Source organism: Perognathus longimembris, chromosome 23 (assembly GCF_023159225.1).
Source record: "Perognathus longimembris pacificus isolate PPM17 chromosome 23, ASM2315922v1, whole genome shotgun sequence".
NCBI lineage: Eukaryota > Metazoa > Chordata > Mammalia > Rodentia > Heteromyidae > Perognathus > Perognathus longimembris.
This window is the reverse complement of record NC_063183.1, coordinates 12,499,243-12,783,763: the sequence shown is the minus strand read 5'-3', so window position 1 is coordinate 12,783,763 and position 284,521 is coordinate 12,499,243. Positions and strand designations below refer to the sequence as shown.

The 284,521-nt window shown below is 48.6% G+C and overlaps 7 protein-coding genes across 14 annotated transcripts; 4 read left to right on the top strand and 3 right to left on the bottom strand.

Annotated features, from left to right (window-relative positions):
* Nucleotides 1–123,929: 123,929 nt before the first annotated feature.
* Tmem114 (transmembrane protein 114) lies at nt 123,930–133,645 on the bottom strand. 2 transcript variants are annotated; one of them, XM_048332934.1, is made up of 4 exons: nt 133,444–133,645; nt 133,104–133,187; nt 125,490–125,627; nt 123,930–124,162 (listed from the first exon to the last, which is right to left on the bottom strand). In XM_048332934.1, exons 1-4 carry the CDS (start codon nt 133,643–133,645, stop codon nt 123,930–123,932), a joined length of 657 nt encoding a protein of 218 aa, XP_048188891.1. The 2 variants fall into 2 exon arrangements, with proteins under 2 accessions (XP_048188891.1, XP_048188892.1); XM_048332935.1 differs by lacking the exon at nt 125,490–125,627.
* Nucleotides 133,646–152,193: 18,548 nt separating this feature from the next.
* Mettl22 (methyltransferase 22, Kin17 lysine) lies at nt 152,194–167,503 on the top strand. Its single transcript, XM_048331850.1, has 12 exons — nt 152,194–152,266; nt 155,407–155,544; nt 157,062–157,433; nt 159,266–159,306; nt 159,395–159,539; nt 161,522–161,593; nt 162,807–162,860; nt 163,985–164,065; nt 164,169–164,271; nt 165,287–165,455; nt 166,384–166,522; nt 167,093–167,503. Exons 2-11 carry the CDS (start codon nt 155,439–155,441, stop codon nt 166,417–166,419), a joined length of 1,179 nt encoding a protein of 392 aa, XP_048187807.1. The 5' UTR covers nt 152,194–152,266; nt 155,407–155,438; the 3' UTR covers nt 166,420–166,522; nt 167,093–167,503.
* Nucleotides 167,504–182,168: 14,665 nt separating this feature from the next.
* Abat (4-aminobutyrate aminotransferase) lies at nt 182,169–238,534 on the top strand. Of its 4 annotated transcripts, none has more exons than XM_048331847.1 (16): nt 182,169–182,292; nt 209,102–209,198; nt 209,898–209,995; nt 210,554–210,583; nt 211,462–211,579; nt 215,562–215,611; nt 220,951–221,031; nt 221,788–221,880; nt 222,257–222,319; nt 223,720–223,783; nt 224,449–224,597; nt 225,814–225,951; nt 226,586–226,753; nt 228,023–228,169; nt 228,303–228,414; nt 229,698–231,105. In XM_048331847.1, exons 2-16 carry the CDS (start codon nt 209,129–209,131, stop codon nt 229,817–229,819), a joined length of 1,503 nt encoding a protein of 500 aa, XP_048187804.1. In that variant the 5' UTR covers nt 182,169–182,292; nt 209,102–209,128; the 3' UTR covers nt 229,820–231,105. The 4 variants fall into 4 exon arrangements, 2 of the variants coding, with proteins under 2 accessions (XP_048187804.1, XP_048187805.1); XR_007208750.1 differs by lacking the exon at nt 182,169–182,292 and adding an exon at nt 238,491–238,534 and having other exon boundaries at nt 229,698–229,973; XR_007208751.1 differs by lacking the exon at nt 182,169–182,292 and adding an exon at nt 238,495–238,514 and having other exon boundaries at nt 229,698–229,967.
* A 1,719-nt stretch (nt 238,535–240,253) lies between these two features.
* On the bottom strand, nt 240,254–241,880 carry Tmem186 (transmembrane protein 186). The gene is made up of 2 exons (XM_048331935.1): nt 241,845–241,880; nt 240,254–241,259 (listed from the first exon to the last, which is right to left on the bottom strand). The coding sequence occupies exons 1-2, from the start codon at nt 241,845–241,847 to the stop codon at nt 240,648–240,650; spliced, it is 615 nt and encodes a 204-aa protein (XP_048187892.1). The 5' UTR covers nt 241,848–241,880; the 3' UTR covers nt 240,254–240,647.
* A 118-nt stretch (nt 241,881–241,998) lies between these two features.
* Pmm2 (phosphomannomutase 2) lies at nt 241,999–254,967 on the top strand. Of its 3 annotated transcripts, none has more exons than XM_048331933.1 (8): nt 241,999–242,217; nt 245,224–245,335; nt 247,107–247,183; nt 248,014–248,105; nt 252,334–252,433; nt 252,535–252,610; nt 253,091–253,206; nt 254,483–254,967. In XM_048331933.1, the coding sequence occupies exons 1-8, from the start codon at nt 242,152–242,154 to the stop codon at nt 254,582–254,584; spliced, it is 741 nt and encodes a 246-aa protein (XP_048187890.1). In that variant the 5' UTR covers nt 241,999–242,151; the 3' UTR covers nt 254,585–254,967. The 3 variants fall into 3 exon arrangements, with proteins under 3 accessions (XP_048187890.1, XP_048187891.1, XP_048187889.1); XM_048331934.1 differs by lacking the exon at nt 241,999–242,217 and adding an exon at nt 242,348–242,628; XM_048331932.1 differs by lacking the exon at nt 241,999–242,217 and adding an exon at nt 242,650–242,955.
* A 4,669-nt stretch (nt 254,968–259,636) lies between these two features.
* On the bottom strand, nt 259,637–268,478 carry Carhsp1 (calcium regulated heat stable protein 1). 2 transcript variants are annotated; one of them, XM_048331937.1, is made up of 4 exons: nt 268,408–268,478; nt 261,590–261,757; nt 260,655–260,777; nt 259,637–259,846 (listed from the first exon to the last, which is right to left on the bottom strand). In XM_048331937.1, the coding sequence occupies exons 2-4, from the start codon at nt 261,748–261,750 to the stop codon at nt 259,684–259,686; spliced, it is 447 nt and encodes a 148-aa protein (XP_048187894.1). In that variant the 5' UTR covers nt 261,751–261,757; nt 268,408–268,478; the 3' UTR covers nt 259,637–259,683. The 2 variants fall into 2 exon arrangements, with proteins under 2 accessions (XP_048187894.1, XP_048187893.1); XM_048331936.1 differs by lacking the exon at nt 268,408–268,478 and adding an exon at nt 267,772–267,793.
* A 6,946-nt stretch (nt 268,479–275,424) lies between these two features.
* Nucleotides 275,425–278,172, top strand: Litafd (LITAF domain containing). The gene is made up of 3 exons (XM_048333084.1): nt 275,425–275,557; nt 277,560–277,704; nt 278,064–278,172. The coding sequence occupies exons 1-3, from the start codon at nt 275,425–275,427 to the stop codon at nt 278,170–278,172; spliced, it is 387 nt and encodes a 128-aa protein (XP_048189041.1).
* Nucleotides 278,173–284,521: the final 6,349 nt, after the last annotated feature.

Genomic DNA, 284,521 nt, shown 5'->3' with positions numbered 1-284,521 from the left:
CCATACTGCTTGCTCAAAGAGGATGAATCAAAACATAAACACCAATCTTCTAAGTGTTTGGAACACATTTAAACAGTTATTTTTTATTAATAAACACTATGAATATGCAGAAAGCCAGTCTGGATTCAGGATCTTAAAGCTGTACTTTTATTTGAATGAAGAAAACAGATTATCCTCTTGAGTTTGACTGTATTTTTTTTCATTTGTGTGTGTGTGTGTGTGTGTGTGTGTGTGTGTGTGTGTGTGTGTACTGGAGCTTAAACTTGGAGCTTAAACTTAGCATTTTTGTTAAAGGCTAGTACTACTCCTCCACTTGAACCACAAATCCTCCTCCAGCCCTTTGGGTGGTTAATTGGAAATAAGAATCTCACAGAGTTTCCTACCCAGGCTGGCTTTGATCTGCACATTCTCAAATCTCAACCTCCTGAGTAGCTAGGATTACAGTTGTAAACCACCAGTGCCTAGCTTGCCTGTAATTTCATTTTATTTTTACCCTTTCATCTGACAAGACTTTTCTGTTCCAACACTCCAACACACACACACACACACACACACACACACACACACACACGTACAAATATACATTTGACAGCTGTGGTCATGATATTCCCATCATTTTGTTCAAGGTCATTTTCTGAGTGCATAATAAATCCCAGGCAGGTGTTGCAAGGAGCCAGCAAATGGCAAGGCTGAAGTTCCAATTACAGAGAAAACTGTTGCCTAGAAGACAGGACATGATTATTTTTTTAAATGATGGCCAATGCCCCCTTTCTCTGTGGTACATATCATTTATCGTCTTCCTTTGGCATTCAGCATGTCACATGACCCCTCTGCCATCCTGCACAGCAGACATCATTATTGGATGAAATGACTTGCCCAAGGCCACAGAGATGGTAAGCGGAAACGCCTTGACTCGGGCTCAATTGCATTTACCATACGCCCTGTGCCTCCTTTGTGCTCTTTTGCCTCCTAGAATTGTTTGAGCATCGAATGCCTTACCTTCCTCCCATTGCCAGCTGATTCTAGGGCAGGTAAGTAATAACCCAGCAGGTCCCACCACACCGTGCTGGGTTTAAGGTGTTGAAGCAGAAAGAGTCTGAAGGAGAGAGGCAAAATGTTCTCCCCGCTGCCACTCCAGGAGCCCGACACATCCCTGTGCTCACAGATGCCACCGTTAATGTCCTTTCCCCCAGAAGATTCCAGCAGGGGATATGGGGGGGAAAATCCATCATGGCCCTGAACATAATATTGATGAATGATCTCATTAACCTGGCAGCCTGCACCATGTCAACAGCAGCTCCAGCCCCTTGAGTGAAGACTGGCTCAGCATTCTCATTCTTCTTCCATCCCCAGTGACACACACACACACACACACACACACACACACACACACACACACACACACACACCCCGCCCACTAGCTTCACGGCTCCATAATGACCCCGGATAATTGGTGTCCCACATAGCAACTCTCCATACCCACACAACCTGAAAGCTAGTGAAGAACTTTTCTCACACAAAGGCATGGACTCTCAGAAGAACTGGATAAGATTCTACCAAAGTCCGAAGGACTTCAAACCAGTAATGGCTGGTCCCGATGCCCTGATCTTGACTCAATCCTGTACCAACTTTTCCCAGATTTTTTGTACAGTCTACAACACCATCATTTCCCCATCAGTCTGCCAACTGATCCTATGGGGTAGACTTCCCAACCACAAAATTTTATAAGAAACTTGACTGTGTGATTGAAAATGTGTGTATAAGACTAAATCTCCAAAAGTAGAAATCTTGCCTTAGAAGAAAAAAATAAATAGGAAATAAGAGGGGGAAGAGCAGAGAAAGAGAATATAGCACTCAAACAGGGATTATGGTATCTTGCAAAACTTTTGTCACAAAGGGATCATCAAGGGTGAGAGGGAAGGGAGAAGGAACTTGGAGGTGAATAGGATTGAAATCCATGATGTGTGTGTGTGTGTGTGTGTGTGTGTGTGTACATGTGTGCATTTGAAGATAGCATAATTAAACCCACAAAATACTGTTTAGAAAGGGAAAAGAAAGGAGAGAGGGTAAGGAAATGTAATAGTGGGGATGAACTTTCTCAAAATAGATTATTTATGCATATCTATGGAACTGCCACAATGAAATGCCCTTGTATTACTCATATGTACAAATTTTTAAAAAACAACAATTTTAAAAAACAACACTTGGCCAATGAAGCAGAGCAAATAGTATAAAACGAGAGAGAGAGAGAGATGATCATGACAATCATGTATGATAGAAGTAGAATTACAAGTCTGTCGGGGAAGAACATGGATTCTTTCAGAAATGTCTTAGGATATTTGATGCAGATCACTAACATACTAAATTTATTTAAGAGATAAGATTGAATGTCTACCTTGTACCATGTACAAAACAAAGACCTGGAGATGTAAAAGGTGAGACTGAGACCCAAATGAAAATCATTTCAAGTAGCATTGTGACTTCGGCGTATCAAGTGATCTCTTAGACAGACTTATATAGATTAATGGGAATTGGTTACTTCTTGAAAAAAAATGTCAGAAGTCATTTCAGAGGAGGATGCAATGAACAGGTCTTGATGGGTACTTATTCAAAATCCTTGCTGGTTACACGAAGTCTGACTTCCAGACTTGTGATACTCCACACTCGCCTCCCAGCCTATGATCCCTTGCACCCAACAGTAAGAAAGCAGGATGCTGAGTCCGAGGCTATACGAGAGCAGTGGCAGGTGTTTTGCTGGTCTGGGATGGAAGACAGTGCCATGGGTCTTCTATGTGTCCAACTCCAGGTCTACTAGTGGATGCCTTTGAGAGGTGCTGCCTTCAGTGTCTCCTCCTTGGATCCTGAGAACTTCACCTGACAGAGCTGGTGATGTTGGCAGCTGATCTGCATCTTTCTTAAGCAGACAGAATGACATGATGGCAACAAGATTCCTACTAGATGAGGGGACAAGAAACCCATTTGTGAATGGCTCCAGAATGACAGGAGTCAGGGTAAGGAGAAGTGACCTCGGGAGTCCCGAAATCAAGGGTTACCTTGTGACCTTGTGATACCCTGTGACCTCCATCTGGCCCTTCAACTCAGAGGCCACCAAGACTTATGTTCCCATTAACATGCAATCAAGGAGAGGATCTCTTACTATCCAATTGTAATAGTAACCATTAGCAGAGAGGTTGTGGCAACTCATGGGACATTATTGGCTTAGTACAAACCCTGGAACATAATGAATACTCACAATAATACGGAGGAGGAGGAGGAGGAGGAGGAGGAGGAGCTCTTAACATCACAAATAAAAGAAAAGCAAGTTAGGCTCAGGCTGACTTGTAATGACATGACCAGCATTTTGCCCCTCCCTCAGGGAAGAAGATCAACTCCCCCAAGAATTGGTAGAACCCCTTTCTCACACTGGTCCTCAAATCCTAGACTGTCTAAACTCTCTGACCCTTCTCTATAAGAATGAGAATCCCACACATTCTTCCACATCACTGCGATTCAGGTCAGCCTCTGCCTCACTGCACAAAAGTGACCTGAACAGGGAGGGAATATATGATCTCCACCTGACTGGAGACACACACCTAGGCCTCATACAAGGCCTGGAGCTTTCCTGGAAACCTGGCTTAAAGTGCTGGGCGTTACTTCATGTCAGGTGCTAACTTTTATCTACTTTGTACCGTGCACCAGCAGCTTAGCTGAGGATGTCTACTTATTTGCTCATCCATCCTAAAAGGCCCACGTTCTTGCTAACTCTAGAGTGAGGCAGTCTTTAAGCTGCAACTTTTAAAGGACCATATGGTCCAGGTATCCTAACAAGGCAAGTAGAAGTATGTAAAATGGTTGTCAGGAACCCCTCTAACTCATAGATATAAGGGAGAAGAAAAGGTATTGGGAACTTGGAAGACAATGAGTCTGTTTGTGCCGGTCCTGGAGCTTGAACTCAGAGCCCGGGTACTGTCCATGAGCTTTTTTGCTCAAGGCTAGCACTCTATCACTTTGAGCCACAGCTCCACTTCCAGTTTTTGAGTAGTTCATTGGAGATCAGACTCTCACGGACTTTTCTGCCCAAGTTGGCTTCCAACCGTGATCCTCAGAGCTCAACCTCCTGAGTACTGAGGATGACAGGTGGAGAGCCACCGGTGCCCAGCTTCATGGTGAGTTTTTTATTTGGCTGGATTGCATGCTCTGTTTCTTATGGGGATAAGATGTGTTTGTTGTGAGTGGTTAGGGAATGAGAAGAGAACAAGAAGTGGGGGGTGGATGGGAGTGAGAGATGAGGAGGGGGTGGATGCATGAATCTGCAGACACAGTGGGTGAACTGTTTGATGAGCTTGCTGTTTGATGAAGCTGTGTGAGGAAGCGGGTTGAGGGGGACGGGTATACAGGGATGGGGGACAGTGCGATGCAATGTCCGTCTGTCTGCCTTCCTGCCTGTGGAGATTGGAGCAGAGAAACCAGTAACCCAGGCTCTGTGACCAATTGGGTGTCACCACCAACACCAAAAGCCACCAATGTTCCCAGTGGTAAATTTCACAGCCTGGATAGGCTCCACTGCAGAATTGAGCTTAGTGGCTTTAAGTAGCAACCTAGAGGAGAACGGACCTGCAGAAACCCTGTTATCAGCCCCTGAGTATGGGAAAACATTTGTGGCTTACAAAGAAAGCTTTGTTCAGCCTCCAATCACTCCTGCTTCTGAAAAATGCTTTTGCTTGCATTTGATTAGGACTTAAAAGTGCAGCTTAATACATTCCGCCTTGCCTGGAATGGGGATTCGTCTGTGGAAATTCAGGCGTTGTAATTTTCTTGTATGCACTTCCCTTTGGGGCTGGAGTTGCAAGCGAATGAGCCTGCCCTCTATGGGGCGATTCATATCCCTGAAAACCCTCTTCATTCATTCAATCCTCTGGAAAGGTGGCTCCATGAGGTGTCAATCACGAGTGAAGCAAAGTGCCAGTGGTTTCACTAAAACACAGATCTAAGTCCAATTCTTCCTTAGTTCCTTGTGCCCAATGGATACAAGCATTGGCATAACATCAATGCCAGTCGAAATCCAATCTTACTAAGGCATCCAGGCATAGCTCCTATTTCTAGCTCCCTTCTACACACACTCTGGAGCAGACCCAACATCGCTGTACACTGAAACATATCTTTTGTGCCAAGTCTCTGCCCCTACCTTTGTCTCTAATACCCTCAGGAATCCCTACCTCACAACTCAAAGTCACCTGAACTATAAAATCCACCTGACCATATGTGCAGGATATAAATGCATGTCTATCTGTCTGTGTACACACACACACACACACACACACACACACACACACACACACACACACACCTTATCTGCATATGCTCTGCATGTTGTGGGTGGCTTATCTGTAGCTTCTTAAATAAGTTGATTGATAGAATTCTGTGTTCTCCATTATTCCATAATCTCCTTCAGTGTGTAAACTGTGTTACTCTCATTTGTGAATCTACAACAGCCTACCACAGGACCTGGCACACAGGAGATACTCAAAGGGTGTGGTTTTAGGTGTACAGCTGCATTTCTCCCTCTGTTACTTTGAAATCTACATTCATAATTTTAAGAAACCAAACAAACAAGGAGTCAGGCATCCTCCTAAGATATTTGATTTTATTGAACCCTGGAAAGAGGAGGGGTGATGGAACAGAGAACATGAAGGTAGGGGGGCGGGGGGACTGGAACCAGCAATGCAACAGACCCAGGGCAGCAAAATAACTCTCACTTTGGATTTGGGGGGAGGGTGTTGTTTTTATCTAATTTTAGGATCTTTAAGTAGATGTACCAAGGAGCTTTAATTCAACATGTCAGCCCAGGAGTTAGATTCCTCTTGATGAGTGTCACCTCTTGCATCCTTCTCCTCCATCTCTCCCAACCCCTTCCATACCCTCAAGGTCTCTCATTTCCAAGAGAGAGAATGGCATTTATTTCCTTCTTGAAGATCTACTTGTAAAGCAGACACGGTTTACAGCAAACCTCCGTGCTTGCCCCAGGAGGTTGTAAAGATGTATTAAATAATGGCGGAGGTGAGTTTTAATGACTCGGGCCAGCTGTCACCCTGCCTGTGTCCTTCCTTCTTTTAGGTAGAAAGCATTATGGATAGAAAGTGTTACTTAATATATACTCTTTACAGGATTGTAGGTCAGTCATGGCCCAAATCTTAAGTAATGTGCTTTGAGATCATTTCAATTACGTTCTAGGATAAATGCTTTGATATGTACCGGATTTCCTTAGCTGAGCAATTTTTACTGGTACAATCTGATGTCTCTTGCCCTTGGGGGATGGGGAGAGTTTAAGTCCTGGAGTTCCTGATGGAACAGAAAAATGGGGCAGTGAGCCAGGGCCCTTGTCCTCGCCTCTGTCCCATTGAACAAGCTCTATTCCTTAACCAAAATTCACCATTCTATTCAAACAGCCTTCTTTCCCCAACATTCTCCATACTGCTCCCCACCCTCTGACCTCAACCTCAATCCTGCTTTCAACATGGCAACTTCTCCGTTTCCGACTAGCCCCCGGTTTTGTCTTTAGTATCCTCTTGGAAACAGACTTCATGACTGCAAATGCCAGGTGAAGCTTTGAGTCCTGCATCTAGAAAAGGTCATATAATTTGGGATAAGCTCACTTCTGTCTATGTTGGTTTTCTTAAGTGCAGGATGAAGACTTAAACACCCCCAGGAAAAAAAATAGCTGAAGATCTAAAATACACTGGGGCATAATAAATGATACACACAGTGATGATACACATAATAATGATAACAATGATACACATAATAAATGATACACAGATAGTCACACACAGTGAGACAAAATAAAAGGGCACTTTTAGGAGAGGCACAGAAAAGCACAATTACTATATGCATCTAATCATACAAAATTATTATACAAAATTATCTAAATGAACTCCAGCAAATGGAAACAAGAGATTTTTATCTCTTTTTTGCTGTTTCCATTTTCTTTTTGTCTTTGGGGGGCTTAAGGGGAGGCTCAGAAATGGAGGAAGAAAGGGCAAACCAATGCAGCAATGGTACTCGCTGGACATATTGAAAGTGAAGTATACAACTTGTGGGTGGGATGGGAGGGAAAACTAGGAGAGAGCAAGGGAAGGGGTGACATTGTCCAAACAGAAATGTACTCTTTTCCTGATTTATGTAACTGTAACTCCTCTGTTTGTAGCATTTTAGATAAAGGGGAAAAAAGGCAAAAAGAAAAAAAAAACAGCATCAAACATACCCAGAAAAGTACCCAGACTGACATAGCCACAGAGTAGGAGCCCAGTAAATATACATCGTCTCCTACTCATCTCCTTTTTTTCTCCTGGCTCTAGCACTTCCTCCTGTCTTGGAACAATGGAAACTTCTGGATGATTTAAATGCTCTTGTGCATCGCATGACTCCGAGACAAGTAACAAAACCAAGTGATAAATTTACCTGGGCCACAGACAGCAGCTTTTTTGTGCTTGTCAATAAAATGTTTAAAATAGGACTTGATTTGCTTTTCCCTTTAAAGAAGGTTATTAACTCGCTTAGATCTTCGGGAGGAACAGAGGCTTGTGTTGTTCCCCCATTATCCTCTGGGTTTTTAATCAGCATTCCAGGCCCAGCAAGCTGCTGCTGCGGAGACTGAAGTGGCTCCGGGAGCTGTTTGGGTGACTGGTGGATGACACAAGTATCTGGGTGAAGACTTTGATAAATGGGATCCTTCAGCCCCAGCCCCAGCGCTCCCTCCGCGTGCCTGCTTGTTTTAATTTTTACCAAGCCTGAGTCTCCTGCAAATCTTACTGTTTCACATCTTAGTCTGCAAACAGGCCGGCCTGAAGGCCCCAGAAAGACAGGCTACAGAATAGAGCAAAGGGGCTTGACAGCCCCCCCCCTCTGCCCCTAAAACCAGGCAGCTCAAATTCCACCACTCCACATTCATTCATTCCCCTTATTTTGTGTGTGTGTGTGTGTGCACATAAAGAAGGAAAAATAAACCAAGAGCTTCTTTCCTTGGACATTCAAATAAACAATAATAGGGAAAAGAAGACTCAGACCAGGTCCTGTAGGCCTTACAGAATAAGTAAAAGGTCAAGTTTATCAGGTTTTGGCAAAGATTGGTCCAAAACATTCAGAGTTGGCCCTTAGTCCTCTCAAACATATCCCTCAAGCCAGCCTCGGTCCCTTCCTTCAGCACGGACCTGCTGTGCACCTAGCCCAATAGATACATTCTCTTGGGGGTTGTTCTCTGCACCCAGCAAGCTTGAGATGATACATTAGTTAAATAAGAAGGGAATGACTGCTTTGTGTATCCAGTCCTTCTGTTAAGTGACTCTCCCTCTGTGCTCTGGCTGACCACAGGGTGTGTCTGTGGCATGGGTGATGGGGAGGCTGACAACACGCTGATCACTTCATCATTGTACTGTGTGATGAATTCCTTCAGGCCCCAACACCATGGTCACTGTTTACATTCTTCACCCAACCCATCTGGCCTGCCATCTTTCTTGGGCCTTTCCCTTCTCGTACCTAAGTATGCCACAGACATAAACATCTAATAAAAACACACTGGTCACGTTTTCCATAGCCCTATTTCAAGGCTCTTATTGGGTACAGTGACAGCCTTGATGGGAAAAAATAAAAAAGCTAAAGAGTAGCATCCATGCCTTGAGTTCGAGTCCCAGTCTAGCAATGCAAGCATGCAACAAATTCAAGTCCTTTTGACATATCTAAATCATCACTATCACCACCATCGTCATCATTGTCAATCTTTTTTGTGTGGCTTCTTTACAATTTGTGAAATCCTCAACCTATCAAAATGGGAGAGAGAGAGAACAACAACAACAAAAAAAAAAAAACACGAAAGCTTCAGACACCTCATCAATACACTACAGAGGCTATAATTTAAGAGTGATAATAACATAACTCTCTCCCAATTGTGCCCAATAAAAAGACCAAGAAATGCTATGCAAGAAGGTGGACTGACTTAGTCTTCCATTGGGCAACTGATCAATAACTACCAAGACAGGAGAGAGGAACAAGAGGAAGGAAACAAATGAAGGCAGATCTGAGCATCAGCTCAGGTCCTTGGCTCCTCCTGTAGGGAATACCAGCATCCATCACACACACACACACACACACACACACACACACACACACACACACACACACACACACACACTCCTTTGATGATCCTCTTTCCTTGACTCCTACAACTAGGAGATGCTAATCTGTCCCAGCCCCAGGTACCTTCTCCACTGGGCCATATTCACTGTTGGAGGTGGTTACTGTGCCTTAATGATCTGCATCCTCAGCTCGAGCCCCCTGTGGCTTTCCACCCCCATACTGTCAGCACATCTAGACAGGAAACAGCCACAGGGGACCTCATGAACCCTTCCAGGCTGAATCCTTAACACCCACCTAGTATTTTACTGCTGCTCAGGGGAGTATTGGCTGCTCACCCAGCTATTAAAAAAAAAAAGCAAGCCCAGTGCTTTGCTTCCTGTTTAGCTCTTGTGCTTTTTTTTTTTTTTTTTTCCATATCCTGTGCTTTCTTCTGGTTTAGGAATCTGTTGAAGGGAAAGACTGGGTGTGAGGACAGAATTGGAGCATGTCTTTGTTTTGGTTCTCCCAGAAGCAGACCCCACCGAGACCCGAGATGGTAATCTGAGCACAAAGTTGTTTTTCTGCAAGTTCATGGAACATTGAAAGAAGATGGTGAGACCATACAGGGGAAAGTAGGCAGCCAGTAAATGGTACATTAACAGGCCAACGTCTATGGTGGGTGGCCGAAGAAAACACTGGGGAAGAATTGGACACATACCTTGGTATTAGGGAGGGAACTCACGGAGTGGCCCACCTCCTCTACAGATTCTTTCATTTTTTAATTTAATTTTATTGTCAAGGTGATATAAAGGGTTACAGTTACATATGTAAGGTAGTGAGCACATTTCTCATCAAACTTGTTACCTCCTTCCATTTTCCCACCCCCCCCCCCATGGAAAGAACTCCAGTAAGTTTGAGCCCTCACGAGCCACTAATTGGGCCATTCACTCAAGGAATGCTTACCATAATCCAAGGTGAATGCCACCATTTTAAATACATGGAGATGGTTTCCCAAGCCATAGTCTCTACCTGATCGGATAGGCTGTGCACCCAGCATACTGCACCTTAGGCAAACATTTTTGACTCTAGAAGAGACAACTCAAATTGTGCTTCCCCCATGCCCCATGTAGCTTGCACAATAATCACCCTACCAACGAGAGCAACAGAGTAAAGATGCTTTCCTGAATGATGAATTGGTTTGATAGTAACTTCTAAAATGCTATTCTGGGGCCCATTGAGGAAGCCGATTTTTCTCAAGGAACTGGCCTAGGGAGAATCCACTCTTGTGCTTTCTTATGATAATATTTTAAAAAATAAAAACAGGAAAGGCTCTGAGAGAGAAAAAAAAGAAAGAATGTCATGCCATGGAGACATGGCAAAGCCACCCCCTTGACATACCTTCAAAGACACAAGCCCTTATTTTGAATTCTCATCGCAGCATCTACTAAGATTCAGCCTTCCTGGGACCACAGGCCTTGAATATGAACACACTTGTCTTCCTACCAGCATGGGAGTATGAGTCCCTGGAGTGTGAGCATCCTTTCTTTCCATCCTTCCTTCTTTCCTGTGATATTGTACTGATCTTGTGCAGAGCAGCTCTCTCTCTTTCTCTCCCCTCTGGGTGTGTTGCCTTCTTCAGAATTAAGCTTTGCCTTCTGAGAGTTCCTGCTGACAGAGGAGCTGGCCCTGACATCCACTCTGTTTACCCGGTGTTCTTGTGTATGCACGCCTCTTCACTCCCAAAGCCAAAGCGCCAAAGTGTCACAGATTACAGCTGAGCTTAATGAAGACATGATCTCTATTCACATTCTCTCCAAGCTCCATGCTCGGTGCTCAGATACCTGGGGGTCCTTTCCCTCCTCTGACAATTCTAGAAGAGGATAAATCACGTTCTGTTGGTTTGGAGTTTGCTTTTTTTTTTCTCACTTGCATTTTGGATCAGACAGACTTTGTAGAGAAATAAAAAAGAACCAGGATACAGCGTCAGATAAACTTAGATTTAAACCCCTTAACTTACCAACTCGGATTGTGGTGGAGTTCTTTAACTTCTCTGAGCTCCCAAAGTCCCTTTACCACAAAGTGGGAAGAAAATGAGTCTCTTTTATAGGGCTAAATTATAAATATACCTATTAGCAGATAGATATTGCAATAGAATTAATCCCTATTTATCTCAAGTATATTGATGCTTTTACTCCAGGTATGGGGTGGAGTAGGAAAGGCTGAGATTACAATAGTAGGCACAGCTCCTGGCACTGTAGATACCTTCTTCCAGATGGTTCCCTAAGAGTAACTACTGGAAACTTCTCACACATCATCATGCATTTCTAGAGGGAGGAACCAATTTTAAATATGATCCTCAAAGCTCCCAGTTTGATCTCAGCTCATCGCAGCTGGTTCAGAAGAGTCTTGTACCTTCCTTACTCATGATGTTTCTCAAGGTAAATTGGCAAATTTCTATTTCAGAGAGAAGCTGACGGGAGACAGTCGTTTTCTTACTCCCTGACTCTGATCTACCCTTAGATCAGATCTACCTTGAAATTGGGATAGCAGGACTGATGACATAGCTCAGTGGCAGAGCACTGATCTGGCATGCAGAAGCCTCTGTGTTTGATTCTCAGCACTAAAGAGAGAGAAAGGAGGGAGGGAGGGAGGGAGGGAGGAAGGGAGGGAGGGAGGGAGGAAAGGAGGGAGGAAGGGAGGAAAGGAGGGAGGGAGGGAGGAAAGGAGGGAGGGAGGGAGGAAAAGAGAAGGGGAGGGAAAAGAAGGGAAGAAGAGGATGGGAAGGGGAAGGGAGGGGAAAGAAGAGGAAAGAAAGAAGAAAAGGGAAGGTGAGAGAAGGAGAAGGAAGGAAAAGGGAAGGAGAAAAGAGAAGGGAAGGAAATGGAAGAGACGGGAAGGAGCAAAAGCCAGAAAGGAATTGCAATTCAAAGCCAGCCAGGGCAGAAAAGTATATAAAAGACTCATCTCCAATTAACCATCAAAAAGCCAAAAGGGGAGGTATGGCTCAAGTGGTAAAGAGCCAGCCTTGAGCAAAAAAGGCTAAGGGAGAGCACAAAGTCCTGAGTTCAAATCCTTGTACCAGCTTTTTTAAAAAAAAAATACCTTTAAACATTGTGATCCTATCTTCTGAAAGCAAGGTACCATGGTGCCTTTGTAACAGATAAATAGAATCACCGGCTTGCTTCTGACCAGCGTTTATCACATCTTAGATGCTGTCACCACAAGGAGAAAATTGAGAATAATGAACTCGCCCCGAGTCCTCGAAGCACAAGTGTGCATGGGAAAAAACTGTACCAGGGGTCGCAGGATTGAAAACCGGGAACAAGAGAAGCCCTCCAGAGCTCGGCTTGAAGAGATTTCATGCCCAGTCTCATTTTCAAGGTTACATTCAGCTTGGGGAGAAATGCTGGGCCAGCCACGGCTAAGCAATCATCAAGGTATCTATGTACTGAGGCAAAAACAGGCAATATAATTTAACCAGGGACTCTGGCGCTCTAGGGATGGCCCGAATCCTCACACCGAAGAAACACAGCTTGAGAGAAGCTTGGGAGGGGCTGGAGATGGAAAGCAGACACTTTCCAAGAGACCATGCAGCCCTGCTGGGCAATGGGCCAGCCTGGATAGTCACAGAGTATCAGCAGGCCCACTGTTGGGGCTAAGATGGGTCAAGAAAATCCATCAGCAGGCAAAAAAAAGGAGAGGAGAGAGAGTGTCAGTGTGGTTCAGGGACCGCCCCTCCACTGCCAGGAGTAAGAAACCCAACCTGCCAGACTTTATTTAAAACAGGGTAGTTGGGGGGACTTTGAAAGGCATAAACTTCCCTCCTCTAATCCCATCTTATTGATCATTCAGGGCTGTGTGGTCAATAAACAAGTTGAGTACCTCAACAAACTTTTCTTTTAGGTGTTCACATAGTTTACACATTGCTAATTCTTTGTCCTGTTTTGCCTTACATAGTTGTAACAAAAGGGTTTCTGATTCCACATGGCCATCTGTGTGAGTACAGGGCATGCATTTTGATTCACATCACCCCTTCCATTATTCCCTCCCCCCACCCATCCCAACTCCACTGGTCTTCTGGCTCCATTTTCACAGAAGCATGAGTACTGAGTGTGATGATTGTATTTGCCCACCATTCCTCTCTTCCGTCATCTGCCCAGCCCCACCCCCAAAGTTCCAGCCCCCACCCACTCGGACAAAACCATGTTTGTTTGTTTGTTTGTTTGTTTGTTTGTTTGTTTTTGTAAAGGTGATGTACAGAGAGATTGCAGTTACAGAAGGTAATGAGTACATTTCTTTTTGAACAATGTTACCACCTCCTTCATTTTCATTTCCAACATAATGTCTAGTGAGTATTGCTGCTACATTGGTTCACCCCAATTTGTCTCGCTAGTTCTGTGATTCCTCTTCCCTTCCACAAATCAGATGAACTTTTTTTTTTTGGCCAGTGCTGGGCCTTGGACTCAGGGCCTGAGCACTGTTCCTGGCTTCTTCCCGCTCAAGGCTAGCACTCTGCCACTTGAGCCACAGCGCCGCTTCTGGCCGTTTTCTGTATATGTGGTGCTGGGGAATCGAACCTAGGGCCTCATGTATCCGAGGCAGGCACTCTTGCCACTAGGCTATATCCCCAGCCCCAGATGAACTTTTATACAAGACAAAAGATACAGACATCAAAAAGAGTGATAACAGGGCATAAAGCAAAGAGAAAAGAAAGAAAGAAAAAGGAAATAACTGAAAACAGTACCTTATAAAAACCTTTTGTTTCCATTTCTTGGAGTTAGTTCATTTTGATGAATTCATTTTATATGGTCATATGCACCTGCCTACTGGGCTATTGCAATCCTCTGCTAACAAACCCAAATGCCTCTTGGTGGATGAATGATCAAGAAAATGTGGTAATATACACAATGGAATTCTATGCTTCCATCAGAAAGAATGGCATTGCCCCATTTGTAAGGAATGGAAAGACTTGGGAAAAAATTATATTAATCAAAGCAAGCCAGACCCAAACTAATACAGGCTGCATGGTTTCCCTGATTTTTAATAACTAGATGTCTATGCACACCATGTTTCTTGCTAGTTATTTTGGAGATGGAGTCTCAAGGACTTTTTGCTAGGACTGGCCTTGAGCACATAGGTCCTCAAGATCTCAGCTTCCACCATAGCTAGGATAATAGACAGGAGCCACCGGTCCCCCAGTGGACTCTTTTGTGGTTGTTGTTTTTACATATAAAGAGGCCAAAGGACCTTGCATATGAATTTTTTTCTTCCTGTGGGCATTCTCTTTGTCTAAGGTGCTTCTGTAGTTTAACAAGGAGAGATTTTATTTTCTTCAAAGCTGCTCCCTGAACAAGAAGGAGTCAATGACCTACAACTATCTTGGATGAGGCAGGTGTGAACAATTTACATTGGGGGGGGGGGTGGTTGAACAACCATCTGACACACCGCATATCTAATTAGAACACACGCTGATCTTCACACGCAGCCTTTTAGGTGAGGCCCTGAGAACATGACCAAGCATCCTCACTAATCAAATTGACCGGGTCAGCAACACCAATTCGCTTCCTTCTTTTCACCCTTATTAGGATGATTTTACACTTCCCACGTCTAGCTATTGAATAGTAATTACTTTACTAAATACTACATGAGTTTTGACAAACAAACAAACACCCTACCCCGTGCCCCCAAGGAATCAAAATAAGTAATTTCTATTCAACAGAAATCATTCTCAGATTAGTCAGCGTGCAATATTATACAACCCAATTATCTCCACATGCAGACATGGATAATAAATAAAGAGCATATGCCATCCTACATGAGCTGGGGTTAGGAGAGAGGTGAAGATGGCCCTATTTCTAATCTGGAAGTGGTTGAATTTCAGGCAGATGCCTTCAACAAAGGAGAGTAGAAAGAAGACTCATCCTTTAGAAATCCTTTAGGAAGTGAATTTCCAGATCCATGTATTGAATGGAAATGTGTTTGCTCATTTATTTAAAATTTTAATGCCAGCAGCATTCTCTGAGCTTTCCGTTTTTTGTTGAACACGGCCCTGGGGATCCGAAATGAACACGGTACAAGCCCGGCTTTGTACCATTATGCTGAAATTTGAATGTGCCTTCCTCAATAAGGCATGAAGCACCATATCTGGTCTCTAGCCAATGGAAATGCTTCGGCGAGCACCTCCCTCTCTTCCTGCAGATTTTCCTTTGACGCCATCCATGCATTCACAGCCTCTCTTTATTGAGCTGTTCCGCTGTAGGCACCATGCTTATGGGTGTGAGCTCAGCTCCTGCCCTCATGGAGCTTCTACTTAGGTGAGACAGACACACATCAAATAGTTATATATGCAGATGTAAAAATATGATTTTGAAAAGTGCTGAGAGGAGGAATATGCCAGCCCAAAAGCTTAGCAAGAGAGCTCAAGAGGGAGCAGGGAGAAGCTAACTCGGTGAATTAAGCAGCCTGTCTCACTCTTGGGGCTATTTTAACAACACACCATACCCTCACTGGCCATAAGCCACAAAGACATATTGCTCAGAGGAAGGCTGCAAGTTCAAGGCAGTGGCAGATTCTGTGGTTGGTGAGGATCCACGTTCCCGTCCACAGAATGTCTTCTCACTGTGCTCTCACCCATGGAAGGAGGAAGAGAGCTCTCCAGGGTCCTTCTTGGCAGGGGGGGGGGGGGGAGCGGTGGAAGGACTAATCTATCCTTGAGAGCTCCACACTTGCAGTCTCTTTTTATTTATTTTATTTTATTGTAATGGTGACATACAGAGGGGTTAGGGGTTAGAGTTACTTAAGTAAGGAAATGAGTACTATTCTTTTGGTGTTTTTTTTTTTTTCCAGTCCTGGAGCTTGGACTTAGGGCCTGGGCACTGTTCCTGGCTTCTTTTTGCTCAAGGCTAGCACTCTACCTCTTGAGCCACAGTGCCACTTCCAGCTTTTACTGTTTATGTGGTGCTGAGGAATCAAACGCAGGGCTTCATGCATGCTAGGCAAGCACTCTACTGCTAAGCCACACTCCCAGCCCATGAGTACTATTCTTGTCGAACATTGTTACCCGTCTTCTTTTCTCCCTCTATCCCTCCCCCTACCCCGACTCCCTTCCCCGCCCCTCAACCTGTAAAGTTCCTGTAATTGCCAACATAATCTCTTGTGAGTCTCACTGTTGCATTGGTTCACCCTTTGTCCTTTGTCTCACCATTTCTATGATCTTTTAAATCCCCTACCTCCGAATCCCATCCCACTAGGAAACCTAGTTTCTACTTGGGAACTCGTATCATGAGAAGTCTGTAAGGTATGGTGTAATCTCAGTTCATGGTACAACAGCACGAAAGCAAGCACTGGGAGTGTCCCTACTTTATAGATGAGGAAATGGGAACTTGCAGTGAGCCCATAATTCACTCTTCCAAGGTCACACAGCTCATTGCCTCAGACAGAGGCTTCCCTGTGAAGGATGTCGTTCACTTTTCCTTTGGCATCTGTCATGAGATTGCTCAAAGTAGGAAACACAGGGGCAGGGAGGAGGATGGGGAGAAATTAACGTAACCAAGACTTCACAGATGGTTATTAGATGCATCCCACCCTGTTACACTGTGAGCATGAATTCTGTAGTCCAGATTCAGACAGCATGAGTCGCCTGGCACCCCCTTCATTGGGGAGGGGGAGGGGAGAGAGGAGGGATTTGCCCACTACCATGGGGTCCAAGATAGAAGCCAGCACACAGAGGATTTTATAGGGGGGGGAACAAAACAGCTAATAAATGTGAGGGGAAACAGAGCAGTATGCAACCTTCCCAAACTGCCTGGGAGAGGCTCGACTTTCCAACGGCCTTGGATCTGAGAGCTCTTCCCAGATTCACCAGCTCCATTTTCTAAAGAAAGGCTAAGGCCAAGTTTGAGCCCCTGGGTTATTTATTAGGCGAAGCAAAGCTTTCAAGGTTCCAGTCAGTGAACAAAGAGACTGCAGCGAAGAGCTGCTCCTGATTAGATGTGCTCAAAGGAAGCTTTGTAAAACAAGAGTTTGGCGCCCGTAATTGAACAAGTGGTTCCAAACACAGCCAAGACATTAGCAGTGAAGGAGAAAGGACATTAGCATAGCCAACATTATCTTTACAGGAGAAAGCTCCTGAAATCCCACCTGCATTTACTTATTTTTCCTTTATTCAAGACACACACATACCCCTCCACCTTAACCCCCATAAAAACAGAAATAAAACAAAAGATATGTAACACATGTTTAAAACTAGAGTGAAAGTCACATGCAAAGATTCGGTCAGTGACAATCTTATCCATGTAGAATGCATAACTCAGGTGCTAGGCATTTGTTAAAGGTAAAGGTAACCAGCTTTGAGCTTCCTGGCAGCCAAAGCAAAAACAGACACTACTTTCAGAAAATTAAAAATTCAACAGCTGCTTGAATCAGATATACATGTCTCTAGTACTCAAATTTAACAGCAGTTTAGGAACGTGATGTTATAATTTCAACCATATCCCATTATAAACCTACTAATTGTCTTGAATTCTTGAATTTACTGGTTGAGTGGTATGGCTTACAATAAAACTCATCAAAGAAAAAGTCAGTACAAAACTCAACTAGCAGAAGTCCAAACAAAGCAAGCCAGGTGCAAAGATTCCTGGTCTGCCTTCAGTCAGAAGTTTTATCCACTACAGAGAGTATACTTACACAACTGGATCATGTCAATGAGGTCTTATTCTAAGAGGATCTGTGACCAAAAAAGAACCAGGATAAAATTGATTAAGCAATGGGTTTGGAGTTGTTCATACACATAGAAGAACACTTGATTTTTAAATTTACATTTCACACTACATGCTCTAAGGGTGGAATGCATGAATTCAAAAAGAAGAGGAGGAGGGGGAGGGAGGAGGGGAGGTAGGAGAGGAGGGGGAGGGGGAAGGAGGAGGAAGGAAGGAAGGAAGGAAGGAAGGAAGGAAGGAAGGAAGGAAGGAAGGAGAGGCGGAGGCTCCTAAATTAGGAGACTGAGATCTGTGTTCTAAAGCCAGCATGGACACAGTCTGGGAGGTTCTTATCTCCAATTAACTACTAACAAGCTAGAAGTGGAGCTGTGGTTCAAATGGTAGAGCATTTTGAGCAGAAAAGGCCAAGCAAGATCTTGAGGATCTGAGTTCAAGCTACAGTACCAGCACTAAAAAAGATGGCCATTAGCCGTCCAGTTGAAGCAGTCATTAAGTACCCCTGTGAGAGAAGTAATATGACTCCTTTCCACATTGAAGAAACCAGAAAGCAAAGACCCTAAAGTCATTGCTCTGTCACAAAGTCAAGAAACAACAGTCTTGACTCTCTACTTTTGGTTGGCTGGAAAGGCTGTCAGTCATACTGAGTGTGTGACATTGGCCAGGCCAACCCCTAATTCCACCCCAAGTTGCTGTAATTGGCTGAGAGTTGGACATGTGATCTCAGGGAAAACCAATCATTTTCTCTAGACATTATTGTTGAGAGAAGGACAATTTCTACTCCAAGCTATTGGCAGCCATCTTGCCTATCATGGAGTGGTGCCCTGTGGAAAATGAATAAGTAAAACAAGAATATATAAGAGATGGAGAGCCAGAGAGGTGACATCCTAACAACACATTTGAGTCTCGGGATCAGGGTGAAGTTTCTCAAACTACATTTCTCATGTGCACAAATCTCAAAATTTCCTTTTGACCAGTTTGATTTGAATTTCTATAATTTACAACTGAAACCACCTTGAACAAATACAGCATGTGGGTGCACGTGTGTGTGTGACACATTTTATCCCTGAGCACACAGGTATGAGTAAGAATAAAACCTGTTTGTCTAAATATCAGAACCCGTAATGGAACTGGATTCAGAACTAGAGAGAATAATGAGGGGGGCGGGGGAGGGACATTTAAAGCAGGTTTTGTCGGGAAATGCTGAGATAAGCCAAACCACAAAAGCACAAATGGCCCTGCTGTAATTAGTTTACCTTTCAATTTCATCTGAATTCAACTCCTGAGGACTTTGGCTGAGCATGCGGAGAGGGACAGGGTGTCAGCCACTGGTGTCACTGCCTGCGTCCCTATAGAGATCCTATTGACTTAGCTAAGTTCATTCTGCATCACCTCCGAACAGCCCAGAAGATTCCTAACAGCCCAGTGGAATTCTCTGACGGGCTCCACACTCTAGATTGCATCCTGAGTAGCCCATGTCAGCAGGCTCTGAAACACTAAGTGCTGGGAAGTTTAATGAATGTGGCCGCCACAGCCAGTGGGGCATCAGTTAATGGAGTGAGAGAGAAGGCTCGGGTACAGAGCAAGCCTGTGCCCAGGACATCGCTGCCAGTGAATTACATCTGAGCCCTTTGCTGGTTGAAAAGCACTCAAGTCCTACATGCATGCTCACACCCGCACACCCACACACCCATAACCTACACAAAGAAGGAAAAGAAAGCCAAGAAAAGCCAGGTGAGGCATACTCAGTGCAACTCTTCATTGATTTCCTGTGTCCTCCAAACTCTTTCACAGCTCACAACCTGCTCTGTGCACATTCCATTATTCTTTTATTTAAAAAAAACTTCCCTAGGTAATGAAAATACCTGAAATATCATCATTGGTTGTGTCTTCACTTAGTAGTGAAGACGCTCATAAACATGAAAAGCCAAACATTTGGACTGAAGGTGTGGCTCAAGGGGTAGAGTACCTGTCTAGCAAGCAGAAGGCCCCAAGCTCAAACCATAGTATGTAAAAACATTTTTTGGTCAGTCCTGGAGCTTGGACTTGGGGCCTTGTCACTGTCCCTGGCTTCTTTTTGCTCAAGGCTAGCACTCTACCTCTTGAGCCACAGCGCCACTTCGGGCTTTTTCTGTTTATTTGGTGCTTAGGAATTGAACCCAGGGCTTCATGCATGCTAGGCAAGCACTCTACTGCTAAGCCACATTCCCATCCCCATAAAGACAATTTTTAATTAAAAAGACAAAAATTAATGAGAGAAGAACCAATTTTCTAGGAATCAAAACTAAAATGACTGGTAAAGATCTTCTCTCAATCTGTGGGCTTTCTGATTATCTTGCGAGCTATGTCCTTTGCAGTGCAGAAGCTCTGCAGTTTGATGCAGTTCCATTTGTCCAACCTTTCTTTGATTTGTTGCGTTTCTGGGCCTTTGTTAAGGAAGTGTCATCCAGCGCAACTCATGGGAGGGAGGGAACTGGGGAGGGGAGAGATGGGGAAAAAATGAGGGAGGAGGTAATCAGTAATATACTTGCCTTACATGTGAAACTGTAACCCCTCTGTAGTTCACTTTGACAATAAAGAAGAAAAAATAAATACATACATACATAAAAAATGAGAGGCTGGAAGCCAGTGGCTCATGCCACTTAACTACTCATGAGGCTGAGATCTGAGGACGATGGTTCGAAGCCAGCCCAAGCAGAAAGTCCCCATGAGACTCCAATGAACCACTCCAAAACCACAAGTGGCACTGTGGCTCAAAGTGGTAGAGTACTAGCTTTAAGCCAGAAACCTCAGGGACAGTGCTCAGACCCTGAGTTCAAGCCCCACAACTGACAAATAAATATATATATAATAAAAATGAATGAGTTGAGAGCAGATTTTTGATTGAAGGAAGGAAACTGGGATGCCAGACAGCTTAAATAAGTAGACATAAGGAATGGAAATTCAGCCTCACTCCATTTCCCCTTTGTCAAGAGACAGTATGCAACTGTAAAGGATATATAATGCTGTTGGCACTTGGGCTTAAACTCCACAAACTTGTAGGGCATTTTGGAGCAATTAAACCCTCTCCCTTCCAGTAAGCCAAGTCCAGCAGAGAGGGAAAGGATCATCTGAAGCTGCACAGCAAGTTGTATAGCAAAGCTGACACCTCTGTGTACCCAGTGCTGGGTTCTTTTGCACTAAACCAGGACACTTCCTTTGCTATTAAAAGAAGGAAGGAAGGGAGGGAGGGAGGAAGAGAGGGAGGGAGGGAGGGAGGAAAGAAGGAAGGAGCGGAGCGAGCAAGATCATTTCAAGTCTTGTGTCTCTGACAGAGTTGTAACTCCAAAGCTCTTAACTCAGCTCCTGCACCCACAAAAGTAGCTCCAGTGATAGTCAGTGCTTCCAATGTGGTGGTAGAAGTTTGAGATATAAGTCTGTGTGATTTTGTCCAAGTTATTAAAAAAGAAAAGAAAAATACTTTGGCCAGGCACTAAGGCTCATACCTGTAATCCTAGCTACTCAGGATGCCGAGATCTGAGGATCAAAGTTTAGGGCAGAAAAGTCAATGAGACTCTTACCTCCAATAAACCACTCAGAAAAACCCAGAAGTGGCACTGTGGCTCAAATGGTAGAGCACCAGCCAGCCATGAGCACAAAGAGTCTCAGGGACAGCGCCCAAGCCCTGCATTCAAGCCCCAGGACTGGCAAAAAAAAAATCAGTTCTCTCACCTGACGAACAGAAATACTAATGGTCTCCCCTGTCTCCGAGAGTTGCTAAAAGATGAACGAGATGAGACATTCATAATTATCTAATGTGTTGAGTCAATGTTTCTGTTTTCCAAAATTCCTTTTATGTGTCTCTGATTCCTGACTTTCTAGTTAGAGTAAACCCACTTTGAACCCCAACGCCCCTTTTCTTACCCTTTTTCAATTTCCTCAGACATCCTGTGTGCCACCGTCCTGATGAAATGAGAAGACCCACACCTAAATGTATTTGACAAATGAATCTATTTATTTTCATTTCTATTCCACACGATGCACAGCCGTCTGCAACTATCTTCAAAATCGTATCTTGTGAAGAATACCTGAAGGTACCTTTCTGATTGACTTCCCCAATCTATATGCAGATTTGTGCTAAGCCAGTAAATAATTTGTAACAATTTGCATTGAGTTTATGACTTCTCTAATCCAGCCCTGATCATTTGTAAATTGTTTCTATTCATGTGCAGATCAACTGTAATAAGATTGCTAATAAAAGAGTAGTTAATAAAATTTATAATGGGAAGACAAAGCATAATTTAGAGGTGGGGATTTTTTTTTTGACATTGGGGCTTTTCCAGGGCTGTAGGCAAAAATAGATTAATAAAATTCTATTTGTTTTTACTTGGTATTCTGAAGAAGACCTTGTGGTAATATGTGGTCTTGAATACTATTTCTTCACCTAGTCTTGACTGATGATCCTCGGTGTTTTCCTATACCTTGAGAGAATTTTCCAGTAATAACCTTGCCTTTTAGGGTTAGTGGTTAAGAAAGACATGAGGGCTGGGAATGTGGCTTAGTGGTAGAGTGCTTGCCTAGACAAAGCCCTGGATTCGATTCCTCAGCACCACGTAAATAGAAAAAGCTGGAAGTGGCACTGTGGCTCAAGTGGTAGAGTGCTAACCTTGAGCAAAAGAAACTCAAGGATTGTGCCCAGGCCCTGAGTTCAAGCCCCATGACTGCCAAAAAGAAAGGAAGGAAGGGAGGGGAGGAAGGGAGGAGGTGAGGGAGGGACAGACAGACAGACATGACTAGTTTATATGCACTGACTTATCTGTTCATTCCTTCACTACTGGAGTTCTGAATACCATGGCAGAACCTGGAAATCCCAACATAAACAAAACAATTTTCATTTCATCAATGAAATGACAAATCTGTGCCAACCAAAGCTTTACTGGTATGACTTACCATTATATCCTCATGTATCCCATACTTAGTACGTGGTTAATAAATGTTGATGGGATTCATAAATCTACTGGAAGAGTTACTTAAGTAAACCAAACTAAAGTTGTCCAATCCCATCCCACTGTATCCATTGCTCTAGCCCTTCAGGGACTATAAATGAAGGCAAAAATCCATTTGGTTGAAAAGACTGTGAAAGATTTTCTTGATCATGTGATATGTCTCAGACAACAATAAGTAATGTCCCAGAACAAATTTGACTCTACAAGAGAGTTGGTATGAATTTGGCATGAAATGCCCTTTATTAACAAAGTGTAAGATGCCAGGGTCTACCTCTTTGTGAATTATAACACCTTTGTAAGATTATGGTGTTATTCTCATTTGGCAAATGATAAAACCATGATTTACTGCAGTAAAGCAAAGATCTGAGGTCACTACTAGAAACTAATGTTTCTGCCTGGATCAGAAACCCACCTTTGTCAATTGACATGTGTCTTTGCCCCCTAGGGAGATAGAATGAGGAGGTGAGGATAAAGCCTAAAGGTGTTAACAAAAAGAGGGACTCCTCTATCATCTCCTCCCAGGAAGAAAAATATTAGAGAGGAAGATTTGTGCCCCTTTCCCCTCAAAGTCCCTTTCACTAGACTTTGAACCTATTTCCAATGACCAGATTTCTTGTTGGCTGGCCCAAATCTTAGTACTCACTACTCCATAAAAGTGAGCCCTGGGTGCCTATCATCCTATCCCACTCCTTTTACAAAGCTAATTCAATCCCTCCTTTTAAATTACCCTTCACCAATTCCCCACCTGGAAGGAGAATTCCCATGGTGGAGAATTCACAGGGAGCACGCATGTGTGGAACAGAAAGCCCACTGTCAGTGTAGGTCTGATATGTCAAATATTTCCTGGGACTGCAGCGACGTGGTCTCTAGCGGCAGCTGCCATAGGCCTGTTGTAGGAAGACGACCTCAATTTCCCCTTCTGTCAGTCAGGCCATCTTCCTAGGCCCCACATCTAATTCAGAAGCCTCCTATGCACTTCAAATCCACCACCTCTTTGCCCCCCTGGGGCTCTGGGACAGCATCCAGTGGCATCCACAGCTGCCTTTCTCTCTCAATCCTGTGTGTGTGTGTGTGTGTGTGTGTGTGTGTGTGTGTGTGTGTGTGTAGAATAAGGAGTGATTGAGAGTGGGAATTGCAGATCAAAAGGAGACAGCAAAATGTCATCAGCATTACATAATTTGTACTATCACTTGTCAACAGTGATCCCCTTAATACCAGCCCTCTGACAGATGAGTGAGGCGGGATTGTCGAATGCTAAGAAGAAAAAGAGAGGGATAAAAAGGCAACCATGTTTGATCACCCTCTGAAGTCCGAAGGATTTGAAAGTCATGACACTGGTTATTACTACGGTCTTTGGAGAGATGAACAGAAACTTAATCTATCTAATAAAATTGCCTCGAGAGATAAACTTAATCTAAACTTTCTCTCGGCTATCTCCTGGTATAATCTAATGGATTTTTCTGGGTCTCCATTGCAACCCAAGACAGCTGGGTGGAAGATAGACCCACCGCATTCATTAATCCACTTCAGTCTTGTCAAACGGACGTGGCATCTGGGATAGAAGTCGGTGCTTCTGAATGTATCCAGGGCCCAAAGTTAATGGAACTCCTCCGATGTGAAGAATCGCCATCATCTCTCAGGTGAGAGAAGTCCAAATGCCAGTGGATGTGGCTGGGAGCACTTTTGGAGGGCAAAAGAGAGCCATGGAAAGAGGGGGACAGACACCCACAGGCATCTGTTTAAGATGCCCAGTGCTGGCGCTGTGAGGAAGTGCTTGCTAGTGGACAGAACGAAGCAGTCATTGTGTGCCAGGAATGGGGCTACACCCGGGACAACCCCAGCACATGTGACAACCCGCCCCCCGCCCCACACACACACAAAGCTTACAGTCCAAGACAGATTGATGATCAACTGAGAAAAGGAAAAAAGAAAGTTTCCCGGTGGATGGTATCAGGTAATTAACCTCTTCCTGAAAAGGATAGGCTGGGAAAGGATGCTGTATTGAGTCAGTCACCTGTATCCATTCCCCCTCCCACCCACCCACCCACCAAAAAAAAAAAAAAAAAAAGCAAACAAACTTTTTTTTTTTCTGGAAAAAAAGCCTCCAGGCCTCGCAAGTGCTGTCTTCCCTTTTACAGTAATCAGGCTCGAAATAAAAACCAAGCGGCATGGAGCCCACAGGATTAACCGGTCTCATAATTTATGTGCCCTGAAGTCTGAGTGATTTCCTTTGGCCTTTCTCCCCTCCAAATTCATTTCCTCCCCCAAACGCTGAAGGGAGAGGTCCTTAAGGCAGAACCAAATCTTCTTTTAAAGCCCATGGCCTGCGCCCCCACGGATGCATGGGGGTACCAGAATGCATGAAAACTTCTCATGTGCAGAAAAAGCAATTTACCTTGCCCTCCCTACAGAATGAGAGTCCCCATTGTCTTTTGACCCTTTCTCTAATATGTGTGTTTGTCTTTGTTTTTGTTTTTTTGCAGGGTGTTTGTTTTTGGGGTTTTTTTGCTAGCTTATAGATGATATGGTGAACTTAGTATTTATGCAGTGTTCATGTGCATCAGACCATGTTCAGGGTGATTTGGGGAATTATATAAAGTCTTTTTCTTAGAGAAAGAAGAACTCATCTCAGAGAGAAAATGACTTCCATTGCATTATTTACTATGTCAGAAGCGAATGTCTGTGTCTCAGTGCCAGGTCAAATAGAGCGAGAGGATGCTGTGTTTGATGGCCGGGGTAGGATTTAGCGCAGGAGCCGGAGGGGAGCAGAGCACAGAACTGGCCATGCCAGTTTCCTATGGGAAAGGGAAAAAACGAAAAGATAAGCTCTTCCCCTCGTGACCTCACTGGGGTGGAAATTGAAGATGAAAAAGAACTATCAAACTGAGAATAAATCGTGTAATATGTGCAATACCCACACTCCCACTGACTCCTATATAAACTATATATCCAGCAAAGGTGACATTGCTCTACAAAACACTAGAAAGTGGTGAGTCCACATGGACCCACCCTGAGGATGGCAGGAGTCCTGTCCTTCCTGTCAGGATGCTGGGGCCAAGGCAGACAAAGCAGCCCTTAGAAACTCTTGTGAACATTCTCTGAAATTCTCAAGGGGGTCATTCTAACAGGAGAGAAGGGAATTCCACGGGGACATGACCCTCTGAGGGCTATCTGGGGAAACGGTGGAGCTCAGGCAGAAAGTGACACCTTCATTCATTCTTGATGAGATGTGGACACTCTTGAATCTGAGTTATTCCTCCATACCCTAGGGGTGGAGTAGAGCAAAACCAACCTAACCAGTAAGAACTCAAGAAGAGCTCACATGTGACTCACGTGGTAGAGCACTGACCTGAAGTGAAAAAAGCCAAGGAACAGTATAAGGCCCTGAATTCAAGTCCCAGTAGTAGCCCAATTAGAAAGCAAAGGCATCTTCCTATTTGGATGATTGAGTGATTGTGTGTGTGTGTGTGTGTGTGTGTGTGTGTGTGTGTGTGTGTGTGTGTGTGTTGGTACTGGGACTTGAACTCAGGGCCTGAGTGCTGTCCCTCAGCAATTGTGCTCAAGACTAGTGCTCTACCACTTTGAGCCACAGCTCCACTTCTGGTTTTCTGGAGGTTAATTGGAGATAAGAGTCTCACCAATTTTCATGCCCAGGCTGGCTTCAAACCACAGTCCTCAGATCTCAGCATCCAGAGTAGCTACAATGACAGGCAGGAGCCACCAGCCCCTGGCTGACTGATTTCTTCCCAGTTCTAACCATTGGTTATCAGACTGGGAATGTGGCTTAGTGGCAGATTGCTTGCCTAGCATGCATGAGGCCCTGAGTTTGATTCCTTGATACCCCATAAACAAAAAATTAATGGAACTAATAAATAAATTTTTTAATATTTTTAATTTAGAAAAATGGTGAATGAATGATTTCCTGGTCCATTAGGTAATTTTTTTCTTTCTCATCTTTTCCCCAAAATGTTATGCTTCTCCTTGTGAAATAACAAAAGAAGATTCATTTGCAATGAAAGCATCCCCATGTAGATAAAGAGAGATTCGTGAGATCGATACTCTTTGGCATGTGATCATGGAACTCTAGCATCGACTTAGCACCCTAAACCACCATGAAACCCAATCATGCTTTCTGACCTCTGCATGGGAAATAGCCCATCCTCTTGCATGGAATCCCCTCAGCTCACTCACCACCAAACCCGTTCACTGTCTTTCCAATGTCCACTTCTAGATGTGTTTCTGTATCAACATCCATAGGTGAACACACCTCTGGGTCTCCCAAAGATGGGGTTTAAAAAAAAAAAAAAAAAAAAAAAAAAACCTCATTAAGATAGATCTTACCAGGTATAGTGGCTCAAGCCTGTAATCCTAGAGACTCAGGAGGCAGAGATCAAGGGGTTACAGTTCAAGGCCAGCGGGACATAAAACTTTGAGAGACTCCATCTCAGCCAGTGGCTTGGACACTGATGCACACCTGTGCCTCCAAGCAATTCAGGGAAACATGGGTAGGAAGCTCATCCAGGTCAGACCAGACATAAAAAAAATGAGGCCCTACCTGGAAAAGGGATAAGAGAAATGGCTCACATGATAGAGCCCTTGCTTAGCAAGCATAAGGCACTGAGTTCAATCCCCAATACTCCTTCCCTACCCCCTACCCCCCAAAAAAGCAAATCTCACGGCTCACGTTTTCCTTGGAAAGCAGAGACTGCTAAGAGTACAACCCAACTCACAATCCCCAAACCTGTGATTTTTCTCTGAGGCTTAGAAGTTGGTATGGCAGCAGAGAAATCATTTTCAGCCACAACAACAAGCTATACTGTACCAACCACTGCCAAGGAACCTAGGCAAGGACCAAAGGGCAGGAAAAACTCAGGAAGGAGGGGTGCACCAAGGAAATAAACAATGCTAGGCAACAGATTCACCAGTGCAGGGTTTGCTGATTCATTTGTCTATTTCATTGTTCATTTCCCTCTTCCTCCCTCCACCACCACCCTCACTTAACTTTCTTATTATTGCTTCTAAACAAACCTTTATCACAGACATCCTTGGCCTTGCTGAATTAAGACACTGTGTTAAGCAGTATATTGCTTCTGTCTGGCAGATCAGCTGTTTGCAGGAAGATAATAATACCGGAAGCAACCAAAACAATCAGCTACTGTAAATTAACTTAACGGTGTGAAATAATACCTCCCCTATCAGATTAGCTTTCTGAATGACTTTATCCTTAAATTAAAGCTTGCCGGGGTTGAAGAGTAAATCATTTAAATGGTGCCGGGTTTTTTTTTTTTCAGGTAATGTCTTCATATATTACTGTAATTTCAACCCGCAACGGCATGCAGATGGCTTTGGTCTCTAGCTGCTTGCCTCTAAACCCTTCTCTTGCTCTGCCATTTTGTAATTACAGTGCGGCTGGCTCCTGCTGCCGCAAGATTTCCCAGGGTGCACTAGCAGCCAAGGCAATGTATCTTAAAATTATTATTCTTGTGTGGCCCTCGTAACATAAATGTAAATCTTTTATGCTAATGCTGTCAGAGGGTTCGCTCTGGGGCTCTAAGGTGTACTGATGTAGAAATCACCCACAATCCATCAACCTCGGACCATTTGGGATCTAGCAAATAGCTGGCTTTTTTTTTTTTGGAGGTGCAGTGGGGGGAGGGGCAAGGAAGGGATTGCAAGCTGAATATTACTTTGGAGTCTATCAAACACATCATTGCTGGGGTTTGTTTTTAAGGGGGAGGGTGTCATACAAAGCAATCCATCTTGGGGTGGGGGGAGGTGTGTTACTGCCCAGGAGTCCTCTCTCGAGAAGAAAAGAAAGTCTAAGCACAGATGTAGGTCAGTCATTTGGGCAGGACTGGTGGGTTTTTCTTGTTTTTGTTTTTTTAATGTTGTGTTTTAGCACAAAGATAGTAAGTCATGTCTTTGAAAACCTTCCTGAAAATTAACCTCTTTGTGCACCTGTCTTTGGGAGGCCTGCTCTGAAGAGCATCTCTGTTTTCCCATGGAAGCAGACTGAACAAATCACTGGCTTCCTCCTTGGCTTCCGCCCAAGTCTCCATGCCCTGCCCCCCCTCCACCCCCTCTCAAGGAAAATTTTAAGAGCTTGGCTCAGGGATCAAGAGGGAGTGATGGCTTGGCTGACTTGAGAACAAGAGGTGGGAGAAAAGACAAGAAGGCCACAGGGTCAGCTGTGAATCAGAACAGATGCTGACATGCTAGTGAGAACATGAACATTGAATCCAGGGCATGGAAACACAGCCACAAGGGAGGGCCACGGTGGAGCAGGCCTGTAATCCCAGATACTGGTCCAAGCAAGGCGAACCTCAGGCACAAGCACCATACCTTTATCTGAAAAATAAACTCAAGTAAAAGGGACTGTGGGTGTGACTCCAGGGGTAGAGCACTTTGTCTAGCAACCTTGAGGGCTCTGGGTTCAAACTGTGGTACCTGGGAGATGAAATGTCTTCTAAAAAGCAGGGGAAACAGGTATGGAGTTGTTTGGTTTGTTGTTGTTTTTCTTAAGCAACTCATAAGACTTTTGGAGAAGCTAATATTAATAACAGTAATAAAATAGCAGGAATAAAATAGCAGTAATTGCAACAGTAGCAATGACAATACTTACATAGCAATTATCAAGTGCCAGGTACTGTTCTAATAGAGTTGCATACTGAATATTTCTTTAAATACATTTCTTCCTTACCTAGATATATTTCTACATTTGCTAGTCAGTCTCGGAGGCTGTGTGTGTGTGTGTGTATGTGTGTGTGTTGGAGCTTGAACTCAAGGACTGGGCACTGTCCCTGAGCTTTTTTTTTTTGGCTCAAGACTAATGTCCTACCTCTTGAGCCACAGCTCCATTACCAGCACTTTGATAGTTAACTGGAGATAAGAATCTCATGAATCTCGTGGGCTTTCCTGCTCAGGCTACCTTTGAACCCCAATCTTCAGATCTCAGCCTCTTAAATAGCTAGGATTACAAGCATGAGCCACTGGTGCATGGCAGCATTTCTTTTGCTTTTTATAGACTCAACTGGGAATGTCAGGACAGTAATGCAGGCTGGTTTAGAGACAGAGCCAAGAAGAATATTTGGACTTACTGCCCATTTGTTGAAAAGCATTTAAATTGGACAAAGGAAACTGGCTCTTTCCCTGTCTCTGGCCTGTGCAGACAGTAGTTAAATGAGTGTTGGGTGGAGTTTGAGGTTCTGTAGCCTGCCCCAGACATGTGTAGAAGCAATGCTCCTTGCTGGTCAGGTAGGCTATGATTTCAAGGGCCAAAACACATCAACATATGAACTCTCTAGCAAAAACTTATTTTTCTGATTCCAAAGGTTATTGATCATAGTAGAAATAATGGTTCAAATGTAGAGTGCTGGGCACTGAGAAAGGATCTTATATAAATCATCTCCCTTGCTCCTCTGGAAAGCTATATTGGAGAGAGACTGTTCTCACAGTTGCTTTACAAATCAGCAAACCACAGGCTGGGGCCTGTCCTCCTAGCTGCTTAGAAGGCTGAGATCTGAGGATCACGGTTCAAGGCCAACTCTAGGCAGAAAAACTCCGTGAGACTCCGGTTAAGCACCAACAAAACCAGAAGTGGAGCTGTGGCTCAAGTCATAGGATGCTAGACTTGAACATGAAAGCTCAAAGACAGTGCCCAAGCCCAGAGTTCAAGCCCCAATACCAGCAAACACACACACACACACGCACGCACACACACACACACACACACACACACGATGAGGAGCAAGAGAAGAAATGGAATTGCAACAAAGACTTCAGTTGACCCCAAGAGATCTGGTGCTAGGATGGCCTTCAGAGATGGTAGCGATGAAGACAGACCTCTATTCTGCACCCTGTCCACTTAAAGATTTATTAGCCTATGGTAGATAAATTGGTCTGTTCCCAGGAAGAGAGTATAACCTTCAGCCATGAAGCTTTTTATTTATGTATCTATTTATTTTTGGCTGTCAGTTGTGTGGCTTGAACTCAGGGCCTGGGCTTTGGTTTTCTGGTGGTTCACTGGAGATCATAGTCTCATGGACTTTCCTGCCAGTGCTGGGTTTGAACCACCATCCTCAGATCTCAGCCTCCTGAGTAGCTAGGAGGACAAGCGTGAGCCACCAGTGCCTGACACCATGAAGCTTTCTTAGTTAGGCCAAGCACATCTCTAGGAGAGTAACTTGGCCAGGTTATGTCCACTAGCAATACTGTGGGCAACAGAAGGAATCTTTTCAAAGGTGTCTGGGCAGTACTGCCCACCAGCCACCACTGGTCCTAATTAGTTCAAGGCCAAAGACAGAGCCTTTTGAGTCATGTGGCATCATGCTTGCTCTAGAAGAATCCACAGACCACCACTGGTTAATCCCTCTCGTCCCAATTATAATGTGCTAGGCAGAGTAGAAATGCCTTGTTTAAGATTTTTAGGGCAAAACGCTATTATTTCTAAAGAGAAGAATGCTTCCTGGGTAGGGGAGGAGGGGTAGCCACTGACCTTCCGAGAAATATGCCATTTTTCTCCTTCTTTCTCAAGCTTTTGTGACCTGCAGTATCAGAGCTACGGCATTATATAAGAAGCTCCAAGCCCAGAGATTCTAAACTTGACTTGAAGACTTTCTTTAATATTCAATAATAAAAAAAAAGTTGGAGATTTATTGGCCTATGGCAGAGACCAATTTCCTGTTACATGGACCAGAGAGGAGATTAAAAAAAGATTTTTAGAGCAGGGTCCATATTTCTTAAAGAGAGGCACAAAGAATGGAGCTCACCTAATTTTGTGGATCAGGCCGCTAGCATGGTTCCTTTCTCTAGGCTGCTCTGAAATTAGAAGGTTGGAACTAAAATCTTACAGTTCCCCCCTCCACACTCCCCACAGGGACCATTTCAATTTTCCTCTGAGTAACAGCCCTATAAGGATCCTCTTCACGACTCTTAAGGTCAAGGTTGGAAGTCACCAAGCGTGGAAAAAGATTGAAGACCATGCCACAGGCTTTCGGCAATGTACATGGGGTGCTTTCCACAGCAAGGGGAGGGAGGAGCAATTCCAGCCGACTTCTTCTGTATTGAAAAGCTCTGCGGCAGCGACATGGGGCAAGGCCACCACAGAAAATACAGCAGAAAGCAGGGACCACAGGTTAGTCCAAGCTATTCATTCCCAATACTTCTCTGGCTCAGGGTCAGATAGCAGAGTTTGAATTCTGGTCTGGGTCCTTGTGGGCTCTGAGACCTCAGCCAAATCATTAACCTTTCTGAGCATCACTTGTAAAGAAAGAATCCTTACATTCCTACCTCCAAGAGTAGCTGTATAGGGAAAATGAGATACTAGAGGCCAGCCTTTAAATGCTATTAAATACTCTAAAATGCTAGGCTGGTTTTTCTGTTGTTGTTGTTGTTGTTGTTATCATCATATTTTCCCACTGGAGAGCTTACTAAATCTAGTTTAGATCTGGAATATCTAGGGAGAGTCTCCAGGTGAATATATCTGGTACCCTCTGTGGAATCCAGAAGCAAGAGATTTAGTTCGACAGTCAGCACTGAACCCAGGGCATGCTTGATCCTGGGCTGGCTACACACTTGTGGAGAAGATCTGTCCTCCATGCTCCAGAAATCTATAGTTCTGAATGGGAGACCAGTGTGCAGGATGCAGTTTGTGGACACAACCTGCCACACTTGAAAGTATGTTCGAAGCACAGAAGGAAAGCAGCACAGGGTGACATTCTACTTGTCAAAAAGAGGTCTGAGTGGCTGGACATCTGTGGCTCATGCCTGTCATCCTAGCTACTCAGGAGGCTGAGACCTGAGGATCACAGTTTGAAGCCAGCCTGGGCAGCAAAGTCTGTGAGATTCTTATCTCCATTTAACTACTTCAAAAAACAAAAACAGAAGTAGAGTGTAACTCAAGTGGTAGAGCACTAGCCTTGAGCAAAATTGCTCAGGAACAGAGCCCAGGCTCTGAGTTCAAGCAAAAGAATACTATGTAGATGATTCTGGAATACAGGTTTCAAAAATAAATAGGCAAACCAAATAGGAGACATTCAAGGCAAGATGACACAAGGTAAGACGGCAGAACTATCTGAAAGAATATAACATGAGGAATACAATGTGGGTCTGAAGCCTGAAGGGCCAGTACCTTAGTCTTGAGACAGAAAATTGTAGGTAGACAGGTAATTAGAAACAAGAACAGGCAGGTCCCTGAATGCTCCAATAAGGAGCTTGGATGTTCTGAAAACAACACTCGGCTCCAGCTGGATTTGTCTGGGGAGATTTCAATCCCGAGGGTCTCAGCAGTGAATAGTTACAGGAAAAACTGCTTCTTTGGGAGATAGAAAGTTCTTATTCAATCTCTACTGGCAGTGAGGCGATAGCATTTCAATGGATTTCCCCTCTCCCTGACCAGAATTAAGCGAGAGACTGCCAGCCAACTCACCAAACACTCAATCTTCCATCTTTATGAGTCTGGCCGTGACATGATTGCAATCTTTCCACCAGGGACTGGGGGAGGGGGGGCTAACCTAGAAGAATATATGCATGATCTTCTGAGTTCTTCTCCTTCTAAGGGCTCAGAACCTCTAAAATAGACAGAGTAGAGAGAGAAATAGACAGTTGTCACCACCATTAATCCCAGATATGACTAAAACCAGCCACAGCCTCACAAAACCCATTCCCAAGACCCAGTCTGCTTTCTTCTGTTGCTTATGTTAGTTGAATTTGGATTCCAGCTCATGTTTCAAAATAGTCCTGTCTATTACGCCGTCTCTGACTTCCTCTTTTTTCCCCTTTCCGAGCCTTGGTTATTTTCATTCTCAAAATGGAAACAAATAGCATCCATCTCGTCTCACTCGGTAAGGCTGACATGAAATTGTTTGTGCAAAATGTCAAGTGTTACAAGAATATAAGTCATTCCGGGACACACAGCTCTGAGTCTGCATAGGAGAGATTCAGAGCTCTTGGCCCAATGCAGCCTCCTCACCACCACCACCCCCCACCCCCCGCCACTGCCTCTATGGTTCCTTGTTTCCAAAGGTTGAAGCCCCCAGTTGCTACATCTGTAAATCATGGCTTTGTTTCCAGTACCTCTCGCTCATCCATTCGTGCTCCATACCCAATCCTTCAGCCAATTCTATTTACTCTAACTCCCAGATAGGTTCCCAAAGAGTAAACTCACCTCCTCACAATAGCCCTTGTCACTGGACAATTCCACCACCTGCTCCCTGCCTTTTCCATCCTACAATGTCATCCTGGCACAGAGAAGTTACACGAACAGTCTTCCAGATCATGTTGGGCCAATGCTCCAAACACTATCCTGCAGTTTCAGTAACTGAGCCTCTTCCCTTCACTTGCTCCCCAGCATCCTTCAAGGACTTACCTCCCTGTTTCTCCAACCTACCACATGCAAGGCCACACTAAAGCTACTGGCACAAGCACCATGTTCATTGCAGCACTATTAACCACAGCCAAGATATTGGAATCAGCCCAGATTTCCCTCAGTGGACGAATGAGTCAAGAAAACGCGGTATATGAACACAATAGAATTCTACTCCTCCATCGGGAAGAATGATATTGTACCATTCATGAGGAAATAAAAAGGCTTGGGAAAAATGACATTAAGTGAAGTAAGCCAGACACCCACCTCCCAAATAACATAGGTTGCATGGTTTCCCTCACTTGTGATCACACAGAATGTGCCCATAAATTGACAAGTAAACACACTGGATGGCAAAAGACAAAAAATAAACCAACATGATAAATATGCAAACTTCTAGGCAATCACACAGAGACCAAGGGAGCACAGAGGCTCAATAGCTAAGTGCATATGATCATATGAAATAGTATTTATCAAAATGAACTCTGAGAAATGGAAACAAGTGCCCTTTTTTATTCATTGATATTGTTTTTGTTTACTGTACCTTTTGTTTTGTTTGTAAATCTGTTGGGAGCAGTTAAGGGGGACAAAGAAATGGAGGGACAATGGGCTGGGAATTTGACCTAGTGGTAGAGTGCTTACCTCCCATACATGAAGCCCTGGATTCTGTTCCTCAGCACCACATATATAGAAAAAGCCAGAAGTGGCGCTGTGGCTCAAGTGGTAGTTAGCCTTGAGCAAAAAGAAGCCAGGGATAGTGCTCAGGCCCTGAGTTCAAGTCCCAGGACTGGCAAAAATAATAATAATAATAAAATGGAAGGACAAAGGGTCAACAAGTAAGGCAGTGATACTCACTAGACACTATGTGGAAAATGGACTATACAACTTGTGGGTGAGGGTGGGAGGGAAAAACTGGGAGAGAGTTGAGGAAACAGGTGACACTGTTCAAAAAGAAATGTACTCAGCCAGTGCCAGTGGCTCACGCCTGCAATCCTAGCTTCTCAGGAGGCTGAGATCTGAGGATCGCGGTTCGAAGCCAGTCCAGGCAGGAAGGTCTGTGAGACTCTTATCTCCAATTAACTACTCAAAAACCAGAAGTGACTTGGTGGCTCCAAGTTGTAGAGTGTAAGCCTTAAACAAAAAAGCTGAGAGACAGTGCTCAGGCCCTGAGTTCAAGCTCCACAACTGACAAAAAAAAAAAAAGGAAAGCAATATATTTGTTACCTCACTTATCTTATGTAACTGTAACCCCTCTATACATCACCTTTACAATAACAATAAATATATATGTATGTGTGTATGTACATATACATATACGTGTGTGTGTGTATGTGTGTATAAACTTGCCTCCCAGCTTTGATCTTCAGCTCTGTTCAGCTCACTCCCTAGGACTCTCAGGCAGCTCTCCTGAAATCTTTTCATAAGTTCTTCCTGGGATTGGATCAGCTCCCCCCAGATCTCAGCATGGTTCAGTCCTCTCCCAGTCAGACTACTGAGCAAGTCCTATCTCATCGGAAACAGCTCTTTTGAATCAACCTGTTTAACACAGAGACACTTGAATACCACACAGACACACAATGACTTTCCACACCCTACCTACGCTCCACCCTGCTTTTGCTCTCTCCTCCCATTGGAATTATTATAAGCTAATATATTTATAGTACTTGTTTATCTGTTGATGCCCATCCCTCCTCTAGCAAGGGCCAAAAATGTATCAACATGAACTCCAAGAAACAGAAACAAGAGGTTGTTGTTGTTGGTTTGTTTGTTGTTGGTTTTTGTTCTTTGTGGCTGTTTTGTTTTTCTGTACCTTTTGTCTTCTCTGTAAGTTTATCTGTTTGGGGGAGGATAAAAAGGGGGCACAGAGGGCTGGGAATATGGCCTAGTGGCAAGAGTGCTTGACTCGTATACATGAAGCCCTAGGTTTGATTCCCCAGCACCACATATACAGAAAATGGCCAGAAGTGGCGCTGTGGCTCAAGTAGTAGAGTGCTAGCCTTGAGCAAAAAGAAGGCAGGGACAGTGCTCAGGCCCTGAGTCCAAGGCCCAGGACTGGCAAAAAAAAAAAAAAAAAAAAGAAGGGGGCAGAGAAATGGTGGGGCAAAAGATGAACAAATGCAGCAGTGGTATTCACTTGACAATATGTTGAAAATGAACTATATGACTTGTGGAAGGGGAGACAGGAGGGAAAAACTGGGAGAGCTAGAGGGAAGGGGTGATGATGTTCAAAAGGAACTGTACTCTTCACCTGACTTACGTAACTGTAACTGCTCTGTACATCAGCTTTACAATAACAACCTAAATAAATAAATAAACAAATAAGTAATACCTTGCTTGGATTAACAATCACTTTTTTTCACCTAGATTTTCCAACTTCCAGACCTTCTTCCTAACTCTTTATGATAGAGATTTTTGTAATATAATCACATACTCACCACCCTGTAACTCAGGCATTAACAGCCTTTTCCTGCAAAGGGCCAGATAAAACATATTTGGGGGGCTGCCACAGCCATTCAACTCTGCCGTCGTCATGTGAGATCAATCACCCACAATAAAAAAAGCAAATGAGCGTAGCTGGGTTCCAGGGAACTTCATTTATGGACGCTGAAATTTGAATTGCATCACATTTTCTCATGTCACAAAATATTATCCTCCTTTGAATATTTTTTTTACAACCATTCACACACACAAAAGCCATTCTTGGGTAAAGGGTCTATTTGAAAAGAAGCAGCAGTAAATGGAATATGGGCCCTTGTTTGCTGGCTCAGGCTCAAGTTAGTCTCCAGAACGCTGACTATCACACTGAAAGGTCTTGACAAGGTCACTCCACCAGTGCGGCCTTTCTCCAGGCCTCTCCTCCTAGACACAGCTAAGTGCTAAGTCCTGAACCCACCTTTGATCTCCTGTGCCACTGGCCTTTTGCACACTCGACTCCCTTGACTACGAATACCTTCCCACTTCTTCCACACAAGCCAGCTTTATTGATCCATGAATCAAGCTTCATTGATCTTGCAAGGCCTGCTATAGCTGCTCTTTCTGAGTTCCTACAGAACTTGCATACGTTCTTATAGCAAAGATCGTTGCTTCACATTCCAATACACGGTTCTTCCGCCTGGTGATACTAATATTTGGGGCTAAATAATTCTTTGCTGTGGGGTTGGCGGGGAGGCTGTCCTGGGCACTGTCAAATGTTTAGCTACATCCCTGGCCTTCGCGCACTATGCCAATAGCACAACCTTGACATGTACACAAACAAAACTGCCCATTTTTTACCTTCCTACCACCACCCCCCAAATATTTAGGTATTTAAATTCAGAGCCTTTTGAAGGCAAGAATCAGGTATCTTTTTCTTTTTCAATCTTTTGGCAGCAATTAGAGGTTGAGTCAGGGCCTCATGCTTGCTAGGCAGGGACTCTACCACTTGACCCATGCCTCCAGCCCCCTTTTATTTTGGTTATTTTCAAAGTAGGTTCTTTTTTATGCCCAGGCCAGTCTGAGCTGTGACCTTCCTCTTAGGGCTTTCCCATACCTCTAGGGATGACAGGCACGCACTGTTGCACCCTGTCATTATGTGTTTGTCCTTTAGTTTGGGGTGGCAAATACACACCCCCACACCCTGTCTCTGGTTGAAATGGAGTCTCACCAACTCCTTTTTCTCTAGGCTGATATCAAACCTCCATCTCCCAATTCCTGCCTCCCAAGCAGCTAAGATTACAAGCTTGAGCCACTGTGCCCAGATAGAATCAAATATTCCTCTATGTTAATAAGCACCACACACATAGTCTAGAATATAGCAAACCTCCAGCAAATATTTATCGAATGAAAAAGAATGAGGCATGGGAAAAATCACTGGCTCCATTAGCATCGATCCAAACAATTTTTTTAAAGATCTAATTCTGGTCATTTGTGCTTTATGTATATATATTTTTTTCTGTACCTTTGCCGAGAAACCGGTTTCGTAAAATCTAAGCCTCATAAAAGGGTGTTCCAGTGTGTGCGTTGTTTTATTTATGCTGCTCTTACAAGTGCAATTAACACTGCATCTGCTTTCACTAACAACCTCTTTTTGTTTTATATAGTGCTTTACATTTCCCAAAATGTGCACAGACCCGAGCCTTTCGCAAGCAGCAAGTAGATGAATCGCTCTGTGTGTGTCTGTGTGTGTATGTCTGTATGTCTGTGTGTGTGTTGCGTGTAGTAGGAGAAAAATACCCCAAAATTCTTCTGGAGTCATCTCTGTAGTCTCTGGTCTATCCCAGTGATGTAGGCTAATGAGCCCTTCCTGCCTCCAGTTAAGCAGAGTAGAGCAGAGCTGAGATGAGAGCCTGCCTCCCCAGCAAGCGCTTTGTGTCAGTGGGCCGGTGGGAAACCCTTTCTCATCGGTGTTGGTGTAGATCCCACTGGGGAATTCTTCTTCCTCCCAAAGAGGATTCTGTGGCATCCACCATGAAAGCTGCAGAGAGCACCTGCAGCTCCTGGGACCCCTTGGGCAAGAGGAAGGCCCAGCCTTCATGTGCAGACAATGTCCCCATCTACCCACCTCAGAGCAGCCTAGTTTATGTCAGGATATCTTCCACCCCTTTGGGGGATTGCAAGGGGGATGGGGAAGTGTGTTAGTGAGGCTTCGTGAGAATGGGAGAATTCAAATGATAACATTTTAGAGGGACAAAAAGTGACCTGGTGAGAAGCTCGAACCATAGAACCAGGGCTTCCTGACTCCCCTCTGCCCTTCCCAGTGGACTGCTTTGGGCATGCTCCTTCCCCTCTGCTGGCTGTGATTCCCGCCATGGTGGCCTAAGGGCAGTGTTACTGAGAAAACCAGCCAATGGCATAAAGATGCCAAGGCCTTCTGCACAGAGATGCCAACCAAATGACTTGAATTTTGCACAGGCAGTAGACAAGAGAGAAAACCTTTGCGTGCACACAGCACTCTGTTTTACTTCTTGTTTTCTTTCCTTTTTTTTTAAGTTCAAATCACCAAGCTCTGCTCTTAACTCACACTCTCCCCCCACCCCCAGGGGCATCTGAGAGGACACACATATTAACATCGAAGGCCATTTTTATTAGGATTTCTTTATCTCTTGCAGCAAGTGGGGGATATATTTATTCCAGATCTTCACAAATGCCTTATGCCTGGCCTCTGATGAAACACTCTTCATTCCTCCTGAGTAACTTGTTTCAATAATCCTCCTCAGGAGATCAAACCAGCCTGGAGCACAATGATTACCCTGTGCTAAATTTAACTGACCGCGTAGATGCATTACCTATAAGCAGGAAAGAGCCTTCACTTTCTCGGCTTGGAGAAGCTGGATGTTTATGACGTGTTTATAAAAGTCTGCATAAAATATAGCTTCAGAGTCTTGTCTGCGAGTCAGGGCTACCTGGAGTCAAGTGTGTCTTTTAAAATACGATGCATCACTTTGGGAAAATGGTTTCTTCGTCTCTCTGCCCCCCTCCACGCTCCCCCCACACCTTGACCCCCTCAAATCTATTGCTCTCCCATAAATAACGATCTGAGGCCGTGGTTTAGGTCACGGGTCTCATCATGCCCCTCCTGTACAAGGGTGTCTTCCCCAGTGAATTTTTGTTAAGAAACAAAATACAACTTTTATTGAGATCAATAAAAGATTAAGGTGACAAAAATGATTTATTGAGTGTAGGGAAGGCTCATTTTTTCCCCCTCTCACAATTGCTGGAGGTACCAGAAAGGATGGTTTGGGAGCTTTTTTAGTCTTGTTGTTGTTATCATCGTCATCATTTGTGTTTTGCGTTATCCTCATTCTTCAGGGGGGCTGTGAGAAGGCAAGATTCACTTATCAAATCAAAATGGGAATGATTAAAAACCATAAGAGAGACAACAACAATTTTTAAAAAGCCATACATGAACAAGTGTTGGTCTATCGTGAGCCATTTGGCTAAAATATCCATGCCATCAAGTGAGAAGGGATGGGGGGACACAGTAGGTCTTGAGTGAGATGAAGCTTAGGAGGACCTGGGTAGATGGGCCAAAGGTATGCAGGCTGAGATGGGGAAAGAATCAAGCATGGGAAGCCAGGGGTGAGCCTGAAAGCCCGAGAGTCTACCATTATCTTGGTGAGAGGAAGAACAAGACTGTGAGCCAAAATATGAAATCTGCATAGGAAGATTCCTCCCCTACCCCGTGCTTCTCTGCCTTCCTCTCACCTGGAGCACCCCAACACAGTCAACCCCTTCTCATTTGGAAAAAACCATCACTCCCATTCTTCAAAGTAAATACAAATGTCCCAGCCCACTGCAGCTTTCCCAGACAGAACCAAGTCCCTGCCCCCACTCTGATGATGAGAAATGCCCACTAGATGACAGGTACCAGGCAAAGCTCTCCCTAAGCGATTATCACCATCATGTGGTCAGGAAACTCTGTGAATCTTATTCCCAGACCTCAGAACCACCTGGTGCACAGATGGGATTTCATCAACTCTTTTTAAGTCAGTGAATACAGGAGCCAGTTACCCCAGAATGGCGCCATGAGGGGTAAGGAGTTTTGATCCATAAGATGGAAAGCTGTGTCCCAGTGCTGAAGCACAGTCAACACCGTTTCTCCTTTCTCTCCCCCATCTTTGGCTGCTCAGAGCTGCCCTCCTGACCCACCCCACCCCATGCTGCAGATCCACTGGCATTAGAAGACAGAAATGACCTCTGTTGGGACAGAGTGGCGAAGTCAAGGTCTGCCTTCCAGGCTGCTTTTCAAGAAAATTAGGTCTTGTGCTGCTGTTCATCAGAAAGTCACCCCACAAAGCCCTCCACTATGCACAGCCTCTGAGCCTCCTGCACCTCCTCCACATGAAAAGGAGGGGTGCTGGGCAGGACTTCCGGGTCTGCACTCCTTGCAAGTCCCCATTAGCTGTATAATGAGGCCATTTTTAATTCTGACATAATGATACGCAGTAGTACAGCTACTCTCCGGATCAGCATTGTTTCAAACGCCCCCCTCCCCTCCTGTGAAGGCTGACCTAGCCAAGCATTGGTGATTTTTTTTTTAAGTACGAACACAATTCCACTCCCTGGTATCCATCCCACAGATAGACGTGCATTTGTGAGAAGTGATGCGGATACTGCATGATTAATTACAGTCATGTCGAAGAGAGCAATGTATTGGGAACTGCCACACAAGTCCTTCAATAGGGGATTGCTATGATAATACTGAGAGAGATATATATATATGCATATTTGTGAAATTACATAATAGGCAGAGATTTAAAATTAAAATCTTCTTCATGGCCTGATGTGGAAGGATTTCCAAGATACTAAGTAAGGAGAACATACAGATAGGAAAGGACAGAGAAAACAACCCATGTATGGGAATGTCACATATATGAATAGATGTGGATACAGGTGTGTACGCGCGTGTGTGTGCACGCACATACACACACATACACATTCATCTGTATAGAATATTTCTGGAAAGATACAGGACAAACAGCAAAAGTCGTTTTCTCAGGGCAGCAAAAATATGCATGCCTAAGGCTAGGAATGTGGCTTAGTGATTAGAGTGCTTGTCTAGCATGCATGAAGACCTGGGTTCAATTCCTCAGTACCACATAAACAGGAAAAAACAAAGTGGTGCTGTGGCTCAAGTGGTAGAGCACTAGCCTTGAGTAAAAAGAAGCAGTGCCCAGGCCCTGAATTCAATCCCCAGGACTGGCAAAAAAAAAAAAATATATATATATATATATATATATGTATGTATATATATACATGCATGCATACACTTATGTATACCATTGGGCAGATAAAAACTAAATGTCTACTTTATGCCAAGTACATAGCAACCATCAGCACACAATAACCTTTATGCCCCTGTTAGTGAGGAGGAAGAAAATAAACAAGAGAATCATAAACATAGTATCAGGTGGTCATAAGCATTAAGTAGAGGGGGGAAATGGCAGTGGTTGACTAAGGGAGCCTTAGGAATGCAGGGGTGCATAACTGTGAGGCTCACTGTCGGGCGAGCCAAAGTGGATGGATATGGGGAAGGGATCCCCAAATCTGAGGCAAAGCTAGCTCCTCATCAAAGCCCTAAGACCACCCTGTGTATTGTTGGACTGACATGCATCAAGAAGGCAGACAGGCCGGATGCTATGACTCATGCCTACATAATCCTAGCTAGTATATATTTTTAAGATATTTGTGTGTGTGTGTGTGTGTGTGTGTGTGAAACCCCACATCCAACCAGAAGTGAGATGGTGTGGTGCTTGCCTGTGGTTCCAGCTGTGCAGGGGGCTATGGGTATGAACATCATAGTCCAAGTTGGCTATGGGCAAAATCATGGACACTGTCTTTAAGAGTAACCTAAAAAGTAAAAGAAAAAATAGACACCTAATTCATGTGGCAGAGCCCTTGCCCAGCAAGTGCAATGCCCTGAATTCAAACCCCACTACCACCAAAAGAAATAAAAAATGATTAAAGACAGAAATTCTAATAGCTCTGGAGCTTGGCTAGATGACATTACCATGGAGCCAGGACATGAGTTCTTTATCCAAGGTGTTGTCTTTTCCTCAACCACTGAGTAGCTGCGTGACATCAGACTAATTAATGACTTAATGTCTCTTGATATCCATTTCCCTGTTGGATAAATGGAAGCAATATACTCACATCTCCATCCAGGGATGGTACTGAATAAGAAGTAGGTGAATTGGTGTAAAGGGCTTTGCTTCATGTCTGATGCACTGTGGCCGTTCAGGCAATGCAGTCTTTCACTTGTGTGGTTAGTTCAACTGGAAGAGTTCATGTGTGCAGATCTCCATAGAAATCCAAGTTTGGATTGATGATGATGCTGGTGATAAGAATGACTAATACCATCACCGTCCTCTTATCTCTTGATAACACCATGAGGCAGAAAGACTGAGCCATCCAGGGAATGCTCAGAGGGTGAAACCAGGGCACAGCAAATGACCAAGCCAGTTGAAAAAGACAGGAATTTGCTCCACAGAGCCAACAAGAGCTGTGCATTGCTGGAGATGAGGAAATGCTGGAGTAGATCCAGCTGGAGCTGGAGGCAAAATGGACTGTTGGAATCCCATCCCCTTCTTTGTGCCTTCTTTGATGGGGACCATGAACTTGGCCATGGGGAGGGCGCATGTGTACAGGGTGGGTTAGCAGCTGAAAGCCAGGAGACATTAGATCCCACCCAGGTAATTCTGCCCCATTCAAGGGGCACATGGCTACTCAGAGCTCAGGGCAAGATAGTTCCCTGGGGATGTGAAAACACACCTCCAACTCATGACAAGGATAGAGCCCAGGCCCATAATCCTTCTCCACCATGAAAATGTTTGGCCCACATCCGTGCACAGGAGAAAGGCAGAGGTTTCAAAGGGAAAGCATTCATGAATTATGCGGGCCACAGAGACACACAATCAACCCACACACCAAGACAGACCCACAGGTAGCCTATCAGAGGCACACTATCAACAAGTGTGCAAAGAACCAGAGCCACAGGGGACACTCAGAGAGCTGTCACAAGTAAACACAGAGGGGCACATGGGTGCCAAGAGACTGCTCAGAAACCACACCTGCAGAGAGAGGCAGAAGGACACACACAAAACTGTCAATGGGCGACACAAATGGAAATACACAGGTGAGAAGCACTGGATGCCCATAGACCACACATACCACACCTATGCACGGAGGCAGAAACACAAAGACACACCTACGGCACCAGTGCCATGAGTAAAAGCTAAACTTCCCCCAGAATTCAGCCTAAGAAGGGACTTAACTTTTGTGTTGAAGGAATTCTAAAAAGAGGGTGAGACAGACTGACCCCCTCCCCAATGCCCATCTTATGGGGATCTCTCTCAGGCGCAGTTTGCCGGAACACATAAGCAGCTCTGATTTAGATGATAGATAGAGACCATTTATACAGTTAAACACGGTAGGGGTCTAAACGCTGCTCCCCGCAGGACACCAGATGCGAATAGATGAACATTTGATTGTCCTCACGCCTGTTTCTGACAAGCTAACAGATCAGAAACCATCCCACTGAATTCCCAGAAACCTGGAGACTGGGAGCACAGATAACCCAGTACAGGAACGACCAGGATTTATTAAGGCAGATTTCTAAATATTAAAGAGATGGCAGCTGGCCCTGCTTTTCCTCAGCAGACTTTGTAGGCGGGATATTACTTGATAAGCAAGATAAATGAGCAGAGTTTATACCAGGGAGCCTTCAGACACTAGACCATCTGGGGGTTGCCTCGTGTAGGCATTCAACAGCTTCCCCTACACTTCTGGACTTGGTGGGTACTTGGAATGGGGTGGGGGGCTCTCATTGCCTAAAATCATCTCTTCTAGGGAGCTGCCTGTTATGCCACTGTTAAAGGCATGAGGATGGCTCTCAAGAATACCTAAATTCCTTATAGAAATGTAAAGGCACGCATGAAAATACACTCTGCATAACTGATCATGAGGGACATGCAAATCAAACCCACGGTCAGATAAGACTTCACATGCCATAGGATTGCTATTTCAAAAATAAAAGCATCGGCGAGGATATGGAGAAATTAAACCCACTGTACAATATAGGTAGGCATATAAAACATTGTTGGAAATTATATGGAGGCTCCTCAAAATATTCAACATCAAATTGCCGTATTTTGCACACATTTCTTTGTAGTAGTCGTAGTAGTCTATTTTATTGTACCATATTATGCAAGTTATCATTTAGATGTATACTTATCTTGAACTGAACATTCATATATACTTGTGTTTATATCTGAGCCAACAAAATACATTCATTAATTCATGTCCATATCAGTATTGCTTGTGACAAAGGGGGAAGCAATCCAGTTGTCATCTGTTGACAAATGAATAAATAGAGTGGATTTACAATGGATTTACAATTTACAATGGAAAGTTGCTCAGCCTTAAAAAATGAAGGACATCTTGACACATGCTACAATATAAAGGAATCTGGAAGGCCCCACGCTAGTGTGGAGCCAGTCACAAAAGGACTACAACTACTGTGTGATTCCATTCACATGAGGTTGCTGGGGAAGTTAAAGTCACAGAGTCCATGGAAGTTAAGAAGAATGCTAGCTGCGGTAAGCTTGAGAGCAAGAGGCACAGGCTGCCTAACACTTGCACAATTTCAGTTGAGAAAGAAACAGAGACCTTCCAGGGAAAGGTAGAGATTGTGGTTCCATGACAACATGAATGTGCTTCGTGCCACAGAACCATTCCCTGGAGATAGTACAGATGGCACCATTTTACCATGTTGATTGAAGTGGGTGTGCGCAACATATGGGGTCCTGCATTCAACAGAGTACTCCCTACCTGTGGAAAGGTGTATTCTACCAGTGGAAAGCAGAGAGGAAGGAGAGAACGTGGACCTGTCATCATGGAGAAACATCATCAATGATGGAGGATAGCTGTTTCTTGAGTTCCCTTTCCAGCCACACCTACTGCCCTCATCCACACTGGCCAGCCTGTACCCCAACCTTTCCCAGCCATTTTCCTCTGAACAAAGCTGTTGAGCCCACAGGATGTCTCCTCTGCTTTCATTCTTCCAACTCCTCAAGATCAAAAATCAAGGTGTGCAGAATGACGATGGCCAGCCCCAGAAGCTTGGATGAAACCTTAGCCCTCATTGGCACTGAGACGTCCAGGTTTTGGAGATCCTAGACCAAAAAGCAAATCATTAGTTATAACAATGAAACTGTCCCTGGAAATCGTCCCTGGATCCTCTCTGATCCTCGCAAACCGTGAGATAATAAATAGACGTCTCTAGAGCTGGAGGCCATTTATTATGGGGCAATAGAAAAACCAACATCGACAGGAAGAATGTGGTTACAAAGCTCGTCTTTAGGCCCTTAAATTCTCACTAACACAGAGACTTCCAGAAACAAGGACATATTCCTTAGCTCCGACCTCAGGAGATGAGAAATTGTGAGCCACCCTTGGGTTGGAGCAGCCCGAAATTTATGAATGGTTCTAGTTTCATTAAGTGGTGGAAAGGGGTCAGGGTAGCCCCAGTCATGTTTAGAAGTCCATCTGTTTCTATTCCTTGTCAGCAGTTTGCATAAGTGAGTGGTTTTATTTCTTGCGAGAAATGAGAGGAAAAGAGAAGGAAAGAAAAGTTAAAAAAAAAAAAACGCATGAGCTACCCCAGCAGTAGAAGATTTGTCAAATAAAGCTTTTAATAATGGGGCCGTTTGACAGTTTTATAGTTCTTCAACTTCCCGACCATTTGAAGGTGGTAGGTTTTCAATAAAAATTAAGTCCTTTTCCAACAGAAACTTGGTCCCCTGTTATTTTAAAACAACTAGTCCAGGGTGCACTGGAGCACCTTAATTCCACTACCGAAAGTAAATCTCCCTCCTTTTCCGTATTAATAACTCAGGCAATCCATCAGCCCGAAACGGACTGAGAGCTTTTTGCAGTAGTATATCCAGGTGGCCTGATGAACCACATCCGTAACCAGACTTGCTGGGTGATCATTAGGCTGTTCCTGAAAATAAATGGCCTGGCCTTCTCTGCAGCTTACTTAAGTACACCCGGAAAGAGGTGGCCGGCTGGACTTGATTCTTTTAATTTCTTTAACGTCTCCAAAAGTTTTTCGAGGTCAAGGAATTCAGAGACCAGGGCACCAGGAATGAGGCGCCATCTTGGAAATGCTCAGGATTTGGAATCTGCAGGCCTGGAGTCCAGAGCAAGCTTCATCAGTCCTCTAATTCTATAACTTCAACACGTAAAAGTCTCCAATGGAGACGTGTTTCTCTCTCTCTCTCTCTCTCTCTCTCTCTCTCTCTCTCTCTCTCTCTCTCTCTCTCTCTCTCTCTCTCTGCAGGAGAAAATGGTTTTTAAAAAAGGAAGGAAAGAAGCACAGAAACAATGGGACAAAGGGTAAACCACTTTATCAGTGGTATTCACTAGACACTATGTTGGAAATGAACTCTACAACTAACTTGGAGGGGAAGGGAAGCCAGGAGGGGAAAAACATGGGAGGGAAATGTACTCATTACTTGACTTATGTAACTGTAATCCATCTCTACGTCACCTTTACATAATAAAAAAATTTTAAGTGAAAACATTGGTTTTGAGATTAAAATTCTGGGGCTGAGATGTCTATCACCACAATCTATCAGAATTGATTAAGTCTTTTATTTAGTTCTTCTGTGCCAGAGAGAGAGAGAGAGAGCAGGAGAGAGAGAGAGGGAGAGGGAGGAAGGTATACACAGAGAGAGAGAGAGAGAGGATGAAACTTACTATGGTCCTTAGAGATTCATCTGTTTATTTAGCCAGGTTCTCTTGATTCTTGCTCAATGTCCATCCAATGCCAGCCATTCTGTTGTAACAATCACTCTTCTTATGCTTGCATATGGCCTTACCTCATTAAAGAAATGTTTATCAAACATAAAAATCTAACTTTCATCCTCAGCGTAGAGCCCTTGCTTTGTAAGACATACACACACCCCCATCGGAGGAACCATCCAGCATACAGTGGGTCCCCTACAATGCCCGGTGTTCCCATACAATAAACACTATTGGAACCGGCACCTTGAAGCATCAAATGGGCACCTGGAAGAGACAGACAAGAGTGCAACAGTTCTGACGGTGGTAAATATGTGAAGGGACCACTCATTTTTCTCATATTTTTTGGAAATACTCAACTAATACCATGATTCACAAATGCACTTTTTTATTATAAATGTGAAAATCTAGAACAAAAAGGATATCAATTTTAAAGCACCAAAGGGATATTTAGCTGCTCTGGGGGTTGACTTCTGTCCTCAACATTCAACTGCCTTTGCCACTAAGTCAGCTTATTTCTCACCCTCTGGAGAGCTATATAACCATCAACCACCAACACATCAGTTCCCCAGATTGGACTTCTAGGAAGCAACTGTGCCCAGGTCTTCTCACTTCCAAGTTTTCAAAGTCAGCAATCCCACCCCTATACCCACAGGTCCCTCCATGCTGATATCGCGCTAGAGTGGGTTGAAATAATTTTGCATACTCCATTCTTAGCCATTATCTTTCCAGACTGAAAAGGCAGGGTATTTACAATCTGCATTTCATTTTCAAGGAGATTTCTGAATCTTAGGTATTCTGGGAAATGCATGCTCTTCCTCCAGTTCTTCCCTACTTTGTGCCATGAGACATTCTTCCCCTGCACCCCACTGCCTTCCAAGGAGTTAATTCTGCCCAGCATCCTTGTTCGAAAAGAGGAATCTGCTTGAAACAATATGGCTGCATTATGATCACCCTCTGACATTCCTCCCTGGAATTTAATTGGATTTCCCTCTTTCCTTTGTTAGTCGAAATCACATCATAAAAATCTCCCTGAGAGCAATCACTTTTCTTAGGCCTCATTCCAACAGGGACCATGAGGAGGTTTGATTTAACAACAACAACAAAAAAGGGGGGTGGGGGAAGAGAAGCACTCGACTATCTTGCAGAGGAAATAAATATCTGACTTGCAACTGAGATTTTTTTTTTATTATTTATGAAATGGAGGGACTCACACAGTTCCCTGGAAGGGAGGAAAATGAATGAGGTGATCTCCAATTCCCTCTTTATGAGCGAGGTCAATTCATCAGTTGTTTTCACAAAGGAGTCTTGGGGTGGAAATTGCTTTGCCATTCCAGCAGGGCAATGTTGCAAAGAGTGTAGTTCATAAACCACCAAATCTGCATCTCCTGGCAGGCCTGACCAAAATTAAGATTTCCCCACCCTCAACCTTAGGCCCATCGAGTCAATATCTCTGGTGGGTCGAACCTGAGAGTCTCTCATTTTAACAGTTGAGGTGATGGTTCTCAAGAGGTTAGTGTAATCAACTAAGATGTTGGAGAGAACGAATAAGCGGCCATCTTGAGGTATGAAGGGGAAAAAAAGAAAAAGAAAATGCTTGCTACCTATCAGATACCTGAATTGTAATGTTGCACAGATGTTAGGACATTAATATATTTTAATATATTACATAACATAATATGTATTAATATTTTTTAATTGTCTGATTCATTTCATATATTCTGATTTCTTCCCTGTCTTTATTATGCCCCCAAATCCTGTGGTTTAAGGGTAAATTGTTGTGCGAATCTATTTTGATTCTTTTGTACTTGAAAGTTTGCATTTTCTCATTTGTATGTTCTTACTGCTTCTGGTTTTCTTTTCTGTTTCATTAGAATATATTAATGACACAAAACATTTCACTGTGGTACTTCCATTCATGAGTATAACGTATTTTGACCAAAGTCACTCCTCCTTTTACTCTTCTTTATCCCTCCCCTTTCAAACAATTTTGGGGAACAGGAATGAAATTTGAACTCTAGGGTTCACACTTACTTGGCTTGCTCACTCAGCTGGTATTCTGCTACTTGGGCCATACTTCCAGCCCGACCGTTTTGCTCATTATTATAGCAAGTATGCATACCACATATTAAGGAAAGATTTACTTTGACCTCAAATTTCGGAGTTTTGATCTCCAGGGTCAACTGGATCTGTTGCCTTGGGCCTAGGCACCAGAGGGTGTGGTGTTTACAATACCCAGGTCGCAGGGGTGTGGGAAAAAGGGGTTAGGATGCTTTGTCTGACACTTTATATCAACTCCTGACATGAATACCACTTATACTAATTTCCTGTTACTGAAGTAACAGCTAAGAATGGGACAAAATCATTTTCACTTTTCTACCACTTGGAAGTCCAGTGTAGATCTCGCTGGACTAGAGTTGCGGTACGCGCAGCACTACCTTCGAGCCTTCTGTCGATGCTCAGGGATAATCTGATTCCTTCCTTTGCTCAGCTCCCAGAAGTCACCACAATCCTGGCTAGTGGCTCCTCCTGCCTCGCACTAAGCCTACAGCCTCTCTTTAACCCTGCTTCTGTAATGCCTTCTCTCCCTCCAGTGCTCCTCATGTGCCTCAACTCATGTGACTCCGTTGGGCCCACTTGAAGAATCCAAGACAACTGCTTGATTTTACTCCTACCTTCATTTCATCTCCAATCTTAATTCCCTTTGGCTATATAAAGTCATTGGACCACAGTTGCCAAGGATTTGGACATGAATAAAAGTGAAGGACCGTTGTTCTGCCTACCCCCACTGTCTATATATGTGAGCAAACAAGTAGGATGTGTGTACTACATGCCTGACATCTTTGTTATTGGTGTTTCTTAAAACACTTGGGGAAGAGGCACTAAATAGGGCCAGATATTGGAGTCTAAGATGCAGGTCAGAGGTCAAGACATTTATCAGGTGACCCTCGGAAGTGGAATGTGGGGGAACTAAACTGGAAGCTCTGATACAGGCATAACAACAAGCTCAGGCAACTGCACCCCAGATATGAGATTGCCCTGTTAGTATACCCCCGCACTGGACAAGGATGCCCCCAGAAAGGGGTGGCACTCTGAGCAAGGCAGGTTTTTCCAGCTGGGATGATTCCCAAAGAAGGCCAACAACCAGAGTCACCTTAGATAGCCATTGCATCCACCAGGAATGAGGTTGAGGTCCCTGGACAGCACAAAGAGCCTGCACATAGCACAGGAAGACCAAATGTGTTTGAATCGATACTCAAGTGTGTCCAGACTGACCCTTCCCCCATGAGTACCTGGCCTCTCTCACGGGCCTCTGTCTCTAGCCACGCCACATCATTTCCACTCAGACCACTTGTCCTAATGGCACCAAGAGCCACAAACTCCTTTCTTTACCAGATAAGTGACTCTCTCCCCTCCTTTTCTAGAAACTTCACCCACCATCTTAGGTTTTCTTTTTTTTTTCTGGATGTTTCTCTTCCTTCTCTGTCTGCCCCTTTAGTGTCTTTTGCAATGGATCCTATTATCCCCACTGGCTTCTTTATTTTCCCAAGTGTATTTCACTTTCAAGCTGACAGTGAAAGCCCAACCTGCCTTTTTCCAGAGCAAAACAGACAGTTTTGAACCACAGCCGACATAGGTTAAGCTCTGCTAAACTCTTTGACATGAGGATTATAAATTAAAGGTCAATCCGTTCCTTCACAGGGTTGCTACTGGGGGATAAAAAAAAAGAAGAAGAAAAGAAAACTTGCAATGTACTAAATTCACATGAATTGGAATCTTATGTCAAGAAACGCCAGTGTTGGATCTGTTTCCAGGAATGTCTTTGGACTGGGCCTGACCCTGGCTCATCTGAGTGTCCTTATTCAGACACTTGTTCTTGTTCCTGCCTGTAGCTCAGACAGTCACCAGGGAGCCCTACACCCACTCCTGCCCCCAGCTCACTGATCAGCCCCCTGGCAGAACGCGTCTGTTTGATTCAAGGAGATTTGTGAAGCTCCAACAAGAAGCAAGCTTCCATCTCCCCAAGGCTACGCTACAGTAGTCAGAGTGACAAAGGACTGACACCCCCCAACACACACACACACACACACACACACACACACACACCCCTCCCAGGTCAATGGCTGAGAGGGAGGAGAGCCCTTTTAGCACCAGAAAATACTAACAAGAGACCTGGCTCAGCCAAGAGCAGAAGAATGCTGCCACTTGGGGGGAGTAGGGGGCTGAAAAGGGGTTAAGTTCCCTGATTGAAATATGGCACCAACCCAGACAGGAATGCACCACAGATAGTTAGCTCCCATTTGCATTTTGCAAAATGCCAGCATGCATATTATCTCATTTTGGTTCATCAACAACCCCATCAGGTAAGGGGAGAAGGATAATGATTTGTACAACCGGTGTCCTTGTTTCTTTGTGCAAGACAACATGCAGATACATCTGCCATTCTGCACCCATGCTATGGGTAAGGGTTGTAGATTCGTCCAAGCAGCCCAGGAGAACCGGGTCTGAACCCGAGGCTATCCCAAACACATTCAGAACCGAGAGCTGGCTCACAGGATGCGGACCTTCCGCTCCAAGTCTCCTTCAGTCTCAGGGATTCATTTCCTGGTTCGCCGTTTCCCACCTCTTTCTTCTCCTAGTCCTCTGCCATGTTTTGAGGTTAGGGTCTCATCCTACCTGTGTTAGCCTGGAAACTAAAGCAAGTGAAACTCAAGATCATCTTTCAAAGCCCTTTTCCCCTCTTTCCTTCTCCATCCTGGGAGACGTGTCTGTTCCTTGGTCAGAGGCCAGCAAGTTCCATAGGCCCCGTGTCCAAAATGAAGACATACCAACCTCTGACCGCCCCCCTTCCCTGTATAACTTTGGTCCCCCCTGATAGAATAAGGCAAGCAGGTGATGGTGCTCAAGACCCCTCATCCTAAAGGCAAACATGGCAGGGAACAAAGGGCTCTCCTTGTGCAACCGTTTCCTGAGGCAAATGTAGAAAAGAGCTGGGCATCAGTGGCTCACGCCTGTAAATCCTAGCTACTCAGGAGGCTGAGATCTAAGGATCAAGGTTCAAAGCCAGCCCAGACAGGAAAGTCTGTGAGACTCTTATCTCCAATTAACCATCACTTTAACCATCCAACTAACCATCATTTCCTATCAGAAGTGGTGCTGTGGCTCAAAGTGGTAGAACACTAACCTTGAGCAAAAAGCTCAGGGACAGTGCCCAGGCCCCAAGCTCAAGCCCCATGGCCAACAACAACAACAAGAATTACTCATTATCTGACTATGAAATAGTAACCCCTCTGTACAGCACCTTAATAATAAGAATAAAATTATGTTTTTAAATGATACAAGTATAAAATAAGAGGGATTGCTTGAAGTAGGAAACCAGAGGAATTGGGGAGTATGAAAGGAGAAAAATGGCAGGAGTTGATTATGACCAAAGTAATTCATGAAAATGGAATAATTAAACCTATAAAAAACTACTTGAAATGGGGGGTTTAAAACAGAGTAACAGAGGGCAATTTGGTCAAGATACTTCATATGCATGTATGGAAATGTCACAATAAAGTCCCATTGTACAAGTAATATACTCTCATAAAAAAAGACATTAAGGGCTGGGAATATGGCCTAGTGGCAAGAGCGCTTGCTTGTATACATGGAGCCCTGGGTTCAATTCCCCATCACCACATATACAGAAAACGGCCAGAAGTGGCGCTGTGGCTCAACTGGTAGAGTGCTAGCCTTGAGCAAAAAGAAGCCAGGGACAGTGCTCAGGCCCTAAGTCCAAGCCCCAGGACTGGCCAAAAATAAATAAATAAATACCTCCTTCTATTGAAAAAAAAAAAAAAGAAAGAAAAGTTATTCTTTAAAAAAAAAAAGACAATAAAGAAAGACATTAATGGAACCTGTATGTAAATTGTTTTTTTGTTTTTTTGTTTTTTTTTATGTTTTCTCTTTTTTTTTTTTTCTCAAATTTTTATTATCAAACTGACGTACAGAGAGGTTACAGTATCATACGTTGGGCATTGGATACATTTCTTGTACTGTGTTATTGGTTGTGAGGCTTGAACTCAGGACCTGAACTCTTTTGCTTAAGACTAGCTCTCTACCACTTTGAGCCACAGCACCACTTCTGGCTTTTGAGTGGTTAATTGGAGATAAGAGTCTCACAGGCACTTTCTGTCCAGGCTGTCTTCGAACTGTCATCCTCAGATCTCAGCCTCCTAAGTAGCTAGGATTTCAGGTGTTAGCCACCAGCACCCAGCTGTAAATTGTTTTAAAGGGGGATAGGGAGATAAGAAAGAGTAAGAGGGGCTGGGAATATGGCCTAGTGGCAAGAGTGCTTGCCTTGTATACATGAAGCCCTGGGCTCGATTCCCCAGCACCACATATACAGGAAATGGCCAGAAGTGGCGCTATGGCTCAAGTGAGAGTGCTAGCCTTGAGCAAAAAAGAAGCCAGGGACAGTGCTCAGGCCTTGAGGCAAGCTCCAGGAATGGCAAAAAAAAAAAAAGAGTAATAGAAGGAGTAGCTCAGATCTACATATTTATGATATATGTGTATAGAAACATTATAGTTGTTCAATTCATATGAACTAATGAAAAGTTTGTTTTAAACCAGAGAACAAGTACCCCATGTATACATTGTCACCCCCACTTTTCTTCACTTATTTCAGAAGTGGAGCTGTGGCTCAACCTGGTAGAGTACTAGCCTTGAGCAAAAGAGCTCAGGGACAGCACCCAGGCCCTGAGTTCAAGCCCTACAACTGGCTAAAAAAAAAAAAAAAAATCTTCATTTTTTTCTTAACATAAACATCTTTAGGGGGGGAGGGAGGTATGAGGGACAAGGTAACAAACAGTACAAGAAATGTATCCAATGCCTAACGTGTGAAACTGTAACCTCTCTGTACATCAGTTTTATAATAAAAAAATAATATATATTAAAAAAATTAAGAACATTTGAAACATAAAAAAAACATCTTTAGCCATCAGGAAAATGTGAATCAAAACTACATTGAGATTCCATCTCAGAAGTATTAAATAAACAAACAAAATAAAACTACTTGAGAAAGGAAAAAAAAAACCCACATCCTTGAACAGCATGCAAACTCTCTCAATCTGCATGAACTAAACTTCTTTTCCTCTCTGAAAGTGATTTTCTTCATCCACTCACCACCCTGCTCTGAGAATGTTCCAGAATATCTTTCCCAGGGCTTACCAGTTACAGATTCTAAGAGCCACCTGGATCAATTTTATTTTTTAAAGTATCATGGGAACTTCCTAGCTGCATTAAGCAAGTAAGAAGAGACAGGTGATATAAATTTTAAAATGAGGTTTTGTTTAACCCAATCGATCCAAAACATTATTATTTCTATATGTGGCACTAACCACATTGCACGTGCTGGAACAGATGGCTATCACAGGCCATAGAAGGGGAGCACGGGGCAGTAGAATAAACTGGAAATTTTATTTCAATGCAGGCCACTCTTAAACTTCTGATTCTTGAGCAGCACAAGGACCCAGAAATCCAGAAAGCAAATTTAAAGGGTCCCAGGTTATTCTAGTGAAGGCTCAGCTATGACATGTGGTGGGTCTTTTGTGGTGTTTTTTTCTTAAGAGTTGCCTAAATTCTTTTTTTTTTACGTATAAGCTATAATGATGATGTAATTTTTTTCATATAACTGCTAAGGCTAATTTTTTCACAAGTCTCTTAAGACTTAGGTAAACTAGAGTATAGGTACACAAATATTGCCTAAAGAGACTTCTTACCTTTTAAGAATAGCATTTTTTTGGCCAGTCTTGAGAATTTACTTCAGGGCCTGGGCACTGTCCCTGAGCTCCTTTTTCTCAAGGCTAGCACTCTACCACTTGAGCCACAGTGCCATTTCAGGCTTTTTCTGTTTATGTGGTACTGAGGAATCGAACCCAGGGCTTCATGCATGCTAGGCAAGCACTCTACCACTAAGCCACATTCCCAGCCCCTAAGAATGGGATTTTTTTTTTCCCCTGACACAGGTTACCCTGCAGAAAAGGAAACCAAAATACACAAGCATATATAAAGTAGCTGAAACATTAGGAACAATATCTGTTGGTCTCCAGTGGATGTGCTTAAGGGATCTTCCTGCTTCTGCTCTGTATGCAAAAGTAGCAAATAGCAGGCACTCTCTTGAAGACTTTTTAAGAGTGGAAATGAGAAAGAAATGAGTCCAAAGTTCAGGCTAAGTGTGTGTGTGTGTTGTTGTTGTTGCTTTTAATTCTTCCTGATAGTCTTTAAGTCGTTGTCCAAAGTGCAACCTACGCTGATTCTTGAGCACTGTATCATCACCCCTTCCCTGGTTCTCCCCACATCTCCCCACCCCCACCCACCTGCTCAATTTTCCTGGTTCCAGGTAAATCGATGGACATTGAGTTTTTCTTCATCTTTTTAACTTCATTTCTTACTAAGTAGTTGTACAAAGGGTTTTTCATCCCACCAATCAGTTTACAAGCACAAGGCATCTTGAGCAATATCACCACTTCCATGGTTTTCGCCCATCGTTCCCCATCCCACCCATAGTTCAATTTTTACACTATGTACATTGAGTATAATGACTACATTTGCTCACCCTTCCTCCCTCCATTCCCACTACCCTGATAAAAATATGTTTTAGCTTTCTGACGTAAAGAATTTTTTATTAGCATCAAAAGCAATAAAACCCAAACCAGGCACTGCTGGATCATGCCTATAATCCCAGCTACTCAGAAGGTTGAGATCTGAGGATCATAGTTCAAAGCCAGCTCTGGCAGGAAAGTCTCTGAGACTTTTATCTCCAATTAAACATACACACACACACACACACACACACACACACACACACACACACACACACACACCAGCAAAATCCTAAACTAGCAGGCCAATGTCTATTTTTGGAATTAAGAATGCCTGGTAAATCATACTGTCTTCTTCCTCCATGTGTTGGTGGATGGGAAGATGGAGGAACAAGGACAGAAGATGAGAATGGCGGTTGGGGAGGCACGGGGCTCTTGGTTTAAGACAGGAGAGGTTGCAGCAGCTCAGCTGTCCGATGTAAACCTAGCTGGTGACGGGCCAGCCTAGGATTCAACCTGAATGCGTCATCCATCATGGGGAAGGTCCAATAAATCCTTTCTCTCTGAGCATCAGTGACGCAGCTTTGGTTTATAAATCCATCAACATGGAAGGCAGACCAGAAGACATCTCCCGGGTCTCCTCCATGCACAAGTCCTTCTGACCCCCGCACCCAGCAGGAAGGCAAATTCAAAGGCTTATACCATCCTTCTAGTTGTCTGAAATCCTTCCTCTTGTCTCACCCCCACCATCGGCATCAATGCAGCACATGCACACACGGACCTGCCGAATGGAAACTCCCTCCACTTAAGGATCATTCCAAAAACATCAACAATTAAGCATTTAGCCTGCATTGATTACTTCATCTGCTCCAACTGAGTCATTTCATTTTATATAGCATTAACTGGAGACCCCCAAAGGTTGTCCAGGAGATCTATGGGGAGCTATTCTGTATCACGTGTCCAGTAATGCTGAGGTCAGGAGGTCAGGGTCATTCCCAAAAAACACAGACTAGAGAAGGAAGATTTACCGCTGCTGGCTACGGCTCATTCCTGCCTCTGCCTCTGTGGTTTCGAGTAACACACTCAGATGCTCTGCTTCTGCTTCAAGTTCCGAATAGAAATGTCTCCCTACAGTACTGGCTCAGTGTGGAAATAAGAGGACACATGTGCCCTAACAGTGAGTACTCAAGGAATTCTCATCGTTTCTTTTCTCCGTGCCTTCTGGGGGCGGGGGGGGGGGGGGGACCCACTCCTCAAACACGAATCAAGGGCTCCCTGGTGGAATGATCTCAGCCTGGGTGGTTTTGCCAAAGTAAAGGGAAGGAAAATGTAACCACTAGGTAGTTTAGCACGGAGTGTTAACTCGGCTCATTAGAAGAACCAGGGACGCCGAGTGGAAATCTCCAAGTGTCTTAGAGACCAGCAAAACCCACGGGCACGCGCACCCTGTAATATATTCCACGGGTGCTGGGAGAGATGAAGAGCAGATGTTGAACAAGGAGGCCGCCCCTGGCGATATCCGCTAATTGATGTGATGTGTGTTTTTATGGAAGCTTGATCAAGGTGTTTTCATCTCTGGCTGTTGGGAAATCCTAGAACGGGCAGCATCAGTATGCTCTTCTAAAAAGAACTTTAGGGAAAGAACTGAGGTCATTATCAAAATCTAATTGCTGGCAGAGACGTCACTTCTTTAGTCTTTAAAAAGAGGGAAGAGGGCTGGATGCAAATGAGTTGTTTCAAAGAACTGAGAGAGCAGAAAAAAAAGCTGGCTTGGCAAATCAGAACAAAGCCATCTTCCCACACCTCCTACCAAGGTTCTGCGTCCCTCATCATGACCTTGAGCAGCCATGGCGCGGGTCCCCCGACATCACATCACCATGGCGGTGAGCGGTCACACAGGATGTCATGTCATGACCCATTGCCCTCAGAAGACTTGTGCATCTCTGGACCCCAGAAGTGTCGGAGGTGGGGGGGGGGGGGATGGATGCGAAAGGAGGTATGGTGAGATTGTGGAGCCTTGGATTGGGTCTTGCAACCAAGATGGCCTGCAGGCTGTCCAATGAGCTTGAGAGTCCCATAAATCTCTCCTGGAACACCGTATTAACTTCTGCACAACACACCCCAAGCAATGTCCTCCCTGGGGGCCCTTTCCATTCTAGGGGGAGCTCTAATTTGTCTTTTTTTTCTTCAATGAATCTTTGCCATGTACTTCTCCTTCTACATCCATGGACTCATTCTTCAACACAAAAGAGACAAAGAACCTGACCTGCGTGTTGGAGTTTTTCAGTATCCTAAGGAAGGGGACCATTTTCCCTTTGGGGATAAATATTTATCTTCACAAGAGTGATGGGATTAGCCTGTGTCCCACACACAGAGATACAAGGCACAGACACCTTTAATAATATTCATGAGTGCACCAAATGCAAAGGGGAAGAGGGAAAGAAAACAAATATACACAGAGAGTGAAGGGAAGAGGAAAAGGAAGGGAGGGGAGAGGAGAGGAGAGGAGGGAGGGGAGGGGGAGAGAAGGAGGAAAAGAAGGAGTGAAAGGAGGGGAGGGGAAGAAAAAGGCAGCTAATCAAGAGAGACACAAACAGAAACAAGCATTTTTTTTTTTTTGTCTCATTGACATCAACCTGGCCAGTCGACACTTCTGGGGAAATGATAGCTGATTCAGCTAAACAGGACGAGGATGTACAATTGGCCCTGAAAGATTCTTGGACCAGGAGGTTTAAATATATGACCACTATCCGAAACAAGGAGATATAATGCCTCATGTCAAGTTCCAACTTGTGGATCCCATTAATCCTTGTTTTGGAAATGAACAGACACCATCTATCAATCTGGTCCATCCATCAGTCCTCCATACTTCATACTGACATCAGGACAGAGGGGACAGTGTTCCACTGGGGCTACTCGGGGGGGGGGGTGGTAGAGAAAGAGAGAGAGAGAGAGAAAGAAAGAGAAAGAGAGAGAGAAAGAGCTTCCTTCCACCCTTGCTAATAAGAGATAAGATAATGAATAAAACCACTCCTAGCAGTGAGCTGATGTCTGCAGGCATATGTATCATTCTTTTCCCTCCACAAGACAGCCACATTTTAAAGCCAAGGAAACTTAACCACTAGCAACCCAACTGACATCAGGTGACTCGTTGTGATTCACTGTAAGTTAGCTACCAAAAAGTTGCTTCTATAAAGGAAATCACTAATGGATCACTGGAACGAAGAAAAGTAGAGGAGCATCCAGCTGCAGAGTTAGACTGGGCCTTCTCAAATTTCACAGATCAGAACACATGCGCACTGAATCGAGCCTAACAAGCCCCTTAGTCCAAATGAAGTGACATCCAATGTCTGGATTGGACACTGAGTCTACAGCCATAAGAGTGTTCAACAGCAAAAGTGACCCCCTGTCACTGGATTTGTGCCTGTCATCCTAGCTACTCAGGAGGCTGAGAAATGAGGACCATGATTCAAAGCCAGGTAGGCAGGAAAGTCTGTGAGACTCTTATCTCCAATTAACTACAAAAAGCCAGAAGTGGAGTTGTGGTTCAGATGGTAGAATACTAGCCTTGAGCTCAAAAGCTAAGGGACCCAGGCCCTGAGGTCAAGCCTCAGGACTGGCACATGCACATACATACACACACACACACACACACACACACACACACACACACACACACATCTGTGGCCTGACTCCTCAGCTCCTTCTGTAAAGATTATGAAGTTAGGGCTGGGGATATGGCCTAGTGGCAAGAGTGCTTGCCTCATATACATGAGGCCCTGGGTTCAATTCCCCAGTACCACATATACAGAAAATGGCCGGAAGTGGTGCTGTGGCTCAAGTGGCAGAGTGCTAGCCTTGAGAAAAAAAAAAAAGAAGAAGAAGAAGCCAGGGACAGTGCTCAGGCCCTGAGTCCAAGGCCCAGGACTGGCCAAAAAAAAAAAAAAAAAGATTTTGAAGTTATTTAGCTGCTCTGCAAAGCTATAGCAAAAAGATCAAGTTGTGCGTGTGGCATCTGAGCCCGGCCTGTGTCCCTCTGGGATGAAGACATACCCAGCTTTGTCCCCTGGGTATATTTGGTCCCCTGTGTCTCCTCAGTGAAGGGTCTCCTCGTCTCCTTGGTGCCCAGGAAAGGGATTGAATTCCAAGTTTTAAGCCTCACTCTTAAAGAGACTTCACAAGTATCATTTCAGCTTCTTGGTCCATGGAGACAGGGGTGGTAGTTGTCAAGAAGCTAATTTAGCGCCTCCTGCCAATGTACCCGGTCGTTAAACAGATTAAATCCATTCTCTGAGAGCCTCCATCTTCAACGCTGACTGCACATTGTATTCACCTTGGGAGTCTTAGCCAAAATATACATATATAGATGACTGAGTCCCACCCCAAGAGTCTGATCTAATTGGCCTAGGGTGCTGCCTAGGTTATCCCGCTATTAGGAAGCTTCCCATATGATAAGAATTGCAAGGAAGTTGAAAGCAGTTGTGATTCTCAAAGTCCCATGCCCAGGCCTGCAGCAGACTACATGGCCTGGATGCTGATTTGAACTGTAAGTTCTCAGAACCAACTCCATATTTCTGAAATCAAAACTTCTAGAAGCAGGACCCTAGGATCTGTGTCTTCCATATTCTCTGGGTAAGGCCAGGGCAGAATAAAATTTATAAGCTGCTGTTTTGTTGTTGTTGTTGGTGGTGGTGGTGGTGGCGGTTGTGGGACTTGAACTCAGGGCCTGGGCACTGTCCCTGAGCTCTTTTGCTCAAGGCTAGCACTCTACCACTTAGAGCCACAGCACCAGTTCTGGTTTCTGGTGGTGAATTGGAGATAAGAGTCTCACAGGGGCTTTACTGCCAGGGCTGGCTTGCTTTGAACTGTGATCCTCAGAGCTCAAGGCCTCCTGAGTGGCTAGGAGTATATGTGTGAGCCACCAGCACCAGGCCAAACTGCTATTCTGATGGGCCTTGAATGCTAAACTGTACTCTGCTTGCTAAAGACATTTGACAGGTGTCACTCTGCTTCAAACTAACTCAGCTCACATCTAGAGTCTCTTTGCTCCAGCTCTAGATTTAAAGCCCCCCCCCCCTTTTTGCCAGTCCTGGGGCTTGAACTCAGAGCCTGAGCACTATCCCTGACTTCTTTGTGCTCACGGCTAGCACTCTACCACTTGAGCCACAGGGCCACTTCTGGCTTTTTCTATGTATGTGGTGCTGAGGAATCGAACTTCATGTATACGAGGCAAGCACTCTACCACTAGGCCATATTCCCAGCCCCTTAACCCACTTTTGTCTCCAGGCCTAATTGCCTCATGAGGTAGAAAGGATGTCTGGCAGCCATGCTCCATGCTGAGGTTAAGCATGAAGTTTGTTTTCCTGGTAGACTTGTTTGGACTCCTCAACTTCTGTCTCTTGTGAGTGGGTCTGGCCACACAAAACCACTCCCATCTGGCCCACCTGAACTATTGTATCATTGTTCAAGATCAGAATTTCTTCTCTGAAGCGTATGTCCCAGACACCCAGACCCTCTATCAAGGGAGCCAGCACTTGGCTGTATATTTTCTCTGAAATATTATTCTCCCCAACCTGCTTTCCTGCACAAACGCTTCCACAGAATAATAATGATGATAATGAGCTACATAAGTTTATTATCTGTTTAAAAAAAAACACAAACCAATACCATCCACTCACCTCAGCAAACTTGTACAATCAAAGAGACAAACAAGAAAGTAGGAAGCCATCTTTCACCCGCCATGGTTAACATTTTGATGGATTAACCTTGCTTCTTTTTTCATTGTTGTTGTTTTCTTGGCGCTTTTGTGTACGTGATGATTTACTTTCTTCCAAAAAAAGTGCAACAAGATAGGTTACAAAAGGTCATAAAATACAAGACATAAATTTGAAAGACCTTCTGGGCTGAATTATGGGTCAGAACGAGTCAGTGCTCTCGCTGTGGTGTGTTATACATCCAAATCAATGGCGTAATGGATACGATTTATCCCCCACCTACATCTCTTGACTTCAGGATTGGCCTCGCAACTTGCTCTGTGCTAATAGGACATTAGTAATACATGATGCAAAGAGAGGCCAAACACATGCATTTTGTTTGGTTGTGCTGCTGTGTTATTATCGAGAAATTCACAAAGGAAGAACACACCCCAATGTCTTCTTCTCCTTCTCCCTGGCTCCCCAAACCACATGCGTGCAGCAAACACCCCTCTTGATAAAAGCCTTTAGAGACCTGAAAGAGGAAATGATTTACTATTGCACGTTATGTAGTGTTGCATTCATTTACTGGGGCAAGAGTTAGTGGACACATGCCCTGTCTCGTTTATTCTAAGATGAGCATAATCTCCCCACTGCGTCCTATCATGAATGGCATGTGTAATCTTTGGGCAATGGCTTGGTTCGCTTTCTTTATGGTGAGTTTATGGGTATATAGCCCTTGGAAATTGAGAAGAATCTGGCTACATGCATACACACATAGATAATGTAAATGTGCCTTGTAGATTTATATTTTATGTGCATATATAGGTGTGTTATACACACACTTAGAAAAATCCACAAAATAAAATCGAGTTATTCCAAAGGATGTGAGAATACAGGTTCAGGAAATAATTTCTCGTCTGTTGAAGAAGGACAACTGGGTAACAATTTTTGAATTTGAAGTCAAGATGCTTGACGAATGTGTAGTGTAATAAAACAAAAAGAGAGTTAAACTGCTTGATATACCAATATAAATTATTTACTCTTACTCTAGCTGATCAAGACAGCAGTTACAATGGTGGGAGGCATATTTTTACAGAGAAACGTGACAGTGAGAGATTCTCAAACTAGGACACAACCAGTGAATTTCAAGAGTGCTGGTCAAACCAGGAAGGCACTGGTGACCCACACCTATAATCCTAGCTACTCAGGAGGCTGAGATCTGAGGCTCAGGCACACAAATCCTGGAGAAAGTGCTGGAGGCATGACCCAGTAGGTAGCAGGTCTGCCTCACAGACCCTGAGTTCAAACACCAATGCCGCCACCTAGCAAAAGGATTTCTTTTGTTTTTAATTTTTGAGACTTTTTAAGTAGTTATACAAAGGGGTTTCTGAGAATCTTACTTTCTGAAAATCTTATTTTTCCTTTATTCCTGAGAACTTACCTCTTCTTTAGTTTTTCTTTTCTTTTTTTATTTTCATTTCTAAAACTTAGACAATGAATTGTATCAAATTCTTTTCCAGTAGGTACTAAGAGGCTGCTGTTGTTTCTTCATTCTATGGAGGAAGGGGGGGGGGATTATATTTAGTGTTTCTCTAATATATCATTCTGGTTCATTATTTGGTGTGCACACTGGTTGTCTGTATTTCACCTCTTGTAAATAATAAACAGTGTCTGTTGTAAGTCTAAAAAATGCAACATAAATAAATGAAATGTGATTTAAAAAATATTGGCATTAGCTGTCACTGGAGAATGGAAGTGTGGGTCCTTCTCCTCTTCTTTTGAAAATACTCTTCTATGGTTTCCAAATTTCCCATAATACAGAAGGTACTGACTTCATCAGCATTAGGGTGACCATTTTTTATTACATGCATGACAGCAGAAGGAGAAAACTCTAAACTACACCATGGAACCAGGATAAGTCTCAGCTCATGGTTTGTTTGTATCTCCTGCTCATTTTTCACGGATCAAGGATATTCCCCATTTTCTTGCAAATTCTTCACAGTCTCATTAGTAATGCCTACATAACAGCATATAAATGAACAAGTCATAATTGATTGAATCCTCTGTTGTGATTATAATTAGGAAATAATTGAGTTATTTCCAGTTTTTCATACTATTATTAGTAATCATGCTCGTTTACCCAGTCCTCTGATTAGAGAAATACCTGTTCTCTTTTTGGTTTTATCTTCTGGAAAATTTCACAGACATAAGTTAAATATGCTCAAGAGTCTTTATTTGCTGTCCTCCAGTTTTCTATCACTATCTGCCCCCAAATTACTATGTTGCTGAATCTGGAATTAGAACCTCTTCCAGCTCCAGTAAGCATTTGTGAGGCCCCCACCTGATGGGTGAAGGCTTGAGTTCAAAGTACCTTTCACCTCGCTGAATATTTTTCTTAAAACAGTGCATGGCAAAAATACACATCTAGAAACTGGATGAATTCATCACCAGAACAATAAATGACTGTGTTGCTATCACTTCATCAAATTTTCAGTCATTGTGTCATTGAATGTCCTAATGATTACTCCGAAATCAACCCCAATATCTCTTTCAACCTTCCCCTCTCCTCCTCCTCCTTTTTCTCTCCTTTATTCCACTCTCTTCTTCCCTCTCCTTATTTTCTCTCCCCTTCCTCTCCTCTCCTAATCTCTTCTCTTCCTGACAAAAGCTGCTGCTATACAGCCCAGGCTGGCCTGAAACTGGCTATCCTCCTGCTTCAGTCTCCCAAGTGCCAGAGTTACCGGTGTTTGCCACCACACCCAGCTTCCTATTGCCTTCCATTTGGAATATTAACAATGCCTCCTAAGACACAATTCATGTTTGAGAAAACTGGTCCAAGTTTGTTCATCTGATTGGGCTGTGGCTTGAAGCCTAGGGTCAGTGAAATTTCTTTACTTAGTTTACATGGGTAAGCTCAGAATCCTCTGCTTTGACCCAGAGAAAGCCCAGGAATAGTGTTGGAACCCTAGGAATGGTCTTGGGCTCTCTCTCTCTCTCTCTCTCTCTCTCTCTCTCTCTCTCTCTCTCCCTCCCTCCCTCTCTCCCTCCCTCCCTCCCTCCCTCCCTCCCTCTCTCTCACACACACACACACACACCATAAGCAAATCTTATTCGTATAATGCTTGAAACCCCATTAGAAATGATCTCTTTGTGTCTCCTTACTTCTGCCTCTGCACGAAAGTACGTGTGGCTGGCACCTAGATTCATGCGGATGGCATTCCAGCTTTGAGGATGTGATTCTTTGGGCCCAGAGAGGTTGATTTCGGAAGTCTTGGGCAGGCAAGGAGGGAGAAGATGGGGCACCAAAGCTTAATCAGATCTAGTTCAGCATGGTGGATGTCTACTGTGTTTGCCTCTCTAAGATCCATTTGCTTCCATTGAGACATCCCCAGCTCTAATTTCTTGGGAGGGAAGCTCTCCTTCCCCTATCAGCACATGTGATCTCAGTTGAGGCGGTTTCCTGGATCTGACCGTCTCTTAAGCTTCAGGACAGTCAGGTGATCCAAATCTAGCCAATGGAATTGCTGGATTTCATCTCCAGACAATGATTGGCTAATAAGCAGGCACATGACACCAAACGAGCCAATCAGAAGCCATGCACACAGGATAATCACAACAAGGAGTGGAAACATGCAAGACTGCTAGAGGAATTGAGCATCTAAATTCAGGACAAACAGACTTTACAATGATGTAAGCTAGAATGTCAATTGGATTTAGGGTATGTTTTCTTCAAAAACTCAGCAGTTTTGATGGTAACAACTTGCATTTGTTTATTTGTTTAACAAACATTGCCAGCATCAGCTGCAAACTCAGTAAAAGGCTCACACCATTAATGTGTTATTAGCTAAACACTGGATAGGGACTCCCATGATGCCTCTTTGCAAAAAGAGTTAGAAAGGAATTCTAATGGCAATGCATACAAAGGGTGTAGTGAGAACACTTTCATGCTGATTTGTATGCAAGTGTGTAGAAATATGACCTTTTTACATTTTTCAACATTGGTGAACCTTGCGTCTCTTGTCTGTAAAATGGGGTGGGAAAAGGATATTCAGTTATACAACAACTGAATAAGGACATGACCTTGAAGAGCTTAATCCAGCTCCTTACAGGCAGGGCAGGGTGTGAACTTACTGCATGTCTCTTTCTTGGTGTGACATCAGATAACCTTTCTCAACTTCCATTTTCTCTTCTGTAAGATGAGGACTTTTTTCACTTCATCAGTAGTTTTCAATCCTGGCTGCAAACTAAAATTACCAGGAGAGTTTTAAAATATCCAGATGTCCAGGCTGTATGCCCAGAGATGCTGATTTTTATTGGTCCAAGTGTGGACTTTTGGCACTGACACCTTCTAAGTACTCCCAGAAGATTCTAGTACGAAGACACACTTGAGAGCCACTGATTTAGATGAGGATCGCTTAACAACTTAGCAGTCCAAGGTTCTTATTCAGAAAAATAAGCATTAAAATAATCATTAAAGCTATACATTCTCCTGCAGAAATACCATGAGATGATACATTTGGAAGTGAGCAACGAACTCCTTAGAAGAGATTATTTCCTAATTCAACTTCCACACAGCAGTCCATCACTGTATGAAGGAGAACAATATTCATCAAAAGAGGAAAAAAAATTATCACTCCGAGCTATTTCAGCACACTGTTGTATCCCCTATGCCAGGTCTTTGGTAGGACTTCCATGCCTAAGTAAGAAATCAAGGGGGCAAGTGGAAGAAGAAAAGAGATCAATTTTATGTTGTGAAAAATACTTAATAGAGCTAAGGAGAGGGGTGTGTGGGGTGTGTGTGTGTGTGTGTGTGTGTGTGTGTGTGTGTGTGTGTGTTTAATGGTTCCCTTGGGAAATGCTGTACAGTAAATGTAATTGAAAGTGGGAGATGAGACTGGTTTTCATCAAGCATAGATTTTAAGGATCTAATTATGAAAAGGGATGATGCAACGTGGGGCATGAAACGACTGCTAACAATGTAGTGCGTTTTTCTATAGTGTTTTAGAGAGCTCTCAAGTACCAGAGATGGATAAAGATTGCCACCATGGAATCTCACCCAGCCTCTGGCATTTGCTGTGTCTCGTATTTGTAAAAGAGAAGAAAATGCATCCTTGTCTCAAAACAAACTCCTTGTAGGGAAAAATAAGTCATATTCTTTAAAACTCTGCATGACAAAACACGAAGAGGCTTTGGGTGAGCAGAAATCTCCAATAACAATGGAAACATGAGAGATTAAATCAAGATTTTTTTTTATTACAAACCCCAAGACAAATTAACTGTGTCATCCTGGGGAAAGTACTGAGGCTGCAAGGATGTCTACCTCAAGCCAAGATGGAGTAATGGGGACATGGGTTACAATTCCAGTTAAAATAAGCATGTGTGTTGTGTGTGATATGTAGACATGAATGGGTATTCATCTACAGGCATATACACATATCATATGAAACAACCACTTTCCAAACACTGGACATAGGATAACAAAGGACAATGGGCCCTAAGAGACTTCCCAAGATTCCAATCATGCCCCAGGCCACAGCACAAGAAGGAAGAACCCAAATGGATCCCAGAAGACACCTAGAGATAAGAAGCTGAGCTCCAGAAAGACCAAAGCAGCTTCTTTGTGCAGGACAGAAACTGGGGAAGAGAGAGCCACAGAGAAGATTCTCAAAAGAACCTCTGTGAGAATTTAGCAATAGAAAGATTAGCACATACTCCTGAGGAATGTCCTCAGGCCATGACAGAACCATCTGAAAGATTAGAAAAAATAGTGTCAGGCATTCACAGGCTAGGAAAAATGCCTGTTCCTTGTACAAGCCAGACTGAAACCCCAACACTTAGGAGTATACATAAATGCTTCACCTCACTAATGGAGAATAACTACCCCTAGAGAAACACGACTCTGGCATCATAGAAAAGAAATATTAAAAGGAAGATTTAGAAGATTCAAACTGCTTCCCAAAAACTACACTCCAGAACAAAATCTCAAGAAGGTTTATAGGAAGACAAGGATATCCAAGAAGAAAGGGAAGGGAAGGAAAGATAAAGGAGGGGGAGGGGGGATAGGGAGTTGGAGGAAGGGAGGAATGAAGATGGAAATGAAGGAAAGGAAAAAGGAAGGAAGGAGAGAAGGAGGAAAGGAGGGAGGGAGGGAGGGAGGGAAGGGAGGAAGAAAGGAAAGAAGGAAGAAGGAGATGTAAAAGGGAAAGCCCTTAAAGGAGCAAGAACTATGGTGTTAGAATATAAGCTAAAGAGTTTTGAGGTGGCAGAAGGGCAGGTGCTTTTATTTTGTTCTTTTCTCCTATTGCTATATTTTCCTATCTTTTTAGAAACTCATCATATATTACTCTTATACTTAGGAAAAGGGAGGCATAAAATTATATGGGGAGGGGAGGCTAAAAGGAAAACAAAAATATTAGCGATGGTTGTGTGCTGCTTTTTCAAATCTTTATGTAGTTTCTTATTTCTGCAATGGGGAAAAATGCAAAATTAAAAATTAGTCCCAGCATTATTTGTGAGACTGAAAAGTTGAAAACAACGTAAATAACCGATTGAAGGTTGGTAGAATGAGTCATAGTGTTCCTGCAAAGGGAATTATTGTGCAGCCATTGGAAATAATGCCTGCAACCAGCTTATAATGATGGAGATAAGTGCTTATAGTATATATTTAAGCCAATTTTTACATCAAAGATATCTCTCAATTTAAAAAAAAATAAGAATATCAACGGGGAAGACATTCAGAAGAAAATACACCTAAGTATTGCCAGCTGCCATCCATTGTTTCTCAATGATTTTAATTGCTGTGCATTTCTCTTTCATTGTCTTCTGTATAACAAACCACATGTAGATTTTTCCCCCTCATGTTTTTGAATGTAAGAAGTAAAAGCAAGACTGTATTCAAACCAATTCATTCAAATCAATCACTGTTTCCTTGGTGAGAAGTCACTGTGTTCTGTCTCCCAGGGACAAAGGATTGCCAGTATGGTTTCCATGTTGGGTGTAATATGAGTGGCTCTGGTACCTGATTTTATTTTAAAAAAAAAAAAAAAAAAAGAAAAGAAAGAAAGAAAGAAAACTACACTACAGGCCTCAGCTCATAGACAGGTGACTGAGAGATCCCACCAGCCTCTCCAATGACCTACAGAGGGAATTCTTCCTACCTAGCTCTCATCACAGCTCCGTATCATGCTCACGATGCTCCTGTCCACTCTTCGAACTCAGAGCCTTGTTCACTCCTTCGTTCATTCAGACAACACTAATCTTTTGGGCTCTGTGGTCAGTGGCAATGAAGGCCCCAATTCTTCACCTCTTCCTGTGGGAATGCCCTTTGCCATAGAATGTATATGGTCCTACCACCTCAGTCCTTGACCATGGGCTCTGCCCTGTAATCTGCTTTGACTTCTAATGGGATGTTGATAGACATGGCCCAAAGCAGCGTCTGGAGATGGATTTGTCATTCCATTGTCATCCTGAGGACATGTCTAGACCACCCCTCTTGAAGATAAGGACCATGAGAGGTAGAGCTATGTCACTCCCCAGGAAATCCATCCTAGATCAGCAGATGGTCAGCTGATCAAGCCCTCAGAGAAGTGAGTCTGGCAAAGATCAGCAGAGCCACCTAACCACTCTTGCCTGATCCCAAGTGCACAAGAAGCACCGTGACCATTGAGGTTTTGTGCTTGTTCATTTTGCAACAGATGGTTGACAATAACACAGTTACATGCTAATCAATAGTACGGTTACATGCTAACCACTCCTCCAAGCACGGACCACAAAGTTATGAAGGATGATCGTGTGTGGGAATTCATCTGGGTCCTGTTCTGAGCCACTCCATAGTGTACTAAGCAACGCTCTTGTACAAAAACAGGATTTTGCTTCGTTTTCAGTGCAAATGCTGAGGCTGAATGACTCTCCGTGTTACCTGTGCAAGCAAGCACCATCTGTCCAAGTCCAAGCTATGAGGCATACTGACAGCTCACAGATGCAAATCAAAGATAACCACCTCTGAACTTATCAAATTGAGAACCACCTAGACACATGGACATAAGAACGCTGTATCGGAATGATCAGTCCATTGAACTGATTTGGGTGAACACACTGGACCAAATGGATTGTGCCACTCTTCATACTTTCTCTGAGTCTTACAGAAGGAGGCGACCCAACACTGCAGTACCCATCTGTCCCATGGCGTCAGGTGTCTGCATGGAGGGTTAAGGTAATGGTCCCTGGGCTTCCTGCAAGATCCCTCTGTTTAGCAGCAGTCCACTGAAATCTGTCTGGACCCAGTCTGCTTGGAATCAGTTCTGGGCCTTAAGCCAACATGGAGCCTTGAGCCAGATCCATGCTGGGATACCAGGCCCCTCAACTGCCCTGAGACAGGATTGGTGACGATCATATCCTGTGACTCTCTCTGCATCTGCACTGGCTCTGTGCACTCACCTTCAACAAGGCCTCATGGAAGAGCACTGACAGGTAAGTGCCTTCACCCTTTCTTAGCCATTCTGTAACCTATGTATCATTGTGAAGTGTAATGTATGATCTGAGATAATTAGTTTTGCCAGTAGCTGATGGCTATGGTACTCTCTCCTTGCTGTCTTCACCCTTATGCCAGTGGGACAATTAAATAATAAAGGCTGGAGAAGGAGCATCCATTTCGTGTGTGTGTGTGTGTGTGTGTGTGTGTGTGTGTGTGTGTGTGTGTATTTGGGGTTTGTTTTTTTATTTTTTTTTTGTAAGTTGTAGGGCTTGAACTTGGGGACTGGGGACTGTACCTGAGCTCTTTCACTCAAGGCAAGTAGGAGCATCCATTTCTACTCTGAGAAGATCTTCCCCTGCAACTTAAATATTTATCCAATACAGTGTGGCCTCACAAGAAACACAATTTTGCTGCTTGGTTCTATTCCATGCCTAGGGCTATTTGTTACTTCCATCTAGCCTACCTTATAGGTCATGATTCTAGAGCTTTCTGCCTATCAAGTACAGCTTGTGGGAAGCTCAAACATGAGGAAAACAGAGGAAGCACCCAGGAAATGTTGGGTGAAATGACTTCAACAAATCTAGAATGCCGGAAAATGTCACTCATGCTACAACTTCCAAAAGAAATGACTGACACAGTCACTGAGAGAAGATTCTGGAACTCTGCCTTTGTCCTTGTGCTTGATGAAAGAAGAGACTCTGTCAAGACAACTCAGATGCCCATGGCAGCCCTGGGGCCTGGAAATTTATATCAAGAGAAAATTGGTGAGGACTTGCTTGCTTCATTAGGTGCCCATCCATGTAGAAGACGGGCCAAAGAAAGATGTACTTCTCTACCTCTCCAGAGAAAGAGCCCAATGGGTTGTGATGCATGCCCCCAGAGATCTCATCTGCAGCTTTTAAACAGTTGGCTTAACAACTGCCTTTAATTTCACTGAACATAAGTTATTGATTCTGATCTCTGTTGCCTGGAAGGCCCAATCCTGATTGTTAATTGAGCTATTGATTTCGGGGCTCCCATTAACGGTGCCTGAAGGAGTGAATCCTCACTCATGTGGGCAGGTAGGCGAGGGAGGCGGAGGAGGAGGTGAGAGTTCTGCAGCGAGGTGATTTTAATTAGTAATAATAGCTTCATACTTAGCTGACTGGTCCGTACTACATACAGTGACATACCTATATATTAGGCAGCAAACCAGCAGTTGTCTTTTCTATAGGAAAATTAAATTGGGTCAATTATCTCACTGTTGGGTGATTTCAGAAAGTTACTTAACTCAAAATGAACCTCTTGCTGCCTGCATCTAATCCATATCTCAGCCCCAGAAGCAGATTCAAGTTTAGAAATAGAATCAGTCAAGTTGGCCCTTTCCCCTAACCTTTCCACTGTAATATTTTAATGCTCAGAAATCTCCAGCAAACAAAGAACGCAGGCATTGACAGGAGAGAGGCTGCATAAAAGGATTTGCATCTCTGCCGTGACTGATTATGCCGTCACTTGTTGACACCAATTAACGTGGCAGAGCAGATCCCACGGCAAATGCATCATAAGTAAAATAAGTCATGTTCAGGGAAGTGTATATAATAGAGCAGTTTCCTAAAACAAGCAATTACTAACACCCCGGCACCATCACCTGGGCCAAGAGAAAGGCTTGAAAGGGTACACGACAAACAATAATTCCAGCCAACACCACAGCAAGTACGAGGTGAGCAAAGAAGCACAAATATCCTTCCTACAACTTCATACAGAAAAGCCAGGCCCCAGGCAGCTCACACCTGTAACCTCCTAGCTACTTGGGAGATTGTGATCTAAAGATTAAGGTTCAAAACCTTTCCAGGCAGCAAAGTCTGGGATTGTCTAAGTTCTAATTAACCAGCAGAAAGCCAGAAGGGAAGCAATGGCTCAAGTGGGAGAGTGCCAACCTTGAGTGGAAAAAGCCAGGCAAAAGTGTGAGGCTCTGAGTTCCAGCCTCAGTACTGGCATAACTGACTCATTAAGTAATGAATTAATTGGAGGTGTATCTACAAACAGCCCAGCCCCCTTTCTTACACGGAGCCCCTCGCTGTTGCTAATCAGGGACCTGAGTGAATTAGACGAGCGCAAGCATCTTGTCTTTGCTTTAAGGTTTCAAAGTCTCTCTCTCCAAGATGGAGGCATCCTCTGAAGAGACACATCTGGGCAGACCTAGCCAGTGTGATTCGAATAGCAATGGCTTCCAGGAGCACAGCTTGACCTTGCCCAGGCAGAATGTGGTGGGAGAGGGACCGGCAGCTGATTTCTGAAGACTGTCAAACGAGAGCTGCTTTGGGCTGAGTTGTAGGGAGCTGGAGATCTATAAACCTTTTTATGTGCAGGGAGAAAGAAGCCAGCATTGTTTGCAATGAGTTTCCCAGGCGAGAGAAGAAGAGCAGAGGCAAGGAGCAGGTTTGGTTTTTATGAACGGACTCATAAAGCTACTTTAAAATATAAATTAAAGCTGGGGGGGGGTGGAAAAATTTGTGGATTTATTGCAGGAATGAAGAGGAATGGGAGCTGCTGATCGGCCTGGCCGAGACATGGCAGGGTGGATGTGCTCTGGAAAAATCAAATGAATGCCAAGAGGCTGGGAGGCACACCCCAAGGCAAGCTGCCCTTGCACTTTGACCCCAGGTGATTGGCACCTGCAGCAGGTGACCCCAGAGTGAATCTTCAGACAAGGGTCCATCTACAAGTCCTGAACTCTGTTCTATAGGAGAGGCCTCTGAGAGCTCATTCTTCATGACTCAACCAGACTCTGAGCTGGAGACCTGTAAATCACCCTGACAGCTCCCTGAGTCAAGCCCTAAGGCCCAACCACAGACTCCTTTTACTAATCTACATGCAAGCCCTCGAGCCTGGCACCAAATGTTGGATCCAGACATTTTTCCTGGTCTTTCCTCCGTCCTTCCTCTTTCCCCATCTCCCAGCTTCCTTTCTCTTTTCTTTCTGTCCCTTTTGTTGTTGTTGTTCATCTTTATTTCCTTCTTCTAATACAACTATTGCTAGTATGTACGGAAAGGCACTCCCTCCTTAACCATTGTCACTCAGTGACTTAGAAGCCTGGAATGCAGAAAAATAATAATAATAAGCACACCTTAACTTTTGCTCACTTTCTAATCTCACCTCCTGATAGTGCCATACACACACACACACACACACACACACGCACGCACGCACGCTCTCTCCACATGCCGCCATTTGCAGGTGCAGGATACCACTAAACACTCCCATTCATATTGAGTTAAGCATGTCCTCTATATAAGTATGAGCTGGGGGAGATGAGGGACAGCAGGAAGCCATTGTGACAACCCCAGTTTGAAGGGTCATGGTTTAGGGCAGTGATGGTGGGTACAGGGAGAAAGAAAAAAAAAACTTATTGCTACTGATATCCACCAAGGAATTATGTAAGTGCATGAATGCAGCCCCAGGGAAAGAGGGAGAGAGGCTTGCTGTCCCATCTCCCACTTTCTGAGGACTGGGCTGAGCTGTCCTGTGTCCTCTACTCTACAGGATGGAAGCCTCCTCCCTTCCTCTATCCTCTGTGCCCCACCCCCACCCCATTCCTGCTTCTTTTTGACAACACTTCTCCATTGCCTAAGAGCATTCTGAGAACCAGTATGGACAGTGCTGGTGCCAGCAGATGGCTGCACCGTCATTTCTGCTCACCTCTCCGCACATCCCCTTCTCTGTCCCCACACAGGGCCTCAAACACAGCAAATGTGGCCCCCACACACAGATGCCTTCCAGATGCCTAGACAACTGTTTCCTTGCCAGACTCCGCTGGCTCAGGCCTGTGATCCTAGCTATGCAGGAGGCTGAGATCTGAGCATCACAGATCAAAGCTAGCCCCAGACAGGAAACTCTAGGAGACTTATATCTCCAGTGAACCAGCAAAAAAAAAAAAAAAAAAAAAGAGCTAGAAGTGGAGCTATGGCTCAAGTGGTAGAGCAATAGCCTTGAGCATGAAAGCTCAGGATAGCACCCAGGCTCTGAGTTCAAGCCCTTGGACCCGCACAAAAAGGAAAAATAAAACTATCTTCTTAAACATGAGTGATAAAAAGTAACAAGTTGTGTTGTGGGATGCATATCCATAGAAGAGAAAGAGTCGATGGGGAAAGTGACTGAAGATGAATATGGCCCAAGTGCTTTATATGCGCATATGTAGATAGAACAATGAAATGAGTTGAATTAAGAAAGGGGAAGGAGTTGGTAGCTCACTCCTATAATCCTCAATACTCAGGAAGCTGAGATCTGAGGAATGAGATTCAAAGCCTGCCTGGACAGGAAAGTCTGTGAGACCCTGATTTCCAGTTAATCACAGAAAATGCTGGAAGTGGTGCTGTGGCTCAAGTGGTTGAATGTTAGCCTTAAGCAAAAGGAGCTCAGGGGTAGCACTCAGGCCCAGAGTTCAAGACCCAGGACCAGCAAAAAAGAAAAAGGAAAAAGAAAGGGGAAGGAGAGTGAAGGAGAGTGACCTAGGGTGTGAGAGAAAATAGGGACACATTTTGTACATGTATAGAAATGTCACAACAAGTTGGGAATGTGGCTTAGTGGTACAGTGTTTGCCTAGCATGCATGTAGCGCTGGGTTCAATTCCTTAGCACCACATAAACAGAAAGGGCTGGAAATGGTGCTGTGGCTCAAGTGGTAAAGTGCTAGCCTTCAGCAAAAGAAGCTCAGAGATGGTGCCTAGGCCCTGAGTTCAAGCCCAGGACTGACAAAAAAAAAAAAAAGAAAGAAAGAAATGTCACAACAAACACCCCCCGTTTTGTACAAATAATATATGCTAATACAAAAATCTTTTTTTAAACAAACTATTCTTTTTCTTATCACTTGGTCTCAACTACAGTTTTACCTCTAGAGAGAAGCTCACTTTGAGGTCCTCCTGCCCCTCCCCACCACCCAAGACCTGTAGAGAGAGAGAGACGGAGACTGACTTTACTTCCATAGCTGACAAGATGAGAAGTTGCTGGATGCTCAAAAAATAAACATCCCAGGTAATGGAAGGAACAAGTGCAGAATGCCATTTCCATGTAAATGACCCAGAGCAGCAAAGCAGTGACTCACCCCAAGAAGAATCTTCCTAGGGAGAAAAAAATGTTGTTTACAAGAACAATGCCAGATGTTGGACTCAGAATGACCTGCAATGACATGGGAGGGCTACCAGGGGAGTTCCAGGGACTTGCAGGCAGCCAAAGCCAAATTAGAGGAACAGAGTTCATTTAGAAGTGACTTTACGTATGAAGTTAATTCCCGGTATAATTCAGGACCTGGAGAGGGAGATGGAGGGATAATGGGAAGGAAGAAGTCCTTTAAAAATGCTAGAGACAGAACAAGATCCATAATTCCATCCACTAGTAAATGGTCGTTGGAATTGGTTGTCCCTGATTTGAATAATCTTGATGGCATCGTTATTTTTAATTGTGATTAGTGATCTTAATGTGCTAATAAATAAGACAAGAGACAAGGCACAACCTTGTCCTGTCCCACAAACCATTTGGAACTGAGACTGCTTGAGGCAAGCAGATTCCAGTCAGTAGGAGCTGTGACCCGGATGGGTGCTTTAGAACCAAAAAAAAAAAAAAGATTTTCATGAGCTTTTAAGGAAGAACACATCGAAGTGAGTTTCCTTCACCCGAAGGTCAAGCAATTATTCCACAAAAAAATAACCATATTAATAATGAAATGCTCAACCTATTTTTTCCTATGGTAGCTCTTCGCTGGAAGAGAGAGTCACATATGCTAAGCAAGCCATTGGAAAGCAGGGTTTAGAAAGCCCTTTTCCTTACTCAGGAAGCTGAGATCTAAGGATCAAGGTTCAAAGCCAGCCTGGGCAGAAAAGTCCCTGTGAGATTCTTTTTTTTTTTTTTTTTTTTTTTTGCCAGTCCTGGGGTTTGAACCCAGGGCCCTAGTACTGTCCCTGGCTTCTTCTTTTTTTTTTTGCTCAAGGCTTGCACTCTACCACTTGAGCCACAGCGCCACTTCTGGCTTTTTCTATATATGTGGTGCTGAGGAATCGAACCCAGGGCTTCATGTATGCAAGGCAAGCGCTCTACCACAAGGCCATATTCCCTGCTGTGAGATTCTTAATTCCAATTAACCACTCAAAAAAAAAAAGGGGGGGGCTGGGGATATAGCCTAGTGGCAAGAGTGCCTGCCTCGGATACACGAGGCCCTAGGTTCGATTCCCCAGCACCACATATACAGAAAACGGCCAGAAGCGGCGCTGTGGCTCAAGTGGCAGAGTGCTAGCCTTGAGCGGGAAGAAGCCAGGGACAGTGCTCAGGCCCTGAGTCCAAGGCCCAGGACTGGCCAAAAAAAAAACAAAAAAAACAGAAGTAGTACTGTGGCTCAAGGTGGTAAAGCACTAGCCTTGAGTGAAAGAGCTCAAGGACAGAGCCCAGGCCCTGAGTTCAAGCCCCACAAATGACAAAAAAATAAATAAATCCCTTTACCTGCCAGGATTCACACCTGTAATCTTAGCAACTCAGGAGGCTGAGATCTGAGGATAACGGTTCAAAGTCAACCCGGGCAGGAAAGTATTTTCTCCAATTATCTACAAGAAAGCAAGCAAGAAATAAGGAAAGAAAGAAAGAAAGAAAGAAAGAAAGAAAGAAAGAAAGAAAGAAAGAAAGAAAGAAAGAAAGAAAGAAAGAAAGAGATGCTAGAAATGCTGTGGCTCAGGTGGTAGAGTGCTAGCTTTGAGCACAAAAGCTCAAGAACAGTGCCCAGCCTCTGATTTCAAGCCCCGAAACTGAAAAAGGAAGGGAGGGAGGGAGAGAAGCAGGAAGGGAGAAAAGAAGGAAGGAAGCGAGAGAGGGAGGGAGGAAAGGAAAGGAAAGAAGGGAGGGAGGGAGGAGAGGAAGTCTTTTCCCTGGTTTATTACAGCTTCCTCTATCCCTGGAACAAGACAAGCCTCATGGCATGCAGGAAGGTTCTCCTCTAGACATTTTAAAGATATTCTCCATCGTAGGAAGATTTTTGAAGCTGTTTAGCCGGTAGGTAAGAGACAACCTCAGCACCAAGATGGCAAACAAGCCAAGACTGTGACAACAGGTACACACCCACTAAATCACTGGAGGAAACCACATTGCCTTTCTAGGGCTTCCCATAGCAAGGTACCACACAGAAGGTAGTGTGTGTGACACCAGAATTCTATTCTCTCACAGCCCTAGAGGCCAGAAGTCTGAAACCAAGGTATGAATGAGGCCATGCAGTCCCTTCTAGCTTTTTGCCATGGCAGGCCATCCTTGGGGCTCCTGAGCTTCCACTCTCAGCCTCCACTGTCACACGGTTGCCTGACCTTCGTCTTCATGTGGCCTTCTGGTCTTTCTGGGTTGCTTCTCCCACTAGGACATCAATCGTACAGGATTGAGGGCCCACTCTTTTCCAGCACGATCTCACCAAAACTAATATAATCACATCTGCCGAGCCCTTACTACTGAATAAAGCCATAGAAACTAGGATTAAAACCTGACACCATCCAACTTTCAACATGCTATAATGAGAGAACTTATTTGAAAGGCAGGAAGAAATAGGGAGAGACAGAGATGGGGGAGAAGTAACGAAGAAGGGAAGAAGAGAAGAGGGAGGGAGGGAGGGAGGGAGGGAGGGAGGGAGGGAGGGAGGGAGGGAGGGAGAGATATTACAACAACATGGAGGGGAACCTAATATGAAAAATGTTGTGTGCACCTTTACTATTTGCTGATGATATATCTATTTCCATCAAAGAAATCATAAGTCAATTAAATTTTCTTCAACTTTCGCAAGTCCAGTGGGTCTCTGGCCACAGGGTGTGTTTTCCTTTAGGTCCTTCATCAGAGTCACCAAGATTAGTGGTAACAGAAAGGGGGGACTGGCTGCTCCATTCATTCCAAATGCAGTTCAGAGAGCCTAAGACTTACCCCAAGTCACACAGCAAGCCTCTATGGCAGACACAATTTTCACCCACAGATAGACTCTTTCTGTGACACTGTGGTGCTTTGCAAAAGGTTCATTTCCACAAATGAATGCCCGATGCATGAGTAAAGGAATTATCCATTCACATATGTAGTGGCTTCCAGTGCTTTTGTGAGGCAGGGGGTGCGGAGGGCTTTGGGGTGTAGACTAACAGAAAGATGTTCCCCCTCTCCTGTAAGTTCTCAAGGTTGGCAGAAATCACACGACAGTGTTCCCACTGGAATCCAGTCTCTGCCAATGTCAAGCCACCTGGTGGCATATAGTCTGTGTGTGCTGTTTCCTTCTTCTCATCCCACCCCCACCCCCAGATAAATCCTGGGACTCAGTCTTACCCCAGGACTCATCTTAATTTGTCTCTGCTAATGGCTGAGCTAAGGTGATCTTCTGTTTTCGGGCCCAGAGAGACACGAACTACTATCAAAGGATGATATCATTAATAAATAAGCTAGTGTATGTAACAGGATGATTATCATATGCTCCCTACATAGAATGAACCTTCAGTAAGACACAGCTGTTGTTAATAGAAGGTTGGTGTCCATATTAGCAACATGATTGCAATGTATTCAGCTGGTGTCCTTAATTGATTGGTGTTACTCTATCAAAGTTCCACAAATTAGATGCCTTGAACCACACAAATTTATTTTTTTAAAACATCTTTTTTGTATTTTTTAATTGTTATTATAAAGGTGATATATAGAGGGGTTACTGTTTCATAAGCCAGGCAATGGGTACATTTCTTGTTGGACCATGTAACTCCTTCCTTCACTCTCTCCCAGTTTTTTTCCCTCCTGTCCCTGCCCACAAATTATAGAGTTGACCAAATTTATTTCTTTACTGTTTAGAGAGCGTAGAAGTTCAAGATCAAAGATGGAGTCAAAGTTTTGTGTCTTTTGAGGACCATGAGGTGTCAGTTTGTATCTCTCCTGGAAACGAAGATTCCTCTCTTCCCTGTGAGTTCCCCCTGTTCGTGTCTATGTCCAAATTCCAAATGGTTATGAAGATAACTCGCCCTAATGAATTAGAGACTACCGCAATGACCTCACTTCAAAGTACCCCTTTAAAGACTCCATCCCTTTGAAGGAGATTAAGACATCAATACATGGATTTGAAGGAGACACAACTCACTCCATAACACTGTTTTTATTTGTGCTATGCAAACCTAATTCAAAGTTCTTAAAACCAAGTTGGGTTTTTTTTGTTGTTGTTGTTGTTGTTTGTTTGGTAGGGGGGTGTTTTGGTCAATCATGGGGCTTGAACTCAGGGCCTGGGTGCTCTTTTGCTCAAGGTTAGCACTCTGCCATTGTGAGCCACAGTGCCACTTCTGATTTTCTGGCGGTTTATTGGAGATAAAAGTCTCATAGATCTCCCTGCCCAAACTGACTTCAAACTATACTACTCAGATCTCAGCCTCTTGAGTAGCTAAGATTACAAGTGGGAGCCACCAGCACCCAGCAAAACCACATTTTAAGAAACAACTCCGGGGCTGGGGATATGGCCTAGTGGCAAGAGTGCCTGCCTCATATACATGAGGCCCTGGGTTCGATTCCCCAGCACCACATATACAGAAAATGGCCAGAAGTGGCGCTGTGGCTCAAGAGGCAGAGTGCTAGCCTTGAACAAAAAGAAGCCAGGGACAGTGCTGAGGCCCTGAGTCCAAGCCCCAGGACTGCCCCCCCCCCAAAAAAAAAGAAACAACTCCGCTTGTCCACGTGGCTACTGTATATGTTCTTGATACATTGTATATTGTATATATGTCTACCTGACCTAGAGAAGGGAAAGAAAAACAGGGCATAAGATATCACAAGAAATGTACACACTGCCTTACTATGTAACTGTACCCTTTTTGCACAACACCTTGTCAAAAAAATTTGTGTTCAATTAATAAATAAATTAAATTAAAAAATAAAATAAATAAAACCTAACAGTAAAAAAAAAAAAGAAAGAAACAGCTACAAGGGCTGGGAACATGGCCTAGAGTCAAGAGTGTTTGACTCGTATACATGAGGTCCTGGGTTCAATTCCCCAGCACCACATATACAGAAAATGGCCAGAAGTGGTGCTGTGGCTCAAGTGGCAGAGTGCTAGCCTTGAGCAAAAAGAAGCCAAGGACAGTGCTCAGGCCCTGAGTTCAAGGCCAGGACTGGCAAAAAAAAAAAAAAAGAAACAACTCCAATGACCCAATACTCATTTTCTTCATTTATTTTTAAGACCTGGCTCAAGTCAGAGGTAGAGGTAGAGATAGATAGATAGATAGATAGATAGATAGATAGATAGGCAGGTAGATGGATGGATAGATAGATGTATAGAGATATAGATAGGTAGGTCGATGGTAGATAGAGTATAGATAGATGAATAGATGGATAAATATATAGATGGATAGACAAATAGATGATAGATAGATAGATAGATAGATAGATAGATAGACAAATAGATGCAGAGATACATATATCTATAAATAGGCATGTATATAAATATAGGTAGATAGAGATAGGGATAGATTGGATAGAGATAGATGAGAAAGAGAGAGACAGACAGGAGGCATATGGAGTCTGCCATATTAGATTTCCCAGGAAAGTAGGCATTGCAGATCTCTAGTTTCAAGCTACCCATGCCCTGGGTAAACTCTAAACTTGGTGCTCCAAATTCAAAGAGAAATGGGAACATCGTAAAGAATCTTGGTCATGTGCATATTAGGTTGGCCTAACCTTTTAAGATGGGCAAAATCGAGATGAAGGGAGATAGAGGAAGGCTATACCAAACAGAGGCTGTCACATAAAGGATCAAAGGTAGAAAGCCCATTTTATCCCTTGGCTTTTCAGAGTCTGGTGGGCTTCTCACTCCTGGATCTGCCAACGGAAATACTTGGTTTTGAATTCAGAACTCAGGGGACATAGGGCTAACTCTGTCCCATTTTTCCAACTCCTTTCCATCTTCCTAGCGTTTGTTTCTTATCCTCTTGTGTCTGTTCTTGCCAATTATCTTACTAAGCTAATGGAGGGGAGTTAACAGGAAGTGTCAGAGAGTTTTATCAAATTATCATGTCAACTCTCTTCCTGTCAGTATGCATAAGAGAAGGAGACAAGAAAATGATATTGTCGTTTAATAGTTCACTTTAGAGCCTCAGCTCTTATCACTCATCATTAGTCTGTATTAATGACTCTGTATTGGCAATCTCTGCCTGTCAGTTACTTCAGAAAGAATCTCAGGGAAATTGTGATTGGAAGGCTTTCATTACAAAGCAATTTGAACCACATTTAACATGGGAAGAGGAACTGACTAACTGGACCCACTTCCTTGCCTCTCTCCCCCTGTGTTCCCAGCTGGGAGCAGGCAGAGCAATGGACAGGTGGAGGAGGCCATGGGCTTTGAAGACAACACAGACTCGGATTGAGTGGCTACCGCATGGCAATACCGCCATGAATATATCAAAACATGTCTTCAAGTCTGTTTCCCAGTATGTGAAAGGGGTTGCTTGATCCTCTTTGGGAGATGGCTGTAAGGTCTGAAATAAATGTAAAACACGTCTGGTACAAGTCCTAGGCACAGAGCTGGAGCCAGTACATGAAAGCCACCAGTTGTTTAGTCAGTAGAGATTGAAGGAGAGAAGACTCAATGATCAATTCAAAACTGGGCCCCGAGATTTTTTTTAAGACATTCCATGAAAGAAAACAAGAAAGGACTCAACAGCATTAGTCATGAGGGAAATGAGAACTAAAATTGAATGAAATTCCACTTGACACTCCCCGGAATGAGTAATTTAAAAAAAAAAAAAAGGAAAGGAAAACTGACAAGACCCATGTTAGTGAAATTGTAGGGAAACCAGAACTCTTCCATGTTGCACAAAGCAGGCTATAATTCCTTTGGGGAGGAGGGGGCCAGGGAGGGAGGAAGGCTGGCAGTTTAAAAAAAACAAAACATGGCCGGCCATGATCATGACCCACACCTGTAATCCTAGCTACTCAAGAAGTACAGATCTGAGGATCTTGATTTGAAGCCAGCCCAGGGCAGGAAAGTTTGTGAGACTCTTATCTCCAACTAAACCCCAAAAAATAAAAATAAAAAAAAGCCAGAAGTAGAGCTGTACAGTGTTAGCCTTGAGCGACAGAGCTCAAGCCCAGAGTCCGGGCCCCTGGACTGGCACAAAAATAAATAAATAAATAAATAAATGTCTCACAAAATAGGGAGGAAGGGGAACCAGATAATATAATCAATAATGACTCATTACTCAAAGAAGGACTTATATTTTAAGTTTTTTCTGTGATGTCGTGGTGGACATTAAAAGGATGATATTCACACATCTCCCCATGCATAGACCTGCCAAATATCACTATGGATTCATCAATAAATTCAAAAGTAAACCATCTGCAGACCGAGGCCTTTCCCCTGGCCAGCAGCTCTTCGCAGTGAGTCCCCCGAGGGCTGCCCTTCACCACCCATCACTCCCCTCTCTCTTCCTGAACTCTGGGAGTCTCTTAACAAGAGCATCCTTGGCAAGAAGCAGGCACCTTGCCCTCCGGGTATGGAACCCACACACCCCCCAGCACCTGCTAATTGTAAGAAAGAACATATGGCAGACAGCCTGGCTACAGACCCCGCCGGCTCTCCTGACTCGCAGCCCAACCGCGGATGCAGGCTGCCTGCGGAGCTGCTCAGATCGAAGCGATGTCATTAGAAAATGATTCATATCCCCTCCACCTTAATGAGGACTCACACCCAAGGGCTCCCAATTACCCAATCGATGGCTGGAGTGGGGCTCCCCGCCAGCGGCCTCTCGCCTTCCTTTCCCTTCATTAAAGAATAGTTGCAAGGGGATTCGTGACACAGTTTCTCTTCTGTCCTTGGCCAAGCTGAAGCCAAGGAGGAAACCAAAAGAGACGACCATCCCCTCCCACAAAGTTCTCTGCCACCCAGATGAGCCATCTACCCCACGGTCAGCTCGGAGAAGAAGAATTGTCCAGAAGAACTCACTGCTTCCTAGGGGGAGGCCTGCTCGGTGAACTGAAATGGGAACTTCAACATCCGGGGACAGGGAAAGTGCAAACGTGAGGAAACACGAAGGATCTAGATGCTAGAAGGAGTCTGAGATGCCTAAGGAGCTGTGGGTAGACCGGTAAGACCCAGAAGGGAGCAGTCACAAGGTGCTATGGGGGACAAACATCAGCTAAGAACTGGTGGAGCAAACTGAGCCTCAGGACTATGTCCAGAACTGAGCCCGGATCCCTGGACCTCCCTTTCCTGTGTGATGACAGTTTCCCGGCACTCACCAAAATACTAAAACCCATCACCCCCTCTGCAGCACCAGGAAGAGTTGTAGCTGAGACACAGTGGCCCCACTTGAGGCCCACTATACTTTCCAGGCCTTCCTGAAATCAAAGGGCAGATGGTGCCCAAAGGAAGCATGTGAGTGTGTAGGTGGGAATGGGGATGAGGGACCACATGAGCACCCTCCATGGATGTGACTCACTAGACCCTGCTCCCCTACGGGAGGGCTCGCTCCCCTGACAAAGGTACAAAGCAAACAGGAGCTACTAGTTACTCACACCTGTAATCCTAGCTACTCAGTATCTGGGGATCTCAGCCTGACCCTCCTGTTCACCTGGACTCTAATCAGCAGAGAGAATTAAACTTTTGGGTTCATTAATCCTCTTAATTTGATGTGTCTATTTATTATGACAGCCCAGACTATCCTTTACCTCAGGAATACTGCAGAGCCAACATATGTATGTGTGTGTGTGTGTGTGTGTGTGTGTGTGTGTGTGTGTGTGTGTGTGTGTGTTAGAAAAGGACCACACACACAAGTTAGTTTTCTTCTTGCTTATTTTTTCAGTTAGGGTCTCGCCCTTTTGCCCAAAACCAGCCTCAAACCAAGATCCTCCTGCCTACACCTCATGAGTCACTGGGATTACAGGCCTGGATTGCTTCACCTGGCTTGTTTCTGACATGAGGGTTTTACTAACTTTTTATTGTTCCCTACTGGCTTCCTTCTGAGAGCCTCCTGTTTCCTTGAGGAGCTGGGTTTCACAGGAATAGACCGTATAATCACATCCTAACCTAAGTTCCAATTGTTCATAGTGCAAACCTCAATGTCCCTTTTGTGGTCCTCTCTGCCATCTTTCTCACCAATGACCAATTAACCAGGAAATCCTTTGAGCGCCACCCTCACAGGCACTCAGAGACTAAGTGTGGGCTATCACCTGAATGGACACCAAAGGCTATACCCACTCTGATCATCACATCACCACGCACCCCACCTAAAGCATTCACAGGCCCAGTCCTCAAGGAGGCTCACCATGGCAGAAAAGGTCAATATAAAGGTTAAATTACACTTAATGCAAGTTTGTAGTGTGTGTGTGTCTGTCTGTCTGTCTGTCAGTCCTGTGGCTTGAACTCAGAGCCTGGACACTGTCTCTGAGCTTCTTTTGCTTACGGCTAGAACTCTACCACTTGAGCCCCAGCTCCACTTGCAACATTTTTGGTAGTTGTTTATTAGAAATAAGAGTCTCACAGACTTTCTTGCCCAGGCTGGCTTCGGACCACAATTTTCTGATCTCAGCCTCCTGAGTAGCTGGGATTATAGGCAGGAGACATTAATGGCACCTGGTTTGGGACAATCTCAAAGAGTTGGGTTTTTTTAAGCATCATGGAGGAATTGCTTCAGACTTTATCCCAGATATAAGTTCCTGCTCCTTCAAACATCTGAACCTGCTACTAAAGTTGGGTTCTTACAAAACATGAGTCATTATCTCACAGATGAAAGATAGAAACATCAAAAAGCCTGGCCCCCAAGTGTGTAATATATGCAGGTTTGAATTTCCATTGCTGCAGCCATTTTGATTGGCATGTCTCCCAATCATAGACAATTCAGGACCAACCTTCCTCTCCAAATAACCACAGAATGGTACACAAAACAAGTAAACTCATTCAGCTCATCCCTCGTTCCTTTCCTTTTACAGTCTTCCCAGCCCTACTCCAGAAAGGATTTTAAGGTGAATGTGACTAAGTCATAAAATAGGAAATTATGAACTCTAATTAACTTATGATTAATTCATAAGACAGGAAAGGAAAGAGATCTTACAAATAAAGTTCACAGAGGTGAATCAAGTCATCCAAAGTGATTGAAAGTCATTGCTAGATAACTTCCATGAATAACTCTTCACCGCACAGGCTCCTGCTCTTTCGGTGATAGGTTTTGCTTGCAGGCAACACAAATTTAATTGAACAAGTAGTGTACAGATCAAAATCGAGACTAGACCTTTGAAGGTCTTTGAATGACCAAGGAAGAAATAACCATAGTTTGCATACTTACTATGTGCCAACAAGGCTGTATCATGTGTCCAGGTTTTATGACATTCCCACCAAAGCTTTGCAGAGTTGGTAATATCCTTTACTGTGTCCTTTTCTCACACCTAACACACATGTGGTCCTAGAGTCTTGAAAACTAGGATCAAACTGTCCCCCAAGCACTGCCCTGCAGGCCGATGACCTAAACCAAGCTGAGAAGATGCTGAGAAAGAGGTTTTCAGAAATATGTGGCCAATGCCAAAATGACAACCATTCCCTACACCCACTCAGCATCCTTCCCTATGCTCCCCAGTAATTACCGGCATCTATCCAGAATTACAAAGTGGGAAGATGAGAGGAAACTCATCAGAAGAATAAAACAGGCAGCTGAGCCCTCTTCCCACTTTCCTTCCAATTCTTGTTTCTTCACCACCCAGATAAGCTAGAATTTGGGCCTTCCTAGGGCTTGGACTCCGGGCCTGGACACTGTCCCTGAGCTTTTTTGCTCAAGGCTAATGCTCTACCACTTGAGCCACAGCTTCTACTTCTACCTTTTCGGTGATCAGTTGGAGATAAGAGTCTCCCTGACTTTCCTGCCAGTCTAGCACCAAACACCAGTCCTCCAATCTCAGCCTCCTGAGTGGCTAAGATGACAGACATGAGCCACCAGCACCTGGCTCTGAATTCTTAATTTTACACAGTAAACTTGAAAACCCAGATAGTTCCCCTTCTTCTCACCTGTCATCTGGCTAGACAATATCTTTGTCCAGGCCTCCAGTGTGCAGCCCTATTCATTAACAAGAGTACTCTAACTCAGCTAATTGGGTATCAAAAACTGCAAAGGAAAGTCATTATATAGATGTCCAGTCCCTCAAAGCACTCCTAGGCTAATGTCGGTAATCTAACAGAAAATGGGAAGCAGAGCTGAGTTGCAGTGGCTTGCTTCAAAATCCTTGTGTTTACTCTTCACTGTCATGCACTAAGGGAATGTTGTACCATTTATGACATTCTCTGCATCGCTCTTCTTCAGTTTTCAATACACACTGGGAGAGCTTCAGCAAACTGAAGGATGCACAAAACACAGACAACTGAAGTCTCTGTCCAAGGCTTCAGAGAACCCTGGGTTCTGATGAGAATGAACCCAACACTATGGCCGCAAGTCTTTTTCCTACCACGTCCATTTTTAATTGCTTGGATGAGTTGAGACCCATCCTAAACCATAGTCCTGACAACCACTGGAGATTTATTTTTGAATTCATGATCTTGGGCATCTCGCTCTACTGTCTCAATGTGTCCTTTTCATCAATACCTCTCTGGGAGGGGGCCTGGGAAATAAATGTCCAAGTCCAGCATGACTCTACTGCTTCCTACTGGCGAGCTCGGGCTCTTTCTTGTCACCTATAAAAGAGACATTTGGGCACACATCCACCTTCAGGAAGTTAATTCACTTCTGTTTACCTTGGGGTAAAATTCTGAATTTGGCAGTACATACTTTATAAATGAGCTCGGGAGTGGGGGTAGGAGAGGGCAGAAAAAAAATAAATAAAAGTTAAAAAGTCTCACTATTAAACTGGACAGTATGAATTGTAATTAAAAAGCCCCATTATGCCATTTCAACAGGAACACTCCAACCGTCATTAAGCTAAAACAGAATTCCTTCAGGGAGAAATTATTTCTCGTTTGATTTCTGTCAGAATGGCTTTGACTTTGAGGATCCAGACACTGAATGTTGTCTCCAGGCTCCGCCTCTGCAGCGAGCTCACACAAAGGAGATGTTTTTTGCTTCAAACAGATGAAACCTGATTAAAGATTCATTTCAAATTAACTTTTCCTGCTTATTTCTCTTTTGTAATCTTTATTATTACTTTAAGGGGGAAAGATAAGAAAGGAAGGAGAGGGGGAGGGAGGGAAGAGGGAGGGAGGGAGGGAAGAGGGAGGGAGGGAGGGAAGGAGGGAGATGGAAGGAGGGAGGAAAGGAGGGAGGAGGGAGAGAAAGAAAGAAAGAGAGAGAGAGAAGAGAGAGAGAAGAAAGAAAGAAAGAAAGAAAGAAAGAAAGAAAGAAAGAAAGAAAGAAAGAAAGAAAGAAAGAAAGGAAGGAAGGAAGGAAGGAAGGAAGGAAGAAAGAAAGAAAGAAAGAAAGAAAGAAAGAAAGAAAGAAAGAAAGAAAGAAAGAAAGAAAGAAAGGGAGGGAGGGAGGGAGGGAAGGAGGGGGAGGAAAGGAAGGAAGGAAAGATGAGGGAAGGAGGGAGGAAAGGAGGGAGTAGGGAGAGAAATAAAGCGAAGGAAGGAAAAAAGGAAGGGAGAGAGGGAGGAGGAGGAAGGAAGGAAGGAAGGAAGGAAGGAAGGAAGGAGAGGAAGGAAGGAAGGAAGGAAGGAAGGAAGGAAGGAAGGAAGGAAGGAAGGAAGGAAAGGAAGGAAGGAAGGAAGGAAGGAAGGAAGAAAGAAAGAAAGAAAGAAAGAAGAAAGAAAGAAAGAAAGAAAGAAAGAAAGAAAGAAAGGAAGGAAGGAAGAAAGGAAGGAAGGAAGAAAGAAAACAACCCTCTCGACATCCATATATAAATCTTCATAGTAGCCACTCTACAATACCATTAATTCCCCCTGAATTTTGGAGCAAAGAAATGGCAAGCATTTATACAATGGTGATTTGTTGGAAAATGCAGCCAATCTCTGTGTTGGTGTATGTTAGAATAAGAGGAAAAACCACTGCTAAGTTAGTTGGAGATGAATGAACTTGCTGCGTGAACTTGACCAGGTGGTCTGAGCCCTGTCTTCAAGGTCATGATAAAGACAGGGTAAAGACAAGGCATCGACTTCGAGTGCCCTGCGCTTTGCTGCATTCTTAGCTGGGAGGAGGCTGGGCTGCAGGTCACTCCTGGAGGGAGGAGATAGGCAATGCTAGCCACCTAGACCTCCATACAGGCAGAAGAACAGGGGAAAGACAGCCAGCGCCCTGACCTCTGCAGGGATTCGGGTGTATTACAGGCATACCTGAGAAGTGACCACACACCCAGGGAGGATAATGAGAGGGAGAAGCAAGGGATTCTGGAGAGAGCACAATAAAGACAAGTCAGATCCAGCTGTGGGTGAAGAGCGGGGAGATGGCAGCTACGGGAGAGACAGGAACGTGCCCTTTCTTCTTTTTTCTTTCTTTTCATTTTTTTAATGCTAAAGTTTAAACTTACAAAGCAATTATTTTACCACTTGAGCCATGCCTCTAGACCTTTTTGCTTTTTCGTTGCTTTTGGAAGAGAATCTCCTTTTTCAGCAGAACCAGTCTGATCCTTGAGTCGCCCATGTGTGCTTCCCTTGTAAACGGGATGGCAGATGTGTGCCACCAGGCCCAGCTTTTTAATGGCTGATATAGGGTCTTACAAACCTTTCTTTTAAGCCCAGGCTAACCTCACGTCCCAATCCTCCCAACCTCAGCCTCCTGAATAGTTAAGATGGCAAGCAGGGGCTCCCACATGCAGCTGGAAAAATGGCTTCAAGAAAATGACGTGGAAAACAGGGCATCAGGAAATGCTGTTATGTTCTGAGTCTCAAGCAAACTGAGTTGTGTGACACACAATGAGCATTTGTTGTGTTTTTTCTGTGTTACCAACCACCCCTGTAGGAATGTGCAAAAGTAGCTTTTCCATCCACCAGCAATGGATGTGTTGAAGTGCTAGGCACCTGAGTGCCAGGATGGAAAGGGAACAGAGCCCTATGCTCAGGGCTGCCCTTCAGTGGAGTCCTTAGGTCCAGTGCAATGGATTCATAGCCTGGGGGCATGGAAAGGAGATCACCAAGAGCCTCGCATGCCAACCCAAGGTAAGACCAGTAGCTTGATGGAGTATGATAGGAAGAGTCACAGGAAAATTATATAAAAGCACCATCCAAAGGCTGGGCACCAGTGGCTCATACCTGTAATCCGTTATTCAAGAGGCTGAGATCTGAGGATGGTGGTTCAAAGTCAGCTGAGACATGAGAATGCACCAACAGAAGTTAATGAGAGGGAGAAAATTAGGGCTAATTTTCTGATTAGGTTCATTAGAGCAGAAAAATCTGTGAGACTCTTATCTCCAATTAACAAAAAAAAAAAAAAAAACCTGGAGCCAGAGCTGCGGCTCAAGCAGTAAAAGCTCCATCCTTGAGCACAAAGGCTCAGAGATAGCATCCAGGCCCTAAATTCAAACCCTAGGGCCAGCATTTTTCTTTTGAACAAGTGCCATCCAGAGTACAATTAGAACCAACCAGGGTAATCACCTTATTATAATTTCCCAGAATCTTCCCATTAAAGTTTGATCCTAGCTATGATACGTGTATGGATGTGTGTATATTGAGCCCACAGCCACTAAGTAGGTGAGGCTTACTAGTCCCTCATTTCACTGCACAAGTACATTCTCTCTGTCCATTCCCTCTTCTTACCTTTCAGTTGTGTCCCCTGTACCATATGCTTGCTGAAAACCGTTTCTCAGGCCTGTCCCATTCATTTGCCACCTTACAGCTTCCACCTTGACCCCCCTCCCTGACAAAGCCAGATGGGTGTCTTCACTTGAAAGATGCAGGGCCTAAGAAGCACACTCGGAGTATTTACTCTGATATATGGTGCCAAAGCAGACAGAGCCCTCTGAGATATCTACATCGAACTAACTCCATTTATCAATGGACAGAGGCTTGGTTTGGTGAAGACATTTGTTCAAACACCCAGCAGAAGTTAGAGCCTTCGCAGTACAATAAGCACACTGAACCCCTTCTAAATCGGGGAAGTTTCTCTTCATCTCTGGCTCAGTGGTTCTTCCTCCTTCATCACCTCCTCTCTCCCCTTCATCCTTTGTGAATTAAGGGAGAAAAAAGCACAAGAGAAATAACCCAGTTTATGTATTGAGATTCTGAAAAGGAGGAGGAGGAGTCTTGGGTGACTAGCAAGAGAATGATGTCTCCATGCCACCATCTAGGATAAAGAGGAAAAATGGAAAATGAAGTTGGTGAAGAAGGCGAAGTGAGCTGTTTGGAGTCATATGGATGATGATAGTGGCACAGATATCCTCTGGGGATAAGCCCATGCTAGTGGCTATGTTATGCCTTATGAAGACATCTAGGCTGGACATGTAACCTAAGAGCTGCAAAGAATTGAAACTAAGGGACCAATAAATGTAGAATAAGACAAAAAAATTAAAAAGCATGAAGTTCCTAAAGCATTGAGAAATAGCAATAATCTCTGCGGAGAGTGAGGGAGACAAAGGAATTGGGCATGGAGAAACACAACCATTCCACAAGATTCATGTGTCATGACGCCAAAGGTCTTCCAGAGAAACACAAATACATTTGAACACATGTACTGTACTGTACATGTTATGTACTGTACATAAACAAACTGGAACTCACATGGATGATGCCTGTGAATTCAGCAGAGAGATTCATAAGAGAGCTGCCAGCTGAAGAACCATGGAAGTGGATTGAGAGAGGCTGAAGGTAAAAAATAGGAAAGATGATGAGTTGACCACTCTCCCAACAGCATCAGATGGGCAATGGGAAGAAGAATGGATGAAAGCTGGTAGGGGAGAAGACTTATACCACACAGAAGGACTGGCAGGTGGTGGGTTTGATGGCCCAGCCTACATAACTCATAGCAATGCCAAGTTCACCAAACCTATGGCTTTTAGCAAGGCCAATCTTCTTTCTGTGGTTCCATCTTCTCACCCATGCAATGGGGAAGTGGGATCCAGTGATTTGTTAACAGCACACAGCGTACCTCCCACTCTGCCTAGGGTAGGCATTGTAAGGAAATAAGACTGTCCGGGAAGACCTTGGTGGTCAGCATTTATGTCATGAGGTTTCTGATGCCTTGAAAGAGGAAAGCAGAGCCATCTTATCCCACTTTAGCAGATGCTCTGTGCACCCAGGACTCAACAGATTTGATTTTCTTTCCTTTTTTTTTTTTTTGTTCCTGTTCATTACCACTCCATTTCTCTTCCGATTCACTACTTATGAACAGAATCGCCCCCACTGGGGCAAGGGGGAGAGAAAAGGAGAGCAAGAGACAGAGGAGAGGAAAGAGCAAAGCAAGAAATGGGGAAACATTAATAGAACCCATGCAAACAATGATGAATTGACAAAGTGGTCATTAATTTTTCATCTTGACAGATCATCGTCTATCAGGAGGCAGAAGAGATGGCTCCTGCGCCCAGAGACACCTGCTCTTTGTAAGCCAAACATCTCCTTTTTATTTCTTTTTTTTTCCTGGAATTAGATAGTGAGCACCCAAGGAAAGAAAAAAAAATAGATGACAGTCTATAATTTACACACTCAAAAATAAATAATGAACTATATCCTGTCATTAAACTGGCCCTTCATTTTTCTTAATCTTCAAGGTGATAAATCTGATCTTGCCACACAGTATTTAGTATACATTGATTTTTTTTTTCTTTTTGGTGTGGTGGAGTGGGGGCAGGGAAGTTATTTCAAATACTTGGGCTATAAATAGTTTGTCCTGGGTATTACATTGCCTCGGGCGCCCAAACTACAATAGTCCTATTAATGTAACTGTACATTAAGACTGGCATTAATTAAAGGCAGACCTCAAGGAGGAGTTTTGAAAAACAGCACTGATTCTGTAGAGCTTTGAGTTTAATAAATGAAAGCACAAAATTCCTGCCTGCCTGGTGCTGGATCCAGTTTCCACAGGACAAGAGTGGAAGATGACTTTGTTGAAAAGTAGATGAAATCCCTATATTTTTCCTGAAGAACCGATGGCAAAATGCATTGTCTTTTCATTCATCCACTTCTTCATCCATCAAGCAAGGATAATGGATATGAGATAATACGTGCAGAACAAATATTAGCACAGTGGGCATTCATTAAGAGAGTGGGCATTATTAAAGCATTGGCATGCAATGGATTCTATAATACTAGTTAATAATGACTGGGCACCTAGTGTGGTCCTGACTCTGTTGTAAGCCCTTTTGATGCAGCCAGCCCTTCATTCCTTGCATCCTGCCTATGCGATAGGCACCATCATGTTTCTCATTTTGCTCGAGGAAACTGACATCTGGACAGATGAAGTACTTGACCAAGCCAAGATGGCGGCCAGATAGTGGAAGAAGAGTTAAGCTGAGATTCATTATGGGCTGAATGACTAACTGTGGAGATGCTTCAAGTAGGCATATTCTACAAGTAGAGGAGACAGGGGCACAGCACTGGATAAAATGGGGGGGAGCGGGATTTCCTGCATGTATAGAGCATACATTCTTTGTGGAGGTGAATGGAGATAGTGAAACAAAGCAATTAAGCATAACATGCACTTGACAAGAAGGAGAGAATAAAGCCTTCAATTCTAGGGGTGGGGGTGCAAAATGAGGTTCCCCATCCTGGTGTAACCTATTCTCCAGTGTGACATCCTTCACCTTCGCTTTATTCTATTGGCCAGAGGAAAGTCACAAGGATGAGTCGGCCCAGAGAAGGGGATTTTACTAGGACTGTGACAAAGAATTCCTCAAGACTATTGTAAAGTCCGACTTATGATACTTACTTTTTGCATAAGCAATCTGCATTCCTATGCAAACCACTCAGTGTTATCCAGAGTTCTTGCTGGACTTGATAAATTCATGTCCTACATTTTTTTCCCCCACTTTCTCTTGGGATCTCAGGATAGGGTTGATTCTGAGTCTAGCCACAATCTTCCAGACTGCAATTTTTTCCTCTTTAGGTCTCCACCAATCCTGAACTATCTGAACCTGAGACACATCACACACTGAGATGAGCTTAGCAGCAGTGACTAATCCAAGCTCCCCCTTGTGTAGAAAAGGGCATTGAAACTCAGCAAAAGGAAGGGGCCTTGGTGAAATCCCACCGGAAGTCAGAGGCAAGGCTGGGACTTTGAACATCATTTGCACAGCATCCCTAAGCACCAGGATCCTTGCTGGGAAATCAATCCAAAGCAGACACTTGAACCCGGGGGAGATTGCACACATTTCATCAACATACAAATGAGGGAAACATTTAGGTGCCTCTTCTCTCCCTGTCCCCATCCTTTTCTTCACAGGGGGCTGACTTCATTCTCTCCTAGGAGCCCCAGGATTCACTTGTTAACTGAGCAGTGAACAAGCCATTTGTGTGTGTGTGTATGTGAGAGAGAGAGAGAGAGAGAGAGAGAGAGAGAGAGAGAGAGAGAGAGAGAGAGAGAGAGAGAGAGAGAATCCAAGATGCTCTCGCACGGAGCCTTATGCGGTTTTAAGGTGCACAATGCCCTCTAGCCCTGAGTCAGGGTAGTTCCAAGAGGAAATTTTTTTGAAAACAATAAGGGATGGTGGGATGCACAGGAATCCAGTGCTGGATATAATTACTCATAACACAGCTGCCTCTTTTGGGACCTCAAGGGGACCCAGGAACTCCCCAAATTCCATGCAAATGGTGGGTAATGCAAATCTTCCTAGAGAATGCCTCCATCTTTCACAGCTGCACCATCAAACAAAGATACTGAGAGCCATTAATTTGGGCCTTTTGGAATATCTGAAACACCTTTCCTGGTTGAAAATAACCATCAACACATGCACTTCTTAAATATTAAAAACCCTCAATACTGGGAGGGAATAATATCATTGTCTATACTGCTTGGCCAACCTTTCCAAAATATTGCAGGTGGCTTCCATTCACTTCAGCAAACACCCGTGCCACTCTGCATAGGGAGGTGATGGCAGAGTGGACACACATGCATTCACTGTCCATCTCCCCTTCCTTTGACATCACCACTGTAATTTGCTTCCACAAAAATTTGGAGGGTCCTATGTGCTCATGCAAATCCAAAAGCCTCAGCCCTCCCTCCTCAGCCAGAGGAACCCATAGCTCCTGCTCTTGAACTGGAAAGAGTGTGGTAACTACCTCCATTAATACCATATGGCAGATACAATGGCATGTGGCTCACAAAACTTGGGTATAAAGGCACATGGCTTCCTCCATATCTCTCTCTCTCTCTCTCTCTCTCTCTCTCTCTCTCTCTCTCTTCTCTCTCTCTCTCTCTCTCTCTCCATAACACTTTGGACCCCTGAGCTACTTCATAAGAAGTCTAGTCCTCTGAAGCTGCCATGATGGACAGAATACATAGGAGATTTGACAATGTACTCTTACAATCCCGGTTACCTGGAAAGCAGAGATAAGGGGTGAACATCATACATACCTGTATGTACCTAGGTACATACTTGTAATTCTTGCTCCATGGGAAACAGAATTAGGAGGGTTGCTGACATAGACTAAATCTGGGCCAAAGCCCAAGGTCCTATAAAATAAGCAAAAAAGCTGGGGTTGTATGACTCAAGTGGGAGAGCACTTGCCTAGTAAGCACAAGGCCCTAAGTTCAATTCCTAGGGCTGCGATATACATATACTGTTGTACAGGGAATCAGTGGCAAGAAAACAGAGAAGCCATATTTTGATAAGTCAAATTGGGAATCTTTACTGGAGAGCCGGCAGCTGCAGGTCAACCAGCTCTTGTCTCAAGGACCAGCAGCCACTCAAAGACACTTAACACTATCAGAAAATTGAGCCATGAGAGCAAGAGAGCAAAGAAAGAACAGGTTTTTACTAACAGACCAGATTAGCTCCAATGGAGAGCTGAAGTGGGACACCGTGGTGACCTGAGGAGAGACATGAGACACAAGAGACACACGGCAGTGTAATAGCACCTGAGCTGGTCCAGGCCTAAATAGGGTCAGCATCAGGGGGCATGTGACTGACAAGTCCAGTGACCTATTGTCCAAGTCCCCGCCCCTGCCTTTAGGAACTCAGGCATGCCAATCACCTAGGGGTGCAACTTCCCTGCCTCTACCATGAAACCAAGATGGCACTAGATAAACTCAATTCCTCTCATCTACCACATAGCCAAGATGGTACCAGTTAGACCCAACTCCTTATTTCAATACTTCTGTATTTATTTATGTGAGAGCTCCACCTTTTCCAAAACCTCGCTGAATCTGTGCAGCCTCAATGCCAGACAAATGAGTGACTATCTTTAGAGGTCTCCAACACCAGCCACAACCTAACGATACCTGTGTAAGATTCCAAACCCTAAACCGAAACAAACTCTGAGTTCAAGCCATTGATTGGTGATGTCTGCCCTGAGCAGGGAGTAGAAGTCCAAACCATTGATTGATGATGTCTGCTGTGGCAGGGATAGAAGTTAAAGCCTGTGTGTCCTGTCTCCTCTCCCTATAGCAAGTGTTCACAACTGTACAAAGCGGCACCTAGACATAAGAAAAGAGACGTAGCTAGCCCATAGTGTAGTCACATATGTGAGAAAACACGTTCAAGTGTGCTTCATTGTGGAGACATGAACCCAGGGCTACAACAGAGCAGTGAAGGAAGCACAGAACTATAGCTGGACAATCAGGAAATGTGCACTTGACCTTGGAGAATAAGTAAGACCTTGGCAGGTGGAAGAGGGCTACAAAGTAGCTAAGATAGAAATGGCTGCATATGCTTAAAACACACAAAAGAGAAAACATTTTCCTGTAATTTTATACAATACACACTTGTATGTTGGCTGGAACAGCAACTACCAGGTCAAACAGAAAGAGGCAAAGCGACAAAAGTCATTCACGTGCTAAATAAAACCTGTCCCTCTATAAAGTCATTGGGGTCCTGGCTAGACATAAATCAAGGCAGGGACCATTCAGCTAGCCAATCTTGAGAGATTTTATTGACTGTAACTTACCTTTCCATCACACCTAACAGCAGATGATGCAGTAACTTCCTCATTCCCTACCCTTCCAATCACAATGACATTTGAACTTCAACTTTGACCTGAGAGGTATAAAACGCTGGAGCCCACCAACAAAACCTGAAACAGCTTCCTTGTGTATTTGGAATGCTGGAAGTAATTCACGCTTCATTTTTTTTCTAGGGGAAAGCTGTGTTTACCAAGGTGCTGTAACTGCTCCACTGCCTGGAGGCAAGTTTATTTAATCGAGGTGCCCTAACCCAATTAGCTGGGGACAAAGGAGAACCATTATGCAAACAGCAAACAATTCAAAGCCATCCAGACTTGCAGATTTCCCTCCCTTATTGGCTTCCAGTGCCCTCCTTCCATTTCCTTACCACTGCTCCCTGTGAATATTCATGAAATGCAACAGAGGCCAAATATTGAAGCACCCAGGACTTCAGGGGAGAAGTGTGGTGGAAAGCTGCTAAAGAAGCAAGCCGTTCTGGGAAAGAGGCAAGAGAGAAGGAAGCCATTCGGCAACCAGGCAAGACAGATCTGGAGCTTAAGAATCAATGGCTAGGTGACTCCCTAAACATTCACAGGCTTTCAGTTTTTCTGTAAATGAACTAAACCACAGAAGTAGAAGCAGGAGACACAAGTAAATGAAGGTGATGTGATTTTACTGGTTGTTTGTTTGTTTGTTTGTTTTTCCTACTGAGCACCTTGAAAAGGTATACTAATTGATTCCACAAATGTTTGTGGAGTCTCCAACTCTATGGGAGATGCTCTCGGATGTTTCTGTCTTTGTGAGAGTCACGCTTGACAGACACAAGAATCACAGATACATCTCTTCATGGAAATCACAATGAAGAAAATCAAACTGAGTAATCAGTGAGACAAGGACATGGATAGAACAGGGTGAAAATGGGTCAACTTCAGCTGACCCGGCGGGAGAAGTTGGACAGGCGAACAAGTGACATTTGAGCTGAGGTTGGTTGATAAAAAGCCAGTCTTGAACATATCAATGCAACAAAGTCACACATGGGGTTGAATGTCTACAATCTCAACACTAGGAAGACTGTGGTAGGAGAATGGAAATTTAAAGACCAGCTTCCAAGACAGAAAGAGAGAGACAGACAGACAGATAGACAGAGACAGACACAGAGAAAGAGAGAGAGAATGTTTTGGGGGGAATGATATTAACAGTCATTCGATGCCTCTACCACAGTCAAAAGTGGCATTGTTCATTTATTAATGAATTAAAGTAATGAAGAATGATTGTGAGCCATCCATTGACACTGTGCTGTCCTGGACCGAATGTCAGCCCCACAGTGGGTCTGATATGGTGAAGAGTTAAGCCTTGAGTTATTATCAGAATTAGGGTGTTTTATTGGTTCCCATCGTCCAATCTTCCCCAGCCATTATGGCTTTGCCGAAACATTAAACTACTTTAAACTTTCATTTTCCTCTTAAAACTAAATTAGTTTGGAGGAAATTGTATTTTCCAAGCTCCAGCACCAGCCTCGGGCAGAAGGAGCTACAGTACAGTGCACAAATAAACAACAATCAGAGCCTCATTGCTAAGTGGTAAGAGCAGTGTTTCTCAAGTTGCATTTGCTCTGGAGTTCTGGGGTTCCTGAAGGAAAGCAGCTGTCAAGTGGATGTCCTCAGGAAAATTGGAGTTATTTCCAGGGCAATCTTCCTACTTTTCTGGCTATCAAGCGTAAGAACATCAACAACAAAAAAAAAAAAGATAAAGCACCTACTATGTTCCTACACCTTGCAGTACTAAGGTGTGTTACCATGTCCTTGCTACTAGAATTGAGATTCTCATTTTGGAATTAAAAACCTTGAGGCCAGAGATTGCCAGGAATGTAGAATAATAATGTCTTCTGAGCAAAGCAACAGGCAGAGAGCAGAGACCAGCCCAAGAGGAGACACGTTGGCTCCAAGCAGCAAGGGTATAAAAACATCATGGTGGCCCAAGGCCTGAAGAGTACACATCCTGACACCAGGCATGCTCAGATGACAGTCAAGCATCTTCAGGAATTCTGGTCTTGCTCTAGTCCTGTTCCTCCCTTTTGGAAGGAAAATGTTTACCCTCTATCATACTTCTGCATGTCATTTTCTTTTTCATCCTCCAGTGGCTCACGGCTAGGAATTTGGCTTGAATCTCACAGGAGACTTTGAATGTGGACTCTTGTACGCGGTTGAAACGGTCAAACCGATGAGAACTCTTGGAGATAGACTAAGCGCATTTTGTATTAGGCGATGGACGTGAGCCTTGTGTTGGAGATTGGGGATAAAATGTGCTGAATTCAGGAGATGGGTTTTGGTGGTGAGCTGACAAAGGATGAACTCGGGAAGGTCAGCCTTGATTGTCTATTTAATTGGCTTGAGAGATGCCTAAGAAATGAGGAAAGCACCCATCTGGGTGTGTCCATGGGGATATTTCTAGACACAGGTAACTCATGAGGAAGACTCTCTCTGCATATGAGCTGCACTGTCAGTAGACTGGAGGCCCAAGTGGAATAAAAAGAGAAAGAGAGCTAAGGCTCCGGTGGTTCCCCCTGTAATCCTAGCTACTTAGGAGGCTGAGATCTGAGGACTGCAATTCAAAGCCACCCCAGGCTGGAATATATCTGCGAAATTCTTATCTCCAAATTAACTACCAGAAACCCGGAAGTGTAGCTGTGGCTCAAAGTGGTAGAGTGCTAGCCTTATGCAAAAAAGCTCAGGGATATTGACCCCTTGGGCCCTGAGTTCAAGCCTTGTAACCAACAGTAAAAACAAAAACAGAGGGGAAAATTCTGAAATGAAAAAATAGGGAGGAGGGGTGGTCTCCATCATGTGTAAGCAGAAGATGAATGACCATTCATTACCTCAGTTAATGATTGTTGGTCACACAGCTACAAACTGGCCATGCCCTATGTATTTCACTTGTAGTGGCTCCCTAAATCATCAGATTATGAAGGAGATAGCTTTTACACTTGAGGAAACTGAGGCACGAGTCTATTGAAGTTATTTTTTTTTCCAAAGCCACACACCCAGAGCTTCTTCCATCGAAAAATTCAGAATGTGGAGGGCTCTCTTTGCTCAATGCTTACTAGGAAATATGGCAAAGGGACTGAATACCCCATTTCATAGCTGAGAAGTGTTAGGGGGTAGGAGACTCTGGTAGAAATCAGATTCTGCCTCAACTCCAGAGCTCACACTCTCATCTCTCTCCTCTATGACCTGCAGACAAAAATCCTGTTGGATTTGCGCAGCTACTAAACCAGTTCACAGCCCTGAGCTAATCTCTTTTTATTTCAACAAATGGAAAAATATCTTTATTGTGTTTTCTTTTTCCACTGAATCTGAAAATGATCCCTACTGCCTGATGTTATTCTCACCTGGCAGTGCCCCAGCCCACAGACAGTAAGGACTAAAAACTTCCTGTTATACAACTGTTCCGGACTTCCAGAGCTGATTGCCTCTGGCAGAAGCAACCCCAGACAGACCAGAGTTGTTTGATGCTAGGACAGCGTGTCATAGCAGCCTAGGCATTTGCTAGTCCCTTTTAATTTGGAGAGAGAGCAGAGAGTCTGGGCATGCAGAAATGAAGGGAAGGCAGAAAAAGACAAGGAGAGAGAAGGGCAAGGTGAGATGAAACAAGGGTTCTGCAAAGCAGCAGTCAAGAAGAACACTGGTACCAACCATTACTGATCATTTCCCCCACTGGGCTCCTGATAAGACCAGACATCTGAGATTGCTGTTGGAAATGAGGCTCTGGCTAGAGTGTGACCTTGCACACAAGGATACCTCATTCACAGAGGCACAGGGGATTGTTCCAGTTCTAGGAGCTGCAATGAAGGTGGTCTGAAAAGGAATCCTATCTTTCCAATCAAAACCTTGTGTCATTAGTGGACTATGAAATCAAACTGCGTACGCATGCGTGTCTGCAAGTAGCACCTTTAAGGTGGGGTGGAGCTGGACTGGATCACAATTAATAAGCCATCTCCGCATGGCTGGAGTCTGGTGTTGATGCGTGAGCCTCTTTGCAACAAATATGGACACAGTAGACAAACCTGGGGGCCACTAGAAAGTGGAAAGGTCAGTTTCCATAATCAGGAAGAAGATTTGGGCAAAGCCACTCCAAAATTAACTTGGCATGGTCCCTCGGCTTAGGTGCAGGGACTTACTTCTCATTATCTGGAGTTTAAGTGTGGGGGGGGGGAAGCATGCACACGTTTGAAGTGCTGTTGTTTACAATAGATCTACAATTAGTGATGGTGCCGTGGCTTCCGTGAACGGACATGGAGGAACCTCCAAGACAGCCCCTTTCCTTTAGAAGAGGAAGATCACACAAACTTTCCCAACCCATGTAAGCACTTCAGTTCATCTAGAGCATGTCACACGCTTGCTCACATCATTGGTGCCCTCCCAGATAGCAGTGTCAGCACAGGTGGTGGTTAGACCACCAGGATGTTGATTCAAAGAAAGCTTGGGAGTGGTCTCAGAGCCACCATGCTGGGCATGGCTATGAAGGATGGATGGTAGGGCCTCCATGTTGGGTGTGGCTGTGGGGTGTGATGTGTTCCCACACAGGTTGCCTCTACAACAAGGCTACCAAAGAGCCACAAGGAAGTTGATGCAAAGTCCTGTTTGATCCCTGGGTACTTGTGCTAAATCCTAGTCCTCAAGGAACTCTCAGGCCATGCCAAGCAGGGATCCACTGGCCAGAATACGGGGTTCATATCCGTGGATGGTGGGCAGGATGCCAGTCCAGATGTTCCGGCACTCGGAGGACCAGTGAAGGGAGGGAACCTCATCCTGATGCTCAGACGTCCTGCCGTTCAACCTGAGTCCTGGACAGATGAGGTTTGTTGCTGTTTGTTGTGGTTGTTCTTTAAGCTCCAAGCTGAAGCTTTTTCTTCTTTCTATGCTTTAGTGTCACAGTGAACATCACTAAGAAAAATACCTTCCTGTCCCTTTCTAGACCATGCTCTTCTCGATCTATCTATCATCTATTTCTCCCATTCTCTCTTCTCTCTATCTTCTTCATTTCTGTCTTCCTCTATTTCTGTCTCGATGTCCCTGTGCATCTCTCTCTGTCTCTCCTGTGTCTTCTATCTCCCTCCGCCTCTGTCTTTCAATCTCGCTTTGCCTCCGCCTACTTGCCTCTCCTATCTCTATCTCAGTGTATGTCCCCCTGTCTCTCTCAGTCTGTCATGGTACACATGTGCCCACACACATTTCTTTCCATGCACCTGCATGTGATGTGTATGTCTATGATGTGTGTGTGTGTGTGTGGCTGTGGGTGTGGGGGGGGGTGTGGGAGTGTGATATGGTGTTATATATGCCTGGATGGAGTTTCCTGTGTATGAGCGTCTATTTTCTTAGGCCTCTCTGTGTCTCCTTCACTTGCCTACCAGACTCTGGCTTGCAATGTCTTTTTCCATTTGTCTCCCTCCCCTAAGTCTCTCCCTGATTGTCACTACTTTGCATCTCTCTTTGATGCTTCTCTCCTTCCTCCATTGTGGGACCCAAAAGGAAGGGAAAGACCACAAGCGGGACAGAGCCAGGAGCCAGGAACACACTCTGCTTTCTTCTTTCTCCCCTCTACCAACCCTGAACCTGAACTCACAACCCAAGCTCTGTTGGCAGCCTATTGTTCAAGAACTTCCAAGCAGCTAAACCAGCCCCACACCTAAGCGAGGCGCTGCCTCCCCTCCCATGTCCAAAATGCCATTGCATTTGGTAGGTGCTGTCACCATTTTTAAATAGGCTGCAGTGTTTCCAGTGACAGTCTTTTGATTTTTCTCCAGAAAGGAGGAAAAAGAGTCTCTCCATCTCCTCCTAAGAGCACCCTGTACCCGCTTACAGTCAGCAGTTTTATTGTCAACTTCTCCACAAGGAAACTTCCATTCCAGAACTGTTTGGCAAACTGACTGGGAGGTGGAAGGGAAGGAAACAAAATAATACTACCAATAATAATAAATAATCATGTACCCGACTCTCATCAGTGGCAGAAGTTTCTCTTTGCATTTTATGTATCCAGTCATAATCTCACACAAATAAAATGTAAGCACCCCTGCATTGTTAGCATTTTGTGGAGAGCAAATCTTCACAACACCACCACCAATTTACTTGAAAGGATTGCTGTTATGTTCCATCCAACCAGCACGCACTGACTTATAATGCTCCTGGAGGAACCGGCTTCCCCTCATTCTGGTCCTTGTCCATATAATGTACAGTAGCGTTATAACTTCAAGGACAATAGCCAGTCCCTGTGCATGGCCTCTTATTAGGGAAGACAGCAATGGTATGGAGTGGGGACAAGGATTGGGGATCAGATTTTGGAAGTTCCCAGAGCGGGCATACCACCTAGCTCTTTATTCACCTGCTGTCTGGATTATTTTGGGCAAGTCACCTGACCCCGTGGGAACCCTGTGGCTGGTTCCTTGCATGCAAAATAAGACCAACAGGGCTGGGGATATAGCCTAGTGGCAAGAGTGCCTGCCTCGGATACACGAGGCCCTAGGTTCGATTCCCCAGCACCACATATACAGAAAACGGCCAGAAGCGGCGCTGTGGCTCAAGTGGCAGAGTGCTAGCCTTGAGCAGGAAGAAGCCAGGGACAGTGCTCAGGCCCTGAGTCCAAGGCCCAGGACTGGCCAAAAAAATAAATAAATAAATAAATAAAAATAAATAAGACCAACAGCTAGGCACCAGTGGCTCACACTTGTCATCCTAGCTACTCAGGAGGCTGAGATCTGAGGATTGCAGCTCAAAGCCAGCCTGGACAGGAAAGTCCATGAGACTCTTATCTCCAATTAGCTACCAAAATAATAATAACAATAGTGATAATAGCTGAAAATGGAGCTGTGGCTCAAGTGGTAAAGCACTAGCCTTGAGCAAAAGGAGCTCAGTGACAGCACCCAGCCCAGAGTTCAAGTCCCAGGACCACCAAAAAAGGAGGACAAAAAAGATTGCTTCCAGGTGCTTGATGGGAAATTTCCAGCACAAGCATTTAGCAATTTTAGAGCTCCAAGAGCAGACATTGGACAGGGTTCGTGTGAGCCAATCAAATTGTCTTAGGCAATAAAGGAGAATATTAGATTCTACAGTTGGCATGGGGAAAGGGCAGCTGCCTTCAGGCATGGCTGAACCCAGGGCTCAGTAGGTATAGTCAGACCTCATTTCCTGAATGTTGGTTCCATTCCCTGACTTGGTTTTCAGGATAGTTCTCAAGATGTATATCTGAGTTTCCTAGATTCTACTAGAGTTCTTTTGTCCTTCCTTCCTTCCCTCCAGCCTACCTTCCTTCCTTCCCTCCTTGCTTCTTCTTCCTTCCTTTCTTGAACTCAGGGCCTTATGCTCTTGCTCAGCTCTTTGGCTCAGAGCTACAACTATCACTTGAGCCACGCCTCTACTTCCAGCATTTTTGCTGGTTAGCTAGAGATAAGAGTCTGGAGGATTGTGTGTACCCCTAGCTGGCTCACAACTGATCTCTGATCTCAGCCTCCTGAGTTGCCAGAATGGTAGGCATAAGTCACAGGTGCCCAGCCAACGCCAATGGTTTTAATTCAGCAGAAGAGTTGGCTATGGGTCAAATCCACTCATTGCCTGTTTTTGTAAATAAAGTTTTATTGAAACATGGACACATTCATTCATTTGTGTTCATGGCTACCTTTATACTACCACAGCAGAGCTGAGAATCAGCAACAGAGGCCAGAGGCCACAGAATTGGGGATGGGGCCTGGTTACAGAAAAGTAACCACCACTGCTACTCTTGCCAGAGTGTGGGTATAACAATTTAAAGGCTAAGCTTGGAACAGGGCTGTGCCAGAGTCACTTGCAGCAGCCAGGGATACAGAAACCTGTGACTCACTGACCTCGCCTGTGACCAGCAGCTGAAGGTAGCCAGGGCACCTTGGTTAAAATTCTCCTCAAGAGGGCTGGGACTGTGGCTGAGTGGTAGAGTGCTTGCTTAGCATGCACGAAGCCCTGGGTTCAATTCCTCAGTACCATAGAAACAGAAAAGCCGAAAGTGGCACTGTGACTCAGGTGGTAAAGTGCTAGCCTTGAGCAAAGGAAGCTCAGGGTCAGAGCCCGGGTCCTGAGTTCAAGTCCCAGGACTGGCAAAAAAAAATAATTCTCCCAGGAGCCACCAGGAATCGGAGAGGAAGCTGTCCCTAGGGAAAAGCAAAGAGCCATTGCTGAAAGAAGACAAAAGGAACAAAGGCTAGACAGACCAAACAAGACAACCTCTATTATGGAAATGTGAAGGGATTGATGTCGATCATCAATGGAGGGCTGTGGACACAAATGCCAGACCCCGGCTTTGCAAAAACATCCACTCCTGAAGATTCTCTTGGATCCAAATTTCTCTTCTAGAGAAAGACTCCTATGGATTCCTGGGGTCAAGAATTCCCCGGGCTGATTCATCAGTGGACATTTAAAAGAAAAAAATGAGAAAAGAACAAAATAAGACACTATTAATCCTTGCCACAGGCAGAGGCTGTGCTGCACAATCCTCTTAAACGGGAGCCATAATCCAACAAGGCCTAAGACACGTTCTCTGCTCCATGAAGAGATGGAAGATGGCTGCCCCCTTGAAGCAAGGCCCTGAAAATTCACCCAGGCCCGGGACGTGCCTTTAAATGACCCTCCATCTCTCATGTCATGTCCAATCCATTTCTGACTTGGCTCTGTGCAGGTGCCGTTAAATATTGTCATGGCAGAGCTTGTTTTACCTGCAACACAGCATAATTATGAAATCTTGGAGGGGCTTGTCACTTTCCACTTAATTAGCACCACACCTGGGTTATTTTAACTACAGAGGTGGCCAACCACAAATGGGCAGGCATAACTAACTATCTCAGATGACAGCTGCCCGGTCTGCAGGCAAGGTGCCTAGGAGGGAATGCACAGCTCCCATCCATCCTCTTCATCCAACCCACCTCTACTGGGCCTGTGCAGATACAAACTCAGCATCCAGACAAAGCAATCCGCCAGTTAGACCAGCCAGGCCAGTGATCTGGGAGTCTGAACTAGCGACTTAACTGCTGAGACACAGGAGCATATCTGTAATGCTTGGTCTTGAAGAGTCCTCGTTCTCTGCCTCCTTCAGACCCTTGATCTACGGGTCCTTCCTACAAGGGGAAATGCATCCCACTCACACATGGATAGGTGGGATTGAAATCCCTTTGGACAACTATATAAAGACAATAAGGAGATAAATAAAAATAAGGAAGGCACATGCCAATTTTCCTGTAGTGAAATTAAATTCCTGCCAGGTGCCGGTGGCTCAGGCCTGTCATCCTAGAGACTCAGGAGGCTGAGATCTGAGGATCTCAGTTCAAAGCTAGCCCAGGTAGGAAAGTCCGTGAGACTCTTACCTCCAATAACCACTGGCAAACCGGAAGTGGTACTGTGGCTCAAGTGGTAGAGCACTGGCCTTGAACTGAAGAGCTCAGAGACAGTGCTCAGGCCCCGAGTTCAAGCCCCATGACCAAAACAACAAACAAACCAAAGGGAAAAAAAACTAAAATCCTTCCTCTTGACCTACTGATGACAATGCGGTCACCAGTCATTAGTGACCAAGGCACAGAAATACATCAATCCACCCAATCTGGGCCATATTTCCGTGCTGGGGCTGAGAGCAGACTTGGGCCAATTCTAACCCAGACAGAAAGCTGAGGAGGCAGGCAGGGTTGAATATTCCCCAGAGCAAAAAGCCTTCTTTGAAGCAGAATGTCAGGCTAGCCCCTCCCCACCTCCCTCCCCCCCCACACACACACCAACAGTTGCTTTTTCTAGGGAATCTCTTTACACTCCTGAACCACCTGGGCAATCTCATTGCTCCCAGAGATACATTAGGGCTCCACTTTGCACCCTAACCCCACCCCCACCCCATCCCTGGTCTTCATCCACCGGCTTCCTGAGGCTCCACATCCGGTCTCTGACACATCCCCACACCTGGCATGACAAGATGAGGGATTGGGGACTGGCAGCAGGTGACGGAAGAGGCAGACCGTCTCTGCTCGCTCCCATAACAGATGGGCGCCTGTCAGACGAGCTCTCAGGAAAAGATGTGGTCCCTGCAGATCTCCTGCTTGTAGACTTCAAAATTTTTCCACTGCACTCTGGCGTGGCTATTAATTAAGATTATGATTATCCTCCATGGAAATAGAATGGGAATAGGAATTGTTCCTTCCCGCAAATCTTTGTTTTGTTGTTGTTGTTGTGGGTCCTGGGGCTTGAAATCGGGGCCTGGGTGCTGTCCCTGAACTCTTGAGCTCAAGGCTAGCACTCTACCACTTGGTGCCACAGCGCCACTTCCAGTTTTCTAGTGGTTAATTGGAGATAAGAGACTCACAGACTTTCCTTCCCAGGCTGCCTTTGAAACATGCTCCTCAGATCTCAGCCTCCTGAGTAGCTAGGGTGACAGGTGTGAGACACTGGCACCCAGCTCCCACAAATCATTGAATAGTCACCCTTAGTTGTAAATCGATAATTGCCTAAGGACCAAGGATTGATGCACAACAAGATAGCATCCATTGGGTAAGAAGGACAGTAAAGGGAAAATTCTGCAGTTGGGCTGCCTTTTTGTCAATCTCTCTGCCACTGACCTGGTAGCCTTTGCCCTGCCATCCTCTTCACCAAACTGCCACCTTCCCTCACTCCCATCCTCACCTTTCTGTGGCCATTGGTTCCTTGGAGGAGAAAGAGAAGGAGGGGGGTGGGGGGAAAGGAGGAGGAGAAGGAGGAGAAGGAGGAGGAGGAGAAGGAGAAGGAGAAGGAGAAGGAGAAGGAGAAGGAGAAGGAGAAGAAGAAGAAGAAGAAGAAGAAGAAGAAGAAGAAGAAGAAGAAGAAGAAGAAGAAGAAGAAGAAGAAGAAGAAGAAGAAGAAGAAGAAGAAGAAATCTCCTTGACATGGGGAGGAACTGGTTAATGGAGTCAACAAACAAGAAAGACCCAACTCCTCCTTTGTGTAAGCAATCTCTCAAAGCCATCTCAATTTGAAGGAAACAAAGAGATCACCCAATTTTTTTTTTAAGTAAGATATATTTATTGCTGTAAGGATGGAATCCGCAGGACTTGCGTATGGCAGAAAGACCAAGGCAGGCAGAGAGATTGGGAAGTTTTCAGGGTAGAAGGAAAGGAAGGCTTTGGGTATTTCCTGATTGGGGGCTGTGGGTGGGACAGGTTCACGCCAACACTGGAAGATTTCCAGTAATGGGCTCAAGACGGGTATTTGAACCTTAGAGAAGTTGTCAGTTCCTTGGCCAGACTCTTAACTGGGGCCTTCTGAATGGCTGGGATTACAGGCAGCGCCCCAGACTCCAGGCACTGTGCTTTGACTCATTAGAATGAAGACAACAAACCTCCCCCTGCTCCTCACAGCCCCTCCTCTCCTCCCTTGGAGGAGGGGGGCAGAGGGGGTTGCAGAGTGCTCTCGGCCAGACTTTGCTAATTACCTTCACAGCCGTGCTCAGGTCGCAGGCTGGCTCTCCTGAAGGAAGGAAATGCTGTAGACGGTGAGGCCCACGCAGGGAGCTGGCCTGTGATTGGCCAGGCAGAACGGGGCTGTTGTCTGGGGTCTCTGAGAACAGGCTGTTCGGGATCATTAGCTACGTCCTCCGGTGCCTGGCTAGACTGGAACATGCAGAGAAAGGGAATGAGCCAGGCGGGGGACACGGTGGTCATCAGAAACATCCCCGGGGCCCTCGGCTCTGTCAGCTCTCCCCCCACACACAAACCCCTCCTCCAGAAGGTAGGGAGGATGGCAGTGTTTTCTAGAAACTATGACAAGTGCGTTTTCCAGTTCCTTCTCCCCAGTTCCCCTTTTGGGAATGGGGTGGGCAGAGTGCCATGCCCCAAGGAGCCCTGGGAAATCTGATTCCTCGCTCATGAACCTCTGTTTTTCCTATCTGTAAAATGGAGAGGACAATGGTATCTTGCTGGTCTTGAGAAGTCTTACATGTGAAAGTCTCCCTCATAGATGAAGCAGATGTCCTAGACTAAACATGGCTCCTTTCCATGTTCATGTTTGAGGGGGGGACCCTTCTACCCCTGACTCCCAACCCTAGCCCTACAAAACTCAGACTCTTCCTGGGCTCCCTCAGCAGGAAGTGACCACCCCTCTCCCCACTCCTCCTTATTGGTACTGGTTCAAGTCGACCACCTCTTCCCTTCCCTGGGGTAAGGGGGGTGATACTGAGCATTTCCTATACACTTCTGTCCACCTTCCATCTACCCACCTCACAGAACAAGAGCTGCAAACATCCATTTTACAGGGAAGGAGCCCAAGATTCCAAAAAACCCAAAGCACTTCCCCAGAGAGGCCTCGTGAGCACACAGCAGGACTGGACTCCACACCCCAGGCCCTGCCCAACACCAGCACACACACACACACACACACACACACACACACACACACACACACACACACACACCGCAACCACCAACGCTGTTCCCAGGGAACAATGCCCCTTTCCTCCCGTGGCCTGGGCACTTGGTCCAACTTCACAAGAGCCCAGAAACAAAGGAAGTCTCCCCGATCAGCTCCCTCAGACCCATTTCACGCAGGGAAAACCAAGGTCTCACTCGGTAAAGTAACTAACCCACTACCAAGTACCGCCTGCCTGGACCTCTGAATTGGCCAATGAAGCATCTTTGCCTTTTTAACACACACACACACACACACACACACACACACACACCACACACACACACACATACACCGGCACGTGCTCATATTTAAGAAAGCTAAGTCATTGTAGGAGGAATTTTTTTTTCCAGTAATTGCCTTCTTTGCCTTCAGATGTTCCGAGATGATTTCTGCCACCATCAAGATGCAGATAAAAAGCAAGTTGAGTGTTTCGGTGCCAAGGCCAGGCCTGCGTCGTGAGCACCAAGGCAGTTAGAACGAGGAGGTAGCTGTCTCCAAGAACAGCGAATCTGCCATTTTCTTATCCAACCTTTACAAATTGCACTTGAATCTCTCTTCCCTAACAGTCCCCGGAAAACAAACGCAAAACAACAACCCCCCCCCCCCAAAAAAAATCCTTCAAGTTCATTCAAAGTCATTACAACACTTTCCAGAACAGAATCAATTACGAGAACCTCAGTGGGTGTGTAAAATATGAAATTACCAGCATCCTGGTGGAGCTGCAAAAATTGGCAAATTAGCAGGAATTGGTGATGAGAGCACCGAAGAGGCCCCCCTGGGTATTCAGTGTCTAGATGACAAACAGGAATATATGATTTGTGAGATTTGCCTTGATGAAATCATCTTGTCCACTAATGGCACTTTGCCTCTGCTGTGGCCAATGGCTGACATGGAGTAATTTCATGGGAGGACTGAAGTGCTTAGTGCAGGGCCCAATGGGGACACAGCAATCTGATTGTCCCGTTAGATCCAATATCCACTCCCTCCTCCAATCCAAATGACAGCAGGGGCACTGTACACAGGCTCACTGGCTGCTCCCCTCTGCCCGCCATGGGTCTTACATGCAGAACAGACTCTTTGAGCATGAGGAGACGTTCGTTCTTATTCTCGCCATGATCCTTTCCCTCTTCATCCTGTTCCTTGCACCTCCTTCCTCTTCCTCCCCCTCCTGATCCTCTGTCTTACTGTTATGTATGGTCCTGGTACTGAGATTCAAACTCAGGACTTCAAGCACTCTACCCCCTGGAGCCATGGCCTCCACTCTTCAGTGTGTTTCATTTGCTTTTCAGCTTTGGCCCAGGCCTGCCTGGGAACACGATCCTCCTACTTCTAATTTCTAAATAGCTGAGACCACAACCCTGTGCTGTCACACTTGGCCTTGATCTGCCTTCCTGAGCTGAGTAGACCCCTTAGCCCAATGTTCCCAGTGCAGCCCAGCCTTCTCATTCCTGCTTTCTTGTTTTATGTGTAGATTTGGCTCGAAAGTGTCTTTTCAGGGAATGGAGACAGAAGACAAAAGAAATAGAGACAAAGACGCCCTCCCTTAGCACAGGATGCCAGCTGGGAAGATCGAATCCCCTGCTGGGATGCTGACATTTAGAAAATGGATTTAGAAGCTGTATGTCACTGGAACTAGGTGGCAGCTCTCTGCCCACAAGTATGGCAGACACTGGTGCTCCTGTGCCCAACACAGATCTGGCTCTTTGCCTTAGCTAATCTGTGGTTGCAGCTCTGTAGCTGTCCCAATAAGTCTTATTTTGTTTTCACATATATTTCCCACAATCCATTTCTACTGCTCACAAACTAAATACAACTTGGATATAATGAGCTGGCAATGTGGCTTAGCAGCAGAGTGCTCACCTAGCATGCATGAAGCCCTGGGTTCAATTCCTCAATACCACATAAACAGAAAAAGCCAGAAGGGATAGAGCACTAACCTTGAGCAAAAAGAAGCTCAGGGATAGTGCTCAGGCCCTGAGTTCAAGCCCCGTGACTGACTAAAATAAAATTCGATGGGCAAATAGTTCCACCACTCATTTATAAAATTTGGACACAAGGCTTGGAGTCACTTGTATTGTAATCAGTTATGTGAAGACCCAGTATTTTTGTCTATGTCCTGAACTTTTGTGTGTGTGTGCAGGAACTGGGGCTTGAACTCAGGCTTGAGTGCTGTCCCTTAGTGTTTTTTTTGTTGGGTTTTTTTTTGCCCAAGGTTTAGCTCAGTCACTTGAACCATGGCACCTCTCCTGGCTTTGGGATAGGTCGTTGAAGACAAGTCTCATAGACTTTCCTGCCTGGGCTGGCTTTGAACCTCGCTCCTCAGATGTCAGCCTCCTGAGTAACTAGGATGACAGGCCTGAGCCACAGGCACATGGTAGGTCTCCCAAACTTGATAAATTTTGAAAATGGAGGGTGACCACTCCTTGTGGTTTACTGTGTCGCTGGTGCCCACCAGGGGCCTTGATGTCTCTGCACCATCTCTGCCCCCCCCCAACTTCCAGGTCCTTGCAGCCCTGAGACCAGGAGTTGCCCCCTCCCCACTCTCCACCTGTATCTCCGGTGCCAGGCCTGGTGCCCAGGCCTCTCTTTGTCCAGTGAATTAGTGAGAAGGCCGCAGTGAGCCGTTCTTGCTGCAGGAAGCAGCGGGGAGAGCAACGGAGCCCCCTCCCGCTGTTGTGGGGACACCAGACGCAAACCCTGACTTCCTGTTAGCACCCGTGCGGTCTGATGCCCACCACTTACCTGAGCCTGGTCCCCTCATCCATGAGCGGCAGGCAGAGACACGGCCCCCACAGCTCACTGCCACCATACCAAGGGAGATGGATATTCCCATAGGTGCCTATGATGCATTTCAATCACACTTGTCACCAGTCCCCATCCCCCTGCCCCGTGAGACCCTCTTCTACATTCAGGTCATGTATTGCACATGTATGTGTATATTATATATAATACACAATATAGAATGTGATATTATATATAATACACAATATAGAGTGTGATATTATATATGTGTGTGTTTTATAATATGAATGTTACCATATGGAATAATATATCATTGAATATCATCATTTAGTTCTAATATATAATTATGTATCATACAATATTATAAGTTTAGAGATATATAACATGAATAAATAGATAAATGACTGGTAAGTAGATAGGCAGATAATAGATGATTGATAGATCAGTGATAGGTAGGTAGATAAATAGATAATTGATAGGTAGATAATATATAGGTGATGGGTAATAAGTAGATAAAAACAGGTAATAGATGATTGATAGGTAGATAATTGATAGATAAATAGATGGATAAATAATAGGCAGTAGATAGATAGACAATAGATTATTGATAGATAAGTAGATGATTCATGGATAGGTAGGTAGATGATAGAAGGTAGTTTGATAGATCAATAGATAATAGGTAGATAAGATAGGTGATAGATCAATTGATAATAGATAGGCAATAGGTGATTGATAGGTGGATGATGGATAGATGGGTAGATAGATAACACAGTGTCTAGCAAATGCACCCCTAGAGGAGACCCCCGCACCCCGCTTCAGAGGACTGATGGAGCCCTGACCCCGTGTTCTCCTTCACCCTAACAGCCATCAACTTCCCTCCCAAGAACGCTCGCCTGAGCGACACCCACCTGGCCAAGAGCTCACCTTGGCTGATAAAATATTTAGAAATTAACTTGAGCATGCCTAGGCTGTATAAAGAAGAAGGCTCATGCATTTTTAAATGGTTTCGTAAATCAAGTAGAAAGCTGGCCGTGCAGCGCTACCCGGTGACTGTGAGTTACACACCCGGTTACCCGGTCATGGTGTTAGCAGAGTGCGTCCTTGCTTCCCAGGCTGGGGGCTGAGGGGATCCAGGGGAGGAGGAGAGAGTGGCTGAGCGCTCTGGGGGGGACTCACGGGCCGGGGGGAGCAAGTCAGAACTGGAAATCAGCCCACCTGTGCAAGTGGCTGTTCCTTGTTCCTGGGGAGTGCGGTGGGCGTTGCATTTGCAGATCCAGGGCCACACTGCATGGAAACCAGCAAGGGACGTTCCCCCTGCAGCCCTCTGAGCTACCACCCAGCCTCCCCCTGGGCCTCTGTGAATGGAGATACCCAGGTGCCCTGTAAACATCCAAGTGCGCATGTGTGGGAGAGGGGAGCCACCCCCACCCCCCCCACCCCCCGCAAACTGCACTGACCACCCACACCCAAACTTCAGGACCACCAAAACTCAGCCCGTGGCCCCCACCCCACAGCTCAACTCCGAACTTCCTCAAAGTGCGCTGGGTATTTTATTTTTATTTCATTTTATTTTATTTTCTGGAAATGGTGGGGTTGAGCATTTGCTACACAAGCGTTCTACCAATCGGATCTTGTGTTTTGGGTTTTTTTTTGCCCAGGACCAGCCTCAGATAGTGACCCTCTATTTCTACCTCCAGGACTACCCACCCCACCCCAAGATTGTAGGCTTGAACCACAGGGGCTGAACATTCAAAGACACCGGTACCTCACATTGTACCACCAGTGCCCTGGTGTTGTTGATGAGATGGGTGTACAGTGCCAGGCTCCCCTGGGAACTTCTAAGGTACCGAAAGACTGGCCACCACTGAGCCATGGGGCTATTAGAGCCTTCGATTTCTCTGAACCCCTTCTTGGGATGATGGTGTACCCATAACTTGAGCAGGTGGTGTGTTCTAGTTCTAAGTGGTAACACCTTGTTCCTCTTTTCTTTCTTTTTGGTCCAAGACCAGGACTTGAACTGGGTACCTGAACGCTTTTATTCATTGGTTGATGCTGTTCCACCTGAGCCATGCCTCCAACCCCATACATGGAAGTTTTTAATCTCCTGGCTGATCTCAGCTACTTTGAGAAGAATTAAGTCATCCCCATCAATGAGCTTCAGGAAGGAATTTGCATTTGCTTTTCCTCTCTCTCTCTCTCTCTCTCTCTCTCTCTCTGTCTCTGTCTCTCTCTCTCTCTCTCTCTCTCTCTCTCTCTCCCCCACCCTCTTGCCAACATGCTCACCCCACCTGGAAGCCAGAGTCTTAATCTTCTCCACTTCCCAGAAGATCTACTTTCTGGAGATGAGCCAATCACACACCCGTGCGAATGAGTCCATTCTGAGAGAGAGAACTGAGCCCGAAACATGGTAGAACCTTGGATTCCGCCATATCTGACATGACAGTGAGACAAATCAAGATGAGTATCCTCCAGCTCCCACAGCCTGATCTTAGAAAGGATAGAGAAAGGCAGAAACAATAGCTAACATAGTCCAGCCTTGGAAGGAAAGGATGGAAGGAGAGACAAAAGAAGGGAAGAAAAGAAAGGAAAGAAATACGGAGGGAGGAAGAAAGGAAAGGAGAGAAGGGAAGGAGGGAGGGAGGGAGGGAGGGAGGGAGGGAGGGAGGGAGGGAGAGAGGGAGAAAGGAAGGGAGGGATTGTGGCAGCTCATTAGAGCCTTGTGAAAACTTTCTAATACACCAAGCAAAACATTTTTTTTTTGAAATTTAGACAACAACTCTACTCTTTCATACAGTTACATATTACACGGGGCTGGTGTGCTGTTTGAATCACAAATTGCATGCTAATGGCCTAATTCATAAACCATTGACATTCTTTATGAGTCCTTAGCATTCAGAAATGAAGAATTTGTGCTCAACGTACAATTTGCATTGCAAAAAATTCAATAATTTAGTTTCTCATATTCATTAACGCCTAAAACCACAACACATAACTTACCCCATTCCAGCTCCACTCCTTACCACAAGACACGCGCAAAGAAGGGCGTGCTACAGCTGGGGAGTCAAGTTCTGCTTTCGAAGGCTCCATTCACTCAGCACTACCTAGGGAGTCCTGGGGAGAGGAAGCCATGTTGCTTCTCCTCATGGGGTGAATAGCAGGGGGCTCTTCCACGTGCATGGGCCAAGTTCCAATCTCAGGAGCCCCACAGAATGGTGAGAAGTCAGAGCCACGACCAAAGAGCACGGAGCGTGCCAGTCCCCAGTGTGTCTGAGGACACGCGCGCGGCCAGCCTGTGGCACACGAGTTGAGTGAGTGGAGTGGGATGAGTTGAACCAAACGCCGGGGAATGGTGTCATCTAAGCTCGGGGTGCTTCGTGGGCTCTCCCACTGTGGAATGGTGAGCAAGGCACCTGCTATGCACCCTTTAAAAGGGAGGTGCCTAGGGGTGGGGAGAGGGGGGTGTTGTGCACACACACACACACACACACACACACACACACACACACACAGCCCAGGGAGTTCCAGAAACATCCACCATGGAAGCCGCTGCCCCCAGGGCACCTGGCCGGAATAGGGAAGTAAGCCCACCTTTCTCACACCCGACACCCCTCAGGGAAGGCTGGAAGTGTCTCTCATTAGACTTCTCCATGTCCTCCTTCTTCCTCCCTTCCCTACAGATTTGGGGGCTTGGTGGTGAGACCCAACCATTCATAAGCAAGTCTAAAATGTTTATTGTGCATATTTTAAAAGCCAAAGTGCTAACAAGTTCAGCCCATATGGAAACCAATATGTGAGAGGAGGAGGAGGGAGAGGGTGGGGGAGGAGGAGGAGGGAGGGAGGAAGGGGAGGAGGGGGGACGAGGGAGAAAGGGGGGGAGGAGAAGGAGACCAACAAAATTGCAGGCAATTAATCTGTGCAAATGAAACTCTCCAAAGAGGACGGGAGGACTTGCTCCAGCCCGTAATGACCACCATTAAAATTTAATACAATTTGCTTATTTTAAGGAAATGGAATTCTGCATGTCCTTTGTGGCAATGAGTTACCCTGCTGCCAAGGGGGAAGTGTGACAGGTGGCCGGGTGGAGGGGACAGAATGGCTTGGGGGGGAGGGGGGAGGGAAGGTGGAGAATGAGGATCCATCTTAAGAGGAATCACTGAAGGAAATCACCTCCACCCACAGAAACCTCTCCATCTTGCTCTTCTCACTTCTCCCCCCAACAGCCACTGGTGTTGGCACCGAAGGGGGTGCCAGGCAGGCATTGGTGTCTGGTGGGGTTGGAGGATCGGGTGTTTGGGGGGCGAGGCGGTGGGTTGTTTCTGACATGCAGGATCTTCCTGCGTGGACTGGATCGATGCATGGAGGGGCACGTGGTCCTCATTGGATCCGTGGGTCTGTCGTGGTGACAGCCCCACGCCTAGCTCTCTCATAAAGTGGATTTCTGGCTGTGGCTTCCCCCTGTTTGATTCTTGGGGAGATGACAAGGTAACTGTGTCCAGCACTTCGGTCCACAGACAGCTACTGCTCTGGTCCTCATTGTACTGGATGGTTGACGTGAGCACCGCGGGTCAGGATTTGTCTGGGAATCAGAGCTGCTGGCACGGTGCTGGGAGGAGGAGGGGAGATAGAGGAAGGGACAGGAGAGTCTCACCACCTCCGCGTCTGTTCTGCCCAGCCCCTCAGTCTCCCATGCCTCTGTGTCCTCACTAACAAATCATGGATACGCTAATGCCGTGCATGTCAATCTCATTCTTTTGGAAGAGAATGCAATCCTGGATACCAAAGGCACCGGAAAGGGTTAAAAAATAATTTTTTTTTTAAGTGCTGTAAGCACCGCTCCAGTGGCTCACACCTGTCATCCTGGCTACTCGGGAGGCTGAGGAAGTCTGTGAGACCTTTATCCCCAATCAATCACCAAAAGGAAAAGAAAAGAAACCTGGAAGTGGAGCTGTGGTCCAAGCAGTAGAGTGCTAGCCGTGAGCAAACGGACAAGGCCCCAAGAATGGCACAAAAATTAAAAGGGCTGTATACACACAAAATACAGGTGGTGATTGTTCACTGTTTTTGTTGTGTTTACTTTGATTCCTTGCTCCCTGAGATAACAAATAAATCCACCAAATATCAAGTGAGAGCGAGTCAGTGAAGTACAGAGCTCCAGTGGGCTGCTGCTGCTTCTTCTTCTTCTTCTTCTTCTTCTTCTTCTTCTTCTTCTTCTTCTTCTTCTTCTTCTTCTTCCTCCTCCTCCTCCTCCTCCTCCTCCTCCTCCTCCTCCTCCTCCTCCTTTTCCTCCTCCTCCTCCTCCTTTTCCTCCTCCTCCTCCTCCTTTTCCTCCTCCTCCTCCTCCTCCTCCTCCTCCTCCTCCTCTTCTTCCTCTTCTTCCCTTTTCTTTTTGCAGTCCTCGCTGAAAGACATTTGAAGTGACGTGAATCACTGAAACATGGAATGACTAACTGTAGCGTGGGTTCCTGGGCACCCTCGTAAGCGCCAGTTTATTACTTTTTTTAATATATTTTGCCGAGTACTAATAACATGGAAATCATGCAAGGAGATGGTGGGAAATCAATGAAATACATCATTGGTCAGGGAAAGAGGACGGCACTGCTCACAGGAGCCCGGGATGGATGAACGAGGACGCCCGCATCCTTCCCAGCCAGAGCTCACCTGCCAAGGTCGAGTCCTGGAGAGCAAGTGTCCTTCACAACAGCGATCGTTCCAGAGCTGGGCCAGTCCCTTCTGATCCCAAGACTTCTTGGACCCCATAGGAAAATAAAAGGGGGGAGGGGAAGCTCTACACAGGAGGCAGAAATCAGGAGTATTGCAGTTTGAGGCCCATCTGAGCACAAAGCTAGTGAGGACCCACACACGCCCACACTCACACACATACACCCCGTCTCCATCGCTCGCTGGGTGTCGTGCTGCATGTCTGTGATCCTCGGTTGTGTGGGACGCATAGACAAGTGGATTTGTGGTCTGAGGCTGGCCCCAGGCAGGAAGTGTGAGAGCCTATCCAATCAATTCACCTGAAGTAGAAAAGGCTGGGGTGGCTCCGGCAATAAACCACCCCCTGGTTTTGTGCTCCACTGAGAAGTCCTTGTGGGGTTTTTGGTGGTGGTAGTGGTGGTGGTCATCGTGGGGCTTGAACTCAGGACCTGGGCACTGTCCCTGAGCTTTTTTGCTCAAGGCTAGCACTCTACCACTTCGAGCCACAGTGTCAATTCTGGTTTTCTGGTGGTCGATTGATTGGACATAAGAGTCTCACAAACTTTCCTGCCTGGGCTGGCTTTGAACTGTGATCATCAGACCTCAGCCTCCTGAGTAGCTGGGATGACAGGTGTGCGCCACCAGTATCCAGCTGCACTGAGAAGTCTTTCCAGGACAGCAAAGCCTGGCAGACGCTTTCTGGGGCATGGAATGGTTGTGAATAATTCACCACTGACACCCAGAGTGCTATCCAAAAGCCATTGGAAAAAGGAAAAAGGAAAGAAAGCTTTTTGTGAAGTGATATGGAATAATCTCCAAGATAGGTCAGAAGTGTAAAATGGAAAATAAGAGTACTAGTTACCTCACAGCCATTTGTAAATAAACAGAGGAGACAGGAGATGTGGGGAGGGAAGAGAGGGAGGGGAAGGGGAGAGGGAGGAGGAGAGGGAAGAAGAGGGGAAGAGGGAGGGGAAGAAGACAGAAGGGGGGAGAGGAGAGGGGAAGCCAGGAGAGAGAGATGAGGGAGGGGAGGGGAGGAGAAGGAGGGAGAGGAAAGGGAAGAGAGAGCAGAAACCCAGAATCAACCTGGAAAGATGGAAGAGAACCTGGTAAGCCCCAGTGAACCCAGGGCCCTCCCTGAAGAGCTGGGCGGGTGCGTGAGGGGCCTGGGTTCCAGGAGGGGAAGTCTCAGCATAGCCTGGAAGCTTCCGTGATGTCCACCATGACCCTTTCCCTCTAGGACCCGCCAGTCCCAAGTCTGAAACCCAGTGGACATTTCCGAAAGTCACCACTCAAGTACATGTTGTTAATGTCGTAACGATCAACTGAAAGTGTGATCCGCGACCGAGGCCCAGCGATCTGAATGAAAGTTCCACTCTCGCTGGCAATAAATCAGAGACCAGTGAGAAACTAACCTGAGCCATGTGTCCCCTGCCGGGGAGGGAGGGGACAGAGGGGGTCCCCCTGGAAATGGGGAAGAGGCTAGAATTCTGCTGGAACCCCAAGAAGCCAGGGGGCTGAGCATAATGGTAATAAACCCAGGCATGGGTGGCACGTGCCTATAATCCCAGATACGCGGAAAGAAGAGGAGGGAAGATCCTCGTGGTCAAGGGCAGCCCAGACAAAACGAGTGAGATTTTACCCAAAAAAATAAACTCCTAATTGGTACCTGAAGGTTTTGCTCACTGGCTAGCGCTCTACCAATTGAGCCATGCTTCCAACCCCCCGAAATTGTTTTTAAAGGGCTGGAGATACAAAGCCTGGCTTAATTCTGCCCTCAGGGTTCTTGTAGATCTAATCGTTTTAAATATTTGGTCCAGCTTGTAATGGGAGACATTCGCACAAGGCTGTGGGTTCAGTCCCCACTAGGATAGATAGATAGGTAAATAAATAGATGGGTAGATAGATGATTGATAGATACATTGACTGATGAGCAATAGATAGGTGAGAAATAGAGATTTGCAGGTGATATATAATAAATGATAGATAAGATAAATGATAGACATATGATAGACTGACTAATCGATTGATTGGTAGATGATAGAATGATTGATAGATGATAAAATAAATGATAAATAAGAGATAAATGACAGACATATGACAGACTGTTGGAATGGTAGGTGGTAGGGTGATAGATGACAGATGATAGATAGATAGATAGATAGATAGATAGATAGATAGATAGATAGATAGATAGATGGATGGATAGACAGATAGCTCTAAGCTCCAGTGAGGCCTTGGGGAAGGGGTACCAAAGGCTGGGGGGGGGTCTCTGGGGGACTTGGGGAACTTCCAGTCCGAATCTCTTCCATCTCCGCATCCCAGATCCAGACTTTTCTCAGCATCTTCCCTCCACCCAGTGTGGAGTGAACTTGTGTCTTCAGAGGCCAAATGGCAATGCCAGGAAGTATGGAGATTAATCCCAGAATAACACAAACCGTCCTGTCTCATCTCCCATTCAGTTGACATCATTGTCCTACAAGCAACATGAAAATGCTATGCTGTAGTAACTCCCAACCCCAAGAAAGAGAAAAACAAAACGAAAACGGGGCGGCTGATAATGTGAAAGGATAGAATACAGAACAGAGCCCTTTGGAACCTTTTCATTCTTCTCCCTTTCGCCATAGCAGATGTCCTTCCATGATGCCTGCAAAGCGCTTGTCCCAGTGGCCAAGTCACCCCTTGCAATCTCTCCATTGCACGCCGACAGTTAGCCTTTGATATCCAAACCACCAGGTCACCCCTCTCTCCCCACTTCCCTCCATACCCCAGTCTGCTTTGAAACTGGGCTAGGACTTCATCTTGTCCTGAAATCCTCCCTTTCCGAGGATTTCTGCCTCCGGCTCCCCAAGCCGTCCAGTCTCCCATCCTAACACAGAGTGCATCCGCCTCCATCACATGAGTTTCTCTCTCCCTCTCCACACTATCAAGTTATCTCCTGTGGTGCTGAGCCCCAGCATCTAGGCTTTGACTTCAGAGATGGTCCTCCACCCCTTAATCTGACAGTTAATAACCATGTATCTTTCTTGATGAACTACTGGGGGTTGCCTAGTCAAACAGACTGACAAAACCCAAGGCTGCCCCTTTCTTCCTAGACTGCTAGGAAGCTCCACGCTAAATGCTATGCTGAATCCCAATGACATTCACCTTTTTTTTTAACCTTTTCTGATTTAATTTTCTTCTCCTTTCATTATGATTTTGTTTGATTTTTCAATTTCCCACACCCGTTTTCTTTTTTTTTGTAAGTGACATTGTTATTATTATTATCATCATCATTATTAACTGGGTTGGGACAAATGTGAGGGCTTCTCTTTCTCTTCCTCTCCCTCCCTCTTCCTCTTTCTCTGTCTCTTTCTCAGGCTGGTACTCATTCTTGACACACAGGGCTTCGATTGAGTGTTGGGGTTTTCTTGCTCATGGCTAGGAGTCTACCACTGAGCCACATCTCCAGTCCAGCATTTTGCTAATTGAGTGGAGCTAGTCTTTCAGACTCTTCTGACCTGGCTGACTTTGAGCTGCAGTCTTTCAGGTCTCAGCCTCTTGAGTAGCGAGGGTTACAGGCATGAGTCATTGGCACATGTCTCTCTTTTTCTCTTCCTTTTGTTTTTTTTTTCTTCTTTTATTTTTTTATTTTTTTTATTAATTGGACATAAATTTTTTTACAAGGTGTTGTGCAAAGAGGGTGCAGTTACATAGTAGGGCAGTGTGTACATTTCTTATGATATCTTACAACCTGTTTTTCTATCCCTTGTCTAGGTCAGGTTGACATATATGCAATATACAATGTATCAAGAACATATACAGTATTCACAGACTTGGTCTCTACTGTCTCTCCGTCTCCCTTTGTTAACAGTCATATATCAGGGAGATCATGCCCCTTTGTTTTCTGTGTTCTAGGCTTGTCTCACTCAACATTATTTGTTCGAGTTCCGACCATTTCCCTGCGAATAACAGTATTTCACCATTCCTAATCGCTATGTAGTATTCCATTGTGTATAAGTACCATATTTTTTGGATCCATTCGTCTGTGGAGGGGCATCTGGGTTGTTTCCATATTTTAGCTATTGTGAATTGTGCCGCGATAAACATGGAAGTACAAATGCCTTTTTGATATCTTGGATTTTGCTGTTTAGGATAGATGCTTAGGAGTGGTATGGCTGGGTCATAGGGTAGGTCTATATTGAGCTTTTTGAGAAACCTCCATACTGTTCTCCAAAGTGGTTGTACTAATTTGCACTCCCACCAACAATGGAGAAGGGTTCCTCTTTCCCCACACCCCCTCCAGCATTTGTTGTTTCCTGAGTTCAGAGTATAGGCCATTCTAACTGGGGTGAGGTGGTATCTCAGGGTTGTTTTTATTTGCATTTCCTTTACTACCAGGGATGTTGAGCATTTCCTCATATGTTTCTTTGCCATTTTTATATCTTCTCTTGTGAAGTCTCTCTTTAGCTCTTTTGCCCATTTCCTAATAGGTTTATTGGGCTTGGAGGGGCTTAGTTTTTTGAGTTCTCTGTAGATGACCAATATCAGGCCTTTGTCTGTTGCTGTGCTGGTAAATATCCTTTCCCATATCGCTGGCTGTCTTTCTATTTTGGTGGCTATGTCCTTAGCTGTGCAGAAACTTTTTAATTTGTAGTAGTTCCATTTGTCGAGTCTTTCCCCTATTTGTTGTGCCCCTGGGACTCTATTCAGGAAGTTCCTTCCTCGCACCCTTTTTCTTATTGTTACAGATATTGCAAACAACAACAACAAAAACACTTAACAAAATCATTGCCAAGTATCAATATGTATTGGGCATTAAAGTGTGTACAAAGCAACAAAAGTTTCCTCTTTGTGTGATGGCTCTACATTTACCAAAGAAACTGAATGGAAAGACAGTATAGCCTGCGTTGGTGCATGCCTGTAAGCCAGGCATGCAATCCAAAGGCACAGATAGGAGGACCGCAGTCTGAGATCAGCCAGGGCAAAAATGTGAGATCCTATCTGAAAAACAAACTAAGGCAAAATAGGCTGAGGTCATGGCTCGAGTGGTAGAGTGCCTGTCTGGCAAGCAGAAAGGCCCAGGGTTCAATCCTCACTCACCACCAGCATACATACATACATACATACATACATACATACATACATACATGCATGCATGCATGCATACATACATACATTCATACATGCATGCTCTAGAGCTGGGGTACCCACAAAGCCCAGCAGCGCAAAATAAAAGTACCAAAAAGAAACTCAAAAAAAAAACTTAACTATGCAGAACTCTGGCACAGTCTACAACAGCCAATCCAGACATCCAACCATTATCCATCGTAACCAGCCCTCTGGGATCTGGCTGCTCTTCAGAAGCTAGAAATTTAAGAAATGCGACCATTGGTCTAGCAATTCCTTGGCCTTACATACACTGACAATTGGCCAACAGAGCAGAAGCCTTTGGTGCAGTTCCAGAGTGTGAGCAGCAGGTGGCAGCAAAGACCGCTATTTCCTTGGGCCGGCAGAGCAGGTGTCGCAGGAGCAGGTGTTTCCCAGTTTGGTTCCTCCCCACCCCTTGGGCCCTCAGGCTGGTTTGAATGGAAGCTGTCTGTGCCTCATCTCTTCTCCGCATGGCTTATCTCTATGGTCCTCGCAGGGCCGCTGTGCATCTCACAGGCCTCTGTCTCCTCAGCGAGCAAGGCTGGGACCTGCAGTGGCCGCCCTACCTTACTTACACCTCCTTCAAAGGTTTGTTGACTGGCTGGCTGACACACAGAATGGTGCAGGCACAAAGTTACACTCGATGGATGTCCACCGCGCTGACGTCGTGGGGGTGCCAATGTCACTGTGAACTTGATTGTCTTATAGGAGGATGAGCGAGCTTGTGGTGAGCAGGATGATACCATATGGAGACAGTGGCCTAGTCTCCTAAACCCAAGCCCGAGACCTCAAAGTCTCCCCACATCTGTTTGGGGGACAGGAACAGGGTCACAGCCATTCCACCCCATCATCCTGGAAGCAGCCCCCCCACCCTGATTTGGGGTCCTGGAATAGCTGACAGCCCAGAGCCTGGGCACTAGATGGGCAGCCGGCGGCTGTCCATCACACCCTAAACATGGCTCCTCCCGCCTCTTCATGGGGGCATCCCGGGGGCCTGGAGTGAGCCAGGGGCCCAGCCCGCCCCTCCCCTGACTTCCCACCCCCCCGACGGCCTGGGGGGTCCAGGACCTGGGCAGCCTCTGAGCAGCTCCCTGGAGGGGGGACCGCTGCCCATGAGGGAAGCCAGGCCCCCAGTGCTGTGGCCCCTGAACCCCACACCCAACCTCTCTGAGCCTCAGCAAGACAAAGCGAGAGGAGACACTGAGTCCAGAGGCTGCGACCTTCCAGACACGTGACTGATCCGGGGTTGTTGCTATTTATTTCCGGTGTGATTAGGTTGTTGTTATTTATATCCAGTGTTGTGAGCAGCTCCCCAATCCCTTGGTCTCTTCTGACACACACAGGCGCACAGAAGCGCACACACGGGCACACACGCATGCACACACATGGATGGGTGGTTGGATGGATGCATGTTTGCACACACGCACGGGCACACACACGCACACACGGATGAGTGGATGGATGCACATTTGCACACATGCACGGGCACATGCATGCAGACACATGGATAGGTGGATGGATGGATGGATGATGTACGTTTGCACACACACGGGCACACACATAAACATACCTGGATGGGTGGATGGATGCGTGTTTGCACACACACACGAGCACAAAGCACACTGGGCACGCTGGACATCAGGAAGCCAGCCCCGCTGGCCCCCGCTCTGTCCGCAGCTCCCCCAGCCTCTGGCCTCCTCCCACCGTGGCCCCCCACGCCCCTAGGCCAGGCCCCCATCCCGAGGGTGGCTTCCATCCCCATCCCTGTCCCTGTCCCCGTCCCTGGGGCTCAGACAGGCTGGTCCTGCCCTGGCCGCAGGCCGAGCACGCGCGCCGCCGCCAGGAAGGCCGCCCCGGTGAGCAGCTCGAAGCCGAAACTGACCCATCCCAGGGCCAGCGACCAGCCGAAGCGGATGTCCACGCGGTCCAGCAGCGCCTGCTCCTCCAGGAGGCACAGCGCCGCCCGGAAGGCGGCCGCAGAGTAGGCAATGTACACACTCATCCCGGCCAGAGTCACCAGCGCTGCGGGGAAGGGGACCCCAGTGAGCCAGGCAATGGTGCTGGCCTCTGGTTAGACACTAGGAGGGACTGGCCCCGGAGCCCCCAAGGCAGACCCCAGCACTGACTAGAACAGGGCTGTGTGGCCTCTGACCTCCGGGCCCCACTGGCCCAGAGAGAGGCCCTCCTGGCCTCTCACTGTACAATGTGGCTTAACCATCTAGAAAGTTCTGCCTGGCTGGGCTGATGGAGAGGATTCACTATTGAGTGGATGCCCATGGCCGGGGCTGGAGCTCAGCACCTGGAGCCACCGCAAGCTCTGATGTAGAATAAAATATGAGGTCCTTTCATATCCCACTCCCCCCAGGGTTCCTTGGGGAAGGGGCATTTGTGTGTGTGTGTGTGTGTGTGTGTGTGTGTGTGTGTGTGTGTGTGTGTGTGTGTGTTGGTTGTGGGGCAGAACTCAGGCCCTGGGCGCTGTCCTTGAGCTCTCCTGCTCAGGGCTGGTGCTCTACCACTTGAGCCACGGCTCTGCTTCTGGCTTTTCAGTGGTTCGTGGAGATAAGAGTCTCATGGACTTTCCTGCCCTGGCTGGCTTTGAACCGTGAACCTCAGATCTCAGTCTCCTGGTTCAGCTGGGATGACAGGCCTGAGCCTCAGGCCCCTGGCCCAGTGCATGTTTTGAATGAGGATATCTTTCCAGCCCACAGGAGGGAGCACAGGGGTTTTGCAAGCAGCCAACCAGGGCCGAAACAAATCCAACTGGCCCAGCCAGTGTCTGCCCCGCCTGCTGCCCAGGCAAGTGTGTGGTGGTGGTGTGTATGTTTTGTGGTTGGGTGGTTGGTTGGAGGTGGGGTCTTGCCATGTGACCCCATCCGCCTCCAACCCGAGCTCCCCCTGCCTCCGCCTCCTGCGTGCTGGGATCACAGGCCTGCACCACCACCTGGCTGAATTGTGGGTCCTTTGACCATGGCACCCAACCAGTAATGAACTCCAGCCACTAAGTACCTGCTGCCTCCTCTGTAGCTGCAAGCTGGGCTGGTTTAGACTCTGGGTCTCAGCGAGATGGGGGAAGGGTCTGTCTGTCTGTCTGTCTGTCTGTGCCCGGTCTTTCCTGTTTCCTGGGTGCTCATCAGAATGGCCAACAGGCAAGGAGAGATACAGGCGCCTGCACCATGTGAAACAGCTTCATCCACCAAGCCCAGACCAGCCCCACCCAAAGACCCTGTGCCTTTTCCAGATCATATCACAGATGGAGAAACTGAGTCCCGGGGTGAGCGGGGAGGTTTCATGGACAGCAACCCCTCCCCCCTCTTGGTGTGGATGCGTGGGCCCAGGAGGGCGGACATACCTCCAAAGAGGAAGAGAGTCCCGGAGAGCAGCAGGAGGAGGTAGGCCCGGAGCAGGAAGCTCAGGAAACCCGTCATCCCACCAAAAACCATCAGGATCAGGCTGAGCGGCAGCAGGATGACGAAGGTCCCATGCATAGCTGGGGGGGAGGGGGAGCGGGTACGAAGAGATGGGCATCAGCTGTGGGATTACTAACATCCAACATGCAATCAACAAGCACACCACAGAGCACAGGAGGGGCTGTGCTTTGATTACTTTTGTGATCATTGCAAGTAGCAGTGATAAGCCAGGGGCCAGGGGCTCACACCTGTCATCCTAGCTACTCCAGAGGCTGAGATCTGAGGATGGAAGTTCAAAGCCAGCCTGGGTAGGAAAGTCCATGAGACTCTTATCCCCAGTAAACCACCAAAAAGCCACAAGTGGTGCTGTGGCTCAAAGCGGTAGAGCACCAGCCTTGAGCTAAAGAACTCAGGGACAGCACCCAGGCCCTGAGTTCAAGTCCCACGACTGACAAAAAAAACAAATATGGAAACCTGATCTGGCAATGGTGTTTAGAGGGGGGCCTTGGGGGGTGACTGGCATTAGATGAGGTCATAGAGTAGAGCCCCACAAAAGAATCCAGATGGATCTATTAGAAGAGAGAAAGTTGCACGTGCGTGTGTGCCTGAAATCCTGGCTGCATGGGAGGCTGAGGTGGGAGGAGGGAGGGCCAAGGTTGGCCCAGACAAAATTACCAGAGTCTATCTGATAAATAACCTAGATGCAAAAGGGCTGGAGTGCACTTCTAGGAAAGCTCCTGCCTGGGAAACAGAAGCTCCCGAGTTCAAAGTGAAAAAGAGGAGGAGGGAGGTGAAAAGAAGAGGAGGGAGAGGAAGATGAAAAAAAGAGGAGGAGGAAGAAGAAGATAAAGAGGAGGGAAAGAGAATGGGAAGGAGGAGGAGGAAGAGGAAAAAGAGGAGGAGGAGGAGGAGAGGAGGAGGAGGAGGAGAGGAGGAGGAGGAGGAGAGGAGGAGGAGGAGGAGGAGGAGGAGAGAGGAGGAGGAGGAGAGGAGAGGAGGAGGAGAGGAGGAGGAGGAGAGAGAAGAAGAGGAGGAGAAGGAGAGGAGGAGGAAGAGGGAGAAGAAGAGGAGGAGAGGAGGAGGAGGAGGAGAGGAGGAGGAGGAGGAGAGGAGGAGGAGGAGGACGAGGAGGACGAGAGGAGGAGGAGGAGGAGGAGGACGAGGACGAGAGGAGGAGGAGGCCGAGAGGAGGAGGAGGAGGAGAGAGGGAGGAGGAGAGAGAAGAGGAGAGACGAAGTGGAGGAGGAGGAGGAGGAGCTATAGACACACACCCACATTCAGGCCCCAGATCTCTGCCCACAGTTAGCCATCACCAGCCGCCTGCCCTTCACTTCAGCTCTCCAGGCCTCCAACATGAACCTCTTGCCATTGAAACTCACACAGCACTGTGGCACCGTGTCAATGGAAACAGGAATATATATATATCAGTAATTAAAATGCTGAAGGTGAGACTTCCATTATGAACACATGGCTTTGTCTTCAGCCCCCAAGGTAACCCCTCCCAGCCTTGGCAAATCAAGGAGGGGGATCTCCACCTCCTCCCAGGGCTGGCAGAGCATGAAACATGGTGCCAGGTACGGCCTGCCTGCCCGCCCGTCCCCCAGCTCCTTTCTTTCTTCCTAAGGAGGTGCCTAGGATGGGGCAAAGCCAAGGGGCTTAGCACCCCCCTCCCGCCTGCCCTCAGCCCCCCCTCCACCACCACCCCAGGCTGTGGCCAAGAGATGAAATCGTTTCTCATGTAGAAATTAATGAGATTTCCTGGAGGCGGCTCGGCCCTGGAGACCCCAAGTGCCGCAAGCCTGTGTGGTACATGTTCAATTAAATGTCTGGGTGAGAACAGCCTCCCCACAGGAGAGTTGTAAAGCCTCCTGCCGAAATCTGGCTTCACTGTGTGTGTGTGCATGCACACACGTGCATGTGTGTGCATGCACCTTATTCTTTGCCATTCCGTTTTCTTTTTCAGGACTGCGGCCTGGGAGCATGAATAGCGATTCTGGCTTTGATTCTACTTGGCAATGCACCCTTGTCCTGCCAGGCCTGTCTCAAGCCACGCCCCCCCATGTGCATGGAGAGGAGGCGCCCTCTGAGGGTGAGGATGTGATAATACATGTGGGAGAGGGTGACTGTTGTGGGGAGTTGGGGGAGGGGGGCTCTGGGGTGGGAAGAGCACTTCAATCTGAGTCTCCAGCTGGGATATTCCATTGCTGTGTGGTCTGGACAAACCACCGAAGCACTCTGAGCCTCAGCAAGCAGCTTCCCAAGGAGAACTGACCGCCCAGTGCCCAGGACTTAATGAAGTCGGCCGGTGAGGGCTGCAGGTGGGACACGTGCCCAGCAGGTGCCAGGCTCTGCGTTCCCACTCCAAAAACACCGAAAGTAATATTCAGCAGAGCGGTGACCCCCACATTCATGACAAGCACGGTGCTGGGACAGAATGAATGCATGACACAGAGCTATGCCTGTGTGTGTGGAGAGAACATGCCATAGCTTACCGATCCAAACCACAACCCTTCAGAGAGTCAACCACCCATAGGTATCAAGTTGTCTCCCTGGGCCAGATCAACAGGTGCCAGGACCGCTCAGGACCAGCCTGGACACTGCTCACCCCATATATTCTTTTCTACAGACTATATAGTATTCCTTAAAATGGACACATATGTAGAAATGTCTCAGCATGTCTCCATCCAAAGCACTAGGGAGTTACCATGCTGTTCTGGTTTGTTTTGTGTTTTTACTGGGGCCTCGGGCTCCATGGCCTTCAGGCCTGGGGGAAAGGAGACACAGGGCAGAGGGACTTGGCAGAGAAAAACTGTAGCCAGGAAGCAGAGGGGGAGGGGAGGAGAGGGAAGGGGGAAGGAAGGCTCTGAGGATGAGACGGTCCTTCCAAAGGCCCCCAGCCAGGTTCCACCTCAACGTCCCATTGGCTGTGAACTCAGCAGTAGATTGATCCACCGATAATGCAATGGTCACCCTGACAGCCCTCAGCTGGGACCAAGCATTTAACACATAGGCCTTTGGGGAAATTAATATCCAAGCCATGAAGACCCACCAGTCCACACCGCCCGCCCTCCCTCCCTTCCTTGCCCCAGCTTCCCCTCCCTGCCCGCCCCACAGTTCTGCAGAAATCACACTGAGAATTGCCACCAGGCCCCTGGGCAGCCTCTTGATGCCTGGCCCAGCCCCTCCTCTGTGCCTGCCCCCCCACCCCACCCCCACCCCCACCCCCACCATCTCATCTCCTCTGTCAGTGTTCGTTCACCCAGCATCGTGGGAGGGCTGGTTTTAATTTTCCACACAGCTGCAGCAGCCCGGCCATCTAGAAAGATCGGAAACTCAGTCTTGTGGTTTTTTCCCCCCCACCTCATCTCCTATGGTGAAGACGGCTGGGCCATGCCACCAGCCCCAGCGCACGGGTCACCAGCGATTCTGGGCTCTCTAAGGGCATTGTGCCCTGCTTGGTGACTTCCCAGCCACCAAAAGTCATGCCAGTCCAGGAGACAACCCCCCCCATGCACGGTGGCGTCCACGGACACGAGGATGTTCCCCAGGAAACCTCCGTCCGTTCCCTGGCTAGCACTGGTGAGAATGGGGGTTCAGGTGGTGGTGAGCTCCATGTGTGGGTTCACCGTCAGGCTACAGCTGGCAGAGCACCAGAGGGGAGGGCTTGGTGACTGGTTTGCGGGGGAGCCCTTGGTCTGCTAGGGGGTCATGGCACACTATGGCAGGGTGCTGGGCAGGTTTGCTTGTTAGAGTCTTTTTGGAGGAAAAATAAACAACACCAACAACTGGGGCTGGGAACATGACTTAGTGGTAGAGAGCTTGCCTGGCATGCATGAAGCCCGGGGTTCGATTCCTCAGCACCACAAATACATTAAATGCCGAAAGTGGCGCTGGCTCAAGTAATAGAGGGCTAGTCCTGAGCAAAAAGAAGCTCAGGGACAGTGCTCAGGGCCCTGAACCTAAGCCCCAGGACTGGGGGGAAAAAAACCCTAACTCTCTACCCATAATCCCCTGCTCCTTCCAATAATCTAGAAGGTTGATGAACACTGCTGCATATGGCCTGCCTTCTCTCTGGATTCTGCAGCCAGAATGAAACGTCTTTACATAATAAAAGAGCGTGAACCAAATTCAACATTCGAGGGCACAGGGAGGGGGGAGGGGAAAGAGGAAGAAATTCTGGAGGAAAAAAATCTCTCTCTGAGGGTGATTTGCAATGAGCCCAAGATCCGAAGGGGCAGCTTGCCCTGTTTCTGGGATAATGTGCTGCTGATCACATCAGCTCCCACTCCGGCTATGTTAGGCTCATTAAAGCCACTCTCGCCTTTTGTCCCCAAAATAACCTGGGAAGGAGGGAGGCAGCTACCCCCCGTTCTGCCCACGAGGGAGACGAGGCTAAGAGAGGTGCAAGAAAATGTCCACCGCCAGGCAGCAAGCTGAGTGAGAGGCTCTGATCTACTCGCAAAGAACCAAAGGGTAGCAGGCACCGGTGGCTCACATCTGTCATCCTAGCTAATCAGGAGGCTGAGATCTACGGATTGAGGTTCAAAGCTAGCCGGGGCAGAAAAGTCCATGAGACTCTTATCTCCAATGAACCACTCAGAAAACCAGAAGTGGCACTGTGGCTCAACTGGTAGAGTGCTAGCTTTGAGCTGAAGAGCTCAGGGACAGTGCCCAGACCCAGAGTTCGAGCCCCATAACAAAAAAAAAAAAAAAAAAAAAAAAAAAGAACCAAAGTATGACTCCTCATAGACCAGGAGATGCATTAGCAAGTTTCAAAAGAAAGCCATGGGCTGGGAATGTGGCCTAGTGGTAAAGTGCTTGCCTAGCATGCATGAAGCCCTGGGTTTGATTCCCCAGCACCACAGAGCACCACACAGAAAAAGCCGGAAGTGGCACTGTGGCTCAAGTGGTAGAGTGCTAGCCTTGAGCAAAAAGAAGCCAGGGACAGTGCTCAGGCCCTGAGTTCAAGGCCAGCCTGGCCTACATCGACATCAACATGAGCCACATAGAAAGACCCTGTCTCAAACTATAAACACCAGCTCAATGCTGACTGTAGTCAGCCATCAGTTCTTCCATAAATGGGGGAAGATGGCTGAATGCCAGTTCAGGGGGTAGGGGGAGGTCATAGATGTGACTACAGCTACATGAGTTGGGGATGGGTAGTTCAAAGACGAGCCACCTGAGCACCAGCTATGAAGGTCAGTGTTCTTCCGCTGAGCTCCCTCATGGGCAGGTGCACCACGAGCTCTATTTCTCCAGCACGTTTTCATTGCATTTCGTGGAATCCTGACGGCATGGCTCTGACATCCCGCTCTGACCCGCATGGAAAAGGAAGCTCAGGGATGTTGAGGCGCAGAGTACCCCAGTCACAATCTGTGCATCCCCATGCACAAGGTCCAGTTACGATTCTAGGAATTTTGAGAGCTAGGTACCCTCAGGCTAGCAGCTTGACGTTGGCCACAGGAAAGTATTTATACCACAGAATTTGGTGATGTGGGCTGGGGATATGGCCTAGTGGCAAGAGTGCTTGCCTCATATACATGAGGCCCTGGGTTCGATTCCCCAGCACAACATATATGGAAAACAGCCAGAAGGGGCGCTGTGGCTCAGGTGGCAGAGTGCTAGCCTTGAGCAAAAAGAAGCCAGGGAGGGTGCTCAGGCCCTGAGTCCAAGGCCCAGGACTGGCCAAAAAAAAAAAAAGACTGCTTGCCTCGTATACATGAAGCCCTGGGTTCAATTCCCCAGTACCACATATACAGAAAATGGCTGGAAGTGGTGCTGTGGCAGAGCAAAAAGAAGCCAGGGACAGTGCTCAGGCCCTGAGTCCAAGGCCCAGGACTGGCAAAAAAGAAAATAATTTGGTGAATGTTCTGGGCACTGTCACACCCATCTGTAACCCCAGCTACTAGGGAGATAGAGGCAGGAAGATCACGAGTTCGAGGCCAACAGAGGCAAAGTTAAGGTGACCCTATCTCAAAGGTAAAATATAAATAAGAGGGCCAGGGTGTAACTCAAATGACAGAGCACTTGCCTAGCATAAGTGAGGCCTCTGGGTTCAACAAAAAGAGAAATTGGCAAGTCATGGCCTTCTTGGCTTTGTTTTGTTTTCATTTCCCCAGTTAGCTGCTACATATCTCCCAGCCTACTACTGGACTTTGAAGAAATGGTTCTCACTCATTCATTCCAGCATCCATCCATTCACCCATTCAAACCTGCCATGCAATACACGATCTTCGTGACATACACACCCTGCCTTCGCTGTCCTACTGGTTCCACAAACTTTGGTAACCTACAGTCTGCCTGGTTCTACAGCAAATAGTGAGCATTCCTCCAATGAACATGACCCCACCCTCAGGGGGAGGGAGTCAGACACCACAGAGACTATGCTAGGAGTAGCCACTACCCAAGTCCAGCCAGATCCTACAGCAGAGAGACTGGAGACAGAAGGGACAGCACCTGCAAAGTCCTGCAGCCGGGGGGTTAGGAAGCACAGCATGTTCCACGACTAGGCCCAAGGCCAGCATGGCTAGAAAGCAAAAGATACCAGTGGAAGAAGCAACATCACCTGGGCCACGCTAGGAAGCCAACCACCTAACAGCCCCATCTTCCAGCCGCCATAGGGCTGCCCACAAGACCCAGGGCCCTCAAATCTTGACTCTTGTCCAGCTTTGCTTCCATTGGGAAGATCACCCTAAAAACTCACCTAACAGCCTTGTAGGGGGGTGAAACTGAAGCTCAGAGGAGGCACAAGATGGAAGGCCTTGGGCTGGGAATGAAGGTGGCTTAGTGGTATGGGGCTTGCCAAGAAGCCCCTGTTCTGATTCCTCAGTACCACATACACAGAAAAAAAGCCTGAAGTAGTGCTGTGGATCAGGTGGTAGAGAGCTAACCTTGAGTAAAAAGAAGCTCAGGGACAGTGCTCAGAGCCTGAGTTTAAGCCCCAGGACTGGGGGGGGAGGGGGGGAATGGGAGGGATGGAAGGCCCTTACCTCCCTGTCTGCAGTCACCCTTGCCCCATGTGCTGGGGAACCCTCCACCCAGTTGCAGGCAGTGGCTGGTTCAGGATGGAGGAACCCATCTCCTCCTAGCAATGAACTTCCCTGCACACACTGGCAAAGGGAGACAGCAAAGCAAAGCTGACACCTAGGGTTTTCTGCCCGGGACCAAGGCTTTTCTCCCTCTCAACTCCTCAGCCAAGTTGAAGCAGTGCTTCGGATCCTCCTGCCTTCCCAGCAGCTGCCACTCTGCTCGCCAGCGGTTCATTTCTGCAACTGTTTTATTTCCTCACCACCACCGCTCCCCCTCCCCATCCCTGCCCCCAATTACTCTGTGATGCCTCCATCAGACAGCGTTGGTGGAATGAATTCTAAACCACACAGAACAGGCGCAGCGGGGCAGGCCTCCTCCTCCTCCTCCACGCCCCCTTTCTCCAGGCTTAGCCCCGCACCCCCTCGACCCCGGGGTCAGGGTCACACCAGCGCCCCTCTGCGTGGACCATAGGTCCGGACGAGGGGGGACGGGGTCCGCGCCCACCAGCGCCCCCCCCCCAGACTCACTGAGGAGCTGCCGGCTGGAGTCGCTGACCGTCAGGTTCCCTTGCCAGAAGGGGTTCATCAGCGGTGTGCACGACGGGCTCTGCGCTGGACAGGACGAGGAGTCAACGGGCCGCAAGCTCGGGGCCCCGCGGTAGCCCCGGATGCGCCCCCCACCCGAGAGCACGGGGAACGGCTGGGGGGAAAGTGGGGACCGGGCCCTTCCGGAGCGGCTCTCGCAGCCCCAGGCCCCCACCCCGCCCGCCGGCCCGCCCTGTGCACCCCTAGATGTTGCATCTGGGGCTCGGATGGGACACAAGCAACAGGTGCGCGGCTGCGGGCACCGCGCGGGGGTCCTCCTCACCCCGGCAGGTCCGCCAGAGGCCGGAGTGGGAGCTCAGGGGCTCCAGCCGGCCGCGGTCCTCGCTCCCCGCGCTGCTCCTCTCCAGCCGCTCCGTGTCGATGATGTACCAGAAGTCCGTGCCGATGGCGGTGGCCAGCAGCACGAAGCTGAGCGCCCCAGTCACCGCCGCCGCGCCCGCCAGCGCGCCCAGGTGTACCCGCATGGCTGCGCCCCGGACCCCGGCCGCCGCCGCCGCCGCCCGCAGCGCCCCGCTCCACCCCGGACGCCCGGCGCAATTCTGGAACCCTGGCCGGGCTCCGATCGCACGCCCTCGGGTGAGCCCCGGGACGCACGTGCTCCTCACCCCGACACCTGCGGATGCCGCCTCCACTTGCGGACCACCTGTGCCGGCCGCCAGCCGGAGCGCCCACCTCCAAGCCTGCTCCGATCCGGGGACCCGCCCACCGGGCATGGCCCCGCCCATCCGACCAGGGACCCGCCCACCAGAGTCCGTGGCGCCGCCCACCACAACCCATGGCTCCGCCCACCAGCCCCAGGGCCCCCCACTTGAGTGCTTGGCTCCGCCCACCAGAGTCATGTTCCTGCCCGTCCCCGCCCATGGCCCCGCCCATTCCGGGCCATCCACTCGCAGCCCCTCCCCCATCACAGCTCAGCCCCGCCCAGCCCCCACCCTCCCCTGCTCCCTGCAACCCGGCCAGCCCATCTCCACCCCTCACCCTCCCTCCCACCCCTCCGCTCCCTTGGGGCCAGCCCTGCACTTGCACCTCTGTACTCCTAGGGGTCTTTATTTATTCCACTGCCCTTCCACAGCGCTTGTCCACAGCCAGCCAGCTCCCAGCTCCGCAGCCTGGGCCAAGGCCTGGCGCAGCCCTCCCCACCCTCTGGGGGTGCCGCCCAATGGTGCCCCAGCCTTCACAGGCCGTCCTCCATGCTCCCTTTCCCAACAACACCCACACCTCCTTCCAAAACCCACCCGGGAGCGATTTTTCTGGGCTGGCTACAGAGGAAAACAGCAGATTTGATTCCACAAAAGTTCTTTAAAGCAATGGAGCAAGCCAGGTGCTGAGTCTCACCATCTTAGTTGATCATGTGAGCCATCTCCATCATCACCACCACTATAAACGTTATCACCATCATCACCATCACCATCAATTCACCACCACTTCTACCGTTAGACCACCATGACCACCACCAGCAGTATCATTACTCTCTCCTCACTATCATCACCAATACCCTCATCAATTCCACCATGTTCTTCACCAGCATAAAACCTTTTCTTCTTTCAAGAAACTCTCCTTCAGCCTTCTACAAGCAGGCCTGTCACCAGGGCCCATGGTAGGAACACGGTAAGAACCATAGGTAGAAAGAGCCGAAACCCAACCACGGTCTTACCAAGGGCCTGGCGCAGGCTCCCCAGTGTTTTAAAGACAAGACACCCAAGGAAACTACTCATACTTGTTTGGAATCTGAGGGTGGAGGAAGAGGATTCCATGTAAGGGAGATAGCTAGTTGTGGGGGGCTGCCACTACCGAAGCCCCCTTACAGTGGACATTGCTATGACACACACAGTCTTCAGGATGAGCATGCTGGGGTACCCACGGCTGGTTGATCATCTCTGCTGTGAGCACTGGGAGGGGACCCATCATGGGATGGGGGAGAGCAGTCTCAGCTGGCCCATCATAGATGCTGAGACCGGAGGTGAGAGGACCCACAGGCTGAGAGACCCAGAGTGCGGAGAGGGCCAACCCCACGGGTGTGCAGACCCGTGAGGCTCCAGGCTTGAAGCTGAACCATGACCAGGATTTTTAAGTAGGCAAGCCAGTTTCTAACAGCCATTTTCACATAGCACTGCCCCCTATGGTGACTTCAATATGTAGCAAGGAATGTAGGTAGGGACACCAGAAAGGAAGCAATCAGGCCAGCTAGGAGGAAACATCACAGAAGGCCCTGGTGTCTAGCCCTAGGTTGGGGAAAATGGGAAGAGATTTTTTTTTTTTTTTGTCAGTCTGGGGGCTTGAACTCTGGGCCTGGCTGCTGTCCCTAAGCTCTTCAGCTCAAGGCTAGTGCTCTACCACTATGAGCCACAGCACAACTTCCAGTTTTTCTGGTGGTTTACTGGAGATAAGAATCTCACAGACCTTCCTGCCCAGGCTGGCCTTGAATTTCGATCCTCAGATCTCAACCTCTAATTAGCTAGGATGACAGGCGTGAGCCACCGGCACCCGGCTGAGATTTTATTTTTAATTGAGTTGGTAGAATTGAAGAACATGTTGTGTGTGTGTGTGTGTGTGTGTGTGTGTGTGTGTGTGTGTGTGTTCCAAGAATTGGGCTCCAACTCATTATTCAGATGCTTTCGCTCAATGGCTGGCATTCTACCTACCACCTGAGCCATGCCTCCAACCTCTAATGTATTTTTTGTTTGTTTCTTTGCTGTTAGTCTGGAACTTGAACTTGGGGCCTGGGTGCTGTCTGTGAGCTTCTTTTTGCTCAAGGCTAGAACTCTACCACCTGAGCCACAGCGCCACTTTAGGCTTTTTCTGTTTATGTGGTACTAAGGAATTGAACCCAGGGCTTCATGCATGCTAGGCCAGCACTCTGCCACTAAGCCACATTCCCAACCCCTCTAATTGATTTTTAAGACTAATTTTGGAAGTCATACAGCTGGGCAACACAGTATTAGTCCCCCCACCCCACTCCACTCCTACTTGCTTTTCTGGAGATGATCAAAGCCTCTGGCTAAAGCCACCTCAGGGGTTAAAATCTGTTCTCTGGCCAAGGCTACCCCCCCCCTGCCCTCAGGGGCAAGTTGCTTTCCTCTATCTCCTATCCTCTCCCCCAGGAAAAGTAGCCTTCACTATCTTCTCCACACAAGAGAGCTGTTTTCTGTAAAAAGAGCTCCTTTGTCTCCTAAGACCACACAGCAGAATTAACACTTCCTGGGAAAGAGAAGACAGGAATCCTCAGACTTTCTAATCAGTCACTTTTCTGTAAACTTAACAGCATCTAGAACCTCTGGTGACCTCCAGAAAAGAAGAGCAAAGTGTCAGAAAAGCAGACCCCCTGGATTGTGTGCCCATCTCCTCTTTATTACTCCCGGCTCCCTACACAACCCTAGAAAGATGGTTTTGCTTTTGGTGCCAGCCATCTTCTTTTGTTTACTAACTTTCCACATAAATCTTTTCCTTTGCCCCAACAACATGTCTTCAAGTCAATGGCCTTTTTGAGAGATGGCAATGAACTTGGGGTCAGGATTGTGCCCTGAGACAGAGCTTTCACTTGAAAGATTCAATGTGTGTGTGTGTGTGTGTGTGTGTGTGTGTGTGTGTGTGTGTGTGTGTGTTGGTCCCAGGGCTTCAACTGAGGGCCTGGGCGCTGTCCTTGAGCATTTTTCTTCAAGGCTAGCGCTCTACCACTGCTGCTACTACTCCACTTCTGGCTTTTTGATGGTTAATTGTAGATAAGAGTCTCATAGACTTTCGTGCCCAAGCTGGCTTCGAACCAGAATCCTAGATCTCAGGCTCCTGAGTAGCTAGAACTACAGGTGTGAGCCACCAATGCAGCTGTTCTTTAGTATGTTTGAGACAGCATCTCACTCTCCAGTCAGGCCGGCCTCTAGTTCATGAGTCTCCCGCTTCATTCAGTCTCCCCAGTGTGGGGATTACAAGTGCACATCACCTCAGCCAACTAAGAGGAATGAAATGTTTCATTGTCTTTCTATAAGCAGGTCATAGATTCACTGGACAGGGCTAAGGCACAAGCAAAGATAATTTCTGCGTCATGACTCCTGGGATCCAGAAAAGAAAAGAAACTCTAGAGATGAAAAATATTTTAAAATAAAGACAAGAGAAGAGGATGTCAGGATGCATGGTAAAGAGTTAGCTTGGGTTGTGAGTCGTTAGGGTATCATAGACTATGACTGTTATCGAATCAATGAGACGTTGGCCTGGTTCTCAGCCCTCTCACTCACCAGGACTGGTGCTTGGATAGGTCACTTTTCCTCAGTTTCCCTATCAGAAAAGTAGCAATAACAATCCTACCATCCACAGGACTCTCTTTGTCCTGTTCTCTCCCGGCCTTTCTATGAGGATGCCAGTCATCAGTCCTAGGTCCCACTCTATTATGGTACAACCTCAACTCAACTAATTACAAGACCAAGAAAGGCCATGTCTTCAGGCTCTGGGGTAATCTATGAAGATCTAGTTCAGTTAAGAGCAGCTCCCCTCCAGGTGCCAGTGACTCCCACCTGTCATCCTAGCTACACTGGAGGCTGAGATCTGAGGATCACGGTTCCAAGCCAGTCTGGGCAGGAAAGCCCATGAGACTCTTATCTCCAATGAACCACAGAAAACTAGAAGTGGAGCTGTGGCTCAAAGTGGTAGGGCACTAGCCTTGAGCAAAAAGCTCAGAGGCAGCACCCAGACCCTGGGTTCAAGCCCCATGACCAACAACAACACAAAACTAGCTCCCAAACAAGGAGGCACCCAGGCCAATGGAATCTTCTACCGCCTTTTCTGGCCAGGGCTCTTCCTCTTTCTCTCAGTACCCAAGCTGTTGATGGAGAAATGATCTTTGCTTTTTCCTTAGCTTACTCCAGTGAGTCCATGATCTGTTGCTAGATAGCTTCATATAGAAAATAAGGTGCCTTGGCCTCTCCCACCTAACCAGAAATCCATCTTCTACTCACCAGATGAACCCAGGCATGCAGCTAAAATTAAAACCAAACTCCCGGGGCTGGAAATATGGCCTAGTTGCCTTGTATACATGAAGCCCTAGGTTCGATTCCTCAGCACCACATATATAGGGAAAAAAAAAATTTCCCAAGGGGGTGGTGATCTGCTCTGAGCCTCACCTCAGGATACCCTCCATGTTGCACCCCCATGGTATGGGCAGCTTGGAAGTCTGGCTTGTCCCACCAGCCTCAGGCACCCAAGGGCCTTTTACCAATTCTTCTTTTCATCTCTGGGCCTTTGCCCTCCCTGCCTGGAACCATCTTCCTGTCATTGTATAACATCTGTTTTTGCGCTCTTCAGCAGAGCTAACCAAGCAAGAGCTGGAGAGTGGGGGAAGGAGGTTGTCACAAGCCACAAATTCCAGCTGCTCTGCTTTTCTGATACACTGTTTTCTGGAAGCAGCCAGAGGTTCTAGATTCTGTGACTGGATGCAAAAGTGATTGATTAGAAAGTGTGAGGACTCTTCTTCACTCTTTTTCCCAGGAAGTGTTAATTCTCCTGTGAGTTCTTAGGAAAAAAAGGAACCCTTTTTGTTGTTGTTGTTGTTGTTGTTTTTTACAGAAACTAGCTCTCTTGTGTAGAGAAGATAGTGAAAGGTTACTTTTCTTAGAGGACTGGACTGCAGATAGAGGAAAGCAACTTGCCGGAGGGCAGGGAGGGCAAGGGGAGATAACACTGGAGAACAGATTTTTTTTTTTTTTTTTTTGGCAGTCCTGGGGCTTGGTCTCAGGGCCTGAGCACTGTCCCTGGCTTCTTCTTGCTCAAGGCTAGCACTCTGCCACTTGAGCCACAGCGCCACTTCTGGCCATTTTCTGCATATGTGGTGCTGGGGAATTGAACCCAGGGCCTCATGTATACGAGGCAAGCACTCTTGCCACTAGGCCATATCCCCAGCCCCTGGAGAACAGATTTTAACTCAAGAAGATAGAGGCTAGGGGCTTTAGTCTCTCCAGCAATGCAAGTGTATTGCCCAGCTGGAAGACTTCCAAAATCAATGATGTTTTTAAAAGTCAGCTGAGAGCAAGTAAAAAGAGGGTGGCATACTCCTGTAAATCCCAGCTCCAACAGAGGTTATAAATAAGAGAACCAAGATCTGAGATTGACCTGGACAAAAACAAAACAAAACAAAATATGAGACCTTACCTGTAAAGCAGAAAAAGGCTTGGGGTATGGCTCAACTCAGTGCCTCACAAACACAAGGCCCTGAGTTGAGTTTAAACCTCAATGCAGGAAAGAGGAGGAGGAGGAGGAGAAGGAGGAGGAGGGAGGAGGAGGAGGGAGGAGGAGGAGGAAGGAGGAGGAGGAGGGAGGAGGAGGAGGAGGAGGAGGAGGAGGAGGAGGAGGAGGAGGAGGAAGAGGAGGAGGAGGAGGAAGAGGAGGAGGAGGAGGAAGAGGAGGAGGAGGAGGAGGAGGAGGAGGAGGAGGAGGAGGAGGAGGAGGAGGAGGAGGAGGAGAAGGAGGAGGAGGAGGAGGAGGAGAAATCTCTGTTTAAGTTGGTAGCTCTGTTATTCACAAATGAACATGTCGTGAATTGATGCACACAGGGACCGCAACCTCTCCTTGGCTCTCAGGTTTGCAAGAGCCGACACTGAAGGTGTGCAATCCAGATGTGTTGATTCCGTGAACAATTAAATGAACCTGCCCCAGAAGTCTCTTCTTGCAAGAGCTTATTTTGTGTAAGAAAACCCATTAGGAGCCCACTGAAGCCTTGGGCCACTACAGCCAGGATGTCTGAGCAGTCCTGAAGATGGTAGCAGCACGGGAGAGAAATGCCTGTTTCTGGATATTTTCCCAAGCTCACGAAATCCTGATGGCTACCTAGACCCCAAAGACTTAAGCCATGGGCCACCATTTAAGAATGTCATTCCCTGTCCTGTCCATCTGAGCCGGCCACTTCTGATCTCCTGGACAATGCAATCACCTTGGAAACTAGAAGAAACAAGGAAGCTGCTAGTCCCATTCCTGTGTTGGCAAGAAGTGAAGGCTGGGGTAGATATGCTTGTTCTCTCCATTTTGGGGGACCTTCTCCCAATGGATGAACCAAAGAGAAGCTGCTCCCAGAGCTATGGCAGACAGGAAAGAGCTAAAACGGGATCCCGTGTGCTTCCCACACACACACACACTTCCCTGCCCACTGAGCTTCAGTTTCCTCCCCTATAAGAAGAGTTAGTAAAAGTCATCCCTGGGGAATCCAAGCCAGTGACAGCTGATGGGTACCCATGTGTGGGCTGAGTCCTTCGCAATGTGCAGGTCACGAGACACACACAGCCGCGTTTCCTGTTTGGATCTTGGTGTCAGACCTCTGAGAGAGGCATCAGCCAAGGCTCAGAGAGGTCAAGAGAGTGAGAAGAGGCCACACAAGCCATTAAGCAGAAAGAGCCAGGATTTAAAAACACAGGGTTGTCTAACCCTGCAGGCCCACTTGGATTGGGCATGGAGTTTGATTTATGAATTTCGATAACAAGAGTCTAAAGCAACTCTAACTGGTAAAGAAGATAATCACTTAATATTTGCCAACTAGTACTGGCTAGCAATAGCTTCATATGGGAGATTTGGAGGGATGAGTTGAGGAGTCGGAGAGCCTTTGCTTCAAATGTCACCGCCACCAGGGACAAGGAGAGTGACCCTGAGCTAATGGTGTATGCCGCTCCTGAACGTCATTTTCCTTCTGCAGCCAAACAAAGGTGAAGATCTCAAGATCTCTCGATTGAGGGATGGAGGGGGCAAAGTGAATTCACACCGCCGTGAATAAGTATTGAGATTGCGGATGCCTCGCTGATGGCTGGTTTAACAGGGTGAGCTTCAAATTCATTGTTGGTGCCCATAACGAAAGACCATGTATCACACAATTCTTCTTACATTAAATGCTCACAACAGACAGGCTGGGTTGTGCAGGGGTAAAGGGAGGATGGGGGTTGGCTATAATTGGGCATTGTTGCACTGGGGTGGAGGGTGAAGGAAGATGACATTTCCAACTTAGATTAGGATCATATGATTTTATTTTTGCCAGTCCTATGGCTTGAACTCAGGGTCCTGGGTACTACCCCTGAGCTTTTTTTTTTGCTCAAGGTAAGCACTCTAACACTGAGTCACAGCTCCACTTCTGGCTTTGTGCTGGTTCATAAGAGATGAAAGTCTCATGGATGTTCCTGCATGAGCTGGCTTTGAACCAAGATCTTCACAGCTCGGCCTTCTGTGTAGCTAGGATTTCAGCCCTCAGATTGGGAGGTGGGCTGCTGGAGCAGACCGCACCCGTACCCCTTCCTGGGCAAAGTCACAATCCTCTCCGAGAATCCCAAGGACATGACCTGGAATGACTCTGGTACCGAGCTGAGCAAAGCCCCAGAAGGCACACAGGAAACAGCATTAGCTCCGCTTATAATAAGCTCGGGTCCCTGCACAAGATGTGATGCAGCCGGGAGCTGGGGGCCTGACCTAGCAAGATCTTGCAGCCAGCAAGGCATGGATTTGGCATTCAAACCCAGGCCTGGCACCAAGCTCGGGGCTGTTGCCACTGCCCAGGTATTAATCTGAGCGATTAAGTCTGACAGCCACACCTGCCCCAGCACTGCGGCCAGCGACCAGCCTGTCCCCATGGAAGCATTTGTCATTCTGGAACAGCTTTGGTACAGATGGCCAAAGCCAGGCTTGCCACACTGGTGCCCAGTGCTACCTCCAGCTGGTTCCCCACTGCTCCCTGAAACCAGGGCCCAGAAAGTCCAGGTTGCACATTCGCTAGTAAAGATCCTTAGTGTCGCGGAGCTCTCACATGGAGGGAGCCAGAGTTCTCTCAGGTTACATTGCCTTGAAACTGGCCCCCTCTGAGGCCACCATGTACCCCTCTCCCCAGCCAGGACCTGCAGTGACAAATTCCCTGAGGCCACTATAACCCCTCTCCCCTGCCAAGACCTGCAATGACAGACTCCATAAAGCAGGTTTGATGCCTTTTCCCTACAGGGACTGAGGCTAGACATAGAAGCACATAGATTGTTTAAGCTGGGAGAAGCAATAGCATCAGATTATCCCACTTAAAAAAAATTTTGGTAGTACTGGGGGTTTGAACTTAGGGTTTGAACTTTGCACTTCCTAGGCAGGAACTCTACTGCTTAGGCCATGCCTCCAGCTCCTCATTTTTCTTTATACTTTTTAAAGGAATGTATATTACTGGGTGAACAAACGGCAGCAGTGGTACTGATTAGATACTATGTTGAAAATGAACTCTACACCTTGTGGGTGGGGACAGGAAGGAAAAACCAGGAGAGAGCAAGGGAAAGGGTGACATCGTGCAAAGAGAAATTCACTCAGGACATGACTTATGTAACTTTGATAATAATTTTTAAAATGTAGAAATTAATGTATTTTTATTGTACAAGAGAGTTTTTTCCTTGTGACATTTCGATACATGCATATACTTTTGATCAAATTCCTCTTCATTATTTTTTCTTATTTCTAACCCTTCTTAAGAACAATTTAAATGGGTTTCATTATTCTATACTTATTCCAGCAAATGAAGGTACTGTGAGTTGTATTCTTTCCCTTCTCACCTTCCCCCAGCAATTTCCCTTTAGTGTGTGTATGTGTGTGTGTGTGCGTGCGCACTTGAAGCCTAGGGCTTGAATTCAGAGCCTGGATGCTGTCCCTTAGCAAACTCTAGCACTTGAGCAACAGATCCACTTCTGGCTTTTGGTGGTTAATTGGAGATAAACAGTCTCAGAGACTTTCCTAAGTGGGCTGGCTTCCAACTGTGATCCTCAGATCTCAGACTCCTGAGTAGCCAGGAGACAGTAGACAGTGAGCCAGTAGACAGGCTCACAGCCTGTCGGTGTGAGCCTTGCACTGTATACCTTTTGCTTTTTAGGTCAAATTTCTCCATATGAGAGAAAGCATGCCCTATCTGTCTTTCTGAGTCAGGCTTCTTTTCTTTAACATGGTGATCTCCAGTTCCTTCCATTTTCCAGCCTATCACCTTACAGAGAAAGAAGGAAGGCCTAGAAAAGAAACAGGACAAGGGCTGGGAATGTGGCTTTGTGGTAGAGTGCTTGCCTAGCATGCATGAAGCCCTGGGTTCGATTCCTCAGTACCACATACACAGAAAAAGCCAGAAGTGGAGTGGTGACTCAAGAGGTAGAGTGCTAGCCTTGAGCAAAAAAAGCTCAGGGACAGTGCCCAGGTACTGAGTTCAAGCCCCAGGACTGGCAAAAAGAAAAAAGGAAGGAAGGAAGGAAGGGAAGGAGGGAGGGAGGGAGGGAGGGAAGGAGGGAGGGAAGGAAGGTGAGAAAGAAAGAATAAATAAATAAATAAATAAATAAATAAATAAATAAACAAACAAACAAACAAATAAATAAATAAATGGGAGAGCTCCTGGAAGCACTCACTGACTCTTCATCTTGCCTGGCAAGCACTCATTAGTTGAGCAGCTCAATTAGCAGCCAAGCAAAAGGTTACCAGAAGCAGAGAACAGGGCTCCTGCTTCCTCCTGGAGAAAGGAGGTAAAGACGTGGATCATTGTACAGAAACAGAAGCAGATCACAATGCTGCAGGTTAACCATGGCTGTCATTTGCTCAGTGCAGACACCGAAGGCCCTACCCAGAGCCTGCCTGTCCACATAGCCCAGCTCCTCACAATCCTGTCACACTCCCTCATAGTCTTGGGGTCTGGATGTGATTTTAACAGATGCCCACCAATGTCTGTGTACTAACCTCTCTCCCATCTCCATTCTTCTCCCTGGCCTGGGAGCACTTCGTGGGTTTTGTTTGGCTTTAATAGAGTTTATGGTGTGTGTGTGTGTGTGTGTGTGTGTGTGTGTGTGTGTGTCTGTCTGTCTGTCTGTCTGTCTGTCTGTCTGTCTCTGTGTGTGTGTGTGTGTGTGTGTTGTAGGGGACTTGAACTCAGGGCCTAGGCACTGTCCTTGAGCTCTTTTGCTCAAAGTTAGTGCTCTACCACTTTGAGCCACAGCTTCACTTCCAGAGACAAAAGGCTGGCTTCAAACTGTGATCCTTAGACCTCAGCCTCCTGAGCAGCTAGGATGACAGGTGTGAGCCACTGACACCTGGCTAGAGTTTATTTTTAAGACTTGCTGTAGGTTCCTAGCAAAATGGAGAAGCAGGTTCAGAGCTTCCTATATCTGCCCCAGGACACCACACACACTCTCCTCCCGCCCTCTTACCCATCACCCCTAGCAGAAGGCTACACCTGTCCCCATGAGGACCCTCCATTACCAGCCTCCATCACTCAGAGCCCCCAACACCCTGGCCCTGTTCAGCAACATTTCTGAGGACAAGCTGCATGCTACAGGAGAGAAAGGAATAGTAGTCTAGACAGGGGCCAGGCAACCCCTCCTGCATTTGGCCTCAGCCATTTACTGAGTCTGAACAGAATCCCTGGAGGGCAGGCAGTGAGCAGAATGCGGTGGGGGGGGGGGGTCATTCAGGCTGGAAAGGAACAGAAACACTGACTATAAAAAAAACAGTACGGCTACTTTGGGGTGTTGTTGTTGTTGTTCTTGTTTTAATCTTGGGAAGAAAGGAAAAGTATAAGAGTCAACTATAATTCCACAACCTGAGGTACTTCTATTACCCATGTCAGGAACATTTCTTTCTTGTGATTGTTTTTGTTGTTGTTTCCCCCAGTGAATAAAATACACTAATAGCACAGACGGGACCTTCTCTGGGTGCTGACCCTGGGCCAGGCATCTCATGGGCATCTTTTCCATCCCACTGTGGGCTCCTCAGCTCGGCTCTGCCACCATAACAGCCCATGCCTCCAGCTCCCTGGCCAACCCCATTATTCGCAGGAACAGTCAGTGCACGGTGAACCCCTTCCTGCCAGGAACAGTCCCCAAACTCCCCTGGTCCCCAGGCAAGCTCTCTTACTTTCTTCTCTTTCTCTGTCGAGCTCAGCAGTCTTCTGTCTGGAACATATTTTCCCAGCTGGGGAAAGAAGAAATCGAAAATTCCAGGTTTGTACAAGCTATGCTATTCGCCCGTGGCTGAAATTCCCCCTGCGGAACAGCAGTAATATCCAAAGTCATACCAAAGTCAAGCTGGCAACTTGGCCTCCTCTGCTCCATATTTATTGAGCTGGCCCCACATGCCAGCGGCTGGCCAGAGGCTGCCAAATTAAGGAAACAGAAGTGATAAGAACGAGACTCTGTAGAGACAGAACTCTATGGAAGCGAGGGAACCATCGACGTGGGGTCAGGAAGAAGGGCATAAAGAAAGAAGCCGGGGAAGATGACAACCTGTAGTTCAGGGTGGCTGTGTGGCGAGTTGAGCCTGCTCAGCATCCCTTTCCCCGCCCCCCCCCCCTCCAAAGGATCTTCACCGCTGAAAGATTTGGGGGTCAGTAGGGAATGGGGATTTGAGATATGTATGTAGGTAGGTATAGCCCTGGCTGGCCTTGCACCCACAATCCTCCAGCTTCTGCCTCCTGAGTGCTAAGATTACATCTCCAAACTTCATCTTCCTGATTGGCCAAGAAAGAGCCAATCTGATGGCCCTGCCTTCAGATATCTGGAAGGATTCCGGATGGGCGGGGCCAGAGTGGGCGGGGCCAGTGAAGAGTGACAGACATTGTCATGTCATCCTCTCCTTCCCCAGCCCTGAGCCCAGGCAGAGCTCTGAAAGAGGCACACCCATCCCATCCTCCAGCCCTTATCTACCTTGTATCGATTAGATCGGGGTTGCAAAATGTTCCTGAGATGAAAGGAGCCGCAGGTGATCCATAATCAAAGCGTATTTGCAAGATCTGAAGTCTCACCGGCTAGACCAAAAAAAAAAAAAAGGGGGGGTGGGGGGAAATGCAGGGTGGGAGAAGGAAAGAAAATGAACAAAAGATCACAAAAGTCGGGAACAGAACAGCCCCTGTACAGTAGCAGCTGCTCTTGCTCCCCAGGCGGTGCTAATGAGGAGACAGCCAGCCTCTCCCTTTCTCTCCCAATAAATCCGATGGTCAGGGAGCATGCCCAAGGCCCCACAAGGCAAGATTCAACTCCAGGCCTCAGTTCAGGGTCCAGAATCTCACCTTCGACCTCCCTGATGCCGCCCGCGGTCTGTCTAACCCTGCTCTCATTCTTTTCTCCATCCTGCACCATATTCGTGAATCATCAAGTCCAGTATTGTTTTATTTACCCGCCATGGTCCTGGGGATTGAACCCAGGGCATTGGGCATGTGAGTACTCTAACACACACACACACACACACACACACATACACACACACACACACACAGAGTCTTTTTGTATATATGTTGTTTTTCAAGAGTGAGTCTCCTTACCTTTGCCCTGCTGGACTTGAGCTCTCAGTCCTCCTTCTTCTGCCTCCCGAATAGCTGGGATTACAGATGTGTGTCACCACATCCTGCAGTTCTAACCATATATTTCTGGTGCTTCTACGACACCCCATGGGAGCTCTGAAAACAAGCAAGAACACATGTCTGTGAAGGGCTTCCTTTGCATCCCTCACCTCCATCACCCCAGGACCACCGATCCACCATCATCCTTCCATCTTGCCACCATTTTTGAGGATGTCAAGACCTGGCCATGTCCATGAGATTTCAAAGACAGCAGAGAATGAAGTCCACCGGACACATCACAGATTAGTATTATAATTCTGAGCAAAGGAATGAAAAAGATATTCAATCACAAAAGAACACACAGAGCATGGTTCTACCCAAACGTCTGAAGCAGGCAGAGCTAAGCTATGTCATGGAGTGCATGTTTAGGCAGTAGGACTATAAAGACAAGCAAACAACTGAGGACCTGGGAAGGGAGAAGTATACTTCTTTCTCTTTTTAACTGTTGTATTTGTTTCTTTTTGAATCAGCACACATTTGTAATAAGGGGAGGGGGACTTCCTTTGTAACATTCTCATGCATACCAACAGTGCCCTAGGAAGAAATTAAGCCTACATTGCTCCTAAAGAGGGAAGCAGAAATAGACAGAGCCCTCTTGAACTGGGATGGTGATGAGATGGATGCTTGTGTTGTAGCTTCATTATTATTGTATGTGTGCTACATCTACAGTATATGAATTCTACACTTCATAGTCGAAATGGTTTGTAACTGTTATTAGGCAATTGAAACAACTGTAAAATCTCACTCCACACCAATTAAAATTGCCCAAGTCAAGTGCTGGTAGCTCACACCTGTAATCCTAGACACCCAGGAGACTGAAATCTGAGAATTATGGTTCAAAGCCAGCCAGCTTGAACAGGCAATCTGAGAGGCTCTTATCTCCAATTATCCAGGAAAAAAAAGCTACAAGTGAAAGTGTAGCTCAAATAGTAGAGTACCAGCCTTAAATGAAGAAAACAAGCAAGAATCCAAGGCCCTGAGTTCAAGCCCCCAAACTGGCACAAGATTAAAACAGCACAAACCCATGACAAACAATGACAACCTCAAGTGCTGACATGAATGAGAAATGACAGAAATCTATTCAATGGGAAAACAATTTGACTGTTTCTTATAAAAACCAGATGTTGCTGGGTGCCAGTGGCTCATACCTGTTATCCTAGCTATTCAGGAGGCTGAAATCTGAGGATCAAAGTTCCAAGTCAGCCCCGACAGGGAAGTCCATGAGACTCTTATCTCTAATTAACCACCAAACATCAGAAATGATGCTGTGTCCCAAAGTGGTAGAGCACTAGCCTTGAGCACAAAAACTCAAGGACAGTGCCCAGGCCCTGAGTTCAAGCCCCAGGACCAGCACAAAGAAAGAGAGAGACAGAGAGACAGAGAAAGAGAGAGGGAGAGGGAGGGAGGGAGGGAGGGAGGGAGGGAGAGAGGGAGGGGAAAGAAAAGGGAAGGGAAGGGAAGGGAAGGGGAGGAAAGGAAAGGAAAGGAAAGGAAAGGAAAGGAAAGGAAAGGAAAGGAAAGGAAAAAGGAAAAGAAAACCTGGAAGCAGATAATTTAAATAAAATAGAAATCTGACAGACTGCCCAAGGGCAACTGGTCGGTGGCCATGGAAAAGTGGTCCCACTCCCCCAAGGGACAGAGCCTTAGAGCCCCCCACCCCAGAACCACACACAACAGTCCTGGTGGTCTCTGTTATCCACAAGCCATGTACTCCCATCTCCTGGGCCCCAGCACCTTGCCTGGGGATTCTACACCATGCCAGGAAGCAGAGAGGAGGGAGGGAGCCAGCAGCAAAGGGGTCAGAGCTACTCAAAATGTTCCACCAGCCTTTGTGTGATCATCTAAGGTAGCCTGGGAAGGAGGAAAACAGAGCGGGCCTGAGACAATTAGAAATATTTGTCATTCTCCCAGACTCAGAGGCAGGAAAGAACAGGGTGACTTTTCCCCAAGCTCTTCCCAAAAGAGAACACTTTGATCTAGGGCTCAGTGGCCCACAAAAACCTGTTCTCCCTATATAAACAAATGGCTTCCTTCCCAATGCCATGCAAGCAAGCATCGGGTCCTCCAGCCCTCTCCTGCACTGTACCCCAGAGTCACTCACTCTGGACGGGGTGGTGCCATTGGCACAACCAGGCAAGACCCGCCCTTCACCCAGGAAGCTTGACCAATGAGCTTTGTACCTTTACTTGGTATGCTGGAACTGAGGCTTGAACTCAAGAACTTGTGCTCACTTGGCTCCCCCCCACTCCTCCTGCCCGTTCCCCCTCCCAACAGCTGGCACTTGACCACTTGAGCTATGCCTCCATATCTCCAGTCTGGCATTTTGCTGGCTCATTAGAGATAAGAGTCTCAGGGACTCTTCTGGCCTGGCTAAGGCAGATCCTCAGATCTCAGCCTCCTGAGTAGCTAAGCCCTTTTTTAAAAGGAGGATTGGGGGGGGGGGTGTTCTTCATGGCCTTGTGCTTGCCAGGCAAGTACTCTACCAACTACATCCCTCATCCCTTTTGATTTACTTATTTTGGAGATGGGACCTTGTATTTTTGCTCAGAAACAGCCTGGACCATGCATCTCCTATTTATATTTCCTCAAAACTGAGATTACAGACATGGGGCTGGGATATGGCCTAGTGGTAAAGTGCTCGCCTCGTATAAATGAAGGCCTGGGTTCGATTCCTCAGCACCACATATATAGAAAAATGCCAGAAGTGGTGCTGTGGCTCAAGTAGCAGAGTGCTAGCCTTGAGCAAAAAGAAGCCATGGACAGTGCTCAGGCCCTGAGTTCAAGCCCCAGGACTGGCAAAACAAACAAACAAACAAAAAACCAAACAGACACGAACCACCCATGCATGCCCAGTGATTGGTTAACATGGAATCTCCCCTAACTTTTTGGCCCAGCTGGCCTCGAAGTTCAATCCCCCTAATACCTGTTTCTTAAGTAGCTGGGATTACAAGGGTTAGCAACCACGCCCAGCCAGCACTGTACTTTTATTTGTAAATATGTGTGGCCACGTCACTTGCTTTTTTCGTATAATTGTGACTTGGTGAAATTAGATTTCCTTAAGCAATGGAGAGTCATTATCTGACATTTCTACGTGTTCTCTCTCAGCCACACGTCAAGGAAAGCATTGTTAGCAGTATTTGAGAAATTGTACAAATCATATTTCAAAGAAATAACTGCCCAAGTATCTAGTGTGTCTGGAAAAGCACTCCCAAAATTAGGTATTGAAGAAGGGAGGGGGCTAGGTCAACAGCTGAGCTGGGGCTTTTAACCGGGGTCTGTGTACCTCACGTCAATCTCCAGTCTCTAGGAGCAGCCAGGAGCTAGACTAACAACCACCTAGAAGCTGCTAGGGCTGGGGGATAGCTTGGCAATGGAGTGAGGCCTGGCTTTTGCACAGCCTTGGGTTCAATTCCCAGCACTACAAGTAGACAAAGCAGCTACTGCCCTAAGCCGATGACAGGAGGAAAGGGGAGGAATAAAATTGCCTGTTCTCAGCAGTCCTTGGGGCAAGGACTCTCCTGATGAGGACCGGATCTCTCAGGATGACAGGAAACACATGGAGCAATTGGTAAGACCTTTGCAGAAGAAAAAAAGAGGGCTGTGTGGAATAACAAAGCTAATAACCATCACCTGACAGCAATTTCCCACAAGCTCCTTTCTTACCACATCTGGCATTTCGGCTGCCTTCCCTCTGTTGCATGCGTTATTTGTCATTAGGCCAGACGGTGGGAGTAAGGGACAGTCCCTATGCCAGTGAGCTGCCACCTTAACCCTTGCCTCACCAAGCCTGGGGAGGAGAAAGAGAGCCCGGAGGCCTAAGATGATGCAGCGACTCCATGGCTCCCTCTAGAGGTCCTGGGGCATTGAACTTGAACCCAACACCCCCCCCCAACCCCCACCCCTCATACCCCCAAACCCCACTGCTCACAAACTGGTAAGAGACTGAGCAAGAACTTAAAGGTGAAGAGGCCAACAGGCTACCTCCCCCACCTCCCCACCCCCACCAGTGACCACTTCCTCATGACTCCATGTAGAAATACTGGCTTTCTTCTTTCACAGAATTTCTACTGGGTTCCACATCCTACCTCAAGCTGTAGTAACTCTATCATCACACACATATACACATCCTTTTTGTTGTTGTTGTTGGTACAGGGGATTGGAACTCAGAGCCTTGAACTTGCTAGGCAGACCCTCTACTGAACAGCCCTTCTTGCACAGTCTCTAGCTTCCTGTATGGAGGCAGAGAGGAATGAGAAGGTCACCAGTAGCTGCCTAAAGCCAGAAGAGAGGCCAGAAAGATGTCCTAGCCTGAAAGTTTGAGATCCTCCCCCAATTCCTATGTTGAAAGTATAAACACCACTACAACCACCCAGCCCCAAGATGGCTGTATTCAGAGAAGATCTCTAAAGAAGTAATTCAGTCCTTGTTGAACTAGAAAGAGACTCGGAGCTAGAATGGAGTCCCACAACATCACGTTGCCCAGCTGGCTCTTTATTGTATTGTCCTGGGAGCTTTCAGAACAAAAAATAACCTGTTTCTTTCCAAAAACAATCTTTTTGTTCCCCCTCATTTGTATTGCTCGGCCACCAACCCTTGTGTTTTAGCAACAGTAACCATGAAATGGGTGTTGACTCACTGCTGTTTGGAAATGAGAAATCTCTGTTCAAAAGTAATTAAACAACCGGGTGCCAGCTAAGGTTGAGTGTGTGTGTGTGTGTGTGTGTGTGTAAACACACATGCACAGGCAGGCATGTGCATTTTACATCCGTGGCTCTATAGGTCTGAGTGCTTCTATTTGTGTGTCCATTGTCCAGTGGTCCGTGGGTGGGCACAACTGTGTGCATCTACACGTGCCTGTGAACACATCAGTGTGAAATCCATCCTTTCATGGTCCTCAACCCATACAGAAAAATCCAGAGTCTTATCATGGACAGAAAGTTCTGACCCTGAATCCCTGTGAGCCTTTTTATCTGCAAGGATCAACCTGAGTCCCTACCTACGTGAATGTACCTGATGCACAGAGGGGTGTTATGTACACCCCTTCCGGGGTTCCCTGTCTACTCAAAGCTGGCAGTAAGAAAATCAGCACACACACACACACACACACACACACACACACACACACACACACCCCACGAAGCACATAGCACGTGCCAGGTGCTGGTGGCTCACACCTGTCTCTCTAGAACTCAAGGCGCTGTCCCTGAGCTTTTTTCATGCATCCTTGGCTCTCCACCACTTGGGCCACCGCAACACTTCTAGCTTCTTGGTGGTTTACTTGGAGATAAAAGAGTCTCACTGATTTTTTTTTTTCTTTTTAACTGCCCAGGCTGGCTTCGAACCGCGATGCTCAGAGCTCAGCTTCCTGAGTAGCCAGGATTACAGGCTGTGAGACCAGTACCCTGCAAAGGCCTAGGCCTTTGAACCTTTACTCCCCGCCCACCGCACCCTCATCCCGGGATGAAAGGATAAAGTCGGGGCGTGCCCACCGGGGCGGGTCACGGCTGGTGACCGGAGCCAGCGCGGCCCCATAGGCAAGCCCGAGCGAGGGTAGAGGCAGCCGCCAGCGGTCCCAACACGCAGGCGCGGCCTGGAAGAGTAGGCGTGGCCACGGGCGGTGCCGCGGCCCGCTGAGTTGATTAGGGGCGTGGCCGCGCTTGCGCAGACCGGCCGTCATGGCGGCCCCCTGAATCCCACGGCGGAGGGGTCGAAAGCGACTCCCAGGCCCTGGTCGCGGCGAGTAAGCCCGTGAGGGAGGCGGCGGCAGGCGGTGGGAGGGGGCGGGAGAGGGCGCGGGAGGGCCCTCCTGGCACCGAGCCTGGGGACCGCGAACGTGCAGCCTAAAGCCTGGCCTCACGCTTGGCCTCAGTTTCCCGTCTTGACCAGGGTGTTGGGAAGATGCCGGGCCGTCGCCCGGGTCCCCTCTTGGCGTCGGGCTGGGAAGGGAAGGAGGTGTCTGCTCCCGTGGCGGCCTTTTGAGACCCCGGTGTTTGACCCACAAGGTTGGGGTTCAGGGGGGCTGGCACGCCCGTGGGGAGGAGGCCTCCGGGCCCTGGCACGACCTGACCGGGCCTTTCCCTGCACCCCGGAGCCCGGGCCCTACCTCCCTGCCCTCCAGGCCCCTCTCCACCCGCGTCCCACCCGAAGCGTGGACTCGCTCCCACATTGCTCCCTGTGCTGGCGGCGCCGCTTGAACCACTCCCAGCTTTTTCTGTGGTTCCTTGGAGATAAGAGCCTCACGAACTTTCCTGCCATTGCCAGCTTCGAACTGTGGATCCTCAGATCTCATCCTTCTGAGTAGCCAGGATGACAGGAGTGAGCCACCGGCACCCGGCTTATTGAGTGTTTATTAAGGCAAAGCGAAAAGCTGCTGGAGGAGAAAGGGAGGCTCTGAGAAGTCACACTTTGGTGCTTACTACTTGGGGGGGGGGGGGTGTCATTCAGGATGTCTGAATGTGGTCTATTTTACTCCTCCCACAGGCTGTAAGCTAGATAGACAAAGAGAGCCCCCTTACTCCCAGGTAGCTGGGGAGATCGTCACCTGGAACTTCCATTGCAGCAGCATACATTTCTTGGGAAGCTTGATGAGTTGGAATAATCACCCAGCCATGCCGGGATAGCAGTCAGAGGCAGCCTGGGCAAAAAAGAGAGACCTTATCTGAAAAGCAAAAGCAAAAGGATTAAGGCATGGCTCAAGAGGTACAGTGTTTGCACTAAGTTCAATCTTTTTTTTTTTTTTTTTTTTTTGCCAGTCCTGGGGCTTGGACTCAGGGCCTGAGCACTGTCCCTGGCTTCTTTTTTTTTTTTTTTGCTCAAGGCTAGCACTCTGCCATTTGAGCCGCAGCGCCACTTCTGGCTTTTTCTTTTTATGTGGTGCTGAGGAATTGAACCTAGGGCTTCCAGCAGGCTAGGCAAGTACTCTACCACTAAGCCACATTCCCAGCCCAGTTCAGTCTTTTTTCCTTTCTTTCTTTTTGGTACTGCCAAAAAAAAAAAAAAAGCCAACCTGGAATTAGGAAAATAAGTTTCTCTCTACATTATGAAATCCTACATTGATTTGCCAGATTCACAGCACCCTGCTTCATGCTTTTTTTTTTTTTTATAATGTTGTGTGGGAAAGTCAGGAGAGAGGCAGTGTCATGGAGACCATCTTTTTCCTAAAAGCATTTATGAAGGGACAACTGCTCCATGACAAACACATAAACCTAAGCACTCCAGGAGTGGGTGACGTCATTTCATGAGGACGTCTGAGTTGTGATCATCACAATTGCCAGTTGAAAAAACTGAGACTGGGATAGATTTCATGACAGGCCCAGGGCACACAGCCAGTGCTCATACCTACCCAGGTAGGAACTGGTTTTAGCAAATACCTAAAACCCATCTTGTAGAAGTTGCTGGTATTTGAACATTTGCCATGGCTTAAGGGACTCTGCTCAGCACTTTATTCCCCAGTCACCTGCAAGGCAAGAACATGACAGAGAAACAAGTCCAGAGAAGGGAGGTAATTTTTCCAAGGTCACTACGCTAGGGGGAGGGGCAGGGGGACAGGTGTCCACCTGGTCTGCTCAGCTTCAGAGCCATCAGACTGTGGCTGTTGCATCCTTTTCCAGAATCTTTCCTGTTTCTGACCACTTTGCCTCCAGATGGGTTTTCTAAATTCTACTTGTTTTCCTGTCACCACATGATTTCTCCATGTCTTCCTGTTACCTGCACAGCGAGTCCTCAGTTGCTGTCCTTAAAGGCACTTCTTTTTTAATTCAGTAGGAAAGCTTTAGAACAACAAATGATAGAAAGGTACACAATGTCAGCTTCTAGAACAGAACAGGACTAAAGGCCATAATAATTAAATGTGCAGTATAAATCATGATTGGATTCTAACTGGAGAAAATAACAGTTTAAGGGAGAAGAGACTCTGGGAATATGGCTTAGTAATAGAGTGCTTGCCTAGCATGCATGAAGACCTGGGTTTGATTCCTCAGTACCACATAAACAGAAAAAGCCAGAAGTTACACTGTGGCTCAAGAGGTAGAGTGATAGCCTTGAGCAAAACAAGCTCAGGGACAGTGCCCCAGCACAGGACAGGCAAAAAAAAAAAAAAAAAAAGTTCCAGGAGAAACAAGTGTGGTGGTCCATACCTGTAATTCCAGCACTGGGGAGGCAGAGACAGGAGGATTGCAGTACAAAGCCAGCCTGGGCTACATGGTAAGACCATGCCTCAAAAAAAAAAAAAACATAGATAGAGGTATACATATATGTAATTCATATGTATAATTTTTCATACATATGTGACCACTTTATTTATGGAAAGGAAGTTTCCTTTATATATGAAGTATATATATGTGTGAAGAATTTATATACATGAAGAATATATGTATGTATGTATGTATACACACACACACACACGCACGCACGCAGAAAAGAGAAATGAAGGGGCTGGGAATATGGCCTAGTGGCAAGAGTGATTGCCTCATATACATGAAGCCATAGGTTCAATTCCCCAGCACCACATATATCGAAAATGGCCAGAAGTGGCACTGTGGCTCAAGTGGCAGAGTGCTAGCCTTGAGCAAAAAGAAGCCAGGAACAGTGCTCAGGCCCTGAGTCCAAGGCCCAGGACTGGCAAAAAAAAAAAAAAAAAAAGAAGCCAGGGACAGTGCTCAGGCCCTGAGTTCAAGCCCCATGACTGGCCAAAAGAAAAAGAGAAAGGAAACTTCCTTTCCATAAATAAAATGTTACTCTAAAGATAGATACAGTGTAAACAAAACAATGAAGTTCTGGCTGGCACCTCATGAAAAATGCAAGGGAATTGGCCAGGGAAGCGTCTTGGGCTGGGTCACGAAAAGCTGGCCTCTGAGAACCGTTGTCCTGCCCTCCCCACAGGTGCTCCTGTCTCAGGAGTGACAGATGCAGCCATGGATGAGGTGACCTTCAGGAGTGACACCGTGCTGTCGGACGTCCACCTCTATACTCCCAACCACAGGCACCTCATGGTGCGGCTGAACAGCGTGGGCCAGCCCGGTAAGGCCCTGGGCTCCAGCAGGGTTCCCTGGATCCTATGTTAGGTTGTATTCTCACCCTGGTCTTGGGGAAAGCATTAAGAAGACAAGATGACTGTGTGCCTGTCATCCTCCCACCATGTACGCATCCTTCCTTCATGAACATGTGTGCTTTCCTAAGCCTGAGGCCCGATGATGGCAGGGCAGGTGTGAATGAGCCCATGCTTCAGTGCAGGGGGCCACCCGGGGGCTCCATCCCCCAAGCCAGTCCCCCTGCCCTACCCCAGTCAGCTGCTTGCAGTACGTGCCCGGCTGCCTGTTTCCTCCCTCTCGGCTCTCTCCTTTTCCCTCCCCAACCAGCCCCCGGCTGCCCTCCCCACCCCAGTCACCCTGCATCCATCATTGTTGGTATGGTTATTAATAACTGCCACTTCCTTCGTGCCCCACCCCAGCCCATTGGACCCACCCTGGCCACACCTTGTTCTGGCGAAGCAGCCAGACCCACTTGTTTACAGGCTTTACTGTTGCTGAGGTGGCAGAGCTGAGGAGCTGCCTCAGAGGTCATCTGACTCAGAGAGCTTAAAATATTTCCTGTCTAATCTGTGGCAGAGAAAGGGTAATGATCCTTGCATTCTCTGAATACCCCATCTGTGCCACACAAAATAAAGCGTGACATTTCCCGCACCATCCCAGAACATGGCCCCGTGATCCTGTTCTCTGCTCTATATCCGGTGCCTGGCATGGCCCCAGCACACAGCTGATGCTCGGTGCCTGTTTGTGGGGTGATGGTGAGGCAGGTGAGGTGCTGGGGGAGTGCTCCAAAACTTGGTGCACATGTGGGGTGCTGTAGGAATCCAGAGCAGAGGCACCTGAGCTAAGGCATTTTTTTTTTTTTTGCCAGTCCTGGGGCTTGAACTCAGAGCCTAGGCACTGTTCCTGAGCTTCTTTTGCTCAAGGCTAGCACTCTGCTACTTGAGCACAGCGCCACTTTCAGCTTTTTCTGTTTATGTGGTCCTGAGGAATGGAACCCAGGGCTTCTTGCATACTAGGCAAGCACTCTACCACTAAGCTACGTTCCTAGCCCATGAGCTAAGTCTTGGATGCTATAAAGACATGCTATCCAGCCAGGCACTGGTGGCTCACGCCTATAATCCTGGCTACTCAGAAGGCTGAGATCGGATGACTGCAGGTTCAAAGCCAGCCAGCAGGAAAGTCTGTAAGACTTTTATCTCCAATTAACTACCAGAAAACCAGAAGTGGCCTCAAGCTCAAGCCTCACAACTGACCAAAAAACAATTAACAATTGTTAATTAACAATTAACAATCAAAAAGCTGGAAATGGAGCTGTCATTCACACTGGTAGAGCTCTAGCCTTGCAGGGACAATGCCCAGGTCCTGAATTCAAGCCTCAGGACCAGAACAGACACACACACACACACACACACACACACATTTTCATCTAGTAATGAACTATCAGAAGGAGAGGAAACAAACAAAAGACCTCTGAAATGATTCTCATTTTGTGCCTTGTTTTTTCAGTTTTTCTCTCCCAGTTCAAGCTTCTATGGAACCGAGACTCGGGGACAGACTCGGGACCTGAGCTTGCCTGTCACGGAGATATGCATGCCCGCAAGGCCCCTCCCCCTGGGTCAGGCAGCCCAGGGTCTCCTCCTCCGAGAAGCAGCCACACTGGTGAGGCTTTGGCTCTCCAGGCTGGCCAGGAAGGGCTGGGTGCTCAGCTGGATGAGGACGGGGATCTGGATGTGGTGAGGAGACCACGGGCCACCTCGGAGCCTGACCTGGCCAAGCCTCCAAGAGACAAGGTACATCCCACCATCCTAACGCAGGAGGAAGCCGACGCCCTGGGACCCGAGGCGCCGGAAAGCTGTCCCCACAGCATCATCCAGATAGGTAAGGGCTGGCTCCCCAACACCCGGGCCACCCCACAGCACGGGGCAGAGCCCAAGAATACTGCAGATGTGGGTTCTGAGTTCAGGTCCAGGCCAGCACATCCTAGGCAGACACAAGCAGGAACCTGCTCTGATGAAATGGGAGCGGCAGTTCACTCCCAGCCAAGGGTGCTTTCCAGAGCAGATCATCTCCCGCTCCCTGCTCCATCAGACCCAAGTCCTGCTTCCAGGGAGTGCAGAGCATGAACCACCCACACCCGTCACCACCCCACTGACCTGAACTCACCTTCCTTCTGCATTTCGCACAGGAAAATGGTGCTGTGGCTCACATCTCCTCACTGGAGAGGGACAAGACCTAGGTCTCTCTTGTGGCTCTGTCTGATGATAGACGGGGGGCGGGGGGGGGGGGGCTTGAACCTCCACTTCTGCAAACTAGGAGTGACAGGATAAGTAGGGTCTTGCTGGTGTGAGCTCCACAGGCTCCGAGGTCCCATCACCTTGTTGGTGAAGGCAGGAGGCCCCCGGGAGACCAGCAGGTAGCTTCCAGTTCCAGTTGCCAACTCACTGGCCATTTATCAGGCCCGATACCTCACAACCTTGGGCAAGGAGTTGGGTTTACTTGAGTTTCCAAGACACTGGATGACAATATGCAAATCACCTTTGTGTGTGTGCCGGCACTGGAGCTTGAACTCAGGGCCCAGGCATGTTGCCTGAACTTTTTTGCTCAAGGCTAGTGCTCTACGACTTGAGCCCCAGTTCCACTTCCAGCTTTTTTCGTGGTTTATTGGAGACCAGAGTCTCACAGACTTTCCTGCCTGAGCTGGCTTTGAACCTTAATCCTCAGATCTTAGCCTCCTGAGTAGCTAGGATTCCAGGTGTCAGCCATGGACACCCAGCTATAAGTCCCCTTTGATTCACATCCCATTCTTCAGGTAGGGCAGAATCTGGCCAGGCTTGCCCTGGAAAAGCCCTCAGAGCAGGGGCTCGGTCCCCCCGGAGCAGCCCACACAGCACTGTCACCTGGCACAGAGACACACCATTGGGAATAGCATATGCATGGCCCCCAGTCGGTTGCAGGGAGGTGCTTGCACTGCGAGCCTGTAGGAACCAAGGTGAGCCAGGGACATGCAGGCCACGGGTGGGGGCGGGGGGCAGGCTTAGCGTCCCCAGGTACCCACAGGGCTCTGGCCTCCACCTCTAGGCCTCCTTCGTCTTCCTTCGTACTATTTGTGAAAGGGTTGGTTCAGGCCAGCCCCACTGTGCTGTGGGAGCTCACACGATGGCTTGTCATTGCAAATGTTTTGTGGTTTCTCTCTCCTTGCTCTTCTCACCTTTCCACTCCTTTCTCCCCATCCCTGGGAGTTTACCCTGCCATATCCGGCCCTTGATAACACTGGTGCACACTGAATCACACTCCTCTTCAACTTTCAACGAAAGGGTATCAATTCAAACTCACTTTTTCTTTGTGGTTCTAAGTGGAAGACAGTATTTCCAGATGAGTTGTCATTATTGTTATCATCTAAACGTGTGGCCATTATAAAGCAGCAGTACTGAAGGTAGAGGAAGATGGTGACGTGTGTCTTTGAGCTGGGTCAGGACCTTCGGTGGCCCAAGGCTCCAAGCCATGAGGCAGGGTTGCCCTCAGAGCGAAAGGAGAGTGAGAGGGCACTTGGTCCTGGCGGCACACACTCCTCCCACCTGGCAGCAGGGTCTATGCTGTGCTGGCAGATTTGCACACTCCTGCACATGCACTCACACGCACACGCACACCATGGTCTTCTGTCCTTCCCCTTTTCACCCTGGCCATTTCTCTCTTGGTTTCCATCCGTCCAGAGCATACCATGGCCACCCCCCTGGAGGATGTTGGCAAGCAGGTGGGTAGGCGCTGTCCACGTCCCGTTGTCCCCCTGCAGGGTCCTTGGAGCCCCCCCAGCAGCTGCTGTCCTCCTCCCTCCCCCCCAGGTGTGGCGGGGCGCTCTGTTCCTGGCAGATTACATCCTGTTCCGACGGGACCTCTTCCAGGGGTGCACGGCGCTGGAGCTCGGGGCAGGCACGGGCCTGGCCAGCATCGTGGCAGCCACAGTGGCCAGGACGGTGTACTGCACAGGTAACCCGTCCACAGCTCAAATATGGAGGGGGGGAAGGGGTCCTCACATCAACACACCCAAACCGCAGCAGAGACTCCAGGAGCTGGATGTGGGCTGTGGTCGATCTTGCCCCATCATTCTCCTGGTTCCCCCCCCCCCATTGTTTGTCAGTGACATCAGGGCACCCAGCAGCATCCAGGCAGCCACCTTGCACCTCCAGGCACTCCTGATGCCCCTTCTCTGCTTGCACCCCAACAAAGAGCAGAAAACCGTGAGGCCTGGTCGTATGAGGCTTCTCTATTAATTAGGAAATTTGTCAAACAGCAAATCGATAAAATGAGTCATAAAACCTCTCCATACCTTACAGCCTCCGAGGCTCATTCAACACGTGACTTAGTTGTCACCCACTGTATGCCTGATAGAACTCCACCCCGGACAGACCCAGCCAGCACAGCACAGCTGTCATAAACACCTTCTATTTTAATGCCTGTTTTGTAATCTTTTTTCAGTCTATATTGCAATCTTTCTTTTTTTCCTCCCTTTTTGGCAGTACTGAGGTTTTGTGCTTGCTAGGCAGGCACTTTAACACCGGGACTAGAGGAACCCCAACAATTTTTACAATGTTTTTTTTTTTTTTTGCCAGTCAGGGCCTGGGAGCTGTCCCTGAGTGTTCTTGCTTTACCACTTTGAGCCACAGCACCACTTCTCATTTTCTGGTGGTTCATGGAAAATAAGAGTCTCACAGACTCCAGGCTGGCTTTGAACTGCAATCCTCAGATCTCAGCCACCTGAGTGGCTAGGATGACAGGTGTGAGCAGCGTGCACCCAGCTTTATTTTTCTTTATGTGCACATACCCCCCAAAAAATAGCTGAGCTCAAACTTTATGTAGATGCCATATGTGTACACACATAGAAAGCCAGCCTGCCAAAATTTCCCCATGTCATTAGAAATTAACTGTGAGTTCATCACTGGGCATTTTAATGGTTCCACTTTTTTTCACATCTGGTGATTGCACAGCTGTCGAGCATCTCTGTGCATAGTTGTCTGGTTCTGAGGAACGAGTATAACTTGTTCTAACAACTGGGCTCTGCTTCCATTTTTTTTTATTTTGAAATCCTGTTAGAGTCACAAAGAAGTTGCCAAGATCACCTGGAAAGTGCCATTCTACCCCTCACCTTGCATCCGTGCCTCTTCCACACAGTGGTACAGTGGTCAGACTCAGCCAACTGACAGGCTGAGTGAGCTCCATGGAGCCACGGTGGGCTTTGAAAAGGCATGCTGGTGTAATCATGGCAGTGACCTCTAGATGGCGCTCAAGTCAGTCTTGAGCTCCGTTTTCCTGCTTCAGTCCCTGAGTGCCAAGATGACTAGCCTGCACCACCACACTCGGCTCCCAAGCTGAATGGGTACCATGCACCCATTCTCCTCGTAGAAAGTTCGTTTGTCCAAAAGCACTGTTTTCCCATTGTGCAGCTCCTGTACTTCACGTCAGCCGTGCTGACACAGGGAGAGATCCCAGGCAGCTGGAGTTGGGGGGAGGAGGAGACAGCACGGTGGCCTGCAATGACCCACCCTGGAGCGCCACCTCTCCTTCTTTGACTGTGCTGTGAATCCATGAGTCAAACTGAGCACCCTTTCTGGTCCCAGTGAGTTCTGGGGTTTCAGAGTGAGCCTCACTTTGGGGTCAGAGACCCTGGGTTCAAACCCAACGTTTGCTCGTCCTGGTTACTCGAGCTGATCTGGTCACTGAGCCTGTGACTTGGGAGTCCTCATGCGCAGCCTGGGGGTACACAGGAGGAATGCAGGGCGTGCTTCCTGTATTTGAGAGATGTGGGGACTCATTTTACCTGCATCTCACATCCACAGGAATGCCACTGAAAAGAGCACAAGGGTTGTGGCTCTGCTCTCTGCCATTGCACTTTGGGGAGCAGGTCTCCGGGAGGACCCCTGGGGACAAGCGTCCTAACCCCCCACAACCCACAGCAGCCCTTGTCATTCCAGATGTTGGCGCGGACCTTCTGGCCATGTGCCAGCGAAACGTTGTCCTCAACAGCCACCTGGCAGCCGCTGGAGGTGAGGCCCGGCAGGAGAGATGTCCCTGACAGGCAGGCAGGCAGGACAGACACCCAAATGGTGGCTGGGAGGTGGGCTCTATTGCTTCCCCGGCTTCAAGAAAATGGAGGAAGAAAGCTGGGTGCCAGTGGCTCACATCGGTCATCCTAGCTACTCAGGATGCTGAGATCTGAGGATCGCAGTTCAAAGCCAGCCCAGGCAGCAAAGTCTATGAGACTCTTATGTCTAACAACCACCAGAAAACCAGAAGTGGCACCGTGGCTCAGGTGATGGAGAGCGAGCCTTGAGCTGAAGAGCTCTGGGGCAGAACCCAGGCCCAGAGTTCAAGCCCCACAACCAACAAAAAAAGAAAATAGGGCTGGGGATATAGCCTAGTGGCAAGAGTGCCTGCCTCGGATACACGAGGCCCTAGGTTCGATTCCCCAGCACCACATATACAGAAAACGGCCAGAAGCGGCGCTGTGGCTCAAGTGGCAGAGTGCTAGCCTTGAGCGGGAAGAAGCCAGGGACAGTGCTCAGGCCCTGAGTCCAAGGCCCAGGACTGGCCAAAAAAAAAAAAGAAAGAAAATAGAGGAAGAGCAGGTCTCTGGCTTCTTTTCTAAGGCGGGTTGCTAGGGGCTGGAAATATGGCTTGCCTCATATACATGAAGTCCTGGGTTCAATTCCTCAGCACCACTTATATATAAAAGGCCAGAAGTGGTGCTATGGCTCAAGTGGTAGAGTGCTAGCCTTGAGCAAAAAGAAGCCAGGGACAGTGCTCAGGCAGAGTCCAAGGCCCAGGACTGGCAAAAAAAAAAAGAGAGAGAGAGAGAGAGAAAGAAAGGTTGCTAGGTGCTTTCCCAGCATCCCCTAGCCTGACATGCATTCTTTCCTCTCCTCCCATGCATCTGCCCATCCTCTTAGCAGTGCCTTGAGCATGAAGTCCCCTATAGTCTGAACCTGCCAGCTCTCAGAGCGTTGCCAGTCCCCATGGTCGTGGGCCAGGACTCCTCAGTGAGCACATTCTCTGTGTCTGGTAGTGCCCACACTTAGCACTGAAAACACACATGGAGGAAGAGTGCTGGAAGGCCTGTGGCTAGACGGGCGGGAAGATGATGGGCTGCGTGGACCAATGAGTGGGTGGGTATGGGGTGAGAGGGAGGCATGCACCGGTGGACCTTGGTTTCTTTCCTGATGGTGTGCCCCATTTGGCAGCTCTGGTTTTGGTTTGCAGGTGGTGTGGTTAAGGTCAAAGAGCTGGACTGGCTGAAGGCGGACCTCTGCACAGGTGTGTGTCCCAGTGGCCCCTGGTTCCGATTCCTCTGTGGTGCCCGAGGCCTCGGCCGTGGGGTCTGACGGAGCAGCAGAGTCCTACCATGGTCCTGACACCTCGAGGCTGCTTCCCTCCACTGCCCAGTGAGCAGCAGCTGTCCATCGAGGGGATGGCAGCTCCCATCCGGGCTGGGCGGAGCACACGGGCACCCCAGGTCTGACACAGACAGCCCACTCCCTGCTGGCACTGGTAGGAGAGTTTCTGGATTCCTTCTGCAGCTCAATGAATTGCAGCAAGTCTCAGGGGCCGGGGGGTGGGGTGTAACCCAGCAAGGACAGAGCCCTGGGCAGTGTGGTCACAGATGGCATTCACACCGGGCCAAGGCTGGAACCTGCCTGCCTGTCACCAGCCATCTACACACACAGGGCCTATCTGCTGACACCGGTTGCCGTGGCCCTATCTCTTTTTTTTTTTTTTTTGGCCAGTCCTGGGGCTTGAACTCAGGGCCTGAGCACTGTCCCTGGCTTCTTTTTGCTCAAGGCTGGCGCTTTACTACTTGAGCCACAGCACTACTTCTGTCTTTTTCTGTTTATGTGGTGCTGAGGAATCAAGCTCAGGGCTTCATGCCTACTAGGCAAGCACTCTATTACTAAGCCCCATTACCAACCCATCTGTGGCTCTTTTTACAAGCTCTTTCACAGGTGCTTCAACTCACCAATAGCCTCTGGCACTGTGCAGTTTTTGATGGCTGTGCCAATGGACATACCACTGTATGTCTTTACTGGCCTTACAGACTGTTTCCAATTATTTTTCTTCTTCTTTTTTTTTTTTTTTTTTTCTTGGCCAGTCCTGGGGCTTGGACTCAGGGCTTGAGCACTGTCCCTGGCTTCTTCCCGCTCAAGGCTAGCACTCTGCCACCTGAGCCACAGCGCCACTTCTGGCCGTTTTCCATATATGTGGTGCTGGGGAATCAAACCGAGAGCTTCATGTATAGGAGGCAAGCACTCTTGCCACTAGGCCTTATTCCCAGCCCCGTGGCCCTATCTCTTGTCCCAGAATTTCCTTTGCTTTGTCCCTGCCGGGAGCTGGCGACCAGGAGGGGAAGGAGTGCCCCTCACCACTTCCTGTTTCCTCTGCAGACCCCTCGGTCCCCTTCAGCTGGTCAGAGGAAGACATCGCCGACCTGTACAACCACACCACCATCCTGTTCGCCGCCGAAGGTGAGGCTGTCCTCCAGTGTCACACCTGCCCTTGTCCCCTCACCACCTCTGCCACGTCCTCCTGGGTCTCTCCGTGTGTTTCCCAACACCCCTCTCCCCACAGTGTTCTACGACGACGACCTGACAGATGCACTGTTTAACACGCTCTCCCGACTGGTGCACAGACTGAAGAACGCCTGCACCGCCATCCTGTCCGTGGAGAAGAGGTGAGCTCCGCGGCTGGCTGCCTCCCTCCAGCTGCGTGCTGCGCTGGCCACGGCCTCTCACTGTGTGCCGGCATGGGCTGGTCCTACTGTGTGCTGGACTGGGCTCATCTCTCACCCATGTGATATGCCGCTGTCTTCCCTGCCCTCTCCACCTACAGAGGAAGCGGGAGAGGCTGAGAGCCTCCAGGGGTTTGTGCAGGCCACAGTGAGGCAGAGGCAGACAGCGACCCCAGGGGCACCTGGGTCCAGCCTATGCTGAGGCCTTTAGTATACTTGAACTTAGTTTCTCTATTAAACTTTGTTTCTCTTTGCTCTTGTGTCTCCAAAACCTGAATGTGAGATGCTGGCATGGATAAGAGTAAGAATAGCAAAGAGCAGAGCTCACCTGGGTGCGAGGCCCTGGGTTCAACCCCAGTACTATAAGGAAGCAAAAGAAAAAAGGAACCAACCAAATAACTTTACGTAGCTAGGCACCAGTGGCTCACGCCTGTCATCCTAGCTACTCAGGAGGCTGAGATCTGAGGATCCTGGCTCAAAGCCAACCCAAGCCAAAAAAAAAAAAAGTCTGAGACTCTTACCTCGAATAAATTACCAAGAAAACCAGAAGTGGCACTGTGGCTCAAGTGGTAGAGCACTATCCTGGAGCAGAGGAGCTCAGGGCCAATCCCTAGGCTCTGAGTTCAAGCCTCAGAACTGGCCAAAAAAACCCGTTACATGGGTCGTATATTCCTATGTATTGTCTTGGTGTCCTTGGTGAGTCCGCCGGCTGAAATGGCTGTGCTGTGTCTTTGCCTCTTCCACCCCATAGATTAGGGGTCAGGTCTGTACATTGTGTGCGTTCCTAGCGACATCACTGCTGACAGTGCCAGGGTCCTCGAGGCACATTGACAGTTGCCAGTGTCGTAGCTCGGACACTGAGCACGCTGCAGGCACCAGTTGGAGAAGTGAGCTGCAGGAGGCCCCGGAGCCCTCCCAACCCCTGACAGCTGGCTGCCATCCACCTGCCCCTCCACAGGCTCAACTTCACTCTGAGACACCTGGACGTCACGTGCGAAGCCTACGACCACTTCCGCTCCTCCCTGCAGGCACTGGAGAAGCTAGCCGAGGGCAGACTGCGCTTTGCGGTGGAGCCAGTGGAGGCCTCCTTCCCGCAGCTGCTCATTTACGAGCGCATCCGGCAGCTGGTAAGGCCCTGCAGCATTCATTCCCCTGCTGAGTCCTCTCAGTGCCTCAGGCCCTTCCCTCCCAGGCTCCTCAAGACCCCTTCCCACCAGGCCCGGAAATGAGTAGCAGTGAGAGCTCGCACTCACTGGGTACCATATGAGCACCTTGTGTCCACTGTCCAGGTTCATCTTTACAGCAGCAGTCGAGATGGGCTGAGTCACCCAGCCAGGAAATGGCAGAGCTGAGATGTATTTCTGTATCCATGTCACTCCCTATTACAGCTCTTAAACCCAGCACTTAGAGAGAATTTGAAGTCAAAATTACCCTAAAATTACCCGGAGCCAAATTCGTAAAAATCCATGATAGAGAGCGAGCAAACCTCTTTTGTTCTCTCTGCCTCTTGGCTGTGGCCTCTTTGTGCCAGTGTCTGTGGAGATCCAGGCCTCATTCTAAGCAGGAATCGGGATGACAAGGGAGTGGCACAAGGCTGCATTTCCCTGTCCAGTGCAGGGGTGGCTGGCCCTCACCATCCCCCCAAGCAGCTTCCCTACCTGGGGTCCCCATCAATGTCCAAGTAGAAATTGAGGCCCCAGGGCACCACACAGCCTGGCGCAGGGGCACATGCTCTGTACCTGCCACCATTAAAACTGGCCTTGCAGGGCCACGGGGCTCTGCCACGGGACATGGCAGTTAAGGCCCCCACACTGTGGGGACAGTGACAGCTGGGGCCATCCCCAGTCCCCAGTGATTGTGTGACCTCGGACGCCTCTTGAGCTGATACCTCTGCTGTGATGAAATTCAGCCCAGGCCTCAGGAGGACGCTCCCGGCCCCCGGCGGCTGGCCTCATGCTGCCCTGCCTTGCCCTCTGTGCGCTCTCCTTGACCAAGGACCGGCCGGGGGTGGCCCTGCCCACGCACCCTCAGATCCTGTCCTTGTGCTTGCTGCAGGAGCTCTGGAAGATCGTCGCAGAGCCCGCACCGTGACCCATTCCCTCCATGAGGAATGACGGCATGCCCTCTATCTTTCTAATAAAAGCAAAAGCTCCTCCACACCAGCCATTTCAGAGACTGTTGTTTCAGAGTCGTGGTGGTAAGTGGACTTTAGGTGACCCAACCTGGGTTCCTAGCCCCCCCCCCAAAAGCAACCAGAGTACCATTGCTCTGGGCTGGTATATTTTAGGCCTAGCCCAGGCACCTTGAGAGCTGCTTGGTCAAAGCAAACCAGTGCTGTCCACCTCGTGCTCTTCCGGTCAGCCGTCCCAGCATGCTCTGCTGGGCACAGGGCCTCGGCAGCACCAGCAGTCCTTGTATTATAATCCAATTCCCACAATTCCTGCCTCGTTTCCCCTCAAGGCTGGGCGTGCTCCAACCGCTACCTCCACAAGAAGTGGGCTGGCCTGGCAAGTGGCCCTTGTCTCCTTTTTAATCAGATTTAGGGACGTTTAGAACGCACAAACAAGCCACCCTGCGGGGGCTGTTGCAGCTAACCCAGACCATGAAGTGACATTGGCTGTTGTCTCCCTTCCACCTGGGCTCATGTCCCCTCCCACGGCCTCCCTTGCCATCCTGTGTCTTGTGTACATTCAGTCCGTCTCTCATCTCCCCACTCTCTGTTCACTGTATCACACTCCCTCCTCCCTTCTCTCTGTCTCTCCAGTTTCAACCAGTTTTCCTGCAGCCCTGTCCTTCCCCGCTATGCACTTGCTGTTACTCGCTGTCCTTGTAGCCCTGCTGCCCACAGGGCATCTGTCCTCACTCTCTTGGCTCTCCTCCCCCCCCCCTTCAGGCGCACCCAGTGGCTCATGCCTCCGTCTGGAGCCTGGCACTAGGGAGTCAAAGCTCACCTTGTCTCCTCACAAACCTGGTGGTGGGCAGCAGGGCTGCACCCTTTGCCCAGCTGAGACGACAGAGGCTGCCAGAGGAGCAGTGCCCCCGCGAGGCCAGGGCCCCACCATGCCTGCTCCCCCCACCACGTCCCCGCCTTATCACCTGGCACAGAACAGGAACATTACGTCTCCGGGGGGGATTATTAATACAGATTATTAAGTGGAGCCTTGTTTCATAACCATGAATGACTTTGCCTCAGGGGACACTCTGCACTGTGTGGAGACCTGGGTTTGGTTATCATAAGCCTGGAGCGTGGGCTACGGGTATCCACTCGGGGAGGCCCCAGATGCTGTGCACCATCCCAGAAGGCACAGGACAGCAGCCACACAGAGCGAAGTGCCAAGGTAGAGAGACCCCCATCTGGAGGAAGAGGACAGCCACTGCAGAGGGAGGGAGGGAGGAGGGAGGGGAGGACTAGACATTGCAGGGGGGAGGGAGGACCAGACACTGCAGGGGGAGATGGAGAGGAGAACCAGACACTGCAGGGGGAGATGGAGAGGAGGACCAGACACTGCAGGGGATGATGGAGGGGAGGCCCAGACACTGCAGAGGGACAAAGGGAGGGGAGGACCAGACACTGCAGAGGGAGATGGAGGGGAGGACCAGACACTGCAGAGGGAGATGGAGGAGCCCAGATGAATCTGCAGAACAGGAAATAATCTCACTATCATGCCATCACCCCCAAATCCTGTAAAGATCCTAAAGGCAAGGGCACCCCTTTTTTATATAGGAGGAATCTGAAGTTCAGAAAGGTTAGGCAAGGGCAGAGTCAGACTTCGAGCCTGTCCATCTTCCCCCCCCCCCACATACCCCACTGTGACCCCCCCCCGGGGCCAGAAGCTGCATGAGACGCCTCAGTGGGCACTCAGTAGAAATGCAGCACAGGACCCCACCCTGGACTGGAGTTTTTTTTCTCTATTTTTTCCCCACTTTGAGCAAGAAACAGTGCCTCAGAGTGGAGCCCAGGCCTGGCCTGGAACATAATTCTCCCTCCTCTGCCCCCAAGTGTGGCATTCCAGGTGTACCCTACCATGTCCAGTAGAATTTCAGTAAGTCCCCAGGTGATTGCTATGCACAGTCCTTCCAGAAGAGCTCAGCCTTTAACCTATTCTTGCTCCTCATTCCGGCCCCCAAACCATCAAATAGACCCGTCTTCACTGAGCTGTACTGTGCTGTCAGTCACACCAGGCTATTACAGTGAGTCTTCTAATGTGCTGGAGAGCCCCCTGCTGGCGGGACTCCAGCGCCAACCTTGACACTTCCCAGCAGTCAATGGATGTAATTGGCACCAAGCGTCGAGGTGTCACCACTTCCACCAGGTACAGTCAGGGTGACGTGTGTGTGCCTAAGCCACTGGCCGTGAAAGCTCCCTCTAAGTGGAGCCACTGTAACTCAGCTTCATTAGACTCACTTCATGTCACCAAGTGTTCCCACCTCCTTCCCATGGGCCTCTGCAGGTGACATTTCAGAAGCATCAGACCATCGAGGTGTGTGCTCAGTAATTAACCCAAACAGATGCACTCCATTTTTTTCTGATACATTTTGACATTTTCAGAGAAATAAGTAGATGGCCCCAAGCTGCAGCCCAGAGGGCTTCTCCGGTGACTCCTGGAGGGCAGGGGGGGGAGAGGGAGGGGGGCACGGGAGGGGGGACCGGCAGCTCTTGACAGCTACATTGCCGATGCTGGTCCCAGTGCCGCAGTTGAACAAAGCACAGGGCGCTGGATGCTGCTTGTGGAGCTTCAGTGAGTCACTCAAGTTTAAAAGCAGGAACTCATTCGGTGCCGGTGGCCCACACTTGTGACCCTAGCTACTCAGGAGGCTGGGATCTGACGGTCACAGTTTGAAGCCAGCCTGGGCAGAAAAGTCTCCCTGAGGCTCTTATCTCCAATAAACTCAAAAAAAGCCCAAAGTGACCATGTGGCCCAAGTGGTAGAGTGTAAGTCTTGAGCACAAAGAGGCTCAGGGACAATGCCCAGGCCCAGGGCCAGAGTTCAAGCCCAGGATGGAAAAAAAAAAAAAAAAAAAAAAAAGGTTCCTAAGATGATAGAGCTACCACGCAACAAAAACAGCCTAGGAATCTAGATCTAATAGTCTTGTGTGGTCCTTTTTTTTTTTTCCTTTGCACAATGCCACAAAACATTGTGCTCCCCTTTCATCTGTGAGAGGACCTGTGTGACACCCAAGCCCCTTCACAAGGCCCACAAACCTTTCCAAGGTCGCCATGCCCTTCTGCCTCCTGTTCTCACAAGGCCATGGTGCCTTGATGGACCTCCACGTTGTAACCACCTTCTCTTTCCACTCTTCCTTCCACCAAGCTTTCACAATGTGCACGTGCGCGTGCACGCGCACACACACACACACACACACACACACACACCTCCAGGTGCTGTATCTCTTTGTAAAGGAAGCTTAGTGATCAAGAGAGGCCCCAGGGCAGGTGGGTCATATGATGATACCAGGCCTGGCCCTTGTGACAGCCATTCTGCAGACACTGGCCAGGCGCTTTCCCTCTGCTGGTGTTCAGCAGGAGCTGAGGGGAGCCCGGAGCTCCGGGGGCTCATTGCTCCACCTGGCCGGTGGTGGAGGCAGGTTTAGGGCTTGTTCTTGACCTCTGCCTCCCAATAAGCACAAAGGTCATTTTCTCCTCCTCCAGCTTCCAAGGTGGAAGGGGAATAGGGCATCCTTAGTCCCCACAGGCTCCTGGGGAGAGCTCTCACCACCAGGGGTCACCCCTGCCTCATGAGTCCCCCGCACGTTGTGCTGGCATGGAATCCGGAGGGCTGTTCACTGCCCCTGGGGCCGTGGCACACACTCCAGAGTGGGGGTCCCCAGCGGCTCTGAGGGGACTCATCCTGCTGTAGATGGAACAGTGCCCAACACCAGTTCTGGGAGTCGTCAGCTCCAGGCTAATCGCAGGTCACCATTCAGACCCCATCTGATGCGCTTGGTCTCACTCACCTGCACAAGACTCTACCTGTCACATGGGTAAACTAAGGCTCAGAGGCTCACATGGGCGACTGTCTTTCTGGGATACATTGAAGGATTCAACCCACCAGGGTGAAGAGGCGGTGTGGCTTTCTTCCTTTCTTAGGATTTGGGAAACTACAAACATGGGAGCCATGAGGCAGGGGGTTGGGGACAGGGGATTCTTTGGGGCAGGAATATCTGACACAAAGAGGAGCCCTGATGGGCTCCCCAAGGGGGTGGGTGGGTTCCCAGCTTCTGAGCACCAGGAAAAGAACTGAGGCACATGGCTTGGATGCTGGGGCCAAGGACAAAAGAGACTGAGCTCTTTCTACACACACACACACACACACACACACACACACACACACACACACACACCTACCCCTCCTCCGGGGTCTCTGGGAGGACAGTGGTTAAAACATGGCACCTGCTATCTGAACTCAAACCAGCCCCAACACTCGCTCACTCTGAGCCTCAGCACCTTGGCCTGGGACCTAGCACATCACTGCACTGAGTTACCTTAATAATAAGGATGAAAGGGGTGGCATTGATCAGGGTGCATTGTCTTCATCAATTGACAGATTGAACTGAAACCCCTTTGTACAACTGCTTAAAGATAGGGTTTTTTTTTCTCTTTTTTTAATACATGATGAGTGCCTAGCCATGTAAGCTGGTGCAGAGGACAGGCTCGAGAAATGGAAGCCACCGTAATTGTCATTACTGCTATTATCACCCATCATTGCTTTTCTACTAACTGCCTGTCTCGGGGGACAGGGAAGGGGGAGATATTCCCCAAGTAGGTGCCTTGCTCCCCAGCTAATGACAGTAAAACAGTCTCACTTGTCTAAGCACTTCCCCTGAGTCTTAGCTGACTGACAGGGTGGGTTATTTTGGGGAATAAAAAAAAAATCAGCCAAGCTCTTAAGTGCACTACCCCTGAGTGGTTTCTATGACAACACACACCTGGGTATTTGGAGGGGGGGCAGCTCCATGAGGAAGAGTTCAGAATTAAAATGGAGAGACAGGAGTCCTCCCACTCCTGTGCTTCTGATGGTGTGTTTGCACACCCACCCATTCCAGCTGTGGGCAAGATAGGTCATCTCTTTTAAACTTCACCACACTTGGGGTGATTCTTACCACCCATCCTGCAGAGAAAGAAATGGAGGCTCGCCAAAGTTTAAGCTCACCCAAAGTCAGTCTCCTAATTGTGCACAGGGTGGATGAAGATAGGTCTTGTCAAGGACACAAGATTGGTTGTGTGGACACACTGGGCTGAGTTACTGTAGGTTGGAGAGTCCTGCCATGATTGTAAGATGTCAGAAGCCCCTCCCACTAGGGCACACAAGCCCCTCCCCAAACCCCATAGTAAGGACTGCCAACATCACGTCCACACACACCACTGGGCTAGGTGACACTCTGTGGCCATAAAGTTCCTTTGGGGCATCTGTCATGGGACTTTGATGTCGCCAAGGACCCTCATCGGGGCATTCCCAAGTCTGAGTTAGGAGCTCAGGAAATCAGCATAAAGTTCAACCATGTTGGTTAGGTATAATCCTGGCTACTGGGAAGGCTGAAGTCTGGAGGATGGAGGGTCAAGGCCAGCCTAAGCATACATGTGAGACCCTTTCTCAGCCAACAGCTGGGTGAAGTGGCACACACCTCTCATCCCGGCTATGACCGCAAGTGTGAATAGGCAGATAAAGGTCCAAGTGTGAGCTCAGGTAAAAAGCGAGACCCTCTCTCAAAATAACCAGAAGGACTGAAGCTGTAGCTGAGCAATAGAGCGCCTGTGTAGCAAACTCACGATCTTGAGGTCTTGAGTTCAAATCCCAGTAATGGGGTGGGGGTAGGGGTGGGGAGCTCCATTTTTTTTACGGGCTTGCCTGATTTCACAGCACCAGTTCACTTTAAAATCAAGGAGTCTGAGGGCCCCTGAGAAGGATAAACCACCCCCCAGAGGTTTCTGTGCAATAGCAATACCGGATGTGCATCTGTTGCCTCTAGGAAACCCCATCCCATAGCAGATCCACACAGCACAGCCCACTCAGCCCCTGCTAACATAGGCCAAGTCCCAGCCTGGAGTCACAGGCACCCCCAGCTCAGAACCCAAGACCGCAGATGCAAGAGCCCAGGCACTTTCGGGGAGACATAGGAAGATGGCACGGAGAAGAGCGCCATCTCCTTTTTCTGGTTACAGAGGAGGGTGGAAGGTGCTTCAGTGTGGATGGGTGTCCTGAGCCCCAGCCTGATAAGAGACAAGGCTCACATGGAACACACGTTGAAATTTTCCCACCCCACGTGCAAACCAACAACTGCACTTAACCCTCTTGGCCAGCAGGGGGCCAGGCAACGTCAGCCACCATCCCTGCTTAGAAAGTGGAGAAGACTCAGAGCCACACAGCTGGGAAGCCAGGTCAGGGCTGAGCCTGGCAAATTGGTGCAGGAGCTGGATGCCTGCAGGCGCCAGAGTCAGCCCTAGACCTTCAGCAAAGCTCTTCCTGCTGCCGCCTCTGAATTGACCAGAAGAGTAGGCATTTGTAGTGCTCCGTATCTGGAGCCCATAAGGCATCCAAGATTCGTTTTTGCAAAGACATTTCCTGTGTGAAAGGCATTAGAGACGTCAAGTAAGTCTCTTCCAGGAACCTGGAATCCTTGTGCATGCACAGCTCATGCTGAGCCTTGCTGTGCGCCTCTTGTTCTGCCAAATACCAGGCAGGGGAAGATGGAGTGGATCTGGGGTGTGCCTAGAAGGCGCTACCTGGCCAAGCAGAGACACCCCTGGAATAAGTGGTTTAATAGCCAGCTGCCCACATATCGCAGGTATTCAGAGTTCTGTGAAGGACTGATGAGTAAGTGAGTGAAGGAATGGATGCATAGGTGAGGACGGTGTGTGCTGAGAAACCAATGATTGAATTAATGATGCCGATACGCACTAAGAACGAAGTGAGAGCAGACTCTGAAGGTCGAGTAGAGCATCATCTAAAAACCTTGGCAGTGGTTGAGGGTGATAGCAATGATGGAGATGAAGACGATGGTAATAATGATGAAGATGATAACGATGGTTGTGGTGGTGGTGGTGGTAGTTAATGAAGAAGATAATCATGAAAAATCCAAGTTGTAAGGCTGCAATTAGGAAGTGCAAGATTCGCTGGGTGCTTACCGCATACCAATACTCCTCTATCTGCAATCAGTCTGTAACATTTCTCCAAGTGATCACTCCCCAAAAGCCCTATCATTGCAGGCATCCTGAACAATGTTCTCGTTTTACAGCGGAGGAACTGAGGCTCAGAGAACTTGGGCAGCTGGTGTGAAACCACACCACTGAATAATCACCACAAAGTCCTCTCAGAGTCCTCACTGCCTCTCATTTTACCTTCTGTCTGAAGAGAGGAAGGGGGGAGGGCGTGGAGGAGGAGAAAGGACCTTTGTATTTGCCCGTTTTAAGAATGGTATTCCGTTTCCCTTTTAAGTTTTCATGGCTGTGGAATTTCAGCAGGAAAGTGCTGGACAGCTCCCTGGGACCAAGGGGCGCCAAGTCTGTTTTTCAAGCACTGAGATTGTTAAATATTACTATGGCACCTGTTGAATCCCAAACACTGTCAGAAAAAGATCCTCAAAGATCTCAAGAGGAGCACACAGCTATTCTGTCCAACAACAAAGCTTTTTTTTTTTTGTACTGGGGATGGAACTTAGGTCCTTGTACATGCTAGCAAACACTCTACCACTGAGCTACATCAGCAGTGATGGTGAGAAAAAGAACCACACTCCTGACCTTGAGATGCCCTAGGCATGTAACAGATGCTCGCAGATTCCCAGTGGCATGGTGCTGCCATAACTACATCTTAAATTAGAAATCTCCTTAGTCAAAACGAATAACTCCATGGACCATCACAGTTCAGTTTCACTTGCCGTAAACATGCTCAGAACACCCCGATCCACCTGACTGGGCAAAATCATCTGACAGCCTCTCTGATAACACGTGTCGACCATCTCCCATCATTTGGTAAGTACTACACAGAAGATGAAGAGCAGAATAGCCACATGGAGCTCAGCGTCAACCGGCACAGCTGGGAGCTTGCTGCATCTGCCCTGAACTGAAATGAATGGCTGTGTAACGGACTGGCTCCAGCGATAGGCCATCGGTTTCTGACAGGGAGCTGTGGCTCGCTGCTGCCACCCAGACCCACCAGACTGTAACACTGTGAGAGCCTGACAAACATCGCAGTTCCACACAATTTCCACTCAATGCTTGGACCTCATTGGGAGGTGAAATGATGCAGGAAGAACCAGTGTAAGTCAGGGACTGTCTGTGTTGGCAGGAATTTGCGGTGATGACCTTCTGCCATGGTAGAAAACAAAGCTCATCATCTTCGTGGCTCTGTGTGCATACTGTCAAAGGCAGCGTGGCAAATCTTGGCACTGCTGGCATCTTGGGTAGGACAGTGGTTAGTTGTCAGAGGCTGTGCTGTGTTTGTGCCTCTAAGAGCCCCTGAAGGGGGTGGGTTGACTGCGGGGGGGTGGGAGGGCTGGCACAGCTGCTCTGTCATTTGCACATGCCCTGAATTGGGGCAGCCAGGGTAACTTCATGGATGTATCTCTTTCAAGCTAGCAGCTCTGAAGGTCCCAATCATCATGCCAACAGAATTAAACGCCTCCTAGGAGCTGGGAAGGTGGCTTAGCGGTAGAGTGCTTGCCTAGCATGCATGAAGTCCTGGGTTCGATCCCTCAGTACCACATACACAGAAAAAGCCGGAAGTAGAGCTGTGGCTCAAGTGGTAGAGTGCTAGCCTTGAGCAATAACAAAGCTCAGGGACAGTGCCCAGGCCCTGAATTCAAATCGAGGACTAGCAGAAAAGAAAATTAAAGCCTGGTGCTGGTGGCTCACACCTGATAGCCTTCCTACATAGGAGGCTGAGCTCTGAGTATCACGGTTCAAAGCTAGCTCAAGGAAGGAAAGTCTGTGAGACTCTTCTCCTCAATTAATGACCAAAAAGCCAAAAGTAGAGCTGTGCCTCAAGTGGTAGAATGCCAGCCTTGAGCAAAAATAAGCCAACAGAGTGCACCCAGGCCCTGAGGTCAAGCCTAGTACCAGTACAAAAACAGTGATACGAACATTCACGTTCAAGTTTTTTTTTTTCTTGAACGCTTAAGAATTGTTTGAGATGGGAGGCTGGGAGTGGATGCCTGGGTGGTATTGGAACTTTAGGCACCATTAACTGAGGAACTGTCGTACTCTCTTTCTCAGGGGTGCCACTGTTTCATGACCTCTTCACAACCCCAGAAGTGTATGAGCATTCCACTATCTCCACATTTGTTATCTTCACTTTTTTCCCCATGACAGCCATCTTAGTAAGTACAAAATGGTATCTCATGTGGCCTTGATTTGCATTTATTCAATATTGTACAGCATCTCATGTCCTTATTGGCCATTTGTATCCCTATAGAGAAATGTCTATTCTATTCCTTTCTCTCTCTCTCTCTCTCTCTCTCTCTCTCTCTCTCTCTCTCTCTCTCTTTTGCCAGTCCTGGGGCTTGGACCCTGGGTCTAAGCACTGTCCCTGGCTTCTTTTTGCTCAAGGCTAGCACTCTGCCACTTGAGCCACAGCGCCACTTCTGGCCATTTTCTGTATATGTGGTGCTGGGGAATCGAACCCAGGCCTCATGTATATGAAGAAGGCACTCTTGCCACTAGGCCATATCCCCAGCCCTCTCTCTTCTTTTTTTTTTTTTTTTTTAAAGACAGGATCTTGCTATGTAACCCAGGTTAGCTTAGAACTTGCAATCCTTACCAGGTGCTGCTGGCTCACACCTGTAATCAAAGCTACTCAAGGAGGCTGAGATTTGAGGATCATGGTTCAAAACCAGCCTGGGCAGCCTGGGCATGAGACTTGTATGTCCAGTTAATCACTAGAAAATCAGAAGTGAAGCTGTGGCTCAAAGTGGTAGAGCTTTAGTCTTGAGCAAAAGAGCACAGGGATGGTACCCAGGCTCTGAGTTCAAACCCCACAGTCGATAACCAAAGAAAAAAGAAAGGACTTGCCATCCTCCTGCCTCAGCCTCCTGAGTGCTGGAAGGCCAAGCATGGTGACCAGTAAGGCCTGCTTGGTTTCCTCACTATTGAACATGAGCTGTTTTTTTGTTTTTGTTTTTGTTTTTGTTTTGGCCAGTCCTGGGCCTTGGACTCAGGGCCTGAGCACTGTCCCTGGCTTCTTCCCGCTCAAGGCTAGCACTCTGCCACTTGAGCCACAGTGCCGCTTCTGGCCGTTTTCTGTATATGTGGTGCTGGGGAATCGAACCTAGGGCCTCGTGTATCCGAGGCAGGCACTCTTGCCACTAGGCTATATCCCCAGCCCCTGAGCTGTTATTTTTATTGGCTGGGAATGTAGCTTAGTGGTAGAGTGCTTGCCTTGCATACATGAAGCCCTGGGTTCAATTCCTCAGAACCACAATCACAGAAAAAGCTGGAAGTGGTGCTGTGGCTCAAGTGGTAGAGTGCTAGCCTTGAGCAAAAAGAAACTCAGGAACTGTGCCCAGGCCCTGAGTTCAAGTCCCAGGACTGGCAGAAAAGAGAGAGAGAGAGAGAGAGAGAGAGAGAGAGAGAGAGAGAGAGAGAAACAGACAGACAGACAGACAGACAGACGAGTTATTTATATCTTCTATGTATTAGGCTCTTATCAGGTAGGATTTGCAAATATTTTCTTCCTTTCTGTGAATTATCTTTACTCTCTTTGTAGTACCCTTTGATATAAAATAATTTTTACATTTTTTTTTTTTTTGGCCGGTCCCGGGGCTTGGACTCAGGGCCTGAGCACTGTCCCTGGCTTCTTCTTGCTCAAGGCTAGCACTCTGCCACTTGAGCCACAGCGCTACTTCTGGCCATTTTCTGTATATGTGGTGCTGCGGAATCGAACCCAGGGCCTCATGTATACAAGGCAAGCACTCTTGCCACTAGGCCATATCCCCAGCCCAATTTTTACATTTTTTTGTGAATTCTAATTCCCCTTGTTTTCTCTTCTGTTGCTTGTGGGTTTTTTTTTCTTCACACAACCAAATGTCCTCAATAATACTCTTATGGTTTTGTTTGTTTTTATGTTGGTCCTGGGCTTCATGCATGCTAGGCAAGCACTCTATCACTAAGCCACATTCTCAGTGCTTTTTTTGTTTGTTTGTTTGTTTGTTTTGGGGGTTTAGGTTTTTTATGTGTGTGGGGATTTGTTTTGTTTTGTTTTTTGAGCCAGTGGTTTGGGAAGCCCAGGCTTAAGAACTAAGGTGTGCATTCTAATTTGGCTCAGTTTCCTCTTCTGCATAATGGGCTGCTGATCTCTAAGGGTCTTGAGCCTCACCTCCTGTGGCCTTCTTGCTGGGGTCTCCAGATGCCCTTCCAGCCAGAAGTGCTATTCTGGGAGGAGTTTTATGATTACAAGGCACAGGGCATGGGCGGATCATATCCCAGGCCTCCTTCCTCCTAGAAAACACTCCCAGCCTGCCTGGGAAGACACCTGCTCCCCCAGGAGCCCCATCAGGAAACCACAGGAATGCCGAAACTGCAGGCGAAGCTAATGTGCAAAGGGCTTCCTCCGCCCCGCCCCGCTGACAGTTTTCTTCACAAGTGTCACAATGAAGCTATTTGAGAATCAGCTTGCAAAGCACCTGGCTCTAAATAGCTTTCTCACCCTCCCCTTTAGCCAGAAACCAAGCAACCGCCTCACTCCCCTAAGAGGCCTAAGCCAGCACCCACCCACCTACCCACCAGGGGCCTGACCCACCGTGGACACCCAGAATACAGCCCAGTGAATGATGTGATTCCATTCCACTTTGATGGCTTTAGATCACAATGAAGGGTTTTTGTTGTTGTTGTTGTTGTTGTTGTTGTGGGGTATTTTTTTTTCCTGGAAGAGAACCATCCTAGCTACTCTTCTCTGTCACTATTGTGCCATAGGTGTTGCAAACATGAATTTATACGGCTGGGTTCTAATAAAACTTTGTTTATAGACACTGAAAGTTGAATTGCATATAATTTTCATAGCTCTTTTTGTTGTTGTTACTAGTTTGTTTTGGTGGTACTGTTGAGGATTGAACCCAGGGGGCCCACGCCTTCTAAGCAAGCACTTTACCAGTTGAGCCACACCCTTCTAACCCTGAGTTTTTGGTGTTTTTGTCCTGTTCCTCATACACCAGTTAAAATGGCAAATTCATTCTTAGTCCATGTGGTATACAAAGATGCAAGGCAGTCTGGGCAGCATGAGGCTTATGAGTGATAGTTTGCCAATCTTTTAGGTTGAACTTTGGCTCTTTTTTGTTTTTTGTTTTTTCTTTTTCTTTTTTGCCAGTCCTGGGCCTTGGACTCAGGGCCTGAGCACTGTCCCTGGCTTCTTCCCGCTCAAGGCTAGCACTCTGCCACTTGAGTCACAGCGCCACTTCTGGCCATTTTCTGTATATGTGGTGCTGGGGAATCGAACCCAGGGCTTCATGTATACGAGGCAAGCGCTCTTGCCACTAGGCTATATCCCCAGCCCTGTTTTTTGTTTTTTCATCTTAACTATTTTCTCCTTGTACAGGGATAATAGATATTCATCGCAGAATAATCAGAAGTAATCAACCTGCAGGGAAAGTAAAATTACACTCATAATTTCAAAATACGGAGAGAGAACTACTCCTGTTGAGGGGTATGTATTGTTCGGTCCAGCTTGCCAGCCGGTTGTAAGCAACTGTCTACTGTGATATATGCCACACCAAATTGATTATGACACTTAAGATTAACCAGGTGCCAGTGGCCCACACCTGTTATGCTAGTTACCTAAGAGGCTGAGATCTAAGGATCCCAGTTCAAAGGCAGCCCATCCAGGAGTCTGGGAGACTCTTTTTTTTTTTTTTTTTTTTTTTTTTTTGGCCAGTCCTGGGCCTTGGACTCCGGGCCTGAGCACTGTCCCTGGCTTCTTTCCGCTCAAGGCTAGCACTCCACCACTTGAGGCACAGCGCCGCTTCTGGCCGTTTTCTGTATATGTGGTGCTGGGGAATCGAACCTAGGGCCTCGTGTATCCGAGGCAGGCACTCTTGCCACTAGGCTATATCCCCAGCCCCTGGGAGACTCTTAACCACACAATGAACCACACAAAAAACTGAAAGTGGAGTTGTGGTTCAAGTGGTAGAGCATTAGTCTTGAGCAAAAAGAATTTTTAAAAAGCAGCTCAGAAACAGAGCCCAGAACTTGAGTTCAAGCCCCAGAACAGACACAAAAAATAATTAATAAATAAAAAGGTAGCCTACTATTCAAGTTATTATTATGAGTTGTTATTATTGCTGTTGACAGAATCATACTGTATTGTCCAGGCTGACCTTGAGCCCTCCACCTCCAACCTCAGCTGGCCGTGCTGAGATTTCAAGTCTGCACCTCCGCACCCCACCCTCCATCTCTTCACAAAGCATTTTCTCACATGTTCACTGATCACATGCTTTCTTTGGGCAGGTCTTGAGCAGAAAAAAAAAAGATTACCTACTTGGTTTAGGTTTTAAGGAAAAATTGCTAGATTTATAGCACAGGTCTCAAAAAGTTCTCCAAGCAATGTGGCAGGCTTCACATACCAGAATGACGAGCAATGCCCTCTCCATTTCTGCAGGACTAAAGACTGATTTTAAGTTGTCTCTTTCTTTTTCTTCTTTTCTTTGAGTCTGATTTCACTGTAGCCTCACTATTAGCCCAGGTTGTCCTCAAACTCAAAATCCTCTAGCCTCAGTTCCTAAACCCTGGGATTATAGGTGTACACTACTACAATTGTTGTTTCTTGAGGTTCCTACAGTCAAGAGGCACACTGGGAAGCAGTTATTTGGAGGTTTTAATTTTTTTAATCTAATTGCTTACTTTATGTTTATCTTAAATCGCTTTATTTCTAAAACTACAATCCTCTTTATCTAATCAGAGATTTGTCATCTGGGATTCCTAGGTAGCTGGAAGGAGTGGCCTCACGGTTCCTCCAGAGTCCAAAGGAAGGAAATAGCTACCGGGGTTAAAGCTGACTGGGGAAAACCAAGCTTTTGGGGTTTTGTTTGTTTTGTTTTTGCCCTGGAATGGAATTCAGTTCCTTGTCATCCCCAACCCACTAATCACCAAACTGTATTCTTTCCTGGCCTCTGCTGTCACCTTCTTCATCTCCTTTTTTTATTTATTTATTTTTGGCCAGTCCTGGGGCTTGGACTCAGGGCCTGAGCACTGTCCCTTGCTTCTTTTTGCTCAAGGCTAGCACTCTGCCACTTGAGCCACAGCGCCACTTCTGGCCATTTTCTGTATATGTGGTGCTGGGGAATTGAACCCAGGGCCTCATGAGTATGAGGCAAGCACTCTTGCCACTAGGCCATATCCTCAGCCTTTTTATTTATTTTTTTAGTCTGGGTACTTGGGCTTGAACTCACCTTGGCCCTCTTGTTTAACTTTTTCAAACTCAATACTGGTTCTGTGCCACTTGGGCCACACCTCTACCCCTAGGTTTTTGTTTTGCTTTTTTTTTTTTTGCCAGTCCTGGGCCTTGGACTCAGGGCCTGAGCACTGTCCCTGGCTTCTTCCCGCTCAAGGCTAGCACTCTGCCACTTGAGCCACAGTGCTGCTTCAGGCCATTTTCTGTATATGTGGTGCTGGGGAATCGAACATAGGGCCTCGTGTATCCGAGGCAGGCACTCTTGCCACTAGGCTATATCCCCAGCCCTTTGTTTTGCTTTGTTTTTGCTGGCTAATTGGCAATAAGAGCCTCACAGACAAGGCTGGCTTTGAACTGTGATCTTCAGACTTGAGCTCCTTTTTTTCCTTTTTTGTCAATTGTGAACTCTGGACCCTCAACACTGTCCCTGAGCTCTTCACCTCAAGGCTAGTGGTCTATCACTTGGACCACACCGCTACTTAGGTTTTCTGGTGGTTAACTGGAGATTAACCTCTGGGACTTTCCTGCTCGGGCTGGTTTTGAACTGGGCTCCTCAGATCTCAGCTTCTTGAGTAGGTAGGATCACGGGTGTGAGCCACCGACCCAGACTCACTTTGTGATGTGCTGTTCTGACGCTTCTTTAGATTTGTCACCCTCTTTTCCACGCACCTGTAGAGAACTCTGGGACTGTCGGCGGTCTACATTTTTGGACTGGCTAGTTTTCGTGCAGCATTTCCAACGTACCCCTCGTGGCACCTCGGGGCTTGCTTATGCCAAGACAGGAGGTACAAGGCACCACGGAGGAGACGAGGAGGGGCGGGCAAGCGGCCTGCAATAGGTCTGCAATAGGTCATGCGTGTGAAAGAAACCACGGCCTGACTCCCTAATCCGGTGCTCTGCGCAGGGCCCGGCCTTGCACAAGCAATTTGCAATCAGGCTGCGGTGGTGGTGGTGGTGGTGGTGGTGGCGGTGGGTGGCAGCTGTCCATGCGTGGCCCAGGGGAGCCCTGGGTACTGGCACTGGGGTGCAGGCCGATGCCCCTTTCCTCCTCTGTTTCTAGAGCCTGGGGTCCCCGAGACCTGATCCCAGGGTCTAATGCAAAGGTGCGGGTGGGGAGAGGGGGTGTAATGAAGATCCCGGTTCATACCGGGCTGGACAAGCCATCCTCTGCCTTTAGGGATGGGGCGGCCCCCTCCCCCACGTCTCCATCCAACTTCCTCGGGGCTCCCAGTCGCCCCCCTTCCCCTCCGGCCCTCGCAGCCCCTCCTCCGGGACCCCTCGGCGCATCCCGCGAGCGGAGGCCGGACTCTGCCCCCGCCCCGCCCTCCCCCTCCCCCCCGGGGGCGGTGGCCCGTAGCGGGCGCTTCCATTGGCTGAGGCGCGAGCGAGAGCCAGCGCCGGCGACGCTGATTGGACGGGATGGGTGGGCGGAGCCTGGGAGTCCGGCGAGTCGCTGGGTGAAGCCGAGCAGACGCCAGGCGCAGCCCGAGCGAGCGCACGCAGGGCGCGGACCCCGCGAATCCGGGCGAGACCCACGGATTGGAGCCTCCCCCCCGCACCCGACCCCCACGATCGGAGCCGGGGCCTGGAGGTAAGGTGAGGCGCCGGGATGCGTGCGTGCGTGCAGTCCAGAGGGGAGTCATCTCGGCTTCCTCCGCCCCCCCCCCCCCCCGCCGCCCCAGGAAGCAAAAACGAGGCATCGTCTCCCCCAAACTGGGTCCTTCCATCCGACCAGGACGCCCATCTCCTCCCACGAAAAGAAAGGGCCTCCCTCCCCTTCACCCTCGTCGTCCCTTCTAAGAGAGTCCTTTCTTCCGGCCACCACTCTGGAGATAGGATTCCCTCCCCAAATTGTCCCTGGGGGTAGAAAAAGCCTCCCCCCTCCAAAAGTGGGTACCCCCTCTCCCCCAGGTATTTAGAGCGCTTTTGTCTCTTTGGACTCTGGCGCTCCCTTCTCATCCCTAATAAAGGAAGTTCTAATCTCTGACATCTCTCCCCTTGGCTTCTGCAGAATGCGGGGTGGGGGGTCTCGGGGGGGGGGTGTCGTAGGATGCATAGACAAGTGTCCCTTTCCTCCCCCACCCATGGAAAATGGAGTCCTGGGAAGGGAGGCCCTACACACACCCGCATCACCAGAAACTGCCTTTCTGGAGATAGATGAATCCCCTTCCCCACCCATGAGAGGGGAGGGCTGCTTCCCACCCTCCCCACTAAAGGCATGTTTGGCTTTCCCCTCTCTTCTTTCTGTAAAGACATGGAAACGAGGGTTGTTCACACGAAGGGACAAGGCAACTGTCTGACGTTCATTCCTGCCCAAGTCTTCCACTCAGCTCTAATTATTTCACTCAAATCTCACCTCCTGGGTCCATCCTACCTGACCTCCCATCTGTCCTTACCTCCTGTAGCTCCTGCCTTGTCTGGTAATTCCACTGTACCCTCTCTGGACAGACAGGACCAGAAAAGGTTTGTAGTCACATCAGAAGGTTTAGTGCCAAAGCCTGTATAACTAAGATCCTAGGCCTAGAGACCCTTCCATAACCTTCAAACCTTTTTTTTGTTTTGTTTTGTAGGTTGTGGGGTTTGAAATGAGGCCCTGGGCGCTGTCCCTGAGCTCTTTTTGGCTTTTTTGGCTTAAGACCACTTTGAGCCACAGTGCCACTTCTTGTTTTTGGTGCTTCATTGGAGATAAGAGTCTTACAGACTTTCCTGCCTAGGCTGGCTTCAAATGGCAATCCTCAAATCTCAGCCTCCTGAGTAGCTAGAATTACAGGCGTTCACCACGGGTGCCTGGCTTAGCCTTCAAACTCTGAGCACATAGATGACCTCTGCCAGCCAGACCAGTGGGACCAGGAATTCTCACCCCCCCACCCCCACTTTCATCCACACATACAAAGGAATTTGTTCAGAATTATCCTCCTAGGGTACTTACCTAACCCCCCCCCCCCCCAGTTCTGGAGAAGAGGGTGTCAATGCAGAGAGAAGAGTTGCTGGCCCGTCTTCCAAAGGCCTCTGTTTGCTCCCTCGGTCTTCCCCCTCCCTCTGAACTCCTGTGCCCATTCCCTGGGCAATCAGTCGAGAGACAGATACTGCTGGGCCCATCCATTGGACTGGGAACATCCATTGGCTTTGCTGCTTTGATGAAACTGGATGAAAAGGCAGGATGCTCTGACCTGAGGGAGCTTGGGGACAGCTCTCCGGTGGGCCGAGAGAGAGAGAGAGAGAGAGAGAAGCCATGAAGGGAGTTTTGCTTCATAGTTTTTAGAGCTGGCACCACAGTGTGAAGTGTACAGCAGTGTGTTTCCTAGAAGCCAAAGGGGGAAAGGGAGGAAGACAAATAGTTCAGTCTACCACAGCCTTAAAACCTGAAAGGGCTTCTAGATGGAAGAACCTACAGTCTTCCTTTGTCAAGGAAAGAAACTGAGGCATAAAGAAGGGGAAGAGATTACTTCAAGGTCACCCAGCCAGTGAGTGACGAAGCTCCACCCCAGCTCCTGCAGGAAGCCATGGAAGTGCTTGTGACCACCCCCCCCACACACATACATACACACTAGCTCCAGTCCGCACATTGATCATGGAGACTGCAAGGTGCCACGTCAGAGGAAGCACTGACTCTGGATGCCATGTAGCTCTGGAGGGACAGAGCTGGGAGTCAGTACCTCCCCCCTCCCTGCCCTGCAGACCCCTGGTGAGCCCCATTCCTGGCTGAACCTGGGTGATTGTCCAAAATCCACACTGACCCAGGATGGGACCGCAGATGCTGTCTGTTGCAATTAGCTGGAGTGGGACACACTGCAGGTGTCTCCATGGCTCACCTGGCTGGTTCCAGAAAGTTGGAAAGGGCTCTAAGAGAAGTCATGTCCCCCTTCCCTCCACCCCTGCACCGCGCTCTCTCAGCCACTTTGTTCCAGCTCCCTGCAGTAACCGTCAGCCTTGCTCAGAGTCCTGCAACCCTTCCCCAGGCACTGAGTTCAAGAGAGAGCTGAAACTCTGCTGGCTGCCAATCTCTAGAAGGATCCCCAGCGAGGAGAACAGGGACCAGATCTCTATAAATGGGGGAATCTGAGAAAGCAGCTCTTCCCACTTCAACCCCTGCCAAGCTCCCAGATAGAGATTACTGTAGTGTTTTATCCTAGAGCTGAAAACAAAGCTCAAGTTCACATATGAACATATTGGTCTCTCTGCCACTTTGTTTGTGATCTTAGGGAATTTTTTTTAATGGTCATAGGAATTAAATCCAGGAATTAAAGAGTTTTCTATGCTCTATCATTTATTATATACAACTAGCCCTTTTATTTATTTATTTTGGTGCCTGTCAAGGGGCTTGAACTCAGGACCTGGGCGCTGTCCTTCAGCTTTTCTGTTCAAGGCTAGCATTCTACCACTTGGGCCACACTTCTACTTTCCCCTTTTGTTTTGTTTTTGAGATAGGGTCTCAGTAATTTTGTGTGTGTGGACCTTGAACAGCAAATCCCTCTTCCATCTCCAAAATAACAGGCTTACAGGTGTGTGGCACTACTGCCAGCCTGGGGAATTCTCAACTTCTTTGTGACTTACCACATAGCTAATGAGTGAAAGCAATGATCACATTTTCAGTTGTAAAAAATCATAAAATCCCTAAAGCTGGTGGGGATAGTATCGCTGTGCTGTGGGGTAGAATCTGGAATCTGTGGTGATGACAGTCCGCCAGAGCGAAGGCAGTTGAACAAACTCAGGCACCTGAAAACCAGGTGAGCCTTCCCAGACAGACAGCAATGTTCAGAGTGAGCCACACACTCCAAAGTCAGGTGGAGAGCCATCCATCCATTGATTGAACTGCCTCTGGAGCCCTTTGAACCTCAGATCCTTAGCTTTTTTTTTTGGCTAGTCCTGGGGCTTGGACTCAGGGCCTGAGCACTGTCCCTGGCTTCTTTTGCTCAAGGCTAGCACTCTACCTCTTGAACCACAACGCCACTTCTGGCTTTTTCTATATATGTGGTACTGAGGAATTGAACCCAAGTCTTCATGTATGCGAGGCAAGCACTCTACCACTAGGCCATATTCCCAGCCCCTCAGATCCTTAGCTATTTATATGCAGTCTTCAGAGAGTGGGCCTTAGATAGGAGATGGGTCTAAACCAAGTTTCTCTTTACCCCCCCCCCCACCTGTTATCATTCCCCCCCCTCCCCACCTTTGGTTGGTTGTGGAGCTTGAACTCAGGCCTGGATGCTGTCCTCTTTGTGCTTAAGGCTAGTGCTCTACTACTTGAGTCACAGCTCCCCTTCTGGTTTGAGTGGTTATTGAAGATAAAAGTCTCACAGGGACTTTTCTCCCAGGCTGGCTTCGAACTGCAATCCTCAGATCTCAGTCTCCTGAGTAGCCAGGATTACAGGTTTGAGCCACCGGCACCCATCCTTCTTTCTTTTCATCCTTCATCCTTCTTTCTCTCCACACAATAAATGCTCCATACTGATAAACAATATATCCAGATGACAAAATATTCCCTGGACAAGAACAAAAATCCTCCCCTCTCCCCTTCCACAATGAGAACTACTGGTCTAATATCTAGCCTGGGAACATGATTAGCAATGCTGGGTATAAGACCACTCCCTTCCCTTCCACCAGCTCCTTGCGCCAGTTTCAGGAGGGCTACTCAGCCTTGTCCAAGAACATCACCCATTACTCCACTGGGAATCAAGGAAATGCTTGGGCTGGAAGCTGTCTTTAGAATCTACCTTTTTCAGCAGGCACTAGTGATCACACTTGTAATCCTAGCTACTTAGGAGGCTGAGACCTGAAGATTGCAATCTGAAGCTAGACTGAGTAGAAAAGTCTGTGAGACTACCAAAAAGCCAGAAGTGGAGCTGGGGCTCAAGTGGTAGAGCACCAGGCTGAAGTGAAAAAGTTAAAGGATAGCACCAGATCCTGAGGTCAAGTCTCAGTTTCAGCATAAAATAAAAATGTCTTGGAACTAGTGATGCAGCCTTGTGGAGCCTAGTGGAGGTGCAGCCTTGTGTGTTTGTGTGTGGATGGTCCCTGAGCTGTAAACTTGAAGATGGCTCAAATGCTTGGTACTGTGTGATGCTTATGTTCCCGCTATACAAAATACAGTCATACATTCAATCAGTGCTCCTTGAGGACCTATTTGCGCCAGTGCTGTGCCTTGCATTTGGGACACAAGAGCAGGTTAGGCAAGCAGGTCCCCTGCAAAGAAATAGAGAAAGGGAGAAACTCAACCACAGTGCTGGATGCGGGGATGGCGGAGGAGGGGGGTGGGGTGGGGTGAGTGTGGGAATGAAGTTCAGAGGTTTCCCAGGGAGGGTCAAGGAGAGCCTCCTATAAAAGATGAACTCCGAGGGAGCTTTTAAAGGACAGTGTGTCCTTGGGAAGTCCATCTTATCGAGCGAGTGTGTAACTAGAGGCCATATCCCACCATTGCATCCCTGAGAGAGTTTGCTGGGAAGAGTCCAGAGAAAAAGCAAGAACAACTAGACAGTGTGGGGCGAGGAGCAGAGGCTGTGTGCTCCCCTCCCAGCCCTTCCCCGGCTGCCTGCTGGAAACTCCTGGCAGGCATGGTGGAGCAAGGGGCACAGTGCAGAACTGGGCTATCGATCCGGCCTGCTGGGCTTTCCCACAGGCCTCAGACACACACACCTGTCACTTATGAGACTTTTGATCTCTGCCTCCTGGCAGGGGAACAGGCAAGCAGTGGAGGAGAGGTAGTAGGGAGAGGCCAGGGCTCATGTTAAGTACAGACAAGGTTCCAGGGGTCAGAACCCAGAGTTCCATTCACTCCACAGGAACCCAACCAGGTACATTCTCTGCAGTTGTTCCAGGTCCTACTCCTATCATTGATCATTTGATTTCCCTCCATTCCCCACTTCCTTCTCTCCATTCCCCCTTTCCTCTCCCCCCCGCCACCTGTGCTTGCTTGTTTTTTTTTTGTGCTGGTACTAAGGCTTGAACTCAGGGCCTAGGTGCCATTCCTTAGCTTAAATGCTAGGTTATCTCCACGCCATTCTGGATCATAGCTAAGTCCTGCTAGCTTTACTGATGAGCTAATATCAGCTTCATCTCTTTACAATGTCTACAGCATCATTAAAGTACCATTAGCTCATCTATATCTTTGTGCTTTATCTCATGGAATATCTGAGCTGACCTTGTGTTGATGATGGTGGGGAAGCCAGATTAGAGAGGCCATGACTGGCTCAAGGTCACACAGTGGCCAAGAAACAGAGGCTCAAGGTCACACAATGGCCAAGAAACAGGCAATATTACTATCCATTCCCTAAGAGGATGTGAGACCCAGAGGGTTTGAAATACCACAGCACGGATACATGGAAGTATGGAGTGTAAATCTGAAGCTACAAGCTTTGTTCTCCGAGTGGAGAAATAGGAAATGACTTCAAGGTGTCAGGAAAAATAAGTACTTACTGAGCGCAAGATGCCAAACATGGCCATCTTGAATGTGGTGTGGAACAAAGAAAACGAGACCTTTTGCTCCGGCTTATCAGTGGGAGGCCAATGTAGCCATCTGGTGTTCATTTGTTGAGCTTGTTCTAGGGCTGGGAGGCGTGGCCTAAATGGTAGAGTACCTACCTGGGAAGTTCCAGGCTGTGAGTTTGATCCCCTGTATTCCTGCTCCCCAAAAGAGAATATGTTCATTGTTGAATGGTTTCCATGTGTTGCATACAGAGTTGTGTGTGTGTGTGTGTAGGTGGGGAAGGAGAGAGAGGGAATTGGGGCTTGGGTTTGAGCTTGGGTATGTTGGGAGACATCATCCCAGCTACTGCCGGACAGCACCTTTGGTCCAGCTATAAAACACAGGCTATGCACAAAGTGGAAAGAGATCACCTGTCCTTATCTCTTAGGATGCTACAAAAGAGATTTCAGGGGATGGCAGGGAATGTGGCTTAGTGGTAAAGAGCTTGCCTAGCATTCATAAATCCCTGGGTTCAATTTCCTCAGTACCACATACACAGAAAAGCCAGAGTGGCTCTGTGGCTAGTCTTGAGTGCTAGTCTAAAGTGCGAGTCTTGAGCAAAAGAAGCTCAACGACAATGCCAGGGCCCTGAATTCAAGTTCTAGGACTGGCAAATAATAATAATAATTCAGGGGAGAAAATCAGAAAAAAGAAACAAAAAAAAAGATATTTTTGGACAGAGAACATCAAGAACAGTCTGAAAGATTTATAGAAACTGGTATAAGAAAACCTTCAGGGGGGAATAAAGAGATAAATCAGGACTCTCATGTAAATAGAAAATGAGCACATGGTGAGTTTATTAAGCAGATGTTACAACTAGTTCACAGGAAAAGTCAAGGGAAGCGGGAATGTGTGCAGAGTCAGGAAATGCTGGCATGAATGGCAAACGGATACAAAATGCCCCAGTGAGGCAGAATTTGCAGGTGTATCAGTTTCCTACAAGTTACAAAGGAGTTGGAAATAAATAAATAAAGCTGAAATGTAAGGAACAGGGATAGAATCAGATAACCCCAAACTATGATGTAGGTAGCTAAGACATGATATTCTATTAACATAGGAAAAATAGTAAAAATCTGGGCACTGGTAATCTTAGCTACTCAGGAGGCTGAGATTAGAAGATTGTAATTTGAAGACAGCCAAGGCATCTCCAATTAACCACCAAAAAGCTAAAAGTGGAGGTATGGCTCAAGTCTTTTTTTTTTTTTTTTGGATGGCTTAAACTCAGAGCCTGGGCTCTGAGCCTTTGGGCCTGAGCTCTTTTGCTTAAAGCTAGCACCCACTTTGAGCCACTGGGCCATTTCTGGTTTTCTGGTGGTTAATTGGAGAGAAGAATCTTATGGACTTTCCTGCCCAGGCTGGCTTTGAATCTGTGTTCCTCAGATCACAATCCCATGAATAGCTAGGATGACAGGCATGAGCCACTGGGGCCCTTAAGTAGCTCAGGTCTTAAAGGACCAATTGAGAGTTTAAAAAGAAGCAAGAACATGAGATCCTGAGTTCAAAGCCCCCCTCCCCCCCACACACAGTGCTCAGGATGGGGAAGCCTCTGGTGGAACACAAGGTAGGTGAAGAATAGGGAGGGGTCTACAGGAGGGGCCAACCATGACCAGTCAGGTGACCCTCGATAATGAGCTTGAACTTGGCTCTGGGACCCATAGGGATTCGTGACAGTGTTTGAAGCAAGACAGTGATATGATCTTAGTAGCACTTGAGAAAGATCCTTCAGGAAGCTGGTGGGCAGTGCATAGTTCCTTTCCACCTTGGAGCCCAAGTTCCCCAAGGGAAGCCAGTCAGTACCATAGGCAGAATACTGGCCTTGCATCAAAAGCTTTTAAGACCTTAAAGCTCCTTTGGGGGGTGCAAGGTTGGCAGACTAGCAGCCAAAAGAACAAGCACCATGTCGAAGGCAGAGCTGTTTCCTCGTAGGAACAAAGCCTGCATCCCCTCTCTCCTTGTCCAGAGCTCTAAATAGCTCTCTGCAGGCTGAGTGCCGTACATGGGGACAGGCTGGAAATGAGCACGCCACGGATCATTTGTGCAAATGACTGCCTGCCTGCGTGAGAATTTGCATGCTTGGCATGCTGCCTGGCCCCTAAGTGTACCGTCCTCTAAAGGACTATGAACCACCCACAGAAGAGCGTGGACATTCTGACCCAGGACCCATTCCAGGAAGAAGGCTTTGAGGTTGAGCTAGCCGGGGGAAGTGGGGGAGGCGGTGGTCAAGAGGGGAACAAGAAAAAACATTCAGAGGACCCTGATCCTGTTTCATCATCATGACAATGACCTTTATAAACATGGCCAGGACAACTGTCCTGTGTATTTGTGCCTCTCACTGCTCATGACAACCCACCGAGTGGAGAGCCACCAGACTTTAGAAGCAAAGAATGGAAGCTCAGCATAAAATCCCAGAGTAGCATCTGAAAGCTACAGTGAAAAGCTGAGCGCTGGTGCCTCAGCTAAGCCACATGGACACCTCTCTGTGCGCCTTACACCCTCTGGCTTCAGTGTTCTCATTCACCAATGGGAGCAAGAATACATTTCACCTGGATTCCAGCAGAGTGCCAACTGTTATGGCAAAGGGAGAAGTAGCATCAATGGTCAACAATGGTCAGTCATGAGAGGCAGAGGCAGGAGATCATGAGTTTGAAAGGCCATGGAAGATGAGGGGCCATGAAAGAATGAATTGAAAATGGTTCCACAGGCTCTTAGAGAGCCAGGTTGGCCCACTTTGGGTTTTTGGGGGGAGCAATGAATGTCCTGGGAGAGATGGGGCATGGTGACCCTGAGGTAGATCAAGTAGATGCCTGGCTCACAGGTGTTTGCATCTGCCCACTCACAGGCTGGAGCTCTGGTCGGGTCTCACTGTTCTGGTTCCTTCAGACACTGAGCATCCGGGGTTGGTTTGGGCAGTGCTCAAGCAAGTCCAGTGGTCTCCACTCATCTGTTGGGCCTGCTCAAGAGGGCATCTGTGTCTTGGACCTACGGGTCCAGGAAAAAAGATCTGTATTTAAGAGCCATTTCTGTCACCCGATCCCTGAGTGTTCTGAGCGTTTGTCTCTAGAACTCAGTTTTCCTCTCTGTAGGGTAGATGGCAGGATGGTCTCCTTGTTGGAGTGAGAGGCCATAAATAGCATCACTAAGGAAGAAGCAGTTGCATTGCACTTGGCGATGTTTGTCTCTGGGAACTTCAGGACATTCTAATATTGTCAGTGCACATCTGTATTGGTTGTTGGTTGAGAAGTACAACCCTACCCCCAACCCCACTTATCCCCGCCATGGGGACCTGAGCCCTTAGCATTGCCTTCTTATGGGAATGCACATTGTCGTTGCTGGCCACGGTATGCCAAAGGTCACTGAGGTCCTTTAGGTGAGCTACCAGCACTCTGTCTTCAGGGACCAAGCAAACACACAAATGTCTCACCCTTGGTGGTCAGTGATTTGCTGCCTTCCCAGCTAATGAGCATCTTTACGAAGCGATTTACTTAGCTGAGATCCGAGGTGATTGTAGACTAGGATGAATTCACCCAGGCTGGTAATCTCTCACCTGGGAAAGGTTGTGAACAGAAGCCACACTCTTCATCCAGGGCTGCTGGGGAATGGCTGCAGAGGTTTGGCCTGGTGGGGAGGGTGGAGGCAGGGAGAGGCTTCATGGTGCCTGTCTAGGGTCCTATAACCAAGCATAAGAAAGCAAGGCCAGCTTGCAGGATTCAGGGAGGCCCGCGTGTGTGTGAGTGCCTGCCACACAGAGGTGCAGATCCCCAAGAGCTCGGCCTAAGACCCAGAGGCAGTGTGGGACTTTGTTTTGTTTTTTAATTAGGGAGCAGAAGAGCACAGGAAGTCCTTGGACTGACTTCGCACATACTAATGGATCATTTAACCCTGTAGCTGCCTTGGAGGTAGTTCCAGCTCTGAGATGCAGAGAGGCTCCATTATTATGTGGCCCAAATTCCCACCTAAGTAGACTGGCAGAGGTGGGGTACAGCCTTCCAGGCATGCATAAGTGAGTGTAATCCCCAGCGTGGCAAGAGAGAAAGCAAGGCAAGCAGACAGACATACATGCCATGACAACCTGCCAAAAATTGCCTCGCTGAGATGTGGAAGGATGGCATGGAGGACCATGGGGTTTAGAGAGAGTTGAAGGTGCGGTTTGCAAATCCCTGGTGCGCAGTTCATCTGCCCTTGTCCTTCTGCATTCCACACTCTGGTCTTGGCTGAGCATCATCGCCCTCCTTTACCGGTTCAAATCCCAGGCTGTGTGCTTTCCAGCAGTGAAGCCCTAGGCTACTGCCTCTATAAAACAGGATAACAATTGTATCAACTCAAGGGCATCGTGAAGGTCAGATGAGGGAAGCGCAGGAAGCATTAAGTGGCAGGATCTGATACAGGGTAATACTTAATGTACATCAGTGTTAGTCTCACGACTGATTATTTCTTATTTAAATTGCTCTGCTTAATTACTCTGCCTCCCCAAGAAGCCATATCTGGAAAGTGACAGGTCTTTTTTGTCTTTTTTCTTTTAATACACACCCTACCACTGAGACCCTCAGATCTCAGGATTACAGGCATAAGCCACCAGCATCCAGCATCCACTCTCGTCAAGGGGAGAGTTGAACAAGCTGTTCTAAGGTGTTTATCCAGCTTTGAGAGTGCTAGCCTTAAAGTGACAGTTGTCACCAAGTTTTGCTCAGTGCCATTGCACAGGAGGTGGCATTGGCTGTGACAAGTACACCTGCAGGCTGAGACAGCCCTGGAAGCCCTGGAACTCTAGATAGCTGGACAAGGTCTGGGCAGGACAGAGAAGGAAGAGGAGAGGACACACCAGACCACGACCTCTTAACCCCTTGGTTCCAAAGTAGTACCTATTCCCAGGGCACTGGAGTTTGTCCTGCCTCTGTCCAGTTCTTTTGCTCTGGGTCCCCTCTAGTCCTGGCTTTGTCTGGGGGCATCCTTTGGGAATGAATGTCTGGTTACTGCCAAAGAGTTTGTGAGGAAAGTTGCTGAGTCCACAAGACAGCTCCCTGCTTGAGCTGGCATTGGCGGGGAGAGAGGAGAAGGCAGATATTTCTGTGAAAAGGCTCAAATGGGAAGCATCTGGCTCCTGGTGCTTGTGATAAAGCGCCTGCTGCCTTGCTGTAGTTTTCATTTTCTTCAGGAGCCAAATGATGGTGAAAGATTGCCTGGTTCTACTTCTGCAGACCGCCCTAAAGCCCTGCGCTTGGCATTCTGCAGAAAAAAATAAAAAATCTAGGCAAGCCAGGCAGAGCTGGGTTCATATCCCAACTGTCCCTCCCGTGCTACCAGACCATAGGAGGCATGCTCTGCTTAACCTTCTCCTAGCCTCAGTTTCCCTGCCTGCAAGATGGCACCAACATTTGCATACTGAGATGCTTAGCTAGTGAAAACCTAGGCGTTGTCTGGAAATTGGTTCGCATAGAGTTAGAGTAGGGAAAGCCTGACCTAGCTTGCTTGCTAGCTTGCATGCTTGCTTTTTTTTTTTTTTTTTTTGGCCAGTCTTGGGGCTTGAACTCAGGACCAGAGCACTGTCCCTGGCTTCTTTTTGCTCAAAGCTAGCACTCTACCACTTGAGCCACAGCACCATTTCTGACTTTTTCTGTGTATGTGACATTGAGGAATGGAACCCTTCATGCATGCTAAGCAAGCACTCTGCCACTAAGCCACATTCCTAGCCCTTGTCCTACCTTTCTTTGTCCCCATTTTCTCATCTGCTAAGTGCAAAGGTATTTTCTCTGTGTGGAGTGATGCTCACTCTCAGAACACACAAGCACGCCTGCTCCATAGCGATGGAAGAATTACTAGTGGAAACTGCAAAGCTCCGGTTACCCATCATTCCTCTGGCAAGGCAGTGAAATAAGGAAAGTGGATAGCTGTCAGTCTGTGCACAGAATATCAGAGCCCGGAAACTCCAGAAAGCCCCTAAGTTGGCTGGAGAAGTTTGACTTTATGCCACAAATGCACGAAACCTCCTACTTGTGCTGACCTACTTTCAACTTTTAAGTTTCTCCACCTGGGGACTGGAAGCTACTTTGACCTGGTTCGGTGCCAGAACATGAATTTCCTTCTCCAGGGTCCATTTGGAGGCCCTGCTCTTCTTTCCACACCTCCAGAAGCAAACTGAACACAAATCAATATTGCAATGCCTCTGGGGCTTTCTGCAAATGCCATGTGGAGTACTGCAGTCGTTGTTTTCCTACAATTAAATGTCTAGACACATTCAACTGCCATCCGCTGAGGTTTCCCTCCTGTTCTGGTAGCTTCATGCTGTCTGTTGTTTGAAAAAGCTAGGCAGACTCTCTTTCCTTAAACATTTGATTTGTTGTTATTGTTGTTGTTGTTGTGGGGTTTGAACTCAGGGCCTGGGCATTGTTCCTGAACTCTTTTGCTCGAGTCTAGCACTCTATGGCTTTGAGCCACAGCGCCACTTCTGCTTTTCTGGTGGTTAACTGGAGATAAGAGTTTCACAAAATCCACCCCCTCCACCCCACCCCCCCAACACCCGCCGGCTGGCTTCAAACTGTGAACTTCAGATGTCAGCCTCCTGAGTAGCTAGAATTACAAACACAGCCACCAGCACCCAGCTTAATGTTTTATTTATTTATGCATTTATCACCAGCCCTGAGGCTTGAACTCAGGACCTGCGCACTGTCCCTGGCTTCTTTTTGCTCAAGGCTAGCACTCTACCACTTGAGCCACAGTGCGACTTCTGGTTTTTTCTGTATTTGTGGTGCTGAGGAATCGAACCCAGGGCTTCCTGCATGCTAGGCAAGCAGTCTACCACTAGGCCACATTCCCAGCCCCTAATATTTTATTTTTTAAAAAAGAAAAATTATGGACACCATTGACAAAGAATTGGAGACTATGAAATGTAGCCTGCTATTTAGGTTCAGATAGTTATTAAATAGAAATTTATTTTTTTTCTAGCTTTCCTTGATCACATATTGGCTTATGGTTGTTTTTGTACCTCTACAAAATTGAGCCAGAATGTATATAAAATTTGATAGGCTTCTTTTTTTTCCCCCTTTCCATTACACTTTCTCAAAAACCTAGTTGAGCTTTTTTTTCTTTGAAATATAGGTCTCTGCCATTGTAGCAAAGAAATAGCCATGAATAAACTGTCAGTGAAAAACTCCAGCTAAGGGCTGGAAATGTGGCTTAGTGGTTGAGAGCTTGTCTAGCATGCCTGAAGCCCTGGGTTCGATCCTTAGTACCACATAAACAGAAGAAGCCAGAAATGGCACTGTGGCTCAAGTGGTAGAGTGCTAGCCTTGAGCAAAAGAAGCTCTGGGACAGTGCCCAGGCCCTGAGTTCAAGCCCAGGACTGGCAAAACAAACAAACAAAATGTTATTTACTTATTCATTTTTCTGTCTATATACTTATTGGCATTACTAGTGTTTGAGCTCATAGTGCCTTCTACCACCTAAACCACACTCTCAGTCCCTTTTTCTTCGGTTGTTTTTGTTTTTCCAGATAGGATCTCATACTTATGTCCTGGCTGCCCTGGACCAGGCCAGTATAATCAAAGTGCTATACAGCAACTTATCTGAATGGTCCTCTACTATTTGCTATTTACATTGTTTCCAGGCTGAATGGTTGGTTGACTTGACCCTGAGACTGACAAAGAGTGAAGAGAGAAGGCAGATAGCAGTTCTAATGGAAAGGGATGCTCATCAAGTGCTAGCCCATGATAGTTCTCAGACACTCCAAGCTCTGGCATTATGACTGTAACTACAGCAGGATCTCAGCTTAGTTGTGTCATTTGAAGATTACTGTTCTTCTCCGCCCACATCTTCCTCATCTGTAAAATGTGAATTGTGCCCAAGATGTGTGCTAGGCACTGTGTGTTTCATCTCTAGGAAATGGTCAGGCTAGCGCGGAAGACCTGCATTCAAAATACATTTGTGCAAGTACATATGTATATGCTATATGGAATGAAAGTTACACAGGAAGTTACAGATGTACCAGAAACATGCCCATGAGGTTAAAAGTGACTTCTGAAGAACATGAAATATCTGGAATTGATGGGAGACTAGAGCTCAGAGCTAGTATGGGAGTCATAGCTTGGTGTGGTATGGTGTGTATGGAGGGGTGATGAGCAAAGTGATAGAAGAATCAAGAACTCATCAAGTTTCTAACTTGAACAAAGGAATGCACTGGGTTGTGTTTACTGAGAGGCTGAGCACAGGGAAGGGGACAGGTGTAGTAAAGGGAAGATAATTACTTTCACAGGTGTAGTAAAGGGAAGATAATGACTTTCACTGAGAACATAATGAGCTTTATAGGACATCCTCATAGATGCATGGCTTGGATGGATGGATGGATGGATGGATAAGAAGATAGATGGATAAAGAGATGAATAGATGAGGAGATGATGGATGGATCAATGGGTTCGTGGATAGATGGATTGGTAAGAACAAGAATGGATAGATGATAGGTGAATGGATAAGAACATGGATTGATGGATCAATGGGTTCATAGATGGATGGATGATAAGAACAAGAATGGATGGATGATGGATTGAATGGATAAGAATGTGGGTGGATAGATGACGGATGAATGAGTAAGTAGATGGATAAAGAGATAGATGGGCGAGAAGATGGGTGAGTGGGTGTGGATGAATGGATAGATAAAGGAATAGAAGAAGATCAGATGGATGGATGGATGACAGAAGCCTCGATTGTATTGTATTTAGTCTGAACTGTAGGAAATTGCTGGGGAGCGATTGTCTGAAAATGACTGGATGATTGATTTTATGTGGGTTGAAATATTTTAGAGGATTGGTATCTGCAGTTTACTCTGATGATCAGTGGCTGGGTAGAGGGGTGGATACAATAAAGCAAGCAAAGGGACATGTTAATGGTAGAAGCTATGTGGTGGGTACACAGGTACGCACTGTAAAATTTCGTTCATCATTGCTATACATTGGAAATTTCCATAATGAGCGCATGAGAAGTGTCTCCTATAGGAATTATTTCTTGTGGCATTACCTATTTTTTGTTTGTTTGTTTTTGTCATCGGATCAAGACATGCTTGCAGGTTCCCGATCTGTCACATGAACAATCTGCCTTGCAAAGTCTCCTTTGGCCGATTCTCCCCAGATTTGAGGGGTGGGTGGCTGATGTTTCTCCCTCTGGGGGTTCAGGTTGAATTGTCCTAGCGTGCTGATTACTGCACTGAGTATGCCAGTATCTGGCTCATAATAATTATAGATTTCCTCTGCGACTTGAGCCCATTGGTTGCCCTGGCAACTGCGTAATAGCTCAAGTGAAGTGCTGGCTGTCGCAGTGATTTAGAACAAACCAGGCTCCTTTGCAGCCTACGGTCGGTGGGGATGCGCCCCATCCCCTGGATGTCGTCATGGAAACCGGGGAGCAGCACGTGATGGACAGCTGTGTCACTCCCTGGGTCTTCCCCATGCTGGAATCATCCATACTTCCTCGTCTGGGTGCCTGGTAAACAGGCCTGGACCCCCTAGCTTAGCCTAGGAGGGAAAGTCATTGATCCCCAAGGTGTCCTCTCACCCCAAGAGCAGCTCCTGTGCCCTGGAAAGGACTGGGCACCCCTTGGGCCTCTGCACCCCTTGGGGCCTCTGCACCTCTTGGGGCCTCTGCCTGGTCTGCTGAACTTCTGGCAGAGTCCTGGGGAGCCTTTTAGGGGCCTGAAGCCTTACTTTTCTGCCTGATCCCCAGGAGTTCTTAAGCCCTAAAGAAGAAGAAGAAGAAAAAAGAAAGAAAACTTAAGGGGGAAAAAAAATCCCTGGAATGGGGGTTGGGGTGGGGGGCAGTAGGGAACAGTTCCAAAAGGGCTGAAATATGTGGCTCATTTTTCTGCCTTGAACCAAGCTAGGCTTAGCACATCCACATCCTTTCAAGGAGAAAGCAAAAAAAAAACCTGTTCTGTTTTCCCTGTGTGTGTGTATCTTTTTCTGTGTCTTCGTTCTGTCTCCTGAATTCCTTGTCCGTGTCTCAGCCTCCTCCCTCCTCCTTCCCCTTCTCCATCGGCCTCCCTCTTGGACTAGCAGAATATCAGCGGGGCCCACCTTTCCCCAGACCTACTTGGCATTCCTAGGGTGTACCCCAGCCTGTGCTCTGGGGTCCCCCTTCTGAGGCAAGTCTTGATACTCAGGACACCTCTGAGGATGAGCCCAGGCCTTCACATCCCTGAGGTGATGCAGAATGGCACAGGGGAAGTGAGTGCAGGGGTGGGGGGGGGTGGGCATACCTGCATGCAGGCACACACCCTTATGTACAATATTACAGGTGAAGGACATTCAGATACAGCTGATAGATTTTTTTTTTCCAAGTGTGTTTTGGGAAGAACACACAATTGACCGAGGCCTAAAGTAGAAATAAAATAAGGCTGGACATTTAAAACAAAAATGATAGCTAAGGAATTTGCTTGTTACCAGGAGGGTTTGCAGAAGCGTGGCCAGTCAGCACTAGGTTCCAGAAATGAAATGAGGGTCACCTTGGAAGGCATTTAAAAAAAAATTCAAGCCCCCCCCTCAAATCAACGCTTTTTCCCCCTTCTCAGGGTTTGAACATGAGGAATGGGGGGGGGGGCTGAAGGTGGGGGCTAGAAGTGCTGTCCATAGCATTTTGCTTCCTTGTTTCTACAGAGGAAGGAGCATGCAATGAGAATCTCGTTGACAATCTGGAAGGTTGGTGCCAGGAGCCTGCATGAGCACTCCTACCCCCCCCCCCCGCCGCCCCCCCCCCCCCGTGCATTTCTCGGTCAATTAGAAGTTCATTTTGGCTTTTTCTCCAAGAGGCAGCCAGAAGGAAAGCAGCGATTTTTTAAAGTGAAATTTGATTTGCAAGACAACAATGTGAGAATCGTGGCAGTGTGCCCAATGAGATCCCATGTGCAAGCTGGCAGCTAAATGGTCCTGGAGGAAACTCCTTTGTGCCTGGCCTGTCCCTGAATACTTGGGGGGCTGCCAGATGGCTGATCTGAGTGGAGACTCACTGGACTCGCCCCCACACACACACCCAGGGACCCCTGGAAGAGAGGCCAGAGCTATAGGCAGCACCAGTGTCAGGAAGGTTTTAGTAGTCTGTGGCAGATACCTCTGTTCAATCTGCCTTGAGAGCTCTTCACCATTTTCAGAATTCCTCTCCTGGTGCTTCAGAAAATTCTTTTTTTTTTTTTTTTTTTTGCCAGTCCTGGGGCTTGAACTCATAGCCTAAGCACTGTCCCTAAGCTCTTTTTGCTTTTGCAAGACTAGTACTCTACCACTTTGAGCCACAGCATCATTTCTGGTTTTCTAGTGGTTCATTGGAGATGAGGGGCTCATGGATTTTACTACCCAGACTGGCTTTGAACCTCAATCCTTAGATCTCAACCTCTTGAGTAGCTCGGATTTATAGGGGTGAGCCACTGGCACCTGGCTCTTTTCTCTGTCTTCCTCCTCTTTTCCTCTCATGATCCTCCTCTTTTTCCCTTTGCCTCTTCCAGCCCCTCAGAACTTCCTTGCAAACCCAAGGGTTCACCTTGAGTTCCCACTTCCAGGTCTGAGATCTGCCCGCCACTCCCTCCCCTCAGGTATTCTACAAAGACTTCAAGTAAACACGTGGTTCCATCTGAACCCCACATATACACTAAGCCCCCCAGACCCTCCACAGACTACCCCAGAGGATGGGGCTGGCCCCTGTGTCTTGTGTGTTGTGTTATTTCTCCTCCCTGACATCAGCACTCTTAGATTAGCACTCTCAGATATGGAGTGTTGGTAAATTCGCTCGTGGCTCTTCGGATTTTGTGAGCCAGACATTCACATGTTTACAAAGCCATCCTGAGTGGCACGTGGAAAGCACAGGCAGGCAGAGAGAGGGACCCTGGACACTCATCTTGGTCGTGAAGGGAAGTGACCGCAGGATGCGAGCTGTGGTGGGAGGAGCCACAGTCAGAGCACCGGTGAGGGCCACAGACATTAGCTGAGTGGCCTCTGGATGTGATGGAGAATCGGACACCAGTGGTGTCAAGATGATTGCGTTCTCTCTCTCTCTCTCTCTCTTTTTTTTTTTTTTTTTTTTTGGCCAGTCCTAGGCCGTGAACTCAGGGCCTGAGCACTGTCCCTGGCTTCTTTTTTGCTCAAGGCTAGCACTCTGCCACTTGAGCCACAGCGCCACTTCTGGCCATTTTCTGTATATGTGGTGCTGAGGAATCAAACCCAGGGCCTCATGTATACAAGGCAAGCACTCTTGCCACTAGGCCATATCCCCAGCCCGCGTTCTCTCTTGTCATGTGAAGGACAACGCTTTGTGTTGGGAGTATATCCTGTGTTCACTGATTTGTGGCCCGTCTCTCCCACTGCAGTGGAGTGAAAGGATGTAGCTATATGGGTCTTCAGGATTTTGGATTCTATCTTCATACTGTAAAGGGTCAAGAAGGACCAGAAGCCTGGGCCAAAGGCTCACACTTGTCACTCTAGCTACTTTGGAGGCTGAGATCTGAGGGCTGTGGTTTAAAGCCTGGCCAGGCAGAAAAAGCTATGACTTATTTCCAGTTAACCAGGAAAAAAAAAAAAAAAAGCCAGAAGCGAAAGTGTAGTTCAAATGGTAGAGCCACAAGTTAAAAAAAAATAAAATAAAAAACACGATGTCCTGAGTTCAAGGCCCAGTACTGGCACACACACAAAAAAGAAAAAAAGTGTCAGTGACTAGCAATGAGTGAATGAAAAGATTAAAAAAGGTATGGATGAATAAATGAATGAATGAGGGGATATTTGGATGGATGGATGAATGCATGAATTCATTCATGAGTGAATGCATGAATGAATGAATGAATGAATGTCACAAGCTAAAGAGAGACACAGGTGTGTTTATGTTATGGATAAACTGTGAAAGAACATCCTCATAAGTTAACCAAAACCTAAACATGACAAATACAATTGTCACAATGATTACAGACATTACCTTTGGCTATCCTGTGTGCCTTTAATTCCTCATAATGACAAAAAGGATAGGTTGTTAGGGAAATACAGTTGAGTGGCATCTGACCCTGATTTGAGCGGGGCCTTCCTGGAGCAGGTGTCCTGTCAGAAATAGGAGTCTCATGGACTTTCCTGCCTGAGCTGACTTTGAACCACGATCCTCACATCTCAGCCTCATAAGTAGCTAGGATAACAGGCATGAGCCACCGGCACTCAGCTTGATTTATTTTTCTAAGGAGAGAGACAAAAGTAACAGTAGCCTTGAATGTGAATGAATAACCAGACCCATCCCCAGAGCTCCAGAACTTCATGTCTCAGCCCTGTTTCTGTTTTGGTGCCTTTTTTTTTTTTTATTGTTTCCTGAGCACCATTCCTTTCACTAAACAAACTAAAAGGGCACCGTGGGTGGTGTGCTTAACAGCCCAGACCATCTGCCCTCTGGAGCCCTATGTCTCTAAGTACTCCATAAGTAGATGGATTACGTTTTATGACCACACCAAAAGCAAGAGGGCGAGGAGAAGCAAAGTGGCATGTCTATGGGGTAACAGTCCCAGTGCCCCACTCCTCACATCCATGGCTATTTACCAGGGGGAACTCCTGGGGTGGAGCTCAGGAACCCGGTGAGGGCCCATGGGACCTGGTTTCATGGAATAATAGGACACACACTGGCCAAAGGCAGGAAGGCCAGAGTTATCCCTGCCACCCCCAGCCCAACTCCAAACCGCACAGCAGAACAGAGAGGCTGTCTGGAAATCCTTTCTTTTTCTTTTTCTTTTTCGGCCAGTCCTGGGCCTTGGACTCCGGGCCTGAGCACTGTCCCTGGCTTCTTTCCGCTCAAGGCTAGCACTCCGCCACTTGAGGCACAGCGCCGCTTCTGGCCGTTTTCTGTATATGTGGTGCTGGGGAATTGAACCTAGGGCCTCGTGTATCCGAGGGAGGCACTCTTGCCACTAGGCTATATCCCCAGCCCCTGTCTGGAAATCCTTGATGCCAAGGGATGGACTTGTCTCCCAGCCCTCCTTTGTGTCCAGCCAGTTGCACATCTCTGGCTAGCAAGGGACTGTGATCCGCCTATTTACACTTTCCCTGCAGCTGGGGTGACAAGCATGTGGCACTGCACCCAAGCTCATGGTTGGTTAAGATGAGCTGTCTTGTACTTCCTGCTCGAGCTGTCTTAGGACTGTAGTCCTCCAGATCTTTGCTTCCTGAGTGTCTTGGATTACAGAGCTGAGCCACTGTGCTCAGTTCAAACAGATGGACAACTGTCTATCCACGAATGCCAAGGCATTTTCTTTACTCTGTCCTTGGAATTTTCCTTCACCAGCTCTCTCACACCAAGCTACCTAAAAGTTCCTCTCGAAGAAGAGGAAGAAAGAAAAGGTGGGCAAACTCTTCATCATCACTTAATTTTAAAAAATTGCCGTTATTATAAAGGTGATATACAGAGGAATTACAGTTGCATAAGTCAGGTAAAGAGGACATTTTGTTTTGGACATTGTCACTCTTTCCCTCCCTCTCTCCCAGTTTTTACCTTCATCGGTTAATTTTTTTTAAAACACTTATGAAATATTCTGTTGTTATCTGGACCTAATAATAAGTACCATGGGTCTAGAAAGAGGCCAGGTCTTGGGCTGGGAATGTGGCTTAGTGGTAGAGTGCTTGCCTAGCATGCATGAAGCCCTGGGTTCAATTTCTCAGTACCACATATATAGAAAAAGCCGGAAGTGGCACTGTGGCTCAAGAGGTAGAGTGCTAGCCTTGAGCAAAAAGAAACTCAGAGACAGTGCTCAGGCCAAAAAAGAAAAGAAAAAGAAAGAGGTCTATTCTGCTTAAAGAACTGCCTCCATCCATTCAAACCGCTATAACAAAATACCACAGACAGGGTGCCTTACACACCACAGAAAGTTGTCCCTCTCCATTCTGGAGGCTGGAATGTCAAGATCAAGGTACTGGCAGATTGAATGTTTGAGGAGGGCCTCTTCCGGGTTCATGGATGGCTGCATTCTTTTTTTTTTTTTTTATGTTTTTGTTTTCATTTTTGTTGTCAGTCCTGGGGCGTGGACTCAGGGCCTGAGCTCTGTCCCTGGCTTCTTTTTGCTCAAGGCTAGCACTCTGCCACTTGAGCCACAGTGCCACTTCTGGCTTTGTTCTATATATGTGGTGCTGAGGAATCGAACCCAGGGCTTCATGTATACAAGGCGAGCACTTTACCACTAGGCCATATTCCCAGCCCCTGGATGGCTGCATCCTTGGGGCGACTTCCCATGGTGGAAGGGCTGAAGGGAGCTGTCTGGGGGTCGCCATAGTAAGGATACTAATCCCATTCATGGTGACCTAATCTCTCCCCCCTACCCCTTGCCTTCAAATATTATCACTTTGGAACACTCGAATTCAGTCTGATGAGAAGACACTTTTTTTTTTGGTCCGAGACTTAGACTCAAACTCAGTACCTGATGCTTTCTTTCATTGGCTAGCACCCTACCAACTGAGCTATGCCTCCAACTGCAATGAAAACCTTGTGTTCCCTTGGGTGGGAATGGGATCCATCCCTCTGCCTCTTCCTGGAAGGGATAAGGGGACAAAAATTGGGGTGGGAGATAGTCATGGATGAGGTTGGGCCGTGCAGGGTGAGTGTGTGACCAGAAAATGGACCCTGAGGAAACTGCATGAAGGTTGACACTAAAGTTTTCATGAGAGGAAGGGGATGTGTTGGTCTAAGTTAGTTGTCTGATGACATGGGTCGGGGGCAGGATGGGGCAAAGCTACACACTTTGCAATGGGCTGAGATCATAGTCTTCCGATTCAGATAGCCTGGATTGTACCCTGATTTGTCTGCCTATAGCTGTGTGGTCTGGCACAAGAGGAAAAGTTTTTCTGAACCTGTTTCCATACTTGAAAAATGGGAGGATGGATTAGAAGGAGTATTTTCTTTCCTGGATTAGAGGAATGCAGTTTTTTGGTTTTGGTGTTTGTTTGGTTTTTTTTGCCTGTTGTGGGCCTTGAACTCAGGGCCTGAGCACCGTCCCTAGCTTCTTTTTGCCCAAGGCTAGCGCTCTGCCACTTGAGCCACAGCGCCACTTCTAGCCATTTTCTATATATGTGGTGCTGAGGAATCAAACCTAAGGCTTCACGTATATGAGGCAAGCACTCTTGCCACTAGTCCCTATTCCCAGCCCCAAATGCAGCTTTTTCTTTTCTTTTCTTTTTTAAAGTTTGGTGGTACTAGGATTCCAACTCAGGGCCTTGTACTTGCTTGTCCAGTACCCTTCCACTTGAACCATGCTCTCATCCAGCCCAGGAGTCCAGGCTTGAGGCACACACATTTTTTTGTGTGTGAAATCAGAGCAGATACTTGCATTCCTGCACATGAATGAAAGACTCTTTGAAATTAGGGAACGTTACTCTTATCTCCTATCTCCGGGGAGAAGGCAAAAGCACAGTGAGCCGAGACCTGACTCTAACCACGAACCAAGCATTTCTGTGCAGTCCTTGAAGGAAAAGCGGCGTTTCATTTGTTATTCTTCACAGTGATAATTTCTCCACAGAATAATTTGTTATTCAGCACAGTGAGCAGTTCTTCCCCTCGTTGTATGAAAGTGGCTTCTTTGGGTGGGAAACGTCATGCTGATTGTTGTTTGTTGGTTGGTGGGTCCTCTACTGTGGAACACAAGGTCCGGAGCACAAAGCAGCACCTGTTCTTGCTCTCCACAGCCACCCCCGGGCCCAGCCAGGGGTGCTCAGTGAACTCGTACAGAACTGAACAAACAAGTCTGTTTGTCCGAGAAACAGGACTTTCAATGGCTTGCGCCAGGACAGCTTCATTGGTGGCAGTGCAAATAGCCTTCCGAACCCAGATTCTGCCTTTTGGAGGTTTGTTGTTGTTTTTCCGTCTAGGATCCAGAATCCCAAATTAGCTTCTCCGTCTGTGGCCGTTGCTTCCCGCTTTTGTCCTCCAAAGGCCATCTTGCATCAGATGCTGCATGTCTGGTTTCCTCTTCGCTGGTTTTCTAGGTAGGGAAGCTGCCGGCTTGCCTGCTTGCTCCCCCAAGGACCTGGTTCAAGCTCCTTGACATCTTGCTGATGGGCCTGGAGCACTGGGACCCAAAGGGTTGAGGCTGAGAGATGGAGGCAAGCCTGCTTCTCTCCCTTCAAGGCCAATCCTTCCTAGAAGGCCAGAAAGATCTGGAAACTGACCGCTGGCCTGCCATGTTCCCTCTCTTGTACACCCCCATGTGCTTTCTTCATGTGGTCCTTCTTAAGTTGAGAGCCCTCAGACTTCATGGATAAAGTTTATTCCCTCTACTTTACAGGTAAGGAAACTGAGGCCTTGAGTGGTTTACAAACAAAAACAAAAACCTGCGGGCTGCAGGAAGGGAGGCTGGTACTGGGGAGAAAGCCAGGAGAAGTTACCGGACCAGGGGTTAGAGGAGGAGAATGGATCCGAGATAAAGCTTCCTGTACCAATGCCAGTCCTCCCAGCCTGTGTGAATAGAGCCCCGGGAGCCTGTCCACACAGGCCCAGGACGCTAGCTTTATTGGTTACCATGGAAACCCCTGGCCTTGGCAATGGAGTTGCCCTTGGCCTTAGTGTGTCATTGTATCCCATTGATTCTGCAGATGGGAAAGAAGGGTCCAGAGACCTTTGCGGCTACTTCTGTCTCAGGGTGAGCTAGGGAATGGAGAGGAACCATTTCTGAGGCCCTAGAGGGGCCTGAGTGGGGGCTGGGGAGGTGTCTGTTCCCGGATGATGATTGATGTCAGGATTTCAGGCGCATGGGATCTGGTGAAGCAACACAGAGGAAGGAAGCCGGAGTGGGATGCCGTCCTCACAGAACTTGAATGTTTCTTCAGTGACTTTGCAACCAGGCAGGGACCCAAGTAAAATGAGGACTCGATCCACCCCTTGTGATCCCCCTACACAGGTTCCGCTATTGTTACCCCTCTATGATAAATGAGGAAACTGAGGCCCAGTGGTGGGATTTAACATGCCCTAGGTCACATGGCAAGTGAGCTAAGTGCCCGGATGAATTGTCTGGTGTGCAGTCCTTTAGAAGGAGGCAAAATTATGAAGGGGGCAGGGTGAAAGCAACAGAAACTTACATCACACCCTGCCAGCCCCACCCCCAGATGACCACCACAGCCTTGTTTCTCCCTGCATCTCTACAATGCTAGATTTTCAGTCAGGAACCCTCTAGTTCCAGCCACGGGGGGCGGGGGGGAGATGTCTACCAGCCATCTATTTGGGAGTTACCTGTAGTTCTGCACCCTATTCTTCACAGCTCTTCCCCCAATTCCCAGGAGGTGCAGGTTTGGGGGATGGCCTGATACAAGCAGGACCCAGTGGCCTGTGAGCTCTGACACCAAGAGTCCTGGCGTTAAAAAGGAATCTTTTAAAATTGCTATTATTAAGATGTTGTGCAGAGGCGTTATCATTTCATCTAGGTGGCCTTTTATGACTGGGTTCTTCCGGTTGCTATAATGACTACAGTTCACCCCAGATACAGCACGAACCAGTGCTTCCTTCCTCTTTATGAGTCAGTAATATTCCATTCCACGGACAAAATTTTGTCTGCCTTGTCACCTGCTGATGAATCGTTGGGTAGTTTCTGCCTTTTGTCTACTGGATACCGTACTGCAATGTAGGCTGGAGGGCTGGCTCAGTGGTAGAGCACCTAACCAGCAAGCATATGACCCTGATTTTAAGTTCCAGTACCATAAAAAAAAAATCCAGAATAATGGTGCTATGAAGGTGTCTGTTTCAGTCCCTATTCTCAGTCCTTTGGTCTACACACCTGAGACTGGAGTTGTTGTGTCCTATAGAAATTCTGCACTTAAGTTTTGAGGAGCCCATAATTCTAGTTTACACTATTTTCCTCCCAGTCTTGTGTATTAGTTGAGTGAGTATCTCCCTGGGTAGCCCAGGCTTCTCTCTAGGGCTGTGATAACCCATGTGCATCACCATAGCCAGCCTTTCTTGGTTGAGACAGCAGCCCTCTCGATCTCAGCCTCCTTCCTGAGTAGCTGGGATTACAGGCAGGAGCCACTGCACCCAGCAAGGAACCCAAAATTCTGCTCTGTAGTTTCCTCCTTCCTTATCAGCTCCGAAGCTCAGTCGGGGCCCTCCTCCAAGCCTGCCTCGGGAGTTCACAGTGAGCCTGGTGTGTCATGGGTGTGTCATGGGCGTGTCAGGTACACGTGCCCTGCTTCTCTCCCAGAGCCTGATTAGGCACCAACCCTCCCAAATGAGACTAGAACAGCTGGGCAGCTGCTTACCCTGGAGAGGCTTTCCAGTGGGTCCATTTGTTGAGGTCAGGGTAGGCGTCGTTCCCAGGATCAGCTCCCGCTAAAGCAACTGGATCCTTCGCTGTCTCCTCTGACACCTCTTGAGTCCCATGCCTCAGCCAGCGCGCCTTCCTTCCTCCCTCCTTCCATTCCTTCCTCTCTCCTCCATACTTCCTTCCCTTCTCATTCTTCTTTATTCTCCTTCCCTCCCTCTCCATCCTTCCTTGCTTCCTTCCCTCCCTCCTTCCCATCTTCCTTCCTTCCTCTCTCCCCCATACTTCCTTCCTTTTTCATCCTTCCTCTCTCTTCCCCTTCCCTCCCTTACTTCTTCTACCCCCTCCCTCCTTTCTTCCTTCTTCCCATCTTCTTTCCTTCCTCCCTCCCTCCCTTCCATCTTTCTTGGCAGTATTAGGGTTCTCAGGCCTCCCGCTTGGCTAGCAGCTTTACCACCCAAGCCGCACCTCCAGCCCTCTCCAGTCACTTCTCATTTTGGCTTGTGTAACCTCCTGAACATTAAAAAAAAATGTTATTATAAAGGTGATGTACAGAGGGATTACAGCTACATAAGTCAGATAAGACCTCCAGAACTTTTGATAGCCCTGCCCTGCCTAACCCTGGCCCAAAGGAATGTCTCCCTCTTACGCCTACACAAACCAGTCTCCATTCCATCCTGCCTTCTGCAGAATTCATTGTTGACAGTGAGCTGGAGGAAAAAATTCATATATGTACCTTGCTGGGTTATTTTAAGAATTTAATGACAGCATGAATAAAGCAGCCTAGAACATTCCATTCTTCCACTGTTCACCCCATCATAGCCCCCCCCCCCACTACTAAATGACGAGCTTCTGAAGGAGAGCTGGGTCTATTCCATCTTCCCTTCTGAAGCTAGACAATTCAGGCCCCTCTGACTACCTCATTAACTTCTGCAGATTGAATTCGTGGGTGAGAGAAAAGGAATCGACATTAAGGACATTAACTTCTGGTTATGTGGAATGTATTATGTTAAGAATTGTTGCCTGAAACCGGGCACTGGTGACTTACTCCTGTAATCCAAGCTACACAAGAGGCTGAGGTCTGAAGATCATGGTTCAAAGCCAACCTGTTCAGGAAAGTCTGTAAGACTCTCATCTCCAATGGCCAATGGCCAGCAAAATTCTGGAAGTAGAGCTGTGGATCAAGTGGTAGAGCATCAGTCTTCGGCAGAAAAACCTCTAGGACAGTACCCAGGCCCTGAGTCCCAAAAGACACACAGAAAAGCTGGGGTGGAGGCATAGTTCACATGGGAGAGTGCCAGTTGAACAAGCAGCCTGAGCAAGCGTGAGAGCTTGAGTTCAAAATCTCAGTACTGGAGAGGGAGGAAGAAGAACTCATCTTACCTGGAGTGTAGTAAAGTTCAAATGAACGTGTGTGTGCCCAGCAATTCCTTTGCTCATTACTCATGAGTAATCAGTATAAAAGCAAAGGAATTGCTGGGCATGGTGGCATACATCTGTAATCCCAGCATTTGGGAGGCTGAGGCAGGAACATCAAGAGTTCAAGGCCTGCTTATGCTATATATATAGAGAGAGAGAGAGAGAGCCCCTGTCTCAATAAAAAGACATGCAAAAGATTGTATGTTGGAAGAGCCCTCCTGGGGAGAGGGAAAGGTAAGATGCAGGTGGGCAGGGGTGCCATGCTCGTGGGCTTAAGTCTGTGTCCACGCTCTCTTTCAGGGGTCCCTGTTCCTCAAGGAGGGGGTCATGGCCTTCATGCTGCTCACTCGGCAACTGGCCTGCGGCTCCCAGAACACCCTCCGCCTGCTGGTGCCTGGTAAGCTCTGGGGTCTTCTGCAAGACGTCCCAACCAAGCCACAAGCCAGACCCAGGATCCCTGGACCTGGGAGTCTTGCCAGCCAGGGCTGGTGGGGTCGGGACCAGTCCTCCTGTGGGTGGGGCCAAGGGCAGGCAGCCCTCCTGTGAAGCTGCACCCAGCTGTGCTGGTGATGCAGAACTTATTTTATTGCTCACCTTCAGTGCAATATTCCAGAAATAACTTGAGCGAGGAGAAAGAGAGGGAAAAGAGGAAGGAAGGAAGGAAGGAAGGAAGGAAGGAAGGAAGGAAGGAAGGAAGGAAGGAAGGAAGGAAGGAAGGGAGGAAGGAAGGGAGGGAAGGGAAGGAAAGAGGAGGAGAGAGGGAGATGAGGAAAGAGAGAGAAGGGAAGAGAGAGGCAAAGGGAGTGGTGATGGGGAGGGATGAGGAGAGAGAGGGAGAAAGAGAGAGAGAGAGAGAGCGCCACCCACCCACCGGAATAGAGCAGAAAGAGAAAGCGGGATTGTGCTTCTAGCACTTGGAGAGGGCATGCCTGCTCACCTACAGCCTTGCTGAGTCTGGGTTCTCCCATTTTCCAACTCCTACCTGGCCTGGTAGCAGCCAGCCCCGTTGACTCTGTGGGGACCTTGAATGTCTGTCAGGGAAGATGCTCAGGCTGTCTGCTGACTCCCAGCTTCTCCTTTGTCTCTCTCCATGCAGCAGCCAGACATATCAGCCAAGCTGCAGCCAAAGTTGATGTAGAATTCGATTATGACGGACCCCTGATGAAAACAGAAGTCCCAGGACCTAGATCTCTGGTGAGGCTGGCATACCTGAGTGGCTTTTTTTCCAAAAATAAACAAGAAAGAGACCCAGATGAGACCCCCAGCCCAACCCAGGGACCAGTGTTGGTGCTTTTATAGAGAGCTCTCTGCTAGACATCCATGCACTAAACTAAACCAGGCCATTCTACATGAGAAGTAATCCTAGCTACTCAGGAGGCTGAGATCTGAAGATCACACTTTGAAGCCAGCCTGGTCCTATCTCCAATTAACCACCCAAAAGTCGAAAGTGGAGCTGTGGCTCAAGTGATAGAGCGCTTGCCTTGAACAAAAATAACAAAAACTCAGGGACAGTAAGTACCCAGGCTCTGAATTTAAGTCCCAGGACCAGAACAGGAGGAAAAAAAAAAAGACAAGGACAGATTGACTAGGAGGAGGACATTCTGTTCTGACAAGAAGATACTCTTGTAAAACCCTTCCCACTCCTGCTGGTACCCAACATGAAAGATTTTGAAGCTATTTTGATAAGAGGGTGTGGCTATTTGTTTCAAGGATATGGTGGCTACCTTAATGTTCTCTTTGTTCTTGCTGCAGGAGTTAATGAAACAGCTGAACATAATTCAGGTATGTGGAGATGAGATCGTGTTCCTTCCACTTCTTTATCACATTCTGAGGGAAAGATGCTTCATCTATGCCAGCTCTTTTCTTTTTCTTTTTTTAAAGAAACATGTAGTTGTCTTTTCCCCTAAACCTTTTTTTTTTCTAATTTCCCTCATAATTTCTTCTTTGTCCCTTTGATGTGGTGTTTACTTTCCATACTTTGGTGACATTCCTAAATTTCCTTCTATTACTGATTTCTGCTTTCATCCCAGTGTGGCTGGGGGGGTGTTTGGGGGATGATTTCAACTCTTCTGAATTTATGGAGTCCTTTTCTTGTGGTTGTCTGTTTTTGTCGGTCATGGGGCTTGAAGTCAGAGCCTGGGTGCTGTCCCTGAGCTCTTTTCTGCTCAAGACTAGTGCTCTACCACTGTGAGCCACAGCACCACTTCCAGTTTTCTAGGAGTTCGTTGGAGATAACAGTCTCATGGACTTTCCTGCCCTGGTTGGCTTTGAGGCGTGATCCTCAGATCTCAACCTCCTTAGTAGCAAGGATTACAGGTGTGAGCCACCAGTGCCCTGGCTACCATAGTGGCTTCTCTACAGCTAACCACAAATACTTCAACTTATCAGATATCAGCCTTGTTTCTTGTGAAGTAGAAAACACACATAGAAAAACTGGCTGACCGCCCCCCCAAATCACAGCAGAATGAGCTACTGTAAAACAAACCAGAGCAAAGCCCACGACATTGCCAGCACCCACAGCCATCCCGCCACCCACAGCCATCCCACACGCCCGCAGAATGCACAGAACATGACTTGCCTTATTGATCCGAGCCTGTGTCCTAAAAGATGAAGAATCACTGGAGTCCTAGTGAGTCTGAGCCCATTTCCTCTTTCCCAAGAATGCAGAGGCCGTACATTTTTTCTGCAACTACGAGGAGAGCCGGGGCAACTATCTGGTGGATGTGGACGGCAATCGCATGTTAGACCTGTATTCTCAGATCTCCTCTGTCCCCATAGGTAAGAGCTGGTAATGGGCCCTTGGGTGTCACCTCGCTCTATCCCTCATCATGGTGGCCAGAGCATCCTGTGTGTACCACACATACACACACACACACACACACACACACACACACACACACACACACACACCAAGGGCTGGAGAACAAACGAGTAATGTCACACACAACCTCTCTCACTCCCTTTCCCAGTGCTCCCAACAAGAGGAATATGTATCCTATTCCCCTTAGCTCACTCTGGTGTGCGGTTACCCAGCATTATGGCCACGATACAGCTGGGTTTCCTGAAGGAGGAGCTGCAGGTGGGCAAGTGGGTGTTGGGGGAGAGTGCTCAGGAGGAAGGAGAGGCAGGGGAAACAGCACTGGGCAGGACAGAAAGCTCCAAAGGATGAGGTCTCCGCTAGACACTGTCTGCACCCTGGTCCCAAAGGCTTTGGGCAGTTTCCATGGGAGGAGGCTGCTGGCGCTGTTCTCAGTAGCCGGGAGGTGGAGGAGTGGCCTGCCCAGGGATCATGATCAGCGTGACTCGTAGGACAGGACAGACCGAGCTGATTTGGAGACATGGTGGCTGTTGGCCGCATGAATGGTTTGCCATTCTGTGTCTAGTAGGACACAGAGCCTGGTAGAGCCTGTCCTTTGCACATGATGATGCATGTCTGCTGCAGAGAAGGTAGGGGTGCGGTGTCCTGGAATCTACCTGTAGCTCCTGCCCCAGCCCTTCCAGAAGCTTCTCTCGTGGGCTCCAGCCTTTACTAGTCCATCACCCCCTGCCTCCCCAGTCCATATCTTTATACTGTTTATTTCCCATTAAGATGCGATCAGATAGTAAATCAAGTCTTGGGAGAGGTTCATTATTTGGGGTGCTTTAGCCCTTTGAAGGGGCTCTGGGCTCAAAGACTTTACCAAACCCCCATCTCCCCCTTATACTGGAGTAGGAAGGCATGAGCTCTCAATTCATCCTGAGTTTGAATCCTGGTTCCATCTGTTAGCCATGACCCTGGGACCCTTACGGCCCTCCCTCCGCCCCCCCCCCCCAGGGCTCCCTCAGTTTGAAGCCCCAGCCCTCAGCCTGTGATTGGGGTAGGGAGGGCAAAGCCTGAAGTATAGACCAGAAGTTCTGAGAGTTCTTTTTCTGGTCCCCTTTTGTCTGATACCCTATGGTCTTTGAGATGGCTTTTGCTGTTGCTGGTTTTGATCTCACTGCATAACCCAAGCTGGCCTCAAACTAGATGCCTGCCATGTTGCTCTGTGTCTGGGCATGTTATCTCATTAAAAATCCAAAGCAGAAACCAGCCTCGGTAGCTCACACCTTAATCCTAGCTACTCATGATGCCGAGATCTGAGACTAAGATCTGAGGATCACAGTTGGAAGCCAGCTTAGGCAAGAAAGTCTGTGAGACTCTTATCTCCACTAACTATCAAAAAAAGCCAGAAGTGGAGCTGTGGCTCAAGTGGTAGAACACTGGCCTTGAGCTTAGGGACAGTGCCCAGGCCCTGAGTTCAAGCCCCAGGACTAGCACACACACAAAAAATACAATAAATAAAGTAAATGTCCAAAGTCAAACTGTTAACAGGATCTTTTACTTTTTTTTTTTTTTTACAGTTTTTTATTAGCATGCATTAGTTCTACAAGTGGGGTTTCATTGTAACCTATCCACACATATATACATCCCAATCTGCAATCCGCCTTCTCTTCCTCCTCCTCCTCCTCCTTCTTCTTCCTTTCTTTATTTTTTGTACCAGTCTTGAGGCTTGAATCTCAGTGCCTGAGCACTGTCCCTGGGTTTTGTGCTCTTGGCTAGTGGCCACAGCTCCACTTACAGCTTTTTTGGTGCTTAATTGGAGATAAGAGTTTCATGGGCTTTCCTGCCCAGACTGGCTTTGGCCCACAGTCTGCAGAACTCAGCCTCCTGACTAGTTCTTCACCCACATGGATCCTCATTCGCCCTCTCCATTCGTCCATCCTCTCCCCACTGATCCTCTCCCCATCCTCCCAGCACAGCTGTCAGGGCCTTCCGGCCTCACCTCCTCCATGTTCGCATCATTGCAAGTTTCATATGGTTGTTGGGTCTTCCCAGTGTCCCGAAGAAGAGCAAGGCCAAGACCTAAGTGACTGCATTGTAGTTGCCCACCGGGCGATGGGGGAGAAGGGGGTCATCTAACATCAAAACCCATGGTGAGGCTTCCCTAACCAGAGTCCAGCTTTTCAGCCTCTCTCTCTCTCTCTCTTTCTTTTACTTTCTTGCTCTCTTGCTCTGCAGGAGCCAATAAAACAAACTGCCAGTGTCGTTTAATGAGATTTACCTGGACCTGGCTTATCTGCTGAAGCAGAAAACTCATAAACACCCAGGCAGCACGATAAGGAGCCAGAACATAAAGATCTCTGGCCAGAAAACAGTTGGAAAAACCCAGACGGTATTTGTCCTCAGTGATGAACACCAGCCTTAGGTCCAGTGAGCTGTGGGGTAGAAAAGAGGCTGGAGAATGTGAGCCCCCCTTCCCCTCCCAATCCTCCCATTCAGCTTTCCTCACCCCACTTGCCACCAGAGGCTGAGTAAACCACAAAGGTCTTGGAATCTCTTTCTCTGTTGCTGTTGTTGTTCTGGGCCCCAGGCTCTGAGCCTTGGGCAGACCACATAAAATGGTTCCCACTAAAGTCAATCTCTGGTCCCAGGAATATAAACTGCCCTTTCAGAGTAAATGTATTTCAATTCAAAAGGAAATGAGTGCAAGAAAATAAGTGCAAAGTGTAGTAGGTCTTTGTCCACTGAGGCTGCTGTGATAAAATCCTGTAGGCTGAAGAGTTTATAGAAACAACAGCATCTTTTCTCATAGCAATGGAGGCTTGGAAGGCTAAGGTCCAGTCACCAGCTGGTTCAGTGTCTGAGGACAGCTCCCCCCGCCCCCCCCCTTTCTCACTGCTCACATGGCAAAAGGCTCAGACAAGCTCCTGTGGGCCTCCATTCCTTATTTAGTGAATATTGTACATAATCAGGGGTTTCATTGTGACATGTCCATACATGCATTTGTGTTTATATCATAGTCACCCTTTCTTATTCTTTCTTAGCCCCTCCTACTTCCTGTCCCCACGCCTTTCTGCCTCCAGTAAGCTCCGCCTGTGGGGCGGCCATGATTTTCTTGTGGTCTCTTCTGAGAGATCCTTTCCCATCATGAGGGCCTCACCCTCATCACCAGAGTTAGCCTTCCTTCCTTCCTTCCTTCCTTCCTTCCTTCATTCCTTCCTTCCTTCTTCCCTCCCTCCCTCCCTTCCTCTCTCCCTCCCTCCCTCTCTCCCTCCCTCCCTAACTTACTCTCTTTTTCTGTCTGTCTATCTGTCTTTTGATGCTGTTACTAGGCCTTGAACTCAGAGCCTCACAATCACTCTTGGTTAGCCTTTTTGTTCAAGGCAGGCACTCTACCACTTGAGCCATACCTTCACTTCCAATATTTTGCTGGCTAATTAGAGATAAGAGTCATTCAGGTTTATCTGCCCGGGCTGGCTCTGAACGGCAATCCTCATATCTCAGCCTCCTGAGTGGCTAGGATTCCAGATGTGAGCCGCACCCGGCAGGCAACCAAGGCAGTTTTCTAACCTTTTCCAGTACCACAGAGCATTCTGGGCTTGTGGAACAGCCTTGTCATAGACCAGGGCACTCTGCATAAGGCAGGGGTGGGGGAGGGTCATCACCCGTTCCCCCTGGCATCAAGGGGGGACATAGACACAGAAAAATGAACGTGCATTCATTGAGAACTGTGTGTTTTGGAAACAAAAGTCCTGATGATGATGATGATGATGATGATGATGATGATGATGATGATAATGTCCAGTGCTAAATTCCGTCCTTGGGGGCAGCTTGCCAATGTCTTAACCTCCAACCTGGTGTGTCATTGTCTCCTGGGACAGGCTGGAAAGGAAGTGGGGGTGGGGGGCAGGGAATCCTTGAATGTGGTGCCCGTCCCTCACCCTATCTTTCTCTCCCCAGGTTACAATCACCCTGCCCTCCTGAAACTTGTCCAACAGCCTCAGAACGCGGTATGTCACCTTGTACCCCAGAGCACAGATCATCCAGACCCACACAGACCCCAGGCAGCCTTTAGAAAGAACCCATTCATTCATTTATCCACCATTCATTCATTCATTTATCCACTCATCGTTGCTTAAGCATAGTCCCACTACGTACTGCACATGGAACGCCTTAGTGTGCAAAAATACTACCACCACCCCTGTCTCGGGAGGCAGCAAGTTAGCGACACACATCAGTGGACAGTTGCAACAACCACATTCAGAAGCACAATGCTCAGCACTGTGAGGCATAAGATAATGATGATGATAATGATGGAGACTGTGGCAGCTGCCAAACCCTGTGCAGGACTCCTCCCAGGTATAACAGAACACAGAGCTGCATCTATCATGACATTGTGATTCCATCTTATAGATGAGGAAACTGAGACACAGAGAAGTTACATATTTTCCTGACATCACACAGCCAGGGTAGATGTTGGGGAAGAACCCATAGAAGCTGAGCTATTTGGGGATGAGGAAAAGCTTTATAGATAAGGCGACCTTTGAGCTGAGACCAGAGGACAGGATACAATCGGTGTAAGACTATGTTCAGGGAATAAAAGGCGGTGGCAGGGTCACAGTCTCTGGGGGGAAATCCAAGTCAGTGTGGATTTTATTTGATTTATTTATTTTTACATTTTTATTTTTGTGCCAGTCCTGGAGCTTGAACTTGGGGCCTTAGCACTGTCCCCGAGCTTCTTTTTTTTTTTTTTTTTTTTGGCCAGTCCTGGGCCTTGGACTCAGGGCCTGAGCACTGTCCCTGGCTTCTTCCCGCTCAAGGCTAGCACTCTGCCACTTGAGCCACAGCACCGCTTCTGGCCGTTTTCTGTATATGTGGTGCTGGGGAATCGAACCCAGGGCCTCGTATATCCGAGGCAGGCACTCTTGCCACTAAGCCATATCCCCAGCCCCCGAGCTTCTTTTTTTTTTTTTGCTCATGGCTCTACCACTTGAGCCACAGCATCACCTCAGGCTTTATCTGAACAGTTTATTGGAGATAAGTGTCTCACAGACTTTTCAGCCCAAGCTGGCTTCGAATCGCAACCCTCAGATCTCAGCCTCCCAAGTAGCTAGGAGTACAACAGTGTTTCTTCACCTCAGCACTGATAACTTGGGAGCCAGATCATTTTTCATCATGAGATCTTCCCTCTCCCCCGCCCCACCATATCTTTTTGTTTGGGGGTTTTGAACTGAGGTCTTTGTGCTTTTTAGGCAGGTTCTCTACCACTTGCACCACACTATGACATCGTTTCTATGTTGATTATATTCAAGATACGGTTTTGCTTTGTGTGGGGGTCAACCTGGACTTCAATCCTCCTATTCATGCCTCTCTTTGTCACTGGGATGGCAGGTGTGTTATCCATGACTCTGCTGAGGTCTCTCTTGTAAGATCACCTTCATGAGGTCCCCACCCCCATGATCTAACCACCACCCAAAGCCCCCTCCCCACCTGGAGGTTAGAAACTTCTTGGCGGGGGTTGTTTTTTGTTTGTGCTGGTATTGTTGAGTCTTGCACTTGGGGCTTGGGCACTCTCCTTTAGCTTTTTCACTCAAAGCTGGCACTCTACCACATAAGCCACAGCTCCACATCCAGCTTTTCAGGGGTTAATTAGAGATAAGAGTCTCCAGGACTTGCCTGCCCAGCTGGCTTCCAACAAGGATCCTCAGATCTCAGCCTCCTGAGTAGGATGACAGGCGTGAATCGTTAGGGCCTGACTCTTAAAATGCTTCACACAGTTGAAGACTCTCTGACAGAGCCATCTTCTGGCTTGATGTATGAGTAATTGTGTCCTGCCTGGGAGGGCTTGGGGACAGATGTCGTGGCTGTCCCAGAGGGAGCTGGTGTCTTCCAGAAGGCGTCTGGGAAGGCCCTTTGTGGCCAGAGGTTGGGAGGATGTGTTTACATTCAAAGCCTGCTTTGTTGTGAAACGTCCCACAGATCCCAGCTGCTCCGGCAGTTGGTGCCTGAAGAACTGTCAACAATCATGTCAGACACATTTGCAGTGTCAGCTGCCTGCATGGCAGACTCCCCCCAGCCCCCCACTGCACATGCCATGGAGGCTCAGGGATCCTGATTTCCCACACAACACACTCCCAGCCCCACGGCCCACACTCTTCTCACCTGCCACTCAGGTGCCGGCTGGTCCCCAATCCTCTCCTCTTCCACTTGGATGTCTGGCAGGGACTACTCTCCCCTGTGTGCATGGAAAGCCTGTCCAACCTGTTCAGGTCCATCATCCAGGTGCAACAACTCCACTATACCAACACTGGAACTTGAACTCAAGGCCTGCCTAGTTTCTTCACTTCTTTTGTATGTGCCAGTCCTGGGGCTTGAACTTAGGGCCTCAGCGCTGTCCCTGAGCTTTTGTACAAGGCTAGCGCACTACCACTTGGGCCACAGTGCCACTTCTGGCTTTTTCTGAGGACTTTATTGTCCATCAGAGTCTCAAGGGCTTTTCTGCTGGAGCTGGCTTCAAACCAAGATCCTTAGCTCTCAGCCTCCTGAGTAATTAGGATCACGGGCTTTGAGCCCCTGCACCTGATGGAGCCATATCACATTTCCACTTAAAATCACAGGCATATGTTGCCATGTGCAGCTTGGGTTCCAGTTCCTGCGTCACCCAGGGCATCTCATTGCATTGTCCGCCCCCCCCCCCAGCCGTGCAGTAATCACTGAGCATTCTCGTGCACAGTCACATTACCTGTGCCAGTGTCACACGGGGGACCTGGCCACGAATGATAGATGCCAGCCTGCGACTTCAAAGTCTTGTCACCCCCACAACTCTGTTCTTCAACACTGAGAGGCGTTGTGTGAGTTACTTGGGGAGTGGTGGCACACACCTGTGATCCCAGCACGTGGAAGGGTAAGGCAGGAAAGAGGCTAGCAAGTTCAAGATCAGCCTGCGCGACATAGCTAGCCCCCATTTCAGACAAACACACGCACACACAACAGGATGCGGAGCCGACGGAGAACCTGTCCTCATTTGATTCTGCCACTCCGTGTCCCAGATTTCTTCTGTTCTTAATGTCACACTTTGTCGAGCAAGAACACCGCCCCCACATCTTTCCTGGGCCCAGATAGGCAGCCAGGCTTGCCAGCCTGCCTGTGCCCCTCTGGGAACTTCTACCCCCGCATTCCATGACAGCAGCTTGGGCCACCCCTTTCTCACCAAGCACCAGATTTCCTAAGAGCTCCCCAGACAGGACAGAGCTGGAAAGAACTGCTCTTTCACGGACCCTAAGGGCAGGTCAAGCCTGGGTGTGAGCCACTGTTTTGCTCCTTCCTGTCTGTCTGTGTGTCTTGGGACTTTATTGCTTGACCTCTCTGGTCCTCAAATTGGCCAAGTTGACAAGGAAGGGCCACCTCCTCCTCTAGTTAGAGGCCCTGTCCTGGGTCCCTAGTCCCACATGGATGAGTTCAAAGGCAGAAAGCCACAGCGATGTGAATTCTGCCACAGTTTCTGGTGGCCCAGGACAAGTCCTAAAGTCACCATTATTTTTTCTCTCTCTCTGTATTGGGGATCGAACACAGAACCTCATGGAAAATGCTCATCAACTGCTCCACCACTTGAGCTACAGCCACAGTTTGTATCTTGTAGTTGACATGAGGGTCTCACAGGCTGGAATCAGACTTTCTCTGCCTCCCAAGGAGCTGGGATTACAGGTGTGAACCACCACACCTAGCATTCCGTCTGTGAGGATGCCTTTGACAGCCCAAGCCCACTTCTGTAGCACCTCACTGTTTTCCTCTCTGCTTCCTTCCCTAGATCTGTTTCATACAAAAGCAACCTCTCCTGAAATTCTCTAGCTTAAGACAATTTTACCACTAATTATCATGTATCACCATGGTACAATATCTATTCTTATTGGAAAAATCAGAAAGAGGGATGTGCTGGGCACTGGGAGCTTATGCCCATAATCCTAGGAGGCTGAGATCTGAGGATTGCGGTTTGAAGCTAGCTAGCCCTGGTGAGAAAGTCCATGAGACTCTTACCTCCAACCAATCACTAGAAAACCAGAAGTGGAGCTGTGGCTCAAAGTGCAAGAGTGCTAGGCTTGAGGGAGGGAAAAAAGGTCAGGGACAGTGCCCAGGCCCTAAATTCAAGCCCCATGACTGACCAATGGGAGAGAGACAGAGGTGTAAAGCCCCTCCCTCCTGCTGTGGGGTAAGGAAGGTGAGTGTTGGTGGTGAGCAAGGTGGGGCAGGCCATGTTCTTCTTGTTTCCAAGATAAAGTCATTGCAACTCATTTATGTTTAAGTAACTAACTTAAGCTTAATAGTTTTGACTTCTGACCTAGCACTTTTACAGGCCCCCTAAACGCACTCTGGAATGAAATCTTGTGAGTGAACTTTACTGTCTTGAAATACAAGGCCATGTTTTTATATAATGGCGCTGAATAAATGACATTAAAAATGGAGTGAGGGGGGCTGGGAATATGGCCTAGTGGCAAGAGTGCTTGCCTTGTATACATGAGGCCCTGGGTTCGATTTCTCAGCACCACATATACAGAAAATGGCCAGAAGTGGCGCTGTGGCTCAAGTGGCAGAGTGCTAGCCTTGAGCAAAAAAGAAGCCAGGGACAGTGCTCAGGCCGAGTTCACGGCCCAGGACTGGCCAAAAAACAAAAACAAAACAAAACAATAAAAATGGAGTGAGGAGTACAGACCTTCCCGATTGGTTACTTAGAAACACTGTCCACTAAGCCTCGCCCCCCCCCCCTTGTGATTATATAGCTGTGTTACCTTACATCGAGTTAAGGCCCTTTATTTAATTTCCTCAACTGAAGTTTGACCACTGATGGTGTTTTGGTTATAAATAATACTGTGTAGCTGGACACAATGGCTCATGTCTGTAATCCTAGCTACTCAAGAGACTGAAGTCCAAGGATGAGTTTAAAGTCATCCTGGGCAGAAAATTCCGTGAGACTCGAATCTCCAATTAACTATCAAAAGGCCAGAAATGAAGTTAGGGCTCAAGTGAAAGAGCAGAAAAAGCCAAGTGGGAATATACAGCCTTGAGCAGAAAGAGCCAAGTGAGAACTCAAGGCCCCGAGTTCAAGACTTAGCATTGGCACACAGAAAAAGTACTTGCACCTGTCACTCCAATTCACCTGGTAGTAGCATCTTTAAGACTTACAGAATCCCAGTGGATTTCCCAAAAAAGCTCGGGGAACTCTGTCACTCTCCATATTGCTGGAACACACTCAGCCCAATGCCATTCACAGCTTATTTGAACCCATCCCCTAAGGGGAGGTGAACAGGGACTGGGCCTGAGGGAGAGTCATTGTTTCTTTGTTGGCCTTTTGCAGAGCACTTTTATCAACAGACCTGCCCTAGGCATCTTGCCTCCAGAGAACTTCGTGGACAAGCTCCGGGACTCCTTGCTCTCGGTAATTTTGGGGGAGGATTGTGGTGGCCTCTCTGCTGGGAAAAGTTTGTGATTCCTAACCAAGAAGAGGAGGTAGGGTGTGGCTGCTGAAATCTAGTCTCCTGTGCTTCAGTAACTAACTTAATATGAACCGCTTTGAATTCTGACCTAGCACTTTTACAGGTCCCCTAAACAGACTCTGGAGTGAGATCTTGTGAATAAATGAACTTTACTGTTCCTGAAATACAAGGCCGTTTTTGGTTTGTTTTTTTTTTTCTTGCCAGTCCTGGAACTTGAACTCAGGACCTAGGCACTCTTCCTGAGCTTCTTTTAGCTGAAGGCTAGCACTCTACCACTTTGAGCCACAGCCACACTTCTGGTTTTTGAGTGGTTAATTGGAGATAAGAGTCTCCCGGGGACTTTTCTGCCTAGGCTGGCTTGGAATTGAGATCTTCAGATCTCAGCCTCCTGAGTAGCAAGGATTACAGGTGGGAGCCACTGGCATCCAGCTAGGGCCATGTTTTTTATATAATAGCCTCGAATAAATAACATCAAAAATGGAGGATTCCCTTTTTTGTGCTGGTAGTGGGGCATAGTGTGGCAGTTTTCAGAACATCCCCAGTTCCCTCCCTCCTCTCTCTCTCTCTCTCTCACCCTCCCTCCTTCCCTCCCTTCCTTGGCCTCCCTCTATGCTGGGGCAATTTGGAGCTCAGAGCACACAGCTCCTGAGAGAGTGGAGGTCCAAATGGGCCAGCCTCACAGCAAGCTCTTTCTACAGGTTGCTCCCAAAGGGATGTCTCAGCTTATGACCATGGCCTGCGGCTCCTGCTCCAATGAAAATGCATTCAAGACCGTCTTCATGTGGTACAGGGTAAGGTTTGGGCCATGAACACACACACTCTCATCTAGCCACCCACTCAGCCATTGTCTGACAGTTCACCCCCAACAGACAGACCAGTAGACACTTCAGTAGTCAGGGTCAAAGGCTAGCGAGAGCCTGGATGGAGATCTCCCCGCATCTCAGTGTGATGTGGTGCAAAAGGCCAGCACTTTGGCAAATCTACTTGGTGTAATGATGCTGTGTTTCCTGGCATCAGTTATCTGTCATTGCTGACAGAATAGTAAAACATGGGAATGTATGTGTGTTGGTGTCTATTTCTTTCTCTGCAAGCACAACAAGCATTGAGGTGGTCCCTGAGATCAGCTCTTGAAAGCATCTCAGAATTTGTTCTGTTCTGTTTTGGCAGAGCAAGGAGAGAGGGCAAAGGGGGTTCTCAAAAGAGGAGCTGGACACCTGCATGATTAACCAGGTAGGTACAGCTACCTAGGCCTCCTGGCCTCTGTTAGCTGAGAAGATTGTGTATGTATGTGTGTATGTGTGCGCACAAGTATGGGGCTTAAACTCAAGGCCTCATGTTCTCACTTGGCTTTTCTGCTCAAGGCTGGCACTCTACCACTTGAGCCACCTCCACTAACTTTCTCCAGCTGATTCAGGTTGAATGAGCTGATTGATGGATCCTGTGTTCTCAGGAGGGGTCCCCAAAACATGATGACTTGTGAAGCTATCCTTGGAACTGGGGGCATGGCTCAAGTGGTAAAGTGCCTGCCTTGGGAGTCCAAGGCCTTAAGTTCAATTCTAACAAAAACATTCCATTATCTTCTTGCCTCAGCCTCCTCTTCCCTTCCCCTTCCCACCTCATGGTTTTTGTTTTTTAAATAAGTGGGCTTTGTTCTACCTCCCTGGTTGTTTCCTCCATCTTGGTGGGTATCTTACTCTATCAATGTTTTCAGATCTTATGCCACACTTTTAGTAGTCATGCCCAAATATGCACATGTAATTGGGAAACGAACAAAAAAGTGGCAAGGGAATATTTCAGAATTTGTTGGGTTGTTCTCCCAGGGTCTTAGGGGACATACTAGAGGGCCTTGAATGGGAGGGGCCTTGGTGCTCACCAACGACCCTGGTTGGAAGGGTCTTGGTGGGCAGGGCTTTGGTGGGAGGGGCCTTGGTAAGGAGGACCTTGGTTGGAAGGGCCTTGGTGGGTGGGATTTCAGTAGGAGAGGCAGAGGTAGGAGGGATGTTGGTGAGGACTTTGGTTGGAAGGGCTTTGGTGGGAGGGGCCTATGAGATGCCCCTGCTGTTTTTTCTGAGTGGGCAGTGGGTCTTGGGGCAAGGCAGTGGGGAGAAGGTGTTGTTCTCTTCCTTCTCACTTCCTGGCTCAGCAGATGTCTGTTTCCCATTTAGGGACAGCTCAGATTCCTGTCTCAGGCCTCCCTAGGAGGCATGCTGACATCCATCAGCACAAGGCCACCCCAACCAGCCTGGAGTGGGGTGGGCAAGAGGAGCCAAGAGGGGCTGTAGAATGGGGCTGCAGGCAGCTGCCCTCTCTCCTTCCCCCACCCCCCAGCCATCAGGAAGGCTGGCCATGGCACTGTGGCTGCCAAGGAGAAAGACTGACCAGAGAACACACCCTGTGAGAAGCCCGAAGTCCAGACATTTATGTGAAATCTGGTTCTTACTTCCTTTTTAAATTCCTATGAGAGCAAATCACAATTCCTGCCGGCTGTGTACAAATCTCAGAGGTCCTGGGGTGTGGCCTCAATCTTCTCAATGGACTCCTGTCTCCTCCATGTTTACCCAGCAGCACATAGCACCCAGTGCTGAGCCCATCACACCCAACTGTGACTGATGCATTTTTCTTGGTTCTAGGCCCCTGGCTGCCCCGACTACAGCATGCTGTCCTTCATGGGCGCGTTCCACGGGAGGACCATGGGTAAGGAGGGACCTGTGTGGTCCCACAGTGGCATTCGGAGTCTAGTAACCACAACAATCGTGCCGGCTGCCTCGGCTCTGCCATGGGTGGTTTCTGTGCATTGGCTTATTCGTTCCCACACAGTTCCTGGCACAGGGGCCTGTGACGCCCACTCTGCAAATGTGGACCTGGAGGGTCAGCAAGGGAAGGAACTTCCCAAGGTCACTCAATGACAGAGCGAGGAGGTGATACTTTGTCTCCCATCTTCAGAGGCTCTATGCCGTTTGTGATAAGTCACCAAGCAAACACACACAATGCACAACACACACACACAATTTTGCTGGTGTGAGCATTTCATGCCTATACTGTCATCTCTCCCCCTACCCCTTTTTCTGGTGCAGTCATGAGGCTTGAGCTCAGCTATCCCTGAGCTGTTTTGCTCACCATTAGCATTCTACCACTTGCCCCAGCTCCACTTCCTGCCTTTTGCTGGTTAATTGGTGATAAGAGTCTCTCAGACTTTCATGCCTGGGCTGGCTTAGAATTGGGATCCTCAGATCTCAGCCTCCAGAGTAGCCGGGATTACAGGCGTGAGCCACCAGCACCCAGCTGTCATCTTCTTTTGAAAACACTCTCTTCCTCTCCCCCAAGCCAAGCATCTGCTCTTTCTGTTTTGCTGGACTCAGGCTGCTTAGCGACCACACACTCCAAAGCCATTCACAAGATCGACATCCCCTCCTTTGACTGGCCCATCGCCCCCTTCCCACGGCTGAAGTATCCTCTGGAGGAGTTTGTCAAGGACAACGAGCAGGAGGAGGCCCGCTGCCTGGAGGAGGTAACCCAGCCTCCACTATCTCCCCAGAATCCACTTTCTCACCTCCTGTCCTCCAGCCCTCCCCTCCCCACTTGAATGCAGGACATTTTACCACTTGAACTTGTTATTTTGCTAGTCCTGGGGCTTGAACTGAGGGCCTGAGCACTGTCCCTGGCTTCTTTTTGCTCAAGATTTGTACTCTACCACTTGAGTCACAGTGTCACTTCTGGCTTTTTCTGTATAGGTGGTGCTGAGGAATCGAACCCAGAGCTTCGTGTGTGCGAGGCAAGCACTCTACCACTAGGCCACATTCCCAGCCCCATGTTTTGTTTTGTTATTTAAAGTAAAAAGGAAGCTGAACACCAGTGGTGCACAGTTGTAATCCTAGCTGGTCAGGAAGCTGAGATCTAAGGATCATGGTTCAAAGCCAGCCCAGGGAAGGAAAGTCCATGAAACTCATATCTCCAATTAACCACCAAAAATCCAGAAGTGGGGCTGTGACTCAAAGTGGTAGAGCACTAGCCTTGATTGAAAAAGTTCAGGGACAATGCCCAGGCCCTAAATTCAGGCTCCACAACTACCAAAAAAACCCCAAAAAAGTAAACATGAATAGGTGGAATTAATTTTAAAAGCATTTTATTGAGACTAATATACCCCAAAATATTAACATGTAATATTTAAACAATACCAGTGAGGTTCTTTTTCTTTTTGCCTCACAAAGCCTTTGAAATACTGTGTGTATTTTGCATTGATAGCATAGCTCATTCCAGACTATCTATATGCCAGATGATCAGTAGTACCCTTTTAGAGTCCACAGCTACCATACTGGAGAGATCAGAGCTGTAGGAAAGAGTCTTGAATCAATAGACAACAAAATACCTGGGCTGGGAATGTGGCTTTTTGTCCTAGAGACTCTCACACTAACAGAAAGCAACAATAACAAAGCAGTAACAGCAACAATGTCTCAAGTCACCATCTTCATTAGATCCTTACTGTGTGCTTAACTGTACAAGATCAGGAGACTGAGGCTGCAGAAGGCTAAGTAACTTTTCCCCATTCTTTGTATCCCCTCCGGTGCCAGCGCCAATCCCAAGGAGGCCACCTTCCCCTCCACAAGTTCTGCACCTGACATAGTCTCAGTAGAATTTCCAGAGGGTTCTGCAGCCCCGATGCCCCTCCCCTGGGGCGGCTCAGAAGCATGGGCTGAGCCATTGTTCTTTGTCCCTTTGGGGTACAGGTGGAGGATCTGATCGTGAAGTATCGGAAGAAGAAGAAGACAGTGGCGGGGATCATTGTGGAGCCCATCCAGTCTGAGGGCGGGGACAACCATGCATCAGATGACTTCTTCAGGAAACTGAGGGACATTGCCAGGAAGGTTAGAGCACCTGATGGGCCCACAGGGAGGGGGTCTGGGTTGGGTTCCCAGAGCAGAGAGTTGACTCTAGTATTTTTTTGGGGGGGTGGGGGTCTGTGTGGGGTTAGGGCTGGGTAGCACTCAGTGCTAGAGCAGTTGCCTAGCATGCATGGGGATCCTGGGTTCTATCCCCAGCAGTACCAAAGAACAAAAAGAAGCCAACGTGTCCCTGCAAAGCCCTCAGCCTCTCCTTTGTCCTTTTGGCTGATAGTACTCAGGGTTGAACTCACAGTCTCAAGCTGGCTAGGCAGATGCTCTGTCACAGAAGCAACACTTCCAGTTCCCTTTTGCATTTGGTTAACTTGGAGGTAGTGTCTCCCCTTATGCCTGGACTGTGGTCCTCCTATTTGTGCTTCTCTGAGTCACTGGGAATGGCAGGCACATGGAGCTGTGCCCAACCATTGTGCTTCCCCATGGCTGGGATGGCAGGTGTAGACCACCAAGCTCCGACCACTGGCACAAAAAAAGAAAACAAGCAACGATGCCGTGCTGGGCTGGGGTTGGGTGGTTGGTTGTTTTGGTGGGGGGAGTGTCAGAGGATCACTGGCCTGTGAGGAGTGCTGATTATTCCTTCCTTGCTCCTCTGTCTGTCCAGCATGGCTGTGCTTTCTTGGTGGACGAGGTCCAGACTGGAGGGGGCTGCACTGGAAAGTTCTGGGCCCATGAGCACTGGGGCTTGGATGACCCAGCAGATGTGATGACCTTCAGCAAGAAGATGATGACAGGGGGTTTCTTCCACAAGGAGGAGTTCCGGCCCAGCGCAGTGAGTGGAGCCGGCACCCCCCCCCCCCCATCACCCCTTCTTCACAAGAAGGAAGTCCTGGGTCTTAAGATGCTGCAGAGGTTTCTAAGGCCCAACTAGCATCACCCCCACATTCATCGCAGTCCAGAACAATCTCCTGGTGTGCACAAACCATCATATGAACCCCTACTGCTCTGTATCCATGCCATGGGTTCTCTTCTTTTTTTTTTTTCCCAATCCTGGGGCTTGAACTCAGGGCCTGAGCACTGTCCCTGGCTTCTTTTTGCCAAAGGCTAGCACTCTACCACCAGGCCATATTCCCAGCCCCCCTCCACAATATTATTCTTATAAAGATGATGGACAGAGGGGTTACAGTTACCTAAGTCAAGTAATGAATGCATTTCTTTTTGGACAGTGTCACCCCTTCCCTGGCTCTCTCCCAGTTTTTCCCTCCTGTCCCCACCCACAAGTTGTAGAGTTTATTTTCCACATAGTGTCTAGTGAGTATCATTACTGCATTTGTTCACCCTTTGTCCCCCCCTTACCTTTCCAAAGATGGATAAACGAACAAACAAGACAAAAGGAAAAGAAAACAAAGAAAACTTCAAGAACAGGGACAACACCCAGGCTTTGAGTTCAAGCCTCAGGACTGACATAAACACATAAATAGAGGGTTGTTGTAGGTATAGGTCATGGTGTAGCAAGGGTCCAGCCAGTCATTAGGCCATATTGTCCAGTGATGGCTTAGCCTTTTCTTTTCTTTTTTCTTGTCCTTTTGTCTGTCATGGGGCTTGAACTCAGGACCTGGGTGCTGTCCATGAGCTTCTGTGCTTAAGGCTAGCACTCTTATCACTGTGAGCCACAGCTCTACATCTGGTTTTAGGTGGTTAATTGGAGATAAGAGTTTCGTGGACTTTCCTGCTCAGGCTGGCTTTGAACCATAATCCTCAGATCTCAGCCTCCTGAGTAGCTAGGATGTCTTAGCATGTTCGTCTTTGTGAGTGCATACAAGGATTTCACAGCAACAGAAATGTCTCAGAACGAATCCTAGTTAATGACTGCCACTAAGGCACGAATGTCTTCTTTCTCCTGGCCTCTGCTGGACACAGGACCACATGTTCCCACTGCAGTACCTGCTTTGGGTACTGACAGAAGACTTAAATGAGATACTATGTGTTATGCTCCCAGCCCCTGGGAGATACTCATTGGGTTGGTTTTCCTCCTTTCCAAGAGAGGAGGCGTCTCTGCGGGTAAGGGTGAGAGGCATCCTGACGCCCCACTTCCTTCCAGCCTTACCGGATCTTCAACACCTGGCTGGGGGACCCATCCAAGAATTTGCTCCTGGCTGAGGTCATCAACATCATCAAGCGCGAAGATCTGCTGAGCAACGTGATGCATGCGGGGAAGGCCCTGCTGGCTGGGCTGCTGGACCTCCAGGTGCCCTCCCGCCCCCTTCCCTCCCCTCCCACCTCCTTCCCTACCACCCCCACCTCTGCCCTGCGCCCTTCTGGCCTGTACTGCCCTTCTGGCCACACTGCCTCTTTGATCTCTTTCTGTCTCCCCCTTGAAGGCCCGGTATCCCCAGTTCATCAGCAGGGTAAGAGGACGAGGCACCTTCTGCTCCTTTGACACGCCAGATGAATCCATACGGAATAAACTCATTTTACTGGCCAGAAACAAAGGTAAGGAGAGCCGGGGAAGAGACAGGGAGTCTGGGCAGTGCCCAGCAGTGCCTGGTATGAGGCAAACACCACCTCACAGCCTCCCTCCACACTGCCTTCTCTAAAGGAGGGAAGCTCTTGGAGAGATTTCAGCAATAGCTTAAGGTCCTTCCATGTACTTTTTTTTTTTTTTTTGCCAGTCCTGGGCTTGAACTCAGGGCCTGGGCTCTGTCCCTCACCTTCTTTTGTTCAAGGCTAGCACTCTTATCACTTGAGCCACAGCGCCACTTCCGGCCTTTTCTGTTTATGTGGCACTGAGGAATCGAACCCAGGGCATGGTAAGCAAGCACTCTACCACTAAGCCACATTCCCAGCCCCTGCATTTCTATAATTCATTGGCTTGGTTATTTTCTTTTCTCCTGCTCCCCATGAGTTTCTGGCAGGCAAGAACTTTTATCTCAGGATTTTATTTTTGTCAGTTGTGGGACTTGAACTCAGGGCCTAGGTGCTGTCCCTGAACCTCTTGTGCTCAAGGCTAGCACTCTACATTTGAGCCACATCGCCACTTCTAGATTTTTGTGTGATTAATTAGAGATAAGAGCCTCATGGACTTTCCTGTGCCGGCTGGCTTTAAACCACAAACCTCAGATCTCAGCCTCCTGAGTAGCTAGGATTATAGGCATGAGCCACCAGGACTGGGCTAATTTTTTTTTTTTTTTTTGGCCTGTCCTGGGCTTGGACTCAGGGCCTGAGCACTGTCCCTGGCCTCTCTGTGCTCAAGGCTAGCACTCTGCCACTTGAGCCACAGTGCTACTTCTGGCCATTTTCCATATATGTGGTGCTGGGGAATTGAACCCAGGGCTTCGTGTATACAAGGCAAGCACTCATGCCACTAGGCCATATTCCCAGCCCTGGGCTAGATTTTTTTTTTAAATCTCCCAACCATGTTTAGGAGGAGGACAGGCACTCAAAGTTAGGAGGTGCTAGGCATGGTGGCTGGCTCATGCCTGTAATCCCAGCCATTGGAAGGCTAAAGCAAGAGAATCAGGAATTGGAAGCCAGCCTGGACTATAGAGTAAGTTGAAGATCAGCTTAGATTACATAGTGGAGCAAGGGAAAAAGAGAAGGATGACAGGAGGTGAGAGAAAGGACGGGAAGGGAAGATGGGTGGCTAGTGGAAGGAAGGCCAGGTGTGAGTAAGAACGTTAGTGGGTGTCTCAGTGCAGCCGCTGCTGTCCTGCAACTGGTCCCCTGCACATTTTAAGGAGCCCACAGGCCTAACCTGCTCCGCCCTTTCCCTCCAGGTGTGGTGCTGGGGGGCTGTGGTGATAGATCCATCCGTTTCCGCCCCACGCTGGTCTTCAAGGATCACCATGCTCACCAGTTCCTCAATATTTTCAGCGACATCTTAGCAGACTTCAAGTAATGAAGCCATTCCCACGGCGCTCGAGGAAGCTCCAAGCTCAACAGTTGTCAAATTGATTAGTTTGCCTAATTCATGTTTTCACTTAAAAAGTATCAGAGGCAAGAAGAGCATACATGAAGGGTTATTTGTGTGGAGGAGATAGATGGTGGTGGTGGTGGCGAGAGTGGGGGGAGAGAGAGAGAGAGAGAGAGAGAAGGTGAGGGAGAGGAAGGGAGAGGCTGCTCTTGATTTTCCTCTTAGCACAACTAATGATCACATTGGTTAAACTCCAGAAACTCTGCTTGAGCCTTGGTCACCGTCTTAGAAAAGACATGGTGTCCTGGCCACCTGGCCATCTTTCTACCCATCCTTGACCCCTAATGATCCCTTTGGAAGCTGATCTGAGACTGGCAGCTGGGACCCTTGGGTTCCAGTCCATCTCCAGGGTCCTGTATTGTGACTTCCCCATCCCCATGTCTCCGGTGTGGAGCTCCGGCGCATCCGGCACGCAGCTCAAGGAGGGACTGGATGGCCCCTGCAAGGGCGATGAGGTGGAGGATTAAGGGCTGAGCTTGGGGGAGGGGAGGGCCCCCCCCCCCGGCCTGCTGAAGGTGGAGACCACTCCTCCCATTTCACCTGGCAATGCCTCTGAACTGTGAATTCTGCTCTGGGAGGAACTGTGGGTGGCATCACTAAACTCCTCCCTGCTCAATGCCAGCTTAGATCTGGGGTTATGGGGGGAGCTAGGGGAGAGCTTCAGCCTGAGGGTTTACTAAGTGTTAAAAGCACAAGATCAAGGGGACGCAAAACCACTTCATCTTCTCTCCCAGGACCTCTGGGCTTTTGACCTCTGACCCCTGACCTCTAACTTCTTTTCTCCAGCTTTGGTTCATCCACCTTCATTCTGCTCTATCTGAGTGGACCACTGCGGGACTAGATTTCTTCTCGAGGGAATGGAAGTTGCCCCTTGGGCGGGGGTGGGGGGGAAGCCTTAGATCCAAGGTGGTTTCTCTGAACTTGCTCCCAAACTCAGAGGTTTTCCTGAGATGCCTGAATTTGGGGATTCATTACTAGGCCGGTGCACAGATTGCAGCCAAGGCTGAGTACTAGCTGGGGGTAGGGGGCAGAGAGACAATCTTGGAACTGACTTAACCTCAGATGCTCCCATAAAAGCACCCGATCCTCCGAAGCAAGGCAGTTCTTGGGAGGGCAGACCCGAGAGAGGACTGGTAGATGCTCCCTTGAGAGGAGGCCACTTGACACACACACACACACACACACACACACACGCACGCACGCATGCACGCACGCACGCACACACACACCCCTGGGGCCTTGGGATGGGCATGTCAAGGGTTCTAATTCAGCACTCTGTGCTCTTAATAACTAATCTGGAAAAAGAGAATGCTTCTCTGACACCCAGGCAGACCCTAGGCAAGCCTGCAGCTGTGGCTGATTGCCACCATCGAGCTCATTGGCCCTGCCAACTTCATGAGGACATCTGCCTCCTTCTCTCTGCAAGACCTGGCGCATCCCTGTATCCACTCACTCATCATACCTTCATGAAACACCTGTGCCACCCCAGACCCTGCACTGAGTACCGAGAATACAAATGGAAGCTAAGCTACAGCTTCTGCTCTCCGGGGACTTCACATCCTCACTGGAAACCCCAGGCCCTTAAGCCAGGAAGTGAACCAGAGTGACAAGTGCATAGGTAGAGAGAGGATCATCACTAAATCAGCCTCACCAGGCACCGGTGGCTCACACCTGTCATCTGAGCTACTCGAGAGGCTGAGATCTGAGGATCACAGTTCAAAGCCAGCCCAGGCAGGAAAGTCCATGAGACATCTCCCAATTCCCCACTGGAAGTGGTTAATAAATTAATAAACCGGAAGTGTGACTCAAAGTACTAGAGCACTAGCCTTGAGTGAAAATGCTCAGGGACAGCACCCAAGCCCTGAGTTCAAGCCCCAAGACTGACAGAACAAAAAAGTCAGCATTGAACTGCCCGAGGCTGAGAGGAGCATTCAAGGAGAAAGTGATGATGGCTGAGAAGGGTTTTGTAGAATGAGTAAGAGTTCACCAAGCAGATGGGGTAGAGAAGAGTATTGCAGAAAGGGAACAGTGTGTAAGAAGGAACATCAGTTCCAGTTCTGAGACAAATTCCACCCAAGATAGCTCAAGGTTCAAAGCCTTACTTAACCAACAAGGAAAATGCCAACACAAACCAAAATTCCCTCATTGGCTGGAGTCTGGCCTCTCCTGAGACCTTTTATAGATATTCAGTAAGGCTCTTGGAATCTAAAGGGTTTTAAGTCAGGGCTTCTTCAAGTAATTTTTGTTTCCAATAAGGTATTGGCAGAGAAATTATAGTCCCTTCCTCTGAAAAGTTATTTCCAGATACATAATTCACTCTTATCAAGAAAAGTTACTTCTCATTAAAAATAAATCTATTGACTTAAAAGTTCTGTTCAACGTGGGCACAGTGTTTTTGATACTGTATCTTTGGGGCTAGGAGGTTAGCTAGATGAATTTCAAGGGAAAGAATTTCTGGGCCAACCAAGCTCATAGCTGTAGAAACTTGGAAAAAATTGGTAGAAGGCTGGAGAAGCGGACAGACAGGCCACTGTCCAAGGCTGAGCCCAAGAACAAGCGCTGCTGCGAATGATGGTCTGGAAATGAACCATCAGACATTAGTGCCATAGAGTTTATGTCTCTCGTGAGTCTTGTCTCTTCCAGAATTCAAAGTCCAATACTAGCCAGTCTTAGCACATTCTGTCTTTTATTATAAATGGTGTGGGGATTTTTTTTTAATGATTTTTACTGACACTCAGTAACCATGCAAAACTGTACACAATGTTGATGTATCTATGTAGCTGCACCTACCTAGCTCTATCTATCTATCTGTCTATATCAGCTCATGGTAGAAACCATAGCTAGGACTATCGCAGACTTAAATGCATATGAGGTGATCTTGTTTACCGTACTTTGTTGACAGTGCCAATAATTACAGAAACTTAACATGTCTCAATGTCACTGATGACCAGATGCCAATTCCATGAATTAAATCTGTTTCCTGTGTCAATCATTATCCTTGAATTTAAAAAAAAGGTATTTATAATGGAAGCGTTAGGGTGAATGCGGATTTCTTTGGGTTGGAAGTGGTTTTGTTAAATGATTATTTGGCGAGTGTTGATGAAACATTTATTGTACACGTCTTAGAGACAACTTAAGGGGCATGTCCTACCTGCTTGTTGCCTGGGGCTGAGGAAGAATGACAAGGCCTTTTGTCCCATTAGCTTCATTAAAAACAAGCTATTTAAAGGGGTAGGGGCTGGAAATGTGGCTTAGTGGTAGAGTGCTTGCCTAGCATACATGAAGCCCTGGGTACGATTCCTCAGCACCACATAAACAGTAAAAGCCAGAAATGGTGCTGTGGCTTAAGTGGTAGAGTGCTAGCCTTGAGCAGAAGGAGCTCAGGAACAGTGCCCAGGCCCTAAGTTCAAGCCCCAGGACTAGAAAAATAAATAAATAAAGGGGCAGCAGGATGAATGCCAAATGTAAACTCACATTCAAGCAGAAGTGTTGTAAATGCCTAGTATTTATGACAGTAGATGGTGTTAACACACAAGAGCCAGATCCTTGGGTAAGGCAGGGTAGGAGTCAAGCCCTAGGTTTCATTTTCAAGGATGAGCAGGAACTGCTGGGGTGGCTAAGAAGAGGGATGGAAGGTGGATGAGGGAGATGCATTTCAGAACAAGAGGACAGGATGAGGCTGGATCTCTTGAGGTCAGTACTGCAAGGTCACAAGGAGAGGGAGAGAGATGAGGCGCTGGGCCTTCAACACCCCGGACACAAAGTGTCCCAAGCTGGTGATGCAGCAAGGTTTGGAGGAAGGAAGTCATCCAAGGGCATTTAAAAAGACTCCCAAGTTGGCATCAGACTTGTGGCTCACGCCTGTAATCCTAGCTACTCAGGAGGCTGAGATCTGAGGGTCGTGGTTCAAAGCCAGCCCGGACAGTAAAGTCTGTAAGACTCTTACCTCCAGTGAACCACCAGAAAGCTGGAAGTGGCTGTGGTTCAGAGTGGTAGAGTGCTAGCCTTGCACTGACGAGCTCAGGTACAGTGCCCAAGCCCAGTGTTAAAGCCCCACAACAACAAAAAAAAAAAAGGCAGCCAATCTGGATTTCATGAGACCTATCTGAAAAAAAAAAAAATCCTAAGGCTTGGGCTTCACTCCAAGGAAGTCAGATTTTCTGAGATCATAACCACATAATCATCAGGTTGATGACAGACTAGAATAAAACAGGAGGCAGAAAGAAGCAGTGTGGATGCTTTGTGGCTAGGTGACCTTCCGTGGTGGATTTCATCTCTCTGAGCCTCACCTGCCAAATCTGGGTAACCATAGTAAACTACGTTTGTTGAGTGTCTTCTGGGATGAAGCAGTGCTATGTTTAAAGGCTTTTATTTAGTAGGTCATTTAGTCCTCCCAACAGGAAGGACTGCTGTGATCAGCAATGGAGAATGGAAGGCTCTCTTCCTTTATACAAGCTCTATGACTGCCTCACAGGCCAGGTCCCACATGGGCAGTGGCCAGGCTGGCAGTCAAGCTTGCAGGAAAAGTGCTACACATGCCATGTTTTACCCCTGCATGTTGTTGTTGCTGCTGCTGCTGCTCCTGCTACTGTATGTGTGTGTGTGTCCTGCGGTTTGAACTTAGGGCCTGGGCACTTTGGCTTTTTCACTCAAGGCTGGTGCTCTGCCACTTGAGGCACAGCTCCACTTCTGGCTTTTTTTTGTGGGGGGGGGGGTGATTGGAGATAAGAGTCTCATGGACATTCCTGCCCTAGCTGGTTTCAAATTGTGATCCTCAGATCTCAGTCTCCTGAGGAGCTAGGGTTACAGGCGTGAGCTACCACCGTACTTGACTTCTGCCATTTCCACTTAAGGATTCTGTCTATTTTTCCACTGCAGATTCCAGCCCAACTGATGCCAGGGTATTCAAACCATTCATCAGTAAAACGAATGCTTTGTCCCCAGAGTTGGTACAAACATAGCCAGATGGTAGCAGGCATAGGCTCTGCCTGATTAAGTCTAATCAAGCAGGGTTTTATAACTGGATAAGGGCAGGATCAAAACAAGGCCATAAAAGTTGGACTCTGCCTGGGGCTCAGAGGGACCCTGTTGCTTTTTCCATTTACGAGCTGGCACCTCCTGAAGTCCTAATGACAGTAATAAATGAGAAGCTCCAGCCTGGGTTGTTTGGCTCATGCATCTCAGTCTGACCCGTAAGAGCAAATCGGCCCACTGGACTCTCACCTCAAGTGCATGAACCCTGGGGTTTTAATGATAGGTTGGGGGATGGGATGGACACTTGGTCTGGGGATAAGAGAAGCCTCATTTTGGTAACAATAGGTAGGGCAGCTGTTCCCATGGGCCTGTGAGCAGATTTCACCCCACCTTACGTGGCAACTGTATAAAGAAGCCTGATACGCCACAGACCAGCCTGCCCACATCTCAACCACACAGCCTGGGTAGCAGGGCAAAGTCCAGATAGCTCTCAGCCCACCGGAAGATAGGCTCCCAGGGAAAGACAAGCAAGAGTATGTCAGCAATGCTGGTCCACTGCTGTGCCTGTCTTAAGGTGTCCTCAGCAGCTGAGCCCAGAATGGAAATCCCGGACTGGGAAATTCTGCCCTTAAAAAGTCAGCATGGGGCCAGGTGCCCATGGCTCACGCCTGTAATCTTGGCTACTCAGGAGGCTGCAAGGTGAGGATCACAGTTCAAAGCCAGCCCAGGCTTTCTGAAAGTCCATGAGATTTTTTTTTTTTTTTTTTTTGGCCAGTCCTGGGGCTTGGACTCAGGGCCTGAGCACTGTCCCTGGCTTCTTTTTGCTCAAGGCTAGCACTCTGCCACTTGAGCCACAGCGCCACTTCTGGCCGTTTTCTGTATATGTGGTGCTGGGGAATCGAACCCAGGGCCTCATGTATACGAGGCAAGCTCTCTTGCCACTAGGCCATATCCCCAGCCCCAGTCCATGAGATTTTTATCTCCAAATAACCACCAGAAAACCAAAAGTGGCTGTGGCTCAAGTGGTAGAATGCTAGCCTTGAACTGAAGAGCTCAGGACAGGGCCCAGGCCCTGAGTTCAAGCCCAATGATAGACAAAAAAAAGAAAGAAAAGAACATTGTCACAGGAGAGAAGGGATAGGAGAGGCAAGTGCAGCATCATTCTTTGTTGGTTAAGATCAGTGACGCACATCCATGAACATTTCAAGCATGATGAGAAGGGGATAAAGTTGAATGAGGAAGACTTCCCCATTTCAAGTACCCCCCCCCCACTCCATCCCTAATGCCCACCCCAGGGGTCACCAGATTAATTTGCAAAGTATGCTTAATTTTTTATTTATGTTGTCAAAGTACAAAGAAGATCTCACAGACTTACTACTCCATGGGCTTACATCCCTTGAGCAGATAGGGGTCATTCTTTCGTATGTGTGTGTGTGCCAGCTTGAACTCAGGGCCTGGACATTGTCTCTAAGCTTTCTTGCTCAATTGGAGGTGAGTCTCACAAACCTTTCTGTCCAGGCTGGCTTTGGACCACAGTCCTCAGATCTCAGCCTCCTGAGTAGCTAGGGTAACAGGTGTGAACCACCAGCACCCAGCTTTTTGTTTTGGGTTTTTTTCCTCAGTTGTGGGGTTTGAACTCAGAACCTGAACTCAGAGCTCTGTCCTGAGCTCTTCACCTGTCCCTGAGCTCTTCTGCTCAAGGCTATTGCTCTACTAATTTTCAGCCACAGCTCCATTTCTGGTTTTCTGGTAGTTAATTGAACATAATAGTCTCATGGACTTCCCTGCACAGGCTAGCTTTGAATACAATCCTCAGATCTCAGCCTCCTGAGTAGCTAGGATTATAGGTGTGAGCCACCAACACCTAGCTCATTTTTAATTAATAGCTCCCTGATACTCATCATCGTCATCATTATTAAATACTCCTTGGGGTGTTACAGGAGTGAAGAGAAGGAATAATGCACTCGCTCACCCTGCCCTCTGCTGGCCATGTGAGTGAGGGCATGTTCTCCCTTCCCAGAGCCCCTTGCAGGCTTCTGGGCAGGATGGGAAACCCTGGCTGCAACAAGAGAACAACCTGGGTGGCTGGCAATGGCCACAGCAGGCCATTGGTCTAGGCAAGATCTTCACAATACAGCCATGGACTACAAAGGTCAACCTAGCACTTCTCAACAGGTTTGAAGCTCTTCAGGCCCGGCCAGGCGTACCTCCCTACTCTGGGCCACATCTACAGCAACCCCCCCCCCCCCCCATCTAGGTAAACAGTCATGTCTGCAAATGTCCGAAGAACAATTCTTCTGCCCCCAGATCACCCTTCCAGAGGCTAGGAATTAACAGGTGGTAAGAACTGAACAATTAAGTGAATGTGGCTTAGTAGTAGAGTGCTTGCCTAGCAAGCATGAAAATCTGGGTTCAATCCCTCACTCAGTACCACATAAACAGAAGAAAGCTGACAGTGGCACTGTGGCCCAAGTGCTAGCCTTGAGCAAAAGGGACAGTGCCCAGTTCAAGCCCCAGGACTGGCAAAACAAACAACACACTGAACACTAAAGTCTTGTAGGTCTGTGTCACCTATGTCTTCTCGCTACATTTTAGGAGGGAGGCAGTGGAATTCAGGGCCTCCCACTTGCAGGCTGAGCATCTATCACTTGAGTCATGCCTCCAGCCCTTCTTGTTTTAATTTGGATAGAGATCTTGAGTGACTGAGATCATAGGCACACACGGTCAGAGCTGGCATTTTTTTGTTGAGTTGGAGGTCTTGCTAACTCCCCAACCAGCCTTCAACTTCAATGTGTGATCCTCCCAATCAATCTCTGTCTTCCAAGTAGCCGAGATTACAGGCATATGCCACCTGGCCTTCTTTGACTCTGGCAGTACTTGAGATTGAACTAGGCCTTTTAGGGAAGCCTCCCAGAGCAGAGATTACAGGTGTGAACCACCCTGCCTGTCTTTTTTATATATATTTTTTTTAACTCAAAATGAGTAAAGATGAAAGACTGTTTCTTCTCCTTCTTAAAAAGTCTCAAAACTAAGCCATGTGCTAATGGCTCATGCCTGTAATCCTACTTAGGAGGCTAAGATCTGAGGATCACGGTTCAAAGCCAGCCAGGGCAGAAAGTCTATGAAACTCTTATCTCCAACTAACCACCAGAAAACAGGAAGTGGAGCTGTGGCTCAACATGGTAGAGCAGTAGCTTTGAGCACAAAAGCTCAGAACCCTTAGGCCCTGCTGTGCCCAAGCCCCATGACCGTCAAAAACCAAACCTAAACAAAAAAGTCTCAAAACTGTCTCCCAGTTTTTTCCAACTTTCAAAGGCTTCCCTTTGTGATTAGGATACAATTCAAGTTACTGGTCTTAGTAATTGAGTCAAGTTCTGGTCTAGTGCAGAAAAAACACATTGGCTCCCTCTGGTGTTTTCATCCTGTTTTCACATCAGGTCAGTGGCTTAATCCCTCCTACTGGGCTTGTCCTTTCTGTCCCACCACCCTGCCTTAGTCCTTGACTTGGTTCTGTCAGCATCTGTAATTGCACACATTTATTCACCCACACACACACACCAAAGCTTGTGAAAGCTTCACAGGAATCTGTGGATGTGTGTGTGTGTGTGTGTGTGTGTGTGAGAGAGAGAGAGAGAGAGAGAGAGAGAGAGAGAGAGAGAGAGAGCGCTCTAGTCCTGGGGCTTGAACTCAGGGCCTGGGCTCTGTCTTTGAGCTTCTTTTGCTCAAGACCAGAGCTCTACCACTTAAGGAACAGCTCCACTTCCAGTTTCCTGGTGGTGGTTAATTGGAGATCAGAGTTTCATGGACTTTCTTGCCACGATGGCTTTGAACCACAATCCTCAGCCTCGTGAGCAGCTAGGATTACAGGGGTGAACCACCAGCGCCTGGCTAGAAATCTTCTTAACCACTGCTAGACATGGGGGGGGGGGGCAGATGCTCTGGGGGTTTAGGCAGAGTCAGTGGGTGACTTGGTAGTCTGCAGCAGGAACCAACTGCTATCAACTCTAAGCTTTCTCTGCTTCTCTGAAATGAGTTAAATTAAGTGAGAAAAGGTAGCTTCTTTCATGCTACTGTGATTATTTAAAAACATCACTGGTGAAAACCAGGCACCAGGGGCTCAAACACAGAAAGAAACACAAGTACATGAGACTGAGACTCTACAAACGCAGCCAGAAGGCAGGCTGCCCAGGGCTGGGGGTGGAGAGAGAGAGCACTGTTCAACTGGTAGATTCTGCTGGGAAGATAGATATGTTTTAGATCTAGATAGTATAATGGAGGTACAACACTGTCAATGTGCTCCAAGTCCTTGAACTGTACATTTGAAATGGCTAAAAGAATATGCGTGTTAAGTATATCTTATTATAATAAAAAAAAAACCAAAGGCTAGAAGGTTACACAACAAAACATTTAATTGTCAACTTTTGAGTGGCAAAATTAGAAAGATCAGGCCTTCTCTTTACCCTGGTACAAACTGTATAATGAACATGTATGGAGCAGTACACGCAACTGCCTTTCACGCTTAAGATATACAGCAGCATTAGGACCCCCAGAATCCCAGGTGGGGTTTGGGACTCCTGTGAATGACATCACTGCCCCCCGTCAGAGAGCAGTAATGTCCTGACCAATATAACAAACACACTCTGGGCTCCATCCAGTCCCTTCTGTTGTTGAGCACAATACAGCCCAGCTCAGGACTCTGCAAATCCTCACTGACCACCAGAAAGCCTCCCTCCATGCCATAACCTCTGACCAAAGGCTCCATTTGCTAAGGCTTCATGTTTGCAAAGCATGTGGCATTCGTTGTTTTTTTTTCTTTTTCTTTGTGGTGCTGAGGATGGAAACCCGGTTCTCTTGGATGCTGGGCAAAGTGTCATACCACTGGGCTTCACTACTATGACCCAAGCATCCCACGAGCTAAGACTCTCCATTGTACAGATGTGAAAAGTAATTCCTGGCACTGGTAGCACATACCTATAATTCTAGCTACTCAGGAGGTTGAGATTGGAGAATCATAGTTCAAAGCCAGTCCCAGACAGAAAAGTCCAATTAACTAGAAAAAAAAGAAGTGGAAGTGTGGCTCAAGTGGCAGACCATCAGCCTTAATTGAAAAATAAAAGCGAGGGGCTGGGAATATGGCCTAGTGGCAAGGGTGCTTGCCTCATATACATGAAGCCCTGGGTTCAATACCTCAGCACCACATATATAGGAAATGGCCAGAAGTGGCGCTGTGGCTCAAGTGGCAGAGTGCTAGCCTTGAGCGAAAAGAAGCCAGGGACAGTGCTCAAGCCCTGAGTCCAAGGCCCAGGACTGGCAAAAAAAATAAAGAAAGAAAGAAAAAGAAAAGCGAGAGCACATGGCTCTGAGTTCAAGCCAAGGGAGGGAGAGAAGGTAGAAAGGGAGGGAAGGAAAGGAGGGAGGGAGGGAGGCAGGCAGGCAGGCAGGCCCTGCCCCAGCCCAGGGAACCTCTGCTCAGTCTCTGATGTTTCCTGATTCCAGATCCTGCCTGCCACACCCCTGCCTTTGGTTTCTTAGTGGCAGGCTATCAGTAATATGAACTTGGCCACCCTCCCTCCTACAACTGCCCCTTCACAGAAGCTTCTAGCCATTCCCTGAATATATCGTGAGCAAGTGTGGTTAAGGTGTTTTTTTCCTCCAAGGGCCTTTCTCTAAGCCTTGTGGATTTCTTCATCTCAAGATGAAGTCTCCAGGAGCCCCCTGGGTCAGCCTTGTCAGAGATTCAGGGGACCCAGGACAAGGCCCAGAAGCCTAGCGCCGATGCTCACTTAAGTGTGGCCAGTGTCCCAAACACCTGTGAGAACCGCTCTCTGTCCAGGACGCGTCCATAGCGGAGGGTGAGGTAGAAGGTCTGCTTCCCGCTGTACTGCCGGATGCGAATAAAAAGATCCTGGGGCCGATCCTGGGTCTCTGTCAGGGGCACCACATCCACCACAGGACAGTATGTATCCTGCCGCCAGCCCCAGAAGGTCAGGTGTGCCACCTGCAGTATGGTGCCAGACTCATTCACGTACAGGATGCCCACCAGCCTCCGGAAAAAATAGCTCATCCAGTAGAGCATACTCAGGGCGAAGCCAGCCACCCCACACGCCATGCACATAGAGGTGTGTGTCAAGAGTCCCTGGGAGTACCAGTAGAAGGCCGGAGGCACCGCCACCACTGTCAGGGCGGTCTGTGCCAGCTTCATCCGTGACACGAACCCAAAGACTCTGATGGAATCGAAACGGTAGACCATCTGGAATTTCTCAGACTCGAGGCCTGGTTGTTTCGCTGCGGAAGTGGGCGGCCTGCGGCCTAAGCACCAGAGCGCACAGAGGGGCCTTCCCCAGGCAACAGCGGGTCCCCCAAGCCTCGGCGGGGCTCGGAGGAGGGCAGCCTGGAAGTGAGAGAGGAGACAGGTCTCTCATGGAACTCAACCGAGCTAATAACGCAATGGGCATCTTAGGCTAACCCTGCAAAGTCACCATGATTGCCACGGAAGGAGAGAAAGATAAAGCCAGCCACGTGCTTTATGTCATGCGTGCTTCACAAAGTTTATTCTGGGCATGGGCAGACATAGCTGCATCCATTTTACCACTAACTGAGCACCTCAGAGAGTGTAAGAAATTTATCCAAGGACAAGCCAGAATAAAGGGAGTGGAAATGAGTCTCAAATTGATCCACTTAGTCTCTTCGTTCCAAGCTTTAAAAAAAAGGGGGGGAAGGGGGGAGAAGATGTAGCCAGGTTGGCACACGCTTGAAATCCAGGCAGTTGGGAGGCTGAGGTAGGAGGACTGGAAGTTCGAGGCAGCCTTACACTGTACACAGAGGCCCTGTCTCAAAAACAACGAAGAAAAGGTGTACTGTATCTCATTCATTCAACAAATATCTAGGGAGGAGGCCCACGCTCCCCAGATATGAAGCACGTGAAACCAAAGCCAAGAATTCACAGAAAAACAGTTATTAGTAAATAGAGTCTTACCATGGCCCGACACTAGCCGCCACCGGAAGCAAGTCCCACCTGCTTCCGCCTATCCCAGCCCAGCCTCAGCCCAATTACCAAGGGCGCATGCGCACACGTAGGCATTACGTTGCATTGTGGGATTCGTAGTCCAAGCACTGTGGTGGACGTGAGCCCCTCGGCTCTGTGGTAGCCGCGGGATTCTCCTTTCCCGACATGCCCAGCGGCGTACACGTGGGGTGGGGGGTGGAACCGGAACCATATCAAGTTCCGGTTTGCGTTCCTACCGCCAGCGCGTCCTGTCAGGTAGCGCCCGGAGGTTGGAGAGATGGCGGCGTCGGGTCCCGCGCTCTGCCTCTTCGACGTGGATGGGACCCTGACGGCCCCGCGGCAGGTAGGCGGTGCCCGGGAGGCTGGAGGACAACCGCACGGGATCCCCGCCGCTTCCGGTCCCAGCCGGGCCGACCACCGCCCGGCCGATAATGAGGCGGAAGCCCGAACGGGGAGCTCACAGACGTGACGATTCCGAACCCTCTTATTTAAGAGCAGGAAACCTGTATCGGGTGCGCCCGCATTGGAACCCAAGCCCGGGCCCCCTCTCCAGCTCTGCGACCTCTACCTGCAGCCTAAGGGCCGTGCCTTGTAGCGTGGCCCAAGACTTAGGTTTCCGCGTCAGTGTCCAGTCTCAGCTTCGCATCTTGTACCCGTGAGCTCGGCAGTTCACCTCTCGGAATCTCCACAGCTTCAGCTTGAAATGGGGACTTTACCTGTGCTCTAGGCTGTCTTGAGGGTCTGGTGAGATCTTGTAAGTTCAGATTAGAACTCGGATATACGTATATATTAGCCACTTCCGGTAGTCTCTGCATCCAGCAGCCTCTGCAATGGACCACGGTGGTATAGAAAGGCCTAGGCCATTGCAGGCAACCCACTGAGACTCTCATTAGGATCTTGCTTCCTAATCTCCTTTGCATAAACTGGTCTCTGAACAAATCTTTAAGACTTGAGCCTGGACCCATGGATAGCCGCATTCGCCTCCACTCCCATCTTACCTCTTTTGGTGATGTGCCCTCTAGAAAGCCATTGTCTTGTGTGTGCGACCTTAGACCTTAAGTGCAGGGTTTCTGAGCCACAGGTTTGATTCATCTAATGATAACTCTACACCCCAAGGGCTGAATTATCCAAAGGCCTTTTTTTTTTTTTTTTTTTTTTGCCAGTCCTGAGGCTTGAACTCAGGGTCTGGGCACTATCCCTGAGCTCCTTTTGTTCAAGGCTAGCACTCTACCACTTGAGCCACAGTGTCACTTGTGGCTTTTTCTGTTTATGTGGTACTGAGGAATCAAACCAGACAAGCACTCGAACCACTAAGCCATAGTCTCAACTCCCTATTACCCCCTATTGAAGGCCTTTTTTAACCCTGAAATTGAGTGATTAGCATACACCTATGAATTGTTGCAGGGGTATAGTAATCGATCTGGCAACAGCAGTTCTTCCTCCTCCCCCCATCCTCAACCTTCCTCCCTCCTCCTCCTTCCTACTTCTTCCTTCTTTATAAAAACAGCTGCCCAATTTGGCCCACAAAGTACTGGGAATTGAGCCCAGGCCTTAGCACATGCTCCCATCCCCTCTAATCCTTTTTTTACCCAATGTGGGACTCCTTGTCTCCCTCCTTCCTTCTTTCATCCCAGGTAGGGTAGTTTGTTATTAGTATTTTAAAAGTAAGGAATCTGAGCCAGGTGCCAATGGTTCACACATGTAATTTAGCTACTCGAGAGGCTGAGCTCTAAGGATAGTGGTTTGAAGCCAGTCTGGGCAGAAAAGTCCCTATGAGACTCTTACTCCGATTAACCTCTCCAAAAAAAGAACAAACAAGCAGACACGGGACAGGAGCCATGGCTCAAAGTGTAGAGCACCAGCCTTGAGCAAAAGAGCTCAAGGATGGGGCCCAGGCCCTGAGCTCAAGCCCCAGGACTGGCACAAAAAAAAAAAGAAGGAAACTGGAACCCAGTTCCCAGTCCATGGTGTCAAATTCAAAAGCAGACTGATTGGAATTTCCCGGACCTCAAAAGCATTATCTGTCAAGGTGGAAGCTTTTCCAGATGCTAGGTATGCTGTTAGGAAAGTACTGGTGCCCAGAAAGAATCAGGATATTTAAGCATAAAGTGTAATTCACAAAGAAGCCATATGACCCAGAATATTTTCCCTTAAAACAGTTTTCTTTGCTACGAAGATAAATGATTTTAACACTGAGGGAAAAAAAGAAAATCTTTCATTTAGAGAGCATTTCTCCTATGGGCTGAGAACTACAAGTAACAAAATAACATAGATCTTTCCATCACACAGCCTTTGCCTCGATATATTTGTATTCTCAAATATTTGATAAGCATAATGCAACCTGGAAGGGGAAGAACAGGATATCTTTTATTGCTTTTGTGACAGGATATGATCAACACAGGTTAACTCTAGCTAGCATGAACTCTTAAGAGTTGCAAGAATCACTTTTAGTAGGAGGTTTTTTGTGCTGAGTACACTTGCTTAAAATGCCACTCCATCTAAAACAATTGAAACTTAGAACAAAAGCTTTCATAAAGAAGGGCCTATAAACCCACATGAATCATTCTCTTACTTTGGAGCATTAAAATTTTTTGATGAAATACGAATCACTGAAGAGAAATACACAGAATAGCTATATCCCATATGTAAAAATACTTGACACTTCATCATGTTAACTTTCTACCCTTCTAGATGGGGGTCATCATAATGTATCTCCCTTCATATCTTAGCCTGCATTTCTTAAGGACCAAGACTTTATTCTTTGTAACCACAAAGTCATTACCACACCTAACAGCTTACCAACAGACAGTGAATATTGGGAGACTGCAGACCACACAGCCTGTTACAACTGCTTGTCTCTGCTCTGAAGCCATAGATACTCTTGTACACAAGCAGATGTGGCTGTATTCCAAGGCTATATAGTAAGATCCTGTCTCAAAACACAAAACTAGATAAGCAAACACAACAACTGACAGTATCATGCATACAGCTTGTAATCCCAGCTACCCAGGAGGCTGAGACAGGATCTCTTGAGCCCAGGAGTTCAAGGTCAGCTTGGACAACATTGCAAGACACCATCCATCCCTTCCCCCATCACTAAACAACAGCCAAAAGATAGCTAGAGCAACACACAACTGCTCATAAATTTCTTATGTGTTTAAGTTTGGGTAAATGTATGTAAGATTTTTTAAGTTTATTCCAGTACAAACTTAACAGTCAAAATTATAACTCACATACCTGAGTATATGTAGAAAACTACAAACGTGGTAACTTAACTGGCTATGTATAAAAATAGGAGTTGGGTTATTTTATGGCTCATGACTGTTACATGTTCCTCCTTGAAATGTAGAAAATTACGAAGGAAATGGATGACTTTCTACAAAAATTGAGGCAGAAGACGAAAATCGGAGTGGTAGGCGGGTCGGACTTTGAGAAAGTGCAAGAGCAGCTGGGAAATGATGGTAACCAATCCATTGCTAATTGCATTTTGTCAAAGATTAACTTCTCATGAGGATATTGGGCCCTGTCTCAAGTACCCTGTGCAGCCCTCCCCATAAGCCGTGCTTTCTGCTTCCTTGAGGAAGAAGTTTTTTCTGCTTTTGTTCTCCCTTTACTTGTAGCCCTATAAGTCCCTGAGTTGCTGGTAAACCCTTCCTTCAGATGTGTGGGTAGATTACACACGGAAATCTTTCTCCCTGAACTGCTTGCTTGTCCCCTCTCCTAGTCTGCTACTCACTCTGATCCCAGATCCTGGCTGTCCTTACCCAGATGAGGTATCCTCTGGGTCTGGGTCACTCCTCTCTGTTGTCCTAACCTAATGTTCCCCGAGTTCCTCAGTCATGGGAGATGGGAGTCACCAGGCTCCCCACATGTAGTAAAACAGCATCTCCAGCTCAGGACCCCGGAAAGTATTACTGGCTTTCTCCCTGCAGATTCTGATTCAGTAGATTAGATCTATGGGACATGGAACTGTGTTGTAGCAAACACTCCCCAAAGATTTTGGTGCACCACTGCTAATGGGTGCTCTCTTGGGCCCTGCAGATACCTTTGGGATGCCTGGCCTGTGAAAGATAATGGGTAGGAAGATGGATGAGTAGTTCTTTAAAACCCTTTTGTGCTGGGAATTGGCCCCCGCACTCAGAGGGCTGAGGCAGGAGAATCTTTTTTACCAAACAAAACAAAAACCATACCCTTTCGCCAGAGCTCTTGACACATTGGAACCAGCCCATGTAGAATGAAGTTTCTCAGCCTTGGAATTATTGACATCTTGGGCTGAGTAATTCTCTGCTATGGGATTGTACTGAGTGTTGAACACTGTCATTGACCTCTACCCACTAGATGCCAGTAGAGTACATGCAGACAAAGCCTTGCCCAGGTCCCCTGGGATAGCATGGGGAATGACTGCTGCGTCATATCTTAGAGTGCAAATTTGTGTAGATTGTTTTTACCGGATCCTAGTTTCTGGAAAAGTAGTCCACACAGTCCCTTTAAAGCTCTCTGTTCCACTCACACCCAATTTCCTTGTAGATGCCCTGCTTGGAAATGCTATGAATGATATAATGGGTGCATTAAGCCCCAGATGTCCTGTCTTCTGGTAGTGATTGTGTTTCCTGCCTCTGATGGTGTATTTAACACATGTCTAGAGGTGCAGTGAATGTGAAACAGCAAAGTCAAAGCAAACAGGTAGACCACAGCCGAATGCCACGTGCATGTTTCTCACTTGGTTAAATTTCAGGTGTGGGTGCCCACCAACACAGAGATGCAGCCAAGTGGCGTTGGGCCTGGAAATCAGCATTTTAACAAGTGCCTGAAGGATATCAGACTGATTATAAGCCTCACCTTAAGAAAAAAAAAGTTGTGATTCTCAGCCTGTCCCCCTGCTAATTTGTGGTCTAGAAAGCCTGAGAACAGAATTTGGAGATGCACGTGTTCACCATGATCCTGCTGCTGCTGGTTCACAGTGAGGCTGAGGAGCTGCGATGAACCAGGCACTCCTTACAGGCAGGCTGGCTAAAGGCAGGGACCTAGGACCCCTCACCACTCCCATCAAGCCAGACTTCATCCTTCAGATCTATGTGCAAGGAGCCCTGTCCCACACACAGTGTGCTAAGATGAACTTGTCTCCCGGTCCTTCCTGGAGCTCAGTTGCTTTATTGGTGGTGGTGTTAATCAAAATAGATATGTAGGTTTTACCTCATTCCATTCTGAGTTGTCTTTTTGTTTTGGTTGTAGTGGTTGAGAAATACGATTATGTGTTCTCAGAAAATGGCTTGGTGGCCTACAAAGATGGGAAGTTTCTGTGTAAACAGGTAAGGTTCTTCAGTAAATGATCTACCAGTTCCTACCATGAAAATGTTGTCTGAAGGCTAGGAATATGGCCTAGTGGCAAGAGTCCTTGCCTCATATAAATGAAGCCCTGGGTTCAATTCCTTAGCACCACATACACACAAAAAGGCCAGAGTGGTGCTGTGGCTCAAGTGGCAGAGTGCTAGCCTTGAGCAAAAAGAAACCAGGGACAGTGCTCAGGCCCTGAGTCCAAGGACCAGGACTGGAAAAAAGAAAATGTTGTCTGAAAGGGTATTTGGCATTGGATGTCTCTGGGGAGGTGCCAGGGAGCTGGGGGATGGGAGGGAGGGTATCTGAACTACATTCTGTGTTAAAATGTTAAATTTTGAGCCACGAGATTATTATCTATTCTGGATTGGTCACTAAACTTTTATCATTAGTTTTAGAGGGTGCTTATGTCTAATATGTATTTCTAATTTGTATTATGGGAGCAAAAATGAGGCAGGGCAGCTCTCACAGAAGAGAAAGCTGAAGTGGAGCAAATATCATTTCTATCATTGTCTGGTGATATTTTAATTGGATAAAAGCAACAGCAGTAAGCGCTCTGGACCTTCCAGGAAGTGTTTGCCAGGCAGTGAACACAAAACTCTTTGAGTAATGAGGCAGAAAATGCTCTTGAGCAAAGCTTTTGTGGTTTGGGAGAAGTGAACATGCAACTAGTGACACAGTCACTGCTGCAGGCCCCTGCCGCCCATGGCTTTCCAGAAGTAGAAGTTGCAAAACTGGTTTGCTGGAAAGCTGGTTGAAAACACTTCCTGCTTAATCAAGTAACTCCAGTGTTTTCTTTATGTAGAATATTCAAGGTCATCTGGGTGAGGCCCTAATCCAAGATGTAATCAACTACTGCCTGAGCTACATAGCAAAAATCAAACTCCCGAAGAAAAGGTGAGTCTACTTTGAGCACAGAGGCTCAGCTACAATGTAAAATAATGTCATTTGCTAGACTCAGGCTCATTTATACTCAGAGCCCAGCACTTAAGAAGAAGAAATGGAAAGCCAGGAGTGGTCCTGCTTGCCTACAATCCCAGCACTTAGGAGGTGAAGGTAGAAAAATCTCAAGCAAAAAAAGAAGAGGAGCTGGGGATATAGCCTGGTGGCAAGAGTGCTTGCCTTGTATACATGATGCCCTGGGTTCAATTCCCCAGCACCACATAAACAGAAAACGGCCAGAAGTGGCACTGTGGCTCAAGTGGCAGAGTACTAGCCTTGAGCAAAAAGAAGCCAGGGACAGTGCTCAGGCCCTGAGTCCAAGGCCCAGGACTGGCCAAAAAAAAAAAGTGTCGTTTTTGGGCTGGGGATATGGCCTAGTGGCAAGAGTGCTTGTCTCGTATACATGAGGCCCTGGGTTCAATTCCCCAGCACCACATATATAGAAAATGGCCAGAAGTGGCACTGTGGCTCAAGTGGCAGAGTACTAGCCTTGAGCAAAAAGAAGCCAGGGACAGTGCTCAGGCCCTGAGTCCAAGGCCCAGGACTGGCCAAAAAAAAAAAGTGTCGTTTTTGGGCTGGGGATATGGCCTAGTGGCAAGAGTGCTTGTCTCGTATACATGAGGCCCTGGGTTCAATTCCCCAGCACCACATATATAGAAAATGGCCAGAAGTGGCGCTGTGGCTCAAGTGGCAGAGTGCTAGCTTTGAGGAAAAAGAAGCCAGGGACAGTGCTCAGGCCCTGAGTCCAAGCCCCAGGACTGGCCAAGGGAAAAAAAAAAAAAAGAAGAAGAAGAAGAAGAAAAATAATTGGAAACAGTCTATAAGGCCAGTAAAGACATACAGTGCTATGTCCATTGGCACAGCCATCAAAAACTGCACAGTGCCAGAGGCTATTGGTGAGGTGAAGCACCTGTGAAAGAGCTTGTAAAAAGAGCCACAGATGGGTTGGAAATGGGGCTTAGTAATAGAGTGCTTGCCTAGCAGGCATGAAGCCCTGAGCTTGATTCCTCAGCACCACATAAACAGAAAAAGACAGAAGTAATGCTGTGGCTCAAGTAGTAGAGCGCCAGCCTTGAGCAAAAAGAAGCCGGGGACAGTGCTCAGGCCCTGAGTTCAAGCCCCAGGACTGGCAAAAAAAAAAAAAAAAAGCCACAGATTCCACATCTGGAAGTTTCTAGCTGGAGGGCCCTACCCAACACCAAATGGGCCTGCAGCATCAGGTATAATCAGAACTAATCACTTAGCAGTCTGATTTCCCGTTTCAAAATGCCTGGACTTCTGGCTTCCATTGGTAGAATCTAAAGACCTGGCAGCCCTCCTCCCCACACATGGCCCATTCCTATCTTTTGCATACAGCCCACATCTCACTTTCTGACCTTTGCAGGCCTTTGGTTTGAAGACCTGCCTCCTGCTTCCTTTAGATGCTGTTACCATCTCAATCCGCTTTGTGTGTACCGGTCCAACGGCTTGAGCTCAGGGCTTTGTGCTCTATTCAGCTTGCTTGCTCAAAGCTGGCGCTGTACCGCTTGAGCTACACCTCCAGTGTAGTATTTCAGTGTAGTAATCAGGGATGGAGTCTCACTTTTCTGGTTTTGAACCCTGGTGCTCCAGATCTCAGCCTTCTGAGTAGCTAGGGTGACAGGCCTGAGCCACTGGCACCCAGCTCCATTTGAAAAATAGTAATACAATAGATGCATGCCCATGGTAGGTAGGAAGATTAGAAAGCAGAGGACACATGCCAACAGTGATGATTGGTGACTTGGCAAAGGCGATTTCTTCCCAGTTTTCAACACTCATTACATAACCTGAAGCACCAGGCGGAGAAGCTTCTTTGAGGCTGTGGCCATCAGAGTCCACAGAGCCTGCACCTCCCGCTCGCCTCTGCAGCTGGAGTGAAGGACCCACACACACACCTGAGTGGAGGTGTGAGTGCTGCCACTGGGCCGATGCATGTTGCAACTGGGTGGTGGGCATGCAAGGACCATTACCCCGTCCTGTTGGCATGTCATCATCTCCTTAGTAAGAAGTTAAGGTACAAGGGCTGGGAATATGGCCTAGTGGCAAGAGTGCTTGCCTCCTATACATGAAGCCCTGGGTTCGATTCCTCAGCACCACATATATAGAAAAGGCCAGAAGTGGTGCTGTGGCTCAAGTGGTAGAGTGCTAACCTTGAGCACAAAGAAGCCAGGGACAGTGCTCAGGCCCTGAGTTCAAGCTCCAGGACTGGCCAAAAAAAAAAAAAGTTAAGGTACAAATGTTCCCCAGGTCCATTCTGTCACTAGTTTGACTAGGCATTAAGGGTGGTTTTGTTTAGGAAAGACAAGTCCTAATCCTATCTCCAAACAGTCTACGGTCTGGTGAGAGATGCCGGTCTGGTGAGAGATGCCGCTGGCAGTGCAGAAACTCCAGAGTGGAGGGGGAGCCTGTGAGCCCAGGAAGCAGGACTGAGATTGTGACTGATGTGCACATGTCTTGAGCAGACACTATTGTTCATGGCCTGGGTCAGATAGAGGCAGGAAGATCTTCAGGAGGAAACCGGGTGCTTGATAGACCACCTCGGCCTGGTTCCTGAGATCTTGGAAGTAACGCAGCATGGTATTATGTCCTGGAGTTGGGAGAGACACAGCGCTGTTTGTAATCTTTAGAATGGGTAGCCCCAGGGCCACCTCAGGAATGGTCTCCAGTCCTGGGTACCTCATGGGGCATGTAGAAGAGGCCAGGGCTGGGTCTCCACCAACTCCAGGACAGGGGTCTTTGGGGAAGTGTCCTAGGTGCTTTTGTCTTGTATCTTTTTTGCTAAATCCTGAGTGGAGCGACAGGTACTGAGATCCAGTTCCAGGGGTGTTGCTGATCCCACCTTCCCTGATGAGTGTCTATTACTTCCCAGTTCATACAGAACCTTAAACCAGTGCATTTGATTATCATTGCACTCCTTCTGAAGGTGCATATGCACAGGCTTGGAGAGGCACCCAGGTTTAGATAGTCCAGGAGGAGGCCATGCTGACCTCAGCTCTACACCTGCCTCGTAGCATCTCCTGTGGCCGGTGGCTGGAGGTCAGGGCAGCTGGAGGCCCCGCAGTGAGCCCAGGGGGCTCACAGGCACCACTGCTGCAAGCCAGGAGATACTCACAGCGCTGCCCCACACAACACACTGCAATGTCACTTGTCAGGAGGACTGTCTCGCTTACCTGATAGCTCTGTTTTTTCTTTGTTTTTTAAGAAAGAATATTCTGAGACCAAACTAGAAAAAAATATTGAGTGACTTAAGGTAGTGTTAGATCCGCTGCTGGCTGTGTTGCATTCTCCTGTGCTGATGATCACTGGGGCTCCTTGGAGGGCTCGCAGAACCATCCTGGGTAACTCTACTTTGTAAAGAGCCTGCCCGAGAGCTGACCAGCAAGTCAGTGCCTGGGCGATAGATTTCCACATTCCTCAGGGCAAGCAGGTGAGTGTTCTGTCAACACTGACCATCATACCTGTTGTCAACTAGGAAATCCTCACTCAACAGCAGCACTGTCTGATATGATAGAAATAAGAGTGAGGGCTGGGGATATAGCCTAGTGGCAAGAGTGCCTGCCTCGGATACACGAGGCCCTAGGTTCGATTCCCCAGCACCACATATATGGAAAACGGCCAGAAGGGGCGCTGTGGCTCAGGTGGCAGAGTGCTAGCCTTGAGCGGGAAGAAGCCAGGGACAGTGCTCAGGCCCTGAGTCCAAGGCCCAGGACTGGCCAAAAAAAAAAAAAAAAAAAGAAATAAGAGTGAGCCACCAATAGGATTTTATGTCCTGTAGACATAAATTGAAAGCAGAAAGAAGCAGGTGAAATTAATTTTACTACTGCAATATTTAACCCACACAGATACAGAATATCACTTTAGCAGTAGTATGAAACACAATTCATGACGATCTCCTTCCTTTTTTTTTTTTTAATTATCCTTCACTTGTTGTACAAAGGGGTTTCCAGTCAGTGTGGCAGTTTGTATACAGTGCATCTTGATCATTGTTCTCCTCCATTCCAGCCCTTCTCATGCTGGGCCTCAATGCACAGTAGCCACATTTCAGGGCTACCATGTGTCCCATGAACCCCTTCTGTGTAAAAGCGCCCAGATGTTCAGCTGCCTGTGGTGCTGCTCAGATGAATAGAAATGTGGGGGACCTCTCCTCTTTGCCCTCTTTCCCCAGGGGAACTTTCATCGAATTCCGAAATGGGATGTTGAATGTATCCCCTATTGGAAGGAGTTGTAGCCAAGAAGAACGAATTGAGTTCTACGAGCTGGATAAAGTGAGTGCTGAAATGCTGGCGAGTAGCTGGACTTGGGAAAATCATGCCTGTGGCTAGTACTTAATGTATCTTTTTCTTTTTTTTTGTTTCCCCCCTCCCAGAAAGAAAATATACGACAAAAATTCGTAGCAGACCTACGGAAGGAGTTTGCAGGGAAAGGCCTCACGTTTTCCATAGGTAGCAGATGTGCTGCATGCCTTGGCGTCCGTTGGCCGGGAGTTCCTTGTGGGTGGCTGAGCTACTAAGGGTTGCCCTGGGCTCGGTGTGGAGGCAGGTGGAAGATGACATGGGCAGTGCGAGCCGTCAGGAGCAGGGCCCCTCTCTGCATCACCAGGACATCCCCAATCCCGAAGTGGCTCCCAGACCGTGGGTATGGCCCTCCATCCTCACATTGCAGGACTCTTCCTACCTGCGCTTTGCCATTCCGCTGGGCACTGTCCCTTGGCTTTTTCACCCAAGGCTTATACATTCTACTTGTGGCTTTTTGGTGATTGATTGGAAATAAGAGTCTCAAACTTTCCTGCCCAGGCTGGCTTCCAACTACAATCCTCAGATTTCAGGTTCCCAAGTAGCTGGGATTACTGGCATGAGGACCACCCACACCCCAGCCCTTTTTCTCCTTTTCACCTCAGCTTTCCTTTGCTCCCTTCCTGGCAGGAGGTCAGATCAGCTTTGATGTCTTTCCTGATGGTTGGGACAAGAGGTACTGCCTGAGACACGTGGAAAATGACGGTTTTAAGACCATCTATTTCTTTGGCGACAAAACTATGCCAGTAAGTCTGACCACGTTTTTGCAGTTTATTCAGGCGGGGCTTGAAGTAGGCAGGCAATGGTGATTAGGCTGTGTGTCCCTGGCTCTGGCTGAGTGACAGCTTCTGTCCTCAGAGGGGCAGAGCCTCCAAGCTCAGACATCAGTGTCCCAGCTGCAGCACGTTAGTGGATCCTTCCAGTGTGGCTCTTGAATTAAATATTACCTGCTTCTCGTATCTCCCAGAGGCCCCGCTTCTGGTTCTGTGAATCCCTCTGCACTTCAAAGCCCCCAGGCATCTGATATAAATGTCAGAAAGGAAGGGAGGAGTGAAAGTGGGGGTCAGGGGCTCGGAATATGGCCTAGTGGCAAGAGTGCTTGCCTTGTATACATGAAGCCCTGGGTTCGATTCCCCAGCACCACATATATAGAAAATGGCCAGAAGTGGTGCTATGGCTCAAGTGGCAGAGTGCTAGCCTTGAGCAAAAAGAAGCCGGGGATAGTGCTCAGGCCCTGAGGCAAGCTCCAGGGATGGCCACAAAAAAAAAAAAGTGGGGTCAGGACTCCAGGGACAGTGGGGAGACATCAAGGCATCACACGCAAGGTGTTGAGAGTTGTGCCGGGGAACCAAAAATCCCAGGCCAGGGCCACATTGAAACTGGGAACTGATAGCTGCCCCAGTAGTAAAGGCCAGCACGAGCAGGAGGGGGACATGGACACACTTTCCCCACGCCAGGCAGCAGAGCAATGCTCTCCCTGGACTAAGGTACCCATTACCACCATCTTACCAAACTGAAAGCACTAGTGTGCACCTGTGAAACTGAGGCAGGAGGATTGAGTTCCTGCCTCCAAACTAGAAAGCATTGGGATCTTCACTGTAGACTGGAGTCTCGGCAGCCGTACCCTAGACAAGGCTGGAAGCCAGGCTCTAGCCCGTCCACTCCAGAAACCATGCCCTCCGCCTGCAGCCCGGCCTCAGCACTGGTCACACAGCACACTCCTCCTGACCCAAACAAGTTCCAGCATAGGAGGAAACAAACCCATGTCTGGGAGAATTCTGTCACCTGCCATGTTCATGTTCTTGACAGAACAATAAGCCTTAGACAGATCTTCACGAGAACGACACAGTGTCTTTCATAAGCATAATGATGTGTTCTCTGCTCATCTGCAGTTCAGGGAAAGGTTAAATCCCTTCGCACTGACACGCTCCTGCGCTGCCTGCCCGCCCCAGTACCAGCCCACTTCCTCAAGGCCCAGGACGGTGTGGAGCCATCTACAAACACACGTTTGTGTCTTTGCAGGGCGGCAATGACCACGAGATCTTCACAGACCCGAGAACCGTGGGCCACACAGTCACAGCCCCCGAGGATACACGCAGGATCTGCGAGGAGCTCTTCCCATGATGCTAACAGAGGGGTCCCCACGCCACCCTGAGGTCATTCCAGGCCTTATCCCAGAGCCCTCAGCTCCTTGGCCAGCTGCTAGCTCACCAGTCACCTCCACCTTAACAGTCTCCATCTCCAGTGCCAGCAGCAGCCAAGAGAGACACCCACAGCAGCAGGGGGCTGGGCATGGCTGTGGTGGAGTACTGGTGCACACACACACACACACACACACGCTTAAAGAATAACTCCCAAGAAGACAGACCACCCCCCCCCCCCAGTCTGGCAGTGGTACAGGATTTTTTTAACTTGACAATAGTGTCTGGGCCCTCCCTCTTCGTGGGTAAAAAAGTTCAGACCCAGCATCAACACCAAAAGTGGGGACTTGGGGCTGTGAATATGGCCTAGTGGTAAAGTCCTCGTCTCGTATACATGAAGTGCTGGGTTTGATTCCTCAGCACCACATACATATAGAAAAAAAAAGCCAGAAGTGGCGCTGTGGCTCAAGAGGTAGAGTGCTAGCCTTGAGCAAAAAGAAGCCAGGGACAGTGCTCAGGCCCTGAGTCCACACCCCAGAACTGGCAACAAAAAACAAAATTTTTTTTTTTAAAGTGGGGACTTGATGGTGGGAAGGAAAGGACGCCACCTGCAGTGACCCTCCCAGGACAATGGACACTTCCCAGTGTCTGACAGAGGCCAAGCAGTGTTGTCCAGATGTCCACCCCTTCCTGTTTATGAGCCACAGACCTCAGCGTGGCCTGCTGCACAGAAGGCTGGCCCGAGACAGCTGGCCCCGCACAGCCTGCACCTTGCCCAGTGAGCTCGGGCCTCTATGCAACCTGAGCCGCCGGGCTGCTGTCCCTGGAGAGGGGAAGATAAGAGGACCAGGAAAACACCCACAGCAGCCCTGCCCAGGACTGGACCTGGGAAGACACTGGCCCAGCTTCTGTGGGCCTCACCCAAGAGCACCCGCCCTGGGTACCAGGACAGGAGCCCCACCTACCCCACCTGCCACCATCTTCCCAGGCCTAGAAGGAGCCCACACAGTGGGAAGAGCTCTTCCAGAACGGTTCATGCCACCTCTGGGACCCAAAGCCCCTCTGCAGGTTGGAGCTGGGGCCTGAGGCCTGGTAATGCAAGGACTGTGAGGTGTGGCACATTAAAGGGACCTCACTGTTTCCTATTTCCATTCCTGTGACTGTGTGTGTGTGTGCGCGCGCGCACACATGTACTGGGGCTTGAACTTGGGGCTTAATGAGCTTCACTTTTTCATTCAAGACTGGCATTCTGCCACGTGAGTCTGCTTCCTCTGATGGCAGAGTGGGTGGTGAAGTGAGAGACTGACAAGTTCTTTCCGGGGCCTAGAGAGAACCCTGCTTGCAGCTCACCCACTCCTGTGCTCTGTGCTGACACCCAGAGCCCCTGGCTCTGCCTCAGCAAACACTCCCCTGGGTGGCTTTCTGGGAGCAACGGGAGGGTGGCAGGCTGTGCCAAATTCCCACGCTGGCTGTGAGATCTTCCTACATGAGCTTCAGCTCCCCTCTCCCCCCTGCAAATCCCACTACCTCCCAGGTGCCTTGGTCACTAAGTCCTGTGCATGGCATTTGCCTCCAGAGCAGCAGATTTCCCTGGTGGGCCAGGTGAGTGCAGATGCTGACCAGTTGTGACTCTGCCGAGCTTTGCTTCAGTGGGCTCACCTGTCAGATGGGCCGCGTAGTTATTAGTAAGGGAGCCGCTTTCAGCAAAGCAGTTTGTGTGCCATCATCCCAGCTGGGGACACTCCCAGGACCCGTCACTGCTGTGCCCTCGTTCCCCCAGCCTCTGGGTGCTGGCAGGAGGCAGCACAAGACATTTCAGTGCAGGACCCATTGAGCGATGGGGAGGCCCAGAGGTTGCCCGTGGGCCGGAAGTCAGCCAGGGTTAGAAGAACTGGTGAACTAGAACCCGGGTGAAGACCTGGCCCCAGGGCCAGGACTGGGTAGGAACGAACTGGAGAGGGTTCAGTCCCCCTGCCCCTGACCTGAAGCACTTCTGACTGCTGCTGCTTCTTTCTCCCTCACCCTGGCCCCTCCCGCCCCAACACCCCCAAAGCCATCCTCTAGAACTCACCCTACCTTTACCCCAGGCTGGTTTCCCCAAGTTACTCTTCTGTCTCTAGCTTACCCAGCCCCCTCCCTGCCCTTGCCCTCTGCCTCGGCCTCTCCCTGCACAGCCATCACAGGCTGGGCAGCACTTTCCCCAGAACCCCGAGAATCACTGCTAATAAAAACCCCCTCTGCATACCAGAAAGGTCACTGTCCACTTGTGCACAAAGGCCCTCCGAGAGCAGCTCTCCCTCCCTGCCCAGCACCCCATTCCACACTCCTCCCTGGCTGCCTCTTGTCCCCACTTACACCAGGCTGACCTCAGCCCTGGGCTGCTGAACCCCCAGGAAGGAGACAGCCCAGGGAGCCTCCAGCCCCTGGGACATTTACACACCACCCACCATGCCAGAGATTGCCTTCGTTTGGGGGACCCCACTCCCCGACCTTCAGCACACAAGAAACCTTACACACACACTCTGAGCTGTGCACCAAACAGACTTTATTGAGAGAAAGATGACTGGCAGGAGGCACAGCCTGATCACTAACCCTGTGTCCTCCTTTCGTAAACAGACTGAGGGGATAGCTGCTCCTTTACAACTCTCAGAGCTTGCAGTTCCAGAACGTTCCCCAACTAAAAAGATGTGGCCGCACAGAAAGCCCTTTACACAAAGGATTCTGCCAAGCGAGAGAATCCAGCGGTCCCCATGGGGCAGAGCTGGCTGCCGGACAGCCAGCATACCTGAGCCAGTGCCAGGGCCAGGACAGCCACCCTGGGGCTCAGAGAAGCCAGGGGCCGGCCGCAAAGGCAGAAGTGGCCAGGCCCCTGGGAATGCACTGGAGAGGAAGCCAACAGCGGTGGGAAACGGGGCCACCTTTGACCCAGCAGAGGGCAAGAGGGCAGAGGCCTTCGAGGGAGGTGGCCCCATGGTGCATGGCCAGTGACAAAACAATCCATTGAACTGAACAGCTGTGGCTACCCACACCCTGCCCACATGCTCGTACGTCTAGCCCTCACCCCACACTTGACCAGCAGGGCCACGTAGACCCTCCACAAGGCCAGGTCAGCAGTCTGCTTCAAGGCCTACCTCTCTGTGCAGACAAGCATTCCTGACTGCATACAGACCATTGATTTCACAACATCTGCTATTTTAAAATCACAATGAAAACCACACAGCAAAGGAAGCCCTAAGCATCCACACACTAGAAATAACTACAAAATGCTATAATATCACTGCAAAGTGCAAACAGCCTGCTCTGGGAGACTGCTTAAAAAAGAAAATGAAAAAAAAATCAGCACAAGACCCTGGGTTCAAGCTCCCAGTACCAAAAGAAATGACCAAAATCAGATTTTCTTCTTGAGGAGGAAGCCAGGTTCCAGGATCGCTGAAAGTATCAACAAGCATTTCTTTTTCTTTTTTTCTTGTCAGTTCTGGGGCTTGAACTGTGGGCCTGGGCACTGTCCCTGAGCTCTTCAGCTCAAGGCTAGCGTTCTACCACTTGAGCCACAGCACCACTTCCAGTTTTCTGGTGGTTAATTGGAGATAAGAGTCTCATTGACTTTCCTGCCTGGGCTGGCTTTGAACCACAATCCTCAGATCTCAGCTTCTTGAGTAGTTAGGGTTACAGGAATGAGCTACCAGGGCCTGACTTCAATAAGCATTTCTGAACACTAGTTTGAAAGAACTCTATCACGGGGATGGGAATATGGCCTAGTGGTACAGTGCTTGCCTCCTATACATGAAGCCCTGGGTTCAATTCCTCAGCACCACATATATAGAAAAAAGCCAGAAGGGGCACTGTGGCTCAAGTGGTAGAGTGCTAGCTTTGAGCAAAAAGAAGCCAGGGACACTGCTCAGATCCTCAGTCTGAGCACTGGCAAAAATCAAAACTCCATTGCGACCCCTACCAAACATCTATTTCTCTGTCAACTTCATGCTTTCCAAGGTTGACAGAAAGCAGGATGCCCAATCTTTTCCTGGAAGGATGGTTACAGACTAAAGTCTTGTTTTGTGGTGCTGGGGATGAACCCAGGGCCTCCCAAATGCTAGGCAAGCACTCTACCACTGAGCCACACCCCTGACCCCTTGCTTTTCTGACAAGATCTCACTGTGTATCCCAGCCTGGCCTTTAACATCCAATCCTCCTGCCTCAGCCTCCCAGGGCCTGGGATTACACAAATGAATCACCATGCCCATCCAGAGAAAAGTTCTGGTTTTAAACAAAGACCTCCCCATCCCAGAATGCCTCCCCACACCCATCTCCAGCCCCGCCTGAATGAGCAGGCATGGGACAGCAGCAGGTGGCCAGAAACTAGACAAGGGATCAAGCTCATCAGAGAGGGCAGAGAGAGATTGGTCCCAGTGCTTGGGGGGGGGGGGGTGGGGGGAAGGGATGGGATGGGGATAGGAAGCTCCTGTGGGAACTCTTGTCCCCAGATGGCAGTGACACTGCCACCAAGGCACCAAAGGCCAAGTCCCTCCTTCCAAAGACAGCCCTCCCACCTCCCACAGGGCCAGCTGCCCTGGCAGGGGCCAGCCAGGACTCCCAGGATTGCTCTGCCAAGGAGCTCCGGGATGGGCACCAGTGGAAATTTCCCTGGGGAAGTCTCAAGGCCTGTGACATTTCCCTGGTAGGTCCAGACCTGGGGAGTTTGAACCTCCAATTACAAGAGGGGCTCTGCAGGCTGAGCCCATCGGTATGCGCGGACAACTAGGAAAATACCACCCAGGACCTACCCCAGGACTAGGGGAGGTGGCCCTCCACTCAGCCACCAGGGGACGCCTCTCCTTTTTAAATGCTTTTAATGCTTTTTAGGTGGGGAGAGCTTGTTGCGATGGATGGTCAGAGGCCGTGCTGGTGGCTGTAAGCCCCCCTCCTCCCGTGCCTGCCCCCCACTCCCCTCTCCTCCTCCAGGAACACTGTGTCCCAACCGGAAGCCCCATCTCATGATAGAATTGTCATCATCGCCAGTGTGGCCCTGCCTCCTCCTCCCCCCAAAGTCTCCCCCAAACCCAGGAGAAGGGTCGTACGGGTCCCCTAGTTGCTGACGACATGCCCAGACCACGTCTCGTGCTTGGTGCCTGGTGCCAGATGAGTGATGACCACCTCTACGGCCTGCAGCTTCTCGTTCTTGGGCGGGATGGAGCACATTTTATAGGTGACCTCGTCGCCTTCCACCGGGACATACTCCCCTTCCACACTGGGGGGGGGCACAAAGAACAGTCAGAGCCCACCCAGGAAAGACCCACAGCATCCACCCCAAGTCACCAGCCACCCACTGTCCGGAATAGGCCCAGGGTAGCCTGACCAGAGCCAGTTCCCAGGAGCAGTCACTGCGGCCCTTCCACCAGGGGGCGCCACTGCCCTGTCTCACTGGCTCCTTGGCTGGGACAGGCAGAGCTCACCACCTGTGACTGTTCACACCTTGACTGTGAGAAGGGAGGCCGCAGTGGAGAGAGGGCCTGGGCCAGGCTTCCCCTTGACGCGCCAGCCCCTGGTCCCAGGAGTCCTTGAGTTCCCCAAGGAAGCCCCTCGTGAGAGCCAGGTGTGGTGGTGTAATCCCAGCCTGTAATCCCAGCAACTCGGGAGGCAGAGCAGGGAATGAAGAGTTGGAGATGACAGGGTGCCTGTCGTCCTAGCCACTTAGGAGAGGCTGAGTCTTCCTGCCCTAGGACACACAGGCCCCACCCCAGTTCCCGGAGGATTCCAGACACTCAGGAAGGAAGTCAGTGAACAAATGACAGCAAGGGTCCAGCCCCAAACTTCCTTCCTGGAGCTGAGGAACTGGCACCCCTACTTCTGCAGACTGCCTGCCCCCTCCGCCACCCCGAGGGACACCTGGAAATGCCCCCACAGCCCAGGGCAGACCACCACACAGCCACAGTGGGACATACGGGACCATTCAGACCCCACCCCAGCTCTGATCACAGGCACCACACGGCAGTGCAGTGACCCACACATGGTACCCACCCAGCCCAGGCCCCCCAGCCCCACCGCCGCCGACTCACTCAGAGATGTGCAGGAAGATGTCGGGGCCGCCGTCTGCTGGGGTGATGAAGCCGTGGCCCTTGGACCTGCAGAAGCACTTGCAGACTCCTTTGTAGACAGGGCCCTGGGACGCCCGCACCGTCCTGCCACAGAGCCAGGAAGGTAAGGGGCAACCCTGTGGCACAGCCTCCCACTCTTGGTTTCTGGGTTTTTTTGTTTTGTCTTTTGTCAGTCATGGGGCTTGAACTCAGGACCTGGGAGCTGCCCTTGAGTTCTTTCAAGGCTGGCGCTCTACCACTTGAGCCACAGCACCACTTGCGGTTTTCTGGAGGTTCATTGGAGATAAGAGTCTCATGGGGGCTGGGGATATGGCCTAGTGGCAAGAGTGCCTGCCTCGGATACACGAGGCCCTAGGTTCGATTCCCCAGCACCACATATACAGAAAACGGCCAGAAGCGGCGCTGTGGCTCAAGTGGCAGAGTGCTAGCCTTGAGCGGGAAGAAGCCAGGGACAGTGCTCAGGCCCTGAGTCCAAGGCCCAGGACTGGCCAAAAAAAAAAGAGTCTCATGGACTTTCCTGCCCCGGCTGGCTTTGAGCTGCGATCCTCAGATCTCAGCCTCCTGAGGAGCTGGGATGACAGGCCTGAGCCAGGGGCACCCAGGCCTCCTACTCTTGCTGGGGGCAAACCCACGGCCCCCAGGCCCTGCCCACAGCTGAGCCCTGGGGAGTGCTGGCTGGGTGGTGCCCCGCGCAGGCGTGGGAGTCATCCGGCAGCCTGGCAGAAGCCAGCCTCTGCTGACCCTGGCATAGTTTCTCAGGCCTGTGTCCCACGTGGGAAGAGGGAGTTGGGATCTCTGGGCCTCCTTCCCTCCCCCTCCCTCCCTCCCTCCCTCCCCACTCTCTTTCTCTACAGCAAGGCTGTCACTGTTTAGAGATGGCCCACCCCGAGACTCACGCGGAGAAGGTCCTGGTCCGGCGAGTGGGCAACGGGCTGGGGACCACGTTGCCCCGATGTGGAGAAGGTGAGCGGTCCCGGGCCCGAGGAGCGTCCAGCAGCCCGACCATAGCCTGATGCGTGGGGGGCTGTGGCGGCGGCGGGGGAGGATCAGATGACATGGCTGACCTGGGGAGGCAGGGGGACGACAGGGTTTCACGCGGCCGGCTGGAGGGAGCAGAGGGAACCTTGCCTGCTGACTTCCCCGCCAGCTCCTCCTCCGCCAGCTCCTCCTCCGCCAGCCACCAGCCTCTTGCTAGCACAGTGGTGCCACAAGATGCCAGGGTGAATGAGCAGAGCCCCAGGGGCTCACACCTGTCATCCCTGCCACTCAGGAAGAGGCTGAAGATGGAGAGGATGGAGGTTCAAGGCCAGCCTAAGCCAGAAAGTCTCCAAGACTCCATCACCAAAATAAGCAGCATAAGGCAAAGCTGGAGGCATGTCTCAAATGGTAGAGCACCCGCAGAACAAACACATTGAGAAAAACATGAGGCTGAGTTCATACTCCACCCTCCCCCCAATAAAAGCCAGGTAGCCCCAAGGCAAGGACATGAGTCCCCCTACACCCTAGACTCTGACACAGAGATGATAGAGCATACTGGGGGGGAGGAGGGGAGAGGAAAGGAAGGAAGGAGAGAGGGAGGGAGGGAGAGTTGAATGCTAGACACCAAGGCCAGGAACCAGCCATCAATAAGCATCCCTAGGTTTCTGCTCTGAGCCAGGCACCATGAGGCAGGCTATGAGTAAAAGAGGGCATAGCAACCAAGTGAGTGCTTGTAGAAACTTCCAGAACCAAGATCAGACAGCTCAGGGGATGAGGCACAAATCCAAAGATGCACATGGTCTTAGGAGGGCCCCCAAAGGTGACCGGGCCAGCAGGTCCCCGGCCCCCAGTGATCTGGGACAGACTGGGAACCTGGGTACCATAGGCAAGAGACACCCCTTGGTTTGCAGTTAAACAGGGAAGCAAAGCAGCCCAGGCACCTGGCGCTGGACTAAGACTCCCCCCCCCAACCCCGTCTCTGACTCAGTTTATCCATCTGAGGGGCAGGCCAGATGGGAGTTGCGCAGCATCCAATGAGGGCTGGGTACACAGGGACACCCGGTGTGGCAGTGCTGGGCCAGCCTGAGTGTCACAGTCCGCTCTGTCCACAGCTTTAAGTCTCAGCTATCTTTTGGGGGGGGGGGGCATACAGGGTTTGAACTCAGGGCCCCACATTTGCTGAGTATATTGGTCTACCGCTTGGGCCATGCCTCCAGCCTTTTCTTTTTGCTTTTTGATTGTTGCTTTATTTTCCAAGATGGGGTATGGTGTGTGTTTTTTCTGTTTTGGGGGGAGGGACCTCCAGGGGTCAGCCTGAAGTAGGATCCTCCTTGCCTCTCAAGTTGCTAAGATTACAGGCACGTACCATGATGCCCAGCTCCAAGCTATCTTTGAAACATCCCCAAAGTCAGTCTGAAAAATCTGTTTCCCGCTACTTTTTGCAAACACTCCCCACATTCCTGCCACCCTGAACAGGTTGGTGCTGATTCTCCCTTCTGGTGAGCAGCTCCGTGGTCCCGGGGGTCCGAGTTTTCACCTAGATGACTGGGGAATGCTTCCTTCTGTGTGGCCCAGGGCAGAGGGGGAAGGGGGTACCCAGCTCCTCCTCCTGTCAGTCCCCCTCCTCTGTGCCCCTGGGGAACTGGGGCCCACCCCATTGGGGAGGGGTGGCAGCCTCAGGCAGGAAGTGACATAGCTACCTCCTGACCCTCTTCTTAGCTGCCGTCGCAGCCAGACAGGAGGACCACGAATCCAGGGAGGCCCCCACCGCGGAAAGGCCCCAGCTGCTGGGCTGGCGGTCTGCGCCCCAGCACCAACAGGTCATAGAGTGCTGGAATGTTCCAGTCCCCAGAGTTCTTGGAAGGAAGCTATCCCGGAGAGAAGAGGAGAGGAAAGAACCTAGACCCTTCCAGAACAGCCGTGGAGACCACAGTGACGCAGGATGCCGTCCAGGAAGTGCCCTTCCTCCTCACCGGAGTCGTTTGTTTGTTTGTTGTTTTTGTTTTCCTACCAGCTGTGTGATCTTCAGTAAGTTGCTTAACTTCTCCAGGCCTCCATTTCTGCTTCGAGTCACTGGGGATTATAGTACTCCCGACTTGACTTAGTCATCGTGGCGAAGGTGAGCCACAATAATACATGCCAAACCTCGGGCACACCGTCCACCCACTAAACTGTCAGCTCTGACTAGCCTAACAGTCATCATGAAGTCACTCGATAAACATATATCAGTACCAGAATCAGTCCATGTGGCCCGGGAGATGCAGGGCCGAACCTGGAGCCAGAGAGGAAACCGTAAATGCACCCAAAGCCTGCTGAGAGGAGAGTGTGTGAGCGCATGCCTGCAATCCCAGCCGGCCGGGCGAGATGTGCTAAGGACCCTCATCCAAAAAAATAAACAATGAAGAGGTAGGTATGACTCAAGTGGGACAGTACCTGCCTTGCAAGCCTGAGGCCCTGAGTTCAAACCCCAGTGCCACCACCAAACACAAAGCTAGCCAAAGTGTGTAAAAAGCAACAAGGAAGGTGTGAGTGCAACTCAGGCTGGGAACACTGAGTCATTTGGAACACGGAGTGAGGCTGTCCTAGGCTCAGAGAGCGGCCTGGGATATGCCCCCACCCCCACCCCCGGTCAGGGTCACGTGACTGCTGTGCCAGGTGATGAGAAAGACAAGACATGAATCCCCTTGCATCATCTGCTTCGTCGCTGTCACTGTCCTGCACAGAGCTGCCCCCACACCCCTCACTGCCTTCCTGTGTCCCCCCCTCTGTCCCTGAGTGAATGGAACGGGGGGCCTGCTCACGTCACAGATACACCCCCAGCCCCTCAGGCACCTTAGAGAGGCAGCATGGGGTCCCAGCCCTGGCTATGATCCCCTGCACATTCATTCCATGCCCAGTGCCATATTCTCGCTCACCTGGCCGTGGAAGAAACTGAAGCACAGACAATGTCAAGGACTGAGGTTGGGGGGAAGGGGTTCTGGGAGAGCCAGGAGCCTGTGGGGGGTGCCTGGCCAGCCAGCCCTGTGGTGGAGGTGCAGCTGGGGCCAGGGCTGCAGCCCGGCACAGGCACAGCCCCGGATGGGGTCGGGCAGGAGGCGTCAATGGTTTCAGTGTCTGCAGGCTGGGTCTGAATCTGGCTGTGAAAACAACACAGATTGCTGGTCCAGGAGGCTGCTTGGCCACACGCTCAGGGCTGGGGGAACCCAGTGCCCCCGCCCTGCCTGTGGGGGGAAAGTTCAGGCCTGCAGGAGGCTCTAGACCAGGCCCGGGATGGACTTCCAGCCCGCAACCAATTCTGAACAAATGTCATAGCCCTGGCAGGTCAGGAGTTCAGGGCTGGATGTGCCTCTGTGTGTGTGTGTGTGTGTGCGCATGCGCGCGCGCACGCGTGCGTGTGTGCATGTGTGTGGCCTTCACAGGGGTGTCTATGCAGCTGAGTGTGCACACACAATGCGTGCACCCACAGGCTTGTTGGAGGGTGCCCCTTCCCAAGCAGCCCCTCAGTTCTGATAGGTACCAAACCAAGGGAGGGACCCAGAGCCTGGAGGGAGGGAACAGCAAGAAGCCACACCCTCCCAGCTGTCACCAGGGGAGGGGTTTGTCATAGGTTTTCACTCAGAACAGAAAAGGGGGCTGGAGATTTTCCATAAGCCCTGGAGCTCCTGCTGGAAGGTTCTGAGGGCCTCAGCAGAGCATACTATCCTTGGGCCTTCCCCACCCTGCTTCCTTGGTCACCCAAATGTGTGGGAGGAGCATGGGTGCTGGCCCCTTTCCTTGAAGACAGGGAGGTGGGGAAGAAAGGACTCTGGTCAAGTTGGATGTTTTATTCCTAGGCACAGCCAGTCTATAAAATAGGGTTGTCCTGTCTGCTGGGATTGTGCCTGGGGAAAGTCATGGCTGGACACCCCCAATATCCAGGCAGGTAGAGGGGCACAAGGCCACCCTAGGCAAATGGGACAGGGCTGGACACAGCAGGCCGCTCTGGCTCTGAAGAGCCTCAGGTCCACCTTCAGGCCAGCCAGATACAAGAGTCTGCTTATTACTCACTTGACAGCCGGGGGGAGGGGGAAGGGGGGTGCTGAAGCTGGGCCCCCGCCCAGGGACTCCCAAACACAGAGCATCTGGGAATCTCGGGGAGACAGGCCATAAGCAGTGTCTGCTGGTGACCAGGTAGGGCCTGGGATTCTGCTACAAACTACAGGGAGTTGTGAGGGGAAAGGTTTAGTACTAATACTAGGAATGGAACCCAGGGCCCCAGACCTGTTGGGCACCTGACTCCCCTGACCCACACCTCAGCCATCAGAGAAGGGGTCAGCTTGCTGCTTTCTATCTCCTCTCTCCCCTTCCCTACTAGGCCCTCCCTCTCTCCCTCTGTGTCTGTGTGTGTATTCCCCTGGAATATTGAGATTTGAACCCAGGCCTTGTAAGCAGTGCTCTACCCCTTGTGCCAAGCCCCCTGGGTCTCCCAGAGATCAGCCCCCCCCCCCCCGCATTTACCCCGGCAAGCAGTGGATGAGGGGGGCTGGAGCAGAGTTGCAAAGTTTCCCAGTCTCATCTGTAAGGGGGGGGTCCCCAACCCACCCTATGGCCACCCCCAGCCTGGCAGGGTGGGCTCCAGGGGCCAAATTGGGGGGGAGAGGGTCAGCCGAGCTGCACAGAGGGAGCCTTAGGGGCGACCAAGGCCCAGAAGGAGCCAGAGGCTGATGCCAGGCGCGGGGTGGACGGGGTGGAGGGGGGAGGGGGAGGGGGGACACTGCCACAGTCCCCACACTCCGCTCCATTGTTCCTGGGCCAGCAGGGACTGGGACTGCTGAACGGGGCCGCGGGGCAGGAGGGGAGGGCGGTGCCAGCTCTCCCAGCCAGCAGCACACCGCCCCCCCCCCCGCCCCCCCAGCCTCTTCCTGCGCTCTCGTTTCCCCCAGTACCGGGAAGAGGCCGGAAAGGAGGAAGGACGCGCTGGGAGCCCAGGCGGCCCCCGACGACGCCCAGTCCCGCCGGCGCACCCGGGGGACCCTGGCCAGCCGCCTCCCTGCGCCCCCCTACCCTCCCAGCCCACCCAGCCCCACGCCTCTCCGGCCTCCCCGTCTCGCAGACCTGCATGGCCCAGCGCCCCGCCACGCGGCTCCCCCAGGCCCGCCGGCCGGCCAGCCGCAGGGCGCTCAGACGCGGGGCGGCCAGACACGAAGATCTGCGACAACTCGGTGGGACAAAGAAAGGCAGGTGTGTGTGGGGGGTGCACCCTCAAACCCACCCATCCGGGCACAGCTGGGCGCATGTGACCCCCAGAGCAGGCTGGCCCTGGGACCGCTCCCCGGCTGGGGTGGGGGCGGCAGGACACCCCGCCAGGCGGGCCCCGGGCTATGGTTGGGGAGGGGGGTGGCAGATCACAGAGAGTCTGGGGCGCTGGGGAGGAGCCTGGCTCAGGGCGGGGATCAACCTTCCAAGGGGCACAGCTGGTCTTAAAAGACCGCTTAATAGGGGGGGGGGGGCGGGGGGAGAGCAAAGCTCAGAGGGAGTGAGGAGGGAGAGGGGGACTGGGGAGGGAGTGGGGAGGGAGAGGGGGGAGGAGGACGGATGGAGGGGCCGAAGCTGAAGGAGTTCTGTTGAAAAGTTTGACAGTGGAGAGTACCCAGGGGCGTGGGCTGGGGTGGATTTAAACCGACTGTTTTGTGCCAAACAGGCCTGGCTCCGGCTGATCAATGATGAGAAGAGCAGGACCGAGACAGAGGCGGCTGGGAAGCATCGAAACGGCGGGCGGGGGGGGGGGGGCGGGGGAAGGGGGACAAATAAATACTTAAAAAGAAAAAAGAAAAATCGCTTCCTGGCACGGACGGGCCGTCTCCCTTCACTGACGCGCGCGCATGCGCGCGCGCGCACACACACACACACACACACACACACACACACACACACACGCCCCTCCCTGCTGGGAAAGTTGTCTCCCAATGTGCACCGACCCCCGTGGGGCACCCAGTTGTGCAAGCAGCCCCCTCCCACGCCTCTCCCAGAACGCAGGCCAGGCCCGGAGCGGGTAACCCTCCCCCCCCGCACACTCCCACATCCCCCCCCCCAAAAAAAACCTCAGAGTCCCGAAGCTTCCCTTTCAAACAGCACACGAGAACGTCGCGTTTCCGGCCGGCCAGCCCGGGCTGCCAGCGCGGCCGCGGGCGGGGCGGGGGCTGCGCGCGCGGATCAAGTTTGGCCCCGCGCCCGGGGGCCCCCAGGTCCCAGCGCACACGCCCGGCGGGAGCGCGCCCCGGCTCCGCCTCCCCGGGGCCGCCAATCGCTAGGCGCCTGGCCGCCGTCCCCGCCGCCCAGCCCGCCAGCTGCCGGGTCCAAGCCAGGCCGGGGTGAGCTCCGCCCCTCGCACGGCGCCCCCCGCGCGCAGTCACCCCATGCATGCCCCAGCCTGGGGCGACAGCGGAGGGGAGGGCAGGGCGGAGCGCGGCCTGCACACCAGACAGGTGGACGGCGGGAAGCGCCGCCCGACGACAGCCTCGGGTCCCTCCAGCCCCAGCCACCCCGCCGCTTCCCAGGGGCATGAGCAGCCCGCGCTACCCGAGCACAGGCCCTGTGCCCGCCGGCGCTTCCGAGGAGCTCGGAGAAGCTTGCATCCGGGGAGCCCTAACAATCCCCACGAGGGTGTAGAGACCCGGCACCACTCCAAGGGTCCCCAGGCCCTCGGGACGGAGTTCCCCACCACGCCCTCCCTAAGGTCCCGGAAGAAGCTGCCCACCTGACAACACAACCGGCTCCACCAGCGGCTTCGCTCGGACTGCGGGAGCGGAGCTGGGAGGGGGCGTGACCACCTGGAGAGCGGAGGGGCCGTGAGGCCACGCCCCCATGCACTCTCGGCCAATGGGGACGCGTTTCAGGGGCGGGGGCGGGGCCGTGTCTGAGGGAGGAGCTTAAAGGCCACGCCTCGTTAATCTCAGGACCAATCGGACAGCAGGCCGGAGCCGGGGGCGGAGCCAGCGAGGCGCGGAGCCTGGGTTAGGGGGACCTTTGTGTTGGTGCCCAGCGGCCGGGTGCGCGGGTGCGGGGCGGGGAAGCCGCAGATGCTGGGCCAGGGACGCTCGCGGCGGGCCCAGCGCCCTTGGAGAGTGAAGAATCGGGTCGCTGCGCCCGTGTGAGTCCCTCCTGTCATCGGCACGTCGGGCCCGGCCCCCACCTGCCCTTGACTCCCCAGATAAGCACCTCGCCTCGGTCTTGGCCTTAGGAACGAGATAAAGGAACGACTAGAGCGGGAGAGAGACGGGAAACCAACAGGCAAAGGCAGAAGAAGATCGAGGGGGAGGATTTGGGGTGTGGGGTAGAAGGTAGGTTCTGGGGCAGGAGCTCAAGGCCAGGGCGCTTCACCATTTGAGCCCTCAAATGGTGGTTAGTTGGAGATTAGTCTCATTGACTCTTCTGCCTGAGCTGGCTTCCAGCTTCCATCCTCAGATCTCAGCCTCTGGAGTCGCTGGGATTATAGGCGTGAATCACCAGTGCCTGGCTCTTCTTTTGTCTTTACTTCTACTTCACTCGATGATTGAGTCCGCTCTCTGAAGCTAGTTTGTTCACCTTTCTTTCTTCCTATTTTCTTTTTGAGAATGGCATCCCTGGGCAGCCCAGGCTGGCCTTTGGCTCTCCCATCCTCCCACCCCAGCCTCTCAGAGCTGGGAGGAGAGGCCTTCTAGCTTCTAGACTCCCATTCTGCAGGGGAGGCAATTGGCACACAGAGGTGACCTGGCCACTGTCACTGTCAGAAGCAGAAGCTGAATGCGATTCCAGCCCTGGGGCCCAGAGTCAGGCTGGTATTCACAGCATGCCTTAGCTCTCCTGGACAGCAGGCCCAAGCGTGGACCACCTCCCACCCATCCTGGGCACCCTGCCTGGTGCAGAGGGAACCACCACCATTCCCAGGCAGAGGAGGAGGAGGCCCTGATGCTGCTGGTGGGGGCACAAACACTGTGGAACTTTCTGGAAGGTCCTCAGAGCCTCGGGGCCACACCACCCAGCAAGTCCACTCCTAGGTACCAGCCCAAGAGAACTGAAAGTAATATTAAGGCAAAAAGAAACCGCCACATGGTAGAGACAACACAAACATCCATTAAGAGACAGATAAACAAAATGTGTGTTGCACACAGCCAGCTGGGTGCTCATGGCTCACATCTTTAATCCTAGCTACTCAGGAGGATGAGCTCTGAGGATCAAAATCCAAAGCCAAGCCAGGTATGAACATCTATGAGGCTTTTTATCACCAATAAACCAGCAATAACTACTAGAACTGGAGATCGTAAGTTCAGTCACTCATACTACTAAAGACAGGAAAAAAAGATTCACTCATAAAAAGAATAACTATGGGCCCAGTGCTAGTGGTTCATGCCTGTAATCTTCTAGCTACTCGGGAGGCTGAGATCTAAGGATCACAGTTCAAAACCAGCCCAGGCAGGAGAGTCCATTAGACTCTTATCTCCAGTTAGCCACCAAAAAGTCAAAATTGGAGGGAGCCCTAGCCTTGAGTAAAAGCTCAGGAACAATGCCCAGGCCCTGAGCTCAAGCCCTAGGACTGGCAAAAATGAAAGTGTGTGTGTGTGTGTGTGTGTGTGTGTGTGTGTGTGTGTGAAAAGGGGGGGAGATGGACAGGGAGGGAGGGAGGGAGAAAGAGAGAAAGAGAGAGAGAGAGAGAGAGAGAGAGAGGCAGGCAAGCACAAATGACCCAGACATCTATAGGAATCAGTGCAGACAGGAAGAGCAGGAGTTACACAGGGCTGGGAAAAAAGCTGATAGCTACTACAAAGTATCTTGCTGAGGTAAGGCAAATGTTCTCCCATTGTACAATCAGAGCATAGTTTTGATATGTTAAACACTGTTGCATTGTAGCTTTTCATGAATGAATTGTAAACCAAGCAAGTCATAACCGAGAGGAAAAAAAGGTATTACTGCAATTCACACAAGTAGCGTCCATGTGATGGAGCTGGAGATGGGCCATGAGCAAGTTTCTGTCCTTCAGTCTGGGAGTCTTGTATGGGGATTACTTTATAAAAATGTATCCAGCCCATAAAGATCTGAGTTATCATTTACATACACACATGTATATATTGCAGTAGACCAGACTAGCCATTTAGGGTTGACACAAGCTCCCTCCCCAAGGTCTCAGATGGGGGAAGCCCCTTGCCAGGCACTCACTCTGACGCTCCAGCCATGCCCCCAGCCCTGCCAGGCTTTCTTCACAAGGGGCCAGGACAGCCCTCCATGAGAAAGTAGTATCGATCAGAGGGTCTGATTGAGTGGGATATGGAGGAAGGAGATTCCAGAGGGCAGGAACAAAGAGTGCAAAGGCCCACGGGTTGGAGCAAACCAGGAAAGTAGCACACACTGACCAGTAAGGTCAGAGTAGTTCACTGAATCTTTATAACTGTCTAAACAGAAGTTATTAGGCCTGTGGTTCCAGAGAGAAAACTGGAGCTTGTTGTCTGAGTCATCGCCTAGGCCAGGCAATTAGTTTGAGGATTTAAAGGCTAAAACAGTAATTTTAAAGTATATCTATTAAGAAATAAAAATAAAACAGTCCACTGAGAGCCTCAAGGCTAGAATCCTGCATGGATGCCCTTCATCCTGGGTGCAGAGAGGCTGGGGTCTAATTTGTGACCTTGAGCTGGCTTCCTGGCCTGTCCAGCCAGGCCTGCCCTTCACCGAGAGGAAGGGGCAGTTAGGCAGCCACAGCGGTGAGGACCTTGGGTGAGGGTGTGAGGGAATCCTTACAGCAGCCTCATACTGCCCCCTGGTGTCCGTGGCTGGCATCGTCCTGGGAGAGTCCCTGGAGAAGGAAGGACCCCCTGGGACTCCACCCCACACGTGCACAAAGCAAATGGTCTCCCTGCTCCAGCCCCTCAGCGTTCCACAGAAGAGAGGCTGGTGGGCTAGCCCATCTCAATGTCCCCAGAACCAGGACAGAGGTCCAAACTCCACTGTGCAGCCCCAGTGCACTCTGGGAAAAAGAGTGAAATAGGGCCCTCAGCCCACCTCTGGAGAAGCTGATGAAAGCTTTAGGTTTAAATCTAGTTGGCCTGGAACACAGACCTGAGGAGCCCAGGCTGGGGGTGAGTAGATCTCAGAGAAGAGACAACGACTTACATGTTTGCCATGGTGCCGTTTAAACAATACTTCTCTGGGCAAACTTGTCATGATAAGAGTTAGAGGCTGCCAGTTGCTCACACCTGTGAACCCTAGCTACTCAAGAGGATGAGATCTGAGGATTGAGGTTCAAAGCCAGACCCAGACGAGGAAGAAAAGTCCCCATGAGACTTTTTTGGTTTGGTTTTTTTGGGGGGTCAGTCATGGGGCTTGAACCCTGGGTCTGGGTGCTGTCCCTGAGCTCTTCAGCTCAAGGCTAGCACTCTACCACTTGAGCCACAGTACCACTTCCAGTTTTGTGGTGGTTAATTGGAGATAAGGGTCTCTTGGGCTTTTCTGCCCAGGCTGGCTTTGAACCATTATCCTCATATCTCAGCCTCCTGAGTAGCTAGGATTACATGTGTGAGCCACCAGCTCCTGGGTCCTATGAGACCCTGATCTCCAATTAACCACCAGGAAACTGGAAGTGGTACTGTGGCTCAAGTGGTAGAGCGCTAGCCTTGAGCTGAAGAGCTCAGGGACAGCACCCAGGCCCTACATTCAAGCCGAGAGAGAGAGAGAGAGAGAGAGAGAGAGAGAGAGAGAGAGAGAGAGAGAGAGAGAGGAGAAGAGAAGAGGAGAAGAGGAGAGGAGAGGAGAGGAGAGGAGAAGAGAAGAGAAGAGAAGAGAAGAGAAGGAAGAAAGAAAAAAAGAAAAAAAGCTCGGTGCAACCAGGCCCTAACACCTCACCCCGATAATCCCAGCTACTTAAGAGGCTGAGATCCAAGGATCACAGTTTGAAGCCAGCCCAGGCAGGAAAGTCCATGAGACACTTATCTCCAATTAACCACCTAAAAATCTGAGGTGGAGCTGTGGCTCAAAGTGGTAGAGCACACAGCTTGGGGATAATGCTCAGGCCCTGAGTTCAAGCCCTATGACCACAAAAATAAAAGTACAAATGGTGCATTGGATGTTTGCTTTCTTAGGATTGCTTTTCTTTTTGTTGTTTTTGTTGCTGTTTACTTACCATTTTTACCCTGCCCTCAACACACTTTGTCAGACTATCCAAATCTGTACAAAAGTTGAGATAATTAGGCAGTGAACAAAATACTACCTTCCACCTAGATTTTCCACCTCATTTTCCTCCCCAGTTTCCCCTGGGTATCTCAGGGGACTCGTTCCAGGATTCCTTGAGAACATAAAAATCCCAAGATGCTGGAGACCCTTACATAAAGTGCCATGATCTCTACACATACCCTGTATATTTTAAATCATTTTGCCTGATGCAATGAAAATGGCTGTTATACTATATTGCTTAGAAAATACTACCGAGAGTGACAGCAACCTCCTATCATTCCAGCCTTTGAGAAACAATTCATCTCACAATTGAAGTCTGTGGTTGGTTCAACACATTGCAGAGCCCAGAGATATGGCTGCCTTCAATTCTTTTTTAGTTTCTTGATTGGGGGATCAAAACCAAGGCCTTGCACAAGTCAGGAAAACACTCGACGACCGAGTTAGATCACCAGTCTGTGAGGTTTTGGGTTTTTTTTTTTCTATTTTATTGTTGCTATAATGGTGATATACAGAGGGGTTACAGTTACAACAGTGAGGTAAAGAGTACATTTCTTTCTGGACAATGTCACCCTTTTCCTTGCTCTCTTCCCATGTTAGTTCTTGGAATTTGAGGGAGGGTCTCACATGTAACTCAGACTGACCTTGAACTTGGGGATTATTGTTGGTTATTGGTTGGTTAATTCCTTAGACTTTTAGGGTTTGACAAATGCATCCGTGGACGTTGAAGGTCTAGGAAGAAATAGGCTATCACTGGTCCCCACGCCCACTTCAGAGAATTCCCTTCCACCCCTTTGGTGCTGGGACTTGAACAAACAAGTCTTGCTCTCTTAGGTAGCTTTATTACTCCAGGCTGGTACTCCAGGGATGTGAGCCATTTTGCTGGTTAATCGGAGATAGAGTTCTCTCACAGTTATCTGCCTGGTCTGGATTCCAACTACGATCCTCAGATCTCAGCCTCCTGAGAACAGTATTACAGGAGTGAGCCAGAGACTCACTACCAAGGTTTCAACTCTGGGCCTTGAAACTTAACTTGGCTTCCTTGCTTACCACATGGAGCTCAATCACTTGAGCAAGGTCTCCAGACCTGATATTCGCAGGTTGGTAGGTCCTTGTGTGTGGACCGCTGTAGAATTCATTCCCCAAGAGTGGCCAGCTCTGGACTGACTCCTCCCTGAGCCTGCATGGCACTCCTCACCCAGCTACCACTGAGCTCCTGGCCTCCAGGGGGCGCTATGGGAAGAGGACAGCGGCTCCCCCCACAGGTTATCCCAGGGAAGTCCAGGGCCAGCCTCACCTTCTCCAGCAGGAAGCAGAACAAAGGCCCGCCCACAGAACACTAACAAGACATCACAATGGCTGCCCCCCAGCTGGCCAGTGGCAGGGAGGTCCACTCACACTCCTGCACCTGGCCTTGCCACAGGGACTCCTCTGAGACAAAAACATGGGCTTCAAAATGTCCCAGACAAGGATGGGGGACAAAAATCAATCCTCAAACAACAACAAGAGAGGATCCACCTCAGGTGCCAGGGCTGAGGCAGGCCAGGGGGAAGGGCACTGGGACCTGCAGGAAGGGAAAGGAGGCTGTGCGCCACCTGACTGAGCTGGGCACTGAATCCCAGCCCACCTTCCCCAATCCCCAGCCCCACTGCCCCCTACCCTGGTTTCCCTAAAGAAACATGGGACCTCCAACATCAGATGCCTTCTTAGAATGGCAGGGACAAATCAAAAAGCAACAATCCTTTCTTTCCAAACGATGAACCTTTCTACCCCACCCACTCCCCAAAGAGTAGGCAGAACCCACACAGCCTGGGTGGGGGTCTGAGGCTGGTCCAGTCTTGTTTCACTTATTTAATGGAGGTTACCAGGGTTTGGACTCGGGCTGGGCTTTTGCTTGGATTTTTTTGGCCCCACAGGGCCTGGACCCAGACCCTGTCAGCAGCGCCTCTTGGGTAACTGGATGTCAGGCCCGTGTGATCACACCCAGCTCTGCCAAGCCACCTGGATGTGTTGGCCTCAGAAACCCATGTGACCTGTCCATGCTGGTCAAGGGGGCAGGGCTGCTTGCTTGGGATCACCTTGAACTCGCAGCCTGCAGCTGGGACCAGGGCCTTCCCGTCTGGCCTGCTAAGGCCTCCTGTTTGCAGAGGCTATGCCGTGGAGGGGTGGGGTGCGGTGGGGGGGTTCTCTGTGCTGGCTCCCACCCTGCGGGATGCACAGAGCATCTAGAAGGCCAGGAAACTGCCAGCTGCTCTCCTGGCACGGGCAGGAGGAGGAGGTGGAGAGGAAGCCCAGGGGCCTGTCAGGTGCCCCGTGGCTCATCACACCAACACACGGGGTCCTCACTGTCCACCCAGGAATCCCGCCCACACCCCTGCTCTGCTGTCCTGGTCCCCACCCTCGGGTGCACCACCTGGGGTCCTTGTCCCACAGCCTCAACCCCCACAGACCCCTGGGCTCTGCCCTGGCTAGAAGATGGCCACTGGGGCATGAGGGAAGCTCCCTAGGGCACAAGCAGGGTCTCCACGCCCTGTGAGAAGGCCCTGGGGGTCAAGTGCAAGCCAAGGAGGGGGTGTGGGGCATGGGGCCAGGGCCTCAGAAGTCCTCTGAGGGGCAGAGGGGAGCCGACCACAAGGAAGCCGCCTGTTCAGAGGCAGCCACGCGGCAGCCGGCAGTGAAGGCTTCTGAGCCCGCCAAGCCCCAGTCCACCTCTGGTTCCCACACTTGTCTGAGGGGCAGGCAGGGCTGGCATGGGGTCTTACTGTGGAAGCTAGAAAGCCTCAGATTCCCACACACACACACACACTCACTCCTCCTCCTGGAAGGCTGGGGTGACAGGTGTGAACCGCCATGCCCAGACTCTCGCCTTGTTCATTAGTTCATCGCAGTAAGTTACTGAGCTTCTCTGAGCCTCCTTTCCACACCTGGGAAATTAGAGTAGAACTTCACTGGGGCTAGCTGTGGTGTACCTGTCATCCCAGCATTCAGGATGCTGGGGCAGGAGGAAAGTAGAGACAGGTGGGCACGACGGGACTCGGATCTGCCCAGGTGGAATCCAGCTCCTCACCCTGCAGCCCCTCCACCCCTTGGGTAATTCCTCCGGCCTGGCTTTCTCTTGTGGAAACTGGTGCCCGCACCTGCAGTCTCTCTGTACCCACCCACCGCAGCCCTCAGACCTGAGGCTTTTCTTTCCTCTCTCCTCTAGACAGTGACTCATCAAAGAGGAGAAGACACCATTCATGTGCCGATGGCCCATATTTCTGTCCCCCAAGTAAGTGTCTAACTGTGGCCACCACCTCATCTTGCCTTGTGTCTCATGCTTGGGCTACCAGGAGCTTCTGCTCAGATCTTGGGCCAGGGCTGAGCACACAGCACCCACTCTGGAAAGCCCTCCTTCCCCCACCCTGCAGCTCAGAGTCCACAGCCGGCTTAGCCTCCCCTTTGCTCCTGTGACTTCCCTACTACCAGCACCACCCCAAGCATTGTTCTCCAAGACAATTGTGGATGGGGTGAGATGCATACAGTGAGTGCTGAGGAATGCTGATCTAGTAAGCCCCCAGCAAGCACAGGGCCCTTTGCACTACACAGGAGGGGAATGCACAGCCCCTGGTGGGGCCTGGGATTTGGGAGTTGTCAACAGGCTTCCCAAGAGATTCTCAAGTACTCTGAGAATTGCCTGGATGCACTGGACATTAGTCAGCTTCCCAAACCACAGGGAAGTTATTGAGGTTCTTAACTTATAGTGGAAGGGTTTGACTTTGACTTCCAGATCTGGGAGCTCAAGTCAAGATCCAACAGCCCCTCTTGCTTTGGGCTTCTTGGGAGCAGCAGACTCTGATCCCACAGTGCCTCCAAAAACACGCCCACAATGACCTAAGCACCTCCCACATAGCCCCACCTCCTGAGACTCCATTGGCTTCCAGTCCCTTCGAGGCCACACCCCCAGTGACCAAATACCTCCCACAAAGATTCACATCCTGAAACCCCGGCACCTCCCAATAGCACCACCATGAGGGCCAGGCCTCTATCTATCACATGGACCCTGGGAACTCTTAGCCAACGATTCCTAGAGGGCAGCCACATGCTGGAAAGGGCCTGAGTCCTCACCACCCACACTTAGTCCTTCTTGCCTTACTTTCCCATCAACTGGGGACATGGCACACTCCAAATCTCAGGGCCCCTCCCTCTCTAAGCTCCACACCCAACTCAGTGTGATTCACCTGGCCCATACCTGAAGCACGTGGGTCAGAACACTAAAGTGCACTGAATTTGCCTGTGTTGGGTTTTCTTTGGCGGTCTTGGGGAGAGCCCCAGATTTGATACACTCACCCATGAGCCACATTCCAGCCTGGGTATTTAATTGAAGGACTTGGAGATAAGTCCTTGCTAACTTAATGAGCCAGTGGAAGGTCTGCCCTGTGTTAGGATGTGCAGGGCACTCTGTGAGTATCCTGGCTCCTGTCCTCGCCTAGGCCGGGGTCCTAGACTAGGGAAGTCCCTGAGACAGATGGGCAGGTTGGGCAGACATGGGGACCCATCTAGTTGGCCTCAGGAACTTAAAGCAACAACTTGCAGATTCGATGCCACAGTGGGGGGATGTCAGGGTGGTGGGGACCAGCGCTGGTGGGGGGACGTCAGCCAGTGTGGACTGGCAGGTGTGGGAATAGTGTTCTGAGGACTTAGAGGACCTGGTCTGACCCCCCTCCCTCCCCTCAGGTCTATATGGCGGCCTGCGGAAGGTGGTGATCTGCATACCCACTCAGGTGGTCTGTCCTTACTGTGGGAACTACATTGTCACGGTGGCCACCCCTGTCCCAGGATTACTCTCCTGGATCGTGTGCTCTAGCATCATTGTGCTCGCGTAAGTGGCTAGTCCTTGGGAACCACGGAGGCCCTGAGCACCCAGTGGAGAGCCCTGCTGGGTGGGTGGGGGTGCTGGCCTCCCACAGTAGGATGGGCATCTTAGGGAGGGTGTGCAGAAGACAAGTGGTACCTGGCCCACAGGATGTCCCGCCCCCCATGGGCGTGGTCAGTTAGCATCCTCAGAGGAAGCCCTGTACCTCCTGGCTGGTGTCTCTCAGGATGACGAAGAGAAGAGGTGATAGATACCACCCAATGGTGGCCAACATTCTTGCCTTGGAGATGGCGGGATCCCCAGGCCTATCTTTAGGTACCCAGAGGTGGACGAGGTCTAGGACAGAGAATGGCCTCTTCTCACAGGTGTTTCCTGGGTTGCTGCTTTCTCCCGTGCTGCAAGTCAAGCTGCATGGAGGTGAGCCACTCATGTCCTGTGTGTGACAAGGAGATCTTCCGCTGTCAACGAGTGTGATCTCAGAGAAATAAATATCACTGAAGCCCTTTCAGTGTGCTGTGTGCTGCTGGGACCACGCTGGCTGGCCAGGGACGGGGAAGAGACACCGGTCATCCCTGCACATACCCTCTGCTTCCCACCTAAGGTGTGGTGACACCACAGGGGCTGGCACACCGCGGGGCACACTCGCTGGAGGAGGGAGGCAGGGCCTGCGAGGCTTGGCTACCGAGGCCGGCCTCCCTGAGGCCCAGGATCCTGTCTCCTTTCTATCACCGCAAGCCTCTGCCTCTCCAGAAAATCCTGTGGTCTGCTCCCTTCACCTCACCTGCACCTCACCCTCACCTGACATCAAGCCTCATCATCTCCTACCCCTCCCTGCATACCGCCATTTCCCCTGCTTCCCCAACCTGCCTGCATCCTGGGTGGCAAGGAGCATCCGTCTTCCCCTGGGCCACCGCCTTCCCACCATCACCTCCTGGTGAATTTTCATGGCCTTTCTGGGGTCCTGCCCTGGCCACGTCTCCCATTGCTCTGGAGGCTTCAGCCTTCATCTCCAGTGTCTCACAGATGCCCCAGCACAGGAAACCCCTCAATGCTATGACTGGCTCCCCCTTTCCTCCTTTTGCAAATGCCACCCGTCCTGCTTCCCCAAGCCCACCTGGCTGGCCTGTCCACTGGCCCTGCTGACAGCCTCCCCTCCATCAGTTTCTTGAGTTTCTAGCCCTCCTTGGCATCCCCAGGAGCTGGCAGGAATGGGGGCTGTTTGGGGGCGCTGGGTCTGCCCAAGTCCCCTTAAAGGGTCTCCCACATTTGATTCCCGTGTCTCCTTCAATTGACAGCCTTCCTATGTGCAGGAAGGTCAAGGGCACATGGATGTGAAACTGTTGAGCGAGGAGTAATTGGTACCACCCACCAGGGCAGGAAAGGAAATCCAGCGTCAAACAAACGTATATCCACCCACCACTGTCTCATCTAAGGTGAATTTCAGAGAGAGGAGGGGAGGAGGAGAGTCTCAGGTATTTGAGATGGGGTGGGGCGGGCCGGGCATGGGGGGGGGGGAGGCTGCAATTCAAAGCCAATCCAGGAAACTCTAGCTGCAAAACAACCAGTGAACTGTGAGCAGTGTGAGGTGCGGCTCAAGTGGCAGACTCATCGTTGCACAGAAATAGCCAAGCAAAAGTTGAGGTTGTGTGTTCAAACTGGTGTTAAAAAAAAAAAAAATGAATGGGCTGGGGATATAGCCTAGTGGCAAGAGTGCCTGCCTCCGATACACGAGGCCCTAGGTTCGATTCCCCAGCACCACATATACAGAAAACGGCCAGAAGCGGCGCCGTGGCTCAAGTGGCAGAGTGCTAGCCTTGAGCGGGAAGAAGCCAGGGACAGTGCTCAGGCCCTGAGTCCAAGGCCCAGGACTGGCCAAAAAAAAAAAAAAAAAAAATGAAGAAGGGGTGGGGATATGGCCTAGTGGCAAGAGTGCTTGCCTCGTATACATGAGGCCCTGGGTTCAATTCCCCAGCACCACATATACAGAAAACGGCCAGAAGTGGCGCTGTGGCTCAAGTGGCAGAGTGCTAGCCTTGAGCAAAAAGAAGCCAGGGACAGTGCTCAGGCCCAGAGTTGAAGCCCCAGGACTGGCCAAAAAAAAAAAAAAAGAAGAAGAAGTCAGGTGCTGGCGGTTCATGCCTGTAATCCTAGTGACTCAGGAAGCTGAGATCTGAGGCTCACGGTTCAAAGCCAGCCCAGGCAGGAAAGTCTAAGAGACTCTTATCACTGGTGATCAATTTAAGGAGTGGGGAGACATTGTTCTTCCTATTCATCCTCCTCTCAGACGTGTCCAGTGAGGGGTGGGCAGGGAGGGATGAGGCCCCCCAGGGATGCGTAATAACCGTCGTGCAATGCCAGAGGTGAGGGGGAGATGGGGGTGGGGGGAGACTTCAGAGGGATAGGCAGAGGGATTCCAGGCTGGGCAGAAAGTACGGAGATCAGAATGGTGTTCTGAGAAGACGTCTCGGACTGCTGCTTGCCTCGATGCTCGCCTTGCCGGGGTGGTAGTTTCACTCACAGGGCTGTGTGCAACCCGGAGACTTCACGAGGTTAAGGTTCTTACTATGCCCCCCTTTCTCACTGAATGCACTCATTCCCTAGGCAGGTTGAAGGTCAGGCAGCAGCGGGCCGGGTCCCTGAGCTGAATGAGGCCACTGGCAGCCCCAGGTGACCGATGGGACACTGCTAATGTGGCACCCTGCTTCAACAGGGCCTGTAGAGGCAAGTTCAGGGGCAGGGCAGGATCAGTGGCCGCCCACTGGCCTCACAGCTGGGTCTAGGGGGAGCGGGGTGGGTGGGGGCAAAGTTCACAACAGGCTTTCACCTGTGGTGGTGAACACAGCACACAGACCTAGAAGACCTTGCCCTGCCTTAAGTGTGGCCCTGGCACCTGCCTACCTTTGTCCTGCAGCCGCGAGGCAGGAGGGTGAGGCTGAAGCCAATGCCCACTTCTGTTCAGGGAACAGTGATCCATCCATGTGTGAATTGACCTGGGCACACTACAGACTTCAGGGGAATCGCCGCCTGGTGTTGGGAGCCCCACTGCGTCCCTCACCAGCAGGGCCAGAGTCTGAAGACAGACGTTGCTTCAGCTGAGCTGAAGGCAACCCGGAGGACAGGGGCAGGCGTGGCCTAGGAGTGGTGGGCGTGGCTTAGTGAGTGGGCGTGTGGGCGTGGCCTGCTTCCTGCGCTGAGGCTGTGTGGGGGTGAAGAGGCCCTGAGTCTTGGCTCTGGCCACCTGGGCCAAGGTAGGGACAGTAGCTAAGGGCACCAAATGCAGCATCTCCCTTAGGGCCTCTGGGTCGTGGGCTGTAGGGGAAGTTGCTCCTGAGAGTGGGGCACCAGGTCCAGCTTGGGGAAAGAAACACAAGACGCTGCCACGACCCCTCCCGCTTTCCCGCCCAGGCCTGGCTGCATTGCACACAGCAGGGACTTCGAGGTCATGGCTACCCATCCTGCTTAGCCCTTCACAGCCGCTGCACCTGCAGGGTCTCCAAACCAAGATGGAAAGTGGCATCTTTCCCGGAAGATGGCAAGTGGCATTTCTTCCAACTCTAGGCAGCCTCAATCTCTTCTCTTGGTTGTAGAGACAAGGACACTGGGCAGAACCATTGTGGTCCCATCACAAAGATGGCCGGCCTTCAAGGATGGATGGGATGTGTTGTCCCTGGTGCTGACTGACCTGACACCTCTTAGCTTGATTTCTTACAAAGCAGAGGCCATCCAACCCCACTTGAGTTCACCCAGGCTCCTGGGGGGGGGGGGGGGGGAGGAGCCCCATTTGCAGTCCTAAAGATCCTGTTGACACCTCTGTTTTCCAGTCCTTCACTGCATGGGGGTAGTGGGGGAGAAGGCAGCAGCAGGGATCCTGGAAGTACAGTCAGCTCCTGGGCCTGCAACCTGGAGAAGTCTGTCCTGCTACTTGTCATCCTGCTGCTGTGACACAGGGACCTCCTGAAGCCACTCAGAGTGGGTCTGGCTTTACTGTTGTCATCCACGGACCTTCTGAAGGCCAATTGGTGCCCGGACCTCACCAGGCCTTTCTGCCCTACACAGACAGACCAACAGACAGCTTCACTTCCACATCTCTTACAAATGTTGAATTCCACGTACATAGATTTGAGTTTCTGCCTGTCTCCGTGCCCCAAGCCCTCGGCTCTTGCTTCTGATCTGTGATGTTTCAGGCTCCTGCCCAAATCACCACCCCTCCTATGGAGCCTGGAGTGAAGAGGAGAGTGTAATGGGGAGATTAGGGTGTTCCTAGCACTCTACCACCATTATGTGGTACTGAGGAATCAAACCCAGGGGGGCTTCATGCATGCTAGGCAAGCACTCTACCACTCAGCCATGTTCCCAGACCGATAATGTTGGTTGTTTGTTTTTTTTTTTTTTACCCTCCCCAGCAGGCTGGCGAGACCCCAGCAGGACACAGCACATGGTAGGGGCATTACTGATATTTATTTCTCTGGGATTATGGTCAGTGGTAGTGAAAGAGCTCTTTCTTGCAAAAAGGGCAGGTTTGGCCGATGTCCTTCATTCCTTCAGGACAGCATGGGATAAAGCAGCAACCCAGGAAACACCTGCAGTCCCAGGGGGCTGTGAGCAGAGCCCATCCTCTGCCGGAGACCTCGCCATCTCTGGGTAGCTGAGAATCTATGGTGATCCTAAGCCCCCGGACCGAGAGCTGTGCTAACCCTGTCATCTCAAGCATGTCAGCCACTACAGTTGGTACCACCTCTCATCTACTTCATGCTGAGAGGCACCTGACCTCAGTCAAGGACGGCTCGCCCTCGGAGGATGCTAATTGGCCACTACTTATAGAGGAGACATCCTGTGTGCATGGCACCGCTTGTCTTCCGCACATACTCCCTCAGATGCCGTCCTACCGCGGGAGGCCAGCGCCCCCACCCACCCAGCAGGGCTCCCTCACTGGGTGCTCAGGGCCTCTGTGGATCCCAAGGCCTGGCCACTCACGCAAGCACACAGGAGCCAGTACACATCAGCCAACCAAGGAGTCCTGGGACTGGGGTGGTCACCCGGCCAATGCAGTTCCCACAGTGGGGGCAGACCACCTGAGTGGGTATGTTGACTGTCATCTTCCGCAGGCCAGAATACATATCTGGGGAATGGGAGGGGGTTGAGATCAGAACCCAGTTCTTCGTGGCCCAATGCTGTCCACCCCAGTAGGAAACCCTTCCCACGTCTGCCCACCCACGATGACTGCTGCCCCTTCATTGTGGCATCGAATCTGCAAGCTTCTCTAATTCTCTCAGTTCCCAAGGCCAACTAGATGAGTCCTCATGCCCGTCAAAATGGCCATTAGTCTCAGGGACTTCGCTAGGCTAGAACCCAGGCCTAGGCCAGGACAGGAACCAGGACACTCACAGAGTGCCCTGCACATCCTAACACAGGGCAGACCTTCCACTGTTTGGCTCATTAAGTTAGCAAGGACTTATCTCCAAGTCCTTCAATTAAATTCTCTATCCAGGCTGGAATGTGGCTCATGGGTGAGTATGTCAAATCTGGGGCTCTCCCCAAGACCGCCAAAGAAAACCCAACACAGGCAAATTCAGTGCACTTTAGTGTTCTGACCCACGTGCTTCAGATATGGACCAGGTGAATCACACTGAGTTGGGTGTGGAGCTTAGAGAGGGAGGGGCCCTGAGATTTGGAGTGTGCCATGTCCCCAGTTGATGGGAAAGTAAGGCAAGAAGGACTAAGTGTGAGTGGTGAGGACTCAGGCCCTTTCCAGCATGTGGCTGCCCTCTAGGAATCGGTGGCTAAGAGTTCCCAGGGTCCATGTGATAGATAGAGGCCTGGCCCTCATGGTGGTGCTATTGGGAGGTGCTGGGGTTTCAGGATGTGGATCTTTGTGGGAGGTATTTGGTCACTGGGGGTGTGGCCTCGAAGGGACTGGAAGCCAATGGAGTCTCAGGAGGTGGGGCTATGTGGGAAGTGCTTAGGTCATTGTGGGCGTGGTTTTGGAGGCACTGTGGGATCAGAGTCTGCTGCTCCCAAGAAGCCCAAAGCAAGAGGGGCTGTTGGATCTTGGACTTGAGCTCCCAGAGCTGGAAGTCAATATAAACCCTGGTATTAAGCTCCTGGTAGTCCAAGCATGAGACACAAGGCAAGGTGACCCGGTGGTTACAGCTAGGCACTCACCTGGGCGACAGACGGGGCTATTGCAGCATGGTTGCTGCTTTGAACAATTCCCACTTTCCTCAGACCCTAGAGGAGAGAGGAAAGAAAAGCCCCTCAGGTCTGAGGGCTGCGGTGGGTGGGTACGGAGAGACTGCAGGTGCGGGCACCAGTTTCCACAAGAGAAAGCCAGGCCGGAGGAATGAGCTGCAGGGCGAGGAGCTGGATTCCACCTGGGCAGATCCAAGTCCCATCGTGCCCACCTGTCTCTACTTTCCTCCTGCCCCAGCATCCTGAATGCTGGGATGACAAGTGCACCACACCTAGCCCCAGTGAAGTTCTACTCTAATTTCCCAGGTGTGAAAAGGAGGCTCAGAGAAGCTCAGTAACTTACTGCGATGAACTAATGAACAAGGTGAGAGTCTGGGCATGGCGGTTCACACCTGTCACCCCAGCCTTCCAGGAGGAGGAGTGTGTGTGTGTGGGGGGGGGGGAATCTGAGGCTTTCTAGCTTCCACAGTAAGACCCCATGCTAGCCCTGCCTGCCCCTCAGACAAGTGTGGGAACCAGAGGTGGACTGGGGCTTGGCGGGCTCGGAAGCCTTCACTGCCGGCTGCCGCGTGGCTGCCTCTGAGCCAGGCGGCTTCCTTGTGGTCGGCTCCCCTCTGCCCCTCAGAGGACTTCT

Excerpts from the sequence above, each read along its gene's own strand:
- Tmem114 (XM_048332934.1), bottom strand. The coding sequence starts at position 133,645 with ATGCGGGTACACCTGGGCGCGCTGGCGGGCGCGGCGGCGGTGACTGGG. Across the intron at positions 133,188-133,443 it reads CCTCTGGCGGACCTGCCGGG|CGCAGAGCCCGTCGTGCACA; the intron begins GTGAGGAGGACC and ends CGTCCTGTCCAG. Across the intron at positions 124,163-125,489 it reads GACTCTCTTCCTCTTTGGAG|CGCTGGTGACTCTGGCCGGG; the intron begins GTATGTCCGCCC and ends CCTTCCCCGCAG.
- Abat (XM_048331847.1), top strand. The coding sequence starts at position 209,129 with ATGGCCTTCATGCTGCTCACTCGGCAACTGGCCTGCGGCTCCCAGAAC. Across the intron at positions 211,580-215,561 it reads GATCTCCTCTGTCCCCATAG|GTTACAATCACCCTGCCCTC; the intron begins GTAAGAGCTGGT and ends TTCTCTCCCCAG. Across the intron at positions 228,415-229,697 it reads TTTACTGGCCAGAAACAAAG|GTGTGGTGCTGGGGGGCTGT; the intron begins GTAAGGAGAGCC and ends CTTTCCCTCCAG.
- Mettl22 (XM_048331850.1), top strand. The coding sequence starts at position 155,439 with ATGGATGAGGTGACCTTCAGGAGTGACACCGTGCTGTCGGACGTCCAC. Across the intron at positions 157,434-159,265 it reads CCACAGCATCATCCAGATAG|AGCATACCATGGCCACCCCC; the intron begins GTAAGGGCTGGC and ends CCATCCGTCCAG. Across the intron at positions 165,456-166,383 it reads ACGAGCGCATCCGGCAGCTG|GAGCTCTGGAAGATCGTCGC; the intron begins GTAAGGCCCTGC and ends TGCTTGCTGCAG.
- Litafd (XM_048333084.1), top strand. The coding sequence starts at position 275,425 with ATGGGGCCAGGGCCTCAGAAGTCCTCTGAGGGGCAGAGGGGAGCCGAC. Across the intron at positions 275,558-277,559 it reads CAAGCCCCAGTCCACCTCTG|GTCTATATGGCGGCCTGCGG; the intron begins GTTCCCACACTT and ends CCCTCCCCTCAG. Across the intron at positions 277,705-278,063 it reads TCTAGCATCATTGTGCTCGC|GTGTTTCCTGGGTTGCTGCT; the intron begins GTAAGTGGCTAG and ends CTCTTCTCACAG.
- Carhsp1 (XM_048331937.1), bottom strand. The coding sequence starts at position 261,750 with ATGTCATCTGATCCTCCCCCGCCGCCGCCACAGCCCCCCACGCATCAG. Across the intron at positions 260,778-261,589 it reads CGGACCAGGACCTTCTCCGC|GACGGTGCGGGCGTCCCAGG; the intron begins GTGAGTCTCGGG and ends GCTCTGTGGCAG. Across the intron at positions 259,847-260,654 it reads ATCTTCCTGCACATCTCTGA|TGTGGAAGGGGAGTATGTCC; the intron begins GTGAGTCGGCGG and ends GCCCCCCCCCAG.
- Pmm2 (XM_048331932.1), top strand. The coding sequence starts at position 242,884 with ATGTGCCCTCTAGAAAGCCATTGTCTTGTGTGTGCGACCTTAGACCTT. Across the intron at positions 242,956-245,223 it reads GCAGGGTTTCTGAGCCACAG|AAAATTACGAAGGAAATGGA; the intron begins GTTTGATTCATC and ends CTTGAAATGTAG. Across the intron at positions 252,611-253,090 it reads AGGCCTCACGTTTTCCATAG|GAGGTCAGATCAGCTTTGAT; the intron begins GTAGCAGATGTG and ends CCTTCCTGGCAG.